The sequence below is a fragment of the Leptidea sinapis genome, chromosome 11 (assembly GCF_905404315.1).
Source record: "Leptidea sinapis chromosome 11, ilLepSina1.1, whole genome shotgun sequence".
Taxonomy (NCBI): Eukaryota; Metazoa; Arthropoda; class Insecta; order Lepidoptera; family Pieridae; genus Leptidea; species Leptidea sinapis.
In genome coordinates, this window is record NC_066275.1 from 12,342,845 (window position 1) to 12,631,202 (window position 288,358).

General features: G+C 34.9%; 1 protein-coding gene and 1 long non-coding RNA gene across 7 annotated transcripts; one reads left to right on the forward strand and one right to left on the reverse strand.

Annotated features, from left to right (window-relative positions):
• The first annotated feature begins 32,297 nt into the window (after nucleotides 1–32,297).
• Nucleotides 32,298–198,035, forward strand: LOC126966922 (ecdysone-inducible protein E75). Of its 6 annotated transcripts, XM_050811213.1 has the most exons (6): nucleotides 32,298–32,301; nucleotides 136,868–136,896; nucleotides 186,137–186,225; nucleotides 192,759–192,903; nucleotides 195,938–196,173; nucleotides 196,280–198,035. In XM_050811213.1, the coding sequence occupies exons 2-6, from the start codon at nucleotides 136,872–136,874 to the stop codon at nucleotides 197,678–197,680; spliced, it is 1,896 nt and encodes a 631-aa protein (XP_050667170.1). In that variant the 5' UTR covers nucleotides 32,298–32,301; nucleotides 136,868–136,871; the 3' UTR covers nucleotides 197,681–198,035. The 6 variants fall into 6 exon arrangements, with proteins under 6 accessions (XP_050667170.1, XP_050667166.1, XP_050667168.1 ...); XM_050811209.1 differs by lacking the exons at nucleotides 32,298–32,301; nucleotides 136,868–136,896 and adding an exon at nucleotides 38,655–39,071; XM_050811211.1 differs by lacking the exons at nucleotides 32,298–32,301; nucleotides 136,868–136,896 and adding an exon at nucleotides 128,868–129,018.
• A 75,441-nt stretch (nucleotides 198,036–273,476) lies between these two features.
• On the reverse strand, nucleotides 273,477–275,203 carry LOC126966955 (uncharacterized). The gene is made up of 2 exons (XR_007729857.1): nucleotides 275,065–275,203; nucleotides 273,477–274,081 (listed from the first exon to the last, which is right to left on the reverse strand). It is a non-coding gene; the product is annotated as an uncharacterized LOC126966955 (long non-coding RNA).
• Nucleotides 275,204–288,358: the final 13,155 nt, after the last annotated feature.

The following is a 288,358-nucleotide window of genomic DNA, read 5'->3' on the forward strand; positions in this document are numbered from 1 at the left end:
AGGAGTAAATGTTATATTTTGGAGGAAACATATTCCAATACAGTGAAATTTTCTGCGATTTGTTAGTGTTGGGATTAAGATTAGACTTGGGATGTAGTGGCTTCTTCATTGATGGAGAAGAGTTTCAAAAGTTTTAGAGAGTCATAATAATTGAGTAGATATTTATCTTAACTCGTAGTACTTAGGTATATTTATTGAATCCTTCCTAAATATAAAATATAATATAAAATTTCCCAACTATTATTTTAAGTGCCAATTCTAATTGTCTTTAGTCCTACAATTTCAGGCATGGAAAACCCATGAACGTAATACGATACAACCTATTCTCAAGACGTGGTAGTTATTTTAATAAAAGTAGTAACCTATACATATCTACTCAATGAATAATAAATTAAAAGATATACTTTACTTCCTTTGCACACTTGCTACAGTTAGAGATCAGGGTTTAAAATATACCTAAATTATAGATTTGGCTAAAGTATAATTTGAACCACAATTATAATACGCTCTTCCATTGGACAGAATAGGTGAAGCTTGTCAATTTTTTTATTACAAGAAAACTTTTGTTCTATGAAGTACATAATATACAAAATATATTTTTTTCTTTCAAAAGTATATAATATGATCTAAAAACCTAAAAGCAGCATTTTAAATTTAGAGAATTTTTTATAGAGAAAATAATTTCTAAGTGCGACCTAGCTCCATGCTGGATTTTAGAATAAAATTTACGTCATTATATCGGGAATTAATTTTTTTAAATACTAGTAAAGTAACAAATTCTAGTATTTTAAATAAGCAAAACCTACAAAATTCATCATATAATTGCGCTCGATTGTTCAGTGCCGCGTGCTCATCTCTATGAAACGACCATGCACCAGTGGGAGGCTTCATTTTGCACAAGATGCCGGCTATGATCTGCAAATGAGATTTAACATCTTATGTCTCAAGGTGACGAGCGCAATTGTAGTACCAATCAGAATTTTTGGTTTTTAAAGAATCCTGAGCGGCACTGCATTGAAGCTGAACGTCCTGCTCGTCTCGTCCCGTATTATAATAAAAAAAAAACGAAATTATATTTTTGTTTTGCCATATGAATGTTAAGTGTTCGGCAGTGTAAGATTCAGGTAAAGTCTGGTTGAGCTGCATTGTGGCTACCGTGCAACCGGACGGCGAGGGCCCGGCGACAGGGGGCGCTAGCGGGCGGACTGCAGGGGTGAGGCCAGACGGCGAATGAACTGCAGAAAGGGTTAATGTTCGCATCCCCTGCAGTGGCCTGTGATCGCCCACCTTGGTTTTACACTAATAAATGGATACTTTACCTTCTCAATTTATACATGTACCTGTGCGAAATCATATCCTTCACATATGTTCTTAATTTGATATTTTAAATTAAATTTCTTTGTGAAATTCTCAACAGAGCTATAATATAGTAGTTTGTACCTTGTTCATTCAATTCAAAGTCACGCTGTTATTGAATTATATATAATATAAACTATTATTCTCGAGATTAAATTTATCGTCCGTAAACCGACTATGCAAACAACCATTTCTTTTTTACTTGGAACTTACAATTATGATTATTTGTTGATTTGGGTTTGTTACTAAAGCATGTTTCTAAATTTTTGAATACTAATTTGCTCCTGACAAATTAAAGTAGCAATACGACGTAATGAAAATTCATTCATGGACATTAGGGTTAAAATATTCACTTAAAACCAAATTTACTTTGAAATTTTACTTAAAATGACTCTAAGTTGAATTCAGCATAGTTTATCATTATTTAATTTTTTATTACGTGTAACTGTATTGAACTGTTTAGTGACTCTTATGACCTTTTTGTAAATGATATTGTTAAATCGAAATGAATAAAGTTTAATACGTAAGTATTCCTACTGTGTGGTAAATGATAAATTAATAGGGCGGCATCAACTCCAGAAAAAAAAAGCATGTCTAGCCGTATTTGTCGTATTTGTTTCATAGCTTTGCCAATAGATGGCGCGAGAAGTACTTGAATATCCATACACTGAAATATTTATAAAATGCCGCAATCATACATGTGCATGTACAATTAAACTGTGTGTTTAGTTTAGAGTATACACGAAATACTTATCTTTCTTGAAGATTCCTTTGCAACTGTGCTGTTGTCTAATTTTTCTGAGCCGCTAAAGATGTGTATGGTTGAGCGTTATCGTGATAAAAGACCCCACCTTTCTGTTGATATATTCCGGCCGCTTTCTCTCAACTTCTGGCTTTAAATCTCATCAGTTTTGGGGCATAAGAGACAAAGAATATGTAATAGTTGTCTGAATATTTTGTAGAATGCTGTAGCTTATATTGATTTAATTCTTCTCATTGAGACTTTTTGAACCCACATCTCTACGCAATGCTAGAGAATCAAGCCGATCGGAGATGATTCAAGCCGCTCTTCGTTGTATGCGGTCAAATGGAAGAAGCTGGTACTGGGGAGCACCCGCCCAGAGGTGAGAACAGTACTCCATGTGAGGCCGAATTTGCGCCTTATAAAGTTGCACGCGGTGGCTTTTAGTGTAGTACTGTCTCGCCCTACTGAGTACCCCATGCTTTTTTGAGGCCAGTTTGGCCTTCTCTTCCAAGTGACCACGGAACTGAACGTCGCTCGATATATGCCAATACCAAGTATGCCAATACAGGCTGTGGCAGTTAGAGGAGTGATCTCGAATCAAGGGGATACGACAAAGGGAGACTTTTTAGTGGTGGACGCACAAACTTGTGTCTTCTTGGGGTTAAATTGGACTAAATTTTGTCGGCCCCATTCCGAGACTTTGCAAAGCATAGTCTCGATTTCAGACACAAGTTTGTCCCGGTTCTCGTCGACGCTATCCCGGGACATGTTGGCACGGCCGGTGTAGGAAGCATACCCCGTGCTGTCATGTGCATAGCAATGAATATTGCTGATTTGCAGCATATCATTGATATGCAGCAGAAACAGCGTAGGGGATTGCACGCAGCCTTGCGGGACACCAGCGTTTATGGGTTTTAAGTCGGAGCATGCACCGTTGATTACAACCTTGATGCTCCGATCAGCCAAAAAGCTAGTGACCCATTTGTATAACTTCTCGGGAAGCCCATAGGATGGCAGTTTCGCTATAAGCCCTTTATGCCACACCCGATCGAAGGCTTTCGCTATGTCCAAACTCACCGCCAACGCCTCTTCCTTCGACTCAACCGCTTGCGCCCATTTATGGGTGAGGTATGCAAGAATATCACCAGCTGAGCGACCCTGACGGAAACCGTACTGGCAGTCGCTGATCAGCTGGTGCCTCTCTAGGTATCCCAAGAGCTGGCGGTTGATTATCGACTCCATTACTTTGGAGAAAATGGAGGTAATGGCAATGGGGCGGTAGTTGGACGGATCTGAGCGTACACCTTTCTTAGGGATCGGGTGCACTAAAGCCGCCTTCCATAATTTCGGGACTACGCCTGATGGGTAGGAGAGCCGGAAAAGACGGGTAAGGACCGGCGCTAGTTCCGGAGCACATGTCCGCAGCACTATCGGGGGAATGCCATCGGGTCCGCTCGATTTGTGAATGTCCAAGGTGAGAAGCGCCTTAAGCACGGCGCCATGCCGGATTTTTACCTCCGGCATGTATGACTCGCACCGCGGAATATGCGGTGGTAGTGCACCTTGGTCATCCAGAGGCGAGTTGGACGCGAAGAGGGAGCCCAGTAGATCAGCTTTCTCTTTCGCGTCATGGGCCAGCGAGTCATCATCCCTGTGTAGTGGCGGAATGGCTGGATGGCAGAAGTTTCCTTGGACAGGACTTCGCGTCAGCAATAACTCTTTTGAAGGACCTGGAGGCATGATTGAAGTGTTTTTTAAGTTCGCTGGAATTCACATCCTTAGATACCACGGCATTGACCCAAGCCTGATAGCACTCCTGCTTTCGGCGAGAGGCCATTTTGCAGGAGCGGTCAAACCATGGTTGGGACCTGCCACCGATAGGCACAGAGGAGGATGGAATGAAGAGTTCCATACCTTGCAGTACCACATCAGCAGCGGTATCTGGATCTCCCAGCGAAAACCAGATCTGCCTCCACGGGTAGGATGCAAAAAAGCACCGCATCTCGTCCCACTCTGCTGACCTATAGTGCCACACGCGGCGACAGCCTAAGAAGCGGGGCCGTGTTAGGCGCGTGATCGGCACGGTGCTCCGGATCAGGCAGTGGTCCGACGATCCCAGAGGAGGGTCAACGGAAACTAGGTAGCCGTCCGGATGTGAGGTCAACAGAAGGTCCAACAGTGAAGGTGTATGATCTTGCACATCTGGGATTCGCGTTGGCGTAATAACCAGTTGCGTCAGACCATATGCTAAGGCGAAGTCGTGAACAGATCTCCCTGCATGATTGATGGTACGTAAGCCTAGCCATTCGGCGTGGTGGGCATTAAAATCGCCAAGAAACACGATCTCTGCAGTGAGGATCTGCTCCAACACGGAATCTGTAGCCATTTGGATGTGTTCGAGGAGCCGGTCAGTCTCTGCGTTACCGGGGACCTATACAAGCGTAGATTTGCGGATGGTCATCGCAGTCTACACGCAGCCAGATGATGGATAGGTCCTGTCCTTCAAGAAAACTCAGGCGTCGAGAACAGACATCCGTCCTGACGTAAACGCACTCGCCAGCCCGTGGTATAAAGGAGTGTTCCAAATTATACTCCGGGTATGAAAGGTAAGATGAATCAGCCAGGGAGGATATCTGTGTCTCGGTTAAAAAGAGCAGGGCCGGCTTCGCCGTCTCCAGGTGAAAGTGGACGGCATTTAAATTTGAGCGAAGCCTCCTGATGTTGCAAAAGTCCACAGCGAGTGTGGAGGAGCGTGGTTTGAGCCTCTTGCTCTGCTTGCCCCGAGTCAGCGCAGATTTGCCCCCTCAAAAATACGCGGGGCAGCCTGGGCAACCACTGTTAGGTACAGGCCCTAATTGTGGACGCCCAGGGATGGATTCTCCAGGGCTGCATAGCCTGGTACCGTCCTGGAGTAGTCTATTTTTAGTCCGTGCTGCAATTTGTATTTGGGAGGGGGGGTGTAGGCCTCCGGATACCCCACTCACCGGACGAAACACAGCGGCATAGCCGCTATTTCACGCCGGTTTCGAGTGAGGGAGTGGTATTTCTTCACTCTTCTGAAGTTATAGTAAACGGTAAAATGTAGGTACAACTTTTACGTGTCACTATTTGGAGCTGAGCATATATGGGGTTCCTCATCCTAACAATTTCATTATAAATTTTGTGAATACCACCCAACATTGAATTAGATTATCGCTTTCATTAGAGAGTTTTACGAGTGGATGGCTCTTTTGCACAGGATGCCGGCTAGATTATAGGTACTACAACGGCGCCTATTTCTACCGTGAAGCAGTAAAGTGTAAGCATTACTGTGTTTCGGTCTGAATAGTCCGGTCAATTTAGACCAAAAAATTAGAGTGAAGTTACATAAAGTCCCAACAAGCTGAAAATCAGTGAAATTGTTTAAAACATAATTATAAACAATGTTTAAAAGTTCCCCATCATTCCCGTGTATGGATTTTTTTTTATTCAAGGTCAAAGGTAAAAAAAATGAGTTTTTCGCGATTTTCAGCAAAACAGTAAGTTTTATCATAAAAGTACCTTAACAAAAATTGTAGATCATAAAATTATCTATAAAAATGTATTAATATTTTTTTTTCTTACGAGCCACCGTTTCTAAGTTGTAAAAACGCGCTAAGTACACTACCTCATAGCTGGCGTGGAAACGTGTGCATATTATGACGATAACAACTTTTATAACTTTTTGAATCGTTATATCTCAGAAACGGTAGCTCGTAAGAAAAAAAGTATTAACACATTTTTTATAGATAATTTTATGATCTACAATTTTTGTCCTAGGTACATTTATGATAAAACTTACCGTTTTGCTGAAAATCGCAAAAAACTCATTTTTTTTACCTTTGACCTTGAATAAAAAAAAATCCACACACGGGAATGATGGGGAACTTTAAAATATTGTTTATAATTATGTTTTGAACAATTTCACTGATTTTCAGCTTGTTGGGACTTTATGTAACTTCGAATGACTAAATTGACCGGACTAGAAGGGCGCCGTAGCTAGTGAAATTACTGGGCAAATGAGACTTAACATATATCGTCCCAAGGTGATGAGCGTAGTTGTAGTGCCGCTCAGAATTTTTGGGTATGTGAAGAATCCTGAGCGGCACTGCAATGTAATGGGCAGGGCGTATCGGTTACCATCAGCTGAACGTCCTTCTCGTCTCCTACCTTATTGACATTAAAAAAAGGTACATTACTAGATTGCAGGTTACAAGAATTGATAAATTAAGGGAATTTTTCTGCGATTTGCTGGTGTTGGGGTTATATTAGATTTGATTGACATACCTCTATGAGACAACAATATATACAAAGATGGAGAAGAGTTTTCTAAGTTTTAGAAAGTGACAAAGAATATGTAATACTTGGTAGAGATCCGAAACTGATCTGTTGAGTGGTTCTGCCCGGCGGCAAAACGTCATCTTATTTTATCATCTTAAATTAATAAACAATGCCCTATCCCAATCCTACCAAACACACAGCATCACCACATTGCAAGTTAGCGCGGGTTTGTCACAGTCTGTGAGATATGACTGACCTTTGAACTCGACCTTTTTCGGACCTTCTTGTCGTACGAGATCCCCTTTTCATTATCAGTTATCAATCTCTTCAAAAAATGCTCGGGTTCATTACTTCTCAATAAATAATTGCATGGAGTGAACGCTTTATTGGGTTTCGTTCAGTGAGCTCGTGTTTCACCAAAATTTCGAGCTTTTTGTCTTCCTAGCTTTGTTCAAATGGGTCAAAACTGTTTTGTAGTCGATTCCCTATTTTTATCTTATTTAATTTTTAATTACATGTAATACCAATAGTATTAGTGACTCTTATGACAAGTATTGTAATATCGAAATGAACTTAAGTTAAATACGTAAGTATATAAGTATCTTTAAGGTTATAGGATAAAATATGAAAATAATAGGGCGGCATCAACTTCAGAAAAATAAGCATGCTTAAGCCGTAATTGTCGTATTTGTTTTATAGCATTGCCAATAGATGGCGCGAGAAGTACTTGAATATCCATACACTGAAATACCATAATATAATGCCTATAATGATTTTTAATTTGGAAATGCCCTTCAACAAGGACAAACTTCTTTTTAAACATAAACTTATAGAAACATCATATAATACAATTTAAAGGATGAGGATTTATTGGAACGAAGTAGTTCCTTACGGCAGGCTTGGAGGAGATAGGGATTTTGCTGCGGGACCGAACTGAAAAAAATGTGATAGTAAAACCGTAAGAAAAAATCCGTGGAAAAAAGTGCGTGGAATAAAACCGTTAAATGAGACGTGCGCAGGCGCGACAGTCGCATACACAAGCGAGTAGTGTATATATTATCAATATTATTATATTAATATATGATAACGATTATAGCATTATTAGAACGATTTTTTTTTTGCAATTTGTGTCGATTCTACATTAGCCGAAAGAAATTCGTTCCTACCTGGTGTCCCACGACACCACATAATTTTTTTTTAGTTGATAAGAAAGCTTGGGTATAGATTGGCCTAAAGGATTTGAGCTTTTTATTACCTTAAAAAAATATGATATGACTTGTGGCGGCGACGTCGGAAGGGTCCCTAATACATAGTCGTAAACGGGCCACATGCTCGTAAACGGGCCCTACTTGAGGTGGCAGGCCTGCTATGAGAAATTTCTACTTCATGTTTTTAAAATTAAAGTTATTATATTTTTATAATCGCTAATAAAATGCTCTCATAATACCATTATTTATTTACGGTGTGTTTGAATTTATGTCACCTACTGTACTCAATATTTTTATTTTTACATATTAATTATTTACTAACTTTGTAATGTATATATATATGTAGTATGTAATAAATTAATATGTAAATTTATGTATGTACCTATTATATAATGTATATATGTAATAAATTTGTAAGGTATTGAGTATTTCACGTTTGAGTAATATTTTGCCTAACTTTACGTTTATTGTAAATAAAATTATTTGTAAAACGATGAAGGATGAATAAATGTTGATTTTAAAGAGTGGCAATCAGTTTTTTGCCACTTCTTCACAAAGCTCATCGTTTTCCGAAGTAGTGTTAAATGTTAAAAGACCAAACTCCTCCGAAAATGGCATAAACTATTTTTATGAATTTTTTTGTGTAATAGTTGGAGAAAATAACCCTAAGTGATAAGGATAGCCCACCCCCTTATTTTTTTTAATAAATTTAAACCTGGCAAAACAACGTTTGCCGGGTCAGCTAGTTTTATAATATAAAAAAGGCAGATGAGTAATAAAGACTTACCAATGTAACGTAATATTTTGACTGGTATTATAGTGGTGGTTTTTAGAAGAGTAACCATAGTTAGTAATACTGAAATACACAATTTTTACGCATCAATGTACGTCCAGCCCCGTCCTGAGTTATACTTAATTACATTAGGGCGAAGGATATGCAGAAAACACGCAAACAAGGTGTTTTTAACCGACTTCAAAAAAGGAGGAGGTTGTCAATTCGTCGGTATTTTTTTATTGTTTGTTACCTCAAAACTTTCGACTGGGTGAACCGATTTCGATAATTCTTTTTTTATTTGAAAGCTGGTGCTTCACGTATGATCCCATTGTAATTTGGTCCATAAAGTTCCAATCTGATTCCAAAAATGTCACTAATCGTGACTAGAATTAGATTTATTAATTAGATTGTATAAAAAATACGCAATTATTTTTTTACTTTTAAGTGCATATTATATATATATTGTTTTGAAATAGTGTTTTTGAAGTCTGTTGTTTTCTTGTTATTTTATTTTTTTATTTTTAGTGAATTTGAAGTACACTAACTAACAATTTGTCTAAATATGTGTAGATATACTAAATTTTTCAATGCAGCAATGAACGTAAGCGCTTTGCAATTTGATTACAGACTGTAAGAAATTCTTGCATATTATATCTATTTTTTAAAATAGTGTTTTTGAAGTAGGTTGTTTTTTTGTTAAATTTTTTTTTAACACAAGTTTTGTAGTGAAAAAGCTTTGAACACTACTTTATCCTCTTACACATACCCTTATGTCTTATTTGTAGGTTACCAATGCTTGCTGTTTCATCCAGAACAATCCAGAGCTATTTTGAACTTCCATTTCTATTCTTACGATTTAGGAACTTTATTTATCAGAAGAATATTACAATATTCACTTATGGTGAAAATATATTCTAATTACTATATAATATTATGTGAGCTGTGATAATATAACAATATGTATATATCGATTATTTTTCTTGTTTAAATATAAATATTAACAAAGTAAGTAAAGTGGAAAAAAACAGGAAACAGACACTAGAACATTTCTTCATCATTCTTATGTGTTCTATAACGGCCGTTCCCAATATACTATCTACAGATACAGATAAATTACCACCTTCTACTGACAGTAATTAGCTGTCAATAATCTGAAGCTGTCCCAATATACCCGATAAGTCATTCTTATCGCCTTATATTGGTACGCGTGAATTGCAATTTCCATACAAACTTCTATCGCTGGTAAGCTATACGTCTCGTCCCATTGACAGTTAGCGTGTACGGACAAGGTGAGTTACCGTCGATAAGTTTATTGGGACACAAAAGTCAACGATAGTTACGATTTTTATCTCAAGCAAGAGATAGACTGAATATTGGGAACGGCCGTAAGTGAGCAGCGGGTATGTCACTTCCAATAGGTACCAACTTATAACTTTCTATGTCTACATCAAAAATAATCGGGTTTTTATAGTTTAATATTGGTTCGATTCACGAACCAAAGACGTAATTTGTAATTTGCATTTCACGGTCTTTGTTTAATAGCGAATGGCAGTTCTTTGACGCGATGGAGTTTATCTATTGAAATAGAAGAATAGAAATAAAAAAACACTTTATTGGTAATAAAAATATACACACACACAAAACACAACAATTTACAATATTAATTAAAACCTTAAAATACTAAATTAAATAAGGTAACAAATATTTAAAAAAATTCAAAAACAAATACATAATAATAACTGTTTGCGCGTGATTCCCTGCTAAAAGGAGCTGACTCAGTACCTATATTGTTGGTCAGTGCAGAAGACACCAACACAACACTGGTTTTCAGCAGCCCCTCGTGACATTTTCAGTAGACAGTTGCTTTAGTCTTCCCATTGTAATTAATTTGTATTGGTAACTTATATTTATTTTTTCTAGTCTTATGGCTTGTATATTTCCGGTTCAATTGATAGTGTGTGATCTCCACGGAATACTTACGGAATCAAAAGAGCGATCCCTTGAATAAATTCTATTGCCTCAAAACCTTAAATACATTTTCGCTCTCTATTAAGATGATTTGTTACAGAGCTAAAAGCAATTAAGTACTCCTAAGTAGAACTAAGTAAAGAGAACAGGGTATTGGGTAAGATAGGCGCTTGCGCGACAAAAGTTCAAGGTTATCAGCCCGAAAGATTTTCAGTAGGATCAACGACCTTGAGTGTTGGTTCGGAACAATTTGGGACGTGTAACCTTCACCGCGCGTTGATGGGACGGCACGTGTATTGGCCGCGTAGGCGTCCATGTTGTTGAACTGACTCCCCCCAATCATATTCCATTGTTATGAGCTTATAACACTGACGGATTACATTTGTAAAAAGGCCTTTGCCTTCTATAAGACATTTATTTTCTCAAAATTGATTCCTTTAGAATTCGTTACTGATGTCAGTTCAAAGACGACCACCTTTAAAATAAAATTTACAAAGATTTTTATTAAATTTATGTATATTATAGGTAAATATAAATCAAGCATTTTAGTTTTTGGTTTCTCATTTCTAAGTAGTAATAATAATATTAATAATATTATTTTATAATGAGATTCCAATATTTCTAGAGGGACTTAAATGTCATATCCAATATCGTAAAGGCTCTATAGGACCTCAGGACAAGCCAAATAAAAATTTAAATAAATGCTTTCTTTTGATAAGCGCGTGTGTTATTATTATATTTACCGATTTTTCGTTTCTTGTTGTAAAACATTACGTGTTCACTGTCGAGGGCGACTAAGGTTGATAGGAGTGGAGAAAATAATTGTCGCTGGCATAAAGGTTCCAGTAACCGAGCCATAAACGCCAAAAAAAGCCCCATATTGCCTCAGAGGTGTATTGGGTTTTAAACTCTAAGGTTTTGTACACATTTTACGTACAGTGTCCTCTTCTTCCTGATGTTGGTTTTAAATACAACTGCAAGGAATTTAGATGATTTAAATTCCACGAATTTTTTTCAAAATTATTGCACTTGTATAAAATTATTTCCTTGTTAATTAAAACTGTTTTCATGTGAATAACGTCTTTAAATTCGCTTCAGTAGTTGAAGGGAATACAGATAAGGATTGAATGGGGTGGAAGTTAATTCAGATAGGATTGAGAAATAATCCAATGTAATAGTAGAGGTATTTAGTGGGTATACATAATAATGTGGGTGTGTGCATTTCCTTCTCTAAAATATACATAGTCGAGGGAGGCGATGGCTGGACAATGCGTCATCGTGAACGGGCACTACTCGTGGTACCAGGATGATCCTGCCAGAAACTGCTTCATGTTTTTTAAACTAAAGTTATTATAATTTTATGTCACATGAAACCCTACTTCATGTTTTGAAATCAAAGTTATTTAATATGTATCTATGTATTTTATAGTATCGCTAGTAGATTTTATTTCATTACAGAGTATGGGCATCTAATGTACTCAATAACTCTTGTGTTTTTACTTATTAATTTATATTTACTTTTTTTATTTGAGAGGGGGGATTAATTCTACCTTACCTTACTAATTGTATACCGTATTGGATTTAGAATGACGTCACTCATCATTCGGTTTGGGATAACTGTCTTAAAATTCAAATGAAACATTTGACCTCTACTAACTAGTGCCTATAGCTTGTACTGCACTCAATTGGAAACTTCCATTCACAATTTTCTGCGTGACTTCTAATAATGGTGTACATTTAGTGCATGTTGGGGCGTAGCGTTGAATGTGAGATTTTCTTTCCGTGCTCTTATATCTACATTGATATTTTCTAGCAGATAGACTCAGCTCTGCTGCATATGCCGTTAGACAGATTAGAGAGTAGGTATATGAATGTTGCCACCGCTAGAGTAGCTAGAGCTAATACTTCATTTATTTTCACAGCATCATGACGTACCGTATTCTGCTGTGGGGTCATGAGTTTTAGCGCTCCAAAATATATCTGTTCGTGCTTATAATAATAGTATATATATCAGATTGGCTATAGACAGTCACTTAAAGAGGAATTTATAGAAATAAATATTGTCTGTTCATTTTCAGTACATCTATAACAAATTAATATACGTTCACAAAAATCGTCACCTTTTTGATTTAAATAGTGATTGCTTGTAACTAATTTTAGAAGGCTTCATAAGAGACATAAGTCGCTTTAAGGATAAATAAATGTATACACCTTAATAATAAATTCCCAGTCGCTGTTAAGGCATTAACTATAAATAAATTTAAAGGTTTTATTAAAATTGACTCTGTCGTAAATCTTACTAATGCACAGCTGAATATCTAAGTGATCGGAGAGCCTGGGACTAGATGATGATTATATCATAGCAATTATCATAGCAATACAATAATGTATATTTTATTAAGAGAGCGCAAAAAATAAAGCTAGGAGAGTTTCTTGAGCCGTTTCTTCTCTTTCAGAGCGCCATTGTTTCCTAAGCGGTGGTAGTGTTTGAAATGACATCAAAAAGAATTCTAAAGGAATCTATTTTGAGAAAATAATTTTAAATATATACATTTTAAAATTATTCCGCACATTCCTGGAAATTCGACTTCAGATTTTTTATACAGAGTGTTATAGTATAATTTAGATAAAGGTACAAAAGCACTGGATTCGGCTTCGGATATCTATAATTTAGAATCATGTCTATAACGTGCCTAATAGTTAGACAAACAATGGTAAAAATTGCTTCCAACGATGTTGCTTTTATAAAAAAAATGCTGAGATAGAATAAAGACCACACTGACGTGGCTCAAATAAAGCTAGTTTAGTTAAAAAACGTATGCGGAGAATGGTATTTTTTTTATGAAAATAAGGGACGAGACGAGCAGGACGTTCAGCTGATCGTAATTGATACGCCCCGCCCAATACAATGCAGTGCCGCTCAGAATACTTGAAAAGCCCCAAAAATTCTGGCGGCACTACAACTGCGCTCGTCACCTTGAGACATAAGATTCACATTTGCCCAGTAATTTTAAGCTACGGCGCCCTTCAGACCGAAACACAGTAATGCTAAAACATTACTGCTTCGCGGCAGAAATAGGCGTCGTTGTGGTACCCATAATCTAGCCGGCATCCTGTGCAAAGGAGCCTTGAGTTGTTGTAGAAAGTAAAGTTGTAGGAAGTAATCTCTGGTTCTACAGAACCGATTTTGAAAATTCTGTTACCAATAGAAAGCTACATTATTTGTGTCATAGGTAATAATATATTAACCCAAAAAATGAAAAGAATTTTTCGTGGTAGTCGGTCTGCAAGGTCAGAGAAAAAGAAAAAACGATCGAACAAAAACGCTTCCTACGAACGTGGCCTGAACGATGAGAGATATATGATTATTTTTTATATTTGTATGTGGCAACAATGGAACACCGACTGATGTGGTTAAACTTAAATGCGGACGAAGTCGTGGATAACAGCTAGTTATGACAAAAACAAAGATAAAAAAAAATAAAATAAAAATAATATGGCAGAACTAAGGAGTGACGTCACATTTTATTATAGCTGTCTCTGTCTAATGAAATATAAAAACCCTTATAAATTTTTTGTTAATTGATCGATTAAACTATTTTTTCATCACTTTATTTGTTACGTCTAGATTTTTATTAAATCTAGTTTTAATAATTAAAAAAAAATCAATAGATTCATTTGAGTGTAATACCACAGAGTAGGTAATAGCTCAATTGCGTGACAGACAGTGAACTCAGCGGTCATGGTCGGAGCAGTGCGGTGCCCTTGACACATTCATCTTACTTACAAAAAACAGGGATGAAGAAAGGAAAAAGAAAGGAACTGACTTACAACGTCGAAAATTGATAAAGATGGAGAAATCACGTAAAAATTCAAACAAAACAAATCCTTTAACTATATTTCCAATGATTACATTAAATTAAAACTATCGTTACGGGGAAGTGTAAGTATAAACAATGAGTGTAATAATAGCCCAACAAAACAATAGATATAATGTGCACTAAAGATTATAAAAATAATTGCATATTTTTATACAATCTAATTAATTAATCTTATTCTAGTTACCATTATTGTAATTTTTGGAATCGGTGTCCTTCCGCCGCAACCCGCTCTCGCCTCTCGCCTCCTCACGACACAAGCACATCTCACCTATAACTATGTATGTAGTAACAAACCTATCTTGGATGACACCGACTCCAAAAATTACAATAATCGTAACTAGAATAAGATTAATTAATTAGATTGTATAAAAATACGCAATTATTTTTATACTTTTTAGTGCACATTATATTGTGTTGGAATAGTGTTTTTGAAGGCGGTTGTTTTTTTGTTATTTTTTTTTTTTTTTATGATTTTTAGTGAATTTGAAGTACACTAAGTAACAATTTGTCTAAATATGTGAAAATATACAAAATTTGTCAATGCAGCAATGAACGTTAGTACTATGCAATTTGATTACAGACAGTGTTCCGTTACTTTGTCATGGATTCCGTACCTAACCAAACTATATATATATACGTATGTATAGCAAAATTTAAGACTTTTATGGTTTTCTCATGGATTCCACTGTCAGATCTGGACCAAATTACAATGGGAAGCATCAGCTTTCAAATAAAAAAAGAGTTATCAAAATCGGTTCTCCCAGTCGAAAGTTTTGAGGTAACAAACATAAAAAAAAAATACCGACGAATTGAGAACCAAATGGCAAATTTTTTGTGCCTATTTGAAAGATTTACCGTTCAAAGTTTTTAAAAGAAGACTGCATCAATGGTTAACAAATAAGTGCTTCTATAGTTTAAATGAATTTTTCAATACAAAATGAATTAGTCTATTTGATAATAATATATGTAAATTAATATACTTTTATGACATTGAATTTGTTATATTATACATAGGTACTAAATGAATTATTAAGTTATTTACGTCTCATATTATAATATTATATAAGTATTAAAATTTCATTTTATAAATATTATTGATATCATTGTGAAATCCGACATGTTTCAATATAACAGTACGATTAGTGTTTAGACAATTTTGTAACATATTTTGCATGTCAATTGACGAAACATATTGGATTATCCATTAGGTATATTGTTAACACCTTAAGTACAATGTTTCCTGCAAATAAAATTTCATTTCATTTCATTTCAAGCGCCACTCGCGAGTGTCCAGAGAACTAACAAATTTTGACGTATATTACAAATGGCTGCGAAGAAATGTATAATACTCTGAAGTATTTTTGCATTTCTAATTAATTTCGTTCGTTTTCCGTGTTATTTATACTTCAAGAATCAACTTAATAAAGTACACAATTTTTTTGTAAATAGTTTCCCACCATCTATCGATGTTTGCTGTGGTTGTCATCACTAGTTTTTGTACCGCAGACTCTCGCCAACAACACCAAAGTGGCAAATATCAAACAGACACAAAAGCAATTGACAACCGCCAGTCCAGTGGTATATAGTAGAGGTCAGTGGTGAATAAGCTCTTCCAAGTCGTCCTCTCCCAACAAAGATGGTATTAATATTATCGGCTGCATTGTCGCATAACAATTATATACCACTAGCTGACCGGACAGACGTTGCTCTGTACATAATAATAAAATACTGTTTTTTATGAATTTCTCAATGATATTTCATAACTTCAAGAATTATTTCGTAAAATCACAGAACAGGTAAAAGACATGTAAAATAGGCTCCCTGTTGTTATTATGAAATTTTTTCACAGCAGAACTGTCAAACCGTGTGTCAATAAATTCTCTCATACAAACATGTCCATACAAAACAAATATTGGAAATAAAAAAGATTATGGGTTCCAAATCGAAATAAAAACTATCAATTCTCTCAAGTAACTAAACTGCACACCATAAAATTCGTTCATTAGTTTAGGAAATCACTGAAAACAAACATCAACACACTGGAATTTTATACATAGAGATACTATGAAAATAACTAAAGTAAACTACATAATAGTCATCATCAGTTAATTATTGCCAAATCTTTTTAACCGCGATTTATACAGAACTATAAATTCTCAAATGAATTCGGTAGATTGTTCTTTTGTTGCTGGAAATGTAGTAAATTGATGAATAAGTAAAACTATAATGTACATACAGTCTTTAATAATGCATTGACATATTGTAGATATGTAAAACGAATGCGGAGTTTTATTGCGTGGCAGACAGAGTTAGCTCAGCGGTCACGGTCAGGGCTGTGCCCTTGACACGTACAACAGTTCACGTTCAGTTAACGTGGTCAAATTATTCCGTGCGCAACAACAGAGAGATTTGTATGTGAATAATATATTAGCTTCGATTTACTTCACTATTTCTTTAACGTGCTTAACTTTTTTTTTATATTTTTTTATACATCAGTCTTAATACTCAAAGTCAAATATACTTTATTCAAATAGGCTGAGCGCTTTTAAATCGTCACTATAAATATTTATTTTAAATTACTGAATCTACCATATTATGTACGGAAAAAGTAGAGTTTGTGAGAAGAACATACTAGAAACGTAACTGCTCTTTTAAATCAAATAGAGTATTTAACAATGGCCGTGATATACGTAATAAATTAGTTCGTAAGGTGTAATATCCAAAATATGAATTGTGCCCAATGTTGAAATTTTTTGAAGAACGCAGGTGGCGATGGTACCAGCTCTTCCAGATGTTTTATAATTTGGATAAAGAACATACTCTTAAAAATACAAAAGGAAAATTCGCGTGCATGAGGTCTAGAATATCTTTCACTGATAAATACAACATAAAGCCTAGGAATTACTTGACGGCTTTGACGCCGGTAACATAACCAAAACAATACAAGATGTAAGACTTAATTAATACAGTCAGCCACCGCGGGGTTATTGCCTGCAACCCCCTGATTTTATGTCAAATAAACGAAAACGAAACAACCTAAGAAAATTCTTCAATAAATTGACACGAAAAACATAGCATGGCATGTAGAGAGACTAAAGATAAGACAAGATCGCTCAAGTCTGAGCAATCTTTAATAGAATTAGAAGAAGCACTACATCATGTTTGTTAATGTCATCGGTATAAATGAAGGAAACATGATCAGAGGGAAACATTGAATGTATATAAATACAAATAAAACACTGTAGTGTTAGTGTGAACCAGCTAGGAGGTGTACCTCCTAGCTGGGTAAATCGGTGAAATAAAAAGCTTGGAAAATTGGTGCTCAATGAGAAGAATTTACCTGACCTAAGCGCCAGATACAGACAATCACGCGGTGAAGCTTGCCTGATCATGTTGAACCGGCACAGAAATTAAGATTTTTGGGGCAAATTATAACGTGTGACGACAAGTGGATTATATTATTATATTCAAGCAAAAATCGCAATGGATGACTCCAGATCAAAATGCTTATCCATAGAAAAGCCAAAGTAGAGCAAATAAAAGCTTTATGTCACCCGTCCTGGGAATGCATGTTCTAGGAATTTTCGAAGACTGCTCTTGATAACTTTAGCCAGCTGTCTCTGCCGCTACTACACATAGAAAATGACACTCTGGCCACAGAGGGAGATCTTCTGAATATCTTTTTTTACCACAAACATGACTCTTAATAATATCGGCCGCATTGTCAGAGTTCAATGCCTACAGTACGCGTACTGTAGAAAACTGTTCTGCGACTTCTGTTTTCCCTTGACGTTAAAAATTTGAGCGGGCCGGAAGGAATTTCTCCTATCGTTCGCTGATCATTCCTTAGCTAACTCCGGTGGTAACATTTTTATTTCGGCACCTTGAATATAGTTTATGGAAGCCCGTGTTTATCCGCAGCCTAAGAAAAGTCAGCTCGAATACGGCTACCTAAATACCAATTGTTTGAACCCCCTGTTGTCTTAAATCATTAAGAACATAATTAACCGACAGGTCATGGTATACCTAGAGGGTCACCAGCGACCAACGACCGACAGAAAGGCTTTTGCCATGGTCGTTTGTCTGGTGGTACTCAATACATAGATGGGCTGCGACTATCAAAAGTCCGGTGCACCCCAGTATCAGCTCGAACCATTTGATATCGTGCAATGCAGAGCTGCTAGAATAGTCGGTATCTAGTAGGTACTCTGTAAACGGCTCGATCATTTGGCTAGAGATTGACTGACATCTTATGTCTTCTACCATAATATGAAGTGTCATTTTGTGTCGTCTACCATATTTATCTAGGGTTATTCATAACGTAGGGCATGTAACCTGATTCTTTCTGCTAAATTACGCTCATTCAACAAAACGCCCTTACAAATTTGGATATCATCGTCAGAACAACAGCACCGCTTTTGTTATTCCTCTGGTATTGCAGGAGTGGTTAGACGGCGGTGATCACCTAACATCAGGTGCACCGTATTCTCGTACGTGTTCCTTTTCCATAAAAAAACGGAGATAGAAATAGCAGATGAAAATTTGTTGGTTTAACCACCGTTCTTACATTTCTAATTAATACGACGAAGAGTATTCTGCGTACAGTAAGATCCCAAATGGAGTTATTATCCCGGCTTTTCAATAGCTGGAATTGAATTACCATGAGTAACAAAGTTAACAAGCGGATGTCAAACTGGCTTATTGTGTCGAGTATACTGGGTAATGGATTTCATTAGCTCAACGAATCATCAAGACTGAATGTAAAAAGTACGCGAATGTGATACGGGTTCCCGAAGGATGGGTGTCAGAGGGGCGGCGCAAAGGCGAGGGGCCGGGAGTGCATCGGGACGTTGACTGTCTGGCTCCTGGCCGCGTTATCTGCAGTTGCCCTTTCGTACGATGCACCGTAACCCTCCATACACCCCACAAGTTTGCGTACCAGAATACTGCAACCCCCAATACAACCAACTATTGTTATTGACCCGAAATAAGACGCTGATGTTTTGGCAAAGTTTATTCGGAGCTTCTTTGTTCTATAAATCTATAATAAGACGTGACATTGTACTCTCTTTGTTTAGGAAATGAATAATATTTGTTTTGCTTTAATTAGATAATGAATATTAATAATCAGTGTCAGTTACAGATCTCTGAAAGACACATTTGGTGCCATATGTTCCACTTTCACGTCATGTGACGGGAACGCATTTTCACGGAAACGCAATTTCAGTGCATTCTTGAAAAATCAAAAATTATCTTTCGATAATTATGGGCTTCTGCAAAATAACGCCCAATTTAATAAATTAGGCGCCTATTTCTGTCGTGAAGCAGTAATGTGTAAGCATTACTGTATTTTAGTCTGGAGGACGCCGTAGCTAGTGAAATTACTGGGCAAATGAGACCTTAAGTCTCAAGTTGATGAGCGCAATTGTAGTGCCGCTCAGAATTTTTGGGTTTTTCAGTAATCTTGAGCGGCACTGCATTGTAATGGGCAGGGCGTATAAATTACCATCAGCTGAACGTCCAGGTCGTCTCGTTCCTTATTTTCATTAAAAAAAATGTCTTTAGCCCACTTTTCATTTCGAAAGTACTTCGTTCGGTTTGGTATTGATTGTCGCTATTATTTGAATGAGAAATCCAACGTACAGAAAAAGAAATATGTTGATATTTCAAGTAACCAATAAGATCGAGTCTTATAGAGGGCAGACATTTAAATTGAGTCCCTATTCATGATGACAATCAAATTGTGTCATGTGAAACAGACGAAACTACCTACCGTGGAGACATCTCTTAAATTATTTTTGATCTAGTTACTTTTTCAGTTTAGAATAGCTTTAATACAATTAATGTTATTGGAACTATTTATTTTATAAAGGAAGATAAACGAACATGCGTTAATAAAATTGCAAATTAGCATTAGGTAAAGTAAAAACACAATTTGATTTATATTTCAAATGTTACATCATTTATACGTTTAGATAGACTATGACAGCAGTTATCAACGTCGAAAAAAATAGACTTTAGAACTAGCCTCTATTTTGAGCAATTCACGCACACTAACACAAAGCGTCATACAAATCGCGAGGTAAGACGTAGGCTGTCACACACACAAACACACACTAAAGTAATTTTCCTGGCTTGTTTTTATCGGTTGTCTGACAGCAAGAGACTCTATCTATAGTGATAGATCGTGTAGTTGGCCGCAACCCGAGAGTTGAACAAGCATACCAAGATTCACGGACCATGCGCCATTCAGACGGATGGCTTGGTTAGGAGGAGCGCTAGTGCGTATCCTGATAGGCGCGCTCCCGCATCGTCGATAAATTTTGTTACAAACTAAATTTGTATCCAAATAATCTTATAAAAGGAATGGAAACTAGTAATAATCTAGAATCTAGACGTTTAAATTATCTAAGTTTCAAACTATTAATGTACTTTTGAAAATCGAAAACATTCCTTTTAGGGAATTACGGGTAAATAGTTTTCTCATAGCTGGCAACATATTTTTATTAATGGCGTCTTATTTGTTTACGAAATATTTTGTTGTTTTGATTAATGTATTAGCTGAAATTATAAGTAATGAAATGGTACTCACGCGTGAAATGTGATTTTCTTATCTTTATTTTTTTATGAGAGATAAATTTCGAGCGCTGTTTGACATGGAAGTTGACAGAATGACACTGACGAGGCGGGAAAAGTATGTGGTTTTAAAAGACCACATTGAAAGTGCTTCATTTCCTACTCACGTTCTAAGCGTTATTATTCTAAGTATCATAATATACTATTATTTACCATAGGGAGTGACAAAAATATAACATAATATTGCAATAACAATTGGTAAACGCCACGAAGGTGCATCAGTTCGTAAAGTTCGGCTTTGACATGAAGAACTGATAAGAAACTCCCAGACAATCTTTTTAATCATATTATCAAAATCTGGATGACCGAGCCTTGCTCGGATTTTTAAGAATGTACAAAACTTGAATAAAAAAAACTAATAGGACATCTGGATTCAAACCGGGGTCTTCTGCTTACCGGATCACCCAATATCCCATCTGTGCTAGTCTTGTATATAGTGGCAAAATTAACACAGATAAAAGTACATTTTTTTTAATTGAAACCTAGCTAGATCGATTTGTCGCCCCCGAAATCCCCTGTATACTAAATTTTATGGAAATCGTTGGGCCTGCGTAGAACCATGCATTACCTTCGATATAATCAACTACTATTATACTACAGTAATCCATCCTTGTCATAAAAACTATGGGTCCTAGAGTATACTGCCTGGTATGAAGGTCTTAACATCAGATATCTATATAACATTGCAAAAATTTAAGGTTAATCACAGCATTTGAACATAATAAGTAAGTTGTCAAACTTTAACACAGGTAAATATTATGATGTTGGGTTTAAATTGTAATTTTTATCGTTTAGATTGTAACTCGGCCCGTGTAATCTTTTTGGCAAATCAACCTTGAGCGAGTGTCCTCGACTGGAGTCAATGGCAGCGAACTTTGGCGCGTTTTGGACCCCACCTCACCCCGCGCACTCTCCCCCCCGCGACACTCAATCGCTTGAGATGTGAAAATATCTGGCTCGCTGCAAGTAGACCAAAAAGTTATTTTTTATTTGGAAAGTAATTTCAATTTTTAATTTTTATGTCGCTTATTTTATCTTCGCGGGCTGCGGAGATTTTTGTTACGGAAGAGGAGGACAAACGAGCGTACGGGTCATCGGGTGTCAAGTGATCACCGCCGCCCACAGTCTCTTGCAACACCTGAGGAATCGCAAATTGCTGGCCTTTTTGAAAGTTCTACGCGCTTTATTTGAAGGTTCTTCTTCGTCGGATTACTCTTGACAGAGCAGTCGTGGTTATCCCTGGCTGGAGCTCTTCAAGTATCGAGACGAGATATTTGAAGGTACCCATATCGTATCGTCCTGGAAACACCGCACAATGAAGCTAATTCCACACTTTGGAAGTACAACGTGGAAGATAGTTCCTTGAAAACCGCACTGTGGAAGATCGCCACAATTTTATTAATATTTTTTTATCTCAAGCAATGGTGATTTGTGTGCAAGCACTAAATTCTGTGTTTCGGTTTGAAGAGTGCTGTAATAAGTTGGTGCGTGAAATATTAATTCCAAAGTTTAATTCATAATCTTAAAATATACTATTGTATAGAGTATAGACAAACAGAGCATGCGAGAGAGACAGAAAAATATTACATATACCATTTTTTTAATTCAATTTACGGTCTATTGTTATAAATAGGACATATATATTTCAAATTCAAACCCGGAAATCATCCACGTGGTCAGAATAGGGTCTATTAGGAAATAAGAGTCATTTAAATAAACCCATAGACTAATGCTGAGATCTATAGAGATTTATTAGAATTTGCTCAGACTTTACTTACGTAAAACTTAGCTTAGTGTAAGCATAATCTTTGATTTCGTTTTTGCAGTTATTTTTCAGCTGAAATTATATTGAGCTTAAGCTAAGACAGCCCAATGCAAAAGTCAAGTTCGCGTTTTATCACACTCAGCTAAGTTTTACTTAAGCAAAGTATTAGTACGCTCTATATATCTCAGCCTTAGAATATTCTAGCATATAGATGACCTGACAGCCCGATGATACGTGACCAATTTTGATTTCTTACGTACACATACAAATAGTTCATTGTACATAAAATTACCTACAATTTATACAAACCTTCAAACTAGGCAAATATTTCTATTGGTAGTTAATATTTTTATTGAGTTGCAGTACCTTCCAAACTAATTTGTTATGTATATTACAGCCATTGTAAAATACTCTATTTGATTATAAAGAGTGCCGTTGAGTTGTTTGTATGTCCTTCTCACGACCTCTACTTTCTTTCATTCAGTAATTTAAAAAAAATAGTTATTGTGACGATTAAAAACCGCTTAGTTTTAGCCTACTTGAATAAAGTTTATTTGACTTTGACTTTGTTCTTTGTTTCAATATCATAGGAGTAAAATGCATTAAAAATGACAAATGGCGAGATTGTTGGTCGAATTGTGTATCGAGTGATGGGTTTGAATCCAGGGTTATTCATAATTTGAATTTTACGTCGCGTTGTGTTTGATGCGATTGTGTTAGGTTTTGTTTTTTTAGGTCCACCCGCTCAAGTGCCTTGAGCATGCCTTGCAGAGAACATGTGAAGCCATTCAACCCTAGCCTTGTCTGTCAGGCAGTAGAGATCCATCTATTGCCTCTTACTCGGAGTTCTCCAGTGATAGAACAAAGTTCCTGGAGAGCCTCGCAATAAGAAGTTTTAAGTAAGTGTCACCTCTTGGTCCTCTATAAGGTTTTATGTTTGGTGATATTAGGTTGTATTACAATGGTATTTTTTTTAAATAAGGGACGAAACGAGCAGGACGTTCAGCTGATGGTAACTGATACGCCCTGCCCATTACAATGCAGTGCCGCTCAGGGTTGGCGAAAAACCCAATAATTCTGAGCAGCACAACAACTGCGCTCGTCACCTTCAGACATATGTTGTCAAGTCTCAATTGCCAAGTAATTTCAATAGCTACGGCGCCCTTGACCGAAACACGGTAAGGCGGCATGGCAGGCACGTTAGGAAGTGATAGGGCTGACTATTTGGAATAGTTTTAACCCCCATTTGCATAATGCAAAAGTAAACAATTTTTAATTATCATGTTTTACCAAATAAGTCAAAAATGCAGCAACAAAAATGTATTAAAAAAAAGTATCAATTAAAAAGCGGCCAATTGCGAGTCAGCCTCACCCATTAAGGTTTCCGTAGTTGCAATATTGCGGCTTACGATTTATGACGAATTAAGAAATAACTTTTTTTTTTATTTTTTTTTTATGGAATAGGAGGACAAACTAGCGTACGGGTCACCTGTTGTTAAGTGATCACCACCGCCCACAATCTCTTGCAACACCAGAGGAATCACAGGAGCGTTGCCGGCCTTTAAGGAAGGTGTACGTGCTTTTTTTGAAGGTACCCATGTCGTATCGTCCCGGAAACAAGGAAGTTCAATCCACAGCTTTGTAGTACGTGGAAGAAAGCTCCGTGTAAGCTGCACTGTGGGGGACCGCCACACATCCAGATGGTGGGGATCATATCCTAACTTGTGGCGTGCGTGTCGGCGGCAGGAATCAGGTTAAACAGCTCTTCGGAACACTCCCCGTGATAAATGCGGTAGAAGACACACAATGAAGCGACGTCCCTACGCAACGCCAAGTAATCCAGCCGTTCACAGAGCACTGGGTCCCCGACAATTCGAGCTGCTCTGCGTTGCACGCGGTCAAATGGGTCGAGCTGATACTGGGGTGCGCCAGACCAGAGATGACAGCAATATTCCATGTGTGGCTGGACCTGCGCTTTGTACAGCGCTAGAATGTGGGCCGCGTTGAAGTATTGCCGTGCTCATTTAATGACGCCCAGTTTCTTTGAAGCCAATTTGGTTTTGCCCTCCAGATGGCCACGAAATTGGCAATCGCTCGAGATTTCGAGACCCGAAGAGCGGTGATACGACAAATGGGTTTTTTTTGTGGTAAACGCGCAAACTTGAGTCTTCTGGGGGTTAAATTGGACAAGGTTCAATTTACCCCATTCCGCGACCTTCTCAATAGAGGACTCGATACAAGACACAAGTTTCTCCCGGCGACGATTCCCCGAGAGAGACCTGCATGGCCCGTGTATACGGCATCACCAGTGCTGTCATCTGCATAGCAATGAATGTTGGAGATGTCCAACATATCATTGATATGCAGAAGAAACAGCGTAGGAGATAGCACACAGCCTTGAGGCACTCCAGCATTCACGGGCTTCGGGTTCGAGCAATGTCCGTCGACAACGACCTGTATGCTGCGCCCAGTGAGGAAGCTGGAGGTCCACTTGCACAAGCTCTCGGGAAGCCCAAATGATGGAAGTTTTGAGAGGAGCGCCTTGTGCCATACACGATCAAAGGCCTTCGCTATATCCAGGCTAACAGCCAGGCCTTCCCCCTTGCTTTCAATAGCCGCTGCCTATCTTTGTGTTAGGTATACCAGAAGATCACCTGCCGACCGACCATGGCGAAAGCCGTATTGTCGGTCGTTGATTAACTGGTGACCCTCTAGGTATACCAAAAGCTGACGGCTAATTATGCTCTCCATGATTTTGGAGAGCAGGGAGGTTATAGCAATAGGCCTGTAGTTTGCCAGATCCGAACTGTCTCCTTTGTTTTGGATCGGGTGGACAAGGGCTGACTTCCATGAGTCAGGGACTACGCCTTTGGAATAAGAGTGCCGGAATAAACGCGTTAGCACCGGCGTCAACTCAGGGGCACACGTTCTAAGCACGATTGGAGAAATGCCATCCGGCCCGCTCGACTTCCTGACGTCCAACGAAAACAGAGCTCGCCTAACAGTTTTCTGTCTGAACTGTACTTCCGGCATAGAGCTCTGACACCGCGGGATGGTCGGCGGTGTTTTTCCGTTGTCGTCAAGAGTCGAGTTGGAGGCGAAGAGAGCGCACAGGAGATCGGCTTTCTCTTTTGCCGTATGGGCCAGGGTGTCATTAATCATGTGCAACGGTGGCATGGACGGCTGGCTGAAGTTACCAAGAGCAGCTTCGACAACGACCAGAACTTGCGTGTTCCGGTCGGGTAACTGGATAGCTGCTTGCCGATTATGACGACGTGTTTTGACTTTGCACGTGCGATTTGCCGCTTAAAAACTTGAACATTTATGGGATCAGTTGAAAAGAAGCCTGAAAGAAAACCATAGCCAGTTGAATAGTCGATAGGAGCTCATAAATGCTCTGAAAATGTGTTGGGAACGCATACCAACACAAAAAGTGACACAGCTATTCGATAACGTGCCAGATAGTCTCATGGAGTGTATACGGAGTAGAGGAGGCCCTACTCGGTCCCTCACGCCGATAAATATTGTTGAGTTTAATTTTTTTCATTAGTAATTTTCATGAAAATCCGTTTTTGTGTTTTTTTTCTATTAAAATAAATAATTTTGATTATTGATTGAGGTCAAATAATTTCTTAATACCTTACCTATACAATAACAGACAAGAGATATACTATTACTGCCTTATTCATAATAAAACTCTTTGCGAAGGTATAAAGCTATATAAGTTAAAACGTGTTTTAAGCCTATCGAACGTTCGATAAAATTCCTTATTTATATTCGTCAGATAAATCTCCCGTAACTAATATGTCTCTATAGTACGCAATGTTGCCATTTCGTACAAAGAAAACATGATTTTAACTAATTTAATGAGGAACTGTCAATGGAAACAGACATCTTTTCAATGTCGATGGTTTGTCAGTTGTCAAAAGTCGATGTCAAAAAAAAATCCAACTTCAAAAATCAATGTTTTGAAGTCTGTCGGTTGTCAATCTATGACGGATATTCAACAACTTTGAGCGAGAAGCTATAAAACGCATTATTTATGGAACAGCTGATCGATGTCGGCCATGTTTTTTTGCTTTCGAGTGCTTAAAATAGGTTTATAGAAGGGTAGCTAACCTAGCTACTATAAGTCACGTCAGCTTTATCGAAGAGATAATGAGCGTTTTAGCTCTAATATGCGATTATGAATAACATCTTTTAACAAGCGTATATTAGCGATGTTTTAAATCTCCGCTAAGTCATTGTGAATAAGACAGTAATACTTTTTGCTGACAGCCTAAAAACAAGGTGGGCTCTATTTTGTTTTGACGAGTTTAGAATGAAATTTCATTTTGGGGTGCTTTGGCAGAATTGACACGCTTAGCAGGCGGGTGGGCGATCGCAGTAGATTTTGTTGCTCTCTTGGTAGGATGCTGCTGCCCATCGTCCGATCTTTGTATCCCTTAGTCGCCTCTTATGACACCCAAGGGAGGAGATGGGGTTGTGCTATTCTGGTGCGACACCACATGCACACGTTGGACGACGGTAGTGCAAGACCAATCGTTGTGGAACTCTTTGGGCGAGGCCTTTGTCCATGGACGTCTTCCAGATGATATGATGATGAAATGTTATGAATAAATATATGTTGTATTATGTCCGCTTAGTTTTGTTAGTATACAGGCAGATACACAGATACATGCATTAAATTTAGTTAGGTAAGAGTAATTGTTTATTTACGGCCGTTTTCAATAGCCTATCTACCCTTAGTTTAAATTACGGATAAATTGCTGTCACTGTTTAATGACAAGATCTTATCTATCCATAGTTATGTACAATATAGTTATAGTCCAATTCTATCTGTCAATAGGATATTGAAATGTAAGGAAGCGTAAAAAGATAGATTTTTATACGTCTAATAAGTTAAGCTAAGGATAGATAGGTTATTGAAAAGGGCCGTTACTCAGTTAAATCAAGGGTAAATAAATATTGGCTTATTTTATTATAATAACACAAAATGAGAAATCGAATTCCTAGCTAGCACTTTAATATATAATTTACTCACTTCGTGTACCAGAACGCGGGCAACTGTTCCGAGTTGGAGAGACAGCTAGGCTGATCCGTTGACAGAAATAATCCGAATAACTGCGAAATAACTAAAATTTTCGAGATTTAATTCATTAATAGTTAGTCAGCCATATGTTAAGTAAGGTCGCAGCCCGCAGGTACGAGTAATTGTTTATTTACTCAGTTGCCAGCAGTTAAAAGAGGTTTGTGTAGGGGTGGGGACGCGGGAAGGAGGGGGCTGGTGGCATCAGGGCGATGACTGGCACCAAAGTCCGACATTGAGATACCCTTGCAAGGGCATTCCACTGCTGCAGTCTTCAAGGCTTGCGGGGTCGAAATACTCGCGAATTATATTCTGAGTTCAACTGAATTCGAACACTGAACTAGGTTTATTGCCTTCTACGGTATTTTAGTTTTATAATAGAATTATATATAGAAGAAGCCCGCTGAATTTCTTGCGCCCGTTCTTATCAGATCTGAGGCATTCATTTTCGAATAGTACTACTGTTTTAGCTTCTTTAAGATACAGGTTTTTGTTTCATCAAGAAAAATCTACTAGATAGATTTCAATCATCTTCTTAATTTTAATGCTCAGACACTTGCGATGTTTTCATAATTAAAGTTCTAAGAAACAACGATTTTTATAAGCACTACGTGCTCAGTCATTTGTGTACGCGGACTAATATCACGGATATCCGCTAAATTTGAATAAAACTATTCGAATATATTTTTTTTTTAAATTTCCATTAACTCAATTGTGATCAAAAATGTGACGATTCGAGCAATTTTTTTGATGTTTTTGGAGGACGATTGAATTTAAGAATCACCTGGTAAATAGTGCCTGCTTTGGGTGCTGTTTTGCTTCATGCTGTATGTTATTGAACTCCTAATCGGCTGGATCGATTTTGATGAAATCTTTTTGTATGTGTTTGAGTGAATTCGAGAATGGTTCATCATGGACAATTCAGTTAACTCAGTTACTCTGGAAAATGATTTTTTAATTATTTTCAGGGTACCATACTAAAAAGGATAAAACAGAACCCTTATAGGATCACTTTGTTTCCTATCCGTCCGTCCGGCTGTATGTCTGTCAAGACCTTTTATCTCGGGAGCATGTGGAGGTATGAAGCTGAAATTAAAACGAAATACTTAAGTCTTCAGTATCTTCAGTATGATAGGGCTTCATAGGCACAAGCTGAAACAAAACATTTTAATTATTTTTGTGATATATAGTAAAACTTTATAAACATAGGAAGGAATTGTATGATAAAAATGTATGCTAAATGTGGTTAAATTTCATTAGATTATTTTATACAATTTGAGAGAAAATATTTTTTTTATTATCCTAAAACTTGTACATAAATTGAAATTATAAGTTAAAATTTATTTAATGCTCGTCCATTGGTTGTGGTTCAGTAGACATATGAGTAACAAGAAGCTTTGGAGCTGATATGATACAAATAGTCTAGTTGACCAGCTAGCTTCAGGGTGTCGAATTTGCGTGACGGTGTGCGCGCGCATCGTAAAAATTCACTCTGATAATTTTTCTCTAATCGAACAAAATTAATGATAATTAATTACACAATATTTAACTAAATTATAAATATAGGTAGGGACAGTCTGATAAACTCCAATGTGTGTTAAATGTGATAACTCATTATCCAGTGGGAGCCCGACATACGTCTAGCCAGTGCATATCGATCGCTGGAGGTCGAGACGCTTGCAGTGCACCGACGACTACCGATGCAGGATGCATTTACACCGTTCTGTTAATTAAAGCTATTTTCCGCCTTCCTTCTTTTTTTTATAGAAGAGAAGGACAAACGAGCGTACTTGTACCAGAGGAATGACAGGAGCGTTGTCGGCTCTGAAAGTCCCATGTCGTATCGCTCCGGAAAAGCCGCACATGGAAGCTCATTCCACAGCTTTGTTGTACGGGGAAAAGTTCCTTGAAAGCCGCACCGTGGAGAAACGCTACATATTCACAGATGGTAGATATCCTTATTACAAATACGTGACGTGCGATGAATTTGCGGTGTGTTTGACCATTTTTTGACTTATCGAGGAGTCTCCATGCTGTTGGATAGATTAAAGCACGTGTAATTGTAACTGCACTTTTTATATAAGTTATATCTTTAAGAAGTTCGGTCCAAAGAGGATATAAAAACTACAACATAAAATTTGGCATAAGTTTGAAATAGAAAGTATAATATGGCGACGAAATATAGTCTGGCAAAGTTTGAAAGCAAACAGTTGCTTAAAACGTAGTGGATTTCAGCATTCCCCTTTTTTTTCTAGATTATAGCCGTCATCTGTCAAACTATCAATTACTGCACCTTTCATGCAATCGAATGAATTGCTTTTTTCTTTGAGAGTTTCGCTAGGCTGGTTCGGTCCTATATAGTAAAGTGCAGTCCAAGTTAGAGCCTGAACTGCATCTCCCTATCCTTGTTTGGTCAGGTGTACGTAAAACACTAATTAATGAAATCATTATAAAATGGCTCAAAGTTTGTCCGTAGGTAGATATATCACGTAATGTAAACTTGTATTTTGTAAATAAAGTAAGACTTCATTTTTAATGTCACGATTTACAAGTTCAAGTTCACATGCAAAATGTTAATGGACTTGTGTTTAAAAATTAGGTAAGTAATGCTCAAGTTGAACTTGAGACGTTTTAAATGAAAAACGTTGCGTGACCACGTAAAGCATTAAGTTGTAACTGCTTCTATAAATTGGGGTTAATTACCGAGATTCAAATCAACCTTTTTTTAAACTAATTAACTATTTTACATCTGGTTTTGCGTTCTTTGATTCACTACTTATTTCAACTGAATTTTTTGAGTGGTTAGAGTTAGAAGGGCTAGTAACTCCCTTTTGATTTCTCAATTTTAGGTACTAATGAGCGTTTTCGAAACTGTGCTTTAGAATGAGATGTTAGACTTTGAAAGGAAACTCAAATTATAAAATGTGTTCTATTTACAAAGTACTTTAAAAAAGAACAATTATTATTTTGAGCTAACTTCAGGCGGTATATTTTGAATGGCCGGCAACGTTCCTGTGATTCTTCTGGTGTTGCAAGAGATTGTGGGCGGCGGTGATCACTTAACAACAGGTGACCCGTACGCTCGTTTGTCCTCCTATTCCATAAAAAAAAAATGGTTTATTTAATAGTCATAACATGAGGGAGTTCGTTAACCCAATACGGAATATAAAAACTACTTTGGTATATAATGATAACATATATATAACATTAAACTTAGTAGATATTTGTAGTTCACAAATAAATGAAACAAATTTATAATTACTACAATAATGAGACTAAAACAAATATGAAACAATGCACATTACTAATTTATATATTAAACTTTATATCTAATCAATGTTTACTTTATTACCCTTATAGAACTTAACAATGTCACGCAACACATAACCTTTATAAAGTTAATATATACTGTTATTACAGCATGTTGGTGACGCTAAACTTTAAAATTCCTAACCGACATCACTAAAAATGGGATTTTATCGGTTTTTTCGATACATCAATGAAAAAAGGATTGTGTGGTTTTATTAAACCACGGCAAAACTTTTTTTCACATTATAGACATTTTACTAAAAAATTTTTTAATAATATTTACATTAAGCACTGACAAAAACAAACAATGTAGCGTGGAACACTGGCACAAATGAGTAATAGTCTATACACTACACGGTCAGCTGCTACGAACTATAGGCGCTGCCCGACCGTCACGCGACATGCAACACACAGACGATAAAGTTTGAGACGATATAATAAAATATTCACTCTAAAAATGGGATGTTTGAGTCAAATTTAACTCAAAATAATAAATAATAATGTAATTAAACTCGCAACGGTGTAAGTAACGTCGCAGGAGCGTTCCAGAGTCGCGCATGCGGCCAATGAGAGACACCCTCGGTAGGTGGTTTGCAACCCACGTGTCCTCCTGCCCTTCTCAAACCATTCGACTTTCACTCCCGAATTGCCTACAGATATACATAAAACTACTATACTATATTATACACGCACACACCCTTACCCCTGGTTGCACAATAATTTTAAATGCACTGGCCTCATGTCGGTCACGGTGTCGAACATTACCAATAACGTATTTAGTGCCGAAGTAACGTATCAGTAATGAATTATCCATCAAATAGTTTAAGTTTAATTAAAATTGCTAATAAAAACGTTAATATCAATACCAGTGGGAGGATCCTTTCCATAGGATACCGGCTAGATTATGGGTACCACAACGGCGCCTATTTCTGCCGCGAAAAAGTAATGTGTAGACATTATTGTGTTTCGGTCTGAAGGGCGACGTACCTAGTGAAGTTACTGGGCAAATGAGACTTAACATCTTATGTCTCAAGGCGAAGAGCGAAATTGTAGTGCCACTCAATATTTTTGGGCTTTTCAAGAATCCTGAGCGGCACTGCATTGTAATGGGCAGGGCGTATCAATTACCATCAGCTGAACGTCCTGCTCGTCTCGTCCCGAATTTTCATAGAAAAAACTATTTACAATTTCCATTACGTGCACGCAAAATCAGGTAAACACTACATGCTAAATTCGCTTATTATTAGATACGTAATAAATCTAAAAGTGAGTTAAAAATAGGAATCAACCAAAACCAGAGAAGGAATACAGGATAAAGGATTATTTGTAATTGCTAGAATTAACTTACACTAGAAATGCACAATTATGTAAAATGTAAGTTATTTAATACAGATTTTTGCACATTTTTGTCCCTGAATCGGTTTTGTCCTTGCGAATACTGGTAGCGGTCTCGCAAATTATTCCAGAAAACTTTATTCAAATAGGCTTTAACTAGTGCTTTTGAAGCGTCATTATAAATATTTAGTTGTAATTACTGTATCCATCATATGTTCAGAAAAGTAGAGCTCGTGTGAAGAACATACAAGAAACTCAAAGGCCACTCGTTTATTTTATTAATATTTGATAACATTTGCTAGGAAATGTCACCTCGCTCATAAACTATGTAAGTACCAATTTAAAAATAAAAGTACATCATGTTAACATTTGACGACCTGTATAGCCGAGTGGTTAGCGATCCTATCTACTAAGCTAGAGGTCCCAGGTTCGAATCCCGGTAGGTGCAAGCATTTATATGATGAATGTTTGTTTCCGAGTCATGGATGTTTAAATGTATTTATGTATTTTTTATGAATTTATGTATGTTAAAGTAAGTATATTGTATTAAATATATCATTGTCTTGTAACCCATAACACAGGCTATATTATATGCTTAAGTTGGGGCAAGATAATTTGTGTAAAAAGTGTGTCAATATTATATTATTATATAAAGTATAAACTCGCAATTTCATCTACTAGGCTCCGCAAAATTGATAAATCTTTTAAAGTAGATTATATTATATTGAAAATCAGAATTTGGAAGTCAACATCTCCTGAGGATGCTTCGTGTCGAAACATGTTTCGAATTGATTGAAGACTAATATGAGCGGAGCTTACACTCAAGATAACTCAAAAATTTTGGATGATTTAGCATAAGGTTTACGTGCTTTTTTTGAACCCGAGTGCAGGAAAGGTTGTTTGTAAATATATTATTATTTGGTTACTTTTGTATTTTTCTAGTAAGAGTATCTTATATGAAATTGATGGTAATTAATATGTTCATCCAATGGTACCTGATACCGGGCAGTATTATCTGAGTTGTTGGAAATATAATAAAAATTGAACATCAAATCATTTCTAAACAGAGAAATGTATATATTTTTTTGAAGTGATAACTTCTTTAGTGGCGTTGAGCACTTTTCTTTGGATGGGTATAAAATGTTAAACTCGCGTCAGGACACGTGACCTGATCGAAAATTCGAAAGACAGTCGTTGAAATTATAGATGAAAGTTGATTTTATTCTGATAAATAAAGCAATTCGTGCGAAATGATTTCGTAACCATTCCCAAATATTCAGAAATGTACAATGTTTATGTTCAAGTATTCACTTCTGCCGGCACTCCCGGAGTGCAACCCGTATTTTTTCTTATTACTATGTGATAAATATAAATAACAATTAATAATTGTAAGAAAATTAAAATAATTTACTTCATAGTCCAATGTGCTGCATTGATTTGTTTGGTAACTTGGAACTTATTACGAAACGGTATAAAAGAAACCAATTTTTTCTCGCCCAATTAAATTATCAACATCTCAAGTGAATAATGCAATAAATAATTAATAAGTTGGCCTAATATGTACACGAATAATGCAACCAGGGTAAAAAATGATACAAAATTAATCTCATATCCGAGCAGATAGGGTAAATCCAAGACTTAGATTAGAATTACTGAACCAATAATTGAAACAAAGAGTAAACAGCTGACTGACTTTTAAGGTTCCATTTGACGTGACAGATTGATCGAGAGTATTCATTACAGAGTGAAATAGTGCCGGATTAATAAAGAGAAACATATGCCCTTGCTAACGTTTTTTTTTTTTCAAAATCAACTCCAATTTAACATTAAATACATGTTTCTATTAAATTTTAAACAATATTGCGTGAAGCATTCTGTTTTAAATAATTATAATTAAAAATAAATATTTGTTACAGCGTGTCTGAATACATTTTCAAATACAATCAAATAAAATCAAATCAAAATCACTTTATTTATGTAGGAGACGGAAATAAAACTTAAAATGTCAAAAAAAAAATTATTGAATCTACCACTACTTCGCAAAGGGTTGAGCTAATGAGAAGAAGTAGCAAGAAATTATTGATAACAAAAATTGTTATATAAAGTCCGTCTAAATACATATTTAGTAGAAAGCTGTTATTTTTTTATAGCTCACAAAAACTTACATGTAGATTTATGGATAAAGATAGAAGGAATACTTTCTTGGATATTTTCTATTATATCTATATAATAACTAGGAGTCGGGCTCGACTCTAACTCTCTCTCTCAACTCCCGACCGTAAGCGGGTGGCAGTGACCCTTACAAAGCCCGCTGTAGCCTTCAACTCTAGCCTCCCACAGAAAACTTCATATTTCAAACATAGCGCCCGTAGTTATGTTTTATCTTTTGTTAAATTACCACAGTTTTAAAAGTTAAATTGAGTTCTCACATACCATTGGCAATTTTTTTTATATCATCATTTTATATCATCCATTTTCTATTGTTTAAATAATAATTGTTTGGTGATTTATTGGCGAATTATGTGTGTGAGTAACAGCTACCAATTTTAAGAACAATGTAAAGTACGATTCATGTTAATAAATAAATTTCATTTCATTTTTTTTTAATTGTGACAAATTTACAGTAAAAGTGTTTATTTTATATCTTTGAGTTTTTTCCGTATGTTTCCCGTTGGTATAGCATTTGTATTTTATGTTACTAGCTGGCAAATCTATTTTAAAGCACTTTCAGTATTTTAATATAATTCGGCGCGTCACTTCATGATACAGTCACGTAGTTTAAATTCGTCGCAATTATTAGGTTACACTTTTATTGATTTTGTTGAAAATTTTCTCGGCTAATGTTCTACGAGGTCTCCTGCGACCGACTTGCCTTATATATTTGATGAGACATTCTTTGTTCACTCATTCGCCCCACGTATCCAAACCATTTCAGCATTCCTTTCTCAATCCTAGTCACAACATCTTCTTTCAGACCACAGCGCGCTTTTATTACCGCATTCGAAATTCTATCAATCAGTCTCACACCACACATACTACGCAGTGATCGCATCTCAACTGCGTTAATTCTGCTTTTATGCTTCTTCTGCCATACCCAACTCTCACGTCCGTACATGGCCCCAACGTGGCGACAAGCACTCTATTATGGACAGCCATTCGTGCCTCTTATTTTTATTAATGGTTAATAATTAATGGTTAAGTTAATATTAGTTAAAGGTAAAATAAAGTTTTCCCGTTAATTTAAGTATTTAAATTCATATATATTATCTATATATATATATGAATATATATATATATATATATATATCTATATATATATATATTTATATTATATTATTATCCAATTGTGAATTATAATTCACAATTGGATTTTAAATCACTTATGCCTCGCCGACCTGAGAAGTACGGGAGCATGAAGCACAGCGGGCCATTTTTTTTTAAATAAAGTTTGGTTTCAATAAAATTTATAAATTAAAAAGCCTAAGAGCGGTCGCTCCATTCTGATTGTGTGTCATATTGATAGAGGAATAGTCTTTTCTTTTTTTATATAAAGAGTATGCTTAGTGCTTGAAGGCTCTATTATAACTCTACTTCGGAGTGAGTGCCAAAATGAATTTGCTTTTGAATATTTTTAAAGATATAAATGAAAATATTATGTAAGTCTTTAAATATTGTACTAGCTGACCCGGCAAACGTTGTTTTGCCATATATAAATCATTTTTAGAGTTAGACCGTTTCTTGGACATAACAACATAACATTTTTTTCTAAAATAAAATATTTTTTTCTAAAATAAACGTAGCCTTAGTTACTCTTTATTACATCAGCTATCTGCCAATAAAAGTCCCGTCAAAATCGGAATAGCCATTTCCGAGATTTCCCGGAACAAACAGACAGACAGAAATTGTAAAAAAAAATATTTTGGTGTATGTGTATGTATATACCTGTATATCTAATATTCATATACATGTAGTAAAACGGTTATTTCAATATTACAAACAGACACTCTAATTTTATTTATGTGTAAAGATATATTCCTACCAATACAATTTGTCTATTCAGAAATGTACTTAATAGTTAAACTCCTTTGAAATACCAAATCAGTTCAATAGATCGATATATATATATATAACCTTATTTTAAATAACCTTACTAAGTAATGTCAAACGATCGGAAAATATGTTCATACGATCGTGCATTATCTTGATTTAAATTATAAGTAATAATTATATATGTTAGGGCACGTCTCAATACTGAGCTATCTTATAGATCGCTATCACTTATCAACAATCGTGTCTTACTCTTCATTACTTTGAGGCCATAATGTAGGTATCTGGTATTCTAAGAATATTAATAACACACACAACGCAATTCATATGATATACTTATTTAAATGGGACATAGAAGACCTTGTGATTTGCTGAATGAAAAACTTTATAACACATATTTATAAATTGATCCATAATACTGAATAAGATATCTTTAAATGTTTGCAAAAAAATTTTTTACGCTTTTTGAAGTAAAACTTCTTAGAGCACGCTTGATTTGGGGAGTAAGCTGGTGATTGCGTGACGAGAGCGTTACGAATGAACGGAAGCGTTACGCGAACGGTGAATTCTTGATAATTTGATAATTTCATTACGTTTTTGAGCAATTTTATTGATTAACTAGCTGACCCAGCAAATTTATATTGCCATATAAAATAATTAAAAATAAATCAAATAGTTAAAATATTTGGGGTATAAAAAATAGATGCAACCAATTCTCAGACCTACCAAATATATCGTACTACAATTATTGTATTCGATTGCCATCTTGCAACCCTATAGCTGTTTTGTAGATGGAACAGAATAATATAAAAGTCGCGATACACAAATAGTTGTAGATCGAAGAAGGGCGATACTTTGAAATTGTATGTATTTTTCAATGCTGAATCATAATAAAATAAAAAATATATATATATTTTGGGGTGGGTCACCCTTATCATTTAGGGGTATGAAAAATAAATGTTGACCGATTCTCACACCAACCCGATATGCACAAATAATTTCATAAACATCGGTTAAGCCGTTTCGGAGGAGTTTGGTAACTAACACCGGGACTGGAGAATTTTATATATTACTAGCTGACACAGCAAAAGTTGTATTGCCATAGAACATATTAAAAAAATCAATTATTAAAATTTTGATGCAACCGATTCTCAGATCTACCAAATATATCGTACTACAATTATTGTATTCGATTGCCATCTTGCAACCCTATATCGGTTTGGTGGATGGAACAGAGTAATATAAAAATCGTGATACAAAAATAGTTGTAGATCGTAGAAGGGCGAAAATTTAATTTTTGTATGTATTTTTCAATGCTGAATCATAATAAAATAAAAATAAAAAATTTGTAAAAATTTAAAAAACGATTGGGGACTACCTTTAACATTTAGGGGGATGAAAAATAGATAGTAGCTGATTCTCAGACCTACTGAATATGCAAATAAAATTTGGTAAAAATCAGTGAAGCCGTTTCGGAGGACTAAGGTAACTAACATTGTGACACGAGAATTTTATATATAAGATTAAATAGATATTTTGTTTTACTTCAGTCGTGTGGCAAAATGTCTTCTAAAGCACACTCGTTTTTTTTTTAATTTTTTCGTTTTATTTTTTGTGATTAGCAATATGATATAATGTAATAATTATCTGATGGTTATTTCGCCATGGCAATAAATTTTTTTCCGTAACTTATAAACACAAGATGTTAAGTTTCATTGGCCCAGTAGTTTCACTAGCTACGGCGCCATTTGAACCAAAGCACAAATATTACTAAACACTAATTAACAATAGACACCTCCCAAATCCCTGTACAATCCTACAGTACGTAAAGTTAAAATAAGGAAATGTATAAATTATTTACAAGTTTTGGATATTTAATGAAATTTCAAAGCATGTTAGAATTTAACTTTTCTTTAGTGCTTAATTAACGCCTTAAGCATTATATGCTAAAAAATTAAGTTTTCTTAATAATATATTTTTTTTTGGGATGGCTGGGTCATAATCAAATGAGGTGAATGATCAAAATGTATAAAATGCGAGCTTAAGCTATATTTGGGCATAGATCGTTGCACTCGAGAGGTCACAGTGTAAGGTTAAACTTGACGTAGGGCAGGCGATGCAATGAACGTAGTGGAAGGCTGGGCGGGCGGTGTACCGTGTAGGGCTCCGGGCCGGGGTGCGGGGGCACGTTGCAGATTCACTTTCGTCCAGTGAGCCGCGGGCCACGGCGCTCACTCGCCAGTGAGAGAAAGTTAGCCGCGGCGAGCGAACCTGTCTCGCTGTGCGCGGCATTACCGACTCACCGCGACATCTAATCAAACATTCACGTGTGTTTATGTGCATTTATTGGATTGTTTTACATTTATAACTAGACTTAAAGACTATTAGCTTGTCCGATGCAGTGCTATCCAAAATTGTCGCCGAAACGCGAACCCATGGATCATGGTTACGATTTAGAGATGATAGGCTCACGCCGGCTGGACCTGCCGGCTGCTCCGGGCAAGGAGTTCCGGGCTCCATGTGTTCCACCAGCGCCGGTGACCCAGCAGCCCCAGTCCGTCATCCAGTGCATGCGACCACCTCCGCCGCCGCCTCCTCCGCCCAGGATCATCAAGCCGTCTCTGTTCGAGGAACCCACGAGTTCCATTCCTGATTTAGGTAAGTTTTCCCAATCTTTAAATATCACATAAATAACATATAGAAATATTGGATAATATTATGTTTACAACTAATGTAAACAAAAACAACACACAAATAATTTGCAAACATTTCTGTGAGAAATAAATTAAATTTCTACTCAATGAATTTCGTGTGGTTCTAATAGTAAATATTTGATGGTGACATTTGTGTTATAATTTGTTTATACTTCCTGTTCGGAATATAATGATAAGGCCACTGTTCCGCGTTATGACGTCTACGAAGGCCATCTTATACACACAATTACTGTACAATATGTAATTATAAATGCTCAATTAAAACTAATTACGTTTACAGCACGAGCATTACAAAAACATAACTTTAAAATATCGATATTTGAAACAAACTGAACCTTTATTGTTAAACTAGCTGACCCGGCAAACGTTGTTTTGCCATATAAAGTATAATTCACGCGATAGTTTTATAAGTAATAAAATATTGCCTATATTATAGCCTGTACATCATTTTATTCTATTGTCAATAGTTTTTGCAGCGCACGCAAAAATAGGGTTTCGATTTTACACCTTGTGTTACAAAATAGCAATTTTATTACGGATCCCTAATTTTGAAAAAAAAACATAGCCTTCCTCGATAAATGGACTACCCAACACTGAAAGAATCATTCAAATCGGACCAGTAGTACCAGAGATTAGCGCGTTCAAACAAACAAACACTGTAGCTTTATAATATTAGTATAGATTAAAAAATATATAATATTAAAATACATTACTATGGTATGATTTTAATATGTTCTGATCTCATAATATTGACATGTTTTTGATATTTACGTAGATCATTTTGTATTTGAGCCAATTCTAATTTCTAACCTCGTAATAGAGCGTTTGGTATTTAAGCATAAGAATTATCCAAATGTTTTGAGTTTTCTTTAGTGTTACAAAATAAAAAAAATATCCAAAATCTCTTGCCAGAGTCTCGTGCCAGATTTTGGCGAGTCAACATGTCCCGAGGATGCCTCGTGTATAGACGAAACACGTGTCGAATTGCTTAAAGACAAATATTGGCAGTAAACACTAAAGAAATAACTCAAAACTCAAAACATTTGGATAATTATTGATTTCCGCAAAGTTACGCCTACTTCAATAATTTTTTTTTCATAAGAATTATGTATAGGACTTAATACAATACAGAGTCGTCGTTATACCTACTGTAATTAATTGACCAAAAACAATGACTTTTGGTTTTTAATTGGCTTTGTTAAGCGAATTGAAATAGATATTGTAATGTTTGAAGTAATAACTGTCAGACCAATGACAATTATGTCCTTTGTTATCTGAAAGGTACATTGAAGAGTAATTACGACATTGCAGATTGCGTGGCATTGAACTTTGCTGATAAATCAATTTAAAAGAATCATTTACAATGCATTTTTTTTTTTGTTGAAGTTATATAAAATATATATATCTATAATAATATAAAATATATATATATATATTCTGGCGCGTTAGGGAAAAATTATCACAGTGGATTTCTATGATACGTCTGCCAAATTGGACACACTGTCTGAACTCCTCCTAAACGGCTGGACCGACTTTGATGATTTTTATGTGTGTTCCAGTGAATTTGAGATTGGTGTGTTTCTTTACGTGGATTCGAGAATGGTTTAGATTCACAATTGAACTACCTCCTAAACGGCTGGACCGATTTTGATGATTATTTTTGTGTGTTCCAGTGAATTTGAGATTGGTTTAGAGTCTCAATTCCGTCCATATAATATAATTCTCCTGCTCATGTGTATGTTTGTGAACTCCTCCTAACGGATGGACTGTTTTTTTTTAAATTTAAGACGTGTGTACAGGACAACGTTTGTAGGGTCCACTATGACTGAGAGAAACTTTAATAACTATATATTAAATGCAGATAATATCGGAATATTTTTTTAGATAGGGCCAAGTGTCTTTGGAATAGAACTTAGAAGACTTGAAAGTGAAACCATTTCTCAACGGTTTATGAAAAGCTTTAATTTTTACAAAAGTAATGATTTGTCTACAGAGTATGAGATGAAAACTCATTTTTTCTTTCCATTTCTATCTTTAATAGAAATTGAGAAAAAAAATCGCCAAAGTACCCCTAACTTTTACAGTTGGAGCATGCCTCCATTATCCATGATCATATAATCAAGATAAAAATTGTTCAAATATTTATTAATTGTACACCAATAATATTTAACATGACATAGTTTTGTTATTTTTGTAAAGAAAATAATTATGTTTGTAATATATTAAAAATGCTTTTAATTATGAATTAAAACAAAGGCGATCTTGTGGAGAAAGAGGTGACTCACTCAATTCCTCAAGGCCGTTGGCTCGGTCCCCAGCCTTAACATATTGTAATTTCTATGATAAAGATATTTTATTATAATAAAGATGTAAATGTTGACTTAAAAGAGTGGCAATGAATTTCTTGCCAGTTCTTCTCATTAATGTTCAACTCTCCGAAGTGGTTGTAAATGTGAAAAGGAAAAAGGAAACTTTTGACATTCATAAGTGCCATCTCCTTGACCTACACGAATAAAGTGATTTTGATTTGATTTGATTGGTTTGATAATAACACAGCATATGTCCTTGATGTTAGAGTAGGTGCTCTTGAGTGTTCATGTGTATATGAAACATAATCGTGCTAACAAATTTTTCGCGAATGGAAGATTAGATTAACATCACAAGGTCAGAGCGACGAACGCTCCGGCGCGTCATTCGAAGTCATTAAGGTCACTGTGACATTGGGCCGATAGCAGTGACAAAATAATGGTCGTATCTTATCTGGCAATGTCAGCGCGAGCGCAGGTGAGCTCGACCCCTACACCCCGCCATGTTTACAAACCTTACCGAACAATATGTTCACTGGGGCATTGCGGTCGTCATATAAAACACACATTAAATACTTTATCACTATCGTATTTAAAGTAATTAAACATAAATTCGCAGTTTATATTAATTATTTATTATAAAGTCTTGAGTAGAATACTGGGCGTTTGTATTATGATCTCATGAATAAGAAAATGTATTATCGTCAGCCGGAAGACGTCCACTGTTGGTCAAAGGCCTCCCCCTAAGATCTCTACAACGATCGGTCCTGCGCTGCCTTCATCCAACGTATTCCGGCGATCTTGACCAGAACGCCGGGCCATTTTGTGGGGGGGCCTACCAATTGTATCATTCATGTTTTCAAATTAATATATAATATGTTAGACGCCCCTATAGGTGCAAACATTTAAATATGATGAATATATTATATAAGTTTGGATGTTTGTTTCCAAGTCATAAAGGCTTATAAGTATGTATCGACAATTAAAAGACCAAATTTGTGGTATTTTTTCCCATAAACCAAACCTAGGTTATATTCTATAATTTTTTAATAAATAAAAACACCTACATACAGAATGCATAATTCTAATATAATAAATATATGCTTAGTATACATTAAACGTAAAAGTATACAATAGGTATAAAATAGTATTATTGTAGGACCAATTTGATTTTTTCTTATGCAAAATAGTGTCAATGTCCTAGTAAACAAAGAGGATACGTAGGTAGTATATAAAAAATACATACATAATGCATAACTATAATATAATAAATATAATATGCTTAGTATACATTAAACGTATAAGTATACAATAGGTATACAAATCTATTATTGCTACACCAATTTGTTTTTTCAATTTCCTAGTAAACAAAGACGATATGTAGGTAGGTAGGTACTAATGTATAAAACAAAAGAGCATACATTATTTAGCTTCGCAAATTTGCCAAAGCCAAAGTTAATAGCGAACGTTATCAATTATCACTGTAACCTTCTGTAAGAGCAAATTACTTCCTGCTGATACTCATAATAATATGATGATATCTACTATCATAGTAGGTATATTTACCTGCTAGTAGGAAAATAATGCGCGCCGATTCTGTGATTAATTGCGTGTAGTGGTGACAAGGACACCTTTAATGCCCCCCCCCCCACTCTCCCCCCAACGTACACGTCGGTGAAGTGTCGACATCACAAGTTCAATTGTAAGACAAACTACTTATTTACATTTTATAAAAGTCAATACAATATATATTGGCTTAACAAGTGTAAGTGTGTACAATTTAAATTAAATAATAATTTACTATTTAAATGTTTTTGTACAATTTATCGATTATGCAGTGAACAATGTTTTGCGAGTATGAGTCTGTATAATGTACATTATACAGAATGAATGGAAAATGATTAATTAATCATTTAATCTCTTATAAGAGAAGCAGTAGATTATAGCATTAATAAATCACCAATAATAGTTATATATGTATTAGCAGCGACTAGCTAACTTTAAACTTTTAATGAAAATGATAATGAGTTGGTTTAAGTTGATTTTACTGAGATTACTGCCATTTTGAAAGAATTTTTGAGTAACAGCGCACAAATGGGTCCAAAATGGGCACAAACCTGAGCTGATCGCTTTTGCAACACAAAAGCATTGCCGGTCACCTATGCGGCTTAAAGTCGATCGGGGAACCCCATAGAAGGAAGATTGTAACGGAAAAGAATTTACAATGTAACAATAGTATATTAGGTATCTGTATATAGAGTACGACGTAATATTTATAGTGTAACGTTTCGCAGTAAACGATTGAGTCCACAGGGAAGTTGCGGCTGCTGACCTTGTCTGAGGTCACGACGCGTCATACCAACACCAACAACACATAAATTGTTTCATAACATAAACATCCAGTGGAACGATTACGTACGCTTTTAGGCTTTTATTTATTATTCTAATACAAGCGGGTATCCGTGACTTTGGCCAGTGTAGACTTTGATCACACCTTATAACATAAGCTATTCCACAAATTTTGTAACCAAAATTTATGAAGGATGCGTAACTTGAACCAGCGACTTCTCGGGCTCCGTTCGACCGCTCTTTCCAACTGAGCTAACCGTTCGAGCCACCAGATGGAGCCACAACCAGAGAGTTGAACAAGATATACCATAATTTACGACCCATGCGTACTCGAACTGTTGGGTTGACCCAAGCGCAAAGAAAGAGCGCTCGGACGGAACACTGGAGGTCGCGGGTTTGAGCCCCGCATCGTTTATTTTAGTTACAAATTTAGTTTGAATAATTAATCCCAGAAGTACCTAAGTGATATCACTTTAAAAATAAGTAAGGTAAGATTGTTAACAGCGCTTGGACGGAACCCGAGAGTCGAGTCCCGTATCATCCATAAATTTTTATGGAAGTTAAATTTGTTTAAAAAAAAAGGTATTTTAAAGTGAAACATTTATTACATCGTCTCAAACTTTTTCGTCTGTGTGTTGCATGTCGCGTGACGGTCGGGCGGCGCCTATACTTCGCAGTAGCTGACCGTGTGGTGTATAGACTATTACTCATTTATGCCAGTGCTTCACGCTATTTTAATATAATGTGAAAAAAAGTTTCACTTTTACCGTGCTTTCATAAAACCACACAATCCTTATATTTTGTGTTAAGGACTTATACAAATTCACATGATTTCGGCCAAAAGCTATTAGTTTGCTATTGGAACCGGACAATTCAATATTTATATTATTCGCATAAAACCAATCATTCCATATACGTTTTCTACGAAACAAAAACGTCGAAGGTTAGAAAAAGGTCGCCAAAAAGTTGTAACCTGATATAGGTTGATTATTAATAATTCAATTATAGAACTACCTGCCCTGACCGAAAACTGAGGTCTAAAACTTGTGGAATTTAATATATTTATGTATATTTATAGAGTTGTGTTTTATTTGTCTAAATAAGACAAAAATATTTAGACTTTTAACATTTAGGTGCAAGATGATCTTTTTTTTTTTTTTGTAAAAACATCGTCAAGAAAATTATAATAAAATAGATAAAAATATTCACACCCCAGCTAACATACAAAGTACCAAGGCAGGTATAAGTAGGAAGGCTAATATAACAAATTCAAATAATCGCAAAAGTGCTTAAAGCATACATACACTCTTCAATCTTCACTGGTGTATGACGTACGGGGATAGCACGGGGTTGGGCGGCCGAGGTACGGGGTTCCTCCTGTTTACCCCACGACCCTGAACTCTACAAAATTACTAACCCTCAGGTCAGGGCCGATCGGCGCTTGCTTTAGAAGTTAACAAAACAATTACACATTCATTTCAATTGTAAAATATTGAATATTAATTTAGGTGTCTAATTAAATAAACCAGTCAGTGCAAGCCTGCCTCAAGAGACCGATCATTTGTCGGACTTGGGACTCGGTGAATCAACTGTTAGATTTCAATGAATATAAGAAATTTAAAATAAAAAATATATTCCTCCTTATAAAATATCCCTCAGCTCGTAGTACCGTTTGGCTTTACAATTAATTATTGAATATTAACGAATACAGCTGTATGGGCTTGAACGCTTTGCCTGTTTTAATAATGGACAAAGAAGAAAATTTAACGAATGTTGCAAAGGTCAGAAAGTTTCTAAAAACTTTTATTTAATACAAAAGTAGTGATTATCAATAAATACACTTGGAGGATTTTGAGCAATGTGAAACAATTTTTGTAAGCGTTTTATAGATCTTAAATTATAACGGTTAAAAATTGTTTCAACTCCTTATTTCTGACGGAAGTATCGCGTTTCCTAACGAAGCAATACAAAAGCATACAAATAAACTTTGTAGTTGGAAAGCTTGTCATGCAAATATTTTGTGTGTGTATGTATCTATCTCATTAGATTGTGATGTCTGTTGGCATTGTCATAGTAAGAACTAATTGCTTATTACGAATATTTACATGGTATTTCGCCCAGATATTTTTTGTCTTCTCTGTCAATCTGTCCTTTTGCTAATTGCTTCGTATTTGTATAGAAAAAATACAGCTAATTCATCAGATATGATTTTTACCGTACACTGTGATTTATGCCTAAATTACGATTCATTTATGAGTTCATGTAGTAAAAGCTATAAAGTATTAAAATTGCATTGAAATTAGGTAGATAATGTGTCATTGATTTTATAAAAAAATAACTTAATATTTATTATAATATATAGCCACATTGATGATATCAATTATTTTTACATAAAATAATAAAAAACATACAGACACCAAAATAAAACCGAAAGGTATCTACAGTAAGGGCCCCATTTTTACAATTTTACTAACGACTGCTCCCAAAAAGTTTTAAGGTTACAATTGTTATTTTTTGTATCTTATATTATTTATGAATGTCTTTTTGTTGAGGGTTTACTACAATAAGGTAATGGGAGAAGAAGAAAATGATCCATTGATTCTCCTGCAGTTAGCAAGGGATATACTGAAAGGGAAAGTGTTACTGAAAAACCTCCTACGTAAACTAACTAGTTTGATAGTTCAGCTACCTATATACGCACTTGTTTATTAAAAATGATGCATTCAATGCAACAACGACTTTTTTACATCATTTCCTAAAATATTCTACCACGATCATTCCGCAACAGACAGCATCAATATTTTGTCATTTCTGTACGTTAATCTATGATCGGCTTGGCGGCGATCGGCGTTGTCATGGCGACATGTTTATTTTGTTAGATAAATAATTAAATCAAATCAAAAGTTATAAATCATGATTTCTTAACTGTCGTATTCTATGATTTTTTTTACTTTCGTAATTAGTGCATCTTCCCATAACACATGGCATATTAATGTTGTACCTATATCAAATTGAAAGCAATTCTGTCAACAACAAACGCGTGTGTACTGTTTTCGTATGGAGAGAGCGCCTACGACCAAAGGAACCAATTGACTCAATTTAGGCGATTGATTTTCGGCGCGCTCGTGACATATCTACCTCTTTTAATGCTATAATATCATTGTTTTGTTCCGGCTTATTTGTAGCTGCACCGATTTTCACGGGACAGCACTATGATAGCTCTTGTTAAAAATTATCAACAAAATCCAATTCATAGTTGTCAGTAAGCGAAAACAAACGAAATCGCATCTAAGCGTTAAGGAATCAATCCTGTTATATTTTCATATAAGCCTTGTCAAATTCATTGCATTATTTTCTAGAAACGCACGTATAGCAATTATAATTCCTCTGGCGTTAGTGTCTGACTGTTTACTTTCCTAATCCAAAAGGTTAAACAGCCTAGGGAAACTCTCTAAGAAAAAAGCGATTCACTCGATTGTATAAAACGTGCAGTCATTGATAGATTGACAGATGACGGCTACAATCTTGTAAAAAATAAAAGAAATCTACTACGTTTTAAGCAACTGATCGATTTCAAACTAAGCCGGATTATACTTCAGCGCCAATCGCCATACTGTAATTACAAGTATTTCAAAGTTATGTCAAATCACTGCACGTTTCAAACTAAACTGAATTTCAATTTTAACTCAGGCAGTCCCGCCGCTTATTACATAGTATTTATATCCTCTTTGAGGGTAAAATAAAACTTATCATATGTGCGTTCTGTAAACAAGTAAATTGATTCTTAATTAAGATTCATCCCCGGTATGTTACCGTATTATCTAACTTGTCGATTCCCATTTTACAGAGATGACTAATGCAATCTTACACTCACGTAATGTGTGAAGTAACCTTAATGACTTAAAAGAAGGAAATGTGTTCTATTAAACATTACATTACGCTAACTATTTAATGTAAGTGAACCAACAGCCTAGATATCAATACTTACTCGTAAAAAAATAACAATAATATCCACATCACACAAATGATATGATTTCACATTACACATAATTATATCGTAGGCGTGCCCCGTCTGTGGATTAAACATTTAAAAACAACTATTAATACACTTTACACTTAAGGCTTATGTCTGTTGTTATATCAGCTAAACCAAATGCCGTTTTTAATTATGATCGTGGCAAGTAGGCGTTTGAGTGTAACTTGAGTGTTAGTTTTATTGAAATCGGTTCACAAATAATTATGTATAGTTAAAAAAATAACTTGCTGCCTTACAGGTGACCTATAGACTATATAGTGAGTAGTGATTTAGTATTAAACGGAACAGCGGACGCAAAACAACGTGTAAGCATGGTGTTTTTATACGTACAGTATCTCAGTATATCGAACTGCTGAAACTTTTGCACAATTATACAAATCAAAATATTACATTTCATATCGATAAGTGTTTTTTTTAACTATATCGCTGTTTTTTTAAATAATATGGCGATAATTTTTCACATCATCATCATTTGCCTCTATTAATATTGCCTCAATTTTTCTCAATATCCGGAGCGTTGCAAGCGTTCATAGGTTTATATATGTATTTACACGTGACAGACGACCCGCAAGGAATTACTTATTATAAAATTTCTATTTCCTGATTCATTTCATTTAGATTTCTATGTTATGTGAAAAGGGTTTATTAAGTTTACTGATGCGTAAAAAGGTTGACTCAAAACATGGAAGAGTCAAAGCTTAACTCGAAAAATCACATTTTTATAGAAATGAGACTTTTCGCGCTGAAATGTTATTATATAAGTAATTAATTCTTTAACATGTAACTGGGAAATAATAAAATGGTAACAGAGTAAAAACTGTTTATGGAATATTTTTTTAAAAGAATACTTCTAAACAATACTGAAGCCAAAAAAAGTGTTTTATAGAATTTTCTCTGTTTTTCTGCACGTATGTCCGGGCAAAAGGCAAAAACTACTGAATAGATTTAATTCAAATTTTGCATGAATATTAATTAGAGGTCGGGATAACATATAGGCTACATAATAGGCATAGTACTATTGCTACTTATTAGCGATCACACGAATTCGCGGGCAGCAGCTAGTTTAAAAATAAGTTCCATATCCTGTAAAATATTTAAAAAAAAGACAAAATGTCAAAACTAGCTCAGCGCGGAAAAACAAGTTTTCATTTAAACTCTAATCGTACTCTACTCTATGTAAGAGATCATATTATTATGACGTGTAGGTATTAATAGACCACCATGTTCATCCGCTATCATCAAACGATGCGTTATCTTGGTGCTCATGGCCACTAAACTCTATATTATGACGATTGTCCAGTGTAGGAAATAAAATTGACATGTAGTTAAGGCCAAGAGCACATTCAAGGCCTAAGATAAACGATGCTGTTAAGGTGCGCCTCCATTGGATCTTTACAATATTAACTTGGACTTGATATTACAAAATGAAAGCTAATTAAGTGTACGTGATTTATAACAATATATCTTTTCGTCCTTCAGTATAAAACTTGCAAAGGGAAACACATTTAAATAAAAAACTTTTTAATAATAATATGTAACACTCACGTTAATAAAAGAATAAGGGACTAAAGGACACAAAATAGAGACAGATCTTGAAATGGATTTAGTTCTTTTATTAAGTGCGTAGGCCTATCACTACTTTCTTATAAAAGTACAAATCAGTAGTATCCCTTATTAAGTTATTACTGAATTCAATTTTTAATGCTACATTTGAGGACAAAAGGTAATTTACACCCTTCGGCGAAATATATTCGTTAAATACTAATGAAGATATAATAAATAATTAAATTTAATTAATAGATATGTCATTTTATCTTTCTTCACAATTTAGCTTTTAATTTTTAAATATTGTTTTAAATATTACACAGTCTGTTTAAACAAACATTATTCGACTTTAGCAAATGGCAATTTGGATGTTGCAGGAGGTTCAATTACGTCATACCCTATTTTTGTATTCCACGTACACGGCTACTTTGTATTGAATTCATATCCTAAATTATTCAACTGCATTTTAATGTGAATAAATTTGAGAAAAGCATCACTGAAATATTCCTTTTTTTGCAGCTTCACGGTACCAATATTAAAATTCACCTCAATATGGCCTCATACAATTTTTTAAAAGTATACGGTATTACTATATTATCTTAACTAGATAGTGTCTTTATAGACAGCTATTTCTCCATATTTGTTAAATCCCACAGATACATACAACAGACATCGTTCATTGACATTTTCATTGACAATATCATGCTAAAAGTACCTATAATAAACTTTTTAAAGGGATTTAATATTCAAATTGGTATTAACTTTATAATATTGTAAGTAATATCAACTTGTAAAGTTGTAAGGTATATTTTTTGTGAAACGTTTGTTTTTGAATTTACGATCATGTTAGTATCAAGTGGAGCAGCACCCTAACAATTTCAAATTGCTAGTTGTGGAAGAGGCGACGATGTAACACACTTTTATATTAGATTGCTTTGTAGTTGTCATGTAGCCTATTTACTCTTAGATAGTGAACCTGTCACTGCCAATTGAATTAAACCAGAAGCATCATTTTATTATAAAATTACTTGTTCGTTATTCTTTATCCATCGTATATTTTCTTCATACCACTTTATTTTTGTATTCTGACAAAACGTAGACGTAGAGAATTTGGAAAGACAAAGAAGAATGCTCTGGCAATGTGATGCTGGCTTAGTTTTAGAATTGGTCTCCGATGCGCTCCAAATAGATACCGCACTCCTAAGCTTTTTTCTTACGGCAACTATTAGGTGCTTGTGTGCGTGGCATCTTGACACTCAATGGCATCTTTCAAAATTTTGTAACATACGCTTCTTGTTATTTTACATTGAAATTAATAAAATACAAAATACTTACCGATGATATGTGATCCCAGTGTCTATCTTATTTCTTGTAGTATTATTTTTACAGTCTTACTACGCAAACTGGAATTTTCGTATTATAAACAAAGTTTAACAGAACATGTGGCACGTCAACGTCACACATTGTTCGAGACTGGCTCGAGTACTCCCTCTTGGGCGTAGTATTAGTTGCCGCACTTTACGACTACGCCTGCGGTATCTAGTTGGAGCGCAGCGGAGACCGATCCTTAATCTAAGCATGCTGGAGATGGATGCTTAAAACGCAAATGTATAAGTAAAAAATACAGTTACAAATACACGCGGTTATATCCTTTAAAATGTGTTTTATTTTTGACTAAACATATTTATTTATTTGGGTTAGCAAACAATTACACAATATGATTTTGAATAAAGTAACAATAAAATATTATTGATTGTAACATCCATGCCGTTTTCCATAATTTACTAAAAAGGAGGCTTTATTTACAACCTGATCGAAGGCTTAACATATTACCAATATACTGTAATTACGAAATATTATTTTAGGATAAATTTCTATTATGTTACATTCAGTGAATACTATTACAGAAATACAAAACAAATCAAATTGGTCAAAAATGCGTAATTTTGAACCTACTCTATTTTTAACGAACTTCCAAAAGGAGGAGGTTGTCAATTCGATCGGTATTTTTTTTATGTATGTACAACGATAACTCTGAGATTTATGATCCGATTTACGTAATTCTTTTGTTTGATGTGAAATAGATGCCATTTGGTCCCATAAAAATTTTACATAGTTTGGCCCAGTAGTTTTCATTTAATGAAAATTTTGACTTAAAACCTATCAATAGGTAGCACATATAAATAATAACTATTTAATTAATATTAAAGGTAAAGGTTTGCATAAGAGGTGTATTAAATTAAATTTTTAGTTATTGATACATTTCAGTTTTTGAAGACGGTTTATTTAAACGTAGTTTATTTTTTATATTCGTTTGAAAATATTATATGTACTACTAATTAACATTACATAGTACAATTAAGTATAAGTCATTTAAGAAAATGTGAATGTGCATCACAATTTGAGACACTGTAAATAAAAAAATTGAAACGAATGAAATGTGTAATGCATTCAATGCTGTAACGGCGTGTGTAAGGCTGAAGGTCGCTGATAAGAAATCGGCTCTAAATAAAACTACGCAAATCTCACCTCGACTGAACAATAGTTCCTAGTTTTCGTTGAATTATTAAAATTAAGGTAGGTATAGGTATTCACGGGCTACTCTCCGCAACTCGACGTCTGCTATGCGCCTATTTTGCGTCATAGGGTTGGGTTGCTAATCTTGCTATCCCAACTCCTCAAGGAAGTTACTCAAACCTCTGATGTCACCCATGACCTCGGGGAGAGTCCTCGGTGACCCCAGGTGTTTGAGCCGGTATGTGGCCACACTGCGGCACTCCAGGATGAGGTGTGTGGCCGTTTTTTCTGTCTCCATGCAATCCCTGCACAGGGGACTGTCAGTGGCACCTATATTAAACAGATGTTTGTTAAAGGGGCCGTGACATGACATGACACCGTACATGAGTTATCTTACGTAATCTTGATCGTGTGAGTTTCACCAGCTTACGAGAGAGCCTCTGATCTATGCGTGGTAGAGCCTCTTTGCCTGTCTGCATCCACTCATCTCCGTCCAGTATTTATTATGTAGCTCCTTGGTGTGCTGCCTTATGACTGATGCAGGCCAACCAGAGGGGAGAGGGACTATTGGTTCCGGTCCAATGGCTATCATCTCTGAGCCCCTCCTTGCTCCACAGACAAACCATCAAGATGGTTTTGTGGGACCACTATTTTATTGAGTCATTGTAATATCAAAGCTGTAATAAATAAATAAATAATAAAAAAATAAAATAAATTCGTCAGCGGCATCATTACCTCTGGAGCCACTGTGACCCTTGATCCATTGCAGAGTTACGCGATTGTTGTTATCACATACTTCCGTCAGCGAACAGTAACAGTTGTATATAAGCTTTGAGGTGATAATACTGCTTTGTAGGGCTTGTAGTACTGATTTGCTGTCCGTAAGGATCCGGATGGAGTAATCCTTTACCTTACGTGTCAGAGTCGCCGTAGCCGCTTCGATGATGCCCATGCATTCCGCTTGGAAGACAGAATTATGAACACCAAGTGTTGCAGCTATGTTTATGTTTAGATCTTCAGAAAACACTCCGTAACCCGTTCCAGACCTTGTTTTCGAGCCGTCAGTGAAGATCCAGAGCTCCTTTCCATTACGACACTCTTTCGGTTCTTCATGCAGCTGTATTTTATATTTCTTGTCAAAAATAAATTGCTTTGGAAACCTGTCACTTACTGCCAACAGCAGTGGTTCCTTTATAATCACCTCATTTAGGACCTCTGAAGAAGCAGATTTATTGGTCTTCCAAAGATTTTGTGTTTTTAACCTTGCCGCAGCGGAGGCTGCCTCTTGTTTTATGAATAGGTGAAGCGCTGGAAGATTCAGCATGGCGTCTAAACCTGCAGTAGGTGTAGTTCCCATACATCCTGTAATAGCCATACAGGCCAGTCTTTGGAAACGTTGTAGTTTGTTACGAGCGGTTTTAAGTTTAGTGCGTGGCCACCAGTAGCTCCATTCCTTATGTGTGGTTTCAATAACAAAATTATAGTAATCTTTAACACATAAACGTTTTTAACAATTATTTTGAATTTCGTAACACATTTGTTTTGTAGTTTTCTGGGATCATATAATAGCATTTAGATCGCCAACTCGACTTAACCATATAATAGGCATAACAAGTTTATGTTTGTTCCTGGTATTAACGTTATCACAGTTTCTAACCACGGACGAGTAAAAAAAGAAGGACTCCGTGTCACTTTACATAACAGTGAGGCACCAAAACAAGCCGGTAAACGTGTAAATACATAGCCCCACGCATACACTTACACTAATACAAGCCGATCGGGCGCCATTATCAGAATTGCCATCGTCTGTGACAGATCAGTTTGCATCCCAATAAAATATTTAAAAAATACCGTCATGCGTTGTGAAAAAGTGTAAAAATAATACCATATAAGTATTTGTGGATATATGATTATTTAAGGGAGAAAAAATTGTGTAACTGGTATACCCCGTAACCGCACACACACTAGCATAAAGGTGCTTCACTTGCTAATATCACGGAGCGGAGTCCTTCTTTTTTTACTAGTCCGTGTTTCTAACAAATTCAATTCAGTTTCAAAGGCAAAGTCAGTGGCACACAAAATCTTTTTTATTAATATTATTAGTGGCAGAGACTTATTTCCGTAAAAAGAGATGGAGATATACTTAATCGAAGAATCTCGAATCTTGGTCTAGTTTGAAAACATACCCAATGATAAAAATAAATATATTTCAATTCGATTTCTATTCCTATACCCCTAAAACTGAATCCAACCCTTGCAATCGGGTTGGCTATTTGTTTGAACTTTTAAATAAATAATAAGAAAAATATACATCCGAGAAACCACCGGAAATCAACTCGCAAACTTAGCCTACTTACATACTTCATTTTGGAAATTCGAGAACGCTTTTACCGAACTAAGCAACGAATATCCAGAATATCCAATTTCCATGCATTTTCACAATATTTTTTTTACTTAGTCAATTATTTTTTAAATTAGATATTGCTTAGACGATTTATATGTCTAGACTATGACAGCTGTAATAACGTCGAAAAAATTTGAGTTTAGGACTAAGAGTTGAGGCATTTATTTTGGAATGGGTGGTAGTTTTTTGACTTTCAGTAAGTGATGTCACATCCTATTTTGAATAAAAATATTTGAATTTGAATTCTGACTAACTTCTATTATGAGCAATTTACGCACACTAATACAGAATGTCATACAAATTGCGAGTGTAAGACATAGTTTGTCACGCACACTAAAGTATTATTCCTGGCCTGTTTTTATCGGTTGTCTAACAGCAAGAGACTCTATCTAAACATTTTAAATATCTAAGAGATATTGTTTAGTATTTTATTTATGAAGAGCATTGGTAACAAACAATAAAAGAAGAAATTTAAGTCATTTTAAAATATACCTACTCGAACACAAAAAAAGCCCCTATAGGTTTATGGCCAGAAAAATATAGTAATCTAAGATATTGCAGAAAAACTTGACAGTGAGGCTAACGCACTGGCCTATACTATATACCACTGGACTGGCGGCTGTCAAAGTGCTTTTGTGCCTGTTTGATAGTCGCCATTTTGGCGATGTTGGCCATGTAGCGAGAGTCTGCGGAAATAAAATTAGTGATGACAACTTAGTGGACAACATAGATGGTGGGAAACTATTTACAAAAAAAAATGTGTACTTTTATAATTAACACGGAAAACGAACGAAATTAATTCAAAATGCAAAAATACTTCAGAATATTGTACGTTCCTTCGCAGCCATTTGTATTATACGTCAAAATTAGTTCTCTGGACGCTCGCGAGTGGCGCTTCAAACGGGCACAAAAAATTTGCTGTCAAACATATGGGACAGCCTGTCCAGTAGTTTTTATACAGGTCAGTGGGCTAACGTCACTAAAGTTCCAGAGTATCGATGACTAAAACTACAGAGTAGGAAAGGACTTACATATTATTAAAACAATCAATAAAATTTAGCCTTTTTGGTAAATTAAATCAAATTCAAATGTCAGTTGAATGCCACACAAACAAGTCGGTCAGCATATCATACTAAAGTATGTCGTTTAAGCAAAGGTATGTGATAGCAGTATATATGTTTGTTTATATAATGTGATAGACTGCATCGCGCCCCTGACCCTCGCTCCGAGCGCCGGTTGCCATGGTCACGGTCGATCGATCCGGAGCGGGGAATGATGCACTCGGAAATAACATTCCAAGATTTCTCTCTCTCACTACGGAGAGTTTTTTAAACCTTTCAGGTTGCTTATATATTATTATCGGGTTATTTAGTAATAGCACTAGCTTTGTTACGATTGGTATAGTTACAAAACTGATTTGGATGTGTGTAGAATTTACGTAAAAATAAATTATTTGTGTGATCCATAGACACAAGTTGTTACGTTTTACTAGCCCAATAGTTTCAGTAAGGCTTGTACATTACTGCCTCACGTCTCATAAATGTTTTAGAACCCAGGGTTGTTTTTGAACCCATTGTCTCTCAACTGGTTCTGGCCCTGGTTCCACCACTGGGGTTTTATAATTGTCATTTTTAAACCCAGGGTGTTTCGACGCAAAAAAGCGCCTACATCTATCTAATAGGCCGGTAACGCTCCTGTGATTAAAAGGTATTTAAAAGACATTTATTTTCTCAAAATTGATTCCTATAGAATTCTTTTTGATGTCAGTTCAAACACTACCACTGCTTCGGAAACAATGGCGCTCTGAGAGAGAACAAGCGTCGCAATAAACTCTCCCAGCATTATTTTTTGTGCTATTTTTAATAAGTATAGATTTATTACAAAAGTTATTGCTATAAAATAATCATAATCTAGTCCCAGGCGGTCCGATTGCTATAGATATTCAGCTGTGGAGAAGTAGGAGTTACGACAGAGCCATTTTTGAATTAAAGATTTTAATTTATATTTAGATAATGATTGAAGGGCGACTGGGACTTTATTATAAAAGTGTATACCTATTACCCTTAAAGCTATTATGTTCCTCTAGTGTTTAAGGAATGTGTGATGACTTCGGATCAGATGACCCGTACGCTCAAATTAAAAATCACTTATTGAACGACAAAGACTGACCACCCATTCGAAAATGTATGAGACCTGAGAAGAACGGGCGCAAGAAACTCAACGGGCTTTTAATTAAATGTTATCACAATATAATACTTTATACAATAAATTTTATTTTTAAATAGCCTGAGGGTGGTCGCTCTTTTCCCAATCTGTGGTAGAGTTTGGTTCCCAATTAAGATAGCCATTTAAGTATGTTTACTTCTTCCATACAATAAACTTAAAGCAAACTTTAAGTATATATATGTATATAACTACAAAGTTATAGTACCTAAGCATCAGAAAATCGAAGCAGTGGCTGCCTACACTAAAAATTTAAATATGACTAAATTCCGGCCGTTGGACGCAATATCTATTCTTGTCTGTTTGAAATTCGCAGCGCAAACAATGAACTTGTTTGTTGACAAGGACAAAAGGTTGCGCAGAACAAACCTACATTACCAGGCAAACAAAAGTACAACGAAGCTGACATAAAGCTGTATATTAGCAAAGCGGCCCGCGCGTTCCGTGACACTCGGCGTCATTCACTTTGCCCGTTTTCCGTCTCGTATTGCAGTCACATGCTAAAGTCAAACAGCGCACGACGTTCAGCTGATTGATACGCCCTGCCCATTACAATGCAATGCAGCTCAGGATTCTTGAAAAACTCGAAAAATTCTGTGTGGCACTACAATTGCGCTCGTCACCTTGAGCCATTAGATGTTAAGTCTCATTTGAACAGTAATTTCACTACCTACGGCGGCCTTCACACCGAAACACAATAATGCTTATACATTACTGCTTCACGGCAGAAATAGGCGCCGTTGTGGTACCCATAATGTAGCCGGCATCTGGACATAATACATATCACTTATCACGTGCGCCTTTAAAAAAATAATAGAAATTTCTTCATCCAAATACAATTTATTAATATTTTATATAAGTTTTCTTTTTGAGTACTTTTATATTGTTGGGAAGTTCCAAAATGCGAACTTCTTTAGCGCACTGATCGAAAATTCGTAAGACAGTCGTTGAAATTATTGATGAAAGTTGATTTTTCTGAGAGATAAACTTTTTAATGTAAAATAATTGTAATAATTCTGAAGTGTTAAATTTTTTATGTAATAAAAATTTTCGTTTTTGTGTACGATAGCACAATAAATGAATATTGTATTTAACCACATAAATGCTAGTACTTTTATGCTGATAAATAAAGCAATTCGTGCGAAATTATTCCCTAACCATTCTAAAATATTCAAAAATGCACTACGAGTGACTTGACATTTTTTGTTTTTTTTTTTTTAACCTATGGTTACATACCTTGCAGCGTGAATTATTTTAAAGTTAATAGCATTTTTGCATTTTTGCTTTGCGTTGTTAATAGGTTTTTTTTTTGTTTGACGCAAACACTTTAAACGTCGAGGCCGAGGTTAAACGCCGATACGACACAGCTCTACTATCTGTGAGAACCAGGGACGGGTTGCTAGAGTTACATCTTTATTATTTTTACTAGCAGCTACAAAAGCACTAACACACCTAAATCTAAGTTCATGTGACTATTCTAGATACTAATCAATAATCGTGGTTACTACTAATTACCTAATATGACATAATATATCTAATATCGTTAAACACGTTATTATATGGTATTTGTGATCTAAATAAACTGTTCCCCGTAGCTCGTCCCAACAACCACTTACGATTAATTCCTGCCGCTTCCAAAACAATATAAAATCTCCCTTTTATCTTCTATTTTTTTGTAATTATTTTATGTTATACAAATATAAATCAGTTTATAAGAATCTCAGTTTCAATACTCTCCGTTTAACACAGGCGCCATAGTAAACAGATCTCTGGTCTTAAACAGCCCACGTTAACAATGAAAGCGATGAATAATAAAAACATTTTTAAATAATATTTACTTACGTATAAAGACCAACAGACGAAACTAAAATAAAAATGGAATTCAATGATGATGGATGCGCCCACGCAATCATATGCATCGAAATACTAGGGTCTCATAACTGTGTAGAGCTTTACAATGCAATCTTCAATCAATTTGTGTCTCAACAGCAAAGAAAAATCCGTTTGGTGGAAATTCTTAATTGGACTGTAACATTATTTTTATACTGGCAGTTCGCTGGTTGTATAAGAGATGCCTATATACAGGCTTCAAAAATCATTAGTTTTTCATATTATTTTAATCCCACATTACGATTAGAGTAATGAGTATCACTAATATATCACGTGACAGTTTTATACGCGCGCTTGTCCCAATATAATTATATGGATTACAATTCTTTATCTACTATATTCATTTTGTATTATTTTTTAAACTCTTGTATTTGTGTATGTTCTTGACTTGCCATCTGTTCTTTTTTATAATTTTAAGTAATTAATGGCATAAAATAAGACGAATCAAATATCGGTTAAATCTGAATATGATTTCTGATTTTTGAGATTTAAGATCTGTTTTAATCTAGTTTACAATACATTAAAACTATCACAATATCTAATATTGTAAAAAAAACGTCACCATCAATGAGTCTTCCAAAAAACACCATATAATCTAATAAGCAAAAAAATTTTAACTGCACTTAATTAAGACTATAGGTTTGGACCAGTATTACAGCGTGAATAATTTATAATTTTTTTGAGCAGTAAGTAAAATACTTCTTACTTTGTACCGATAACTCGTTCCACACTTGCAGTTGTAATGCTTTTTATATCGCACTGAATGTTCACTTTATTTCTCTACTAATAAATCAAGCGCCTCTATATATACCCTTAAGGATTATTCTCAAATGATATCAAACAGGGTCATAAAAAAAACAAGAAAGAATAAACTTGTAAACGCGTTGCTTATGTTTAATCAACTTCTGCAATACTCGACCTTAGAGAGTTAGATATAAGTCCGAGATTAACTTACGTCTGTAGCTACCCACCGAATTCTATGACTCGCGAAAGTTTGGCGTGACCTTCGTAACAATATATTGGATACAATTCTTGATTCCGAAGTCATTCGATAAAAAGCTTACTTTCAACACTATCCCAAACAAAATAATATTAACAATAGAAGGATACAAATAATGGAGTCCCACGCTTAACAATTAATCAATGAATGAAGATTTGTTTAAATAAACCAAAAATATCAAACAGATTAATGTTATGATACGTTATCGAAATTTGGTTATACGCTGATCACAATGAGTTTCTCAATTGATTCGTTTTCAAAACATCGGCGGTCATTTACAACATATTTTTTGAATATTAAAAAACAACTTATTCATACATTATTTCTTTTAGTCATATTCATTTTAAATCAAAATTTATTTAAAACTATTCGCTATATTATCAGACCGCATGGAATTCGGTTATATCATCTCTCTGGTAGTCTGGTTAAAATGTTATATTCTTTACTTTTTTACTGTTACACTAAATATGTGTATTTTTTATTACTATGTAACTACCACAGATAACTAGGTAATAGACATAGAAAAAAGAGTAAAACCTAGAGAAATAATAAGATAGCAATAATGCTGCATAAATGAAAGCAAAGAATACTCTCACTTTTTAATGTGTTCTCGTTAGTGTTACGGCTGTGTCCATGTTTATACATCGAATGAACTTGCAATGAAAATGACATTACCTACTTTCATTAGAAAATGTAATAGTGTATTTATTTATTTATTCGTCTCTTCAATAGAACACAAATAAATACTAAGTGTATTAACAAACAAAAATTAATAATATTTTTACAGTTCTTATGTGTAAACATTCACAGCATTGACCAAATCTATTCTAATATTATAAAGCTGCAGTGTTTGTTTGTTTGTTTGAACGCGCTAATCTCTGGTACTACTGGTCCGATTTGAATGATTCTTTCAGTGTTGGGTAGTCCATTTATCGAGGAAGGCTATAGGCTATGTTTTTTTTTTTTTCAAAATTAGGGATCCGTAATAAAATTGCTATTTTGTAACACAAGGTGTAAAATCGAAAACCTATTTTTGCGTCCGCTGCAAAAACTATTGACAATAGAACAAAATGATGTACAGGCTATAATATAGGCAATATTTTATTACTTATAAAACTATCGCGTGAATTATACTTTATATGGCAAAACAACGTTTGCCGGGTCAGCTAGTACTAAATAAAATTAGTGTTTTACAAATAAAAATTTCGTAGTGTAATTGTTAGCCGTTAGACTTAAAAGTTTGCTTGTATTTTATTTTCATGTGAACTAAAATAATTGTATTGAATATTTGAGTATTTTCTAACAAGCACGTGTTTAAGGATTTCATCATCACTGGGCTATATGGGTCGTCGTAATATAGATAAAATACGTATATACCTTGTTGTTGGCGTGTGTGCGGTGCAACAGTTGGGTGGCTTTCTAAGCGAAGGTGCGCCGCATTAGAAGTAGTAGGTCTAGTTTGCAGGGAGCCGGGGAAGCAATGCACTGTAACACTAGCCGCTTGTAGAGATCGTTGAACATCTAACGCTGTTACGAGGGGCAACGAACGCCGCCAGCTGCCGAGGGAACAGATCCCGTCTTGACTATTTCAGAACACATATAGATACCAGTCTCCCATTCCTGGCGATCCTTCAACCAGCAACATGAATGTAAAAACTGATGTAGTCATTCTAAGTAAGCAGTGTTTACTTATTTGGTATTTATTGTTGGGATTCTTATCACACTTCATCATATATATTACGCATGTTCTAGTTAATTCTAGTTAATCATGCGAATGTCTGTTTGCTTATACCGCTTCCAAGTCCTAACTATTTTTATGAAAATAAGGGATGAGACGAGCAGGACGTTCAGCTGATGGTAATTGATACTGCCCATTACAATGCAGTGCCGCTTAGGATTCTTGAAAAACCCCAAAATTCTGAGCGTAATTATAACTACGCTCGTCACCTTGAGACATAAGATGTTAAGTCTCATTTGCCCAGTAATTTCAATACCGACGGCGCCCTTCAGACCGAAACACAGTAATGCTTACACATTACTGTTTCACGGCAGAAATAGGCGCCGTTGTGGTACCCATAATCTAGCCGGCATTCTGTGCAATGGAGCCTCCCACTGGTCATTATTTAATCTATATTCATGAGATTTTGCATACACATGTCAGTTGTACAGAAAAGGATGTAGAACATTTTATCCAGAAAATTAACTATTCAACGATTTAATCAGAAATAAGTTACAGAAGAGACGTGATCCGAATAATTATAAAAAATAAATAACCTTCCTAAAAGAACGAAATCGGAGAATGTGGTCGCCAGTGATCTGAAAAAAAAGCTTAAACAATATACCTATAATATTGGGACATTGATTGTCTATCTCTGGCCTAACAAATCTGTTGCGTTGTATAATAAATCTGGAGAAATCGTTTGTCTATATCTGGGCTATCCTTATATGTTCAACATATAACACCTGTTTTGCGTTGTATAATAAATCTGGGGAAATTGTTTGTCTATCTCTGGCCTATCCCTGTATTTTCAACATATAAAACCTCTTTTGCGTCGTATGATAAATCTGGTTAGATCATATCTCTATCTATTCCTATATGGTCAACATATAACACCTCTTTTGCATCTTATAATACAATCTGTGGAAATTGATTGTATATTTCTAGACTATCCCTATATTTTCAACATATTACACCTATTTTGCGTCTGAGGTTAGAAATAGAAATCGAAATATCTCAAAGATATTATGGTGTTGTAGTTGATAAAGCAAAATAAGTATGTTATGGTTGCACGGACCATTTAGTAGCGCGAAGTTCAACAGGGCGTTGCACTTTGTATGAGAAACAAGTTGCGTCGGCGCGACAGTCGATACGAAAGTGATTCACATTACCACTCTCACCATACGTTAACAGATTCTGATTTAATTATCTCCTGCTACTAACACACTGTATATATCATTGCAAAGTTCGTCGTATTATTCTATCGATTAAATTAACTTTTATTTCAAAATTCGACGTATACTTCTTAGAGTAATGAATGAGACTGAGCTGTCATGCTCGGTTATGTAACGCTCGTTCGGTTAAAGTCAGCTCGACTCAACTTATAGAGCGAAAGGTTTCCCAAAGTAATTTATACACAATTTTAATTATATCTTTATGATTAAAACTATTGATCAGGTTCTGATGAAATTTTGATAGGGGAGGCAATGGTAGCCAAATCCATATCTAAATGTTTTTATTTTATACTTAACGTGGCATTGCAATGCATGCTGGGTATATCTAGTATATTATAAATGTTATTGGTTTATAAATCTAGAACAAAATATAGTTTTATTTCCTATTTTCCGTCTCTTTCAGAGTGCCATTTATTTCCGAAGCGGTAGTAGTATCTAGTATATTAGAAATGACATCAAAAAGAATTCTAAAATAATAAATTTTGACAAAATAAATGCCTTAATTTCATCAAGTTTTCACACCTGTCGTGTTGTCCCATATTTAATATTTTTTGGCTAGTGTTATTTTTTATTATTTTAGACACAACACTCCGTTTTTGTTAATTTATATTTAAAAACTTAATAAATCCCAATTTTTGCAGAGTAGTGTGTAGTCGGCTTTAAACATAGTTAAATATAAACGCATAGGTAACATAAACTGGTATGAACTCTGTTGACTGGGTAGAGAATGTTGGCAATAGAAAAAAAACTACAGTGTTAGAAGTATCTAAGCTAGGCGAGTGCAGTGGCCGGGACTGGTGGCAGTGACCCTACCATCACACGCGTGTAGCACCGCTACGAAATTGCTACGAACCCTCTACCTATTATGTATAGTGTACTATATTGGAAAATATATAAAATCGCAGTGAACGTAACATTAAACATTATTCTCGTTGGTTGGTAAGCGCCGCACGTCAGAACGGCTGGACCGATTTCGGTAGGATGATTGCATCATCGTTTTGCTTCAAATAAGTTTTTTATGGATCCCAAAAATCGGAAGATAAAGGAAAAAAATACATTTTTTTCGAAGTGTTCACAGCTGGCACATTCTTAAATTATTTAAGCTATTAACATTTATATAATACTGACCCGGTCGATGCTGTTCTGTTCAAAACAACTTTACTATTATAAAGTTACCATGGTAATCACCAAGCCTTGTTAGCAGGTCATGGTAAAATTATATTTTGAATAAGATTTCCGTTACATCGCGAAATGTGAAATTATGCGAAATTAGAAGTCTGCCTAAGATTTAGAGATCTCGTGATAGTCAGTATTTGTTTTTTTTTTATAAACATTGATTATTTAGTTGTGTATTGATATACAGGATGTAATAATGTGAGGGTGTGAAATAAAACCTTTCTATTAATTCCATACTAAATGTATGTATGTGTTTAATACCAAAATTTTGGATACTTCTCGTTTGATTTTTAAAAATTTATTAATGTCATTTTACTGATTAGGTGACGTACTTTCGATATCAGTTTAAAGTTTTTTGATATCTGTAATAGTAATGGAATAATCGCGTGGTCATATTTAATGATTACAGCCTGTATATATATAACATAGCTATAGGTTGTCTTCAATGCTCCCGGGATGACGTGTTCTAAGAATCAATATTATAGGGAATCCCTCCTGAAAGGATGACTCAGTCGCATAGCTTAGTCATAAGCTTCTCAACTGATACACTTCAGAAGATATTCTTCTCTCGTGTATGACGAGATTAAGTTGTGTAAAGTATACAAGACATAATCAAATTTTTTTATGTATTAAATATGGCGGTGAAATGGCGTTGTACAGAACACGTGATGAAAATGCCTTGTCATTATTAAAATGCCTGTATATGTCGATGGTAAATTCCATTATGAGTTATGATGGTCTTGATTGCTATGGGTTAACTTATAAAACAAACATAGAAAAACATAAACTATTTCAGATATTATTTTAAAACTACTTGTAGACAAAAAAAAACCTATGTAAAGATACCTATAAAAAAGTATTTAAAATAAGTTAGTTAATTTATACAGCCAATTAGCTTAAAAATTAAATATTTACTTGTTCACCACCGTGGCAATCAAGAGCGTTGTCCATCCCTGGTAGTTCATGCTCACCAGACAAGGTCTTCATGTGATGGTAAAGATGAAGTACCTAGAGTTTAGAATTATAAGGGAGATAGAACACTAAAAAAGAGAATCCCATATATATTAAATAGTTTAACAGCAGATATGAGTCACGAACTTCATAAAGTTTAAAAATATGTTAAAAATCATTATATTGACAATCAAGACCTATTATATATTAACATTTAAATAATAATAGTCCTTAGTAATGTTATACAATATTATGTAAAAATTTCATTTCCACAGACAAACCATCAAGATGGTTTTGTGCGACCATTTTTTTGTCAAAGCTGTAATAAGTAAGTAGTAAATAAATAAAAATCTAAAGAAAACAAGATAAATGGATAAAAGATAATATAGAATGATATCTAAGATATGGAAAAAGAAAGAGAAGGAGACTGTATCCCTTGATACAGTGGGAAGATGTTTTAAGAAAGATTGCTGGACCAACATGGAGAAGCACAACTTACGACAGGAAAATATGGAAAGATATAGAAGAGGACTATGTTGGTGGACAAACTGTAGTCACAACTTTTTTTTAGAAAATATTTTTATGTTTTATTTACTTTTTAACTTACTCAAATAAATGTTTGAGTATACAATTGCTGCAAGAGATATGAACTGATGAATCTGTTATATAATAATAATAAGACTTTATTGATTCCTACCATCTTTCAATACATATTTTTTTTTAAACTTAAACTTAACTTCAAACATTTGAAAACACTTTTACGGCCTAACAAATAAAATTAATATAAAGCTATACCTGAGAGCAAACCAAGATTATGCTTAATGTTTACAAATAGACATTTTGCTTATAATATATAGTCAACAAGTGCCTTTTTGGTCAACTTTTTCCAGCAGTCTCCGAAAATTATGACTGAGGCGTCATTCGATTCGGAATGGCATCTAGATGGTGTTCGAAGAAAAATGAAGTACCGCTTGGAAAAATTACAAAAGTTATTAACAATTAACTAAAAAAGGGGGTTTAATTTTTTGCAAATATGTCATAAACTAATAAAGATTTTTCAAATTTCAAACATCATTTTCAACCTTTCACATCATAATGTTATGATTTTTCACCCTAGTAAAATGTTAATAACAAAATGAAAATTAACAATTTTTTAAATTTTCCATCGGGACCTTTAAAAAAAAGGTCCACGAAAGGAATAAAATTCTTAGATTAATAGTTTAACAATTGAATATTACATAGTCTAAAACCCCAGATACAGTTATTTTTAAATTTACAAAGAGAACTTTTAATTCAATTATGCTTTCGGCTGAATAATTTATCAGCTTACGTGAATTGTTATTTCCAAGTTCTCAATATTGTAATTATTCGAGATCTGCCTGTATTCGTTTTCTTTTAAACTGACTCCGTGTGAATGATCCTCTCATTAAGTTTTGCAAATCAAATTTTTAAGAGAAGAGGGATATAAGGAATAAGGAATGAACTGTCTTGTGCGGTGTTTCCGGGACGATACGACATGGGTACCTTCAAAAAAAGCGCGTACACCTTCCTTCAAGGCCGGCAACGCTTCTGTGATTCCTCTGGTGTTGCAAGAGAATGTGGGCGATTGTGATCACTTAACACCAGGTGACCCGTACGCTCGTTTGTCCTCCTTTTCCATAAAAAGGGATATTCGAGCTAATTATAACCTATGTCATATAAGAGGTATTTTTATTAAATTAATATGTTGACAATTCTTGATAATGTTATGAATGTACATGGCACATAAGAGAAATATATATAGACTGTGATAGTCGTAATGTTAATACCAGCAACGAACATTTTATGCTTGTTATGCCTACGACTCAGTTAGTAAGTCATTTCTTGGCCGATTAATGCTTTTACAACACGATCCCAGAAAATGTACAATACAAATGTTTTACGAAATTCAAAAGAATTATTACAATATTTGTGTGTTTAAGCTATAGATCTAGAATATACTAGCGTATAGAAGAACTTCAGCCCGGTAATGTATGATCAATTTTTATTTGTCGATGTGAGTAAGATGAGTAGCTAGTTTAATATTCAAAATACTATGGGGCTGAGTAAAAGCGCGGCTTTACGACTTGTCAGTAAGAATCGTTAACAATATATTGTCAAAATCGGTTACAGTTATAATAGATAGAATAGATTCGCTTTTGCCTTGCTGTGTCTCCGTTATATAACTTGGTTAAGCTATAATAAAAATGAAGTTCAGTTTATAATATAAATGAAATGATACCACACCTGGAATGGTAACACCTCCTAGGCTATAGTTATTAATAAATTTTTATGTAATTATACATAGTAATAGTATGCATTAAAAAGAAGCCTTTTTAGTTTATTGCACCCGTTCTTCTCATGTCTGAGACATAAATTTTCGCAAGTATACTAGATTTTTTTATTGAAAATCAGAGACGAGACGAGCCGGACTTTCAGCTGATGGTAATTGATACGCCATGCGCATTACAATGCAGTGCAGGATTCTTGAAAAACCCAAAAGTTCTGAGCGGCACTACAATTGCGCTCGACACCTTGAGACATAAGATGTTAAGTCTCATTTGCCCAGTAATTTCAGTAGCTACGGCGCCCTTCAGACCGAAACAGTAATGTTTACACATTACTGCTTCGCGGCAGAAATACCCGCCGTTGTGGTACCCATAATCTAGTTGGCATCCTGTGCAAGGAGCCTCTCACTGGTAAATAGATTTTGACATTCAATATGATTGATAACCATATTTTGATTAAAAATATTTAAAAAAATATCGACCGTCTATGGATTAAAAATGTTGTAAACCTTCTACCTTATCACAAATAAAACTTATGACAGTAAAAATTTTATCGCATGTACATGACAACATTAAATGAACTAGTATAATTTAATATGTTTATAGTTTTAAATTATATAAATAGTAGAAGTTAATAAAGAAACTAAAAAAAATGCTTTTAAAAGAAAACCGAACTAAAAAACAGATAAAATTCCCTACTTTTCAGTTTGATTTATTTATAAGCGTGATTTTTTGGTTTTTTTAATCTATTATTTGCATCGGTTAAAGATAATGTTTGAAAATTCAAATTAACTTCAATTCCTCCGTTATAAACGATAAAATACGTTATAACGATAGATGAAAATAATATAATTAAGCAAAATTCTTATTTGCAAATTGAAAAACGGAACAATTTTATCAAATTACTGTATTGTCATCGGTTCTCAATAAATCTACGAAGTTTGAACGAAATCTGACCGTTTAAAGTGGATCAAAATCGTTCCCAAATGCGACGATTACAAACAAACATACATACAGGTGAAGCTAATAAAAAGCGTGTAATTAAAACATAATAAATATTGCACTTGGCAAGCGAAAATTAGCTTTCAAAAGAGCGTGGGCAACTCTATAAGTAGATATCCTTCCTCATGTTGCCGTCACAAGTTACTCTATGATAAAGAACATAGGGTTGAAAATTATCGGTCACAGCGCCACTATACAATATTGTTCTATTTATCGAAAAATATCTGATAAGGTCGAGAGGTCGACGCTCGCTTGAAAAATACTAGCTGTATGCTTACCTTTTATGAAATATATATTGAAAATCAGTTCATCCATTCCAAGTAATTGCTGTTTATAAATTTATAAAATAGGATTTTCGATAGGATAGGAGATAGGATAGGAGCTCAAAATCGTCATAAGATCAATTTGAAGCGCTTAGGTATAAAATTAACGGTTAAGTTGCAGGGATGGCCTTTAGGGTCAACCGTATTCCTAATTTTTTTAATATGATTTCTTGTGTTGAAGCGAAACTTCTTTATTGTGCGAGAATTGAATGACACTAAGCTGTCACGCTCCTCTCCGTAACGCTCATTTGAGTAAAGTCGGTTTGACTTGATAAAGTGAGTATGACTAATTAGTCCCGGAGTAATTTATACACTATAATTACATAAACGTTATTATTTTATGTATGAACAACAAAGAAAACGTAGTTGTTGGTATTAAACTGTAATTCACAAATAAAATTTGAAAAACAAAATTTTATGAACGATGCGGAACTCGAACCCACGACCTCCGGCGTTCCGTGCCGGTGCTCTAACCAACTGAGCTAACAGTTCGAGTAACGCCTCGTTCATAAAATTTTGTTTTTCAAATTTTATTTGTGTATTAATCCTAGAAGTGAGGGTTATCACTTTAAAAACATAACATATTGTTTAAACTGTAATTCTCAATAATTATCGGCCTGTAAGGCTGTCTATTCGTTTGTATATTTTAAGTCTATGTACGATACAGTGTGGTGCGTAAACGAAATAAAAACAATTTGTTATGTTTTTAAAGTGATAACCCTCACTTCTAGGATTAATACACAAATAAAATTTGAAAAACAAAATTTTATGAACGATGCGGAGCTCGAACCCACGACCTCTGGTGTTCCGTGTCAGTGCTCTAACCAACTGAGCTAACCGTTTGAGTGACGTATCGTCATAAAATCACTTGGTTGGTGGTCGTGGGTTCCAGTCCCGCATCGTTCATAAAATTTTCTTTTTGAAACTAAATACAAGTCTTAATAGTGTGAAAATCGTTTATGGCTTCATAAAAAGTTTCATCAAAATTTCATAGCGCGATTTACGAAGTTTAAATTCAAATACCAAATATAGTAGACGGTTTATATTGAATCTAAATTAGCGAGAGCCGTGCGGGTGGTTTTTGCTGGTTGGTGGTGTTCGAATAGAATTACAAATGCGGAGAACGAACGGGACGCGGGGGGCAACGACCCTTCGGCGAACACCGACCTTCGACCTAACCTACACTCGGATCAATCTACTTAACATAAACAGAAATACATGACTGAAAAGAACACGCTTTATTAAAAAAAAAGTATGTGTACGCACGCAAAAAGAGAGACATATATGTTTTATTTAATTTATCGAGAAGAACTACCTAATATTCAGAAAGAAGATACATTTCACTTTATCCCTTATTTTCATTTAAAAAAGCCATTTAAAAAAAGACACTACAGTTAAAACATCAGACATCCCGACTTCTCCAGTCTCACTACACAGAATCTTCAGTCGAACTGAACTAGGTCTGGAAACTGAAACTTAGTCTTGTTACCCACACCATGTATAACAGCGAAGCGTTACTTTCTCCACTATTAATTGAAGGTATTAAAAATTCACCTTTTAAAATGTTCAATGTTTGCCTATGTTTGAACTATTTTAGAAAATTTCTTATTTTGTGAGTCAGAAGGACGTGGGTGTCTAATATGATATTTATGTAATAATTATATAAAAAAATGTAATAAGGAACGTAAAACATATGTCGTATCACTGCTCTTCGACAACACCTCCCTTAAAGCCTAGTATCGGAATACTGGGTCTCGAAAACTCGAGCGATTACCAATTCCAGTAAAGCCAAACGGGCTTCGAAGAAGCTGGACGTCATAAATAGAGACGGCAATACTACAAGCCTGGGCCGGCATTCTAGCATCTGGCCCAACCCAGGTTCAGCTTGAACCATTTGATCGCGTGCAACTCATCGCGTGCTGGTTGAATTGTCGGGGATCCAGTGATCTGTGACCGGCTCAATCACCTGGCGTTGCGTAGAGATGTTGCGCTTCATTTTGTATCTTCTCCCACATCAGAGGAAGTGTTCCGAGGAGCTGTTTGGCCTGATTCCTGCCGCCGAATTCCACCTTCGCATGGCACGCCACAAATTAGAATATCATCCACACCATTTGGATGTATGGCGTTCCTCGACAGTGCAGCTTTCGAGGAACATTCTTCCACGTACAACTAAGCTGTGGAATGTCTTCCTTGTGCGGTTTTTCCGGGTCGATACGACATGGGTACCTACAAGAAAAGCCCGTACACCTTCCTTAAAGGCCGGCAACGCTCCTGTGATTCCTCTGGTGTTGCAAGAGAATGTGGGTGGCGGTGCTCACTTAACATTATTACCATACGGGTCACCTGTTCCATAAAAAAACTAACAGAATCATTTTGAAAAAAATTATAGTTTCTCGTAAAGCATTGGGCCCCTTTTTAATAAATAATGCTTTAATTTTTTATTAATTATTTTATAAATTAATAAATATTATGATTTTACCATTTTACAGTTTTTTTTTTAAATGAACAAAGACATACCTAAAATGAATACAAGGTAATGGTTACATTATTACTTATCTCACTTGCTATAAAATTGTATATTATAGCTTACGCTGCATTGGTGGCATGAAGTCATTGTCCTCTACCAAGGTCCGCGCGGTCAGGGACGCCACATCTAACTCGATTGCAATTACCATAGCAGGCTATGTGCCTTAGAAACTTATACTTTATAATACAAACCTCATTGGGCTCTAGTTCAAAGTCAAAGAACTCGAATTAATATATCGATTTGTGATGCAGTGTATTTTAAATTATTCGATTTACTAGTGAGATTGAGCGGATTTTTATGTTAATTTATATTTGAACTTTCGCTCATAGATCTAGTGGAAACATGAATTTAACATCGGATGAATCACAAAGTCAAATAGAATATAACACAATAGTTGGTATCACGCAGTGGAAATTATAAGACTATTTTTCATTTGATTAGCATATTGCAACAGTAATTAATTGTGATATCTATTAATTAGGCATAACGGCATAAAATGCATTTATTTTCTCAAAATTGATTCCTTTTGAATTAATTTTGATGTCATTTCTAATATACTAGATACTACTACCGCTTCGGAAAAAAATGGCGCTCTAAGAGAGAAGAACCGGCGCAAGAAACGCTCCCAGCATTCTTTTTTTGCGCTCTTTTTAATAATAATATACAATATTGTACAGTCATTTCTATCGCTATAAAACAATCACAATCTAGTCCCAGGCTGTCCGATCATTTAGATATTCAGCTGTGGAGTAATAGGATTTACGACAGAGCCATTTTTTATAAAACATTTAAATTTATTTATAGATAATGCCTGAACAGTGACTGGGACTTTATTATAGAAGTGTATACATTTACCCTTAAAACTATTATGTATCTTATGAAGCCTACTAGAACTAGTAACAAGCAATTCCTTATTTCTAGTGTTACAATAATGAAAATCACTATTAAGAGCAAAAAGGTGACGATTTTTGTGAACGTATATTAAATTTTCATAAATGTACTGACAATGAACAGTCATAATAATTATTAATAATTTTTTTTTTGAGAGACTGAATTTCGAAGTATACATACTTTTCCATCTTACATTCGTCCATATTTGCCTGTTTCAGTTAAGAGCGAGTCGAACTTGCATTCGGAGACTTCCATACCGTCGTATAAGATATTAAAACTATTCAGTTTCGAAAAAAATGATATTAAAAACCACACGCATGGGCTTGATAAAAAGAAAATTTTGAGTTTCAGTTCTATGTATGGGGAACCGCCAAAATTTGGTGTTTTTTTTCTTTTTTGGTGTGAATATCTTAATGCGGTTCCCATAATACATCTACTTACCAAGTTTCAACAGTATAGTTCTTATAGTCTCGGAAGAAAGTGGCTGTGGCATACGGACGGACAGACAGACGGACATGACCAATCTATAAGGGTTACGTTTTTTGCCATTTCGCTACGGAACCTTAAAAACTTAGTGTAATTTCAAATACTTATGTAAAACAGACATATTTTGATTTTGAAAAAAAAATAATGCATAGGTATCTATGTACCCCCTTATTCATAATGGTCCGCTAACTTTAAACAGCCGCTAAGGAGTGTTTTTTTTTCATTCTGACTTAGGTCAATAGAAGAAGACAGAGTGAGAATTAGCAATGCTTTAAGTTAGCAGACTATTATGAATAAGGGGGGTAGTCTTTAAATAAATTGCTGTTTATATTTTAAATAAAATGTATGGCCATAATTTTTCATTATGAGAGTCAAAGTTTATCCTATTGTTGGCCTTTTTTCACAAGTCCTTCAATATCCGGAGTTCTGTAAGCGTTCGTTAGAATGTAATGCAAGTGACAGTGACTTTCTATAAGGATATATCATTCTCAGTCTGATAGCGGAACAGCATAAGTGTGCTTACAGACAGTGTAAGCACGCTTTTCTCCTTAGGGCGGATTCAACCAACTGGAGTAAGTCTTTACTCACGAGTAACTGCTGCTATTCTTTGATTAAAGGTAATTTTGAATTACCAACCACTAACATAATAATTATATATAACTACATACGAAAAAAAATTTTTACACGGGTGGTCTAAGGGCTTATAAAAATAGTTTGAAATAACTATAAAACACGCTTTAGTTGAAAAGATAATGGTTGAAATTAAATTTTAATATCAATTCCTGACTTAAAGATGATAGATGAAAAAAAAAATACATTTTTTTTGCAAATTGAAAAATTGAATAATTTTATCAAATTAACGTATTGTCATCGGTCCCCAATAAATCTACGAAGTTTGAAGGAAATCTGGCCGATTAAAGTGGGTCAATATTGCGCCCAAATGAGTCGGTTACAAACAAACACACATACAGGTGAATCTAATACAAAGCTTGTAAAAGGGTCGAACTGAGAGTAACAGTTGTCAGAACAAAGATGTCACTTGTCACCTAGAAGACGAATAAAAATTTCTATACTGTCAACATTTGACATTTCACTCTATTATGCTACAAAATTTAATTGTTATGGCATCTCATGTCACGTTAGGAAAAACAATAGAACATAGATTTTTGTCGGTTTATACATTCGTTCACTACTTGTTCATCATTCACTTTTATACCATATTAATAACAATAATAATACTGAGAATGCGTACTCCGCAAGTACGTTGGAAAAACGGAAACGTAAATATCCAAGGGATAAAGTCAAGGAGTAAAATTATCCCCGTTTATTTACCATCGTGTTTGGTCGAAACCGCCCTTAGTCGTGTGTCAACTGTCACTGTCCGAATCAAATCGGGACTGAACTTGAACTGAATAAATGTTTTAAATTGCTGAGTAATGACCAAGAATACTATTTATTTATTTACTAATAATCCAACAGCTTTCTATACAATCACAATAGACTTACAAATAATTTACAAATATGCCAATTTAGGATTAAGAATAATAGTTTACTTTTTAATAGTTAGTTAATAGTTTACATTGCTTACTTTTTGAGTGGCAGCCGCTAACGTTAGACGTGTTTTTCGAGCTCGGCGATTTTCGATTGTGAAAAAAAATGTATCAAAGAATTTGTATTTAATTTTGCGTAAAAAATGAAATAAAGTGTGGTGAAGTTTGTAAAATGTTAACAAAGGCATATGGTGAGTCTGCTATGAGTAAAGCAAGGATTTACGAGTGGTATAAGCGTTTCCAAGATGGCCGCGAAAATGTTGAAGATGACGAACGACCCGGATGCCCAAGCACATCAAACAACTGATGAAAACGTGAAAAAAGTGAAAGAAATGGTTATGAACGATCGCTGAATCACAATCAGAGAAGTCGCTGATGATGTTGGTATATCAGTTGGCTCATGCCATGAAATTTTTTCGGATGTTTTGTGTATGAAACATGTGGCAGCAAAATTCGTTCCAAAATTGTTAAATTTCGAATAAAAACAGCGGCGAATGGAAGTTGCTCAGGAGTCGCTAAATGAAGTTAATAACGATGTAACGAACTACTAATACGTGTTATAACAGGTGACGAAACATGGGTTTACGGATATGAATTTATTATTGCATTAAAAGGCCGTCGTTTTACAAGCATAGATGACATTAAAAGCAAATTGCTGAAAGAGCTAAAAGCTATTACAAAGATCGAGTTTCAAAAGTGTTTCGAGGATTGGAAAAAGCGTTGGCACAAGTGTATAATATTCGAAAGGGGTTACTTTGAAGGGGACAAAATAGATATTGATGAATAAATAAAGATTTTTTCATAAAACAAATATTCTCGTTATTTTTTGAACACACCTCGTATATATAAGTGTAGGTGAGAGATTACAAAATTTAGTTGAAAGATTCCATTAAGTGTGTAAAGGTCACGCTAAACATAAAATTCAGATAATATTTTTATGCTGTATTTTCATTGCGCATCTAACAAATACAGTTTTCTAGGCGCCTCATAATAAGAAGCTTTTTTTGCTTTCAAGTCGGTCGTAGTGGTGTTATGTACATGACATTGTAAAGTGTAATTGTGCACTGCAGCGTGGCTTCTCCCGTCTGGCCTCACACCCGTTACCTCCCTGTCTGCACTCTGCAGGCCTCCCAACTCCCCGGTAATTCACTCTCACTAACCCAGTCCAGCGAATTCAATCATGCGTATCACATAGTCTAATTCAAGGGAACGTCTGCCGCACCCACTTTTTGGACTAATTGCTTGAATTTTAATAGTAAACATAGTACCTACGCTAACTTGATGAACCAACGAATCGTTATAAGTAATAATATATTATGGAAATAGGTAATTGCGCAGTTTGAAAATCAAAAACTTTATAGGTTACTTTGTAATTAATTCCAAGGCATTTCGCTTTTTTAATACAAATAAGTTGTTGTAGGACCTGTAGGTTATAGAAAACCAAAAACATAATTTAAAATTACTTTGATGACGCAATAAAAATAGTTTTTCTTTGTGATGATGAATGAATAATATTGTTATTGAATATACATATCATGAGAAACATCCTGTTGACGTTTTTAAAGCCATGAAATTTGCTGATAAATATGGTGAATATTATGAATACCTTGTCTAGTTATAACTTACATGTTTCGCTGAATGACATTTCGATGTGGTTTTGTTTATATTATTACTGGAGTCTTTATTTATATAATTACTTTAACAAATAGAACATGTAATTTTATGTAAATATAGTGAATAAAAATCTCGCATGCTGCAGACATAAACTGCCGGTAATATTCCAATATTCACCAACTTTTTGCTGCGTCACATAAGACATCATTCAAAACCTACGTCGCATTCTAGTTTTAAAATTGTCTGCAAGTCGTCGGTGAAAGCATCAGGGTGGTTCATGGTGTTTCAGGGGTGGGGGGGCCCGGGAAGGGAAGTGCCCCCCTGTCTAGACTGGGTCGGTAGTTTTCCGGGATTCAGCCGGCTTTGACTGCAGTCGACTTACCTACTCAGCGCATAGATATATAACAGCCATATAGATACATCAGTCTGAGGACCCTCTTTCTATCCGACGCAGTTTTGTATTACTTTTCTTTATGTTGGCGGCGACATTCAGCGAGAAATGAATGCTCCTGTCTGGGAGGGATCTTGTCTGGAAGAACAATAAGAGCATAAGAGATGTTGACTGAGTACTTGTACAAAGAGGAACACGCATAGAACGCCCATTGACAGTGAGACTGGATTCAGGGTTAAATGAAAACTTATTCGCAGTGGCCGTTCTGTGAATTAATTTGAGAATGAATTTGCCTCTTTGTTTTAAATGGCTCTCGCTGCAGATGCGTTTTAAAATAGAAATTTATATTTAACGCTTTTGCTTACAAAACAGAATAAATTTACAAATTCATTTGCTTTTTTGAAGTAATTAATTTATATTTGGCTTGCTGAAAAAGCGCGAACATGGTCACTTAATAGTAAATTATTAAGTTGTTTCTAACTGATTGAAATTATGTCATACATTATGAGGAGTGTTTCAAATACAAATTCGGATACTTTGAATTTTAATTTTTTATTAAATGTATGGTACATTCGATAAGATATGCCTCACTGCTAAGAAGAACCTATTATTACATGAAATGAGCCAAACATTCAGATGGTGGGATGATGTTCATGTTCGTGGAGTGGCGTGCAAAGGTGGAATTCGGCGGCAGGAACCAGGAACAAGATGGAACTGATTCCTTTTTTGGGATCGGATGGACAAGGGCTGCTATCTATTACTCCGGGAACCTCTTGAGTCGTCAACACAGGGGGACACGTTCTGATTATGTTTTAGGAAATGGTATGTTTCCGTCAAAGGAAAATAGAGCAATTACTGGGCAAATGAGATTTGACATCTTATGTGCCGCACAGAATGTTTGGATAATGGACAGGGCGTATCAATTACGATCAGCTGAAACTCCTTTATTTTGATAAAAAAAGAGCTCGCCGTACAGTTCTCCGTCTGAACTGTACTGTAGCCACTAAAGCTAGGAATTCAGAAAATATCTTTTTATATCGCTCTACAAACAACAATAATTGTGTTTACTTCGAAATATTGAACACTGCAAGTCTAATAAGACATGTTGCCGTGGAATACTTACCGGATAATGTGGTTCAGGTTTCAGTTACATGGAAAACATTTATTGATAGTTAATTACTAGGCCAGTCCCGTGAACTGTTATAACAATAGACCATTTCTACCTAACAAGCCTTTGTACTCAAACATCTATTCTATTTGCTATTCATTTGTAACTAAAATCCATAGAAAATACGAGCAATCTGAAAAACTTAATATGTAACAATTGAAGTGTTTCGTATTCAGATTATATCTAATTGGAATCTTATTAGTATGATTCTCATATACATATTATGTATTTCATAAGCTGTAATAGTCCGACAGGAGAAATTATAGTAAATACTATAGAATGTTTAAATATATGATTTTTTTTCATTGCCATGTTTTTATGCATGTTTGAAGTCGATATTGTTGTAAATTAATAAATAATTTTGCAATTGAACCAAAAAAAATAACGGAAACCTACTTATATATATGTAGTACTTGTATAAGTGAAGTATGTACCTAGTAGTTAACGAGATATTTAATTATCTCGTAAATAGTAATTTTATAAGTATTAAACTTACACGGACAAAGTCAGGGGCCAGAATATAATCATCATATATAGCCTTTCTATTAGATAATAACATGATCTAAGTACACACTAATTTATAGGACGATCGTGCAAGTCGTTCTCGAGTTAAAAAAATACGGACAGACAAATCATTCAAAAATAGTAGAACTGTCAGTTTTATCAAAATAATATTTCTCATAAAAAACGTAATACACACAGACGATACAAATGTATATAGTATAGATTTATGTTATGATATAATTATATTTTAAATACAAACATACTGGCCATGATTAATTATAGTGAAAGTCAAATAAATATTATTCAGTAGGCTTAAACTAAGCGCTTTTGAATCGTCACTATGAATATCTTTAAATTATTGAATCTACCATATGTTTGGAAAAAGTAGAGCTCGTGCGAAGAACAGAAAAGACATTCAACGGCCACTCTTTTCAATCAAATAGACTATTTTTATTATTATTTATAACAAACTAGTTTGTATGGTGCTGTATCCAATATACGAATCATATTTAAATAATATCAAATATTTCTTTAAAACTAATAAAGAATAAACTGTATAAATAAAAATTGTCGTATATCATTATTCAGGTAGGTACTATTATAATCTTTATTAAGGAGAATATGGACGTAGATTTTCTAGAATTATAACATGCAAAGAGTAATACGTTTTATTTGCATTCTGTCATTTTAAATTAAATCATCGAATATCTCTAATCTATCTATCGGTCATATAGTAACGTTAGTACTATGATTGCATAGTGCATTTGCTTTTGCATGACATCAAAAGATTTTTTTTTGTTCTTGTACAGATACGATAGATGAACTTCCTCGGCGGTAGGTGTTAAACAAAACATGGCGTTCATAGATCACCAAAAGGCATTCGACAGTCTGAATCAAGAATAATATATAAGGGAGACTCTCATTCGATAAAGAATACCAACAATATACTCAAACATCATTAAATACATGTGTACTAACAGTTCAGCTAGAATTCAATTGGAATTGATCGGTGAAGCATTTGATATAAGGAGAGGAGCGAGCCATGGAGACGCACTATCCCCAAAACTGTTTACTGCAGTTTTTGAAGAGCTCTGTAAATTGAACTGGGAATAGTTTGGTCTTGGAATGTGTCAAAAGTCTTAGATAATTTATACGTCTAGATAAAGCCTTTTACTATTAGGCAACGCATGATAACATGCTAGTTTTATTACTTTACTTTAGTGTGCATGACAGCTGCGTCTTGCACTCGCGATACGTCAGTCACTCATAATAAGTGTGCGTGAGTGCTGAAAAAGGAGTCTTACAGTTTGCTGCTTTTTTCTTCTTTATTTATTCCGACGTATACGTAGCTGTCACTATCTATCTAGACTATAAATTATATAAAACAATACTGAATCACCTCCGATATTTGAAAAAGAATGCAGGAAACCTACAAACTGTTCTTGCGCCGATTGCTTCAATTATGCGCTTCGTACTTTTATTCTCGGAATTATGCTCGAGTGTAACACTGTCAGACGAATAACTCAGTCTCAAAATAGTAAAGCTAATTGTGTTCCACAACAGCATGAAGGGTCGTGTTGTATATTTAGCTGGGCGGGGGGTGCGGTCTGCGCGGGGGTGACGCGGAAGCGTGTAGGGCGGACGAAGGGCGTTGACCGTGAACATGAGCGGCATCGATCGCGTCCATACCCTCGCGCAACCATAACACGATTCATTATCACGACCGCGGCACGGACCTTGCACACTGGCGCAACTTGTGTAACACTAACTTAACTTACTAGCGGGGCTTTTATATACGATCTATATCACACAGTCCTAGGGGCTAGTGCCACCAAGGAAGACTGCAAGATCATTGGAAATATATAACATTAAACAGGTTACAAACTTTACAGCGCAAGATTATGGTAATAATACCTACAAAGAAGATGAAAGGGTTCACTGGAACTTGGAAGACTAGTGCTGCTTATATCACCTATGATCAGCATTTTATAGGCGAAAGTCACTTTTGCAATATTTTCAATTTAAACTTCTTCCGGTACGTGGTCGCGATTCGAGAACTTTACTGCCCCAACGGCCATCTGTCCGTCGAGCTATGTGCCCTGCCCACTGCCACTTCACTTTCGCAACCATCTGGGCTATGTCGGTGACTTTTTTTCTCCTACGGATCTCCTCATTTGTGAAACTCCTAGCATTGCCCTCTCCATTGCTCTCTGGGCGCCCATGAGCTACCTCATAAGGCCCATACTTAACGACCACGTTTGCGTTTCGTATGTCATAACTGGCTCACGGGATAGTGGTGAGGCAACCGACCATGGACGTGGGAGTATCCTCTTTTTAATTTTCATACAGATCCTGGACGACTGTACACATAGTTCGTTGTACTGCTACACAAGAGATCAAAAAAAAAATACGAATTTAAAAATCACGTATCAACGTACCAACCAATTCAAAATATATTATGCCTTCGGTTTTTAATATCAGATTTACATACAAATTCTGATTTGAAATTTTTCCACAACTTTTCTGACCTAGTGACTAGTCTTTCCTAGGAAAATGGTAGAAAACCACGCCCATATTATCCACCATGTACAAGCAAATTGTGCCTTAGTTTACTCTTAGTAATAAAACCACCCAAAACATATCTCAATCAGTTTTTCGCCGAAAAAGTCTTATTTATGTGGTTCTTCCGAATCGAAGTTTTTCTTTAGAATTTACTAGCTTATTTTCACCGAAAATATGTATTTGTGAAGAACGAATATTCTCAAATACTTCTTGAAATGTCTCAAATACTGTTCGACCCCAAAGAAAACAGGGGAAAGGAAATCTTGAAACTATAATCTACGTACAGATAGACGGGCCGCAGTCCCCTTTTTACTTTCTCCCTTCGATTCGATACGGAATAAAGTTAGTAGGGTGCCTTGGTCACGAGGGTACTGCGTCAGCCCCTCAAGCAATCGAAAATTTCTTGAGGTAACGCAGATAGAAAGAATTTGATTAAAAAAGATATATGAATATAGTGGAATGGTATTTGTAATATTAAGAGAAAATGCAAAATGTTTTCAAATAGACATTATGCTTGGTTGAATCGAACGTATAACGTTTCCCGCGTTATTTTGCAAGGCTGCTTGATATTCGGAAAACTTCAGAATTATCATTTTGCAACATTCTGCATATTCTTGGTTTATTCCCAGGTATAACTCTGTACCAATTTTATTTGTAAGGACGTAACAGTGCGTTGTCTAAGCTTAGAAGATATTGCAATCCCATATTAAACATTTTTTAGTTTCTGCAAAGTCCTGACTTAATTTAAATTTGTGGTTAGTAAATAATTATGAATTTGAATTTACACAAATTATATATTTATTTAAAGCTCACTCAGAAGTTGTGAAAAAACCATAGTGGTATATCAATAAAAGTACACATAGTATGCTAGAGTTAATGTGACCGTAACTCTTATATTTTTAGTAATTAAATATTTAACCTTTAATGACTAATATATCTTTAATCCTTTAACCATAGACGTATCGCCTTATAAATAAACTAGGTATTTAATAATAATACAAGTATATACAAAATGTTTACAAATAGACATTTTGCTTATGATTGGCGTATAACGTTTGCCGAGTTTATATGCAAGACTGCTTGACATTGTAAAAGCCTCACAATTATCATTGTTTTGACAATGTTGTCAGCGATATTATAGTCAACAATTTGCATGTTCTTGTTTTATTCTCAGGTATAAATTTATAGCAAGTTTATTTGTAAGGCCGTAAGAATATACTAACGTTTAGAAGACCTGTCATAATGAACCCTATAAAGCGAAACCAATTTTGGTTTTGTCAATGTGTGTGTTTTTAACTTTGTTCAAAATACAAAGGAGCTAATGCCATGCGTGGCTGACTGTTTACAAATTGTCTATCAAAATCGGTTACAGAATTCACTTTCTATCTTGCTGTATATCCGTTAAACATGTTCTTCTCTCTCGCTCTTTTTGAATTCTATAATAATAGCATACGCATAAAATTTTGAAATCTGGCAGTAAAATTATTTTTAATCTATATATTCTCAAGTTGGTGTATTCTCTAATGTTTGGCATTATATTTACGACAAAGGTGTTCTAGTAACGAAAGCAATACAATATTGATATCTCTCCCAACAAGTTATCTGTACCCTTGAACTCGTTACGGCCTGCTATTAATATATCCACATATTTCCGTAATACTTCTCTTAAGAGTGCTTCATTGCAATTCTGTTTTATACATAAAGAACGTTCGCTAAATCGTAAATCGGTTCGTGTAATACAGTTTTGAAGTATCTATTTCGGTCGTTTCGTACTCGCGACCTTGTCAACGTAACAAGGAAACACAAAATTTCAGTGTCGAATGAACACTTACATACGTAACAATGTACACAATGTCATTCATACTATCAACGGAATATATTACTTATATTTATTTACTATAAAGCTTATATTTCTGTGATGTAAATCAAATAAATCTTATATAACACTTTTGAACGGTTAATTACTCTTGGTTATTGATTTTTTATTTGAAGATAGTGAAGAGACTCTTATGAAGAAGTTGGGAACATTTGTTACGAAGAATTTATTTCAATAGTTCGAGAATATGAGAATATTGCTAAAATATGATACAATTTGAAAATCTAGTTTGTATAAATTCTTTAAATAGTTTAAATTATTTAAAAAAATCTTAATATACCTACCTATACTACCTAATACCTACCTTTACCTTAATTGTTCACGTCTATTTGTCCAAATATAAAAAAAATCTCTCTCTTCTTTTATAATATTACATTGCCTAAAGCTAGTCTTAAAATCACTATAATTATTGTATTTTAATAGTCATTCACTTCTGCTAAACTTGATGTGTACACACCCTCATGGAGTTGCAGACTATTTTATATTTGGCTGATAGTTTTTTGTAAATAATGTATTTATTGTAATTCTGTTGTGTACATTTTAATTAAATTATTTTTTGTATATATACGTATCACAATTAATAATATTTATTTAATACACTTTGTAAGTATTAGTGGCGAAAGAAGAGTTTTATAGAAATGGCTAACCTTATTTTAATGTGGTTTTCATTTATGCATTGTGGCAAGTTCCTTTTATCATTTTGTGTTTTATTATATATAATATGTCGTAATCTAACTCTAATTTGGAAGGTTTTTAGTCAATTCAAGTCAAAACCTTTTCTGTGAGGGACAGAATTTTTAAGAATCTTATGTAAAGTATAGTATACCAAACTCGCAACTTGCCAATATGCTATGGAGAGAAGTATTCTGAAAGTGAAAAGATCAGACAGACTAAAAAACCGCGTCATCAGAAGTATAAGAAAAGTCATTGACGTCAAATCCAAAATTAGAAGACTCAAATGGAGATGGGCTGGGCACATGGTAAGAGGACATGACAAATGGAGTAAGAAAGTGACAAGATGGTATCCCAGGGAAGGGAAAAGGAAAAGAGGTAGACCCCAGAAAAGATGGGAGGACGATATCAGGGAAGTGGCAGGAGTAACTTGGAACAGAGTGGCTCAAGAAAGACACGAATGGAAACGGTTGGAGGAGGCCTTTGCCGATTGGCAAACAGATCCACAAAAAATAAGAAAAATACAAATACTAGAATAAGTTATTTTGTTTCTAATGTTTTATGTTTGAGTATTGTTAGTTCTCTATGTTAATAAGAATCTGAATAAAGGCTATATTATTATTATTATTATTTATGTAAAGTATAATGGAGGTTAACTAAGATTAGTTTCTCGATCTGATAACAAACACAAACTCCGTAGCAGTTATTCTTTAGTCGCAAAGTATTCATAATGCTTTGTAATGTGTGGGTATGCCAAAATATGTGACGTGTTTAGGTTCAATCAAGAATCCATAGCGTGACTGCATTGTAACGGGCAGGACGTATCACTAACAAAAAAAAAATTGGCAATTATATAGCGGTAATGTAAAAGTTTCATTTTGTACTCATTAACTTTGATTACACATTTCCGATGACTTTAGACTACATTATTCCCGAATACATACACCATTTTTATTCTATTGACAGAACAGCGTCTGTCGGGACAGCTAGCCTTGTATATATATAATGAAAATGGTCTTTGTTTGAGGCTCTTTCACGCCTAAACCACTGATCGTATCGACATGAAACTTCTACCAATCGATGCGAAAATTATATTTTATTTCTATGGCTACTTATTTTTCGAATGACAATGTTCCTTTATTAATTTATTTATTTTTAAAATTCACCAAGCGAAGCGGTTGGGAACGGCTAGTTTGATAAAAAAGGATAATTGTTTAGGTGCAGCAAGCTTGCAGAATATAACATTATGAATTACAAACGGGAAACTAGGACGAGATTGGCGACGTGATCGCAAGCAGGGATCCTGTGCAGACAGGGTGTTGGCGGGGTTGTGGGTGCGTTGTGGGTGGTGGGTGGTGGTGGGTGGTGGTGCAGCCGGCGTGGTGTGGGTGGTGAATGTCGAGCAAGGGCGACGTGAGTCACGGCCGCCGCAGCCCGCCTCGATCGATACTGCACCCGGCAGCCGCGTCGACTCCCAGGATATGCGTGGACGATCCCGGCGCTACTCCTTCGCATTGCACATTTCTGCCTCAGATCATTTATACGCCGTCGAAGAAAATTGAGTTTAGAGTTAACCTCTATTTAGAGCATAGCACGCACACTAACACAAAGTGTCATACAAATCGCGAGTGTAAGATGTAGCTTGTCACGCACACTAAAGTTTTAAACCTGGCCCTGTTTTATCGGTTGTCTAACACAAGCGGTTATATCAACACTAGAGATTTAAAAGGCGTTAAAGGCATTTACTGTCACAATTAATTCCTTTAGCATTTTTTATATCATTTCTAATATACTAGATACTACTGCCGCTTCGGAAACAAATAGCGCTCTGAGTGAAGAAGCGGCGCAAGATACTCTCCCAGCATTCTTTTTTTGAGCTCTTTTTAATAAAATGTACAATATTGTACTGTCATTGCTATTGCTATAAAATAATCATAATCTGTTCCCAGACTGTCCGATCACTTAGATATTCAGCTGTGGAGTAGTAGAATTTACGACACAGCCATTTTTTAATTAAACATTTTTTTTTTATAAATAATGCCTGAACAGTGCCTGGGACTTTATTATAAAAGTGTATACATTTACCCTTAAAAGTATATATGTATCTAAACGCATAAATAATTTATGTTAATTTGGTTTATTTCAATTGTTACAATATATTTGGCCAGATTAAATATACCTACAGAGCGTCTCATGGCTATATCACATAGAGGGGAAGTAACTTAAATATTGCAGATGTAACATTTTAATAATAAAGTCTTGTTCCACAAGACTTTATTGTATTTTAAGTAATCGATCGAAACGCTTCATCAAAAGGCTTATTATTTTTGCTTCAGAACATACCATCAAAAATAAATGGAATACCATAAATTTAAACATTTGATAGAAAAATTTGTACAGAAAAATGAAAAGCTCACATTGCCGCAAGGATATACAACTGATATTCAATGAATTGATTCCGGTTCAATGGGTCAACAATTATTTAAAAATCTATGAAGTTAGTTTTATTTGATTTTTTTTTTAATTAAAATTAAGTCTTGATTCAGTAAAATGTTACATCTGCAATATTACCTAAATGTACTGTATTGCTATAAAATAATCATAATCTGTTCCCAGACTGTCCGATCACTTAGATATTCAGCTGTGGAGTAGTAGAATTTACGACACAGCCATTTTTTAATTAAACATTTTTTTTTTATAAATAATGCCTGAACAGTGCCTGGGACTTTATTATAAAAGTGTATACATTTACCCTTAAAAGTATATATGTATCTAAACGCATAAATAATTTATGTTAATTTGGTTTATTTCAATTGTTACAATATATTTGGCCAGATTAAATATACCTACAGAGCGTCTCATGGCTATATCACATAGAGGGGAAGTAACTTAAATATTGCAGATGTAACATTTTAATAATAAAGTCTTGTTCCACAAGACTTTATTGTATTTTAAGTAATCGATCGAAACGCTTCATCAAAAGGCTTATTATTTTTGCTTCAGAACATACCATCAAAAATAAATGGAATACCATAAATTTAAACATTTGATAGAAAAATTTGTACAGAAAAATGAAAAGCTCACATTGCCGCAAGGATATACAACTGATATTCAATGAATTGATTCCGGTTCAATGGGTCAACAATTATTTAAAAATCTATGAAGTTAGTTTTATTTGATTTTTTTTTTAATTAAAATTAAGTCTTGATTCAGTAAAATGTTACATCTGCAATATTACCTAAATGTACTATGTACATGTGGCATAGCAATGGGACAAAGGCAAAAAAAATTGCTTCAATTTGTCTTAAACTAAGCGCTTTTTAATCGTCAGTATTAATATTTCTTTTAAATTACTGAATCTATCATATTTTCAAAAAAGTAGAGCCCTTGAGAAGAACATACGATAAAATTTTACGACGTTTGAAGAAGTTTTCGAGACGTATAATTGATCTAAGCAAATAAATTACAAATATGTATCAATGACAATAAAAATTTTGGCTAAGATAACGTTGTTTTTCAAAATATTCCTCCCGCCTACACGCCACATATTAGGATATCATCTCCACCATTTGGATGTGTGGCGTTCCTCCACAGTAAGCTTTTTAAGGAACTTTTTTCCACGTACAACCAAGCTGTGGAATGAGCTTCCTTGTGCGGTGTTTCCGATATTCTAGATTCGATTTTTCGAGATTCCGGGACGATACGACATATGGCAACGCTCCTGTGATTCCTCTGGCGTTGCAGGAGAATGTGGGCGGGGGTGATCACTTAACTCCTCTTCCATAAAAAAACTCAATGGTCAAACAATAAAACAAATGAGAAACGAGTTCAAAATGGATTTTAATACATTTTCTCCCACTCTCTGCACGACGAATAAAAATTCCTGTATCATGTCCGCCCGCATATTTATACACGTAATAAATGACGGTATAGAGTGTGGATGTAGTATAAGTGAAGTTCCTAGTCATCCATCCTAAGGATCGAATAACGTATTAAGTAATAAGTAATTCGTCAACTTAAGAATATCATGTTACTTAGAATTCTAACAAAAAAAATGTATTGAAAAGTTTATAAGTTGCCTACCACATCTTAAATACCGATAATACAATTAGATATGTCATAAGTTGCAGTTCAGTCATTAATGTATTAACAATGATTTTTTTGATGAGCTCTTTTTCCCTCGGTCGAATTTAATTTATTTCTCATAGTTTTAATTTATTTAAAATTTTGAAATACTTATATAATTTTTTTTACATTTCTGTTGTTATTGTTATATCCTTAGATTTTTTTCTTGTCTCTTTCATTTTTTTTTTTCTTATTTCATAATGTTACTGTTTATTTTCGTTTTGTTACTTGAGCTCCATTTGCACCTATAATTGGGGTGTCACCTATATGTGTGTGAGTTATTAAGGAATTGTATTGGTGCTCACCCTGTTGGAGCAATAAATAAATAAATACAGATCGTCTATGCGTTAGTATATTGTAAGTATATTGATTTATCATAACAAACTGAATTCTGGCTGCTGACATTAGTACATAGGCTGCACTAAAAGTATCGGGAATGGAATGGAAATATTCCATTCCTGTTCCTGTCATATTAAAATCTTTTTAATTGAAAACTACTTGGTTTTAAAAATCGAATACCATTTATTTATTTAAAAAAATATTCTCGGTCTTGTCACAAGGTCTTTTCAAACTTGTTAAGTCGTTGAGAAAATGGAATTGACTCGAGAAAATTCTAGAGCGATGATTTATTATGACTTTCGAAGTGGTTTAACACAAAAATAGTGTGTTGGCCGGATGCTTTCTGCATTTGGTGATGAAGCCCCAACCAAAACCACAATATATTGCTGGTTTGCTGAATTTCAACGTGGACTTGTCAAGCTCAGTGATGATCCCCGTCAAGGTCGTCCAAAAACTGCAGTCACCAAAGAAAACGTTGATGCTGTGCGTAAGCTGATTGAGGAAGATGGACATGTGACATACCGCGAAATTCAGGCAACTTTAGACATTGGCATGAGTCAAATACAAATAATCTTGCATGAACAATTAGGTGTAAAAAAGTTGTTTTCCCGATGGATACCGCATTTGCTCTGTGTAGAGCAAAAAGCGGCTCGCGTTACTTTGTGCGTCAGATATCTCGAAAGATTCCACGCAGGATCCTCAAATGCTGCATACAACATCGTATCAGGTGACGAATCCTGGATATACGCGTACGAACCCGAAACAAAAAACCAGTCACGAGTTTGGTTGTTCGAAAATGAGTTAAAGCCAACAAAAATTGTCCGTTCACGGAGTGTTGCAAAAAAATGGTGGCCACGTTTGTCTCCAAAACCATGTTGCGACTATTCCTCTTGAGGGACAAAAAACGGTTAATGCAGAATGGTATGCTAGCATTTGTTTGCCACAGGTCGTTTCTGAACTCCGAAAAGAGAACTGCAACCGCCGCATCATCCTCCATCACGACAATGCGAGTTCTCACACCGCGCACAGAACAAAAGAGTTTTAGAGCAAGAAAACTAGACTTATAGAATTATTAGACCATCCGCCGTACAGCCCCGACCTAAGCCCTAATGATTTCTATACTTTCCGTAAAATAAAGAATAAATTGCGTGGTCAGAGATTTTCATCACCTGAAGAAACTGTGGACGCCTACAAAACGGCCATTTTGGAGACCCCAACTTCCGAATGGAATGGTTGCTTCAATGATTGGTTCCATCGTATGGAAAAATGTGTCAAATTTCGCGAAGAATACTTCGAAAAGCAATAAATACATTTTTAAATAGTAATGTTGTGTCACTTCCTTGATTCCCAAAATTTTCAGTGCCGCCCTCGTAGTCAAATATTGTAAATTAAGGATTATTAAATTCGTATGAATAATCAAATAAAATCACTATTCGTGGTAGGTCAAGGAAATGATACTTATGATTGTCAATAATTTTGTTTTTCTTTTTACATTTACCACCACATTGAGAGAAGTTGTGCGAAACTTATTCCAACTCTTTTAAATCAACATGTACAACTTCATCGTTTTTCAAATAAATTCAATAACAATGTATATATAAAGTGACGCAACAAAAATACTCAATAAGTAAAAAAAAAGTAAAATATGTAAATTAATAAGAAAAAAAAATATATTGAGTACAGTTAGAGATAGGTTTGTCAACTGTTTTGTGGAAGATGAAGAGCACGTCTGCTTTAATAGAAATAAGGAGTAGATTAATAAAAAGAAGTCTCAGTAATTATAAACTTTTTTGCTCCAATAATATGACATTATATTCATATTTTTTTGCTGCGTTCAGAAACGACCGAGTTTATGGCTAAATAAAAGAAGTTTTTTAAAGTCTTTTATGTCAAATTAATGCGTTACATACGCAAAAAAAGGTAGATTTGGTAAAAATCGTATTTAATCGTACTTTATTCGTGTTGTAAATTATAAAGGCCTACATGGAATAGAGTACTGGTACTCGATTTAGAAGTATGGTTGGCAACCCTCAGAGTAGACCATCAATCCACACTAACTGTAAACAAATAAAGGTGCCTATTATGTGAGAATTTTATAAGCGATTATAAAAAAAAATATATAATAAATATGTAACTTTATCAAAGCAAATGACACATTAGACAATTATGAAGTAAATATCGGGCTATTCAATTACTCGAAAATTTTATAAAATATTCGGTATTTTCGTATTTATATTTAGTAAATGAAATCTGGCTAAATGATATTATTATGTAGTACGTAATAGTACGAAGTACAAATATAAAATTATATATGTATAGTTGAGTGTATATAAATATAACCTCCAGTCGACATTCCCATTCTTGTCCGGAACACACGACTGACCTACAAACGGCCGCGCACTCTGTAACACTCCTCATCTGTCCTGTTTCTACCTTCAAATAATTAGCACGTGCGGTAGAGACAGCATGCCTTATTGCGATGACGAGTTTCTGATCTCAATGTCAAGTTCAGCTATTATTGTTTGTTCTCAATGCCACATACGTAACGCGGTATAACGTAACCAAAGAGCACATATACATCATGTCATGATAATTATAATTAATCAATAAACTATGTATCAAATTCAAATTTAAATACTTATCCTTATTCAAAGTAGGTTATGAAATCACTTATTAAACGGACATTAAACAACATTCGGAAATTCATGCCCCAGATCTGAGAACAACGGGCACAAGAGACTCAGAAGGCTACATTTTTTTTTATTAAATTTACAGTACAATAAAATTTATAAATAGCCTGAGGGCGGTCACTCCATTCCCAATCTGTGGTATCATTAAGAAAGTCACTATGTTATAGTAACATTTATCACATAGATGTCTTTCAACAATTCTTTTGAATTTCGAAATACATTTTTTTGTGCATTTTCGACATGTACCTATAAGCATATATATACATCGCTCCACAAAAGAATTAGATACTAAGTTAACTTAGCCGAGTATTAGTCATAATAAATTTATGTTTGCTACTGGTGTTAAAATTATAATTATGACAGTTTCTAGCAAATTCACTTACGTGCTTGTTCAATATATTTTTGATAATGTTATGTACATACATAACATACATAAGATTATCAAGAACATATTGAAAGGCAACAGTTAAAATTCTTTAGGACCTAGATTATAAATAGATCTGGAATAGCCCTTTTCTGCAGCACAAATATGGTATTTTTATCAGCAGCTTTACCCCATAGCAACTGCTTTTATTTCGTTTTTATAGTCATGACAAACCATCAAGATGGTTTTGTGGGCTTAAGCTAAGACAGCCCAATGCAAAAGTCCTGATTTCGTTTTATCACACTTAGCTAAGTTTTGCGTAAGTAAAGTCTGAGCAAAGTCTAAGTACGTGCTATAAATCTCAGCCTAAGTCTATTAGCCAATCCTTCAATATTTCTGATTGTAATTTGGATATAGAGTAATGTAAAGAAATATAGCAGATTCCACCGGTTTTATCACCTCTACCTTTAACAAATTACTCGCATTACAATAATACATCGGAGAAGTTAAATACTTCGTCATCTTGAGGCATAAGATCTTAGTGGCCTATTTATATCACTAACTACAGAAAAATCAAAATATATAAATATATAAGTCTTTCATATCGCAAGATATTCTAAAAATTTATAAAATTTACTCAAAACTCGATGATAGCTTTAAACACAAAAAATAATATTATAATTAGAATTATGTGTAAGTATTTGTTGATTTTTTTTCTAACTTTAAACCCGTAAAGCGGTCTCTACCGACTTACTCATGTACTTTCTCCTTGAGAACTAAGTGAAGCGTAAGAGTTCAAGACAGTTTCAAGAGATGGCGCTGCATAGGAAACTGTACAAAACTACCTAACTTATCTCTAGATGGAGCTACTAACCACATTGTTAGTAAGTAACTTGATTTCGTATTAATATAATAATTAAATAGTCATAATATTTATTAAGTTTAACTTATTTGCAGGTAAATTCATATTGTTTTTAATAGAGATTTAAAAGTACATTATTAATTGAGTAGCAAATCCCACCATATTGACCTGTAGATTGTCATTCATATGCTATATTTTAGTAGTATTCATAAACAATATTGATTGATTATAACTACTACGAAATTCTAGGTAGTATAATATGTAATAATCGATAATACGTGTGCTGGGACGGCTGTGGTGAGCGGTGTGTAGTGTGTACATAATATTATCGTGACGCATGCTACTCGCGAGCGGTCGTCGGCCTCTTTCAGAAAAAGTGACGTTCTTGACTCAGTTTGTTTATTGCATGCTTAACCGCTTTTACGTCAGTTGTTACTGCTTGCGTGGTTGTACTGCATACATTCAAATCATTTTAATCACTGACATATTAATTTGGTTATATTTTATGTGATTGAAATATGTCTACGTTGGGGTGATTTATAAGGGTTTTCATAAGTCAATGGCTAGGGTGTAGGTACATATTTAAAAATTTATTAGATAATATTGAAATTGCAGCATATCAAAGTTTGCGAAAAATATTTTCGATTTGTTTTTATAGTGGGATCAAATTATATTTATTAAATTGAGAGCTCTTAGCTGACTTATGCTATGATCATAGCAATATAGAATACGGTAGAAGGTTAACAAACATATGTTGAATATAAAATTCCTTTTGAACTGTTTGTTTTCTGTAATTATTGTTACAATTCAGACACTTTTACTACGTACCTCATGTTATTGTATTGTTCAAGTATTTAAATGAAAAAGTATGTGGTCACTTTTGCTACTCACTACTAGATGGCGCCACTAGTTTCAACACCTGTCTCAAAATCAAACATTGAATTATATCCGTTTCTTAGTTTTTACTTATCTTTAGTAAAATTTAAATATGTAAAAAATATTCTCTTATTAATAATTATTTAAAATTATTTTTCGTTTGTGATACAGCTTTGTTTAATCATTCAAGAAAGCGCACTTGTTATTGAAATAATTTTAGTTTAAATCTCATGAAAGTTTGAGGAAACTATAGTATATAAAATATTATTACTAAAATTGTTGTTGCTTTGAAGACCTTAAAAAATATCATTAGTATGATAACATTGCGTTAAGTTGGAGAAGGGCGGGTTGATATCGTAACTGTGACCCAGCGTATAGCGTGCGACAGCGATGGCGCGCGGCACAACCTTGCAGAGTTTGTTGCACTCCGGCGCCCCGCTCTCGTAGACCTTCAGCCCAGGACCTGCACAGTGCACTACGATAAACGATTACATGCCAGCTCTGTTAGCAAATACCACAGAGCACTATTATTAATATCTTTTATTATCATTTACACTACACCAGATACGAACTCACATATTATGAAAGGTCAAACTTACAATTATTTTAGAACAACATCATTTATAAAAAAAAATAGTTAATTATTGATTTTTGTCAATTGTCTTGTATATATATATAAATGTTGACTATATCGTTGACAACACTGTCAATGCAATCATTATTCATTAAGCATATTCTCTTTCTTTACTTAAATGTAGTTCGTTTATAATTTTGAACTTTTATAATAACCATGTGCGTACAATAAATACATTCGGACCTGGTGATCTGAGATAGATAATCGATGAAAATAATTAACCAGACAACACTCAAACGTTTTGTTCAAGTAAATTAAATAAATTAGGCTTATGAATACCAATTAGATATATTTCTGTATGATAAATTAGTAATGCATGCTATTTCATGCAAATTGTATGAGATAAGGCGCACGTTTCCACAACAATAAGATATGTTAGTTCTATCAACAATCGCGTATCATTCGTTCTTGATGAGGTTTATTGTTCCGATTATAGGTTGTTTATATTGGGTGCAGTTGGGTTGCATGTGTGCATCAATCAACGCACGCACACATGCACAGCCTTGTTGTTATTATTTAATTTGGAAACACCCAATATTTATCATGGTACTTTGACTAATAGCTGTTTATAAATGGTATATAAATTCGTTAATTTGTTTTCTACTTGAGGTATTGAATTCTTTTATAATAATCAGACGAAAAGCAGATCTATATTTAATATTATCTTTTTTTTAATAAAAATAAGGAGCGAGATGAGCAGGACGTTCAGCTGCAGTGCCGCTCAGGATTCTTTAAAAAATTCTGAACGGCACTACAGTTGCGCTCGTCACCTTGAGACATAAGGTTTAAAATCTTATTTGCCTAGAAAATTCTGGAGCTACGGCGCCCATCAGACCGAAACATAATAATGTGTACACATTACAGGTTCACGGCAGAAATTAGCGCCGTTGTGGTACCAATGACCTAGCCGGCAATCTGCATCCTGTGCAAGGAAGCCTCCCACTGGTATCTACTATTGCTATACCTAATCATTAAAGTAATCTAATAAAATATCTTATTTATTATTGATTTCTGCTAATAAATAATTATTACAGTAAGTATTTATTATTATAGTTTATAGTCTTTTAACGAATGTTATATTGTAGTAAGATAATAACTTTTCTAATGTTATTTTTTTAACAAAATTACTTGTTCCATTTGGTTTGAAAGCGGAACACATAAACAAAATTATCTTGAATTTATAATCAACGGGTGCTTTAATTATAATTTCTTTCGTCGCTAATTTTGTCATAAATGCTCGAAATATTCTAATGAATATTGTATGCACTTGCAGACAATAAAAAAAAAACAAAATTTTATTTAAATAAAATCAGATTGTCCTTTTAAAGTCATTATTAGAGATAATTGGCACAGATGTACTATATGTTAGATAATTTTCTTATCGGTTAAGAGGACAAACGAGAAGTGATCACCGCTCCAACACCAGTGGCATCGCAGAAACGGCGCCGGTTTTTTTAGCTGTCAAACTTCTGTCATATACTTAGATGGATACGTCAGAAGAAAATGTTTTTAGTTTGAGAATTTTTTTAATAAGTTGGTGCCTCGCGCTAAATATACCATGGACTTAACAATATTCTAGCGTACAGACAAACACAGCGTGAAAGAGATACGAACATTTCTAATGGAGGTACAAATATATTGAAAAGGAAAGCGAATCTGTAGCATCTATATATCTATAGTATAGCCCCGCTTGGAGTTTACCCCTTAGTATTTTGAATATTAAATCACTAGCATTATTGGTCTGTGGTCTCTACGATAGTATATACTATATACCTAGTGTATGTAATAAACGTCACAGTGAAAGATCTAAAAAATAGATAGTACTTAGATGACGCATTTTAAAATCGTCTAATAGCGCGAATAACTCTAATTTTTTTTTCATAATATTGCACTTTTTTACATAAATTATCTTGCCTCAAACTAGGCATAGCCTGTATGCGTGGTAGGAGACAACGATATATTTAATACAATATACTTACTTAAACATACATGTATTCATGTATGTTTATTGTTTGCCTAGTAATTTCACTAGCTACGGCGCTCTTCAGACCGAAACACAGTAATGCTTACACATAACTGCTTCACGGCAGAAATAGGCGCCGTTGTAGTACCCAAAATCTAGCCGGCATCCTGTGCAAAAGAGCCTCCCACTGGTATTGCAATGTGTCTCTTTTAAAGAAACATATGTTATGGGTCGTATAATTTATGTAAGCCTGGTGTAGTGCATAGTAAAAGATCAATTATAAATCTAATGATCCACTAGCATAACACTTACTTTTACTTTTCACTACTGTTGAATGAGACTGTACCTTTGAAAGTCTACACTGTCATAAAGCGGGTACAATATGACGACAACTCTTCTCTTATATTCTGACCTATATAGAATACAATGACCTTTTTTGTGAAGCTGTCTTATAATATAACCCAGTTAATCACACACATAAACGTTCGTTTGTTCGAGGCCTGGCAAATATTATACAAAGAAACTTTTATAAATATATTATAAGTAAGACATTATATGTTATTTAAATGGATGAACTATTACATTTTAATAAAAAAAACTAAAGTAACATAGTGGTATTATGAAGTTCACAAAACCTGTGTTTTAATACTCTATATAAAGGTTTTGATATTATTGAAATTATCTATCAAATACATATGCTTGCGGAAAGTTTTGTTTCAAGATGGGTTAAATGATAAATTTTGATTATTATTAAAAAGGCATGTAGAATATTATATTGTCCGATCATTAAGGTTAGCGGTATAATATTACACAATTATCCGTTGTGTCAGTTCCACTTAGACAATATCTGCAAAGCCACTCAATTCATCTCATAGGAGTGCTAATTTCGAAGGTCGTTTCGTAACTCATTCCAGCGTCGTATACCGAATTGCTCCTTGGTATCAATGCTTAGTTAGTTCATGTCGATAGACTAACAGTTCTCCGTCACACGAATCCCAGACCTATTGAGACGCAGATAGAGCACGAATCCGCGCGACTCTGTATTCGGTCGGTGGCCTTACCTCGTTAGAGTTCATACACCCGCTCGGAACTAGGGCAGGCACTTCGTCCCCCGCCGCCCCGCTCCGTTCGCGCTCACTGCCCCTTCGTTTTCCCGTTACCTACCATTGCATTCATTAAATTATTACTATTTTGTTATACAATAACACTAGGTGCACCGTAGGTCTTTGTCCCTATTATCAATCTTACTACAATTTATCGAGGCTTTGGTGAACTTTATACCCACATATTATATTTATGTCTATTTTGAATAATAATCAAATTGTTACCTGTGCTTATACGATCTCATACATAATAATATCAAGTAGAGCTATAGTTGCCTTGTAATACAACAAAGTAAAGTTATACATAATCATTAAAAATAACATTGATATAATTATATACCCAGATATCATAAAATAAATGTCCAGTGTGATTGAAATAGAACTGTAAGGGAAATGCAACGAGTCCAGTGAACCAGTATTGCGCTGGTTGCGCAAGCGGCGAGAAAGTGCGAGTAAAAGTTGACGCAACACGCGTCATAAGCGACGTGGCCACGTCAAACACACACACGCGCGCACTAGACCCGCTTAGACGTGTCATGCATTGACGACACCCGCTTCCAATCAAGTTACGATTGTATTATACAACATCCAAACACAAATAAGTTACTCCTTCATGCAACTACAATCGCTGTTACAACTTCATTACGAAATCTATTCTCTTCCTACACTTAAATTAACATACAAAACGGGTAAAACTACCTTCTATATTTAATTGAGATACAAAACTTTACAAAACCCCCGTTGTTATTGGGACGGACTTTGATCTTTCAAAATGTTAATTCTATTTGAGTTTTATGTGGCTTGAAGGTTGCAAACCGCTCACATTTTGGACGATTGAATAAGAACAAAGGTATTTCGATCGATAAATTTATCGAAGGTAAGTAAAAGAACGTATTGTATTGATTATAACCAGGGCCGTTTTAACCAAGAGTTACGTTAATACCTTGAGGCTGTTGACTTGGCTTGTTTGTTAACCTTCCACAAGCCCGACACATAGATAGTGGCCATTCTAGATGACATCATCATTCTAACGAGAATCATTTAATAACGCACTTTATTATTGCTGTTGTGGTGTGCTGCTCCTAGAGCATAAATCAGTTTATATTCCTTTGTTTGTTGACTTAGATCGGAGACCAAGCCATATATTAAACTAAAAATAAAGTATATCATAAATATAAACTGTTTTTATTCATTAATCAGAGACTGAAAGTATTATGTGTCGAATCTTATACAATTTCAATCATTAGGTACGTTATCTGGAGATTAGAATAAGTGCAACCATGCAATCAAAGTTAAAACAGGGCGTGAATGCGGTTTTCAAACTTCACTTAATATTTCTTTTACTTAGGAACTTATGTATGGATTTTTTATTAATTAACATCTCAAAGATGTACCTATATATTAATTTGAGAGGAAACTTGCGGGAGGTGAAGCGGAGGAGGGAAAGCGCTCTGTGGCGACAGAAATAGGGCGCGGAGGACAGAGCAAGGCTGCCCCGGTTTCCGTTCGTCGACCTGCAAGCGTCGAGCGTCGAGCCGCGCGGGATCTGTCTACTTGTACCTAGGTCTACGGTAGCTACGATCCGATCTATCTAATGATTTTCCATAATATGTCAAAAGCTCTCCTATTTTGATTATTACTTAATTTAAATAGTTATGTTGAATTTATATTATATAATATATATTATGTTCCAAATGTACAATTATTGTAAAATTGGCGGGAAATGCAATCAGTTTTTTAAATTAAATTTAAGATTTTTATCAACCGATCAAAAATGTTCGTGAAACAGTATCGATAGTAATATATTAATTTTAACTAACAATTTCTCTTAAAATTTCTATTACATAGATATATGTGTTACCTTACAAAACTAAAGATATATGTAAATTTTTAGCGCCATCTATTGTAGAATAGGCGAATACAACTCGCGTACGCTGTCGTACCTCTCCGCTCTCCCCGCGATAAGGGCACGAGTTCGTTGCCCCGATAGAGACTGACCTCAAAAACGAGGACACTGCAAAATTAGGACGATGACAACATAATGACTTGAGCGCCAATCGACTCCGAACGAGATTCAACTTTGGCTCAGTAATAATACGACTGACTTTGTTATATAAGCTGCATTGAACTACATATATTTGATCAATTAGGCAAATACGCTGACTCTGTCGACAACAGCGCGTTAGATTGAAGTGTTTCAATCTAGGATAATAGCGACTTAGCGTTTGTTCTGAATACTAAGATAGCCTAAGTTAGATTTATCTTACTCGAAGACTCTGTCTAAACTTCTCTAACGGACTTAAATTACTATTCATTTTGAACAAAACATTAATATATTAATAGAAATTAAAGACTATATTACAGGTAGTTCGAGCTAACACTAATAATTATAGACGGAATTTTTCTTTATCAGAACGAGTGGTTATATAAACAAACTTAATAATTATCTACATTTCAATTTATTTGTTACCTCGCCCATCATTGTTAAAAAAATAATGAACCAGTGGTTAAATGCAGAATCTTAACTTTCTATCACTTATTTTTTATTAGATCTAAGAAAATAGTTGATATATTTTTCATTTTCATTGCATTCTTTTTCTATTTATAATAATTTAAGATGCAATTAATATTTCTAAACGTATTCGAGCTGTTGTAAATGGTTTTCTTTTATTTATAGTTGTTAATATAATAGTTTTAATGCAGTGTTAGTATAGTTATAATAGTTTATTTATTTTTTACCATTTAGATATAGGAATAACGTTTTTGTAGTATTTATGTCAGCTTTTGTTTTTGAATATCCCTAGCTGCCATATTAATAAACGTACTATAAAGTTACTCCAAGCTTTTAGTATTCATCTTACCTTTTTCACTACAAAATTACATGACAGGGAGAAGTAATTTTAAACTTGGAGTAACTTTACACTGCGTTTATTAATAAAACAGTCGAAGATTAAATACAACTGAATCATTATATATATCTTGAATCACGGTGTCAGATTTACTTATCACTGATTTATTAAATTTACCTGTGTTTACGAGCGATGAAATGTTAATGTTTTTTTTTTGTTCATTTCAGGTAAGCCCACAACTATTGTAAATCACAAAGCAGTACCACGATGTAAATGTAAGTTTTTGGATAAATAATGCAATAAGTCTAATAATGATAACAATTTACGAATAGTAGACGATACTCCCTGCCCATTACAATGCAGTGCCGCTCAAGATTATTGGAAAACCCAAAAATTCTGAGCGGCACTACAACTGCGCTTGTCACCTTGAGACATAAGATGTCAAGTCTCATTTGACCAGTAATTTTACTAGCTACGCTGCCCTTCAGACCAAAACACAGTAATGCTTATACATTACTGCTTCACGGCAGAAATAGGCGCCGTTGTGGTACCCATTATCTAGCCGGCATCCAGTGCAAAGGAGCTTCCCACTGGTAAATGAACCTTTTAATCAAATTAACCACACTTAAAATTAACTCACCCAATATTCGCAGCCTTTTTTCTATCATCAAATTATAAATAGTGAAGTTCATTTAAATAAAATACTTTAGGTGTCTGTGAAACTATGTTTTTGCAGTCTCCCTGAAAACGTGCTCTGAAAAGATTTTGTCTAATTTAGAAGTTGTCTGGGTATGAAGGGCGGCTAGCAGGTGAAAATTCAAGATACACTGAAATTTATTGTTATCAAAAGTCCTGAGCGGCGCTGAATTCCATAATTGGGCATTTCTAACGATATTCAGATCATAAACTTAGAATGTGCGAGCGTATAAACGACCTGACAGCCCGATAATGTATAATCAATTTAGATTTGTCCATGTGTGCGTTAGTTAGTGGTTTAGTACTCAAAATACCCTGGAGCTAATACCAAGCGTGGCTAACTCTTTATGACTTGTCAATCATAATCGGTTACAGTAAAAGATTCGCTTTCCGTTTCGATCTTGCTATATCCCCGTTAGAGATTTTCATCTCTTTTGAACCCTTTGTTAGTCTATACGCTCGTATATTGTAAGTCAATCTATCCCTGTTTTGTTGCCGAGTGAAGAATGCAATGTAATTTTCACAGCAAAGTTAGCTGGCATAAATGTGTACATAAATCATGGTACCTCGTAGGTGACGATAACGAATGCATTGAATATATTGTGTAGAATGCAGCTAGCGATCTGGGAGCAGGCTCTAAATATAGAACGGTCGTCGCACTGCAATTAGGTCACTCCCTGAAAGTTCCTGCGCAAACGTAGGAATTGCCACCCCAGTACAACTTGACGCCATGTTCGTTTATCAATCACTTGTCAGAGTAATGACATTTGAAGCTTATTTCAGTGTATATTATTTTTTTAATTAAAATACGGGACTGCCCTGCCCATTACAATGCAGTGCCGCTCAGGATTCTTGAAGAGCCATAAAATTCTGAGCGGCACTACAATTGTGCTCGTCACCTTGAGAGATAACATGTTAAGACTCATTTGCCCAGTAATTTCACTAGCTACGGCGCCCTTCAGACCGAAACACAGTAACGTTAACACATTACTACTTCACGGTAGAAATAGGCGCCGTTATGGTACCCCTAATCTAGTCAGCATCCAGTGCAAAGGAGCCTCCCACTGGTAAATATCTATTATCAAAGCTAATACTATAATGGGATTCATCAAAATAACGCAAATGTGATGTGTATAGAGGTTTTGAACCATGCTTCTATAGTTTAAAAGAATATAATATATCGTACTACTATAGCTTCAGTAGCTACATTCGGCAGCATTTTATATTTTTAATATACTCAAATAATACACATAAAAACTGGTGTGGTTAATACATTAACTACCAACTAGAAACTTTGGAAACGCTGGAACAAATATTATTACTTATTTCTTATCAAATGCCTAAATACAAAGTTTCATGGTGTCTTTTATAATGACGAACTTCCCTTCCCACCAAGCCTGTTATTTATATAAATGGTAGCCTATGTCCTTTCAGAAGCTCTGTACTAAATTTCATCAAAATCGGTTCAGTGGTATATTTTATATAAAATATTTACAAGCATTTAAATCCTTAAAAAATATTTTAGTTACTTGCAGTTTTTACAAGGAATAGCTTTGACGTTTTAACGTTGTTAATAAACACATTGGTAATAAATTCCGATAACATCCCCACCACCTGGATGTGTGGCGTTCCTCCACAGTGCGGTTTTTAAGAAACTTTCTTCTACGTACAACCAATCTGTGGAATGAGCTTCCTTGTGCAGTGTTTCCAGGACGATACGATATGAAAGAATAAGAAAAGCACGTACACCTTTCTTAAAAGCCGGCTCCTGTAATTCCTCTGATGTTGCAAGATAATGTAGGCGGCGGTGATCACTTAACATTAGGTGATCCGTACGCTCGTTTGTCTTCCTCTTCCATTAAAAAAACCAAAAAAGATGACAATTTAATATGATTGGTACCAATCATGATTGTATTAATGTATTTTTGATCGCATAAATTTTTATCATATCTCATTTTATCCCATATCGCCTTATAAAACGGTAAAATTTTCCAGTTGGTCGCTAAGTGGGTAGCTCTGTGGTTTAATTATTACTATTTTTAAGCCAGATCTAAATTAGCGTTATTTTTATTATTACCTAGTTCTTACTCTGCGCTTAATTTAATCACAGAAGTACTAGTGTACTTCGAGTCAGTTCTATCTGTAGTCTATGCTTATTAATAAATACAAATTCAAATATATTTATTCAAAATTCGATTTTAAATCACTTCGAAAAGATTCGCCTCATATGAAAAATTTCAGGCCTCCTTTTTTAGTGAAATTTCGTTACAATAAAATTAAGTAATTAAAAAGCCTGACGGTGGTCGCTCCATTTCCAATATGTGGTATATTTAAGAAAGTCATATATTATGTTATAGTAACCTTGACGACATAAACGTTTTTAACAATTCTGTTGAATTTAACGTAACACAGTTGTTTTGTACATTTTCTTGGTTCATGTTGTAAAGGCATATACATCGGCCAACAAAAGACTTACTAACTCGACTTAACAGAGTTACTACTCTGCAATAAGGTTTATATTCTTTTCATACGATTCAAGCAATACCAACACCGAAAGCTTAGATATATACGGCCGTTTTCAATAACGTATCTCTAGTTACGGATATATTGCTGTCACCGTTTAATGACAACGTCTTATATATCCAATCCAATGTCGATAGGTTATTGAAATGTAAGTAAGCGTAAAATGATAGATTTGTCCACCTCTAGTAACTTAAACTAAGGATAGAAAGGTTATTGAAAACGGCCGATAATCACATGGGTAATCTGGTATCATGGCTGTCATATTTTGTGTCACAATGACGCTGACAGGCAAAGACGTGTAGTCAAAAAAAGTCAATATAGTTACAAGTAGTACTTTATGACTAACTAATACGTAAAATATTGACATAAATTTATCTGATGTTGTTTTTGTTCAAGAATATTTACACTTTTATTTAACTTTACAAGGTCGTGTAGTATGTCACTCTTATTAAAAAATGGCTCTGTCGTAAATCCTTCTAATCCACAGCTGAATATCTAAGTAATCGGACAGCCTGGGACTAGATTATGATTATTTTATAGTAATAGCAATGACTGTAGAATATTGTTAATTTTATTAAAAGAGCAAAAAAAAAGAATGCTGGGAGAGTTTCTTGCGCCGCTGGTTCTCTCTCAGAGCGCCATTTGTTTCCGAAGCGGTAGTAGTATCTAGTGTATTAGAAATAACATCAAAACAAAAGAATTGTAAAGGAATCAATTTTATTTATTTATTTATTTACTAATAATCCGTTTCTCGTAAAGATTAAAGATTACGAGGGAGAAAGCTTCTTGAAAACCGCACTGTGGAGGACCGCCACACATCCAGATGGTGGGGATGATATCCTAACTTGTGGCGTGTCGTGCGAAGGTGAAATTCGGCGGCAGGAATCAGGTTAAACAGCTCTTCGGAACACTCCCCGTGATAAATGCGGTAGAAGACACACAATGAAGCGACGTCTCTACGCAACGCCAAGTGATCCAGCCGTTCACAGAGCACTGAGTCCCCGACAATTTGAGCTGCTCTACGTTGCACGCGGTCAAATGGATCGAGCAGATACTGGGGTGCACCAGACCAGAGATGACAGCAATACTCCATGTGTGGTCGGACCTGCGCTTTGTAGAGCGCTAGAATGTGGGCGGGCTTGAAGTATTGCCGTGCTCTATTGATGACGCCCAGCTTCTTCGAAGCCAATTTGGCTTTGCCCTCCAGATGGCCACGGAATTGGCAATCGCTCGAGATTTCGAGACCCAGTATTCCGATACTAGGCGCGGCTTTAAGAGAAGTGTTCTCGAAGAGCGGTGATACGACAAAGTTTTTTTAGTGGTAAACGCGCAAACTTGAGCCTTCTGGGAGTTAAATTGGACAAGGTTCAATTTACCCCACTCCGCGACCTTCTCGAAAGAAGACTCGATAGAAGACAAAAGTTTCTCCCGGCACTGGTCGACGATTCTACAAGCGGTACCTTTTTATGTTTCAATTTGTTGAGCGCCGTAGCTAGTGAAATTGGCGTGCAAAAGTGACACTGAAATTCAAATATTTTTATTCAAAATAGAATATGATACTTTTTTTTTGTAGGTCTGGTTTTGCGCAGGCCACCTTAAATTGTATAACTTTATATTAAATAGGCTTAGTTGTTATATGATTAAAAAAATGGTTGCCTATGTTACCTATGATAAATAAATATAATTCTACTTATTATACTGGGCAGGACGTATACTTATCATCAGGCGAAGGTCTCGCTAGACTTGAAAAAAGGAGAAGAAGTACCGTATTGTATAAATAAAACTTTAATAATGTTCATTGTTAGTTGGTTATGATTTAGAAGTGTAAATACGTGGTCCGTTTCTATTTGTCTCTACCAAGCACATTTATGAAGGCATTGAAAATCGCGGATTCTATAATAACAGCTTAAACACATGGTCGGATTTAGTTCAGCTGGACCACCAGACGGGTCGATGGGCACATGGCACCGATTGGTCCGGCGTTGTACTCGGTACGTTCCGGACGGTACTAATAATAATTTCGTGCGATGGACAATGCGACAAACTATCAAATAAGGTGCGCTACCAGACCGTGTCCGATGGTTGAACTGTACCAAATATCGGATTTGTTTAGATTATAAGACACCTGGAATACAGGCTTATCTGTGACTGTAGGGACAGGGTATGGCTGGTGTGTGGGGGGGCGGGAGTCGTGTCGCAAGCGGCGGGTGCACGGCCGGCCGTCGGCCCCGTTCCGACCCTGACTTACTTTATCTTGCGAACGTGAGCAGAGCGCAAATTCGCATTCTAATACTAAAGCTAATTTAACAATCTTTACTATTGCTTGGGTTTGTGTATGACCTATGAGGCGATTTGTTACAGAAGCAGTAAGTGAGCGCTAGAACTCGAAGCGATTATGACTATCAATGTCTCTTATAACTTTTACATCATTTATATGTCTAGTTAGACTTTCTGGCTGCGAATATTGGGTGAGTAAATTTTAAGTGTGGTTAATTTGATTAAAAGATTCATTTACCAGTGGGAGGCTCCTTTGCACAGGATGCCGGCTAGATTATGGGTACCACAACGGCGCCTATTTTTGCCGTGGAGCAGTAATGTGTAAGTATTATTGTGTTTCGGTGTGAAGGGCGCTGTAGCTAGTGAAATTACTGTGCAAATGAGACTTAACATCTTATGTCTCAAGTAGACGAACGCAATTGTAGTGCCGCTCAGAATTTTTGGGTTTTTCAATAATCCTGAGCGACACTGCATTGTAATCGGGCATCGTGTATCAATTACTATCAGCTCAACGTCCTGTTCGTCTCGTCCCTTATTGTCATAAAAAAAGACTGTGATACCTGTGAAACCGTCGAAAAAAACATTGACACTTAACCTAAATTTTTACCCCTTAGAACGCAACTTCGAATTGTTTCGATATTTGCTGATTTGTTTTTTAATGATGGCTGTACTTCTAAAATGCCGCTTAAAACCCGGAGATTCTGAGCGGCACTACAATTGCGCTCGTCACCTTGAGAAATAAGATGTTAGGTGTCATTTACCCAGTTATTTCACTAGCTACGACGCCCTTCAGACCGAAACACAATAACCCTTACACATTACTGCGTCACTGCAGACATAGGCGCCGCTGTTGTATCCATAATCTAGCCGGCATCCGGTGCAAAGGAGCCTCTCACTTAACATCAGGTGAGGTGGTATTTTTTTTTAAATAATTCATTAATATCTATAAGGTTATTAATGTTAATGACTGATTCTCCGTACATTATTGCTATGAGGCATATAAGAATATCGAATCAATGGCATACAGTACTGAGCGAGACAGTGTATTTACCTTGAGGTAATGGGTTGTGTAGCCTTTAGATATTAGTTTATAGTAAGAGGCTAGGATGTGGTGGTGGTAGGGAGGTTAGTTCTTGTAATTTATTCGGCCTAGTCAGCGGTTGTTGGCCCCAGGCTCCGAGGCCGCCAATATGAGCGGCGCATGCTGAGCATTTTAGCTCCAACCTGATTGAGACTGAATGCCATTGGAAATTGAAATCAGTTGCAGTTTTCATTTAAATAATCGAAAAGGCATAGATTAAGGATTGGTGGAGACCAATCCTTGATGGAGCTCAGCGGAGGCTGAGCTCTAACAAGATACCGGTCTACCTAAGAACAATAGCCTTTTTATTACGACAACTTTTAGATGCTTGTGTGCGTGGTATCTTGATACTAAATGGCATCTTTCAAATCTTGTAACATACGCTTCGTATTATTTTACATTGAAATTAATAAAATACAAAATACTTGCTGATGATATATTATCATCCCAGTGTCTTTATTTCTTGTAGTATTAGTTTTACAAAGTTTTACTGCAACACGGCATTGTTATTATTAGCTAAGTTTAACAGAACACACGTCTTCGTCACACACTGCTCGAGATTGGCTCGAGTACGCCCACTTGGGTGTAGTATTTATTGGTTGCGTTTTGCGACTACGCCTGCGGTATCTAGTTGGAGGTCAGCGGAGACCAATCCTTAATCTAAGCAAAAAGCTTAAATTAAAACTGACTTAAAATATACGTATATTTATAATACGAGAACTAATTTGTATACTTTTTCAATAGCGAAGTATTATAGAAATCAAATCAAAAATAACTCTATTCATGTAGGTCAAGGAAATGATACTTATGAATGTCCAACGTTTTCTTTTTTTTTCATTTTTACCGCCACTTCGGAAAGGTTTGAGCTTTAACGAGGAGATGTGGCAAGAAACTCATTGCCACTCTTTTAAATCAACATTTACAGCTTCATCTTTTTACAAATCATTTTATTACAGTATATTATAGTAAAGTGATGTAACAAAACAAATACTCAAACGTCAAATAGTCAATGCCTTACACGAGTAAGTCAAAAAAAGTAAATGTAAATTAATATATAAAAAGAAAAGAATTATTGAGTTCAGTAGATGCATCAATTCACAAACACTGACAATAAATAAAGGTATTTTGCGAGGATTTTAGTAGTGATTATAAAATAATGTATAAGTTTCGTCCCCTATTCTTCCACCCTCGGAATTCTATGAATTGGTTAACTCCTCTTTATTTGAAGTCGGTTGAGAATCACAAGCAATTCACTTTTACATTAAATGTGTTGTAAGTAATGAAATAAGCCTTTAATTTATAAATAAAATAAAAATCCATTGTAAAACATAAAAACATATTCATGCAGTATTTTATAAAAATTTACATGTTCACTTATTATTTCTGAGTTATGAGTGACCGACATTTTAATATAGATTTTTTGTTAATTTTGTAAATTTTTAAATTACCATCATTGTCATTTACAGATATTTGTATGATTCGATCTTCAGATGAATTGTAACATTCATCATAATATTAGAATAATAGATACTTAGATAATTTATGCGTCTAGATAGTTTTTTACTGTTTGACAAAGGATAAAAACAGGCTAGGTTGAATACTTTAGTATGCGTGACAAGCTACGTCTTACACTCGCGATTTGTATGTCATTTTGTGTTAGTGTGATGCATTGCTATAAATAGAGGTTAACAGTCAACTTCAAGTTTTTTCGACGTTTTCAAAGTTTTCACGGTCTATCTAGACGTATCGCCCCTTCGTATATATCTTCTCGTCCGCCGGTACGAAGACGTGGTCTGCTCGGCAGACTTATGAGAAGCTCGGAGTTTCCCTTCGAGATCGTCTCAGAAATGAGGAGATCCGTAGGAGAACCAAAGTTACCGACATAGTCCAAATGATTGCGAAACTTGTGGGCAGGGCACATAGTTCGACGGACAGATGTCCGTTGGGGTAGTAAAGTCCTCGAATGGCGACCACGTACCGGAAGATGCAGTGTTGGTAGGAATACGTTGGATGAGGGCAGCTCAGGACCGATCGTCGTAGAATTCTTTGAGGGAGGCTTTTGTCCAGCAGTGGATGTCCGGCTGATGATGATCTAGACGTATAAATGATCTATGATTAGGATAGATAAATGCAGCAGCAAAACAATTATACATGATACAAATCGGCTATCCAATGAGGTCGAGTAGAATCTGACAGTTACGTAAGTTGTCAGAAAGCAATGTGACACTTTAACCCAGTGTTGTGAATTCCTCAGCTGGATTCCGTTCCGCGCTCATTAGTATGGAGACAACCAATACCACTTTCACTCTCACCCGCAGTTACGTAAGACACTCGAGACATTGCCGTCCAACTACTCTCTCCACGCAGCGGCCACTATCTCCGCCGGTACAGCTCTCACGGTAACAAGATCAACTTCTCAACGACGCTGTTTACAAAATACATTGACAGTATGGCGAAACTTTATGCTTATTCTGTGTTATTTATAAACGTGAAGTAAAGTTATTCCAAATTTAAAACTTTGTCTTTATCTTACACTAGCCATTCCCGCCCGCTTCACTGGGTGAATTTTAAAAGGAAATAAATTAAATTTTATTCATCTTATTACAAATACAAAAAAATAAGTAGCCATTAACCATCTAGGATAAATTTCGCATCGAATGGTGTTAATTTCATGTCGATACGATCAGTGGTTTAGACGTGAAAGAGCCTCAAACAAAGACCATTTTCATTATATATATACAGATAGATTTGTCACTACAGAATTAAATGACAGGAAGAAGTAATTTTAATGAAATGAGATAAATTTATTTGTATGAATCGTGGTAACATAGTTCTTAACAATTGGTAGATGCACAGCGCAATTCGCCAATATGTCGGCATACAAATATTTGAAAAGTATACTATAAAGAAAAAACTACTGAATTTCATGTATTACCTTTTACCAATTTTAACTTAGCTTAACTAGGTATATCACTTCTACTGAAAATTAACTTTATACTTGCAATACTACTAATACTACTTTATACAATGCACACATCTGTCATTTTTTATATTCAAATACGAATTATTCTATTATTTTTCTCTTGATCCTCTAATAATACTAAAACTAATGTCAAAGTCAAAAAAACTTTATTTAATTAGGCGCTTTTGAATCGTCAATATAAATATTTATTTTAAATTACTGAATCGAAAAAAGTAGAGCTCGTGAGAAGAACATACAAGAAACTCAACGGCCACTCCTTTCAATAAAATTTACAATAGCTGTATAATATACAAAACAATTTAGTTTGTTCGGTACAGCATCCAATATATGAATCGTGTTTAAATAATATGAATTATTTAACAAAAAGTTATAAAGAATATAACTGTATAAATATAAATTATCGAATATTAGATTATGCATCAACCTTTATAGCTTGAATTCATTGTTTGTGTAAGGATGCTTCGTGAACGTGATGATCTTTGTCACTGTCATAATTAGTAATTGCATCCAACAAGAATAATGATTTATTAACTATAACAGGTAGACCTGGCACCACAAGTAGCACCCGTTCACGAGTTGACGCATGGACCAGGCATCGTTCCCCTCGCACATATTTGAGGGAAAATTAAAAACGTAAATAAACACTGGCAATTATAAAATTTGTTACTTATTAACTTGAGAAATAACTATATCCTATTCTGATGGTTCCTACTAAAAATTACAATAATATTTTTGGAGCCGTATGATAATAAGGACACGAATAAGATTCAGGATGCGTTTTGAATGAAGCTACATAATCGAAAGTGAAGTTTCGTTGTCAGAAGTGGGTTAGCGGAGTAGAGCGCTGGGGTCATCGGCCGCGCAGCCTCGCCGAGTGAAAGTGGCCCGATCCCTCTTGCCTCCAATAAAGCCTCGGCAAGTTAGCGGCGCTCGCGCACGCGTCTGCTTTTTGCAACTTGGCCATGGGCGCTGCGTTACTGCGAAACGCCCAGCTGCGAATATGCAAACACTTGGCCTCTATTGTCACTCAACTCACGGTACACAGGTTTAGTGATGCAATATTCATGCTATTTACTTCCTAATATATGTTGCCCTATTATTATAAGTACAGCATTTCATAAGTCTTACATACAATGAGTTCCGGTTCATTTTCATAAATAATCTACAAATATTACACATTCTGAAAAAAAGCGAAAAAATATCTAGTTATAAATATACATTTCTTTATTTTATTTATTACTCTTTAAGAATAAATCACATTTATTCTATAAATTATTATTAGCAGAACTGAGAGCATAATATGACGCCTGCTGTTGGGCGGCTACCTCACGACATACCTCCCCATCACTTAGGCCCCTATAATTATTTCTTCTGTAGTCTTATAATTTGATACAATATAATATTCATACTAAAAAATTATCAGCACAAAATATTATTACATTCATTACATAAAAGAACTTGTTTTCTTGTTCAGTCAGCTCAAAAAAAAATTGTCAAAGCTGAATACATTTTAAGGGATTAAATAAAACACACATAAAAATATAACTTAATTTTTACCTAAGATATTTGTTGAAAATTAGCATTTTAATTGTTAATTTAACACCAGTTAATTTTAACACGTTTTTCATTAAAATTCTTTTTTATTTTAATGTTTGTTTAATGACATAAGAGCTGATGATTATTTTCATATAATTTTTATTTTATTAATTACATGGTTTATACACGTTTTATACTATTTACATATTTTATACTATAATACAAGGATGTAACGGTTATATGTCAGTAATGATGTGTGAACGTATTGTTAATATGTAATGTATTTGCGCAACAGCTAGTTGTAAGTGATTGAATAGACTCATCTTACGTAAAGAAACGTATTAAACGCACTTACCTTATATACTTATATAACGCACTGGTTTTCTATATTTTCATATTGTACACTTTCCTTTAAATACATGCATCGTATACCCTATATATCATCTTTCAAGTTTATATAATTTAATAATATTTTAGTAGTTATTATTATTGCACAGTTTGTAGCACTCTGTCTCTAAAAATTTTAACAGATTACTACTTTCAGAATAGATTTTATAACAAACTAAAAGAGAAACTAATGTGTGCCTTTAGTATATCTGTATATATATATATATATATATATATATAAATGAATTGCTGTTCGTTTGTCTCGCTAAAACTCGATAACGGCTGGAGCGATTTGGCTAATTTTGGTCTTGAATTATTTGTGGAAGTCCAGATAAGGTGTAAAAGGTGAATAAATATGAAAATGTTCGGAATTTAAAAATAACTATTTTGTTTTTCCTTTGATGTGTCCCTCGTCGTTCAGAAAATAAATTGAAAGAATAGTTTAAAATGAATAACTAATTAGAATCTTTGTATCTTACTTTATCAGGAGGTAAAAAACAAACTTATTTTTAGCTACCTATAATTGGTAGATTAATTACAGTTGTTAACTATGATGGCAAAACATTGTTTGCTGGGTCAAATCTATACTAATATTATAAAGCTGCAGTGTTTGTTTGTTTGTTTGAACGCGCTAATCTCTGGTTCTACTGGTCCGATTTGAATGATTCTTTCAGTGTTGGGTAGTCCATTTATCGAGGAAGGCTATAGGCTATGTTTTTTTTTCAAAATTAGGGATCCGTAATAAAATTGCTATTTTGTAACACAAGGTGTAAAATCGAAAACCTATTTTTGCGTGCGCTGCTAAAAATATTGACAATAGAACAAAATGATGTACAGGCTATAATATAGGCAATATTTTATTACTTATAAAACTATCGCGTGAATTATACTTTATATGGCAAAACAACGTTTGCCGGGTCAGCTAGTAGTATAATATATATAACAGATATGTTAAATAATGTTAATGCAAATATAAACAACAAGGGAAATGCGGACATGCGAAAAGAGTTGATTTTAAGATAAGAGACAAAAGGGAAAGTTGTCATTAATTAACTTATTATTTGAGAACATATTATTCCATAGCCTGTCACATTAACTTGAAGTAATTCCAGAATAGATATTACAAAACTGTTCTACATGCCTAAGTGAATTATTATACCATTATTAACTCTTTTTTCATAAAATATCTTTATCCCTTTGCATAAGTTTTTAGGATATATTTTTATTGTTACTTAGTTTTCAATTATTTCTACCTTCTTTATGTTATAATAACTTACAATACTACTTATTAATAATAGTATAATTATTAATAATTAGAATAATGTATAATTAATGTTATGATTTTTAAAAGAACAATTAACGAGTTTCTTTCAGATTCATCTCAGCAGCTTTACGAAGATGTGGTAGGTTTTAAAGTAAATCATGATTTAAATGTGTTTCTTTGGAATAAAGTACCTTCACTTAGACCTTGAACCAATTATGATTTTAATAACTCTTTTGCAATGACTGAGTATACATTATGTTTTTAGTGCGGACCAACTAACAATAATATATGATATGGTCTTTTTAAATGTATGAACAACATTTTATTTGTAAGTTAATGATATATTATCATTCCCTTAGGTAAATAAATATATTTCTATACTATTCTATTCATTATTTTATTTCGGCTCAAAAGGGTGTTATACCAGTGGGAGGCTCCTTTGCACAGGATGCTGGCTCGATTATGGGTACCACAATGGCGCCTATTTCTGCCGTGAAGCAGTATGTGTTTCGTGTTTGCATAATAGTGTTTCGGTCTGAAGGGCGCCGTATCTAGTGAAATTACTAGGCAAATGAGACTGTAGAGTGTAGAGATTTTGGGTTTTTAAAGAATCCTGAGTGGCACTACATTGTAATGGGCAGGGTGTATCAATTACCCTCAGTTGAACGTCCTCCTCCTCTCGCCCCGTATTGGCATAAAAAAATGGCGCCGCAGCAATAAAAGTACTTGGCTATAATGACACTAAATCATCCTATGTCTCAAAGTGACAAGCGAATTGCGATGTCGGTTGGATAAGGGTTCTGGATGGGTTCAATAAAAAATTCTGAGCGGCGCTACATTGTAATGGGCAGGGCGTACCATCAGTTGAGAGATCTTGCTCGTTTCTTCATATGCTGTCATAAAATACATAAAAAGTACACACTAAAGCTTTCGAAGAAAGCTACATAATAAAGGAAATGCAAGGAAAACATAAATGCATTTATTAGCGAGATTGCAAGAGTCAAGTGTCCGTCATGGATGGCACGTTACAATGCAAATTCACGTTTTCCTAAACACGTGGCGTTGCGTTTCGGCAATTTCACGTGAACGTAGTACGAACCCACTTCGACCGACATTGTGTTTAATTGTTTACTGATAACAGAGTCATCATTTAGAATACACACTCGCATTAATAGATAATTAAAAATATTTAAATTCAAATAGTATTATTGCATATCGAATCTATCTCCCTTAATATTTTTTTAATTTCAATTTATAATTCTGTATGAATAGTTCTATGCGATAAATGTATTGCCTTACAGTTTGACAATGCTGTGACATTATTTTTTTCCAAGAACAGGGAAAAACGAAATTATTATTGAATTTAGACAAATTTCGTAATAAAATAAAAGATTCTAAATTTTTCGATGACGTCACCAGCTAGTATGTATATTATATCTTTTTTTATGGAAGAGACGACAAACGAACTAACGGGTCATCTTCACATTCTCTTGCAACACCAGAGATCTCACAAGAGCGCTGCGGGCCCTTTAGAAAAGTGTACGGTTTTTTTTTAATTAAACCTTATCGTATCGTCCTGGATACATTGCACAAGGAAGCTCATTCCACTGCTTGGTCGTAGTTGGAGAAAAGTTCCTGGAAAACCGCACTGTGGAGTAACACCACACATTTAGATGGTGGGGATGATATCCTAATTTGTGGGGTGTCGTGCGATGATGAAATTCGGCGGTAGCAATAAAGTCAAACAGCCCTTCAGAACACTCTCCGTAATAAATGCGTTAGAAATCTATCCTACCATGATTCAAACCCCGGAACATCTCCAGTCAGGGTCACTACTAACCAGTTATGGAAAATTCATCAAAATGCCTGGTTTTAAATGACCTCTGCAATTTGGATGTAAATATGAAGTCTGCCGATAAGCCGTCAGATTATTGAGCGCTTCTGTCGCTGGGTGAACGCTTGATAAAGCGAGCCGAGGTTGAACAGCGGCCGATTTGTTGCGACAGCGAACAAAGAAAGCGCGCGGTTCGGCCTTGCAGAGTTCGTCGACCGACTTTTGCGCGTCACAAGGTTTCACCAGTCGAGCTTCGGGCTCTCCAGGATATTGCCAATTTTATTCAGCGCTTCAAGGCTTCGCGATCCGGGGCAAACCTCTTACTTTAGTAGCTCGCGTGAAAAATTATTACAATGTGCTAACAGATTTAAAATTTGAGACAAATGTCTGCAATTGTCGATTCATTTCTGCTGTTCAAGAATTCAGCGCCCGTTCGATTGGCTTTCAATATTAATTGAAGCTGAGCTAACATATTCCCAGTTATATTGGTTTTTAAAATGTGAAATCAATATATAAGGATAACTAAGAAATACCCAAACTTTAATTTCTTTTAAAGTGACGTTTTTAAGATAGCTATACCTACCGATACCTTATGTCGTTAATTAGGAGATAGATTTATAATTCAAATTCAAATTTTTTTTATTCAAAATAGGATTTAAGATCATTTTTTAAATGTCAAAAAACTACCACCCATTCGAAATTGTATGCCTCAGACCTGAGAAGAACGGGCGCAAGAAACACAGCGGGCTTTTTTTTATAAATTAACTAGCTGACCCGACAGACGTTGTTCTGTATATAATAAATAAAAGAATGTTTTTATATGAATATATCATAACATCAATAATTACTTCGTAAAATATGCACCCTGCTGTCGTAATGAAATTGTTTCACAGCAGAACTGTCAAACCGTGCGTCAATAAATTCTCTCATAGAAATTATGTATGGACACATCAAAGGAAAAACAAATTTGTTGTTTTTATTTAAATTAGTAGCATTTTCCTATTTATTCACCTTTTAAACCTTCTCTGGACTTCCACAAATAATTCAAGATCAAAATTAGCCAACTCAGTCCAGCCGTTCTCAAGTTTTAGCGAGACTAACGAACAGCAATTCATTTTTATATATATATAGATAAAATATGTATTACAATCTATTATCGTACAATAAACATTTATATCTAAATAGCCTGAGAGTGTTCGCTCCATTCCCAGTCTGTGGTATTATTAAGAAAATAATTTATATTATAATAACCTTTACCACACAAACGATTATTAACAATTCTTTTAAATTTACTAACACATTTGTTTCGTAAATTTTCTGGGATAGATCTGTAAAAGCATAATAATAAAAACTCTACACCATATGTATAAGTACAAGTGGAAGTGGGCTGGCCATTTAGAACGGCTGGGCTTTGATAGATGGACGCTTTTGGCTACAAACTGAACAGGTCCAAGTGAAAAGGGGCCGTCCTAAGGAACGCTGGGCTAACGAAATGAAACAAAATTGCTGGAAAGGAACTGGACTATGAAAGCAAACATTAGAAAAAACTGCTAACTGTTGGAGTAGGCTTATATCAAGGGGCTTAACATTCAAAAAATAAATTAAATTTACATTAAAATTTTGTTTGAAGTGTAAATTAATTTTATTTTAATTATTATATAATTATATTTAATCAATTTTTTTGTTATTATTATTGCTAGAGTTCAAATGCAAGTAAAAATCTGTACTCACTCACGGTTTTATTACATCTTATATACATTAAAACAAAATATACATTCAATTAATATAATCAATAAAAATAATGATAAAAAAATCATCAAGTATTGGTATTTTTAGATTGCCAATGGCCCTGATAAATTTCGGCACATGTTTATATGCATATCACAAAAACACGCGCTCAAAACCTAGAAATATGGAAGAAACACGGTTATCTTTATCTGACTCGGTCGAACGCATGCACAACGCTTTCACAAAATTCTGAAATACTGCTTTGTTCTTCTTATGGAAGAGAAGACAAGCGAGCGTACGTGTCACCTGATGTTAAGTGATCACCGCCGCCCACATAATCTTGCAACACCAGAGGAATTACAGGAGCCCGCTTTTTTGAAGGTCCCATGTCGTATCATGTCGGATACACCGCACAAGTGGGAGGGCACAGGATGTCGGCTAGGTTATGGGTACCACAACGGGGCCTATATCTGCCGTAAAATAGTATTGTGTTAATATAACTTTGTTTCGTTCTGAAGGGCGCCGTAGCTAGTAAAATTACTGGGCAAATGAGACCTAACATCTTATGTCTCAAGGTGACGAGCGCAATTGTAGTGCCGCTCAGAATTTTTGGGTTTTACAAGAAGCCTGAGCGGCACTACATTGTAATGGGCGTATCAATTTCCATCAGCTATACGTCATGCTCGTCTCGTCCCTTTTTTCATTAAAAAAACTGCACATGGATGCTCATTCCACAGCTTGGTTGTACGTGGATGAAAGTTTCTTGACAACTTTGCCCTGTACTTTCCCCGGGGCGTAAAAAGAATAGGGGAGTCCCAGGCCCATGGGTGTCGTAAGAGGCGACTAAGGGCTTTTTAGAAGTGGGAGAGTCACGTTGCCGTCTTTTGACGTCAGCACAACCGGCCAGACTCGTCCGGGTTAATTACCACACTCGCACAGAATACCGGCCTAGTGCCGCTATGTTTCGCATAGATTAGTTTCGAGGACCGGTGGCCATTCCCCTCCACCTGAATATTGCGGATCTTAAAAAGATTTTACCCCAGGAGGGTACGGGCTTTACCAGAGTCGGAGAATCCCTCCCCGAGCACTCTAGCTCGGGCTGCCCTTCGTATTCTGGGGAGGGCACAGAACCGCACATGACCAAGAACAAACGAGGCAGTAACACCACGGCACCCCGCTTCACACTCAACGTGGACTTTTGCAATATCAGGGGAATTCACTCCAATTTAAACGCCGTCCACCACCACCTTGAGACGACGCAGCCGGCCTTGTGTTTCCTTACGGAGACGCAGATATCTCGACCTAGCGATACGTCATATTTAACGTACCCCGGGTACAAAATTGAGCACAATTTTTTGCCTCATGCCGGGGTATGTGTGTACGTTAGGGAGGATATCTGCTGTCGCCGTCTCGGCAATTTTGAGGGTAGGGACCTGTCCACTCTCTGGCTCCGCGTAGATTTAGAGGACCGCGTCCGCATCTATGCGGGTGTCTACAGGTCCCATAGTGGTAACGCAGAAACCGATCATCTCATGGGCTGCGTTCAAGCGGCAATTGACGACGTGCTTGCACAGATCCCCTCTGCTGAAATCGTAGTCTTGGGTGATTTCAACGGGCACAATGCCGAATGGCTTGGCCCTGGTTCGATGCGTCAGTTAAAGCAGCATCTGACTGCAAACAACAGGCGTATCGAGCTTGGGTTGCGGCGCTGGGCACAAAGGATCCGAACTGCATAGTTCTTAAGAGGAAATACAACCGTGCCTCAAGATTTTTTAAGCGGCAAATCGCCCGTGCAAAGTCAAAACACGTCGTCAAAATCGGCGAGCAGCTTTCCAGTTACCCGACCGGAATACGCAAGTTCTGGTCGTTGTCGAAAGCTGCTCTTGGTAACTTCAGCCAGCCGTCCATGCCGCCGTTGCACATGAGGAATGACATCCTGGCCCATACGGCAAAAGAGAAAGCTGATCTCTTGTGCGGTCTTTTCGCCTCCAACTCGACTCTTGACGACAACGGAAAAACACCGCCGACCATCCCGCGGTGTCAAGGCTCTATGCCTGAAGTAAAGTTCAGACAGAAAACTGTTAGGCGAGCTCTGTTTTCGTTGGACGTCAGGAAGTCGAGCGGGCCGGATGGCATTTCTCCAATCGTGCTTAGAGCGTGTGCCCCTGAGTTGACGCCGGTGTTAACGCGTTTATTCCGGCACTCTTATTCTAAAGGCGTAGTCCCTGACTCATGGATTTGACCGCGTGCAACGCAGAGCAACTCGAACTGTCGGGGACCCAGTGCTCTGTGAACGGCTGGATCACTTGGCGTTGCGTAGAGACGTCGCTTCATTATGTGTCTTCTATCGCATTTATCACGGGGAGTGTTCCGAAGAGCTGTTTAACCTGATTGCTGCCGCCGAATTCCACCTTCGCACGACACGCCACAAGTTAGGATATCATCCTCACCATCTGGATGTGTGGCGGTCCTCCACAGTGCGATTTTCAAGGAGCTTTCTTCCACGTACTACAAAACTGTGGAATGAGCTTCCATGTGCGGTGTTTCGGGGACGATACGACATGGGTACCTTCAAAAAAAGCGCGTACACTTTCCTTAAAGGCCGGCAATGCTTCTGTGATTCCTCTGGTGTTGCAAGAGATTGTGGGCGGCGGTGATCACTTAACAACAGGTGACCCGACCCGTACGCTCGTTTGTCCTCCTATTCCATAAAAAAAAACTACACTACAGACTAACGTCACACATCCAGATGGTGGGAATGATATTCTTATTTGTGTCTAGCGAAGATGAAATTCGGTGGTAGGAAGCAGGTCAAACAGCTCTTCGGAACACACTTCATCTGTAACCAAAAAACAATTATGAATACTACAAGAATTATATATTTTTTAATTTTTTTTAACACATTATTAATTGCGCGCAAATTAATATGTAATGATAAATAAATATATTTCTACTTAAAACTTCAGTGCCTTCAAATCGCTAATATTAACAAAATATTTAGTTTATTTGAGATCAAAGTGTGTTTTATATAAATGTGAATCAAAGAACAATTAAACAAAATTCTCAAGTAAATTTATCAACAAACACTGACTAACCTTTTAAAACACAAATAAAATTTTGAAAAACAAAATTTTATGAACGATGCCGGATTAGAACCCACGACCTCCGGCGTTCCGTGCCGGTGCTCTAACCAACTGAGCTAACCGTTCGAGTACCGCCTCGTTATAAAATTCTGTTTGCTTTGTTCAACTCTCAGGTTGTGGCTCCATCTACAGGATCTACTTTACAGTTGATAACCTGCTCATAAAATTTTATTTGTGTATTAATCCTAGAAGTCAGGGTTATCACTTTAAAAAAAACATAAAATATTGTTTTAACCCTTGAAATTTACAATACACTAAATACTTGTAAATGGCTTACGTAAATCCAATCCTCAGTCAATAAATAAAACAGTGACTCAGGACTTTCGACCCTGAAAGCTGAACACAATAAAGTAGATCCCGCTAACTAATTGACTTATTTATATCTTTCAAGCTATTAAAATTAAATCTATTGCTTCGGATTTGCGTTGTTTTTACCTTGAAGCTGTTTGTGAAACTAGTTTATTTATAAGCAAATGCCATAGACACAGTTAAACATACAATCAACTAGAAAACTTTAAAACACTACTAATTTCTACCGTGAAGCAGTAATGTGTAAGCATTACTGTGTTTGGGTCTGAAGGGGTCCCGTAGCTAGTGAAATTAATGGGCAAATGAGACTTAACATCTTATGACTCAAGGTGACGGGGGCAGTTGTAGTGCCGGTCAGAATTTTTGGTTCTTTCAACTGCATTGTAATGGGCAGGGCGTATCAATTACCATCAGCTGAACGTCCTGCTCGTCTCGTCCCTTATTTTTATACAAAAAAAAACAACGCGATATAAAAAAGGTTACCTATACCGATACCTATCTGTATGAGGATTAAAAAAACTCATTAACCTCATATCCTAATTTTGTAATATTAGGCACTTAAAGTTTGAAATATCCGCACTAATTTTGTGAAAGAAAGTAAAATCAAATCAAAAATATTTTATTTCATAGGTAAATCATATTACACTTGAAACATGTCTTTTTTTTCTTACAGCTCCCTCGGAAGGCTGATTAGATTTCTTTAGAATGGACGAGCAACAAAATCTAAGGTTGCTCTTTTAAAAACAGATTAGGTATTACAAGTTCTTATTTTTAATGCAATATACAAATAATTTTGAATAAGAATATATTCAAAGTGATGCAATAAAAATACTCATACAAATACTAAATGGCTTACAGAAGTAAGTCAAAATGAAAAGTAAATTATTAATTAAAAACACAAGAGTTATTTAGTACAGTAGAGACATCAATCAACATTTTTTTCAAAATTAGGGATCTGTAATAAAATTGCTATTTTGTAACACAAGGTGTAAAATCGAAAACCTATTTTTGTGTGCTCTGCAAAAACTATTGACAATAGAACAAAATGATGTACAGGCTATAATATAGGCAATATTTTATTACTTATAAAACTATCGCATGAATTATACTTTATATGGCAAAACAACGTTTGCCGGGTCAGCTAGTTTCATTATAATCAGAATATACTACACAATCAGGTATAACGTTAATAATTTTAAATCTATGCAAGCTTTTACGATAGGTCATCAATATGCAGCACTGAACAGTAATAAGATATTATTATAATTTTAACATCATTGTCTGTAATATCATTGCGTTTAATTTTATTACGTTCTGTTTCATTTGACATACTTTAAACTTTCTGTCCTAGATATAGACTAAGGGCCTTACAAATAAACTTGGCATAAAGTTATACTCGAGAAGATGTAAAATGTTTACAAATAGACATTTGTTTATGATTGGTTTATTCGGACATATAACGATTCCCGCGTTTATTTATTTTTCAAGAATCCTGAGCGGCACTTCATTGTAACGGGTAGGGCGTATCAATTACCATCACCTGAACGTCCTGCTCATCTCGTCCCTTATTTTCACTAAAAAAACATAGCGACGTTAAGGCTCTTCCCCTGTCTTTTATACATACGTTAGTCATTCTTGAATATCATATTTAAAACATAGTAATTTACTAGAGGGACATTAACATCAGACATAAGATCTTTCACAATGAAAACTATCTTATTTCTTGTATTATAAATTCATTAAGTTAATATCTGTCGCGATTACAATATAATTAGAAAGCGAAATGCACAAGTGATATAGAAGTGCTTCCATTAGAAGATGCCATACGTTGACGAAGGAAAGTGGTCTCTGGCGGGGGACGGGGGGGGGGGCTAGGACTGCGCTCACGCACCACGCTAAGTGGTACACTTTCAATCTCGGTGAGAGTTACGCGAAAATGAAAGTGGTGCCTCCATTATGGTCCACTTTCCTTGGGGTCAGGAACCTCAAGCGACTTGTAAGTGCAAGTTAATTGACAATCACCCAACGTCGTTGCAACTCAATTACGACTTGCTTTTATTTTGCTGAATTTAACTGCTAAGCTTTAGGTGTAGCTATCTCTGTTATTAACTCAGATTTCTCTTTATCTGGTTGGGAAGAAGAATTCCGAAAAAGTCCACAACTCCCAATTAAATACGAAAGTAATGTGGGTTGAAAAGTGTAGCTTTCACTAATTCTGGGTGTAAAATTCACGTCAGTCATTTACTAATAACGTATGAGACTCCCGGTCTCATATTTCCAAGTAAAGGTTATTTTTAATGTAATTAATTGGAAATAATAAGCTCATGCCTTCTTCAAATTTAATAATACGTGTTCCAGGTCAACTACTACAACTACAGTATTGACTAAAAATTGTGGATTAAAAACTCTAAAATCAGAGTTTTGTTCTCAGCAATTTTCTTCTCTAAATATTAACCAATAGTAACGAATCTGAAAAGGAAGGGAATATTCTGTTTCGGACTGTTTTCATTTTTTCGCTTATTCTTATCGGATTTGTGTACTAGGCCTCTATGATTTTGCCGTTTTGAGCACTGTTGGAAGTATTTTTGAAAAAAAAAGAAAAGACAAGCATTAATAATAATAATATTGACACACTTTTTACACAAATTACCTTGCTCCAAATTAGGCATATATAGCCTGTGCTATGGGTTGCAAGATAACGATATATTTAATACAATATACTAATGATAATATTGTTTTTTTTTTAAATAATTTTGATCTAGGGTAAAAAAAAAGAAGAGTCGAGAAAAATTTTTTTTTTTTTTTTTTGGAATAGGTGGACAAACGAGCGTAAGGGTCACCTGGTGTTAAGTGATCACCGCCGCCCACACTCTCCTGCAACACCAGAGGAATCACAAGAGCGTTGCCGGCCTTTAAGGAAGGTGTACGCGCTTTTCTCGAAGGTACCCATGTCGTATCGTCCCGGAAACACCGCACAAGGAAGCTCATTCCACAGCTTCGTGGTACGAGGAAGAAAGTTTATAAGAAATGTCCACTAATGTGTCGCCTTAAACTGCTTTTATTATTATCGCATAATTTTGATCATATAACGCTTGTCGCATTTTAATAATAATATTGACACACTTTTGCACAAATTATCTTGCCCCTTGGTATAGTTTGTACTATGGGTGCAAGGCAACGATATATTTAATACAATATACTTACTTAAACATATATAAATACATATAAACATCCATGACTCGGAAACAAACATCCATTTTCATCATATAAATGATTTCACCTACCGGGATTCGAACCCGGGACGTCTAGCTTAGTAGTCAGGGTCACAAACCATTCGGCTATATAGGTCGTTGTTTACAAACCATGATATAAAAACTACTATTGGTGTTGTGAATGCCCATCTGATGATATAAGATTGTGTAGCAACACGATCTTTTGTCGACAAATATCGCGGAAGTCTATAATACTAATAGTTTTGCCAATGAAATAACAATAGTATTTATTGCTGCCGGAACACAATATTATTTTGTCATAGGTTTATGTGGCGAAATTTAAGTTGTACTAACAAATGGTTTTCCTAGTTTGAAAAGAACTTTAAGCCGTTATATTTATGCAAAATGACATAGCTTGGTAAATAAGTCTGGTGTAATTAAAATAAGCATAATTACATCGCGTTAAGTATTTGCGTTTTAATGAAGGCGCTTATTAATGTAAATCTGTGAAAATTCAATAAATATCTAATGGTGATGATTATACTTATCGTTTGATCTTCAAAAATTTATTGATGTCATAATACTGATTAGGCAACGTACTTTTGATACCGGTTCTAAGTTTCTGGGGTTCCGTAGCCACATGACAAAAAACGTAACCCTTGCATTCGTCCATGTGACTTTTCCGAAACTATTATATTGTTGAAACTTGGTATGTAGATGTATTCTGTGAACCGCATTAAGATTTTCTCACAAAATTAGAAAAAAAAACATAAATTATGGGGTTAGAAATGAAACTCAAATTTATTTTTACGTCAAACCCATACGTGTGAGATATCTATGGACAGGTCTTCAAATTCAAGGTACATATTGAGATTTCTAAAATCATTTTTTTTAAACTGAATAGTTTGCGTGAGGGACACTTCCAAAGTGGTTAAACTTAAAAAAATTGTATGATGTACATTACCATGCAAACTTCCACCCAAAATTGGTTTGAGCGAGATCTAGTAAGTAGTTTTTTTAATACATTATAAATCTTTACAACGAACTACAAGAACCTTTATAATTTTTTTATTTGTTCCCTGCTGCTACGGAACCCTTCATGGACGAGTCCGACTCCCTCTTGGCCGCCTTTTTTGTATCTGTAATAGTTACGGAATAATCATCTGGTCACTCTTAACGAGTACACCCTGTAATCTCTGGGTCTACTGAACCGATTTCGAAAAATCTGTTACTAATAGAAATTCACGCTATTTGTGTGTGTCAAAGGCTATATATATACCCAAAAAATAATGAGACTTTTCGTGGCACTCGGATCACATCGTTTGCAAAAACTGTACAAAATGTAAAGAATCTTAAGACTTCAAATACACAAAGATAACTACTACATAAAATAATGTAATAGTTCCTAGACAACTTAGAAAACATTTCGTGATCACCAAATCTCTAATGGGAAACAACTTATCTCGTAATGCTCTCTGAAACACACGTTTAAATTGTTAAAAGTAAATATTGAATCATTTAAGAAATTTGATGTATTTAATTTCTTGTTTGATAATCAAAATTGATTAAATAATATGTTAAAGGATATAGATATAAACTACTAGCTGACGACAGACGTTGTTCTGTACACAATAAATAATACACTGTTAATGAATTCGCCAATAATATTTCGTAATATCAAGAATTATATAAAAAAATATGCTCGCTGTTGTTGAAAGGAAATTGTTTCACAAAGGAACTGTCAAACCGTGCGTCACTAAATTCTCTCATAGAAAATATGTCCATACAAAACAATTATTGGAAATAAAAATAATTATGGTTCCCAAATCGAAATAAAAACTATCCTATCCCTCAAGTTGGACCAAACTGCACTCCATAATCCAAAATCCGTTCATTAGTTTAGGAGTCTATCGCGGACAAACAACGAGACACGCAATTTATATATATTAAGAATCCAAAAAGTTTTCACAATCTAACAATTATTTATTTGTTGTACATATATGTAGGTATATGTATGTATATTGACACGATTATACCTTTACACCAAAGCTGGAATATGGGACAATTGGGGGTGGAGGGTGAAAGGTGAACGACCTCGAATGACGTCAGTGTGACCTGATGCTGGCTTTAGAATAACCCGAACTCTGACCTCATATTCTGCTTTGAGTATTTTATATATACACTAGCTGTTACCCGCGAATTCGTCCGCATTTACCAATGTTACCATATCAGTCGGTGTCCCAATGCTGCCACATGCATTTATATTTAAATTCAAATTTAAAAGTTTTTATTCAAAATAGGATTTAAAATCACAAATTCAACGTCAAAAATTACTACCCATTCGTAATATTATGCCTTAGACCTGAGAAGAACGGGCGCAAGAAACTCAGCGGGCTTTATATATTTTTTAATTTCGTTAAAATATAATATGTTAAATCGTATAATAAACATTTATAATTAAATCGCCTGAGGGTGTTCGCTCCGTATCATTAAGAAAATCATTTATATTTAGAGAATCCTTTACCACACAAACGTTTTTAGCAATTCTTCTGAATTTCGTAACACATTGTTTTGTACATTTTCTGAGATCAAATATAAACGACCTACTAACTCGACTTAAACAAGTAGTAGGCATAACCAGTTAATGTATTTTCAAAACAATCATATACATACCTCTTATCATCTTTAAGGCAGCATTGGTCAGAAAAGTTTTCGTTTGACCGTTTTTTCTCCGACTGCAAATCCGAGTACTACAAAAAAGTCTTCCATTTTTTCAAGATAACATATAGCCGATTATTCTCACAAATAATGTGGAATTCTATTGGTAATAGAATTTTCAAAATCGCTTCAGTAGATCCAGAGATAGACCCCCTACAAACGATTCTTTATAATATTACTATGGATGAAATACAAACTTCAAACCATAGGTTGTCGTAGAAACATATATTTTGTTTTGCATATAAAACGCTCAGTAATAATATAAATTATATCTGAAATAACTGTCACAATTTGTATATTATTATGTAAATTGTCTTTGTTTTACATAATTACCTTACAAGAGTTAATGTACAGTTTAAAATGCAGGTAACGTAAAAATATTCGCATACTATGACTTATCCATTTCAATCAGCATTGGTTGGGATACAAAAAAAACTTATTAATGTTAAATTAATTAATAATCTTATACACTCTAAGGTGTATATGCAAGCAGTAAGTTCGCATTAGAATAATTATTTTCATTCTTTAAGGCTAAATAATATATGAAGCGTAATATTAGTGGTAATATTAAAATATACTCAAATTCAAATATTTTTATTCAAAACAGGATTCAAAATCACTTTTAAACGTCAAAAACTACAACCCATTCAAAAAATACTGCCTCAGACCTGAGAAAAATGGGCGCAAGAAACTCAGCGGGCTTTTTTTTTACTTACTTTATACTATACTTTATAGGTTTTTCCTGGTTATTAGCTTCTATATAGTATTTTTTAGCTTTACTTTGAAGTTTTTTCTTTCTAGATATATATCTGTAAGAACCACTTTCCAAAATTTACTAAGGTTTTTAGTTATAATCATACTTCTAACTTACTCAAAATTATACTTATTTTCTACTTTCTTATTAAATTGAAAATTCGGTATCAAGCTAAATGATTATTTGTAATGTTATTTATGACGCCCGGATGGGTTCCACATCGGTTATGCTTAGCTTATCGGTTATCTTATGAAGGTCGCCATAGCTGGTGAAGTTACTGGGCTAATAATAAGACTTAACATCTTATATCTCTAAATGACGAGTCTTGTTTTTTAAGAATCCTGTATTTCCATTGTACTGTCCTAGGCGTACCTTAAATTATATTGTAATTTTTTTCATATCTAATCAAATAATCATCAATCATATTATCATTATAACAAGATTCACTTCCACTTTCATTCACCACTTAATTAATATCTCTACCTGTCTTTCTATGACTGCTACGCATGTCGTAGTCAACCATAATGTATTCTTCATGTTCTCAAACATGTCAAAAACTTTCATAGTATGGTAAACTCTACTTAAACGAGGACTTAACGTTCCCACAGAACTACGGTGGACCAGCGGCAAAATCTTATAAAAGCTACAAGTTTAATCTTTTATTTAATGGTGTTTTTTTATTTATTTTCTATTGATCGACTTCAAAAAAGGAGGAGGTTCTCAATTCGTCAGCATTTTTTTTTATGTTTGTTACCTCAAAACTTTCGGCTGAGTAAACCGATTTTGATAATTCTTATTTTATTTGAAAGCTAGTGCTTCCCGTGTCGTCCCATTGTAATTTAGTTCAGGTCTGACAATGGCATCCATGAGAAAACCATAAAAGACTTAAACTTGCTATACATACGTATAGCAAAGTGGATGATAAATTTCCGAATAACTCAATATCGCGGCAACAGATTTCGATGATTCTTTTTTTTATTGGAAAGGATATACATTAAAGATAGTTTGGTGAGAGTTTGGTTAGGATCTGATTACGGAATCCATGGCAAAGTAACGGAACTCTTCAATTAAGCGCTTACGTTAGTTGCTGCATTGAAAAATTTAGTATATATACACATATTTAGACAAATTCTACTTCACTTACTATACTATACTTCAAACTCACTAAAAATCAAAAATAAAAAAAAACAACAAAAAAACAACCGACTTCAAAAACACTATTCCAAAACAATAGATATAATATGCACAAAAAAGTATTAAAATAATTGCGTATTTTATACAATCTAATTAATAAATCTAACTGTAGATACGATTATTGAAATATTTTGAGTCGGTGTCATCCAAGATAGGTTTGTAACTACATAGTTATAGGTGAGATGTGCTTGAGTCGTGAGGAGGCGAGAAGCGAGAGCGGGTCGCGGCGGAAGGACACCGATTCCAAAAATAACAGTAATCGTCCATTGGTTGTGGTTCAGTACATATATGATTTACAAGATATAAATAAAATACTGTCAAACAAAATGTTTATACGAAGACTCTTCAAATTGAAAATAATTTTTATAGTATAAATGAATATTTAAATAAACCACATGTCAAAAAACAACACACCCATTGAAAACGTACAGAACTCTATATAACTTGGAATACAAATCAAGAACACAATTCACATAGACCAACTAGCCAGAGGAATTAACATGACCTGGAAAAATATTGGAGTGAAAAATCTATACTTTCAATAATGTGAACATTTAAATATTTTGTGTTAAGTTTTTGCATGCTTTTAATTTAAGCTGAATAGAGGACACATTGTAATATTTAAGATCTGGACATAGCCTATTCCAAGGCAAAATAAATAATTTCATTTCATTTCCTTCATTTCAAGAGGCTTGGTAGCTGAAGTATGATACAAATGGTATAATAGACTCTAGTTGACCTGCTGACCAGGGTGTCGAATTTGCGTGACGGTGTGCGCACGCATAGAAAAAATTCACTCTTATAAATTTTCCTTTACTCACCAATAGAAGTACAACTACAAAAAAAACGTTTTTTGTTATTATTCTTATTAAAAGCATATACAAGTAAGCACCTTTGTATGAGTTATAACAGAACAAATTAGTCACAGAACTTCGTTGTACCGAGCACATAGCCACAATCATATTGGCCGACCTTCGTAAATATAGACGCAGTTAAAACCAATGTTATGAAAGACGTGCGTCACACAAAAAACACACAGTGAGGTGCATAGAATTATCGGCATCGGTCATAAAAATGTCATATTTACAGCTGAACGGTCACTCGGCGGTAAATTAGTCTCCTTGGCCTATTAACGCGGCGCGGCTTGGCCGAATGATTCGTCAATTCTAGATTTAGGTTTTCAGATTAGTGGGTTGACTGGGCGCTTCCGATCTTAATGGGCCATATTTTTTAAGGACTTGTTGCGTTGGCCGCGAGCTGCGATAGTGATTGATAACGTTCGAGAGCCGTTTTATATTTTCGGTTAAATTTTATAAAATGTTTCCTGATCATTATAAGTATTGGATTTATACTCTTTACCACTATATTTCGCAGTTACCGTGAATTGTTGTTTTAACATCATATTTTTTATATAAGTCAAACTCAAATAAACTTCTTTCAATTAGGCTTTTGAATCGTCACTATAAATATTCCTTTTAAATTATTGAATTTAACATGAATTCGGAAAAAGTAGTTCTCGTGATAAGAATATACTAGATACTCAACGGCCACTCTTTCCAATCAATAGAGTATTTAACAATGGCTGTAATATACAAAATAAATTTGTTTGTAAGGTGCTGCATCAAATATATGAATAGTGTTAAGTATAATATAAAAAAAAGGTCAAAAAGCGTTTTAAAAACAAATATATTTATCTTATGAAACAAATATATTATTTTATCTTATGTTGCATACATCAACCTTTAGAGCTTCGTGAACATGACGGTCGTGATTACTGTCATAATTAAATAAACGCATCCAATAAATACAATGAACTATTAACTATAACAGTACCACAAGCAGCACCCGTTCACGAGTTGACGGATGGACCAGCCATCTTTATCTTCGCACATATTTGAGGGAAGGAGACGACCCGGCACACAACGCCACCGCAAGCAATGCCATCTTAGTGGGCATGACAAACCGTGTTATTGCAAACGAGCGGTCAAACAGGCAAGAGACGTAGAGTCAAGAGATGCGTTGTCGGCCCTTAAGGTGGGCATAAAACCAAAAAGCTCCGCACAAGTATGTGCGGTGTTTCTGATACGATACGACAAAGGTACTTTTAAAAAAAGTTAGTACACCTTTTTTAAAGACCGGCAACGCTCTTGTGATTCCGACTCCTCTGGTGTTGCAAGAGAATATTGGCGGCGGTGATCACTTAACATCAGGTGACCCGTACGTTCGTTCGTCCTCATCTTCCAAAAAGAAAAAGAATTGTTATAAGTAATATTATGCGTGATATTTCATGAAAGTTATGTTGAAAATCCAATTGACTGTACAAAACGAATGTGTTATGAAATTCAAATTAATTTGTTTAAAAACGTTTAAGTTGTAAGGTTTTATTGTACGACATACATTTGTATTGGAATTTAAAAGTAGAACACTGAGTTTCTTGCTTTTGCTTATTTCTTAAATTTGAATTTAAATTGATAAGTAAATACAAATTTGTTTGCATAAAGATAATGATTTTTTTTTCTTTAAAGTGCCAAAAATTTAAATTTAACTACTCTATAAATACGTTGATAAAATAATTTCTAATAAAATAAAATCTCAGATATTCCATAAATACCTAAAAATAATGCTAACAAATTCGTGAATCTAATATAATATTTATGAACTTAATAAATTTCATTAATTAGACATAACACTCTTTCCAGGTTTATTCGTAATTATGTACAACATAATGATTTTCTATGTACAAAATAATCACTGTCTCCTTCAACAAAAAATATACAACAAAAAAAAATTCCAAGAATTTCCGTGCAGCTTTAATACATCATACATTTACTACGTTCGATTTTCCCGGTATAAAAATGGTTGTTTAAGGCTTTTGTTAAGTTTAGAAATAAATAATTCAATTTGAATTGGTAATGGCTTTTTACTTATGGATCATCGCACCATTGTATCGGTAAGTATCATAGGGGCGGGCGGGTCGTAGCCGTTCCGTAGCCGCTACGAGCGCCCCGTGCTACGTCAAGTAGCGCCGCGCGGCGTTGTCGTAGCAAACGTCGAGCCATTCGCGCTACAGCCGCCGCCGGCAACGCGCCTCGCTCGCGTCGGTTAATGCGCCTCCCGAACATGACTGTGACAGAGTTTCGCCGCCACTGCCTGGGTCCCGAGCCCCATGACTCGGCCAAGCGTGCGCCGACAGACAACGACGTCCTGCTGGGTCGCGTGCTGGCAGGTGAGATACCCTCATCAGCTGTTCTTGCTTACATCTACCCCTCATACCTAACCAGTTCACCTGAGTGTACCAATGAGCCCCACACTTCTAATTTTGTATAACATCATCCCTGTGCACAATCAACTTACCCCACTCTCCCCACTACTGACAAAACTAGTAAATAACAATACCTACAGCCCTCGTGATAAACAAACTACAAAACCCCTGTCTCCTCTTCAAATAAGTACGGGTCATGATTTATGAAATAACATTTAAATCTTATGACAAGAAGATGAATATAGGGCAGGGATGCAAATGCCCTTTTCACTTTCCTGTGACGCGAGTCCTCCGTAAGCTGGATGCATGAGGGGGTGAGGCGCCGCGGGGTGGGGGCGCACGGGCCAGCTCAGATCTGGGTCAAGCAGAGGTCGTTGCCCTCGGCCTTCCCAGCTATATTGGTCGGCGCTAATCATCGCCTACCGCTCATATTGCTCATAATATGTACCATCGCGTACATAAAACAATTAATTTATTACTAACAAACTATACTTAATATAGCCTACCCTTACCTAGTATTTTACTAAACAGCCGAATAAACCGCTGTGGTTCTTAGCCTGTTATATATTAATAAATTTAAACTACATTTCATAATAAATTAATTAATACAAATTACTTGTACTGGAATTACTCAATGAACTCTAATGAATTACTTTTTCGCCAATCATATGGCTTTTATATAACCAAAACATTGAAAGAACTAGTAGTAGTAGTAGTAGTAGTAGTAGTAGTAGTAATTACTCTGGTATAGAAAGAGGTGATCACTTACGAATCACCATCAGGTAATGTAATGGCTTGCCCTTTCGTCCTCATTTCATAAAAATTCAACTCATAGTTATAAAGTGTTGTTGTATTTCTAGAACAACAAATTCAGGGTTGTCGCGGGTAAATATTATATAAATAATTTTATTTTTATTGTATAACTTATCATAATTATTAAATCAAAAATAATTAATAGTCCCGAAACGTCGGATTAACTTAAATAAAAATTAAAATTAAATTTTACTCAAAAATTATGCAAAAAAAGAGACTTAAAACCACACCCGTTTTAAACTTAAATATAATATTTTATTTAAGTGTTGTACCCTTGCGTTTATCTCATCGACATAATTTGTCAATCAATTTCATTAAAAGCCAGTCTGTATAGTGTTTCTATAGCATCATGGTCGAGCCGAGTTTCGCAAGTAAAGGCCCATCGCTGAATGCCATTTTATTTTAGAGGCCGTACGATCCGAGGGCCCGCGGTCATCGGCCCCGCGCGATATCTAGGTCGACTCAGAATAACCTAGCGCCGATACTCTAATAATAATCACTGCCACAAACCTATAGTCGTCTCGTTCTAACTCACACAGGCGACATATGAAAGCAGCGACAACACATTTCGCAACATTTCTATATTCTGAGTGTTGCTTAAACTAGTCTTCTTCTAAAAGCGAATGTTCCTTGGCAGAATTTGAATATAAGTTTCTAGACTTACTGGATTGTTACGTAAGACACCTGCCTAACATGTGAATCTATTGTAACGTTTCAAGCTAGTTTTGATTTTAAAATTTGGATTCAAGAGAAATTTCATACATTATTTTTACACACGTTGTACTAAATGACAGTTACCGAGGATAAAAAAAATATTTATTATAATTTATGACTGTTAATCTGTTTGCGGTTTTCTTTTGATGTATTGAGGCAAGCAGTACTGTGTGTTTCATTTCATTCGGTTCCCAAACAAAAAAATAATTGAAAACATATGCGCTATAAAAAATAAGACAGAGAATTAATACATATAAGTCCAAGTCTACCTAACAATGGGTTGTAGGTTTGATTCCCACTCGCTACATATATTTTCCATGTCTGAGTGTATATAATATTAATAAATGCCTTAGTTTATACGGTTCTGTACCTGAACTGAACCAACGCAAACCTTACTACTAAGACTACATAACTCGTAATAGTAAAACGGCTGACAGACAGTCAAAATGTTTGCCACATTGTTTTTTTAATGCCCCTACAAGATTAAAATTATAAAAAACAAGATGGCGGCTTCCAATATGGCCGCCGTAAAATTAAACAAATTGTCGCACACAAAATTTAAATCTACATCAATTGCATATTATTGATCAATTATAATTTAATATCATCTCTTTGTCTATGTAGATTATTCTAAATAATTGGCGAATTTTTTTTAATATTAATAAAATAGGTTCCAAGGCCGTTTTTTAGTTTAAGTATAATAGTTCTAATAAAAGCATAGTAATATCAAGTGGTTTATTATTATATATATATATATATTATTATATTCTGTAGTAAACCCAAGTGTGTGTGACGTCCGCGCGGCGGGCGAGCGCGACGCCTGCGCGGGGGGGGCGGGGTGCGGCGCGGTCGGAGCGGGTATTGCGATCAAGGCCCTCAGTTCGTTCACCCGCGGGCAATTAGGTCACGCCCGTTCTACCTTCCACACAAATAACTGTTTAAACTCATTCTAAATCTGTCCCTGCATTGTCAGACCACTAACTTTTGAAGTGAATACTTCTTTAGGCGCGAGCACTTTATTTTACGGGTATTGAATGGGACTGGGCTGTCACGCTTGGCTATGTAACGCTAGTTCGGTTAAAGTTGATTCTAGTCGACCAACGCAGCGTTATAACTGAAACTAAAATTAACCAGTGGACTTAACACACTTTTAATTATTGCAATATATAATAAATATATTCTGAATTTTATCGATTTATTGACCCCGCCTTAAAGAATATTTCACTTCTATCGACTGATCTAAAGCACACACCTCTCTTAAGCAATAGCACTCATAGATATTTTAAGCCAGATTACTTAAACTAAGCCATTCACTGTCTAAACTCGCAGAAAGCGCTAAGATCTTAGTGACATCTTGTAGCAACCTTTTAACAATTTTTAGCATAAAGAAAAAAATCCTACTAATAAAAATAACGACGACAAGTGTCAACTCATGTAATATTACAGTAATATGAAAGTCGCTAAGAAGTTTAATAGCGTAAGGTCGTTGTCTTAAGCGAAAGTTGTCTAGGAAAGTTGGAAACACGATGGCATAACGCAAGTAATCGGTTATGGAGTTGAGTGCTGGGATGTAGAGAGTGGTAGGTCCCCTTGGGAGGTAATGAGCGCGGTAGATCCCGGCCGGAGGAAACACGAGGTCACGTTGGGCGCAGGTCGACGGCCGCGCTGCCCTGACCCTAATTTGATCTGCGCTCGCGTCATACTGTACAGACCTTACACCGGCTCGAGACACACCGAGAGAAATAACATATTCTAAGATTACTTTTTTTAACCTTATAAAATAAATAATGAAGGAAATACTTTTGTGAGGCGCTCTTGTAGTCTTATTTATATCTTTTGATATATTTTCATATACAAAATAATGATAGATAATTATACAAAAATATAAGAAATTAGTAGGCGATGCTATACTCAATGTAAAAAAATCATTGTTATTGAGTCTTGTTCAAAGTCAAAGTCAAAAAATCTTTAGTCACTGTAAAACTTTAAAAGTTATTTAGTGCAAGTCAGGATGAAGTACAAAAGTTACAATAGCATTCAAATGAGTATAACAATATTCATTAACAAAATTTAGAACATTAATTCCAACTATCTTTATCATTCAAATAATCTTTCACATTATAATAGGCCTTAGATGTTAATTTATTTTTTACGATACATTAAAATTTTTTAATAGGTAACATTTTAATTTCATTTGGGAGTTTATTATAAAATATAACACAATCCACTTTAAAAGATTTAGCAATTTTACGGAGCCTAGTAGATGGAATTGCGAGTTTATGTTTGTTTCGAGTATTCGTATAGTGTCGAGTTCTTAAAGCAATTTAAATTATGTTTTGTTTGATGTAATTTTCACTACTGGTTTAAAATATCCTTGTGTTTTTGTTTTACTGTCCATTGTAAACTAAAAATATTTCATTAATATTTATAAATTAAATACTGTTTTATATTCTAGCATATATTTTGTAACCTTACTATTGTAAAAGACAATTTTTTTCTTGAATAAACAAATACATTTAAATTATAACTATTTACCCCCATCAAAACTAACCCGTTTACGAGTTATGGAAGGTTTATATTATGTAATATGAATAAGTATGAAATGTATCGTAATTTGGCACTGAAAGCCCATCGACTAAGTTTAATATACCCAATTAAAGGCAAGATAATATAAATATATCAATTTTTATTATTTTTTATTTACAAATTTTATAACACAATCCAACTTTAAGAATTTTACAAAATAAATTAATTCGAAAAAAAAAAAACATTCAAATAATCTTTAATAATTATAAATAATTCAATCGGATTATCTTTTGGCAATTTAAAATCGTAGCGTTCATGACAAAGTCTAAACACAATATAATATCTGGTATATTCTTCTAGTTTACAAAGTCTCAAGTTTTAAGATGAACAAGTTACCTTTACCTTCATATTATACTGTAGGTTACATTTGTTTATTTTATACTTCCTATTAAAAAACATGATGTTTATTGGTGACAAGAGGCTACCAAAACATTTTTGAAAAAAGAAACTAGAAAATTAAAAGTACAAATTATTTTTAAAGTAATAGATAGTTTCATTTTTTAATCAACAACACTTACAATTTATTCAATAATAATTCGAAAGTAAGTAAAATATATGCTTGAGTAAAGCGCTCTGTGTTTCACCTACCTCCCAGAACACTGGCACAGTTATTTCTTTTTTTATTCACGCGTTTTCCTCTTAACCTGGTAACCCAAGAGTTTTTAGAATACTTTTTGTGTTGTTAAATGTTAGCAAACCGTGTTATTTATTATTAACAAATAGTATTGCGGAGGAGAGTAGTATCTAGCTAGAATTTTTTTTTCAAAAGTCTGCACATTTTTTGTTTGAACATTCACTTGTCAGTATTAAATAATTTTATGTATACATATACAGTACAGAAAAAAAAATATTAATAATCATATGTTTTAGCTAAATTTAAATGAGAGATTTTTTTATTATTTTTTTTTTATATATATTACTAGCGTTACAATTACTTCAAAATACTTTTTATTAATGCTTTCCCTAATTATTATCTTCATGAAAATACAACACTTTTTATGAAATAATGGATCAAGAGGCGAACGCAATATTTTTGTATATTCATTTGGTATTTTACTTAATGAATCATATAGTTTTGTAATATTAACAGATTTTGTGGTGAATCAATTGATTCATAATGGACACTACAATTTATTTGATTAAAGCGAGTGATTTAAAGGAAATTTCGCCTTGAAAACGAAAACCTACTAGGGCTTCGAAGCGATGGCTGAAATAAACAATAAATTGTAACCTTTAGGTATAATAACAATTCATTCCTAAAATTATAAAAACCGTTACAAGTTTATTCAAACCACAAACAGCAATTGTTTTATTGTAAATGCCAGTTTAAACCTTACTGTCAGCACTGCAATTAATAAGCGTGATTACTTAAGCACTTACTTGCCTTTAGCTTGGCCTCAAAAGTTCATTAAACTTGTTATTTTCCTTAAGCATTGAAATCCGTGAAAAAATAGGGCACATGTTACATGAGTCGCGACTCGCGAGACGAGCACGCAATTGTTACACTATTGCTTTGTTGGCGTTGATGATTAAGTCTTCTTGAGTCAGCGGTGACCCAGATGTGGTGGTGGCCGCTCCGGGCTCTACGCGATCCAAATACATCAGGAGTAGGTTAGGGAGAGAGGTCAGTGACCCGAGCCCTACTGAGGCTTTTAGGCGTTCTCAATAGTTCTTGTTTGACATTTGCATTTGTATATTCTGTAGAAATAAACAATTAATATACAGGCTGGCCGAGAAGTTGACGTCCAAAGCTAAAATTTGAAAGCCTCATGGTGATGAGAATCACCCCTATGTATGTTCTAAGATTTTGCGTAGTTTAGGAGATAATATTTTTTCCCTTTTTATCCGCTTTTTTCACCTAATTGTGGTTTTTCTAATTTTTTGAACACTTTTAGTTGATTTTACTTGATAATTATTAACTACAGTTGCAATAACCACATAAGAAACGATGAATAGTTTAGACAATGCGAAACTAGTTTAGAATTGAGTCGTAAGTTCAAGATAGCTGCTCTAGCTAAATTCATGAAAATGTTCAAGGTATCAAAAAATAAATAAAATGTAACTATTTTTAAAAACTTCCCAGAACATTGGCCGATAAAATGAGTCGAATTTAAATTTTAGCTTTGGACGTCAACTTTTCGGCCACCCAGTATGTCTTACGTTTTAAATATTATTCCTACATCAATATTTTTAAGTATGAGATATACAATACACCAAGATGATTTTTTTCTATGTTTATTGAACTAGGTTTCAATATAAATTTGTCAAGTCAATAAGCTGTCACCTGATTACTGTGACTTTATGCGTTGGAACTTCGGAGATATACAAAATAAAGCCAAACTACCTGGCTTTAAACTAAACCAACACTTTCTTAAAATAAATACACAGTACTAAAAATAAATCGATTTATTTCAAGAGAACTTCATTTGTTTTGAGCGCCATCTGCCGCCGAGTAGATTACTATAAGAGAATATCATGAGATGAGATAGATGTCGCTAGTCAACCGTCGTTTGGAAGAGACGAACGAGTTCTTAAAATAAACTTATTTTATTTTAATATTTTTTAATTGGAATAAGAAATGACGACATTAGGTGTATTATATTGTCTGTTTTATAGAAACATAAATGCTATAATATGCATATTGTATAGGTATTCCGATTGGTAGTATTTTTATAATTCTTATAGAGTTGACTTGAGTTACAATATAATATATAAGTAATTAAATTAAAAATCTTTCGCGTAATTAATTTTCTCAAATAAAATACATTTAGATGAAATAACAGATAAATAAAATGTCACTTTATAAATTTAAATATTCAATGCTTTTATTAATAAAATTTAAGTGTTTATCTAGATATACTCACAATAATAAGAAATAGATTAACTAAATCCTGATAGAAATATACTTATTCCACATTAAGTTGATATTAAAAAATCCTTTGTTCTATGAAATACAATAAATCGTTATCTAATAAAAGTGGTGAAGCTAAGTATATATCTGTAAATATATCTATGGCTCGTGCAGATAGTGGGGTTGGCGGGTGACAGTTGGGGGCAGGGTGGAGCGGCCGTGAACTCCCGCGACCCTGCCGTACTATCCCACTATATCGCGCTACCGGCCACTATGCCTCCTCACTCATACTACTTCTGTTACACCTCGTGATCTTTAACATTTGGCTGGCTTATATAATTCACTGGATATTGGAATTGTGACGTCCGTTTTATTTTTAAATGCATTCATTGCTTGCATCAAAAATTTATTATCCAAACACAAAATTTATATGGTACATTGATTACGTAGGTAAAATTACTTGATAATTAGATGTAAAGTTTTTTCATAGCCTGCTTAACGTAGAATTGTAAATTCATAATTAGCTCGATTAGGTCAATTAAATATTGTTTACTACTTTAGTGATGTCTAAACTAAGTGAACATCAAATTGTCTGATAAGAGATTACATCTTTAAATATAGAATATAGGTACTTTGATACGAAATATTATTAAGAATATTAGCGAAGGGGTAAATTTGAGTCGGTAGGTACTCTTTAATAAGCTGTGTTACGTTTGGCGCATGCGCACTAAACGCCCACGCACTTCGGCGCGTTCCCTGAAGGAGCTTTCGCGCCAAACTGTCGTTAGCCGCGCACCAGTTATAACCTCAAATATTTACTCTACGTTTCCTTTACATGGAAACTAAAAGTACAATGCTACCTCCAGACAGGATTGCAGGTAAGCGATTCGTAAACATTCTATAAATATCAGTTTTAATGAAACACGTGTGATGATTCTGGAAAACATCGTCGGTCGTTCAACTTTGGCCTTCTAGCTCGTAATAATTCATGATAACTAATCACGCTTTTTATCATATCCACACGTTACATAAAATGTTACAATGTATTTCAGCAGGTATTTACGTGTGAATACAATGTGGAGAGATATAATTATTAGAGTAATAATAATAATAATAATGTTAGGTACCCATTTTAACAGAAAATAGGAACTTTAATGTTCTTTTTAACTATATAACTACTTTTAGGTTTTAAAATGTGCTCAGCCTCATACAATTCTTGATTTTTCACTATTCTGTAGTAACTTAGCTGAACAAATATAAAATATTGTTATTATTTGTACAGTTTATTTTTATTAAAATGAAACATTTAGGATGATTTTATTGTATATTATTGTTTTTATAATTAACTTAACATCGGTATTTTTTTTTTATTCCAACCTTTGTCGACGCCCTGCTCACTTGTAATTTTTTTTGGATAATTAATATTTCAATTTAGGTACTAAAAATGCTTATAATTTCTAAATATTTAATTGCATTTATGATACGTATTAAATTTTGGGAAGACTGAAGACAAAAATAATATGGGGATAGTTTATTGCACCGTTTCTTCTCTCTCAGAGTATCATTTGCTTCACGTGTTAAATATTTTCAAAAAATGTATATTGAAGAAGATATTGCCTTTTAGGACTTTCTTTTCCCTATTCTATCAACTTATTAGGTACTACAAATGGTAGGTACAACTTCACAAGTATATAATATATCTTACGCAAAATAATGATAATAATTTATTTTATATTATAACTTTGTGTATAGTATATCTGCCATATTGCGAAATAATACTTATTTATATATTTCAAAACATATTTTCAACTTAAACGTTCTAAAATTAAAACATGTAAGTATGTAATTTGAAAGTGGAATGAAATCAAACCAAAGGCCGGATTTGGTAACCCCGCGGTCAATACTCGTATGAACGTCAGTGTGTGGTGCCACCACCTTCCCCACTGCATGCATAGTGCATGGTGCTGCAATGACCGCTGACATCCGTTCCATTTTCCTCGTCTCGCCTCCGGTTGCAACTTAAGGTGTTTTTACAGCCACATGTTTCGAACTAACCGCCTTATCTCACTTTCTATAACAGCTTCGAGTAATGTATTAACTTTCATTTTTATACAAAATTATTATTGAATTGGAAACGATTATTTAAAATATATAATAAATAGGTCTGAACGCTGTGTTAATTTTTAAAGCGTTTTTAAGTAAATTTTAAAGTTAAATAAGTATATAAAAAAACATATAAATTTTTTACATTATTTTTTGACATTCATTGAGACTTGATTTTATAAAGTTCTACTTTTTAAGGAGATTTTCGTTTATATTTAATTAGTTGGCATCACGGCATATATATTATGATAATTAATATGTCTTATCGTGTATTAGTATGGGCAATGCAACCATTTTTGTGCTGCAGAAGAGGGCGATTCACTCCCTTTATAACCTAGTTCCTATAGAAGCATTAAGATAAACATTAAAATAAATTAACTTATTAACTGTTGCCTCTCAATACATTAATATTATAAAATGTACATTAGCGAATTTTCTAGAAACTGTGATTATCATATTGTTAACACTACAGGGTCAAACATAAATTTGTTAAGTTAACTGGGGTAATTCGAGTAAGTAAGTCTTTTTTGGACGATAGGAACGCTTTTACAACATAAAATCAGAAAATTACAAAACAAATTATCTGCTACAAAACTTATTAAAAAGGCTTGGTATCATGACCCTCTTAGGCCCAATAAATTTTATTATAATTCTTTTTTTTTTTAATTAACGTGATTGTTGATATTTGAATTTGAATTTGAAAATATGAACAATTAAGGTAAAGTTTTCTCGATGTCTCGATAAGTTACGATATTTCACTTTCGTAGCCTTTGACGGCGAGTAAATAATGAAAATGGTCAAATACTCTTAATTATAATAAAATTGTAGAATTATCAACTAAGTAAGTAATATATAATTATTTTAATAGTGTTGTCGGTGTTTATTTCGTACTGCGTGAGATCTCACGCATATTCATTAGCGATGTATAGCCAAGATGTGCAAAGAGCAGACGCAATCTTCTAAGAGCAAATGCTGGGGGTAAGAAACGGTTCCAATCTCTCTTAAGGGCTCCTTTCAAGAAGTTGTAAGACGAGACTCGACGTCGCCTTACAACTGTTGAGTAAAAAATAGATGTGTGAGTGCGTCTAGCTTAAGACTATGAAGTGTATACTTGGAGTCCATCGCTCCCGGCCGCAGTGTCGTCGTACTGCATATAGGCCAGTGCACGCTGCTGCCCCGACCCCCGCGCCCCGCTCGTTGCACCGGGCAGACACCCCCCCCCGCCTCTCCCCTGGCCCCTCCCCCGCTGCACATCGCGATTTTCCATTTCCATCGACCCCTAGCTAATTCGAGCGCGGTGACGCGGTATTGCAACGTGAAAATTCCTCACACTAGTTACGTCATTGTCAATTCGGACCGCATTTGAAACGAGACCAATATGTTTATCACTTAGGCTTCCGTTATATATATATATAGCTCTTGTAGTTAAATTTAACGTTAACCGTAACTCTAACTTAAACATAGACTGCGGAATGTGTTGCAACATCGAATTCTAAAGTAAAGCATCTCAAAGTAAATTTTTAATATAGGTTGTTAATACTGACATAAATAGTGTTATTTGAAAATTTTCCCGTTGCAACTACGATTTGAATTTCCCATATGAGTCATATAAAGTTCTAAAATCATTTTCCTGTTATAAATTTAACTTAACACATACTTCGTGAATTATTATTAGCAAACAGAATTTCTAATAGAAGTTGTATTCTTGCTGCCGTTTCGAAAAAAAGTTTTGCTCATTTCATATGGTGGTTCGAAGAAAATTCGAGCATTTTCGAGCATTTTTATGGGTGCGTGCGAATTTCGTTTGTTTTGGTTTATGTCAAAAAAATCTAATGAGCGCCGGTCTCACCCGCTTGTGGGTCATATTGTCCCGGAAATAGCGCATAAGGAAGCTAATTTCACAGCCTAGTTGTACGTGGATTAGACTGATAGATTGTTTAAACCTTTACCATATAAAAGATTGCACTGCAGATTAAACAAACACCTCTCAATCTTAGGTCTCAGAGATTGCAGAGTGTGTAGATTCTGCAATAGTGCAGATGAAACCCCGTTACACAATCCCTCTGAATGTGGTCCTTTAATGCGTTAACGTAGCATCTCTATGGGAAGTCCAATTCTTCAACCACTTGAGATACGTCAGCTCACTGCAAAAGATATAATAAGATTCATGAAAAGAATCAATCTTAGCAGTGAGCTATAGTTAACAGTGGCTATCACAATAGATCATATTGGTCGCAATGAAACAGGGCTGAACAGAACTGTACCAACGCCACTTAACAAACCATACCATAAAAAATATTTAAAGAGGGTTATAATGTTTGAAAATATAAAAATAATTTATAATTAGCTTCGATTTTGAATTGCTATATTAATTTAGAAATTCAAAATTCAAATATTTTTATTTAAAATACGATTTAAAATCACTTATTGAATGTCAAAAACTACCACCGATTCAAATAGACCAGACCTCAGAAGAACGGGCGCATGAATTATAAAATGTAATATCGTACAATAACATTCATTATTTAATAGCCTGAGGGCGGTCGCTCCATTTCCAATCTGTGCTATCATTAAGAAAGACATTTATGTTATAGTAAACCTTTAACACATAAACGTTTTTTGAAAATTCTTTTCAATTTAGTAATACATTTGTTTTGTACATTTTCTGGGATCTTATCGTAAAATCATATTGCCCAAAAAAAGGCTTACTAACTCGACTAAACCGACTAGTAGGCATAACAAGTTTATGTTTGCTCCTAGTGTTAACATTGTGATTATCACAGTTTGTTGCAAATTTGCTACCGCTTAAGATAATCAAGAATATATTGAGATGAAACAGTTAAAATGTTTATTTCTTTAAAATTTTATCCTAATGATTCTTTAGGACCTAAGTCATATTATATGCCGCGAATAGCCCTCTGCCCATTACAATGCAGTGCCGCAGGATTATTGAAATACCCAACAATTCTGAGCGGCACTACAACTGTCGTCACCTTGAGACATAAGTTGTCAAGTCTCATTTGCCCAGTAATTTCACTAGCTACCGACCCTTCTGACCGAAACACAGTAATGCTTACTTACACATTAGTGCTTCACAGTAGAAATAGGCGCCGATTTCGATTCGGCGAATTGGGCTGCAGTGCCTCACAAATAATATGTATTGCTATCATGATGGTTTACATATGTATATATATATATCTTGACACATACGCCGTTTATAAAGTCAAGCTGGTATGTATGTAGTTGCAAGTTCTCGCGGTCGTTGCCCCGGTGATAACACACACGTTGTGAATGTACTGTACAAGTCCCCTATTTAAGCTGTGGCAGCTCATCACACAATCATATCGTGAACTAAATTTATGTTGACTCTTAGAAAGTTTAAGTGTAAAATAGCGATAAGGATGGCCTGTTGGTCGAGTTTCATTGAATAGAAATATATTTTTATTTATTATAAACTAGCTGACCCAGCAAACGTTGTATAGCCATCATAGTTAACATCTGTAGTAAATCAACCAAGTATAGGTAGCTAAAATTAAGGTTGTTTTTACCTCCTGAGAAAGTTAGAACGATACAAAGATTCTAATTAGTTATTCATTTTAAACTATTTTTTCAATTTGATTTCTGAACGACGGGGGACACATTGGAACAACAAAATTGTTGTTTTTATTTAATTCCAAAAAAATTCATATTTATTCACCTTTTAAACCTTCTCTAGACTTAATTAGCCAAATCGGTCGAGCCATTCTCGAGTTTTAGCGAGACTAACGAACAGCAATTCATTTTTATTTATATAGATAGATAAAAACGACTTATTTTGGGGCGCAATCACGCAAAAATATATTAATTGGTATGAGCGTTCAATGTGGATTTTTTTTGCGATTTCCATATTCATTAATATATTTTTTTCCTTGTACTATAATGTTGAGCCATTAAAATGTATAGAAATATTTATCTTGTAGGAATATAAAAATATATATTCGCGAGGTAATCCATCATTGTTAAGGTCACCTGGGATTATCTTTAGTTACATGAATAATACAAAAAGCACCAAAAACAATTTCATTTCAACTTGCATGAAATTTTATCAGGGGAGAAACATTGGCAGTTGAAGAGACTACCGATAGAAGTGAAAACTTAGAACTATCAGTATTAAAATATGAAATTTCATAATGTTTAAAAAAATTATTTCAATTTAAGTTTTAAACTTATTTGGAGATAATATATTAATCAAACAAAAACTCTATTACAACAAAACACATTGAACTTTTCACTAAATCAATTCAGTATCACTTATAAGATTAAACACGACATAAATGTTGTACAATACGTCTGTATAGCAACAGATACACTGCTACTCGTATAAGCATTTCGGTGACACGAACTCACGATATTTCACCCATCCAAAAACTTTCTTACTATATATTTTATTAATTATTTATTTATCGCGTGCGTTAGCCATGAGAGTGTTGGTGACGCGAATCTATAAGATTTTCTCCTACCAACGCGACTATTGAAGTTTTCACTTCAAAAATTGTAAGATAATTTTAGTGACAAATTATTAATTGACAATGAGAATTCATAGCGAATGAGTGAACACGGAAACGGTTATGTTCCGTTAAGTAACTGTTATAGAGGTCTAGTCTAGAACAATCCTTAGCCAGGCGATGTACGATAGGTTGGCGCATGTCCTGAATGATGAGCATTCTTGTGACCTGCAAAGCCTTTAAAACTATATTTGTGTTATTTGACAAAGCTACAGTACAGCTTAAGTACTTAACCCTCGTTTATATATAGTCAAAGTCAAATAAACTTTATTCAATTAAGCTTAAATTAAGCGCTTTTGAATTGTCACTATATATATTTCTTTTAAATTACTGACTCTATCATATATTCGGAAAAAGTAGAGCTTGTGAGAAGAACATACAAGGAACTCAACGTCCACTCTTTTTCAATCAATAGAGAATTTTACAATGGCTGCAGTATTTTACAAAACGAATTAGTATTTAAGGTGCTGCATCCAATATAGGAATTGTGTCAGTTAAAAGCATTTTAAATACCAAATATTTAATAAGAAGTAATAAAGAATAAACTGTATAAATATAAATTATCCTATATTGGATGGATCAACCTTTATAGCTTGAATTCATTGTATGTGTAAGGATGCTTCGTGAACATGATGGTCGGGATTACTGTCATAATTAGTAATTGAAACCAATATAATGTAGAACTCTCTTTTTTTGTGAAAAGTCAGGCAAAAAGCATTGGTGCTGCAATAGACTGAATTATTGCCTGGTTCGATACGACCCAATGTGTTTCGCTTTTCTAATTCATTCACGTTTTTATGCTTTATAAGATCGGGAACACTCTTGCGATTCATCTATTAACCTGTCGTTTCGTGACCTTCAGGGCCGAAAAGTATTTTATATAAAAGTGTAACATTCGCGCAAATAAAAGAATGTAACCTCTTTAACTTAAAATGAACTAGGTATTGAAATGACGACGGGTTGTGTGAACGTCATGTACAGGAAGTAATACGGCATTCATAATTTTATACATTAAATTAAATTACTATTTCAAAAATTAAATCAATGTCGTAAAAAAAATATAACTATAGAATTGTAATCTTAAAGCATGCGACTTCTTGAGTAACAACGAAAAAACAACGAAACAACAACGAGCAAAAGTACCACTTTTGCTCGTTGTTTTTTTTTATTTATGGTTAAGTTCGAAGCGTGTAAGTAATGTACATTGTTATATTTTAAATTTAATAAATGTTAATGAGAAGCCATTCACAAGCACATTATAAATTACTTGTGGGCATCGTCGTAGGTTGCATTCATTACCAGCGTGCAGTCGCCCTACAGGGCATTGGCCCTATTTCACTATAATGTATTCAAGGATTATTTTCTATCGTTGATACGGTTTTAGTTTGTTTAATCGATCGCCACACAGCGTTCTTACTCTTGGCCGATTATAGTGGCCTGTCCGTTTCAATTTGGTCCTTCGAGCCGGATGTTAATAGTTAAAAAACAAAATAAACTTGAATTTACTATTACAATATTTGTGGCGGGAATTTTAATTTTAACTTCAAGAGTATCTTTACATCTATCAAGTCCTTCCGTCTATCCATCAGCTTGCTCCATCTCATATCTATTATCGAACCGATAAGACTCAGGGACCTTAAAGCATACAGCATACTCCCACCTTATAGGCCGATAACTCATCTCTTGACCCCTGGTTTTACGATTGACACATAATCATCTGCGTCTATTTCCCATTTTCCACCTCTTATGTAATGCAATTGATTCACAAGATTACAATAATGTGATTTATAATAAAATAAAATATTTCTTTCACGAAAGGACATAGTGAAAACATGTGTATATAATATTGACACACACTATTATTAATATTGACACACTTTTTACACAAATTATCTTGCCCCAAGGAAAGCATATATAGCCTGTGTTATGGGTTACAAGACAATGATATATTTAATACAATATACTTACTTAAACATACATAAATTCATATAAACATTCATAAATACATTTAAACATCCATGACTCGGAAACAAACATCCATATTCATCATATAAATGCTTACACCTACCGGGATTCGAACCCGGGACCTCTAGCTTAGTAGGTAGGATCTCTAACCACTCGGCTATACAGGTCGTCAATGTATATATCTTAGTATATCTTATTGTAAACTTTTCATCAGGTAAACCACTTGCCCGTTTGCCCCCTTTATTATAAAAAAAAGCCGGTCTCGTTGAAGTCTATCGACAACATTTTCAGAATTTATTTTCTTTGGGCAAAGTAGTGCAATAAAGCAAATAATAATATTAATACTCGGCTAAGTCGAGTGAGTAAGTCTTTTGTGGGGCGATGTATGTGCCACAAGATTACAGAAAATATTCAAAACAAATGTCTTACGAAATTCAAAAAAATTGTTTAAAGACGAAACAGATAAATGACTTTCTTAATGATACCACTGATTGGGAGTGGAGCGATCGCCTTCAGGCTATTTATATTATAATTTTGATTGTATCTATATTTTATAAAAAATAAACCGCTGAGTTTCCTGCGCTCGTTCGTCTCAGGTCCTTTTTGGTCCAGGTTTTTTTTTATTCATTTCCGAATAGGTAGTAGTTGTTAAATTTCAAAAAGTGACTTGATATCCTATTTTATATAAAAATATTTAAAATATACTAGAATATTGAATTGTAATATAAGCATTTGTTTTTTTTGAGTAAGTATGGTAGCGGGGATTGTGAATATGACAGTGTGTTTGTTTAACGGCCGTTCCCAATATTCAGTCTATCTCCGGTTGTGGCCTATTTGAGATAAAAAATCGTAACTATCGTTGACTTTTCTGTCCCAATAAACTAATCGACGGTAACTCACCTTATAGACACGCTGTCTGACAATGGGAGGACGTATAGCTTACCAGCGATAGAAGTTTGTATGGAAATTGCAATTCACGCGTCCCAACATAAGGCGATAAGAATGACTTATCGGGTATATTGGGACAGCATCAGATTATTGATAGCTAATTACTGACAGTAGAAGGTAGTAATTTGTCTCTATCTGTAGATAGTATATTGGGAACGGCTGTTAGTCTATCCACTGTCAAAACAAAGAGACTTAAGTATACATAGAGCGGTCACCAGGAAATTTTTAAAGCAATAATCTAGATCCCATTAAATTTGCAAGTTATATAATTTTAATATTTTTTCAGTAACGAACTATAATTTTAGTCGGTTCTTACCATAGACTCAGAATGTTCCAGCGTATACACGACCTGACAGCTCGATATATTCAAAATCCTCAGGTGCTGATGCAAAGCGTGGCTGTCTGTTTACGAGCTGTCAATCAAAATCGGTTACCGTACCAATAGATTCGCTTTCCTTTTCTACCTTTATGTATCATATATTGTGTCTGTTAGAGATGTTCTTCGGTCTCGCATTTGTCAGTCCATATGCAAGTTTATTGAAAGTCTATGGTCGGTACTCGTGTATTTGTTCTGTCACTAAGACAAATCACAGCATATTATAGTAACACAAATAATCTTCATTCCGTTTGCAAAAAAAGTTGATGATTTGTCCCGGCGTATTTTCGGTCGAGTCATTGACTCTTTTATTACCATTTTGGCCGTTGACTCTTAAGTTTTGTAAGAGTTACTCATTAACTCAAAGCCATACATACTTTCGTGTGAAAACGAAACTTCAAGTTATATAATAAGCGTATGTTTATAATGTCATTGCCCTCAGTGAGTATCAGTTTCATAATTAATTCCAATCATAATTAATTTAGACAAATTTATAATGCCTTAATTAAGTTTTTCCCTTTGAACATCCCTCATATTACCCATACAGAGTGATATTTATAAGGGAAAACATTTAATTGATATCAAAAGTCAATATTTTAACTATAAATATACATTTAAATGATACTGAAATGATCCACGAAATTTGAGATTACATTTAGTTAAATTTTATTATACTTATAAAATAAAAGCCTTAATACTAACGAAAATAAAAACATAAACAATAAAAAATCTTAAAATCCCATACGTACAAGTAGCCTTAATTTCTTTGTTTAGTTACACACAAGCTGGCTTATATTCCAAAAATAATTAAGTTTAATAGAATCCGTTCTGAAATCTTACTCAGCAACTATATAAGAATAGAAATGGAGAGAAAGGAGGCCCCAATAAAAATTGGTAGGGAACAAATTTAAATGATTGCAAATAATGTATTATAGATAAACACTTTAACAATTTATGTCCTGACAAATCTGACTTGAACTTGTCAGATCGTCAATAAAACATTTAATATTTATTGTCAATATTTCATTACGTACAAGGCTAAATCTATAATAGCTCCTTTGTTCGTTGCGAGTGGTAAAGAGAGTTATCGTTGGTGACATATATATATAGAAAGCTGATAGCGACGCCGCGATAAGCTGAACAAAACATCGGTACAATGACCCAGAATTATATAAAATTAAGCTTCAGTCGCGATAACGATGTGGCAATGACATTCCTTTCGCCTAAATATTCTATTCAATGATAGCATCCTGATATTTGAGCATTATAACTGGACTACGAAGCCATCTACCAACATACGTCTCCTGCCTTCATCTCCGCGGCCCTGTCGTCAACTTGTCAACGAGTGACTTGTGATGCCAGGTAGACCTGTTTCACTGTATTTTTTATGCACTTACGAATACTTTAACAAATCATTGTCTTCACAAGATTAATATTAACAAAAACTTAAACTTTTGGTTGGTATTTCTTAACATAGCTCAATTTTAATAAAACTATTTTCTAGTGATAATAAAACAAATCGTAACTTAAAGCTAAAAATAATTTAGCACCCGAATAATGGAACTCTTAGGTCCAAAGTACTAAACGGAATTCTATTATCAATATTTTTCTGTTCATTAGTCACAGATTTTCTTGATGATAATCAGATTTGTTTGATGCCATTACTAATTACGCGTCATTCTGTTGGCTTAGTTGGTACGCTGAAGTGTATCCTGAAACTTGCGGGTTGGAATCCCGTAACGTCCATACAATTTGATAGATTTGGTAGAATTCTGATAAAAAATACTAGGAATTAATCAAGTAGCCTAGGTTCTATGAAATTAGTAAATTTTATCTAAGAATAGAATACTTTTCTGAAACGTCAACTTAAGCATCCATATGCTTGATGGTCATGTCTTTTTTGACTAAACTGCTTTTCTTTATTAAATTAAAATATATGTTGATCTTAAGTCTCTCAATATTTTAAGCGTTTGAAGCGAAGGTAGCAATGTTATCTATACATATTTCTACTCATCACGATATCTCTGGAACTATAAGGCGTAGAGGCTTGAAATTTGGTTGAAATATTCATTTTATCGAGTGGAGGTCAGCTAAGAACGGATTTTATGAAATGCCACCTGCAAGTGTTTTTTTTTATTATGAACGGAACTACGTCTGTCGGGTCAGCTAGTATATGTAGAGATATATGACAGTCCCACAAGGAATTAGCACTTACAGCATATTAACTTTTTAGATTTCACTGTCCTATACCTATCATCTCTATCAATAACCTCATAACACCATAGAAACCACAAGATTATCCATATCAACTCGCTCATTGAAAACTCCAGACGAACAAAATACACATTGCACAGAATACGTCGACTTTCTAGTGGTTACGTAACGCGGAGAGATGTACTAGAATATTCGGTGTCATCGACCACGCTTACGAAACTGACTACCGCTCGTACATATCTTCGGTTATCTTTCCAACATTCTTAGTAATTTATTAATCTATTCCCTTATTCACTACTTTCTATATCTTGTATACATTAAGACTTACCTACAGGGTGATTGTAATAGGAGATCTAATTTGGCTGAGGACATTAATATATTGAGCATATTAAGACTTGTAGTTATTTAGAAAATGAAGGGGACAATACTGTTCTCATATATTTTGTAAATTTAAGCTTCAGTTTGCCACCCAACCTTATACTATTTTCTTTTATTAACGCGTGTGTTACACATTTAAATAAAACTCATTTTATAGGATAAAAACGCCTGTAATTGTAACTGCTTTTACATTATATTTTGCGTTAAAGTTTCATTTTTTTTTCTTATTTTAGTTAACCCGATCAATTCTCGTTTTCAAGTGGGAACGTTTTAATCCTTTACAAAGTGTTTTACTTAAACCTACCTTATTGCATTATATTTCATAACCAACACGTGAGCATTTAGCTTGATTTTCTCCAGTAGGAGGCTCCTTTGCCGGCTAGATTATAGGTACCACAACGTCGCCTATTTCTGCTGTGAAGCATTACTGGGCAAATGGCTCACAATCCTGCGCGGCATTGTAATGGGCAGGGCGTAACAATTTAATTCAGCTGAACGTCCTGCTCGTCGCGTCCCTTATTTTTATTAAAAAAAAATGATTTGAAGTATGATGCAACTGGTCTAGTTGACTAAGTAGCGCCAGTATGTCGATTTAGGTGTCGGTGTGCGCGCGCATTGTAAAAGTTCACTATAATAAGTTTTCCCTAACGCGTCTAAGAAAAACAGGAGTCGTAGTTATTTCCAGAGCTATGTTTGTGCTACAAATATCAAATGAAATCTCGTCTTTCTATTTGTTATCTTGTGAATAATAATATTATTGCCATCTGCAAATGATCGTGCTGGGTCGTCGATCGCAACTTGAGGTCAACGGCGCCTCTCGCTCGGCAGTTGCTAATAGCAATTCATTTTTGTATTTCATCGAAAATTATTATTAAATTTATGTTTATATACTTCGATTATAATCGATGAAAAATACTGATTTCTTGATTTTAAGGCGAACTTCTCGAAATTACTCTGGCCGCTCGAGGGTGAAGGTACCTTAGCACCTTTATACCTCAGTTGAAATAAAAGATCTTTTGCGTATAACAACGACTAGTTTGAGTCGCAGGTATTTTTAAAAAAGGAACACTTTTTAAATTATTTTGGCAAAAAAACATTTTTAAATTTGGAATCCGTCATGTTAGTTGTATTATTTCTTGTTCTACCGGCAATATTCTCAATATTTAATTTACAGAGGCGGTTAAACAAACAAGAAACAACATACACAACTCCAAATTTTCAAATCAATATCAAGTTGCTATCAGAATTATAGATGCGCCACGTAAATTCATGTCTTTCTTCAGTTCCTCAAGACTAAGGTTTTTAACCAGTGTAGGCCCGTGTGTAAGGAACGCAGACGTGATACCTAACTATGGGCCTTATGAGAAAGTTCATGGTCGCTCAGAGGGCAAGGTTATGGGCGGAGTTGCCCTGTGAGATCGAATCAGAAATGAGGAGATCCGTAGGAGAACCAAAGTCACTAATAAAAGCCGGATGATTACGAAACTGAAGTGGCAGTGATTGCCATCCGGCAAACTTCGCACATAAAATTCAAAATTTTAAAGTCCCATATCAGGTTGCTATCAGAATTTTAGATGGGACACGTAAATTCGTCCTATACGCAATGTAACAATTGCCACAAATATTGTCCACATAGAAACAAAATGGCTATGTAGTTGTATATACATGTATAATTACGTGTTGATTCTGTCAATTTACTTTCTTTGATATCTGTTTTGTAGGTCAGTGGTAATGTAAATAGTATAATCGTTGCCCTCTATAATATCAGGCTTAATTATGTTGGTAAAGTACCCACGTTGGTATAGGACCTTATCATTTTATAAAAGTAAATATCGTGTTAATGAAAACATTATAAGTGAGACATCAATATGCTGTTCTAGAAATTTGTTTCAATTACGTTTGAAATGAAAACTTTAGGCGTGTTAAGCAGTTTATTTTGTGAGTATTGAATGTGACTTGGCTGTTACGCTCTCATATGTAACGATCGTTTGGGTAAAATCGGTTTAAGTCGCCATGTGGGAGGCTCCTTTGCATAATATGCGGGCTAGATTATGGGTACCACAACTGCGCCTATTTCTAAGCCGTGAAGCAGTAATTTATAAGCATTACTGTGTTTCGGTCTAAAGGGTGCCGTAGCTAGTGAAGTTACTGGGCAAATGCAATTTTACATCTTATGTCTCGAGGTGACGAGTGCAATAATTGTAGTACCGCTCAGAATGTTTGTGTTTTTCAAGTATCCTGAGCGGCACTGCATTGTAATGGGCAGGGCGTATCAATTATCACAGTTGAACGTCCTGATCGCCTCGTCCCGTATTTTCAAAAAATAAACTAAGGAAGCGGGTAAGTAACGCCCAGCTGATAGTGAAATCTTAGAAAATATGCTTGAATAAGTTCAAAAATATGTTCAGTTTCACGATTTCTTACAATGTAAACAAACCAATATGTTCAAAATGGACATTGTTGGCACGTTCTAGTAAACAAACCTCATTTTCAATGTAACTCTATGGGAAATGCTAGAGCCTGAATAGCTTTTGATCCCGACCACCTAGAAACCCAAACTGCACCAATTATGCATTCGTAATAGGCATACGGTATTACGAACTTGTTTTTAAGTGGGAGGCTCCTTTACACAGGATGCCGGCTAGATTATGGGTACCAGAGCGGCGCCTACTTCTGCCGTGAAGCAGTAATGTGTTAGCATTATTGTGTTTCGGTCTGAGGGGCGCCGGAGCTAGTGAAATTACTGAGCAAATGAGACTTAACATCTTATGTCTCCAAGTGACGTGCGCTATTAACCGCTCAGAATGTTTGTGTTTTTCAAGAATCCTGAGCGGCACTGCATTGTAATGGGCAGGGCGTACCAAATACCATCAGCTGAACGGCCTGCTCGTCTCGTCCCTTAATTTCATAAAAAGAAAAATATGTTAAGAATGTATTATTGTAGAACGTTGAACTTACGTATAATTAACCATTATGGCATCGCACGCGGCTTAATTACAAAGTTCATTATTAAAATGTCATGCATAAATCATTAGTATTCATTCCGATAGTTAGTCCCCCTGAAAAGGTCACGAAACGTCAGGTCAACTAAAATAATAATAAAAATGTAACTTTTGCGCAAAATCTAATGTAAAAATACATTAACAATTTTCCACACGCGTCTTAATCCGTTTAAAAGTGTTTTATTATGTAACACTCGCATTAATCAAAGAAAATACCAGTTTTCAATTGTTTCAACTATCCTGGTCGAAGGCAAATACGAATAGGGTGTGATTGTGTGTGTGTGTGTTTGTGTGGTGACAGTAATCAAACACGTCATGACAGTGATGAAGGCCGGAGGGGACGTACACCATGATACACCAGCAATTATAAGCGGGGACTGTTGAAGGCGTCATTGAACCCGTACTATTGCGAAACAACGGAAACCAGTCCAGTGCCCCACCAGTGGCTCTTATGACCCCCACCGCTCACTTAGTCGCGTCCCACTGAGTGCCTGTTGCGAATTTTTAAATCCTAGAACAGCTTGATATGCGAATAGATCATTCGGGACGTGCGCAACATATCGATGAATGAAGCTACAACACTATCGAGTACCGTCAACACAATTGTTTTTCCTACATCAATACCTGTTTTAATTAAAAAAAAAAGATATCATGTTAGATATAAAAATTATTAATGCTTTTAGATCTATATGTATATCTTACAAAAGTTTTATAGCTAAAGAATTTCCAGTAGTGTTTGTGACACTTATATTTGATCCTTTCAAAGAATGCCAAAAAACTAGTTTTTTCAAACGCTCCTAATAAAATGACCTACCCCTATATATAATTAATTGTGGCATATTCCATAAAAAAACATTTGCGATATCGATATAAGAACGAGCATAACAATGATATCATAATTACATGATGTTGTAAACATGATGTGTTATGCTGTCGTTACATCATACACGTAAAGCGACCTAAATGTGACGTGGCCGATAGTGGAGTCAGGCTCAGGGACAACGGCCTGCCTCATTTGCAGGAACTGCAGGTAGGCTAAGGGTTAAAGAACTTTAGTGCACTATATCAAATACCATTGAACCTTTCTCTCTCGCTCTAACGCTGAACATGGTGCATCGGATGCACGTTTCGTCATGCGAATCCTGTGCTATTACGCGGCACGCATGCGTACCACCTTATCACCGCATATCGTGTTCCATCACTTTTTATGCTGACTACGGACAGACAAACGTGTGATCCTTCATCGTACATTCTCCACATAATTAGATTATTTAGACATTCTGCTAATCTGCAATTATTCATTAGGAATTATGAAAATTTTTCGAATCTATCGAAATGATGGATAAGACTTGATCCTAACTAAGATTATAATGATTCTATGAAGCCTTCTCATAATCTGTGAATATGCACTTATTTAACTGAAAATAGTTTAGGAGACAACCTAAATGCAGTTCAGGAAAACCTCTCCATTTATTACCAGTAAATAGTTCCACTAATAGAACCAGATGTTAAGCGTAAGTTATTTTTATAAGAAAACAGAAGCAGTTTAGAAATCAACGTACAGCTTATGTAACAATATCAGGCAGTAACTGCGGCCATGTGTCAATAATCAAGTTTAACGAGTGGAAAGTTCAAAGAGGGCGTCGACTTCAGTGGAGTTTGCGACGAGAGCGGCGCGAGCATCAACCGGAGTCAAGCGGTGGTTCTTTGACGTTCACTCGATAGAAAAACAGTTCAATTCGCACATTGCTTAGAGCGTGTTCACATGATTCGATTTCAACCGTCCGACATTTGTCGCTCAACAAAAAATTTGAAACGGATTCGAATCAACACTTTCAGACGTACTCACTGTCTATACTCAATAACTCTTGTGATAATAATATATTTACTTTTTTTTTACTTAAGCAGGGCATTTAGTATTGAAGTGATTTGTAAAACGATGAAGCTGTTTATGTTGATTTAAAAGAGTGGCAATGAGTATCTTGCTACTTCTTCTCAATTAATGCTCAACCTTTTCCGAAGTGGTGGTAAATGTAAAAAGAAGAAAACTTGACATTCATAAGTATCATTTCCTTGACCTACATGAATTAAGTGATTTTGATGCGATATCGACTGATCAAAATCGAACAACATAGGTATGGCGGAATGTGATAAGGCATGGAATATAAAAATAAACATTTATTTACTTTTTAAACTTTAAAGTGTTGACTTTCGTCTCTGACCTTAAACTCCAAAAACGTCTGACGTGTCAAGATCATTATTACTACTTTAATTATTTAGAGCAATGGTAATGGGACCATCAGCTCAAATCAAAATACAATATGAGAAGAACATTACAGTCATTTTTCAACATACTTGCAAGAAGAACTTTCGTTATATGCAAAATATTTTGTAATGATGGTTTGACCGCCATTTTATTGAATGTGTCAAAGTTCATTGTGTTGAATCGATTTTTATCGCTGCAATTTCATTGACAGATCGTATGAAAACGAACCGCTTGAACACGCTCCTAGTTGCATGCAACCTTCAGTTACGTTTTTCATATGAGAGGCGGCAAACAGGCAAGCAATCTGATAAAGTGGAAACCGATGGCTATAAACATCTGTAAGAACTTGAAGATGCGGCCTTTGAGTATTTTTTTTTTGAAGAAGAGGAATATATGTAATCACCTCTAGGCCCCTATCAAGCAGTGGACGTTTGCCGGCTGAAATGATGACCTTGAGCATCTCCAAGTCGTACAAACCATGAAACATCAACCGTTGATGAAACTTTGCATTTGTCACAATGCAAAACTACTACCAAATCCAGAGGCGTGCATTGGTTTTCCAGCAAGGTAGGCACGAAGACAGCGCTAGGTTTTGATGTCAAAATATTGGTAGTTTTTTGTGTTTCACGTATAGTTTCGGGACTAAGTAATGGATTTAAAATTAACTATAACACTAGTGCTATATAATTTTAATTTAGGTTTTTATAGTGGTTGGCTATGCCTATTTGCCTATATTGAATGCACGCCCCTGACCAAACCATATATATATATATACATTACTAATCCATTTAGAAAGTTGATTATTGTAGGTAAGTATATGTTTCAAACATTCTCTTAACGGATAAGCGTCAAGGCAATAAGATAAAATGTCAATGAACTTGATAAAAAACAAATAATCTGATTGTACGTAGCCACTGTCGTATTAACTTTATTTTCAGTGTAATTTGACGAAAAAAAAACTTTATTTTTTTTAACCAACTACACAGTAAAGACTTATTATATACGAGAACCTTATTATACTATAACAAGTTATAAAAAATTAAAGAATATTTTTAACTTAAATATGTGTTCATATTTTTTTATACAACCTAATCCAAAAATGTTATAGTTTATAATATAATATAAAATTCAGAAAATGACTGTCTCTTAATATAGATTTTTAAATAAAGCTTCTCACGATCTGGTAGGATTCATGCATCTATTCACTTTAGTTTTATTTTTTTATTGTCTGCTATTTACTTTATAAGTTGTTAAAATGTATCGACTACTGTTTAATCAATCAAAAAATATCTAATATAATTTAAACTGGAGAAGTGTTCTACCCTTTACCAAGGGTGTCTGTACCTCGAATAGCTTGTTAGATGCAAAACTAAACCTTTTTTTTTCTCTAAAATCATGAAGAATATTACTTTTCCTGTCAATATTAGTGCGAAATACAGAGTTTCTCATCAAACTCAGTAATAAAAAAAATTAATAAAGAAAACATCGACTTAAAAAGCTTTACTAAACTTCCTTGTTTTGTAAATGGGCAATGTATTCTTCTTATTAAAATCCATAGAGTGTACTTAGACTCTGCTCAGACTGTACTTACGTAAAACTTAGCTGATTATAAGCTTGGCATAATATTTGATTTAATTTTTATAGTCATTTGACAGCTAAAATTACACTGAGCTTAAGCTAAGACAGCCCAATGCAAAAGTCAAGTTCGCGCTTTATCATACTCATCTAAGTTTTAGTTTAACGTAAGTAAAGTCTAAGTACGCTCTATAGATCCCAGCCTATTAGCCAATCCTTCAATAATATCAAGAAATAAAGCAGATTCCACCGATTTTATCACCTCTTTGTGTAGCAAATTACTCCCATCTACATAATTGAATTTGGTACGGTAAATTGTATATACATATTTATATTTTTATAGTCCAATTATGCTCTAAAGATCTCAGTATTAGATTCCCTGAATAAATATTTGAGCTGTTGTATATCTGGTATCTAGCGCAATAGGCGGCCCGGTGACCGCTCCCAGCCTCTCAGTTGCTAGTGGACCATTTCTCCAAATCGCACGTTCGCATTTCCGAGACTCACTGACTTCAAGCCAGTGGCGAAACCTGCCTCGACCACTTTTTACTTGTAGTTATACAAGTCTGTTTTCAAGAACTATAAACTCGTGAACAGGGACATTTCATTTATATTATACTTAACACTATTCATATATTGGATGCAGCACCTTACAAACTAATTTGTTATGTATATATATTGATTTTGAATTTAAGAACGTAAGTCTCGGATAATACCGAGACATTTTTTTGAGGGTTGACACTCTTTTGTGGTTAATCTACCTCCGGTGGAATTTGTTAACTCTACATTAAATCTCTGGCCTGAAATACTCTATAAACGATGCCTTCGTTATGTATTATGTAAAGATTTATAATAATATCTGTTTATTTAGATAATATTTACTAATACTTATTTATGTAACGTAATAATTAACAAGTTATAATTTAAAATAAATCGTTGCTTCGTATTATCGCTATACATTAAATTATATTTAAAATGTATTCACGTTTGAACTCAGTTCTAATTTTGTCATTAAATATAGTTGGTATGTCTGTAGGTAGTTGGTCTATGGCTGTGTTTCGTCACTTGTTTACCGCGTTTTGCACAGACCTTGAGATTTGGGCATTCGTCCGCGGTCACTGGCCCGGCAGCTCGCTTTGAATATTATACATTTTATCAACAGCAAACGTGACTCCGCCGTGCTCGCCCGCGCACTTATATTTTTATATTTCTATATACGAACTTGTCATATTATACAATATTTAGCTATAGAGTAAGTCTACTGGAGCTAAAAGTATAACATTATTCATTTATTGTCATCCATTCTGATTTGAAGACATAGTTTAAAACTACGTTATATAAAACCATTTAAATGTTGATAAAGTCGATCAAAAAGCCTATTTTAATGTGTCACCTATAGATCAAACTTATTTATTAAAGAACTTTTTTAAGTTTTCCAAGAAGTTAACAAGGTAGAAAACTTAACAATAATGAATAATAAATAATAGATATATTTAATTAAAATAACGGTTATTTTCGAGTCCAATACAAAAAGTTAACAAACGGAAATTTTTAGAATCTTGTTTCTGTACCCGCTATGACAGCTCTGTCGAGACAATCTCAATTTTAAGACTAATTTCAGACAAAAATCTCAATTTTAAATCATATATATAAAATATATAGATTTTTTTATTATAGATACGAAACTCCCAAACAAATGTATGTTAGTTGGAGAAGCAATTCAATTGTGTTTTTAACAATCGAACTAGGTAGAATTTGTCCGTTGAAATGTGTAGCGCCAAAGCTGACATGTGTTGTACAAAGAGTATACAAGCCTAAACATTTGTGAGTTGGCGATTTTGGTGGCGGTTCCAAGGACGACCGGCCTGGGTTCAGTAGCACCATTGGCAGTGAATGACACCATAACGTGCAATGACCCACACATTTCCTGTGTACTATAATTCAAGTGTGTTTCAATTAGTGATGACTTACTATATACATATAACAACTAACGTATTACTGCTATTACATTTACACATATTTGAAATTATCTGTGATTTCTGTAAGGACACGGTAGTTATTTTTTAATATATGAATTGTTAGAAAGGTTAGTCATGACCCTTAGCCTATGTATATTAGTTAATTCTTTATAATATTTTTTGAGGGCTCAAATTAAAATACACAATACTATTAGAGCAACAAGGTTTTGGGTGAACAACAAGAAAACACAAGGAATGGTTGAATTTACACAAAAATAATCCTGTTAATTAGTGTAAAGGATGCAGTTTACAATATTTTAAAGTAGATACGTCAGGCAACCCTATTAAATATTTTGAAACAGAATTTATTTTAGAATTCGACTCGATGCTACTTTTGTCTTTACTACTCTTAACTTACTGTGTGTTGCGTGATTTAAAAATTAACAAAATGTATCTATTTTCAGGTAAGCCTGAGAAAATCTGCACAGTAATGACTAAGTTGTAAGTTATGATTGCACGTAATGCGTTCTTGTTAGAGCACAATGCACCAGGCAGTGCACAGCACTGGAGGAGTCAGTCACCTCGGCCTAACGGGCTCGCCCTATACTGCCTGCGGCTGGGAACTGCACAGAGCACTGTCATCGTGCCAATTGTCGTGAACTCGCGTACTAATACCAATGCAACTGTACACAGGCCCTAGCTACAGTGGTTTTTCACTGAACTTACCGTCAACATCGCACCAAATAAGTTCGACATTGTCAGTAGAACACCACACTGGATTGTCATCCTTGATTCCAATTACAATAGTTGCTACGTAGTCTCTTAATGCTAATACATTATTAGTGATTGGGGTAGAAACTTAACTCAACTTTCCTTTTGACAGTGGTAACATATTTTTTTTTGAAATACGTACCTGATGATGATAAATGTTCACCAACGCATTCTTTAGTTATCCTGCAATTGGAGGAGGAATCACAGGAACGTTGCCGGACTGTTGAGGAAGTTTTACGCGCTTTTTAACGCACAAAGAAGCTCATTCCAAAATTTGGTTGTACATGGCAGAAAGTTCCATTAAAACTGCACTGTAGAGGACCGCCACAAATGTAGGATTTGGGGTATGTCGTGCGAACGTGGAATTCAGAATAGATGACAGAAAAGTCACACATACCCAAGTGGCGTCACGAAATAAGTCGGAAGTTTAAATCATCGTCATACGTTTCGCTTAAATTAATCGCTAAAAGTTGGTTACGGACAAGTTAAAAAATGGTTAAATTATTATAACACTGAAATATTATCTGCGACGTCAGAGCGTCAAGTCGTTTTGTTACATAATGGAGCGTTATGACTGGCTGACAAAAAAGTCACTTGTAAAGAATTTTTTCTTTTGGTTACAAGGCCCTGCGTTATGATCCAAACTGCCCCAAACCCACTCATAATAAGGTCAGCGATAATAATAGCTTCGGATTTCACACAATTTAGGAAATATTTTAAATAAAATAAGTAATGAGGTCCGGAGTCACCCGCTGTGCTAGAGTCAAATGAACCGCAAACTTGCCACGGCCATTAACATTCAAAAAACTATTGTTGCAGCTCTATTCTGTTCATTTATTTACTTTTATTTGAATTATCGATCGAAAGTTGTACCGGAACAGTCGGTTACTCTCGCAAGCTTTCGTTTTACGAAACAATAATATTGAATGAATTAATGAAAATACTTTATTGCACTAAAAATGCATAAAGTTACAATTTGTATATAACAGTTATGGTTGCACAATTAGGCAACCTTATCGCTATTCAGCGATCTCTTCCAGGTAACCTAAGTTGTGGGAGATTTTATGTATAATTTGACATAAGGCAATAAATTAACATAATATATAGGATGGCTGACCCAGCAGACGTTGTTCTGTACATAATAAATAGAAGACTGTCTTTTATGAATTTGTCAATACATAAAGTTTCATAACATCAAGGATTATTTCGTAAAATATGCTCTCTGTTGTTACAATGAAATAGTTTCACAGCAGCACCGTCAAAACGTGCGTCTATAAATTCTCTCGTAGAAAATATGTCCATACAAAACAAATAATGAAAATAAAAATAATTATGGCTCCCAAATCGAAATAAAAAATATCCTATCTCTCCAGTTGGACTAAACTGCACTCCATCAAGTAATTCCCATTAGTTTAGGAGTTCACTGGAAACAAATACCAGGACACTGGATTTATATATATTAAGTTATACACACATTGCGTATATATTTATATACATACAACTTGTATTTATACTGTTAGATTTATACATACTCGAGAGAAAAATAGGATCCAGCTACAAAAATAATAAGATAAAGTATATATATACTATACTATACATTTTCACTAGACGACATGTTCTAAGAAATAGTTTTTTATTAAGTTTTTAAATATATAATATTTTCAATCGTTAAAGTAACACAAAGCTCTGATTTATTGCAAGTCGAATTTAGAATGATTGTCTGCGTAATGTTTTTTAACATTTGATTGTAACGAAAACTATTAGCATTTGTCATTTCTCAAATATTTTTGACAATAAAATGTTGTGATGATATCAGTCGATATCCTGCTGATATGGCATCATTAACACTGAGATCTTGGAGCATCCCTCAATCACCAGGCATGCTTGAAATCAAAATACAATGCATCCGTATCCATCTGAGAATGTCGGTTAAGAATTCGCACGACAAAGGGATGTTAAAAAAGTCCATCCCTTTACGCCGAAAGATTTCGATTAAACAATAATTTGGTTTTTTCACAATTTCGGTGAAGAGTTGTATATCGCGAAACTCGCACAAAGATACACAACAATCGTTTAACAAAAAAATGGACTTTACCTGTTCGTGAAATCCGAGATGAAAAGAAAGGGTACGCACCGCGATTTTAATTTTTTATCGCGATATTAACTTTACCTGAACGCTGTTTTTTTGCGAAAAGGTTAAAATTGAAATCCTTAAAAATCGAAACTGAATGGAAGGCAACCCAAGGGTTACGCAATTGATTTCTGTAACCTTTGTATTCTATCGCAGATGGTATATTTAATGTTGATACTTAGCGTCATAAAAATTACGATAGTCTCCAACTGTTTACTTAAAACAGTACTGAGTTAACCCACTGCTCAGTCCTCAAATTAAAAGGATAACATAGTAATTATAGACAAAAGAAATACTTTGTGAGTTCGATTTGGTATATTGATAGTAAACGCCTTACAAACTAACTTAAAATTCTAATATCGTTTCTACTAATATATACTTAGATGATTATTTATTAATACGGTCGTACCTCTTACCTGAGTATCGCGAACCCACCACACTCACCCCTGATGAAGGATCTCCGAATCGTCCGAAACTAGTCGGTACCGACACCGACAAAAACGTGAGTAAAGCCGTATTAATAAATTATTTAATAATGACTCACGAAAGTTTTAACAATTTAACATATTTAGATGATCAAAAAGAGTGTCTTTAATTTTCAAGTATCTGGTTCTAGGATGAAGTATTAAATGGATTTGCTATGCGCACATCAGAAAGAGACAAGCAATCCTATAACCAGAACCAATTCAAAAGACCATGGTGGATAAGCTTGATCAAAACAGTGACAACCGACACGTAAAGGTTGTGACTAACAGAGAAATCAGAAACTCCGACAAAAACACAAAATATTGTTTTCGTCCAATTTATTTCTAGCAATATTATTATTTACTTGTCACATCCAGGTATATATACTTCATCCAAGATCTAGATCTACTTGAGAAAGGTAATAAAAGTTTAATGACAACTTAAATCTGCAGGCCACTTCTTTGCAGCTATAAACAATATCGAGAAAATTATTAGACGTGTCTATACTTACGATGTAACAATGTTATGTCACCTGTAATGATAGAATTAAGATAACGCTTTTCCGGTGAAATTAAGTATACTACTTCATGATTCATTTAGATTGTAGGTTAGTTAGAACTGCTAACTCAATTAGGCTGTATTATTACAACTAAAGCCTCGATAGGCGCAATAGGTTCAACCGTTAACTCTCACCACGGAGACCCGGTTCGATCCTCGCCCGTCACTTACCCATGTGTTGTCGGTTTTCGAATTCATTCACGTTTATTCGACGTTAGTGTACGTATACGGGTGATACCTGATGGTATGTGAACCTCAGAGGAATCACAGGAGCGTTGCCGGCCTTATAGAAAGGTATACGAACTTATTTTTATTTTTATTAAATTTTTAAGTAGCATACGTTGTATTGGGTATATACCTTTTAATAAAGACTATTATTATTATTATTTTTGAAGGTATCCTTGTCATATCGTCCTGAAAACACCGCACAAGGAAGCTCATTCCACAGCTTGGTTGTACTGTATATAATAATAATAATATTGACACACTTTTACACAAATTATCTTGCCCTAAATTTAGCCTGTGCTATGGGTTGCAAGACAACGATATATTTAATACGATATATATATATATATATATATATATATATATAGATATATCGTATAGATACATATAAGCATCCATGATTCGGTAACAAACATCCATATTCATCATATAAATGTTTGCACCTACCGGGATTCGAACCCGGGACTTCTAGCTTAGTAGGTAGGGTCGCTAACCACTGGGCTATAGAGATCGTATATAAATAAAAGTATTATGGGATTATTGTGAGTATCCAAAAATATCATACATAGAGATTTCGATGAAACGACTAGCCCTCCGCCACCGCCCAAGCAATAACATTTAATCAAGCATACGAAGCCAGCGACAAGAATTTAAGCAAGAATGTACATCAACATATTACGAAATTCTCACTAAATGCATTTTAATATACTCAAGTACATAATTGATTAGTTCTACAAAGATATTTAATTAATATTCTCTTAGATCATTTATACTTCTAGATAGACTATGACAGCTGTGAAAACATCGAAAAACATTGAATTTAGAACAAACCTCTATCTGGAGCAATTCACGTACACTAAAACAAAGTGTCATACAAATCGCAAGTGTAAGACGTAGCTTGTCACGCACATTAAACTTTTATATTTATTTTTTATGAAAATAAGGGACAAGACGAGCAGGACGTTCAGATGATGGTAATTGATACGTGATATTGAAAAACCCAAAAATTCTGAGCGGCACTACAACTGCGCTCGTCACATAGGATGTTAGGTCTCATTTGCCCAGTAATTTCACTAGCTTCGGCGCCATTACTGCTTCACGGCAGAAATAGGCGCCGTTGTGGTACCCATAATCTAGCCGGCATCCTGTGCAGAGATGCCTCCCACTGGTAAAATTCCTGGCCTGTTTTTACGGGTTGTCTAACAGCAAGAGACTTTAAATTATCTAAGATTATTATATGAAGATATGATATAATCAAAACAATATCTAAATGTTACGCTTTATTATAAAATCTATATGATGTCTTAATAAGTAGTTGTGCACAGGCTTTACTGTCACAAATACCGTTAGCGACGGCCTGGGTTGAGTGCACGGACTTACGGTCGCCGACACTTTACTTCTTTTGTCACCGGCTCTCAATCAAAATTAAAATATGTACTGAAATAAATACTATTACGACAGAGGGCGGATTTCACCAAACACGATATTACACGTGGATGTGAACTATACCGGGACAATTTTACTCCTCGAATTTACCCCTAGGATATTTCCGTTTTCGTTTTTCCAACGTACTTGCGAAGTAAGCTATCTCGGTATTGTTATCCTGTGGTTTAAAAGTGAATAATGAACGAAGAATGAATGAAGATGATGATCATCGTCATCAGCCGGAAGACATCCACTGCTGGACAAAGATTTCCACGACGGTCGGTCCTGCGTTGCCCTCATCCAACGTATTTCGAGGATCTTCTTCTCTACCAACTCAGCCTACTGGAAAACGAATATATAAACCGACAAAAATCCATGTTCTATTGTTTCTACTAAAATCCCATAGCAATTCAATTATGTAGGATAATAGAGTGAAATGTCAAATGTTGACAGCTTGTTTATTTTTATTCGTCTAGGTGATAAGTGACTCTGTTCTGACAACTGTTATTCTCAACTTAAACTTTTATACCGCCAAATCGTACGTGTAAATATTTACTCGCGTAAAGTACTATTATTTTTAAGGGCAGTAGTTGGTAAAATGAAAAATAAGCTTAAATCTTATAATAGCAGTAATACTCGCGAGTATATACTGTATACAGTTACCATCATAATATAATATAAAACCAGCTGCTGCCTGCCACATCGTCCACTTGGATGGTGTAAGTGTATATACATAGTGATAATTTGCAGTCTATCTGACTAAGTTTAAGGCCAAGACATATACAATGAAGCCTTCTAGCCTGAACACTTTGCATAGTGGAATAAGGCATTTTATTATAACTGATAGTGACAGGCTTAGATATGAATTTCGAACTGACATCGTATTGAATATTTACGGAAAAAAATGTTATAGCACGTTTCACTGCAGATGCACGGACCATGTGTCTATCATTTTGCACACGATTCTAATGGCACGTGAACATATGTTTTCACTATTCACGAAATTGAATCAACCACTAAATACGCAACAAAAGAACTCAAAAAACGTATGCGCGAACTGTACCTTTCCATTTTTTACTAATAATAAGGTGCCTTCTGGTAGTGAGTTTCACTAACATCTGGCTGAGGAGGAAGTTGAGAATAAAACTTGTAATTATCCACTGCTAAAGACACTTTCTCCAAACTTCTGTGACTATAGAAATTGAAATTTATTAAACTTCTGTGAAACGATTTAATGAGAATCTGCTGTATAAGAGTCGTACTGATAAAATATGCCACTTAAATTGTTAGTCTCAAGTAATAGTGAGTTTTATGGAAGAGGTAGAAAAACAAGCTTACAAGTCACCTAATGTTAAGGCTCAAATAATAATAAGTATTATTCAACTGAATTACAATTAAACAAAGGAGCCTCCCACTGGTAATATAGGCTCCATATTGTCATGATGGATGCTATTTCTACTGCTGTATAATGTCCTTTAACCTATATCTACTAAATCAGTTTTTGTACGCAAATCAATTTCACTTCTCTCCATTGTTGTTAAGTCATGACCGCTTAATTAATTTTCCAACCTCTGATGACAATCTTGACGCGTTTTGTAACAATGCTTTGTGTAACAATTTATATTTTTATTTAACGTATCTTAAACTTGAACGTAAGCAATAATGACAAAAGATATTAACATAGGAGTTAGTCATTTTAATACGATTTCTTCGTAATTAGAAACCAGTAATCATTAAGTTTGGCGCCTTTCCGTTTCTTAATGGAAAATATATTGATCAACATGAGAGCTAAAATTATGATTTTATATTTTGAATAACTCACTTTTTACTGATGTACGCTGAATTAATATGCTGTATTTCAACGATAGGTAGAGTAAGTAACGATAATATGCTGTTTCACAATGTGATGTGTGAAGCCGTGTAAGCAAGCATTTATATTATTTATTCCGAGTGTAACTAGATATACTATTTTAGACTTCGCCATCAAGTCCTGTAGTTGCATTTAAAGGCATTTATTTCTCAAAAATGATTCCTTTACAATTCTTTCTGACGTCATTTCTAATATACTAAATACTATTATCGCTTCGGAAAGTCAAATGGCTCTCTGAGAGAGAGAATAAATGTTTTGCGGTCTTTTTAATAAAATATACAATATTGTACTGTCATTCCTATTGCTATAAAATAATCATAGTCTAGTCCCACTACCCAGGCTGTCCGATCACTCAGATATTTTGCATTCTGTAAGACATCAGTCGAACTACGAATATTATACAAGTGAAAGCAATATGCATCTCTAAAGTAAACGGTCGAGTCTACAATTTCGTGTTCTCTAATCAAAATACAGAGAGCAGTTCATATTATTTCCGCACCAGAAAGTGTGGCGCAAATAGTATAGCGGAGTAGAGAATACGAATTTGATAATCTCAGCGCTGAATCTAGGGTTGCCAGCTTTTATTAGAAGAAATATAATTACCGGCTACCGAAAAAGAGTATTATTTATTTTATATTTTTAAAAAGGTATTTTTTTGTACTTTTTGTTAAAATGTTACATAACAGTAAATAGTTTACTTTTTTGGTTATGAAATTGGGTTCGCATAATATTACATGACTGGCACTAGTATAGAAAACAACAATAATGTGTAAAAAATAGTACTTCAGCATACTCTATTAGTGTTATAGATTATAGAGTACCGTTACACGATATAAAGTACAATACTCTAATTTAGAGTACGGCTGGCAACCCTAGCTGAATCCGCTTATGTCTGAGAATCAGTTGTAATATATTTTTATACCCTAAATAATAATTTTGTAATGGTTATTTTTTATTAGTTTATATTGCAAATCAACGTATGCCGGGTCAGTTAATATATAATTATTAAGTATAAATAAAGTATAAAAGGATAATACAAATATCCTGTCACAATCATAATACCCGATTCAATAAGATTAAACGACATAAGACGAAGGTTTTTAGAATAGAATATGATTTGAATGAAGTCAAGGATCATTTGCGTCGCAAACAAGTACGGGGTCAGTATACTCGAGCGCGCAACCGCCGAAATTATCGCGCTATTACACGCGCCGTTCGGCCAACGAACGATTCAAGGCTATAGTCCCCCCCCCACACCCCTCCTTCGTTCCCCACAACCTCTCCCCATACCTTCATGGCCACGTCAACCTTCAAAGTCATTTATCTCTTGTATCCCAGCCACTGAAGAATAATATTTATATTTTTTAATAAACGAAATTGAGCCTTTATTCACTCTTCTATTAAAAGATCTATAAAATTCATCCCAGCAGTAGAATTCTTCAGTAATTAAATAAAACGGTCTGCTATCCGAATAAAAATAATATGAAACAGATTTCACAGATATTAGGTATACCTACGTTGATTTTATCCATGGAAAAAGAAAAAAAAACGATTTATTCTAATCAAAATGATTAAAAAAAACAACGACATTATTAATAATTATTATAACTATATAATTGTTATGCAATTGTGTAACCATCATAAAATATATTATCAGATATTTTCTAATAACGATTTTTGTTTATCCCAGCATTTATAAAGAGTATTCATAATATTTATTTATTCTTAAACTGAACTAAATTTTAATGCTTCAAACAAAGAATAATGAATGTATATTAATACAGTTTGAAATAAATTATCATTTATTGAGGTTTGTATCAAAATAAAAATGGCTAATAACAATGAAATATGCGTCGTAGCTAACCTATGTTCGTCCTACGCGTAATGTAGATCAATAATACAATGTAGCTGTGGAGGCTGGATGGTTTATCAGTGTAGGCGCGAAGTGAGAGCACGGAAGGTGGAGGAGAGGTGGGGGGGGGGCTGGTATACGGGAGGTAGCGGGGGGCAGGTGGCGTCAACGCGCGACCGTGAACTTTCTTCGGACACGTTTTCAGGAGCAAATACTGCGCAATATTCCGAGCCTCAGCCTTCCGGAGCCCCCCTGTGTCCTCATGCTCTTCAATCGCGGCCCATAAACCTTGAGAAACAAATTATTTTATCTATGCCGTTGTATGGCTTTTTATAGGGAATTACGAGGTAAGAGAGGATGATGTGACTTGAGATTTCCAATGTTAATACCTGAGACAAAGTAAGTAAAGGGGACCGCTCGCTCAAAGTATTTTTGCCTAAGGGATTGTATAAGGGTTAAGAGTGGTACAGCCTTTATTATATCGGTCATACATATTTTTAAGCTCCACTGATTTTCTGATATGATATGACCTAAGCGTATAATTGATAGTTACAACTCTAATTGCATTTGGACCTTATTTATTTTAGGTATGAGGTATATTTGTATATATGAGGAGGAAAAAGAGCCTGAGACTTAAGTGGCCTGAAGTGAAAAACCAGCTGCCCATGTATATGTATATGTGCAACATCAGCCGTCAAGAAATGCTTTGGCAGCCTGGTTGGAGTATAATTTTAGCTTAGAGAACCCTAAGTCGTTATTGCTGGCAGTTGCAATTGTAAACTGGCGGTTGTAGAATCCCAACGTCAATTTTACGTTTTAGCGAAGTGTCCGTGGTGAAATTCGTCTCCCGGTAGTAACCTGAACAACTCCTCTACATGCGGTAGACAATGCAGAGAGAGACTCCTCATCTCTACGCAACGCCAAAGAATGTTTGTTTAGTTAGTAAAGGTCAAACTAATATTTTAGCTGTCCAATTAATTGCATCAAATTAAAGTTTTTCTTGTACCACAAGTTTGAAGAATGTAGGTATCTCGTAGGATTTCAACTATCCGGTAAATAATCTGAAATATGAAACAAAATATTTTGTAGACGAGTGATATGGTTTATAATACATAAGTTTTGATACAAGTGCAGAAAATATGTTATTTCTTCACGAGTCCCAGTTTGTCATTAACGACGTTTTAAATACAATTGCGAAAATATACACACGTACACGTTACGTTTTTTTTATGTAGCTGACATGGAAGGGCAATGGTTTCTGCGCGTTCAGCCAATAATTTATCTAAATGCAAAATAATTTTAAATGCGTTATTTATTTATTTAAACTCGACACATTTATTGAAACACGCTGTAAACTAGTTATTTCATAAAAAAAATGTACAGAAAACTTTTTGAATAATAACTTTCCGTACGCTAAGTACACATGGAAAGGCCTATTGTTTTAGCAAACGTTTTAAAAAATTATCTTAACGTTGTTATTAATACTCCCCGTCTTCTGTTCATCTCTAACATGTTCTACTAATATATTTTTTACTTTGATAATAGCATGTAAGGTGTGTATCGTATGATTTTAGATTATGTATCATCAAGTAACGCCAGAAACCTACACGAGTTTGTTTTCTATTAATGCATGTCCCGAATTTTCGTCTATGAAAACATCAAACGAATTGGATTAGCAAAATTTACCACGAAATTCATCTGTTATTTATCGGGACCAGCTCATTTGGGATGTATTCAGTCCGAGTTCAAGTTTATTGATGTTTTTGCAGACTTAAGCGCTCAGCGTCTACTATGTAGAAAATAGAGCAACTCTGTATAATTATTTCATGGAACTTGTAAACAAATGCTTGTGTCTGCTCTCTTGATATATTCCGAGATATTTGATGAAACTGCAAATATAAACTAGTAAATGTTAAAATTTTCGTGGGAAGAATAAATTTTTCAAAAAATCTTATAGCAACCTTCACAAAAAAAAAGCTTTTATATGACGAAACACGTTTGGTTGAAATCTTCAATATAACGAATTGCGATAAATGCAAATTATCAAATATTGAGAGTATAATTATCCCATGGCACATCATTTATGTTCGCCTAGGACTATCCAACAAGAAGACTATCCTCAATGTCATTTTTGAAGACCTATCTATAGATACCCCACACGTAAGAGTTTGATAAAAAAAATGAGTTTCAGTTCTGTGTCCCCACACTTAAACCACAAAACCTTTTTTTTCTATTGTTCTGTAAAAATATTAATGAAGTTCACAGAATACAAGTTTCAACAGTTTAGTTTTTATAGTTTTCGGAAAAAAGCGGCAATGACTTACGGACGGACAGACAGACACACATGACGAATCCATAAGGGTTCCGTTTAATTTAAAAAACGTCGTTGGTGTCATAGGTAGAACTGTTGACTCTGACCACGGAGCACCCGGCTCAATCCTCGTTCGCCATGTACCAATGTGTTTTTGGGGATTCCACTGGTGCTACAAGAGAGCATGGGCCGCGGTGCTCACATACCAACAGGTGACCCTGTATGCTCGTTGGTCCTCCTCTTCCTTAAAGTGGACAGTAAGTATTTATTATATATAATACAGCTAGCAGTTATATAGAGCTGTAGACAGTTAAAAACAGTACAGAACAGTGGTTATTGAACAATCAGTTATTATCTAAAGTATTGAGGGCAACTTAATGTAACAGTAGGAAACGAATACACTTCCTCATTCTTGTGTGTCTGTGTGCGATGCACCGTGCAACGTAGCACGCACACAGATGCATGCATTATACAACAGTGCATCACTAGTGCGCACGATTCGCTCTGATTACAACACTCACAAGAAAAAAACTAACACCTATATTGATGTTGCTCTAATTCAAATACACGCTACTTGGAAAATAACCGCGGAGTTTTTACAATTCCTATAGCTGTTTCATTTTTAAGCTGTTGACAATTAACCTCGTATGAGTATATTGAATGTTCAATCAATTTTCAGTTCATTACAATCCTCACGACCTGCCAAATAAAAACTGGACTCAAACGCAAAGCAAAAGTGAAACTCAAATTTTGAAATTTATCCAAGATGTCTGTTTAGTGAACAAGTTCAATAACTTGTTAATTCTTGATTAAGCTCCAAAAGTACGAGTCTCGTCTCACTCTGGATGATACCATAATTTATTATAACTTATATTAACAATTTTTAGTAAAAAATATTTAATGTGGTACACTGTCTTTAGCGGTATTGCACCCATAGCGAACCGGTCGAGAGAAGACCTATTTTCGGCGTTGAATTAAAATAAATAATAGGGATAGACTTCCGCAAGTCTCACCATTTTTATTGGAACTTTCCTCCTCTTTAAGTGTCTTCAAAATTCCTTAAAAGTTAATAGATTTGGAGATATAAACGAAATATCAACTTAATTTTTTATGTTCTATTACATACTTTCTATACATTTTTCTAGATGGCATTCCGAATCAAAAAACCCATCGCTGATGTGTTTAGGAGATTTATCAATAATTAACACGTTTTTCAACTTGTTGACTGACTAATAATAGAAAACATCATTAACACGTGCGTTAGGCGTATTATATTAAATATAATGTAATACCCTGGCTTGTTTTAATTTAACAGGAAGGCTTCAATGTCATCCTATTGCCAACAGGAAGGATTGTAAATAAAATATCAAGGTGAAGTGACGTAATAGATAAGTGAAAGAGGGAAAAGACGTGCATTGCACCCCTTTACTTCACAAGGTTTTTTACATAAAGAAGACAAGTATTAATTACTTGGCAGCAGTGTTTTGTATTGTTTTACTTATTTTAATATAAAAGTATAGCAGCAAAAATACTTTAAAAAAGTAAAGTAGTAAAAAAAACTATAAAAAGCAAAATAGTTCAAGAAATTAATGATAAATTTACATTGTTTTACATCTAAAGCTAAAAAACTGACCTAAGTTAGGAAAATATGTAACATGTGCTCAGTGTCCCTACATCCCCTTAAAATCGTAAAGGGAAAGTAAATTTTAGATATATCTTTCGGGATATTTTAATTGCAGTATTTTGAAATAGCTTTGCAGAAATATAAATAAGAGGAGAGTACGATCTATTGTCGAGCCTTCTCTTAGAAGAAGTGCCAGATTATTTAGACTGGCAGATGTAAGCCCAGGACGTCATCCTAAGAAGAAGCTTTGTTTGCACTTGACTTATCACAGAATATGAAGATGTGCTGTTTTCTGCTCTCCCTGGAGGATCATGTTTTTTACATTTTTGTTATGTAAGAAGGACCAAAAAATAATTCGTAAAAAGCTCATCCAATCCAAAAACGTTGCCAGCCTTTAATGCTGAACACGGGGATTGTGGACTGCCAGATCTAAACTTGATTCGGGAATATTTCATATTATCATCATCATTTTAACCGGAATATATGCACTGCTGGAAAAAGCCTAAGATCTCCTCGACGATCGGTACTGGGCTGCCCTCATGCAACCTATCCGTCCATGATCTCATCGGTCCATCTTGTGGGGGCCTAATAATAGTATATTGATGCGTTAAATGTTTCGTAGAAACAAAATATCTCTTCATCGTCATACGGACGTATTTTCTGTCTATATTTGCTACAAGCCACAAAAAAATTACAAGTATTGACCTTATTATGACATCGTCCTTATCTATAGATGGCTAATCCGGGTATTGCTTTGTTTTATGAAAATAAGGGACAAGACGAGCAGGACGTTCAGCTGATGGTAATTGATACGCCCTGCCCATTACAATGCGGTGCCACTCAGGATTCTTGTAAAACCCCAAAAATTAGAAATAGGCGCCGTTGTGGTACCCATAATCTAGCATCCTGAGCAAAGGAGCCTCCCACTGGTATATACTACTGCTATACCAATCTGTTTGTGTATCAACTATGTCATAATACTAACAGCTTCAGTATGTTATAAATAAACCCACTCCGCTAACAATAATCCAATCGGCGTTTCCTCATGTCTTATTCACCTTGAGCATTTGACATTGCAGTTAAATTTGTACTATTTGGCATTGACATGTTCTGATATTTGGACAAGGAAGTGGTCCAATGTTCTATGCAAGAACAGATATTAAACGATCAATTGTAACTAGGTCGCTCTGTTTTAAGTAGCACCTGTTTAAAACTTGTGCTATTCTAATTTTCGATTTGACAGGAATGTTGCGTTTATGTAAACAGTTTTGTATAGAGCATGTGAAAGAGAACATCTGTAAGGGAGATACAGCAAGATAATAAAGAGAGCAAATCTAATATTAATGTAACTGATTTTGAGTGACATGTCGTAAATAGTCAGCCACGCTTAGCAGTAGCTCCTCAGTATTTTGAATATTAAACCACTAGCTAACGCACACATTGACACACTTAGATCACACATTCTAGAATATTCTATGTAGTTAGTCTGAATATTCTTGGAGATTCAAATCTTCAAAATCCCAAAATTTTTACGCCCTACCACCCTTCATACCCCAACAATACAGCACTACATTTGCGCACAGCTGCTTGGTATACGTCACATCATTAACTATTTCATATAAAATATTGCCGTGAAGTTAATTAATTTTCGGTTGCAAGTTATTTGATCCTAGAAAAAGAGCCATCGAAAAAAGGCTCTGTCATTTGCTGCTATTATGAAGCTCGTCAAAAAAAGCTTAGAAAATTTGCGATTTTTAACTAAAATTACCATTAGTTTTTGACATATTATAATAAAAATGAGTTTCACCATACTAAATAGAGAAGCACTTATGTACAAGTACAATACATATTAAAAAAAATTATGTCATTTACTATTTGTTAATGAGAATGTTTTAAAACTAATATAGAATTTTTATTATATATTTCTTATAGATAATATTGTATCCCTTCGACTCGAGTGTCCAAACGCGCGTTACATAGCCGACCGTGACAGCTCAATCTCATTCAACACCCACAAAATAAATTACACGCCTAAAGAAGTAAACACATTAAAATAATTCCTACATTAATAGTAATCATTATGTATTATTATATATTCATTAGTGTTCAATTATTTAGAAATTCACGTCTGCAAAAGTTGATGAATAAGTTCAAGGGCATGCTAAAACTAGAATACTGCGCAGTGGGTGTATTTAAAAACCGGATAGACAGTATGTGTCACTGAATATACAAACAAGTCACATTATATTAAGAACAATAATTTATTTTGATCTCATACTATTAAAGAGTTATTCTTTTAAATACCCTTTCCAAAGAGAATGAAAATACTACGTAATAAGAGGTGGGACTGGCTAAGTAAAGATTGAAATTTAGTTTAGTATGAAACGTGCAGTCATTTGAAATAGTAGTAATTGGAGTATGGCGAATGGTGACGAAGTATAATACAGCTAAGTTTGAAAGCAAATAGTTGTTTAAAACGTAGTGGATTTCGGCTATCTCCGTTTTTTTATAAGTTATAGCCGTCATCTGTCAATCGATCAATGACTGCACGTTTCATACATTCGAGTGAATCGCTTTTTTCTTAGAGTTTCGCTACGCTGACCTATACTTGCATAGCTAGTTATCAGCTCTAACAATTTTGATGAAATTTACTTTACCGGAGTTTAGAGAGTGATCATGAAATCGAAATAAGAAGGTACTGAAAATTACATAGCCTTTAAGCAAATCGCTTCACATGTGACTTCTCGACCACAAGCCATTAAGTCCTGTTTTAACTGTTGTACCAGTATTTTTTATTTTTTGATCTGGTTTTTTAACTAAATCGCTGCATTATCGAATTGCCTTCGTTTTTCACACGATTTCTTCACAAGCCTCTCAATATCCGTAAGCGTACGTAAGGCGTTGCAAGCGTACGTAGCATGTATGTATCTATATATTGGTGACAAATGTCGCATAAATTCTTCTTTAGATTTCTATTGGAAAATAATCTCTAACGGTTTTAACGAAATTTAGTATATACAAATATATATTTGGGTGGTTAACACAAGACAAATTAGATTTGACCTTCAGGTAAGTATTACAAGTGAACAAAAAACGGTTGATAACGAACGATCTCCTAATAACGAACTATAGTATGCCTAGCTATATTATAGCATTGCATATTATCGTATATTATCCACCACAAGCGTAGCGTTAATATATAGCTGAGTGACGTCATGAAGCTAAATCATGCAATATCTTTACTAATACCATACTCCTTAGTACAATATAAGTTATAGTTGGGAAGTCATATTATTATAACGGTATATCGCAATCATATACTTACGATATACTAGCGTATAGACAAGCGATGCGTGCGAGAGAAACATCTCTAACGAAGATACAGCAAGATAGAAAAGGTAAGCGAATCTATTGTTAGTGTAACCGATTTGGATTCACGAGTCGTAAAAAGTCAGCCACGCTTGGCTCCTTAGTATGAATATTAAACCACTAGTTAACGCACAAATTGACAAATATAATTGGCCACGCATCATCGGGCTGTCAGGTGGTCTATTTATATATTTATGCTTCAAGATAGAGCCTCTTGCTGCTAGACAACCGATTAAAACTGGCGAGGTTTATTACTTTCGTGTGCGTGACAAGATACTTTTCTATGTTACTTTGTGTTAGAATTAAAATTAATTAATTAAATTCCTGCCGCCGAATTCTACCTTCGCACGACACGCCACAAGTTAGGATATCATCCTCACCATCTGGATGTGTGGCGGTCCTCCACAGTGCGGTTTTCAAGGAGCTTTCTTCCACGTACTACAAAGCTGTGGAATGAGCTTCCTTGTGCGGTGTTTCCGGGACGATACGACATGGGTACCTTCAAAAAAGCGCGTACACCTTCCTTAAAGGCCGGCAACGCTCCCGTGATTCCTCTGGTGTTGCAAGAGATTGTGGGCGACGGTGATCACTTAACAACAGGTGACCCGTACGCTCGTTTGTCCTCCTATTCCATAAAAAAAAAAGTATAAATAGACACTAGTAGATACATGCTAAGTCTATGATCGTAACCGTCATCGCTTGCTATATTATAGTTGAGTCTGTGACGGGCTTAATGCTAAGTAGTACATATATAATATGTGTATGTCGCCCCCGTCGTATGTAGGCCCCCGGGTGCCCCAGACTTGTAGCTATTCGCTGGTGCTATAGCAGGCAGCGGGCGACCTTGGCCTTGGCTCGGGTTGATGAATCAACTGAGGTCACCACAACGATTGGGCTCGTCCGGATCCCTCGGCATTTAGATCTGAACTAAGGCTGAGACCTATAGCGTACTTAGACTTTGCTCAGACTTTACTCACGTAAAACTTAGCTGAGTGTGATAAAACGCGATCGTGACTTTTGCACTGGGCTGTCTTAGCTTAAGCTCAACATAGTTTCAGCTGACAAATAACTATAAAAACTAACTCAAATATTTTTTTTAATGAAAATAAGGGACGAGACGAGCAGGACGTTCAGCTGTTGGTAATTGATACGTCCTGCCCATTACAATGCAGTGCCGCTCAGGATTATTGAAAAACCCAAAAATTCTGAGCGGCACTTCAACTGCGCTCATCACCTACTGGCCCTAACTTCGTTTATGCCTAATTTGATAGAATAAAGATTAAAAAGTAAAAAATGTTACACATTACTATTTTTAACAGCAAAATGTACTTACAGAAAAATGGAGGTATAATATACGTATTCCGTAATACAAGGGGGTTTTTTCTTGTATTGTCACTATAATAAAAAATATTTTTAATATTCTTCGTTTATTATGTTTAGAGCCAATATAGTCCCGTTGCAAATGCTGTAAATATTATAAAATATTAAAAATTAAATACAGCCTGCAATATGCGAAATTTTACTAGTGAGAGAATTTTTAAAATTAATCATACCGTTTTTGTGCATTTTTATCACAAAGTACAAACTGAAATTTTAATTATTCATTATACCTAAAATACGAAACAGTGAGCATGTTGGTTGGAAAATAAACGAAACATCAGGAATTATTAATAATTTCTGTTAAGATTTATTTCCCTTTAAAAATAGGTAATCTAAATTGCTATAAAGCTTAGTCCCAATTTTTCCTTATTGGGGCTACTGAAACTATTAACTAGGGCGATTTATCCCTTAAGCGCTGAGAAAACAATAACTTCAAACAACGAAAAATTTCATTTTTTATTGGCTCTGTCACGAAGTCAAGTTATATATTCTTAGCTCAAGAGCAAAACAAAGAATATATTAATTTCAAATACTTTTTATTCAAAATAGGATATGAAATCATTTATTGAAGGTCGAATAAGCATATGGGTACTACATGCTTCAGACACGAAAAGAACGGGCCGGCGCAAGAAACAGTGCTTTTTTTTAAAGTTTCGATTCAATAAAATTTGTTATTTAATAGCCTGAGGGCTGTCGCTTCATTCCCAATCTGTGATAGCATTAAGAAAGTAATTTATGTTATAGTAACCTTTAGCACATATTTTAAAATAGTAAATGAGACACACGATCCAAATGATGCGAGTTTGATACGTGGTGACTGCGAGCTCGATCGTCTCAATGACAGCACTGCTCGGGGTAATTGACTCCAGCTGACCTCGCAGTGCTTCGGAAAAACTCGTACCGCGCCGCGGTCGCCCCTCACTGAACGACGACGCGTCGCCAACTTCACAAACAATGCTCAACATTATTTTAACAGCTTCATACTATGAAAACATAATATTTAAATATTTTATTTTTAACATAGGATTTAATATTATATTTATTGAAAACCTATTCGAAAAGGTATCCTACAGACCTGAGAAGAACGGGCGCAAGAAACGCAGCGGGCTTATTTTTTTGTGATAAAATTTCTGCACGTTAAAATGTATTATTAAATAGCCTGAGGGCGGTCGCTCCATTCCTAATCATTTATATTATGATCCATAAATGTTTCTTAATATTTATTTTGAATTTCATAACACTTTTGCTTTGTACATTTTTGGGATCATGTTGTGAAAGCAGACTTACTAACTCGACTTAACCGAGTGGTAGGCATAACTAGTTTACGTCAGTTCATTATTATATTCGACCGAAATATTTACAAGGTTCAATTTGAAATCTAGTTTGAAGATGATGGTTTAGTTAAGTACGAAGATGATGACGAAGAATTGTCTTTTTTGTGCAGATAATAAATAGCACTACTTATTGTGGTATTAGAAGTAGTGAATGAACGTGGGTCACTAATTCTTTTACTAACTCTAAAACGGTTTTTTAATGATAACTACCAAAGTCTGTGAGACATTCTTGGTTCCTACTTTTTCAAAATTTTATTTTTATCTCTAGCATTACGATGCTTGAAGAGAAGAGGTAGTAGGTAACAATAACCAATTCGAAATATCTCACCGCTAATTAAAGGAATCGTAAGAATGAAACATGTTGACACTGCACTAAAAGGACAATTAAAAAGATTGAGGAAGATTAATTCTAATTAGTGAATATCTAAATAGCTAATAAAACTACAAACTGAAATCCAAAACAATATGTTTCCTATAACACACCAACCCGTCACATTGCGCTGTTTAAAAAGTCGTCTTCACTTATTTTATATTCATCAAGAGTAACTTAAGTATTAAGGTTAATTTGTAACCGTTTAAAAATAATAAATACCCTAAAAACGATTAGATTGCCATAGAATTTATATGTTATATAAATAAGTTACATAATACGTCTGTTTACAATTGAACGGTTTCAAACTTCAACGTATTTATTGCGCACTATAATACGAAACCTTGACCTCCACTCGAATCGCAAACGTTTCAAATCAAAGTGTCGACAAAGCTCCGCGTCGCTTCTCGGTAAGTCTATAACTCTATACACAACAGCCATCCTCGAATTACGATGCTAAAGCGATTTTGACACGAGTACAATTAATAGGAATGTAGCAAAAATAAAGATGGTTGCTTTTTGAACGTATTTAAAATGGTTCCGCCGCTATTGTGGCAAGCTTGGTCTTGCTCGCTTGTATTTGCGTTATGGAGCAGGTCATTTCCTTCGCTAAAATATGGTTGAGGCGATGGCTGGTCATCGCGTCATGCTCGTGAACTTGAGGTGGGATGATCTTGTCATTGGGAACCCTGCTAATGTTGTTAACATTAAAGTTATCTTACATATTTATAGTTATATATCTATAAACTTAGTCATTATTATAAAGCTCGCAAAATATCTTTATAGTATCTGTGAATTGATTCATCGATTGCTTTTAAACTTGATTGTAAGTGATCACAATCATCCATGACAGGTGAAAGAGTGACCATGTTTTGTGAAGAATTGACAAACGCCACAGGAACTTCCTTCCACATTACCTTAATTTTTTTATTACCTAAATAAATTTAAACTCCGAGCGAAGAGAAGAAAAAGAAGAGAGAGAAGTTAATAAATTGAAGCCCAACGTGCTATAACATCTAGCCCTTTACTTTTATTGACAATGTTTGCTCTTTGCAATACAATGTATGCTTAATCTTTGATTTCGTTTTAATAGTCATTTGGCAGCTAAAATTATACTGAGCTAAAGCTAATACAGCCCAATACAAAAGACGAGTTCGCGTTTAATCACACTCAGTTAAGTTTTACTTAAGTAAAGTCTTAGCATATTCTAAGTACGTTCTATATGTAGATCCCAGCCGAATTGTGCATGACATTGAAATAAATACACCATGGTTAATAATAGTAAGTATAGTCCATAATATACTGTTTGTAATATGGTTGGTGAAATGGTTGATTTATGAATGATTTGCCAGGACCCGTTTTGCCTGCGGGCTGCGCGGCCGACGCCCCATTGTCCTGGTGTCCTTGGACCATCAGAGAGAGAAGGCCGTCTGCTCCACAATTGTAACGTTTGACTTTTCAAAGGGCGACAGTTAATGACCGTTCATTATTGCCGACAACGTTATAATGATTTTTATATTGTGGGTTTTACGGGGAAGTAACTTAATAGTTTGAATTTTGTATAACGTTTTATTTTAGCAACAAATTTGCCCAAATGCGTGCTTAAACAAATGAATAATGTGCAAAATTCGCTTCTAGTGTATTTAATAGATATGTGCAAGATAGATACATGTCGAATATTATCTATTTTAAAGTATTTTCATAATCTGCTAACTTTTTTGCTGTAAAACAAAAATTTTAAAAGGTGTTACTTTCCACCAAGTTTATTTGATTGCCCTTAAAACTATTATGTTAAAAGAGGACCACAAATAAGAATATATTTTGAGTCTTCTGATAACTTTGACATACATGTTCAAAGCCTTAGCCTTTATTGTTTTAAATTATTCTACTAATGGAGCAACCGCTGCAGATGAAAGCGACACTTTGACAACTTTGACATTTGAAATTGACAGCTGACAATTGTAAGACCGATTGTATTCCATGACTCCCATAATCCAAACAATACTCTCACTACCTTAAATTATATTATGGCAAACATATTAATCCGGATATCAAAAAACGACGCCATAAATTGCAAATAATGTGGCAGACGGGTCATTTTTTTCGATATAAAAGGGCACAGAAGCGTATCAATGCGATCCTTTCCCCATACTATCATGGTCACAACTCATAATCTACAATACATGTGGCTACCGACTGGCGACACTCAACGACCGATCAAACTTTTATTACGATAAGTAATGTATCCTATGCTCATGACATATAGTCCATATTTCCTTGAACCAACATCGGCAGCTCAAAGTGCATTGTAATTTGATACCGACGTCCAAAAAAGTGATCAGCGGAAGGAAGTTAAAAAATTGGGTTCCTATTCACTTTCACGCAATTTTTTGATCACACATATGCTATTGTTATGTTTTGCACACATTTATTTTTTTAAACGATCCGTCGAGCTTTGAAGGGTTTCATAAATTGGCGATTTGTTGAGAAAAATCCTTAATTACCTGTTTGGTAAAATATAAGTTGGACATTAGACTGAATGAATACGGAATTAATTTTTTTGTAATTGCTAATAATATGTGAGTACTGAGTATTCAAAGTAAATTTACAATAGTGGTATTAAAGTTTTGTTCTAAGGATTAATGTCAAGTAAATTATAATATAAGGTTTAACGATACAATGGAAGAATACACTTTGTGGTTTGTTATTAAAATTAATGAATATAAAATCGCATTGGTATCGGTTTTCGCTTAGCTATTCGTTTTGGTAGAATATGGCAAATTTCGTTAAAGGAGACTATTGTGATAAAATTTGAGGGTAAACAGATCATTGCAGTAAATGAACTTAATTAATTGTGGTTTGCGCTGCCCTCATCCAACCTATCCCGGCGATCTTGACCAAATAAACGGTCCATCTAGTGGTTGGGCCTACCATCACTGCGTCTTCCGGTACGTGGTCATCATTCGAGAACTTTACTGCCCCAACGGTCATCTGTCCGTAGAGCTAAGTGCCCTAAGTGCTCTAAGTAAGAGTTTAGTTTCGCAATTATTACATTAATCAAGCATTTCATTTAACTCACTAGCGCATTTTAGATAAGCAGTGCTTAATTATTTTTGATAAATAAAATTTAACATACATCAAAATATGATCTTGGTGAAGTGATAAAGAAGACAGGATAATTAAACTGGCTAACTAAAAAACTAACTTATATAAGTAGATAAGAATTTAATAAAGAAGATAACGTTTTAATATAAGAATATATTTAAACATATGCTAAACGAATGTACACACTACACAGAGATCCACAGATAGCTATTGTAGTGTTAATGAAAGTAAATAAGATATTGTGTGTTGCCTGCTGCCTAAATATTAAAGTATTTAATATTAATTATTTACAACGCTAGTGTCTGTTTGATTATGAGATCGCTTCTGTTTAGGGCAAGCGCGCTTATAGCGCGGTCGCGGGCGGTGGCCTTGACCGGCCTGCGCCAAAATTTACAGGTCGTTCACCTCCCCCGCCCCGCCGCCCGCGACCCGCGCTCCTCCTCCCCAACTCTCGCGTAAATAACTTTCTTTCTCAAATTGATTACAATTTCGACTGAAATTAAACAAATTTAACTTTAACAGTCGAGCCTCATATGTGCACAAGCATAACGATGTGATATACCTATCAATAATTTTATTTAATAATTTTGGGGTTCTACTTTCTATGTATATATTATTTGTTATTTTTTTTGTCGCTGAGTGGTAGCACAAACTAAATATTTAGATAAAAAAAAGCAAGCTTAGTATTATTATGCTTAGACCTATGTTGATCTTATAACTGGATATTAATAAGACTGTTTGAGATACTAATTAGGTACCTATCTATGTATGATTATTAAACAGGAATTAAGTACTGCTTCGCTTCAATGTGGGCTATTTCTTCGTAGGTTTACTAACAATCCCATGAAATTTACTTCTTAAAGAAAAACTAGTGCACGGTTTTAGTTTGTGCACCTTTAAATAAGTGTGAACGTTAAGTCTTTTATAGATATTACTATGGAAATACGAGGAGGGCATGTTTATGTGTGCAAGTCGGGCACCAGGCTTCAGGCACACCATCACAGTAGGTTGCAGCCCGCGGTCAGTCTGTCAGCTCGCGGGCGCTGTCGTACTTCGTTCGTTTATGAAGCCCGAGCCTCGATATCGTGTTCAAGTTCAGTCGCGTTTCGAGCCGGTCGCGGCCCATCACCAAAAATATTTGAGCCGTGTGACGCAACCGCACTTGCGTCCCGCTCCAACGTTCCGGCGGCCTCGCTCCGCACCGCTCGCGCGCGACCTTGGCCGCGGTGCGCTCGCAAGGTTCAGGTCTTCGAACTCGCGAGCGGGGCAGACGCGCGGGACGGGGGACAGCCGATCCACCAATCCCTGGGCGCGCACGTCCGCGCGAGCTCCCCATTGGTCCGTCCGCGACGCGGCAATGACCTCGGAGACCGGAGTTTGAAGCGCGGCGAGCCTCACTGTGTGTCGTAGCCTTTGCGCGCTAATAAAGCTCACATTCGCCTGGCAGCTCCCCATGTATCACCGAGGCGATTGTATCGCACGGCGCCGCGATCATTTTGCAGACTTTCACTCTTAAGGGGATACTAGCGTAGCAAGATACGAAACTCCGCGCGGAGTTGGCTCAGTTCGTCGATCGAGCTCACGAGAAACGCACGCGCGCGTGCAACGTCTGTGTTGTGGGACTAGTGACCTTCATCGTTCGTACGAGTCGCCCTGTGCATGCACTCCTGTCCTATATCCAGTGGCGGCAAGCGGAGTGTTCGGACAGGACGCTTGCAGCGCGGTATTGCCAGAGGGCAGGCTGATGTGCTTTACGTGTAGTGCAGTGTGTACGAGGACAAATATTATTGTTTAGCTATTGTTGACTGTTTATGATGTCGCCGGACAGTAACTACGGGCGCTATGACACGCCCGTGCCTGGGGCGGCTCTGTGTCCACCAGACAACATCATGAGCCCGATACACAAGGAGAGAGAACCAGAGCTGCATATCGGTATGAACTCTAATAGTTGCGACATTTATTTTTCTGAAAATTGTCGGCATTTAAACAGACCGCGATATATTTAAAATATTAATATCTTCACAAAGCGTATATTTTTTTTAAATATGTATTAGGCTAAAAACAGGATATTGAATATAATATAAGCCTAGCCAACGCAATATATAACTACCAACCAATATATATAATCCAATAAAAAGGTTTTAGAGGTTTTCATGATATTCATTATGTAATATGTTCAATTGTAGGAAAATAATAGGAAATTGCCATAATAATAATATGTACTTTGAACTAAATTATATCAAATTAATATCTCTTCATTCAGTTAGGTCAAACAAATGACTTCTTACAATTAACCAACATTTCCGAAAAGGTTGAGGTTTAAATGAAGCAGCGGTAAAAAACTCATTGTCACTTTTGTAAATCAACATTTACATCTTCGTTTTACTAGAGATTATAATAACAATCTATGTAAAGTAATGCAACAATAATACGCACATCTCAAATAGTCATGACTTACACGATTAAGTTAAAAAATGTAATTTATATTATGGCGCTAAACTTACCTGAAATTAGCAGTTAATAATATTTTCTGGAAATCAGCACAAAACCGACAAAATAATTTTAAAAAACAAATTCAGAAAACATCAATTTTAAGTACAAAGTAAACGATAATGACTTCAAAATAATGGATAAGAATTCGCGCTGAATTTATCAACATTTCATGCTTAAAGTTTGATTAATTATTTTATTGTCAAACCCAAAAGGGGTGAACGAAAACAACAATTTGTTATATTCTTACCGTTGCGCAAATAGTAGAACAAATTTGATTGATAAATTGTTTAGAAATATAAAAAGGTTTACATACTTCAGAGTACAACATAATTTAAACCCCTTTTCGCAAATCGGTGGGATTCAACACAATTAATCGATATTACAGGCTGACATAACAATAATTCATTCTATTACTAATGATCTTATCGACTTAATCGATCATATTTCCTAAATTGTCGACGTGTAAACAATTGAAGAATAACGGTTAACATCTGGGAAATATTATTATTAGAAATACTTACATTGTTATTTTTAAAATTATCATTTTAAACACTGTTAGCTAGTACAAATTAAGGTTTAATGTAGTTTTGTCTCGGAGTGCAATTAATATTTAACACTCAAGTTTCTATTTTAACTTGACTAGAGACAGATCAGTCCGGGCAAAGAGTTCAATGTTCCAACAGCTTCCGGCTCTGTGTAATCTGTACCACTTTTACTTTTCAATACAAGTCTGCTCTCGCGTAATTCCACCGTAGCTGGTTAATTTCACCTTTCGTTTGCGCAAATGCAATTAATTTAATACTTAGACTAATAAATTAAGTTGACGCAGAAGTATTGCTAAAAAAATTCACTATTATTATGAATGATATTGATCTTCAAATGATATTCATATTTATTTTTGTATTTAGAAACATTAACAACGAGGCTCTCAGCAATACATTTTTCAATTTACCTACACGATCATAATAATGAACCGCCTGTAAATTGCCCTCTATTTTTACTATCGCGCGTTACAAATCATGATGCTGTTGTTATGTCAAATAAGACTTAAATACGTGTCAGACGTGAATCTGCTTGTATTAGGGAGGAGACTACGTGCTAAAATATCAGCAACTAACGTAATTTTTACCCTGACATACATGTGGTGCGGTGTTTTCGCACGCTCCGTTGGCGGTACGTGCTCTAAACACTTTCTCGCGCGCTTTCCTCGCTCCTCGCCACATTAATTGACGTAACTAAGCGCTCTCACACTAGCTAATCAGAAAAACTTAGTTGCATCATACGAGAGAAATGTCTGCATCAGCACGCAACCGAATGCACCTGCAGCGATTACGTCTTGGAACTTTCGCCAGCAACTATTGTAATCCCCACCTTAAGACCGAGTATCATCGAGGGCGAGCTTGATGAAGAGAAAGAAAGTATTCGTTGATAGAAAGCGTCGAGTCGTCGACCCGCTTCGCCGGCGGGCGCTAGCGATATACAGAAATAGAAAGTTCCTTCAAAATACAAACTCGCTCCCTTAACAAATAAACAAACAAGGGGAAAGTGAGAGCGATCGGGGACGCCTCAGCCGCCGCGGAACCTGTTTCCTGTGCACTTGAGAGCCTGCCTAGCGACTATAATAGTAATATTACCCTGCGTCCTATTCAGATGACGTCATCGCCTTATCACTGACCTACTAACCAAATCGGTTCAGTCATTATCCATTGAATTTTGTTGGTAAAGTACATTTTAATTAAATGACCTATCTTACGCGAATGTTGGGTGAGACTCGCGTGATATAATGTTCGTGTATGAGAATGTGTTAGCGAGAGGGGTCAACGGCCTATTCAAGTGCAGAGCCTGCGCTTTCTAAAATAACTATTCAGTGTCACCAACACTGAACACACGCCACGTAAGCCGGTTCATATTATTACGTGACGCAACAGTAAGAATTACGATTCACGTATAATTTACGTAACATGTAGAATTTAGAAAATGGAAGTCAATAGATACTATTTGTCTTCGGATAGCTTTCGTTTTACATTCTAAATGATTATTTTATATGTGAATGTTGGTATCAATAACTCTTAGTCTATCTAGAGTCATTAATTGTAACTCTGCTGACAGACTCGAGTTGATAAGAGTTTCGTTATTAGTTTGTGTTAAAACTTTATATTCTATCGCTACATACGAGTAAATAAAATAATGACGCAACACATCTTATGTTTAAGGAAAAGTATTAATTTACAGCCAATAAAAATTATTAATAAATATTAAAGATAGGCAACAAAATTGTCAAGCCTTATCTTATTATAGCTTCACTTTCCCATTAAACTGCTTGATGCAATTAATGCCCAATCATTGTCCTTATGACTAAAATGTTAACAAAGTTGATGAATTAATGATTTTATTTTTCATTTTATAATACATCGAATTAAGTGTTTAATAGAATTATCATAATATTGAATACAATATAACTGGAGAAAAGTAGCTGAAGACAGATTCAAATGGGCATCACGGGAGGAGGCCTTCACGAATACTGGGGTTCCATTATAGGATACTCATAAAATTATTATATTAAGTAAGAGACCAATAAGTAACAGAAATTAAACTAAACTAACTAATGTAAATTTACAGGTAATAAAAGGTTTTTTTTATTTATATTCAATTTAAAAGAAATATTTTATAATTTATAATGTTTAGTATAATTATTTTTATAAATTTATATTTTTTTTTAAATCCTTCAAGTGTTATAGTTATAACGTACACTGATAAATGTGCTTTTAATTAAAAGTCTACACTTTGGTATCTTTACAAACCCAAGCAGTGTCAATAAAGTATTGTGACGTCACTTTCATGTAACATATATTTCACAATATAATGTGTTTACTGAAACTAATATAAAACAAACAGCGTACCATAAAAAGTGTTTTGTGGAAGTTGAATGTTTTGTTAACGCAAGGTCGCCTTATCTTGAATCATGTGAACGAATATTCGCAGTGGAAAACACCGACGACATTTTTACAACTACCCTCATGATTAAGCACTGGAAATTAAAATATCAACATATGTTCAAAGCTTAAAAAATGTTTTTTTTTTTATATTCTGAATTAATACCTTATTGTAGACATTATAATATATTATCCCGTCCCCCTACTGCTTCCATGTTTCCAACACCAGGGCATATTCAGGAGCGTTGTCTGCTTTTAAGTAGGTAAGAAATAATATATTTTTAAGTAAGTCGAAGTAAGTCTGTATATGCTTATCGTCTGTGGAGAAATTACTAGAAATTCCATTAGCAATCGCACTTTAAAACACCACACAACCTAAAATAAGCTTTTTTGCGCGGACTTTCCGGGAAGATATGACATGGCTTTAAAAAAAGCGCGAACACCTTTCTTAAAAAGCCGGTAACGCTCCTGTGATTCCTCTGTCGTAGGAGAATGTGGGCGGACGTTTTCCTTCTCTTCCAATATAAAAATTCAATAAGAGAACTATTAACAAATTTTTTTTTTGTTGTACAGAGTTCGATGGCACTACAGTTCTGTGCCGGGTCTGTGGAGACAAAGCTAGCGGGTTCCACTACGGCGTCCATTCCTGCGAGGGCTGCAAGGTAATTATTTACAAATACAATCATTTGGTCTTAGATAATTTATACGTCTAGATAGAGTCGCGTAACAAGCTACGTCTTACACTCGCGATTTGTATGACACTTTGTGTTGGTGTGCGTGTATTGCTCAAAATAGAAGTTAACAGTAAACCTCAATTTTTTTCGACGTTTCACAGCTGTCACAGTCTATCCAGACGTATAAATGACCTAAGCGTTTAATATAATATATTAATTAATTAATAAATAAAAATATCGTCACATGCTCACTAAAACCGATAAAAAACCAGGTATTTAATTTTGTCAAAAAATATGTATTATTTATATTTCAAGTTAATTATATTAACAACGAAAAAACCTGCTTTGAAGGTCGCGCACTTAACTTACTTAATACCTATAATAACTTAAATTGTTTTACACATATATAATACAAATTACTAGAATATTCCACACCTATTAGTCTTTAAATGATTTAGTATTTCGAAGGAAGTACGTAAGGTTTACATTAAACTATATACCTGACATAATAGGATACTAATAATTTTATATTTCCTGTATTTATATACTAGCTGAGGTGGATTCGAGAATGGTTTAGATTCACAATTGAACTGCCTCCTAAACGGCTGGACCGATTTTGATGATTTTTTTGTGTATTCCAGTGAATTTGAGATTTCTTAAGATTCTCAATTCCGTCCATATAATATAATTCTCCTGCACATGTGTATGTTAGTGAACTCTTCCTAACGGTTGGACCGATTTTTTAAATTAAAGAGGACAACGTCTGTCGGGTCCACTAGTTTATTATATATAGATCAACCCACAACCCTGATGTGGATGGAATTTCGTAAAATACAAATTTCAAGTATTATGGTTCCATAGATATTTTGATGAGTCAAGAAATAGGTGGAAATCTCTTATGTATATATAGATTAGAACATGATATAGGTACATTATTATGGTAGCTCTAATCCAGAAACAAATTGACACAAACAGCAACGGGAAGCGATCTCGGTGTCCTGGAGTTAAACAAGGCCACCACACGCGGAAGACAATCTCTGTTATATAGTTGAACAAAGCCCGACCATGGTCCTCATGTAAATCGTATTTAAATTTGTGTGTCGCTTATGACCTTCGCAAAATCAGTTAATTTTGGTTCATCTACATTCTACAGGAAGTACACGCTGCAAATGTAGCAGGTTTAACATGAAAGCCGGAAAAAATCGATATTACTAGTAAAATTTAAAATCTATGGTTTTTTACTTGTAATAAGTTTCTATTATAAAAAAAAACCGCATAGGTATTGTAAGATATAAGTTTATTTATTAAATGACTTTAACAATCAAAATTATTTAAAAAATTGGTAAATATTAAAGTTCTCGCAATTGCTGATTAATAAAAATTTAAATAAATCACTTTTTAAAGTATTAAAACGCGTGTAGTTTGTAACTGTGTTTTTACATTACTTTTTGCGTTAAAGTTACTTTTTCATTATTTTTTTTTGCTAACCCGACGTTTCGTGACCTTTTCAGAGCACGTGTTCAGTTGGACTTTTATTTAAATGTGTAACACTCGCGTTACTCAAAGAAAATAATAAAAAAATAACTAATACCAAGATTTAGTGCTGTTTATTACTCACAGTTGTCGCCTTATCCATAATAATATAATATTGACATTGATTTGATTGACTCGCAAGTGATTGACAATAACAGCGTAATTATACTAATGAGATTGTCAATATCCGGCCTTGATATTAATCCTGTGCCATTTGTACATATAACGTGTGAAGTTTTGTGTCGATGGGTCTTTCAGATACCTGCTAACCTCGTCTCGACAACTCAGTTCGACCCCTTCGCCCCAATTTTATACTTGTTACTTTTGTTTGACATACCTGTGCCCGAACAATCACACGGGAATAAGCTTTTAAATAGTCACGTTGAGGCACAAAAGAGGGGGTCGAGGTCAGTGCGAATAAAAAGGTTAACACGGTGGTCATATAATTTACCCTGGATGTTTTGAACTTTGAGTTTTGAAATTGATAACTTTTGAGTATAAAGTAACTAGCTGACCCGACAGACGCTGTTCTATCAATAGAAAAAAAAATGATGTAGGTATTCGGGAATAATGTTGTCTAATGCCATCGGAAATGTGTAGTCAAAGTTAATAAGTAAAAAATTAGATAAAAACGTATTTTTGAATTGTTTCGCGTTTTCTTTGAAAGGTCCCAGACGGCTTATTTTTTACGACACCTCCAACAAATATCGTTAAGTTTTAAGTTTATGTACCTATACATAAACTCATCAAAATCGGTGAGTTTTGAGTTTATCGCGAACAGACGCGGCTGAGCACTTTTATAATACGTAATGATAATTAATTTATTAATGAACACAAAATTTTATTGCAGTAAGTGCTTTTTTTGTACATATGTTATACAGATAATATGCGTAAAGTTTTTACTTAATAAATTATTCAGCCTCTTTTTTAATTACGTAAGAAGATAAAATGAAGAGTCGCCCGTATAAAAAACAAACTTCTGACTCACTCGTCACAATCTAAAGTGCACGTGCCACCTATTGGCACATCGCGTAAGCTTCGGTTCAGCTACTTACCGCTAGGTGGCGCTAACCGTCGCGATTCTCCCGCCGTGTTGCGTTCACAGGCTTTCAATGAATGACTGTACGGCTCTCCACCTAACAGGCGTGGCGTGTACGTTTTCTTTACGCATTCGAGTTATGTCAACGACCCGATGCCATACGTCATACAACTAATGTATTATGCTTAGCACTTCTTAAATCAAACATAATCTATACATAATCCTTCATCTGTAATAACAGTAACTCATTCTCTATCTAACGTTTAGTAAACGTCTTAAGTTTAGATATTCTTACGTATTGTTTCGATACTGAAACAAAAACAAAATTGTTAGTCGGGACATTACTTTTCAACAAATCAGAAAATATTATAACTTCCATTCAATCAACATCAATAATTATTTTGTCAGTTACAAAGAGTCTGAATATTTGTAAAATCGTTGTTTTGTTTACAATTGACTTCATACCATATATTATAAGCAAACAAAGAAGTTATTATAATATTATATATATTGTTATTATTATACCTCTAATTCTTGCGAGACTCGGTTTTCAACCTGTTACGATATGTAACACGTAAACATAAGGCGTATGTTAGCAGGAGCGGTGTGTCTTTGTCCGTACATCGTAATAAATATTTCGTTTTAGCTCGTTTATTTTTTCGGAACCGATTCGCGGTGCAGGGCACGCGGTCGTTGACCTCGCTAGAGCCTCCGTCTCAGCGCCGCAGCCTCCTGATACAACTGCTACGGTCAACGAATATGTACGCAGCATGATCGTAACCTACATTATTTTGAACAGTCAGCTCAGCAGTTCGTTGACCTCGCTGTTATTTACCGAGAACATTCTATACTGTGTCAATCGTATTGAGGCAAGAATAATACTGACATACTTCATAGAAAAACAATCTCAACATAATTAAATTAATCCGAAATAACTTAAGCGAGATAACTATTAATATGTATAAATTATAATTCATGTTATCTTTGTTTAGACAATTGATCTAGGTTTATACATTTCGAGCTATTGGTTGATTTTGAACTGTGAAAGTACTTTGTTTTAACAAGTTTATGTAAACATTCTCCAACTATGTTCAAATGTTACATTTATATACATTTTATGACAAAATTATAAAATAATTGTTTAGGAGGACTTTTACCATTTACACTGCTTTAAGATAGACATTCCAAGTAAAACGCGATGTGAGCTTAAATATTCGCTTCATTTCTATATAATATACTCGATACAATAATAGACGTAATATAACCACATCATATAAGTTACGTTGGTTGGCACTCAATATTCGCGTTCGAACATGAATCATAGGACGTGAGTCAACAATCCAATGTGCTATCGGTACAATCTCTCACGTCGCGCTATTGGACTGTTAGCTGGTCAGCACGCTGACTTCCAAAGAACCCGGCAGATGCGTCAGCATATTCGGACCGAGCAGTCATTGTCCCCTGCACTGCACCGTTAGGTGACGGGTTGCCATTATGTGACAGACCCAACATTTACTACCTCATACTTACGATATTATTAACTCCATTGATTTACATCTACTAAGCACTAACTAGACTATCAACCACATTTTTTATAATGAGTAGAGTAAAATAGTGACAGGTTAATTAATGCAAAATAATTTACGGTACTCGAAGTTTTTATAAATATGATCTTATTTCAATTTAATATCTTACATATATATTATACTCAGGTAAACACTATGTTTACCATCAAGCTATCTCAAGTTATCTTTTAATAACTTCATTGCCCTTACGGAACATAAAATCTGGTTGTTTTCGTAGGTAAACGTACGCGATATAGGCAAAACGGTTGTTTTATACACTTAATAAGTTCATTGTAATCACAATAATGTACAGTTAATACCAATAAAAGTTTAAGTATGTCAATGCGTCGCGAGCGACAGAAATTGTTGGTCTGTTTTCCGTTCGCTAAGCAATGGAGCTATGTCGAAAACTCTAGAAGGTGAATTGGTAACCCACATAGCTTATGTCGAAACTACACAACTAAATATTCTGTTTCGCCTTAATGACTCGCATCCAGAGCTTGATGTGATGCTTTACTTGAAATTTATTCTGACTTGTTGGATACATTTTATATTTTTCAATAAAATTACTTAAACATGCTAATTACATACGATGTTAAATTTGAGGTGTGCGAACAAGAAACATATTTTATATACTTTCGTAAGATATAATTAATAGTATCATTAATTTATAAATTCGGCCCTAAGAGGACTTAAACTTTAAGCCAAATTGTATCTGTGTCTAGTTAAAACAAATAGTGATTTATAATAACTTAATTAAGTGTTATAAAATATTTTAATTAAGATCTTATTGAAGCTTATACCTAAGTTGCAAATATATTATTAGGGACAGAGATAGGTTACTATTTTATTTATAATAAATTTGATCAAAACAAATAACTAACAAAACAGAAGAGTTAAATTACAATCTAATAAGAAGCAAGCGATCATAATTTCTCTCATCTGTATCAAACACACAAAAAAAATTAACTTTACAGCTTTCAAACACGTGTAATAGCAGGCACGTGAGGTATCTCGTAACGGCTTTTGTAATCTTTAGTAATTACGGGTTAATATTAACATTTGCGTAAATAGACCGATGACACTATTAGCCTTTATCAAGTGTAACTGTAAAATGCTACAAGAATAGAGCATAAAAATACCGCGAGACTAATCCGTAGACCTGTATTTTTATGTGAGTATGATAGATGTGGGGCGGGGGGCGAAGGGAATACGGTTTTGTTTTCGCGGCGGTTCGTTGACCGCGCCGGGGTCGGTCAGTGCCCGCCGCGACCAATTATAGGGCACTCGCACACCGAGCGCCGTACAATCGATCGATCGCAACACTTAATTGGGGCACTGACTTTGTGCTACAACACGGCGCAAATACTGTACTTTAACGCCGTATCAATTTTAAAATTGTTCCGTATTTTTGGAGCCGTTTAAAGAAATTTTCAATTAATTAAAACAATTAAATATGTATCCATGCCGAATTTTACCAATAAATAGGTAAATATAAAGTATCAGTTGTACTATGCTTATGTAAGTATTGTTTTTAAAATGTATAATCCGCAATAACCCAGTTACGATTATATTATGTTACTCGTAAACAAACATTACAATTACACATACTTAACGTTTTTGTCAATACTGTTTGTTGTGTTAAACTAGAACGTAGGATCAGTAGGTAATTGCTATTGTGCTCGATGCGATAACAAACGTCGGAACGATTACTAAGTAGTTGTAGGGCAATCGTATATTTTATTGATAGAATGCACCCCTCGCCGTAGCGCGCGCGCATTGAGGTAGGCCGTGACGCATTTGTGACGTCACCGGTGACCGGGTGTAGATGCGGTCGTCGGCCCCGGCTCCTGGGCTATGCGGGGCGCAGGGCTCGGGGCCTGTTGTGCAATCGAGCGGTCGACGACCCGGGGTGAACGGCCGCGAGCCGCTCCCCGCGCGCCCGCAGCCGGGATGCGCCGCCCTATATCCGGCGCAGCGCGGTGCAGCGGCAGCGGCGCATTCTAGAGCGACGCGCGAACCGTTAGCAGCGTTCTGGCAGCGGGTGCGAGGCGTGCGGCGGGGAGCAGCACTCTCACTTTCTCGGTTGGGTCGCCGGCCTGCAAGTAGGTCGCGACTCGCGAGCGCCGAGGCCGAGCCCGCCCGCCGCACAGTCCGTGCCTGGCCACCAGTCGTGACGGTGCCCTACTCTGCGTTGTCAGTGCTCGCTTGTGACTCGTTAGTGGTTGTGTTCTCTTGGCATGGCGTGTAGCACCGAGCTGCGCGATCGGCACTCGGTTTTAGTGAGCATGTTGGAGTCGGGCCGCGAGTCTAGCGACTCTGGCTGCTCCAGTGACGAAAGTTCAGATCCTGAGCGAGACTCTAATTGCCGCTGTGATCCACAGGGGTTTTTCCGTCGCTCCATTCAACAGAAGATCCAGTACAGACCGTGCACCAAAAATCAGCAATGTTCCATTTTGAGGATAAACAGAAATCGGTGTCAATACTGCCGGTTGAAAAAGTGCATCGCCGTCGGAATGAGCAGAGATGGTGAGTTTTTTCGCCTCATTACTAGAATTAGTCAATTTTGCCGAAAAAATTTAACGCAATATATTTTAACTAATATTTTTTAAATTCATTCATGTCATTGTGTCCTCTGATTATTTTTTATTGCATAAATTTATGCAATTTTCAATGTATTATGTAAAAATATTGCATTAAAAGTTTTGGCGCTTCGCAAAATTATTAAAACTATTTTTTTCTTTTTAAAAATATCTTTAAAATATGTTTTCTTAAATTAGTTCTTATGTATAAATAGAATATAAACGTAACAGAAGTGGTAAAATAGAGCGCGCAATGCATCTTAATTATTAGATATTCATTAAATAATTGCCCTGCGAACAGCGTAAGTCAAGACAAGTAGGACACGACTCTACGCGGTCGGTTCGTAGCGACTGGCGAGGTATTTATTGCCTCACCAATAACTATTAGTTCGCGGGTTCGCCGCGGGAGGGCGCTCGCTCGCTCCTCCGTTGACGGTTATGCAAGCGCGGGTGAGCGCACGCTAAGCAGGTCGACGGCCGCACTCGTTCAGCGCTCTGCTCCGCTCAGCTGATTGCGACATTCGCTTTACGCGTACGTCGATTCCCCTTCTTCGTGACACGGTGAAAGCAGAGAAAGGTGTTTCGTAACACCGAGAGTGAAATTTCGTTTTCACTTTCGAAACGCAGGCAATCTAATCTGCTGTATAATTAATTAACACCTAATAAGATCCATATCCCATAATATGGTATTCAATAAAAATATGGTAACCTTAATAATATTCTTAAGGCCTATAATAATAATTCTGTAAAATCGACATGAATCATTGGTAAAATAAATACATATATTTATATAAACAAATAAGGTAGACAACAACAAACTTTTTATTGTAGAATGTTCCACGGCATTATCAAATAAAATAAGTTTGATTCGTGTCATTCATTATTGAAAGCTGATGCTTTAGCTACTCGATAACAGATGGCGCTGTATGAATATTGTTCGTCACACGATCGATTTCATGCTTCATTTAAATAAATTTTTGTTGCATTCAATTGACTAAAATTAATATAATACCTAATTACAAATTTAATTTTATTCATTAACTACCATTTATTACGAATTTTAAATTCAACTAATGTGGTAAAGAAAACAATTATTTTAAAAATTTATTTGCCCGCTATTAAATTTTTTCATTTTTTTCATTCATTCTTTATATTTAAAATAACATGTCAGGTTAACTCTTAAAAATATTATTAAAAACGGTTTTAGTCTTATACACTTTCTTATTTTCATATAAACATTTTGTTTATATTATAATATACTTGTGTGACCTTTTTATTTTAAATAGTTAAAATATTATAGATTTAAAAGTGAAAAAATTAAAAAATCTCTCATTAATCAAATCATCGATATCAAATAGCAATAAATATTTATGACACGGGACGGTTTTCTTCAAATAATAATAAAGATTAAAAAAACTTCAAAATAATTAAGATTGGAATATGGTTTTGGTATACCATATATACAATATGAAGGGTGGACACCGCGGTGGGAGCAGAGGCCTGCGCGGAGTTTATTGACGGCGCTGCGCCTCCCCCTCCCCGCTCCCCCGCCCGGTGCGAGAGCCGTGCGCCCCCCTCCCCCTCCTCCGTCCCCCGCCCCCTCCCCCCCACACCGAGCGCCCTCCTCCTCAAGTTCAAGGTTGGGCCGGCGCGCGCCTCGGCGCAGTGCGAGGGAGTCCGGCTCGCGCATCGGTCGTCAGCCCTCATTATCAAGTTACGCGTACATCGCTATGTTAGTCGGCAACGTGAACTCGCGACGCTAACTGTGCCGTCGATGCTCAACCAACTCTCACAACATTGGATTGCAACTGAGGATTACAGTTTTCGTGCATGACAATTAGTATCGTGTGACATGTGACATTAGTTAAAATATCAATTAGTTACCAATATTAGTTATCAGTGCCAATTGGCTGTGAATTAATTTAGTGTTTGTTAGTGAAGAACTATTATGGTCTCGGAAATGGGTGAAGATCTACCAATACTTAAGGGGATCCTAAACGGAGTTGTCAAATATCATAATGCTCGTATGTATTATTCATTGTTATTCAAATTATATTTATTTACGTTTTAATATTTACAAACATTTAAAAATTATATCAAAATATTAACTTATTATTATTACTAAAGTAAATTTAAGAGACTATTCAAATTATAGTTTTATATTTTGAATAATTTTACATTTTAAGCAATAATTTTTTTTTGTACTTTAAATACTTCTTGTCTTGGTCTTGTATTTGTTTTGTTTCAAAAGAACACATCTAGTTGACATGGTTCAAAAGTTCACGTTTACTACCTAAATAAAAAACAATTTAATTTTAAAGTTCTATCTAAATTAAAACAAATAATTGATATTTATATCAATATTTACAACGAACGAAATAACTTCCAATTTCTATCACAATGTAGGAATTGATTCATTAAATCAAACAATAGGACATATCTGAGGCAGATAACACGAATTGTATATCTCGCCTGCGTTGCTCGACGCTCGCGACCTACATAGCGCAGGGAAAGTCAGGAGAAATGGCGAGAGGGCTCTCCGCTTTCGTTTTCAATCGTTCGCTGAGCGCAAACACTTTCACCGGCGCGCGCGCAAGAACGCCATAAGCGACACGCTAGTCCGCCTCGCATACTACCTTTTGGATCGCGACACGCCTGCAGCGAGAAAGTTGTAACACTTTTTTAACATGACCTCGCGGATCGCTTTGTGAGTCGCGTTTTGAACTAGTTCATGGCACCGATCAGCTCTCGATGTGTTCCGTATGAGCAGGGCAGACATTAGGGTCGATGATTGCGGCGGCCGATGAACTCTACCCTCTCGTCAGCTGCGCGGACACATGGCGCGGCACTCGGCGACAGCTGCGTGCGCCCCGTCAGACCGCGACCTTGCACAACGCACTTAGTGTTGTTCCAACTCACCCTCGATCCGACCCCGCTGTTGACTCAATCAAATGCTCAATATTTGTTTTCTATTGTTACAGCCGTCCGGTTCGGGCGCGTGCCGAAACGCGAGAAGGCTCGTATTTTGGCCGCGATGCAGCAGTCGTCGTCATCCAGGGCGCAGGAGCAGGCCGCCGCCGCGGAGCTCGACGACGCCCCGCGGCTGCTGGCTCGAGTCGTGCGCGCTCACCTCGACACGTGCGAGTTCACGCGCGACCGCGTGTCCGCAATGCGAGCACGTGCGCGCGACTGTCCCACATACTCCCAACCTACTCTGGTAAGCATGCGTTCATTAACACTTCTTAATTGATAGTCATTTCTCTAGCTATTTCCAAACTTCTATCGAATGGCAGATTTTACAATGGTTTCTCTCTTTGTTGCAGGCCTGTCCGCTAAACCCGGCCCCAGAGCTGCAGTCTGAGAAGGAATTCTCTCAGAGGTTCGCCCACGTGATCCGTGGTGTGATAGACTTCGCCGGTCTCATTCCTGGTTTCCAGTTATTGACTCAGGACGATAAATTTACGTTATTGAAAAGTGGTCTTTTTGACGCTCTGTTTGTGCGCCTCATTTGTATGTTCGACGCTCCACTCAATAGTATAATCTGCCTCAATGGACAGTTGATGAAACGGGACTCTATCCAGAGCGGTGCTAATGCGCGTTTCCTTGTGGACTCTACATTTAAGTTCGCGGAGCGAATGAACTCTATGAATCTTACGGATGCCGAAATCGGTCTCTTCTGTTCCATAGTCTTAATCACACCTGACCGGCCGGGACTTCGCAATATTGAACTCGTCGAGAGAATGCACGCTCGCCTCAAAGCTTGCCTCCAGAGCGTCATCACCCAAAACAGACCAGATCGGCCCGGATTTCTCCGTGAGCTTATGGATACGTTACCTGATCTCCGTACATTGAGTACACTTCACACTGAAAAGTTGGTCGTATTCAGAACAGAACACAAAGAATTGTTGCGGCAGCAAATGTGGGGCGAGGAAGAAGGATGCCCGTGGGCGGACTCCGTGGCTGACGAATCAGCACGAAGTCCGATCGGTTCAGTGTCGAGCAGCGAGTCCGGAGAGGCGATCGGCGACTGCGGCACGCCGCTGTTGGCCGCCACACTGGCCGGCCGCCGGCGCCTGGACTCCAGGGGCTCAGTAGACGAAGAGGGCCTGGGTATCGCCCACCTGGCGCACAACGGTCTCACGGTCACGCCGGTGCGGCCGCAGCCGCGCTACCGGAAGCTGGACTCGCCCACCGACTCGGGCATCGAGTCCGGCAACGAGAAGCACGAGAGGATCGTGGGCCCCGGCTCGGGCTGCTCCAGCCCGCGCTCGTCGCTGGAGGAGCACGTGGAGGACCGGCGCGGCGCCGACGACATGCCGGTGCTGAAGCGCGTGCTGGAGGCGCCGCCGCTGTACGACACGCCGTCGCTCATGAACGAGGCCTACAAGCCGCACAAGAAGTTCCGCGCCATGCGCCGCGACGTGGGCGAGGCCCCGCCCCCCGCGCAGCCCGCGCTCTCGCCGCGGCCGCCGCGCGCGCCGCTGTCGTCCACGCACTCCGTGCTGGCCAAGAGCCTGATGGAGGGCCCGCGCATGACGCCCGAGCAGCTCAAGCGCACGGACATCATCCAGCAGTACATGCGGCGCAGCGAGGCGCCCGCGCCCGCCCCCCTCTCGCCCGCGCCCGCGCTGCAGCTGCAGGTGGACGTGGCGGACGCGCCGCTCAACCTCTCCAAGAAGTCCCCGTCGCCCGCCCGCTACATGCCCCGCATGCTGGAGGCGTGAGCCTGGCCCGCGGAGCCCCGGGACTCCGCCACCCCCCACCCCCCGCTACTTTAAACTAAATAAACTATTGTAGTTAATCGTTCGCAAATCGGTTTAATATATTATATGTGATAATTCGGTTAAGACGCGTGTTTGAGTGACCGGTGCCGGACGAGGAGAGCGCAATAGACTGAGTAATAATTTAAGACTAAATAAGTTTAATTTATAATTAATGCATTGCAGTACCGGTCGCGCTGTGTTTGTGTGTGTACTATGCTGTATTGTGTGTGCGTATGTATGTGGGCGTGCTCAGTCATTTGTTTGTTAATATAACGACACATTGTCGAATTTAAATAAAAGAGAATCGTAAAATTTATTACATTTTTCATTTACCTCCCATTATAATTATAAATCACAATGAGTAAACATACAAATTGATACATTCTTTCTTGGCTTTCTATAACCAAACTTAAGAAAAAATACAATTGTGGTATCTACTAATAATGACATACTTAAAAATCCATTGATTACTTTTGGAAAATCATTAATACACTAACGAGTTGAAATGAGTCTTTGAAAGAATTCTACATAAATTTATGATTTGGCAGTTTAAAGAACATATTTCTAACTAGCAGCAAATTTACTGTGACAAATCTTATGTGTTTTGTTAATAATCTAGCTGAAAGTGTCGACAGCGGTATTCGAACAGATGTCATCTACACCGATCTCAGTAGTGCGTTTGATAAAGTCGACAATAGTCTACTCCTTACAAAGCTTTTCAACTACGGCATTTCTAACCCCCTAATATCTTGGTTTAAGTCATACCTAAATGGTAGGTCTAAAAGAGTCATCACGACTGGTTATACCTCCACGTGTTACACCACATATATTGGGGTTCCCCAAGGATCTCTCCTAGGGCCTTTGCTGTCTGTAGTTTTTAATAATGACGGAGTTTCAGTTGTGAAGCATAGCAAAGCGCTACTGTATGCTGATGATTCAAAGTTGTATAGATTAATGATGGAGCGTTATTGCAAGAAGATCTTAACGCTGGTAGCGATTGGGCCAGAAGTAACAAAATGATCCTCAACGCTCATAAATGTGTTCATATTAAAATCACGCGGAAGAAAAATGTGATATCCAAAACATATTTTGTTAATAACCTTGCCATCAATGAAGTTAATACTGCCAAAAATCTAGGAATATTAATTGACTCTAGACTTTCATTCAAACCACATATAGATGAAGTTGGAAAGGCGACGGAAATGGTTGGGTTTACTAAACGTACTTCCAAATCATCATGGAACTCGACATTCGAGCAGTTAAAGTAAAAACTAGAAATTAGATACTCTTATCCATCCCAAATAGATCAGCTATGTAGTTCACTAATTAAGTGCAGACTGGTTAGGGCCTCAGTCTGCGAATTATAGATGGACTCATGATGAGTCATGAAAAATTTGCTTTAAAAATATCACCAAAACGTTCCATTGTATTGAAATGCAAAAATCAGGAAATTATTAAGATCTCGTAAAGGTGCTTCTGTGCCATCGCTAATTCGACATATCTGTAAAACAATTCCGTAGAGCAACTAATGAACACCAGACGGCTACAACAATATTTCTCAACGGTATCTATAGATAAAGACGAGTACGGCAGAAGGCCACCGGTCGATGGCCGCTGCTGTTTCCGCGCCTGAAGTGTGACCGTCACTACAGCTGTTCCGTCTTCCGCTCCAATCTTCAGGGCTCTTCGGTTTCCGCGTTTGTCAAGCGCAAGGATATTAACAAAATATTGCAGCCAGCGACAGAAAGGCTTAACTCTTAAGAAGGTCACTTTAGAACTATTGAGACCATTAAAAAAAATTAAAATTAGGAATGAGACGAGCAGGACGTTTAGCCGATGATAATTGATAAGCCCTGCCCATTTGAGTGCAGTGCCGCTCGGGATTTTAGAAAAACCCCCAAATTCTAAGGGGCACTAGAATTGCAAGTGTCACCTCGAGATATTATAAGATGTTAAGTCTCCTTCGCCCAGTCATTTCCTAAAACTCTTGCGGGTGGAATTCCGTAAAATCTGTTCTTAGCTGACATCTACTCGCCGTAAAGAACTGTCCTACCAATCTTCAAGTCTCTACGCCTAATTGTTCCAGAGATATCGTTATGAGTCAGTATATAGATGGAAATCTCTTGTATATATAGGTATATTATAAGCATTTAAATATTATCAGCTTACGAAATTAATACATAGTAACGCTTCAACCTCTATCTGATTAAATTCACCGTTAAAAGACGATGATTAACAAACGTGACCTGGTGAAAAGTGATCACTTTCACCCACATATCTTGCAACACCAGAGGAATCACGGGAGCGTTGCCTGCCAAAATGCAGGTAAGCGTTTTTAAGGTGCCCGTGTTTAATCATCCCACAGCTCAAGTGAACACTCCTCGTGGTAAATGCTATAGAAGACATAAAATTCAGGTACTTCTCTACGCAACGCTAAGTAATTAAGCTGTTCACACGATTCTGTATCCCAAACGATTCGAGCAGTTCTGCCATGCACCCAGTTAAATTATTTAATATGATGCTGAGGTATCAGAACATGGATAAGATTAATACCAACCGATAAACCTTCTTTTATTGTCCGCCGGTTTCTTCGAAGCCATTGCCGCTCTGCCTTTCAGATAACTGCGGATCAGACAATCGGTCGTAATTTGAGACCCAGTATTCCAGTAGTACGAGATTTAGAACAGTTTTGTTATTGTCTACACATACAAGCATAAGTCTTTTGGGGCTAACTCGAACAAGATTCATTTTATCCCAATCCATTACCTGCGTAAGAGGAATGTAAAATCTCTATATTAGGCAAAAAGGATGATTTCCTGAGAAACCTGCTGTCAGGTCGCTTCGTAAGCATGACGGCCATGCCATATTAATTACAATTGAAAAAAAAAGGTCTAGACTAATGGTCTACATTACAGGCACTTCTTAATTCTTATTTTTTTTTATGGAATAGGAGGACAAACGAGCGTACGGGTCACCTGGTGTTAAGTGATCACCGCCGCCCACATTCTCTTGCAACACCAGAGGAATCACAAGAGCGTTGCCGGCTTTTAAGGAAGGTGAACGCGCTTTTTTTTGAAGGTACCCATGTCGCATCGTCCCGGAAACACCGCACAAGGAAGCTCATTCCACAGCTTTGTAGTACGTGGAAGAAAGCTCCTTGAAAACCGCACTGTGGAGGACCACCACACATCCAGGTTGTGGGGATGATATCCTAATTTTATGGCGTGTCGTGCAAAGGTGGAATTCGGCGGCAGGAATCAGGTTATACAGCTCTTCGGAACACTCCCCGTGATAAATGCGGTAGAAGACACACAATGAAGCGACGTCTCTATGCAACGCCGAATAATCCAGCCGTTCACAGAGTACTGGGTCCCCGACAATTCGAGCTGCTCTGCGTTGCACGCGGTCAAATGGATCGAGCTGATACTGGGGTGCGCCAGACCAGAGATGACAGCAATACTCCATGTGTGGCCGGACCTGCGCTTTGTAGAGCACTAGAATATGGGCCGGCTTGAAGTATTGGCGTGCTCTATTGATGACGCCCAGCTTCTTCGAAGCCAATTTGGCTTTGCCCTCCAGATGGCCACGGAATTAATTGAATCAAATCAAATTCATTCTTTTATTTGATTTGACATAAAGGCCTGCAATAATGATCTACATACTAGGCACTTCTGAATGTTCAATTAATTAAAAAAAGGAATCCAAATGTTATCAGTTTATCTTAATTGTTAATTCTGATAGCTTTTGTCTTTCACCAATTGGACACGTGTGTTCGCTTTATTCAATAAATAAAAAAAAGGAATCTAAGGTACCAAAATTGAAGCTGATATCTGCCCTGAAAAAGGCCTCTTATGGAGTAGAATGGTAACAAAAAAGTCCTAGGTTTCAGTTTTTATAATAATTGATTTACATTATTTTTATGATAACATCAATATTTTTGGAATGAAGACGATGTAGCCGACACAAAGTACTGCCATGAAAAGTATTAAAACTTATTATGACAAAAAAACGCAACGATGTTTTTACGATAACAGGTCAACCAGTCACCACAAGCAGCACCTTTACAACCATATTTGAAGGTCGTGCTGAAGTTAAACATAAATAGACATAAATCAGCGACTGTTGATTTTTCTGCGAGTGAAAAATACAATCCAAGGAACCAGTCCTTGGATTGAGCAGAACATAATACTGATGATTTTTTTTTGGAGACTGAAAATAAAAAAATAATAAAAGCTGTTTATTAATATAGAACTTTCGCGTTCCAACTTACCAGAAACTGGGATTTGTAATTTTATAGGAAATTTTTGTAACAGTCCGAATGCTGTTGAGCAATTCTTCTCAAATAATGTAAATGTAGTACTTTTTATTTAAGGAATATAAGTTTGAGTAAATAAAAGGATGTGGTGTCATGGGACACCAGGTAGGAACGAAGTTCCTTCTACTAATGTACAATCGACACAATTTGTAAAAAAAAAATCGTGTTCAATTTTATGTAGGTTTTTTTGATTTTTCTCTTAAATTTTGCAGATTAGTTTTTATTTAAGTACAGGAAAGTATTAAGGAACTTCAGTATTTGAGGAAATAATAAATTACGTAAAATAAAAAAAATCGTAATCCAAATTATCAATTAAAATAACAAAATATGTCTATTTATTTTTGTTTGACAACATAAAATTACATAGAAATAGAAATAATTACAAAAAAAGGTAATATACACTACTCGCTTGTGTATACGACTGTCGCGCCTTCGCACGTCTAATTTAACGGTTTTATTCCACGGACTTTTTCTTACGGTTTTAATATCACATTTTTTTCAGTTTGGTCCCGCAGCAAAATCCCTATCTCCTCCAAGCCTGCCGTAAGGAACTTCGTTCCAATAAAATACACACGTTCTAATCCAATCCCACACAAAATATTTCTTTCCCGTTCTTTTTACAAAATTTTGTCTCGTTTGTAAATATTTGCAGGAGGATATTGTAGCGTACCAAACCCTGATTTTTGAGTTTGATTTTTGTTTGATTTACCCACGATTTTTGATTTGACGAGCTGTAGTTGTCCTTATCGCATTAATTATTGTCTCACCGCATGGGTGCGACAGGATATTGTTTTAGAATTCTTAAATCTGAGAGAGGCCTCATCTAATGTTTCACCTAAGTCACATTTAATGTCAAATATTTAGTGTAAGCTAGGAACAATATAGGATTTTATTTGTTATTTATATCGCATAATCCTTTAACCTTTTCAGTGTATTAATTGTCGTATATTCTTCTTATACTTTCCACGAGCTGTTTCCGCAACTCGTCACGTCATATCCGCCTATTTTGTGTGCCAGGGCAGTAGACACTGCTCGAACCATCCAAACTTCTCCAGGAAGTCACCCAACTTGTTTTGTAGCTATTTAAATAGGCATAAAAGACATTCATTTTCTCTATATTGTTTGCTTTAGAATTCTTTTTGATGTCACTTCAAACACTACTATTTCACAAAAGGCTGTATTTTTTTTGTAATATTTGTATCCATTGATTATTACGCTTATATTTGCTAAATCTTAAGAATATAAGTGTAGTAGCTATAACACCAAAAATTATTTCTTTATCAAGTATTGATAATATTGCAACCTCAATTGAAATGTTCCTTGGTAAAAGATTCATGGCTAAAGGCGTGACCTCAATCCTCTTCCACTTGGCCTTCGTGTCCATTGTTCTCATAAACATCTGCCAGTCTGTCTGGCCTTCGACGAGTTAAAGAGAAATAAGAACAAGAATCAGGTTATTCAGTCCAAGCGACTCAAGATTTGTTCATTCAACTGGCTATAATTTGCGTTGTTGAGTTTAATTATTTATAATTCTTGAATGCAAGGAAACTACGAAATGCAGGTGCCTTCTTTTAGTTATATGAACTTATTTAAATTTTAATTATTTTATTATATTTTTTTATTATTAATGCAAGAGGAGGACATAGGAGCGTAAGTAAGTGTCACCTGATATTAAGTGATCACCGTCACGAGCGTAAGTGCACCTGATGTTAAGTGATCACCGCTGCTCACTGCTCACTTCTCTTGCAACACCAGAGGAATCACAGGAGTGTTGCCGGCCTTTTAGAAAGGTATACGTGCTTTTTTTGAAGTTATCCATGTCGTATCGTCTTGGGACATCGCACAATGAAGCTCATTCCACAGCTTTGTAGTACGTGGAAGAAAGCTCCTTGAAAACCGCACTGTGGAGGAACGCCACTCATCCAGATGGTGGGGATGATATGCTAATTTGTGGCGTGCTAAGAAGCAAATCGGCTGCAGGAATCAGGTGAAACCGCTCGTCGGAACACTCCCCGTGATAAATGCGGTAGAAGAAACAATGAAGCGACGTTTTTTAATATTATTTATGGATTACAAAAGAATAATATAATGATGTTGTTTAATATACAAAAATAATTCAATAGCGAGTCAGATTAGCACGCGAAATATTCTGAAGATGTTATTTTTAAATACTTTGCTAAATAATAATTTATATAATTTGCATGGCAGCCATGGCAAACCTTATAATTGGAAACTCTTTTAGATCCCAGAGTAGTGTTGTTATACTATTACAGTAACAATAGATTACCTGACCAATTAGGATATGTTGTCATCATTACCTGACCAATCAGCATCCAGTACTCCGCACCCGCTCACCTCAGTTGTTGAGTGAATTGTCTGCTTTGCAAAACTTGGTATTGGGTAAAGGTATTGGGAGTTAACTGGGTTAAAAGGTCGATGTATTTTAGAAGCAGCTACGAGCTGGTGATGACATACCATCAATACCTGTGGTATGAGCACAGGGCAAGGCCAAAAAAATAAATACTTAAAAAAATATTACTGATTTTCATGTAACAAATCTGTGGTGTAGTTCTGTGATTCCTCTGGTAAGTGAGCGATAGTGAAACTGAAACGTGAAACTATCTAACAGAAACTTAACAACATAAAGCTTTTTTGCATGGATTTAAAAATAATTGGAATTTTGCACAAAAAAAATTGAATGAGATCTTATTAGATATAAAATATTAATTGTCTGTGCAATAATTTACCGGGTCAGTGGTAGCTTCACATTTTACTCAAAATTGGATATGATATTCCTTATTGAAAGTCAAAAACTACCTATTCGAAAGAGTATGCCTCAGACTTGAGAAGAATTTTTTTTTTCATAAGAAATACGATTCCAATGATTACATTGTGCAATTACAATATCGTGCAATAAAACTTATAATTTAATAGCCTGAGGGCGGTCACCCCATTCCCAATCTGTGGTATTATTAATGAAGGTCATTTATGTTGTTCCTTTACCACAGAAACTTTTTCAACATTTTTTTTTTAAATTTCGTAATGCATTTGTATCTACTACTTACTTACATACTGTCCTTTAATGAAGTCATTTATAAATAATATACCTGTCTATTAATTATACTTATAAATTATATTCAATAATATTACGGAACTCAGTAAGGATTTTTTTTTAGTCTTTTTAAGTCACCTTAGGACCTTTAATTGGATATTTATTGACACACTTTCACAAGTTATTTAGTCTTGCACATTTCATTTTTTTACAAATCCTTTGAATTTCGTAATACATTTGTTTTGAACATTTTCTGGGATATTGTTGTAAAAGCTTAAACATGGTTAATTATAAATAAAATTTCATGAACGATGCGGGACTCCAACCCACGACCTCTCGCGTTCCGTGCGAGTGCTCTCCCAACTGAGCTAATCGTTCGAGTGAAGTATCGTCATAAAATCTTGCATGCTTTGTTCAACTCACAGATTGTGGCTTCATCTACAGGATCTACTTTACAGTTGATAACCTGCTCAACCCCAATATTTGCATATTAGGAAATTGACTTGAGATGTCGCACTTGCAAATCTAAACAATTTGTTATGGTTTTAAAGTGATAACCCTCACTTCTAGTATTAATACACAATAGTGACGCATCGTCATAAAATCTTGTATGCTGTTGTTGAACTCTAAAAAAAAACATAATAGTTATGTATGCCTGAACTCTATACAATATCCTGTTAGAAGATTGCAGGCGGGTATTGACCGGGCGCTCGGCGCATGTCGTCGGGAATCTGCATCGGCGCAGTACACGAACGTCCCTGCACTTGACTCCTTCGACAACACCGGAGGGTGCATCGGCCGCCCACCACAATATAACCCCGGCTCCCGTCCCCCCCCCGGCCCCGCCCCCGCCTCACACCTCCCCGCCCCCCGGACACCCACGTCCTACGGAAAGGTCATTTCAGATAGCTCAAAGGTCATAACAGGAAGCTGAGCTGTAATATACTAAATTTTATCTGTGTTAATAAATAACGCGAAGTAGCTTTATTTTTATTTATTTTATTTATTAGGGAAAACCAACTGCTTCAAAAACTTAAATGATACTTAAGATAATTACAGAGAGCCAATTCTAGGTATGCACAAATAGTGGTAGAGTAGAAAATTTTTACTGACACCGTGAGCATATACAATTCGAAAATTACAATTTAAATTTATTCCAAACTTAAAATTTTTTGTCTTTATCTTACCTTTGTCACTTCAGAATTACATGAGAGGGAGAAGTAATTTTAGGCTTGGAGTAACTTTACATTGCGTTTATTAATAAGGCAGTATGTTTATAAATATTATATGCTCCTAATCTCATACTACATGTTTGGGAGTGCTTAATATTAACGTATAGTGCAATATTTTTTATACTTCTCCTTTGTTTTTAAAAAAAATATATTTATGTCATTTTAGTGATTAGGTAACGTACTTTACACATTACTGCTTCGCGGCAGAAATAGGTGCCGTTGTGGTACCCATAATCTAGCCGGCATCCGGTGCAAAGGAGCCTCCCACTGCCAATCCTCTTTGGTTTTAAATCTATATACTAATATATAAAGCAGTGTTTGTTTGTTTGAACGCGCTAATCTCTGGTACTACTGGTCCGATTTGAATGATTCTTTCAGTGTTGGGTAGTCCATTTATCGAGGAAGGCTATAGGCTATGTTTTTTTTCAAAATTAGGGATCCGTAATAAAATTGCTATTTTGTAACACAAGGTGTAAAATCGAAAACCTATTTTTGCGTGCGCTGCAAAAACTATTGACAATAGAGCAAAATGATGTACATTCTATAATATAGAAACTATCGCGTGAATTATACTTTATATGGCAAAACAACGTTTGCCGGGTCAGCTAGTAATAAATATTTCTATAACTAAATCTGAAGAATATGATACAGATAATTTATATAATATATAATTGATTATTTAATTTTAATAAACAAACAATCTAAAAATTCAGTTAGTAAAAACACGTGTTAACCTTTAAAAATAGTATTTCAACAAAATGATGATCAATTTGAAACAGATTTACAAGATCGGGACCTTGTTTCGATTTTTAAACTGTGATTTGTCTTGTCACAATTTTAAAGGATGTGATGTCATCAGACTATGACGTAGCATATAATTATAAATGTAAGTTGATAATCTGTACACTTTTAGTTACATCTGTACACTTTAGTTAGTTTTCGTAATATCATTTGCAAAATAATCAAATAATGTACTATTTCATATTTTTATGTTTGGTATAGTAAACAGATGTATAGTAATCAAATCTTACAATCGTAACAAGACCACAAGCAAAGGAACGGAAATGAGTGTTTTATAAGATAATTTGTGTCTTTTCGCCTCAATAGCCCCGCTATAGGCACAATATTCAAATGCCAATTCAAATATTTTTATACAAATGATTTAAGTTTTCTTTAGTGTTAATTCCGCCAATATTTGTTTTTAAAACAATTCGACACGTGTTTCGCCTCTACACGGGACATCCTCAGGACGTGTTGTCTCGCCAAAATCTGGCACGAGACTGATGTATCAGACAGGCCTATTATGGATTGCTGATGCATATTATGGATTTCCGCAAAGTAACGCCTAATTCAATAAATTTTCAAATATTTTTATTCAAAATAGGATGTGACATCACTTATTGAAAGTCATAAAAACTACTAACCATTCCAAAATGAATGCCTCAGGCCTGAGAAGAATGGGCGCAACAAACTCAGCGGGCTTTTTTTTTCATCAAACAATATGTTTACAATGTAATATTGTACAATTAAACTTATTATTTAATTATATTAACCATATTTAAAAAAGTCATTTTTGTTATATTAACCTTTACCACAAAAACGTTTTTTAATAATTCTTTTGAATAACCTAATACTTTTGTTTTGAACATTTTCTGGGATCATGTTGTAAAAGCATATACATACATCGCCCCACAAAAGACTTACTAACTCGACTAAGCCGAGTAGTAGGCATTACAAGCTTATGTCTGTCCCTGGTGTTAACATTATGGTTATGACAGTTTCTATCAAATTCACTTATGAACATACATTACATTATCAAGAATATATTGAGAAGCAACAGTCAAGATGTTAATTTCTTTGAATTTTGCTCTGAAAGATTCTCTAGGACCTACGTTGTAAATAGCGTATACAGCCCTTTTTTGCAGCACAAATATTGCACAATACAGTAATCGAACAGTACTGTGTACGCACGCACACATACACACAATATACACGGCCGCTAAGCAATCTTGGGCAGACAAAAGTATTGAATGCCATGGCCGCGGCGTACGCCGCTGAGACTGGTTCGATTTAAATTAGCCGTGCCGCGCCGTCCGCGTCGTCAATCTTTTTGTATGTGCCAACCCTAGCGCTCCGCCCATACGTAAGTATAAATTTCAATGAGACCACTGAGTTACACTACTGTTCTATTACTTGTATTGTGCTATAGGTATGTATGTCCAAACATCACCATTTACACTTGCTTTACCAACTCATTAATCTCAAGACATTGCAAATAAGCGATGGCACGCCCGCTTCTGTAGATGTTAAACCTTAATTGGTGACGTTTTATGAATAAAATATAAGTCTGCTTGTATAATTTAAATTAATAGTTATTAATAAAGAAAAAATGATCGCTCATAAATTATTATCCTGTTTCCGTGTGAACAACCAGCAAACGACCTCCCTCTACAAGGCCGCAAATATCCCGTGCTTCCGCGTGATGGTTAAAGGTCTGATGCAATTGCATGCGTTTCATTTTATAGGATAGCATACTTTTTTATTTATTTTTTATGGAAGAAGAGGACAATCGGGCATACGCGTAAGTGATCACCGCAGCCCATACTCTCTTGAAACACCAGAGGAATCACAAGAGCGTTACCGACTGTGTAAATCGTCGAATAGCCGTACATAAGAATTCGAAAACCGAAAACTCATTCGTACGTGGCAGGCGAGGATTGAACCAGAGGCTCCGTGATGAGAGAAAATGGTTTCAACCTATTACGCCATCGACACATGTATTATTATAAATTTATTACTACCCACCTTAGCCTTAATAGCTGCTCCTTGGTTAGCAATGTAATGATCATCTTCGAGGTCTGAAAAGATTCAACAGACCCTTTATAACCTAGGTCTTAAAGAATCATTAATTAACCATCGAGCAGTCTGTGGGTCGACAATGCGTAAAAGCAGTACAATGCCCTGCGTGTTCAGAATGACAATGCGTTGAGAGTGTTATCGGGGCTGCCACGATACTGCAGTCTTTGTTTTTACGCGAATATGCGTAAGCGGTGCACATCCCTGTTGCGTAGGGTTCAGGCTAGCCCCAATGGTATTCTGAGGGCATTATCGCACAGTTTCGACTGTCAGTAGCAGAACCACTGCTGTATGATACATGAGCTGACAAGTCGATCCTGACTTAGTTTAGGAAGGCTAATAACACTGAAGCACTAGGTTTTATGTAACTTTGTTACTAACTAACTACTACTACTAAGAATTTTATTTATTTTTTTATTAAGAAAAAAAAATTAAGTAACTTAAAATATTAGCTGTTGCCTCTCAATATATTGTAATGTTATGTATGTACGAAGTCCAAAAGAATTGAAAAAAAAAAAACCTGTACCACAAGAAAACCTTACTATAACCTATAACGTTACTGTAACATATACGACTTTGTCGTTGACTGTAAGTGAAGCGACGGCAAAAAAATTATTTTAACGAAATTTTGTCTTACTAAAAAGAACCCTACTTGCTCCTGTTCTTCTCAGGTCTACGGCATATATTTTCGAATGTGTGTTGGATTTTGACGTTAAATAACTGATTTAAAACCCAATATTGAATAAAAATATATGAATCTGAATTTGAATTATTAATTATTTCAAGTATAAACCTAGTATCGAATTCAAATACATGAATATTATTTCATTTACAATGGTGTGTTAGCTCGTAGAACTTCTGTATACAATAAAAATATTTTGTTCTCATTTAAATAATCAAATATTTCAGTGTTATTTTAAATTTAAAATAGATATTACACCAAACCTCTTACTTGTACGTTGGTTATGTACACTGTGAGTCAGGTAAATGTAAAAAAAATGAGGGTGGTAGTAAAACTGACGAATTGTTATAATAAGATTAGAAATATTAGCAGGAAGAGCAGATAATATAAATTTTTGCAATAAGATGGGAGAGATATAGGCGGGGGTGTTGAGCTGTTGAGTGTGGGTGAATGTGAGGGTTTAAGGGGGGTGGGGTTAGGCTGCGGTGAGGTGTGCGCGGGGTAGGGGGGGGGTGTTCTGTTGGCTCCAAGGTCGCAGAGTCACAGCCGGGCAAGGTCGGCATGCCCGCGCGTGCCTGCTCCGCTCTCTCCCCACCACCCATTACCCCCCCCCCCCCAACGACTCCACACCACTGATCACTCCCTGGAACTGCGTGGGACGTGACCTTTATCAACGCTCCAGAGAAGTTATTGTATACATATATAAATGTTTAATGATTTAAATATTATGTAACGTGATGTAAATTAATACTTTATAGATAGCTTATTGGGCAATGTTGCTGAATTTTCAGTAATGGTAATAACTACGTAACTACGTAAAAGTAATATTTTCTATGAGAAATTCGAATATCCCACATTTAAATATTATAATTTTAAAATTGATTAAACTAGTGTACAACGACTAAAACATATTATAATTTATATAAGAAAATTAACAAATTTTATTACTCTATTATTATTATGACAATAAATAAATATTAAATTAAATATTAAAAAATCAGTTGTAATTAAATCATTTAAATGCTGAAAACACAATATACAATTAATACAAATTATGCAATAATTCAAATTATTTGTTCATTCGACAATTTTCAGTAACGCCTACTTTGGGAAGTGGCGTTCCGAAGGATTCGTTCTGACGTCATTACCTTTTGACCTTCAATCGTTCCGAGCGCGCCATTAATTGAGTTTCAAATAGCAGAAGTACTTTCAATAAATAAGTTAAGACGTCACAATTTTATCGCAAAGCAACATTAACACGTGTAAATAATGAAGCTGTGTTATTTAATATCTATATCAACAATGTTACTACCTGTATGATATTGTAAGAATAAATAAATACTTTTGTGTATTAAGTGTACCGTATTTTTTTATATTTTTTGATTAAATCATGAACTTGTAGCCTCTTCATTAGGACTGCTAACTTTTTTAGACCAATTGTTTTTTATGACAATAAGGGATGACACGAGCAGGCTGTTCAGGTGATGGTAATTGATACGCCCTGCACAATGCAGTGCCGCTCAGGATTCTTGAAAAACCCAAAAATTCTGGGCGGCACTACAACTGCTTTCGTCACCTTGAGATATGAAATGTTAAGTCTCATTTGCCCAGTAATTTCACTAGCCACGGCGCCTTTCAGACCGAAACACAGTAATACTTCACGGCAGAAATAGGCGCTGTTGTCGTACGCATAATCAAGCCGGCATACTGTGCAAAGGAGCCTCCCACTGGTATATAGTATTTTTGTGTTCAGTACCCAAAAAATATAGTAGACGGGGAATTCATTAGAGTAATATATTTTTAAGTAGTAAGTAATATATTTTTAAGGAGTGTAATGTGAATTAGTTTATTTTTAATTTGCATATTCTATTGTTAACTGGTAACGAACGAAAGTACGTATTTTTCTTTAGATAAGTTCTTTACAGCAGGTAATTAATCTTTAAAATTACCGATTTGTAATTATATGAATAACTAGCTGACCCGATAGACGTTGTTGACACAATAAATAAAATACTGTCAAGAATTATTTCGTAAAATATGCCCCCTGTTGTTATAATGAATTTTTTTCACATTAGAACTATCAAACCGTGCGTCAATAAATTCTCTCATAGAAAATATGACGATACAAAAGAAATATTGGAAATAAAAATAATTACGGGTCCCAAATCGAAATAAAAACTATCCTATCTCTCAACTTGGACTAAACTGCACTCCATGAAGTAATCCCCATTAAAATCTGTACGTTAGTTTAGGAGTTCACTGGAAACAAACATTAGGACACTGGATTTATATATATCAAGATTAAGATAATATAAAATTGAAATACACTTATCCTTGTTGTTTTAACTTATTCAAATTAAGTTATGATGGATATCAATGCCCACTCTCCAAATAAAACGCTTGTCTTCAATTTATTTATAATTACATAATTAATTACTGTTAATTAAGTGGGTACCTTTCTGTATCCAGTAGGAATCCAGTATCCAGTAGGAAGCGAGCTTTCAGCAATGAAAGCCTATTTGTAGAACATACAATGTAAAATGTAATAAGTAATTGATGATAATTTTTCACTGAATCACTTCAACGCCTATTTCGCCTTACCGTAGACTTCTACTGGAGCTGTTGACTCGCCAAAGGCTAGACTAAGTTAAGCAAGCTAGGCTAACCAAAGTAACTGTCCTTCGTTCGAAGTGATTTATTGAAAGTAAATAAAATGAAGAGGATTCATTAAGGTTGGGTGAACCAATGGCCTGGAATCGGAGCTAGGTTACCTCTCACGCACAAGCTCGCCATAGTTTTAATTCAGAATTAAAAGCATTTTTCAGTTTTTACAAACATAATACAATTTTCTTTACAAAACTATGTCATGTTAATAGTATTGGTGTACAATTTATAAATTTTTGTACAGTTTTTATCTAGATTTATCTAATCCTAATTAGTATGTAATATTAAGTATGCTCCAACTGTAAAAGTTTTACATTGTTAGGATTTTTTTGTACACTGTCTATAAAAAAATAGAAATGAAAAGATAAAAGATGTGTGGCACTCCGGGACTGCCGCGGTGAAGCTATTGCATAACATTTTTTATCAACTTGTGCAATTATAATTATTTATTTATTTTATTTATCCAGTATTTTTTCCTTTGTTTTTTTTTTCTTTGATATTAATTCAAGTTACACTTTTTGAGCGTGGTGACCGATAAGAAAACATTTTTTTTTCTTTTATTAAATAAATGAGAAGTTAATATTGTTCAAATATTTCTATTATCTTACAATACATGTAGGTTATTCAGGAATATTTATCATTGAAACTATAGGTTTATGGTAACTGAAATAAGAAACATAAGTTTTAGACTTGATATCTTCTAAATATCTGGAAAAAACCGCGTCAATGGTGGTCCCAAATTTTGTTGTGGATTCTTGTGGATCATTATTCCTTTTCAAAATCAATATTTTCGAAAGAAAAGTTGTCAACCGCTCTGATTTTTTATCAGCGAAGATGATGTTGAAATCTCCAGCCAATATAACTGTAAATTTATTACCATTTGCACCAAGTATTTTCGACCCTTCTTCAGTGTACTCCAGTTGCAAGGATTATTTTTTGGATATACTAAGTGATCCAAAAAGTGAAAAGAAACAGGTAAATTTATTTATCGTAGTTTTATATTTTAACACGAGATGGCACTCGTTTCCCATTGAATGGAGCACAACTGTCGACTGACACATTGTCATATTATTAATATTTCAAAAACAACAATGAAAATAAAAAAGTAATAATATTGAGGTTAGTTTTGATAAAATTAATTTAAAAAAAAGCAAACGGGAAGTGAGTAAAATTTGACTTGCAATATTTGATAACAGGCAGACAACAGGTGAAACTAAATAAAAATGCTTGTCATAATAATAAAAATTAAAAAAAAGTGATAAGAAAAATAAAGAAATTAAAAAAAATCAAGACGTACCCCCGGCTCGAACCTGGGACCTTCTGTACAAAAAGCATAATTGATAACCGCTGTTCCACGGCAACTGTACTAACCGTGGCGAAATATCTATATACATCTAGTGGTGTGGTGTTAGGTTATTTTTGTTACGGAATTTCTGGATTCGGTCTCCCCGCCCAAGGCCCACGATAGAAGCTATGCAATAGCTTAAAAATTAAATTTCTTCTCATATTCTGCAGATATATAATTTTTTTTTGTAAAAATATAAGCTTTACACGGACCGTCAAGCAATGGTTTTAATTATGCGCTATTTTGGCGATTTCTTGGGATAGCAGCCTTAACAGTCATTTTTACATACAAGCTTTCTCGACTCTTTACTTCTAGGTTTTTAAACCTCGATCAAAATTATTTCAAATAAAATCCATATCATCATATTGTGTGTCTCTCTGTTTTATTATTTTTTTTTTGTAAGTGCTAGATTACAGATTTTATAAAGAGCTTAAACGGCTTAATCATAAAGGAGGCAAACAGAGGTCTAGAATACAAATTCGTCAACAATAAGCTAAAAAATTGCAATAGTCCAACAAAGAATAGTTCCTTCTCATGCAGTTTTATCTCATGAAAAATGTTTTTCCTAAATAATTTAAAAAAGACCTAACCTTTTAAGTTTTAACTAGCTTCAAAAAATGGAGGAGGTTCACAGTTCGTCACACTTTATCAAAAAAAATCACATTAATAATAAAAAGGAAACAATAATTTTATTTTATTGAATTATATTTGAAATATTTCTGTATTTTTTGGTATTGTCTTATTTTTTTTTGTAATGGCAAAACCGATTAATAATAACTCGGTTCTCTTCCAAACAATTTCATCATCATCATCATCAGCCGGAAGAGGTCCACTGCTGAACAAAGGCCTCCCCCAAAGATTTCCACGACGATCGATCCTGCGCTGCCTTCATCCAACGTATTCCTGCGATCTTGACCAGATCGTCGGACCATCTTGTGGGGAGCCTACAACACTGCGTCTTCCGGTACGTGCTCGCCATTAGAGGACTTTACTGCCCCATCTGTCCGTAGAACTATGTGCCCTGCCCACTGCAACTTCAGTTTCGCAAACTTTGACTTTACTTTGACCAAACAAATTAATAACTTCTAAGTAATATTTTAAAACTTTTGCCACTAGCTTCGACTCCTAATTTTAATTTTTTAAATCCTCAATCTATAAAAAAATGATGAATATACAAATCAGTACCAATTTGCCTGTTCTCCTTTAGTTATGATTGGCTAATTTTTGTAGAAGTAAATAGCGGAGAACGCAACCCTGACTCTTATCACGCTATAGAGTATTAAAAACATTTGTTCGGGTATATGGTGTTTACACAACCGCTAGGAAATAAATATTCGTCTTATTTCTATGACGCAACACAGTTTCCTAGTTCCTTATGTGGCAATTACAATGGGTTTATCTGTTATGTAAAGTGTAGTTATCAGCGCAAACGGCGGTCGACGTGACCTCGACCTTCCGAGACGTTCCATCAATGTTACGCGTGTTTGTGATTGCATAATATTATTTCGTTTTAGGGTCCCGCAAAATTTAATATTTGCAACTTAACATAGTTACATTTATAGTAGTAAATGAAATTAATATTGCACTCTGTTTGTACACTTGATCTTGATACTTATTTGAGTTGTATGTCTATTGTCTAAATTGTGTCGTCTTTCATTTTGGCACGCGTTAAAATCAATATTAAATAAAGACTCTGCCATAGATCTTGGGCAGTGTCATTGAATACGTAATGTCCCACTGGCAGTGGGTACAGGGGCGAAGGAATGGGCGAAGGCCATTTAATTACAAAAATATTAAACTGGACTGCTCTTGAACATTTTTGTATCTTAATAATTTCATAAATTATTTGCGCGAATTAAAAAAATATTTTTCCGCTTCCGTCCGAGCACTTTTACCAACTGAGCCAACCGTTCGAGTGACGCATGGATCGTAAATTTTTGTATGTCTTGTTCAACTGTCAGGTTGTGGCTCCATCTACAGGATCTACTTTACAGTTGATAACCTTCGAATCCATTTAATTTGTATTGTAAACAAGAACTGCGGATATATTTGTGAACAACCGAGGGAAATATTTATCCTAAGTCGCATTTATTGACTTTAATTCACTTTGAAATATGTGAATAATTAATGCATGAGGAAGTACCAAAACCAATCTTGTTATCAGGCGAAAACCAAACAACAATCCAATATGGCGGTGTTTCCGTTGCGTCTTCTGTCAATGCTGATTGACGTTTCTAGAATAAACTGTAGAACTCAAGACAATGAATGAATGTATTAACGTTTCGTTATTTCAAAGTACAATACAGTTATTTTACTTGTATAAGTTTCTGATGTTAGAATAAACACTTAATTATATTGATTATTCAATAAATATTTACGGGACCTTAGTCCTGCGTATTAGGCTTAGAGTATGCTGAAGGCAGGTGACGCAGCACAGCAACTTCCAGAACTTACCAACTCTCATTTATTTATTTTATTATTTATGTATTTGATTAAAACGGTATTACAAACACAACCACTATACTCACAAGAGGACTCTCAAGGTTGGAGCAGCAACTGCACCAACACCTCAAAGTCTGTCAGTAAATAGATCAGAGTCCGATTTGGCTTGACGAGGTGATTAAATCATGCATGACTTTTTTTATGTAAAAATACGAGCAGGACGTGATTCAGCGGATGGTAATTGATACGCCATGCTCATTACAAAGCAATGCCACTCAGGATTCTTGAAAACCCCAACTGCGCTCGTCAACTGGAGACATAAGATGTTAAGTCTCATTTGCCCAGTAATTTCACTAGCTACGGCGCCGACCGGACACAGACCGAAACACAATAATGCTTAAACGTTACTGCTTCACGTCAGGTAATCTGCTAAAAATCAGTTCATTCGTAAGTTTTATACAAAAAAAATAATATTAAGAGCTACATAATTGTTCATTTTAATGACAATAACTGGTTAAATCTAGCCGGGTTAAGACAATAAACACTAATACAACATTAAGTTCGATTGTGTTCAATTTGTTTCTAAATATAAATTCAAAGGTCATGTGACATTAGATTCATTATCTTCCTTGAACGTGAAACAATTATTAATGAATTGAGACACATTAGTATTACATATAGAAATTATGTTATATAGAAGTTTTATTAACGGTGTGTTTGGATGTGTAGCTACTGTACTCAATAACACTAGTGTTTTTAATAATTATTTTATATTTAGTTTTCATGAGTATTTGACGTTTGAGTATCACTTTATAAATTTTATTGTGATAAAAATAATTCATAAAATTATTTATATGTACTTTATCATAAAATTCTGTAAAGGCAGTAAAGTCCTCGAATGGCGACCTCGAACCGGAAGACGTAGTGTTGGTAGGCCCCCACAAGATGGACCGACAATCTGGTCAAGATCGCCGGAATACGTTGGATGTGGGCAGCGCAGGACCGATCGCCGTTGAAATCTTTGGGGAGGCCATTGTCCAGCAGTGGACGTCTTCTGGCTGATGTTGATAATAATTTTGTATTGTCTCCCTTTTGAGCCACGGGTCGCCGGTTTGATTATATCTACGTCTGGGTCCCGTATGTGGTTATTTAAGTACAGATAACGCACGAGTTGAATGCAGAGTTCAGGAATACGATAGTGCTGTGACCTATATATAATTGATGACGATTATAACGAGTGTGTCGATAAATTTAAACAATTCTTCAAGTTTACCATTTTAACCTAATAATTAAACGCACATGTTAAAACATTTTTCGCCATTTCTTGTGCTTGCTGATGAATAAAAACTCGTTTTTTTTGGAACGGAATCTAATGGGCTCCTGTCATTCAATATTGAAATTAAAAGGCATCGCAATTTTAGTATTAACGCTATATTCCCCAGGCCCCGATTGCAATAAATTCGCGCGCAAACTGTATTATTGAAGCAGTAAATTTAAATTTAAATATCTAGTTATTTTTAATTAATAAATTTCACATGAAGTGCGGATAGCATGTTTTAGTGAAAATTTGCGCCGAGTAAGTAAAAGGCGTTGCGGTGGGGTCAGAGGATGCTTGCCGGCGGTAACTTCGTAAGTGCCGGCCGAGCAATCAGGGTTGGCACTTCTGAGTTATTTAATTATAATAAAATAATTTTGATTCAGTCTGCCAATTTCTAATAGGTACCTAAGTCAAATTTCAAATTTATTTATATAAATTTTTAAGTATATATATTATAACGTTATTAATGTATTTTTTGCTGTTATGTAAGGGCCAGGTCAAAAAAAAGTTAGTGAATTTTATTTTTATATAATTTTTTTAATATATTTTAATATAATTTTAAAAATTCACTAACTTATAACTATATATAACCGATATATGATTTGGTCTTCTTTAAACCAATGTGAATCAAAACTAGTAGGGAAGATGTTCTTACTTGGGGCTGCGCGCTCCAAGTTTGTAGTTTGAGAATTTCCAAGGATTTTAAATAAAAACTCAATCGGCGACTCATTGTAAATACCGCAAGAAGCGGGGATGATCTACCATCAAGTGAGTCCTATGCTCATCCGATCATGTCTGACATAACATAACATCAATGGGGTATCGTTTTTTTTTCTGTTCAATTAATTAAACCGAGACATGACATTCATATTACTCAGCTCCTTCTTTGTAGCGATGGTTCACTGTCTTGTTGATAAAATAAATAATTTATATTTCGCAATAAAATATTATCAGGAACACGCATAAAAATTGCCCTTGGCACCCTTCCTTGGCCTTGATAATAACAGGCTTTCGGGATGCGTATCTAGGTTAAACTGTTGGGAATCAAGGACACACAAAATTAATCCGAACAATAGCACGACCTCATTTCGTTAGCTCTTTTTATACAGGGGGTATAAGAACACATTCTTATCTACTTATGCAGACTATACAGCGTGGCGCTAAAAACTGCGATATTAAATAAACGCTGGAAAGCTACTTAACTGTAATCATAATAAAAATAATGGGGTTAAAACGTTTCTGTAGTGCCTCTGTGATGTATACTCAATTTAAGGTTAACTCATTTACGGCCGGTTTTCAATAACCTATCTATCTTAGTTTAATTCACTAGAGGAAAATAAATCCTTGTACGGTTACTTACATTTCAATAACATATGGACAGATAGCATTGGACTATAACTACTTAATAATATTGGACGTAACTATGGATAGGTAAGATCTTGTGACTTGTCGTTAAACGGTGATAGCAATATATCCGCAACTAGAGATACGTTATTGAAAACGGCTGTAAATGATGTTCAGAGAAACCGGATTGTATCTTTCATGAATGTGGCGGAAATACTAGGTACTAGTTAAATTTTTTAAACGGGGTTGACTATAGCCGCTTAACTATTACTTTATAGTAAATTATTATTAAATATTTTCATTAGAAAGTGAATAACATTATTTATTATTTTTTTAATTTTTAATGTAAAATATGGACATTGGTCTGAAATAAACATATTATTATTATAATAAAATAAAAATTTAAAAACAAATATAAATACGACACTCAAATAAATAAATTTTACATAATATCATTTCGTAACATCCTGTAAGTACTTAATCTAGTAGCTGCGCGCTAGCGTTGACACTGACACCTGCCAAAATACGGTAATAGAACAGTACTTAAACGTTATACTAGAGCGCCCGAATCGTAGCCCGCACACATACACATGATTTACAAGGCCGCTAAGCAATCTTGGGGAGACGAAACTATTGAATGCCACGCCGTACGCCGCCGAGACTAGTCGCTGACTGAGTTAAATTAGCTGCGCCGCGTGGACTGCGTCGTCAATCCATAATTTTACTTTTTCTATGTACCGACCCTAACGCTCGAGACGTAGGTATAAATTTCAAGGAGACCGCTTAGTTTCGCTTCTGTTCATTATTCTAGTGTACTTCGTGCCTTGTGCAACCACGTAAGGTGAATAAAAGATTACCTCCAAAATTTATAATTTGTTTGTTTGAAAATTTCGATGATATAATATTTTTAATTAAATTATTTATAAAATAAATAATCTGAAGGCATTCGTGAAAGGTTCATGAAAGTCTGTCCAGAAGTTTTTTTAAATATTTAAAACAAATTACATTTAGATACAATTTCATAATTCTTGAACAAACCATAAATTTTACCGTGTAAGGGTCGCCACAATCTTATATATAAAATTTTCGTGTCACAATGTTAGTTACCTTAATCCTCCGAAACGGCTTTACTGGTTTTTTACCAAATTTTATCTGAGAATCGGCTACTGAATATGCACATAAAAGGCTAAATTTTCACCCGTCTACGATCAACACCTATTTTTGTATCGCGATTTTTATATTATTCTGTTCCATCCACAGATCAGCAATAGGGTTGCAAGATGGCCGAATATAATAATTATTGTAGTACAATAAATTTTATATACAATATATTTGGTAGGTCTGTGAATCAGTCGTCATCTATTTTTTATGACGCAAAAATTTTATATATTACATTTTTTTTATTATTTTATTTGGCAATACAACGTTTGCTGGGTCAGCTAGTATACAATATTATTTAAATTTAACGTGTAATATCAATGAAAAAGAAAACAACTTATGTATTTACACGTTAATCGACTTGTTTTGGGTGACACGGAGTCCTTATTTTTTTACTAGTCCGTGAGTTTAGGCGCATAGTACTACATACGTATAGTTAGACATAAGAACTACAAAACAAACTAAAGAATTTACGAATATCCTCAATGTTAGCAATACAAGTATAACAGATTCTGCATATAATATGTCCATCTCTTATTGTTGTGTTATATATAAAATATTTCCAGTGATTGGTGCGTACAGAAAAATACACAAACAGGTGGAATGTTTTTTTAAAGTTATACTCCTTTTGGCGCGATGGAGAAAAATGATGAGAGTGAATTTTTACGATGCGCGCGCACACCGACACCTGAATTCTACATCGTGAAGTTAGTGCTAGGTGGCATGAAAATCGATAACTATGTTCAAGTTGTATATTCTAGTATTTTTATATTTAGAACACGTGTTTCGTAACAGTACAACTAAACAGTGTGAATAAATAAATATTATAATGGTGTTTTTATTAAATCAATTTCATATACGACGGTGATAGTATTTACTAATAATTTATTAGGATATATATATATTGAATATTAGTGTAAAACTGATATGAATAAACTGTTTTGAGTGCATTTATAGATTTGAGGTTAATTGTCGGTATGTATAATTTATTATATCGTTAATTAAAAATTATTGCATTATTATCTAAAAAATATATTTTTTTTCGTTTTGTTTTATTTCTGGTATAGTAACAAATTTTATGTATAAATAAAAAAAAATCTATACTTGTTTATATTAACCTTAAATGCTGAGTGTTTATACTATCTTTGATTAACTATTTGTTAAAATTTGATTTATTTTTCCATACGCCAAAGAAGTATAACTTCTAACGCATGTACATAAGTACACACACCCTTTTTTATTTGTCATTTTGTGTTCAGCTACTTTCCCTTTATTACCTACAATCGGTTTTTGGAAAAAAAAATCCAATGCAGAGACACATCGAATCTACAGTTGTATATTATATGGATTTGTATGGTGACACGCAACACATATAATTTACTGAAATTATTATCCTAGAAATAATCCTTTCCTTTCTAACTTTTTTTGTGTGCGTCTCGGGACGCTCGACACAAGTGATAACTTTAACTAATCTAAGTTGAACAATTTGAAATAGAAATTAATTCGTTTAAATATTTTTCGAGCTATGTTTGTCTCACTTAATTCAACAAATAATATAATTTAGTAAAATAATTCGAGGAAAAACCGGTTTAAACCAACAAAGGGAGGTTTAACAATTCTGATAAGATAATATTCGAAAAATTAAATAAAGAGGTATGATGTGGGTATTATGCTCTGCCATTTTACACATTCGATAGCAATATATAACGCTTCAAGTTATTGTCACTCAAGGTCAAAGCCAAATATTCTCTAATCAATGAATACTTACGATAACTCAATAATAATAATAATGTTTCGATTACAACGTACTCAGAAAATAGATGATAATGAATTAAATTATATAATACAGATTATTTCGTCTCTTTTTCTATAATATTTACACGATCATCAAGTATCATTAGCAAAAAAAAAATATTTAAAAACATAGGAAACGCAACTGGACGGTTTTGAAATACAGTTTAAAAGTATTCATGCGGAATTAAGTTTTTCCATAGAAAAGCATATGTAAATAAGTGAACAGTAGCTGGAGGATTATGAATCACATCCTGCCTCTTATCTATTACGGGAATCACTAGATTGTTGGTGGCGTTTCACCTCTAAAAAGCTAAAAACTCAGGCAGATTTTCATTAAAGTCCAAGCTACTTTTAGGTCTGCTATCATTGCGAAAATCCCAGTTTGAACAGAATTGCTGACTGATTGGCTTACACATTGGCTAGTGGCATCTGTTTCGATTGGTCAGAAACATAATCTATATATATATCAGCTGATCAACGATTGATGATAGGTTAATTGGTGATTTACCTGAGATTTTATCAAGATCTCTGCATTTTAGGAAGAACCGTTCCTTTTCAATCGACTGGGATTGTCGAAATGATTATGTATGTTTTGTTCACCTACGTGAAAACGAATAACTAAGTATATCTTTTGATATTAAACAGCTAAGTCAATCAAGATCAACGGTCCGACAGCAATCATCATTGTTACCCTAATTACAAATAAAATTCACGTGTGTGCGAATTTATTATTCAAATTTTATTATCATTAACCTACATAAATGAAATAAAATTATCTGACAAACAGCACGGAATTAGAATTCTTAATAGGTAAGGTTGAAGAGACAGGGGTGTGGATTGTTTGGTGGTTGCATAAGTAATAGAGGATCCTGGGGTAGATTGGGAGAGGCTGGGCGGTCGTAGGAGGAAGGTTGCGCTAAGGTCACAAGGTCGGTACATCTGCGCATGTATTAATTTAATAAAATATCGTATAAATAGCCATATTTAGTAAATAGAGGTAACGTTATGGTTTTGTGGCTTATTACTCACAATATTGTGTTTTGCTGTTAACCTTATTTCGTAATTATAATTACCATTAGTATAAACTGAGAAATAAATATCAGAGCCGCTTATTTATTCATTTTGTTCATACATAAAGGGCCGGAACGCCCTGTGATTCCTCTGGTGTTGTAAGAGAATGTGGGTGGTGGTGGCACACTTACACCTAGTTTGCCGTCCTATTCCTTCTGCTAAAAATATAATATCAAATGCTATGAGTTTACTTATATGCTAATGTCGCGAAGTTTTATTAGTCTTAATGCCGAGTTCACCTCCCACCCGCACGGCATAGAGTTAGGAATTAAAAATTTACATTCGTATAACGAGTAATTCAATATAAAAAAAGTAATTATCCAAATGTTATGAACTTATAATAAGTGTTAATGCCGCTAAGTTTTATAAGTCTTCACGCAGAATTAAGTCGACCTAGCGTTAGGGGTTATATAATATAAAATTAAGGTAATTTTGGACTTCCGCTAAGTAACGCTTAATTCCATAATTTAAAAAAAAAGTTAGTCGAATCAAGTCGACTTTATCGGAACGAGTTTTACATATATCCGAACATGACGTCTCAGTCTTATTCAATATCCATAAAATAAACTGCTAAGAGTTACTAAAGAAGTTTCCACTTCAATAATTAAGATTAAGCACATTAGAGAGTGTGTAGAGTAAACGCGGTGAACTGTTAAATTCAAGTTAATTGACACAGATTATGACAACCGTGACATGTAAACTGATGTCCTTCATAGCCATTAGCGGTTATGCTTATAGGTCACATGACAATACATTATTAGCTAAAAGACACCCGTCCTTGACCTGCCGCTTCACAAAACCAATGTCCCGGTGAAGGCTGTTCCAAGAAGGTGACTTTTGACAAGGGCGTACACATTATTTTGTAAAACGTTTTAGAGAAAGAATGTATATTAAAGTAATAATCGTAGGTATATTTTTGGTTAATTTCTTATTTCAACCAAAAGTTTTGTTTTTTTTTTGTCTTAAAATTTTTGGTTTTGTCAACGTAAATCAATATTTATATGGGAGAGTGATGACAACTCGTAAGAAGGTACGCAATAAATTGTGTATTTTTTATTAGTTTAAACGTTTACTAACCTGAAATCCCAACGCGACGTAATATGAGCAAATTAGGGTATTTGTTAAAATATTGCATATTATTTTAGAATTTGACTTAGAGCTTTGTGATTTGCTAACTAATTGAGAATTGAGATTTTTTTTATGTAAATGTAAATGTACAATATAAATGTACAATTACTTAACGTCCTGGTTTGTTCCCTCCCATTCAAAAACACTGATTTGATCACCCTTATCACGGAACCGATCACATATTCCTCAACTTCATAAATATTATAAGAATGTCATGTATATCTCATCCAAGTGAGTCATATTGTATGACTTGTTGCATGACGTTGAATTGTATCTAAAATATTTTGTAGAATAATAATGTTGTAAATAGCGGGACTAAGGAGAAAAATTTTGATTTTCTTGCCACTTGTTCTTAGTTAAGCTCAACTGTTCCGAAACGGTGGTACCTACTTGTTAAAATGTGTACAATTCTAACATTGCAAAGTGTTAATTTTGATTATTATTATTTCTTACTTAGGTGATTTTTCTTTAGGCGTGTCATGAAAAACTGATGAGAGTGAAATTTTAAGATGCGCGTGCATCATTGTAACACAAAAGTAGCAGGTTGAAGTTGGTTATTAAAATATGTCTTTTAAACATTTACAATTATTGACATTTGACACATTTCTGATAAATTACATTGACTGTTTGTTTTATTTACTTAGAGCATCGGTAACAAGACCAAACCAACACAAAATACAATAAAAAAATATTTAAATGGATTTATAACTGCAAAATTACATTGACATTTTATGGGAAAACATAATGACGTTTGTACCTTTTTGATGTTATTTAAGATAAACTTCTTTGACTATTAAGTTGCGCGCGCACAACGACATCTAAAAATGAAATTTTCTGACGTTTGCGACATTAATAAATTTTTTTGGTTTCTTCGTCCATTATTAGAACTGGCAAAGGGTTCAAGCCAATACAGCCGTACTCGTTAATATCAATAATTTATTTCACGATTTTTACAATATTGAAATGAAATGAAATAAATATTTATTGCATAATATTGTTTTTTCTACAAACGTAGTTTTGATACGCCATAGAAGAAAAATTCTTGCGAGCATACATAAGTATACACACACTTTTTTTAATAGAAGAGGAGGATAAACGAGCGTACGGGTCGGGTCACCTAAATTTATGTGATCACCACCACCCACATTACTTTGCAACACCAGTAGAATCGCAGGAGCGTTGCCGGCCTTTAATAATAATAAATGAATAAATAAATAAATATTGATTTATTTTAACTTAATTAATAGGTTGGTATTTATTACCCACTCCGAATACATTTTTATATGGTTTAACATCAATCATTTCATTTAAATTGTAATTTATAATTCGTCCAATATTCCGCTACTTGATTCATTTAAATTTTTGAGTGTTCATTATTGTTTTTAACGTTATTAAACTAGGTCGACCTATATTTCTAACTTAAATGGAAATAAATAAACAAACTTTAGAAAGAGAAATCAATATAGGTACTTAAAATTCTGTTTTTTTATTGCAAGTCTCATTAACAAAAAAAATGTGATATTCTATATGCATTGATACACAAGCGTACGGTTCACCTGATGTTAAGTGATCATCGCCACCCACATTCTCTTGCAACACCAGAGGAATCATAAGAGCGTTGCCGGCTTTTAAAAAATAATATAGGGCATACAAAAGAATTATATTAGGAAGCATTGTGAGTAGGGTTTTCACACAATACTAGAAGTATTCTTCAATTGATTATACACACAGATATCAAAGGAAACAAGATGGCTGATGAGCTGGCAAAGAAAGGAGCTTCCTTAACGTTCACTGGACGTGACCCCTTCTGTTGTGTCAGTGAATCCCTAATCCGTAGAGTCATGAAGAATCAGGAATCTCGAGAAGGAATCTCTTGGCTGTCGTTACCAGTCCTCTTAGGTGGCCAAAATCGAAGGCGGGCAAGGCTTTGCATAAACTTAACGAGGAGTCAATTACTAACCTTCACAGGTTCCCCCTCTGGAAACAAAGGTTAACTAGCAAAAATTAGCCTCAGTGAATCCAGTATATGCAGATTCTGCCAAGAGGCCAATGAATATCCTAAGCACATCCTACTAGTGTATGACCTCATGACTACGGTGTGTTCGGGATGCATCAAAGCCCATTCCGCACTTGCACTCCAGGCAGAGGCCTTGAGGATATGGTTAAGATACTATTAAAAACTCAGATAATGCAAGGAAAAACATCTCTAAGCGTTTGTCTTCCTCATCTGAATGAGTATAGTCATCCTTAGGGCGTGCGTCCAAGTAAATAATATTGATAATATTGACACACTTTTACACGAATTATCTAGCCCTAGCTAGGCATAGCCTGTACTATGGGTACAAGATAACGATATATTTAATACAATATACTTACTTCAACATACATAAATACAAATAAACATCCATGACTCGAAAACAAACATTGATATTCATGAATAAAATGAATGAAAATGAAAAAAGAAACAATATACGCTGCACAATTGTTTTTAGATTTAAGTAAAAATTTCCCCAATATTGATAAATATAATATTATACCTAGGTAACACTGAAAATGTTTAGAAAATGAAAAACGGCTTAATGTAGAAAGTCGCCAATACTTTTATTGTTTTTCGAAGTAATCTCCGTTCCTCCCTACATCGTCGCATTCGATGGAACTGCTGAGAAAAGCAGTGGGTCATTCTTCCTTAGGGGTCTCTTCTATGATATTTTCGTACTATTTCACCACATCTTCAAGGCTCGTAAAGCGAATACCTCGAATTTTATCTTTAGTTCTTGAGAATAAATAAAAGTCGTAGGGCGCCAGGTCAGGACTGTATGGCGGATGACTCATTATCTCAACACCTGCCAAAGTCAAATATTCAACAGTCCGTTTTGCGGAGTGCGCTGAAGCATTGTCGTGGTGAAGGAGGATCCTTCTTCGAGGGCGCTGCTGTCGATTTTTTCCCAAGACAACAGGCAAACAGCGATTGACATACCAGTCTGCAGTAACTGTACATCCATCTTCTAGCACAACTGTCGCAAAATAATCTTTCCGACCAAAAAAATGTGGCAATCATCTTTCTTTACCTTAGTTGGCCGATCTTCGAAAGGAAACACCCACTGAGCTGATTGTCTTTTGGTTTGGGGTTCGTAGCAATATATCCAGCTTTCATCACCTGTGACGATGTCAAATTCAGCATTTTTGCTTTCACCGCTGTTGAACTTATCTAACATTTAGCGACACCAGTCCATGCGAAGGTGTTTCTGGTCATCGGCCATCTTGTACAAAGCTTCCTGGTGCCTAAATGTTCGTGTAATATTTTTTGAACTTGACTCATACCAATGCCTAGGCTTGCCCGTATCTGCTGATAGGTCACTCTCTTCTTCATTAAGTAAGGGTAACCGCAGCCTTTTATAGCTTTGTTGTTGAGTAAGCCCACAGCGAAAGTCATAATAAATCATTGACCGAAAATTTTCTCGCGTTAGGTTCACTTTCACGTGTAACAAGAGTTTTAGATTTGCCGCCAATTCACAAAAACAAATGACAAATGAATGTAATATACTACATTCATTTGTTATACCAAGGAGTTCTAAAATTAAAATTCAAAGAAGTTTTCATTAGCAATGTTTCTAACTGGCCAGTTCTAAACATTTTCAGTGTGACCCACGTATTACTAAAACGGTCTCACGTTAATATGGTTAAAAATTCATTTAGATAAGAATAGTATTATTATTACTAATATTTTTAAGCATATATTTAGTTGAGCTTGAAATTTTTAATAACATAATTTAGTATGAGGTCATTTTAATTTACTAAATATAAAATTTAATTTTTTGTCTTCTTATTATGTAAGAAAGAATATTAGTCCGAATGTTACCTTATACTTAAAATCGATTACAATTTCTCATTTTATTAGGTAAATTATTTTATTTAAGCTATTTAATAACATATCTGATTCTTTATAAATACTTGAAGGATACATTCCCCTAATAACGCAGATTTAAACAATGTTAGATTTTTTCCATTTAATTAAAATTCTGATTTTAGAAAAACATACATATCATAAGTTACAATACATGGGTATTTAATTAACTAACACTTTGTAGTTTGTTTAGCATAATGAAGTAACAGTAACAACAATTAACTTTTGCCCTCATCGTATTTCTAATCATAAACTACATGTGTAAGTATAACATTAAATCTATTATTAAATGAAAAACTTTTACTTATCAAAATCTTAACCTATAAATATGTAATAATAAGTAGTTAATTAGACTACGTGGAATTGAGGTAAGTTCGACAATTTATAAGCATTAAAATAGCAACGTGACATTTCCATGACCTTGCGCAAAACGATCAACATCATTCGATCGCGGTACAGAACAGAATAATGTTTTCGCGAATTATTTAGGGAATTACTGATAGAGGCGAATAACGGGTTGGCTGCGATTTTATACAGATATAAAGATACACACACACATAAAACAAGTACCTATCTTGTTAGGAACGTGCGAACGTAGATTATAGTGTGCGTGACATTGAACTTCACTCTTCACGCGCCGCACGAGTTGCGTAACCTATCACTGACATTTCATATTAACTGTGCCTACTTTTCCAACTTTAGTCTATCTTTTCTGTGACAATCTCACAATCTCAGTTATAGCTAATATTGTGTAATAATTAATATACAACTATGGTCTACATAACAATTGGTGCTTATTGAGCGCTATGGTCAAGCAAAGTCGAAGTCGAGCGTTTAAATTTTTACCAATTTTTTTCGAGGTAATGTTTATTATTTTATTCTATAATTATTTGCAATTACATATTTTGAATAGTTTATTATTATTTTAGAAGCAGGAATGTTTAAGCATTATTGTGTTTTGATCTGAGGGCGCCGTAGCTGGGCAAATGAAAATAAACATCTTATGTCTCAAGGTGACGAGCGCAATTTTAGTGCCGCTCAGAATTTTTGTGTTTTTCAAGAATCCTGAGCGGTACTGCACTGTAAAGGGTAGAGCTTATCAATTAACATTAGTTGAACGTCCTACTTGTCTCGTCCCTTATTGTCATAAAAAAATCTATAGAATTACTTTTTTTCTTTATTTTATTATGGTATTTCTAAAATATTCAGTACTATATGACTTTTGGAGGTTTGGAAGTAGCACTTTGTTAAGAGGTTAATAAGAGGTTAAATACAGTTAGGCAAATGGGTGAGACAGCTTGATAGCTACTTCCGGGAACACGACAGTCTTAAATATTTAATATGGACTAATTTGTCCTCAAAACTGTGACCAGTCATAGAGCGGTCCTTGAATGTCAACTAATTCGCAACGGCGGCTTCCGCGACGAGGCGAGGTCAACCACTTACGCCATATCATACATACAATAATATATACCAATATTTTATTAACGCCTAGCCGTGCAGTTGTTGAGCGACCACCGCGAACTTGTCTCTCGACTACCTACTGTATCATTTGTTTCCGCGAATGATTAGCCTCATATTATAACTTCCTCATACTTATGCTTTGTAAAGCAATCAAATCCTTTCAATTTAATTAAATAGTTACTAGATTATTACATCATTATTGTAGTCGTTAGAGAGCTGTAAGATTTTGAGGTTTAAAGAAACTTAAACTTTGACTGACTTACAAAAGTTAACTGGGTAGTTATTCAAGCGTAGGTTGCATTAGCGACATTCACACCGCAAGGAATCGGCATTTATAATATTTCATATTCCTTTTTATTTAGATTTCTATGAATGATCCATGTTGGTACGATAGGACAAAAGAATAAGCGGATATGAGTTGCACACATCATCAGCTTGCTGCATTCGCGTCTCTTCCCATTATAGTTCCACTAATATGGTATATGTACTAAAACTTACGAATTTACAGAGGAGACGAATTTCTTAGTGTTCTGTTACCCGTACAAGTTGCGGGTCCATCATGTGGCAACGTGAACAGCCCCCCGGCCACAGTAGACATATGTATCGGCCCCGTAATACTCGTACTCAGCACTCGTGTTCACTGTTCTTGTTGCTATTATTATAATTTGGTAACACCAAGCAGCTTGGAATTTTTTGGAATTATAAAATAAGTGACGAGATGTATGAAAGTTGACTGTACAAACACCTGCTGTGATACACGTCCAGCATCCACATCGCATCGGGATCATTATTAAAAGTCGAAAAGAAGTCAAACTAATTAGCAACATGTTTTGTTGGATACTTTGGATCTAGTCTGTGTATGAGTTGACTTTATCATTGTTAGACAACTTCAATATTCAGTTTTCACGTCACCATGTGCACGCGCAACATAATAAGTCACTCTCATAATTTTTTTCATAACACGCCAAAGTGATTAAATGAAAAATGTTTGACTCGCCACATCTAATTCCGCGTAGTATTAAAAATGATATAACATTACAATAAAATTAAACAATACGAACATAATGATGTTTGCTCAAGTTTTGCAAACAAGTACCTAATAAGCCATGTGGCCTCCAAAACCACCAGTGGCGTCGTTATTATAATTAAAGTGACGTATTAGTAGAGTAGCGCGCCCGGTTGCCGGTTGCCGTCTATCAGACTGTACAAATAGTTGCAACCTTGAGATTCGGCGCGAGCGACAAGGTCACCGCGCAAATCGTTATCAGAGTGACGTCAGCGCGTGACCTCCGTGAGACCTTGGTTGAGGTGCCCGAGCGATAATACGACCGCGAACCGATGGCCTGTTCGTCGGCGAACCTTGTCTGCCGTCCGCGCCCTGCTTCCGCCTCGACCACTGTTGCCATGTACAGCCATCTAAAACAATCGAAATAGACAGATACAGACCGTTTTCACTTTAGTACTGAAATATTTATACATTTGAAGCGTTTTTATTTGTAAAACATAATAATCATTTATTTAAAAGGGCCATTGAATTGTATCCTCGTTCCACCAGACCACTGTCACAGAACAAGATTATACCTAAATAGTAGCTACGCAATGTATACTCTTATCATTATTATACTCTAATATTATAAACGAATAATCATTACTATTACCTTCCCCTAGAAATAAAAAACATACCACAGAAACGATTTACTGGACTCCTGTTTAAATGGTTAATAGACAAAAAAATTATAGTGTTAAGGATTTTTTAATTTTAAGTAAATTAGCCGAATAGAAGACACTTCAATAAATTTAAGATCTATAATGTATACTGTATTCGATGCAATAAAATTTCATTTCATTTCAATAACGACTTTCGAACAGTTTCATATAATAGGATATAAAAGCCACGTGCGGGCGTGGTATTATATTTTTATCACAGAAATTTAAATTGCAGAAAATTAATTGGCACGCCTTATTACATCTTCATCAAGAAGTCTTTGAAACACGGAATGTTCGCGGTCTCCACCAAAGAAAGTGATTCGTTCTTTAGGTTTATCGGTGCCAATCGCAATATTCACGCGACCTTGTCGATTCAGGGTCGTACAAATATATCACTTGTCGTTCCACGCGAATTCGTAACAAGGAAATGTTAGGTGTCGATAAAACATGATAGATAACTTATTTATTCTGATATCAATAAATTTTGCGATACTTTTATCAAATGCCAAGTATTTTTTGTTAAATTCAATTCGATTTCAACTACTTCGGTTTTTGTATGTGTTAATGAGATTTCACACTTGGAAATTACCAAAATTAAAATATGTGGTACAAGGAGAAATTTTAATGATTCTATTTGGTGTCATTTGATGATGCGAAGCTTAGGGCGTTTATAAACCGGAGTAGTCCACTACCTCTCAAATAATTTCTGCCTTAGACATCACCTACGCCGAAAACAAAACAAAATAACTATAACTCTTAGATTAAGGATTGGTCTATGCTATGCTCCAACTAAATACCACAGGCGTAGTCGCAAAGTGCGGCATCTTTTACTACGCCGAAATGGGCGTAATCGAGCCAGTCTCGAACTACTACATGAAAGAAGAAAGACATTGGGATCACGTATCATTAGTAATTATTTTGTATTTTATTAATTTCAATGTAAAATAACACGAAGCGTATGTTACAAAATTTGAAAGATGTCATTGAGTGTCAAGATGCCACGCACACAAGCATCTAATAGTTACCGTAATAAAGAAGCTATTGTTCTTAGGTAGTGGTATCTAGTTGTAGCGCAGCGGAGACCAATCCTAGTCTAATCTAAGCTTTAGTAAATAAATTACAATCATCAATTTGTCACAATAAACGCAGAGAGCAATTTCAAGTCTCTGCGAAAGCCTTTAAAAAAGTATAAATCTCACAGTTTGTATGTAAATTGGTACTAGTAGTTTGAAAAAAATATTCTTATGAACTTGTTAGTAATAGATATTAATATATTTTCAGCCCAGTTGTCACATCAACACGAAGCGCGTACCGCAACGCTACTGGTGTTATTGTTATTCCTGTGTGGATTCCAGAATGTGGGCGGCGGTGATCACTTAACACCAGGTGACCCGTACGCTCGTTTGTCCTCTAAAAAAGAAAATTTATTGTAGTAGGCGCTACTTTGCGGAAATCCATAATTATCCTAATGTTTTGAGTTTTCTTTAGTGTTAATTCCCCGTATTCTGTCCTTTAAACAATCAGACACGTATTTCGCCTCTACACGAGGCATCCTCGGGACATGTTGATTCGCCAAAATCTGGCACAAGAGAGTATCGAAACACGTGTCGAATTGTTTAAAAGACAAATATGGGTGGAATTAACACCAAAGAATACTTACATTTGGATAAAAAAAGAAGTCACTTTACTAGAAACTTAGTTTCTTGGTCACTAGGTATATACTCTTATGAACGAACTTTTTTTACGTACTAATTCCACAAACAATTTTTTTATAATTCCACAAAAAATGGTATATCTTTTAAGTAATAAAATATAAGGTGAAACTAGAAATCATTTATGTATGTTGGTATTAGTGATATCGTAACATAGCTCGAACTCAATTTCGTGTTGGTAGAGCTTTAAGTAGGGCATAGTGTTCGGGCGAAGCAATCTTGACCCCAATCTAAATGTGCAGAGTTATAAGAGAAATCTTCGACTTCCACATCAGAAAGAAATTGTGCGTTTGTAGCTCGAGAGAAAGGATTTTGAGAAAGGATATTGAGTTAGTACTATTATTGCTTAAGTAATTTAGATTATATTAATACAGAACTCTTTGTAAAGTACTTACGATATTATTATTATTATTATTCACTACGAGAAATTAGTATTAATAAGTATTAAAGTAAACTAATTAAGGGGTCACTTACAACTATAACATTTAATAAATTGTATTATTTTCGGCACTATCTAGATTATTTATCTTAATATTGATTTAACATATAATTAACTAGATTTTACTCGCGACTTCGTCCGCGTTGAATTCGGATTTAGTTACTTTCGGATTTTTTTAATACAAATAATACACATACAAACTGCTCTTTCCGCTTGCAGCGCATATCCCTTGTCATTGTGGACAGTTTCTTTAATAGTATTTGTTTGTGAACTTTAATCTCCTATTTCATCCCCATGTAGATCAAAGTTTTAAAAATGCTCGAACAAATGTTTAGAAATTATTTCTTATCAAGTGCCTAAATACAAAGATTCGTGGTTTTGATCTTCGATAATGACGAATTTCCATATAAACTCCCACCCCCTATTTCAACCCCTTGAATTATTTTTTTGCATTAAAGGTAGCCTATGTCCTTTTCCAAGCTCTAGTCTATCTCTGTGCTAAATTTCATCAAAATCAGTTCGGTGATTAGGCGTGAAAGCGTAACAAACAAACTTACATTCACATTTATAATATTAGTAGATGTCATTTAATTTCAATAAATTTCGGTTTCGTTAATTAAATTTGGATCTTCAATGGATAAATGGGGGGATTACATTACGGATTTCTATGGCTTCAATAAATTCAAATTTGTGTTACACAAAGTAGCCTTATTACACAGAATATTATCGTACAAATTTACAGAAAAATACCTTTAAGGGTTGTTATTTTCTTTTTCTTTTATAAGAATTACTAAGCCACAACCTTTGTAAGTTACATATAAACGTGGTATGACCGAGTAAATTAATAGTGGCATCTTTATCGGCCACTCGAACAGAAAGCTTATGTGGTTGTATTTATAATTTCACCTCAATTTCTCTGAGCAGCTGCGCGGGCGAGGCTCACGACTGGCAACATATTTCGACCGACACGGGACAACATGGCCACAATAGGAGGAGAAAACACACTTTGTCATCACGCACACCTTATTTTACTGACAAAATCTACACACAATCATCACCTATGTAGGTCAGGGCAGTGGGCCGCTGTGTCACGCACACTTCTTACATATAATAATTCTTCTGTATTGACATGTGTTTGGAGATTTGCGAGAAAAAAAACTTGGACAAGTTATTTCACAGAATGACCAAACCTCGAAAGAATTTAACAATAGATTTAGGGAACGCTTGGAGGAAGTACTGGGAAATTAAAGAAATAATGAAAATTAAGAAATGTGTATGGCCATCAAAAGCAAACTTAACTCTTGTGTTCTCCCGGCATGGCTGCTAAACATGGACCTTCACTAATGGCATATCAAAAAACTAGAAGTCTGCCAATGGAACTGTAATAGTATGCTGAACTAGGGTTGCCAGCCGTACTCTATAATAGAGTATTGTACTCTATATCGTATAAGGGTACTCTATAATCTATAACACTAATAGAGTATACTAAAGTACTATTTCTTACATAATGTTTACTATACAAGTGCCAGTCATGTAATATTATGCAAACCCATTATCATAACCAAAAAGTCAACTATTTACTGCTTATTTTTTTTTTATTTACACACTTTTACACATATTATCTTGCCCAAACTAGGCATAGCCTGTACTACGGGTACAAAGACAACAATATATTTAATACAATAAACTTACTTAAAAATACATAAATACATATAAACATACATCACTCGGAAACAAATATCTATATTCATCATATAAATGATTGCACCTACCGGGATTCGAACCCGGGACCTCTAGCTAAGTAGTCAGGGTCACTAACCATTCGGCTATATGGATCGTCAATATGTAAACATAAGGTAAAAAAAATATCTTTTTAAAATATATCTTTTTGGAGGTCTGTACTCTTTATTTACCGCCTTTGAAATAAGATTTAATCTATTTCTTCTAACAAAAGTTCGCAACCCTATGCTGAACGTGAAAAGTTAGATAAACTATACGGAATACAGAACAAAAAATAAACACATCATTTTCACAATTTGCAAGAACAAATGGAGATGGACACACATTAAGGGGAACCGAGAAATTGAGCAAAACTGTATTGATTTGATTAACCCTTTCTTCTAAAAACGAAATTGCGAAGGTTACTATATTCACCTTAATGGTGGATGGGAGAAAGATATTATAAAAGATGCAGGCAACCTAGGGAGTAGCTAAGGAAAGTGGGAAAACACCTTTGTCTATTCTGTACCAACGCATTTAGATTCAATTTCAATTATTAGTACATAGTGTCATTTAAATAAGACTTAGATAAACCAGTAAATATCCCGAATAAAGGCTTCCTTATTATTATTATACAGTTCCAGAAGAACAAGGATTGTTCAATTGAAAAAGATACGAGGACGAGACGAGCAGGTCGTTCAGCTGATGGCAATTGATATGCCCTGCCCATTACAATACAGTGCCGCTCGAAATTATGATAAACCCAAAAATTCTGAGCGGCACTACAACTGCGCTCGTCACCTTGAGACATAAGATGTCAAGTCTCATTTGCCCAGTAATTTCACTTGCTACGGCGGCCGCGCCCTGCAGTAATGCTAACACATTACTGCTTCATGGTAGGAATAGGCGCCGTTGTGGTACCCAAAAATCTAGCCGGCATCCGATGCAAAGGTGCCTCCCAGTGGTAAGTAAATGTTGGTCCGGGTCAGTACTGCCACAACAGTTTCTTCTGTAGAACCACGGTTAGTCTGTACTGTTATGTACCAGTTTATATAGACAGAGTGAAGATGGGTCTTCCCGTGAAGTATGTATGTTTTTCAAGTGAACTATATAATTGGTTGGAATTTATTGATGAAACTTTCCATCAAATGTGTACATGTGATGACGATGAGAAAATGTGAGGAAATCTCACTCTTCGCCTGCCTACATCTTCCACTTGTGACCCTCGCTCCATATCTTTTCCGCGGATAGTGGAATAATTCCGCAAATATTAATACCAATACAGAAATGTAAACAGAGTCCCATTAAATACTGCGCATTATAACTAAAACGTAAATGAGTATAATTTTTCATCACATTTGCAATATACACATAAATATGTTTACAATGATATTGTCAAAGGCCTTCAACCTTATTTCAACACATACAATAGGTCGACACTTTTACTTGGTCAGTGACCTGCATTTCGCTGATCCAGCACAACATTTCCAATTTGTACGAGTATCTGTTCATTCGAGCATTGCAATTTTTTTGTGTCACTTAAAGTATTTACTCCAAGCGATACGGCATTAAGTTGCTCTCTAAAAATGCTAAGTTGATTTCACTTGAAAAAAGTTATCAGATCTCTTTCCAGTAGAGCCAAGTTCTATGCCTAAGGCAGGATTCTGTAAACTCTAAATCTAGGTATACAGTATAGGCTAGCCGTTTGGTAAATATATAAAAAAATATTTACATAATAGTTCTGCTATTTGGGAACATTTAATTCCAAGCCGTAAATTTTACCACAATTTGCCACTGCCAATGGTCTTCTAACTTGAAACCATTTTGAATTTGAGAATGTTATACACTAGCTAAACAAGAAATATTTTATTATTTATTTTTTTTTTCTGGGTAGACTTCACAGTTATGCGCAACTCGATTCGGAAGGTTAAAAGTGAAGGTTAGCGTTTTTTTACTCTAAATTTATGTATTTCCTGGCCTCAATAACCGAATTTCAGTCTTTTAAGGCTTTAGAAGTAGAGATAAAATTAACATATATGGGTCATAATATAATATCATAAAATCGACATACATCTATATATATTAAAAACCACATAAAAATTTCCTAAGCTGTTAAGTTTTTAAAATATGGCAAAACGCTTGCAGAAAAAGAGGGTATATTACTATATACCATAAACTGAATGCATAGTTCCATACTTTTATTGGTTCGTTTTGTGGACGGGCACTACTGTGATGGGTAGGGTCAAGACGACCCTGAAGGCAATCATTTACCTGCCTGTGGGGCCAAGCTACGGCATCCATGTCTTGAAGTAAATACCATCCTGAGAGAATGAGAGAAGCGTATAACCAAATGGAATATTAGCTCGTTGTGACGTAATACTTAATCTTCAGGAATAAAGAAGGTACTCAGAAGAAGATCAATTGCTTATTACCTATCTGTTTTTATTTTTATCAATTGTGTCGGCTTAAGAAAGAGGCTCGTGAGATCAAAGTAAACACAACCTGTTGCTTTGTAGGCAGACCTTATTCCGCTTGAACAAAGGGCAAGTCATTGTTGCGTTATGGATTATTCCCGCTTGGCATCTCCATTTGGTAAATTACTCTAAAACAAATACTAAATACTAAAGAGTGACAAATGGGCTGCAAAGATCGAGCTCAACGACCGATCACTCGTCGGCGTGTTTATATAAAACTGTATTAAATTAAACAGAACGATATGTCACCAAGAAATGTTCAGAAATTTATGTGATATTTAGCTTTAAATGCAAAAAAATGCAGGCACACCGTTTAATGCGGCCGTTGAATATTTTTAAATTGTACTTCTAGAACTTTCCAAGGTCGTGTAGGTATGAATTTGTTGACATTGAGCCTCTGGAAATTCACTCGCAATTTAGTTCGATGACTTCTGCTAACTCAAGTCAGGTAGGGAATTATTGCGACGCAGTTTGGACTTCGCGAATCGCGAATGTATGGCGCACGTGGCAAGGTACGTGACCTTTGCTCACCTTGGTAATGTAACCCCTTAATTAATTGTGCTATTGGCAAATTTGCAAGTTTATATTTGTGACGCTTGCGATTTACTTTTAATGTTTACATATTTTAATAGAACTTGTTGACAAATTATAACAGAATAAGTATTTTATGTGTGGTAATGAATACTCATTTTTATGGCAAAACAACATTCTATGTCAGTCATTTAACTGAGAAAATATGCCTTTGTACATATATTAATATTATAAGGCTGAAGTAATAGAAATAGAATTAGAAATATTTATTTACCATAAGGAATTGACAATAAAATATTATATTGCAGCAACACTTGGTTAAATCAGTTCTTAAAGGGGATATGACATGGGGAGACGAGCTGAAAATAAACTCCCAGCCCATCTTTAATTATATTATAACAACTTAGCCTATTTAATATAATATTATATATGAATCAATAATAAAATAATAATAATGAAAGCCTTTACTTACAATCCTTAATTATGTGCAATGATTCTTTACTTAACTAATCTAACCTGACCTATATTTAAATTCTATTTATATTTATTTTCATTTGTAGGTAATTATTATTTCCACCGGTGATTATTGGATGTCTTTCCTTTCGGCATAGGCCTCCCCCAAACTTTTCCATAGTGAGCGGTCTCTCGCTTTTCTCGACCAGATTGCACCTGCTAATTGTTTTTTATGTCATCTTCCCATCTAAGACGTAAACGTAAGGAAAAAAGGCAGAAAACTGCCATTTTTCCTTTTATGTTGTCTAGGATACCATTCTGTAAAGTTTTTTTGACAAAAAAACATGCATCCTCTATATAATCTACTATAGTAAGCTTTCTTTGTCAAAAAAGCCTTAATATATTTCTTGAATTTGTGATCAGTGTGACCTAATACACTGTCTGGTCCCATATTGTTTGAAATTGAATACCAAGACCTATGAAGGAGCCCTTAACTCTAGCTAACTTATTAAATGGCACGTACAGTTTATTCAATCTTCTTGAAGTGAATCTCTGGATCCACCAGTCAGGTATGAATAATTCTTTTTGTCAGATGATGAATAAGTATAAGCTATATAGCATCAGGCTACACCTGTCACATGATAAGTATTAAAATTTTAATATTAAAGTAGGATATAAAATAACTAATTAAACGTCATAACTACCAGCCATATGAAACCCCAGAAATGAGAAGAACGTGCGCAAGAAACTCAGCGGACTTTGTTTTTTTTTTAAATAAAAATCACAATATAATTTCGTACAATAAATCTATTATTAAATAGCCGGAGGGCGGTCAAACCATTCCCAATCTGTGGTATCATTTAGAAATCCACTTGCCACACAAACATTTTTTTAAGATTTTTTTCTTTTGAATTTCGTAGTACATTGTTTTGTACATTTTCTGGGATCATACTGTAAATGCATCCCCCAACAAAAGATACTAATTCGACTTAACCGAGTAATAGGCATATCAAGTTCATGTTTGTTCCTTGTGTTAACATTATGATTATCACAGTTTCTAGAAAACTCGCCAATGTGCTGATGAGATGAAACAGTTAAAATGTTTATCTCTTTAAATTTTTCTATTAATGATTCCTTAGGACCTAGATTATAAATAGCTCGAAAAGCCCTCTTCTGTAGCATAAAGATGGTAGTAATAAAGTATTCTGCAAAGTGCTTAGTACATTTAAAAGATGTCCGCGACACCATATAAAAATATAATTAGTAAAGACAGTACTTTTATTAGTTTATTATTATTTCAGTCCATTCAATAATTGGTTTATTTGTGGACCTTATTTTAATAAAAATTGCACTCTATATTCTGTGGTACACGTAAGTATCTTCATTATTAGACTTGGTGATGGATAAGTTTTGAGCTGGAAGCAATGGGTGCTTGACTACCTCTCTAGAAAGTCATTAAGGAACTGTACAGGTGCCTAACAAATTTCACAGCTGACCCGAAATCTTGCACATGTCAAGGAATAAGTTTGACAATAGAAGTCATATTTCCAGAATCTTTTGTTTATAATAAGGGTTGCGTTATAGTTAACTATATATTAATTAGTCTATCTAATATCTTATAAAACACAGTCATATATTCCAATTGACTAACAAAATACTTAGAAAATTTAAACATTTTATTTAACAATATTTGCATATAAGCTGCATCATCCGATATTATCGTCTATAATGACGCAAAACAAAACATTTAATGAATAATAAATGATTCACAAGAATTATTTCTTTGCGACGCGACGATTGTATGCAATTCCGTGACATTGGCACATGAACAAAAATATCTGGCCGTTGAAAAAGTTAGGAGTTTTTTTTGCAAAGAGTGGGTGGTGTTTTACAGCCGAAGTCCATGTGATTTACAACATTATACAAACGTCTGAATAGCTGAGCTAGAGGAAGGCCAGTACAAGGCCAACGCAGAACGTCTATGTCGTATCTATGTATGATTTGGTAACTTTATACTTTCAGCTTACTTATGCTCTCCTGGTACTTGAAGCTGTAAAACTGTTGAAATTAAATTCCGATGGAGTAACAGATGTAATAACCAATGATGTGACCTACAAAAGTATTTTTTTAACCCTAAACGGAACTTGTCGCCAATTATTGTTTAAACTAATAGCTGGAACACATGGCCGGAATTGGTACGGCCATCTGCATCGGATGGTTCGGTGCTCGGTGGGCACCTCGCGCTATTCGGTCCGACGGTTCGGTCGGTCTTAGTCATTAATTTTGTGCAATGAACATTGCGATGTACTATTGAATATGGCCGTACTAAATCCGATCATGTGTTAAGACTATAATAAACCTTCTTGGAAAGTGCATTGGTATTGATGTGACAATTGAGCCGGAGCTGAATCATTTATTTCGTACATTTATGTGTTAAGAATATGTATGTATGAAAATCAATTCCTTACCTATCTGTGTTCTATTATTGGGCTTTTTAATATTTTAACTGAAAACAATAAGGTTCAGTTACAATTTATGACATAGGGACACTAACCCTTAATAATCCTTTCAAACATTTTGTAAGGGCTGTCAAACGAATTAAGTACCTATATACTCTAACGGCCTTACAAATAAACTTGGTATAAAGATATAACTGATGATAAACAAAGAAAATGCAAAATGTTTACAATATCGTTGACAACACTGTCAATACAATGAATAATTCTGAAGTTTTCCGAATGACAAGCTGGCTTGCAAATAAACGCGGGAAACGTTATACGTCCGAACAAACCATTCGTAAGCAAAATGTCTATTTGTAAACATTTTACATATTCTTGGTTTATACTTAGTTATAACTTTATGCCAATTTAATTTGTAAAGCCGTAAGCGTTTAATTTTTTAAATTGATATTTTTGCAGTTTATTTCTTACAATTATTATAATCATCTGTTTCTATTTTTATCGTCAAGCACTATGTTTTCCTCTCCATCCAAAATGGTTAAAAATATAGTCTCTAAGTGACAGATATGTTCCGTGGTAGTGTGATTTCCCTACTCGGATGTATTTGAGGCCCTTGGCTTAACCTCGTGCCTTTACCGTTCTCCTTTTGAACAATGCACTTATTATTGCCACGCCTAGGGTTGCCAGCCATGTTCTTAAATATACAATTGTACTCTATTTCATGTAAATGTACTCTAGAGTCTATAACATTAGTAGACTATAATTAAAATAATATTATAACGAAGAGTATTTAAAAATAACGTAGACACTTTAAAATACTATTTTTATAAAAAAAATATAATAATAAATTCTCACCTATTCGCATTTCAACCGATATATCGATACATCCTTTATACAATTACGGTCGGAATTGCGAATTTCGCATTAGTTATGAGTAAATATTGGTTAAGCTAATTTTTTTCTGTTTATGATTTGAACTAAACTTTGAGTAAGTCAATAGATAAGAATTTCCTCATATTCTGAGTTTATAAAAAGTGAAACATCTATAACAGTTATCAAATATCACTTATCTATCATTTAAATAAATATAACATTTGAAATTAAAAATAAGACAAAAGCCGATGTTTTCGTTTTTTTATTAAGTGTATCAGAACAAGGTAATTAGATCAAGCTTTGTTTATAGTCAAAAACTAATTTTCCATTTGTAGAATACAAAATTCTTATAACTTTCTCAAGCCATTTATGAACACTTAGCTGAGAACTGGTCCTTTTTTCAATTCAGAAACTCACACCAGCCTCTGCAAGAGAGTTAGGTAAAGATGAAACTCTATTTAATAATATCCCCCGTGAAACTTCTAGTTCGTTTCTGATACTCTTTTCTACCTTATTCGACTCGCAAACCATTGAAGCTCTCTTACATTCGGTATTCCCTTTTCATTACATACTTAATATTATGATAATGATACGCCTAGATAAGCTTTTGCAGTCAGCTCAATCCACAGGAATGTGTTAAAAGTCAACGTACCGTTTCATTATTTTAACGAATGTTTTTTTTTGTTGAGAGGGGGAATTTAAAATTACATTTACGTATTTGGACGCCGAAAAGCCTCCCCTATGCTGGTAGCTCGAAAGCTTTTCCAGTGACGTAGGACGTGGGCTATAGAGGCCGCAACTACTACGCAACAATTGTCGCGTAGTAGTTAAGAGACTGCAACGTCCTCCCAGCTGTGTGCTTGGGGGTAGAAAAGAAGACCGCTTTCGATCTAATACGATCTGATAGTCTGATGGACTATTGACAGAAGAAGAAACAACGAATGGAATCCTAATTGAGCATATTTTATATAAAACTTCCGCGCGTTGGAAGAGGGACGGAAACTTCTATGACGTCAGCAGACCTACGTCACTAAGATGGCGACCAGCTACAGTGGCGCGAATATTATAATAATAATGTAAGTGCATATTAGTAAACAATTATTTTTACTTAGTACCACTGACATTGTGCTTGAATTAACTTTGAGGTAAAAATATAGAGACATTTATAACTCATACGAATGAAACGTGATTTTTTTGTGTTCGTAATAAGGAAACAGCGAATAATTATCAGTAAAAGAATTGTTGATACAAGAAATATGTGTTAACTTTTTGTTATTTTACTGGATGATAAGGATATATCCTGATACAAACTCATTGGTAACCTGTGGTGATAACAGACACATACTGCACCAACAGATCACCATCTGATGGTCGGTAGTGCTTGGTCAAAAATGCGTTGTCGATCGGTTTTTTTATGGTGAACTTTTATAACATCGCCTCAAATTTTTTCGCCCATTTACCTGATTTCAACTACCTACTGCTTTCAAGTCTGTTTGGTCGTGTGGTCTAAGGCGCCAGATTTAAACTCTGGTTCTCGAGAGGGAGAGAGTAGGTTCGAACCACACACCTGACAAAAGGTTTTTATTACATTATATTTTTTATTTTATGAATATCTAAAGCATATTATATAATTTTTTATGCTGATATGTTCTAATGTTGTTAAATTTTTTTCACACTGAAAATGTTAATTTTGTACTTACAATTTGTTTTTATTGGCTTTTTTGGCATGAAATAGTACTAACAAAGGATGAAACCCGAGGGCGCCTCGCAACTACCAGGTGTGACGATACTCTGAACCCAACTGTCGTGCAGGACTACAACATATGTATGTGCGGAGTAGATCGCAAAGATCAGCAACTCGCAATGTATCCCATTGAAAGAAGGCGGACTAGAGTGTGGTACAAAAAATTTTTTAGAAAGGTGTTGGTCCTGTCCTGAACTCATATATTTTACTGTACAAAAATCTTCCATTGTCACATCGTAAATTCCGGAAGACCTTAATTACTGATTTGTTGGCAGCATGCAGAGCGCCTGCACCCATCCGAGCAGCAGTGCACACTCCTGCACAATATGATTTTATTAAGCCCGGAAATTCAGACCGACTTAAGCGTCAATGCGCCGTCTGCAAGAAGAGGACCATTACATATTGTAAAGCTTGCAATGTGGAAATGTGTGATTTCACTTGCTACGAGCCATACCACATTAATTTTTAATTTAATTGTAGTCCGAAATAAAATACAGGGATAATTGGAAGGTGTTGAAGGAGGCCTTTTGCCAGCAGTGAGACAGTACAGGCTGTTAATAATAATAATAATAATAATAGTCCGAAAACCTGTAATGGGATGTCGTGTCCTATAATGGGATGCGTTTTCATACATGTATAAGTTGTATCCATACCATATAGCCTTCATAGAGCAGATATGTTCATTTTTCACTATGTTTAATAACATGGTTTTTGATATTTCTCTTCCAAACATGTTTGTTTTTTCGTTGTATTTAAGTCCTAGTTTTATGTAAATCTTGAATAATTAATAATGATAACTTTTGTATCAACATAATTCTGCAAAATCTTAGTCTTTATGACACAATGTTTTTTGTACCAATTATGAGTCTCATTTTTGATACTTTCATACTCAAGATATATTGAATATTACAACGTGTCATTATTTAAACTAGCTTGACAATAAGTTAAAATTATTGTAATCAAAAAATGCTTTGTCCCTGACGCCAGGAATGTATTATTAACTAACGAGATATGAGACCCACTGAAGTGACTTTTGAAGAGGTGCTTTTTTGGTCCCAAGTTTAAAAACAAGTGTTCTGAAAAATAAATGTATAGAACATATGCCATTTGTTTTTTTAATTTTATGATATATGTTAGATTGTATAAATAAAATATAATATTACATCCAGCAATCGTTTTATTTTTTATACATGAGAGAATAAAAGTTATGTTTTACTAGACCAATATTATTTAACCTAGAACAGTTGCAATGCAAGTTAAGTGTAAGTAGTGTAAGATATTTCAAGAATATATCTTAATTATAAAATTATCTGTAGTTATACAAATTTTTAACTAGATTAAGAGAACATGTAGTTTTTTCAAACCTAGGTCTCAAAAATTAGCGCTCAAACCCAGATCTGTGGAAAGTCCTGTAATGGGATCCACAGATGGGCTTGAATTGTCATTTAGACAGTTAACATACGAGAGGTTATACTTTTCGGATGTTCGCTGCCTAGTCAGAAATGACGGGTGACTTGAATCTAAATCTATATCCTCTGGGCGGGGTAAAGGCCTTTTACATTCTACAGTTTTCATGATATGTCTTGATTGCCTAACAAATTTCATTTACATTGTAAAAATCGAGGGTTGAACGATTTCTACAATGTAAATGAAATTTCTTTTAATCAAGAGCTTTAAGCAAGCACCGTGCACTTCAACAGAGGTGCTTCAGGAGTTTTGACGTGCTCCTATATTATGTTCTTAATATCTTCCAAAACTATAAGATCTACACTTCGATAAAGGATTGGTCTCCGCTTCGCTCCAACTAGATACCGCAGGCGTAGTCGCAAAGTGCGACAACTAATACTACGCCCAAGTCGGCGGCCAGACTCAAACAATGTGTGACGTTGACGTGCCACATGCTCTGTAAAACTTTGCTAATAATTGCCGGGTCACATAGTAAATCTTTCTAAAAATAATATTACTAGAAATAAGAAAGACACTGGTATCACATATCATCAGTAAGTATTTTGTACTTTATTAATTTCAATTATATGTTTGTTACAAAACTTGAAAGATGCCACGCACACAAGCATATAATAGTTGCCGTAATAAAAAAGCTATTGTTCTTAGGTAGAACAGTATCTAGTTGGAGCGCAGCGGGGATCAATCCTTAATCTGAGGGGCAAAATATCTTTGAATGTTAAATTAGTTGTTATTTAAATTTTCATCCATTCAGAAGCCATAACTTCAACACTTCAGGGTTCCGCAAATAATTATTACATGTTGCAACAGTAAGTAATATATATACTTCTTACTAGAACTGTAAATAAATAGCAGTTATGTCGCACTAAATTTTCACCTTGATAGCTCAGTTATTTACCTATAATGATTATTCTCAAATGATGTCGAAGAGTGTCACAACTAACAAGCAATCGAAACGAAAGAATAGCCCAGTAAACTAATTGTGTACAAGCGAAACAGGTACTTTGTTGTTCACAAAACTATAATCTTATATATTATATAATTCTCGTGTCACAATGTTAGTTACCAAACTCCTCCGAAACAGCTGAAGCCATTTATATAAAATTTTGTGTGCATATCGGGTAGGTCTGAGAATCGGCCAACATCTATTTTTCATACCCCTAAATGATAAGGTGACCTACCCTAAATATTTTATTTTTATTTTTTACGTCAATTTTTTTTTTATTTATTTTATTATGATTCAGCATTGAAAAATATATACAAGTTCAAATTTTTGCCCTTCTACGATCTACAACTATTTTTATATCGCGATTTCTATATAAATATATAAATATATAAATAGATGTTCCATCCACAAAACCGCTATAGGGTTGCAAGATGGCAATCAAATACAATAATTCAAGTGCGATATATTTGGTAGGTCTGAGAATCAGACGTCATCTATTTTTTATACCCCAAATATTTAAGTATTTTTTTTTATTACTTTATATGGCAATACAACGTTTGCTGGGCCAGCTAGTGTAACTATGTATACTCATTTTTAGCATGTAAGACATAAATAAGGTCGAGAGACCTTTCAAACTTTGACTCTTGCGAAAATTCGAGGTTAAATTTGTAACAATACGAGAACTTTACGGAAGGCGCATAAAACTTCGTGTTTTAGGGTTTCAACTTATGAAGGGTTTCAACCAAGGCTGGTTTTGTAAGTAAATATTCGACTTGCGACTTAGATTTTACTTTATTTTTAATGTCAAATAATTAACTTTACTCTAATCTAAATCTAATTAACTATACTCCAAAATCTAGAACCTCCTTAGAACGAACCTCGATACGACCAAAACCGTAAAAGAATAAGAAAATTTTAAAATGTGAAACCGCCACTTTCGCTCCAGAGTTCGGTGAGTCATCAAGCTCCAAAGGATTTTTCTGAATTGGGTTCAGTAGATCTCACTGCCAACTAAACCGGTCGTTCAGTCGAGGATTCAGCGGAATCCCATTTTCATTTGAGGACGCATTTAACCAGTAACTCTAATTCATCATACAGACTAACAAAACTTCACAGAATTCATCATCATTATTTCAGCCGGAAGACGTCCACTGCTGGATAAAGGCATTCCCCAAAGATCACCATGACGATCGGTTGCTGCCCTCATCCAAACTACTCCGGCAATCTTGACCAGATCGTCGGTCCATCTTGTGGGGGGCCTACGAACACTACGCCTACCGGTACGTGGTCGCCGTTCGAGGACTTCACCGCCCCACCGGCAATCTGCTATGCTATGTGCCCTGTCCACTACCACTTCAGTTTCGCAATGATTTGGGGTATGTCGGTGACTTCGATACTCCTGCGGATCTCCTCATATCTGATTCGATCTTGTAGGGAAACTCTGAGCATAGCCATTGCCCGCTGAGCAACAATGAGCTTCCTCATGAGGTCCATAGTTCGCGACCACGTCTGCGTTCCGTATATAATCAGTATAATTTCTCTTTTTACAGAGAATTTAGATTTTAAATGATGGAGAGGGAAAGGCGACATTTTTTGAAATGTTAAGTTTTTGGTCTTACTGTAGTTCGATCTAAAAACTTCTACTGTATTAATACAATAAATAATTTATACAATTATGTGAAAATGAATGAGATTCCGCTTGCATAAAATATCAAGCATTTACTAATACCACATATTACCTTGACATCACACGTACTTTCTAGTTATCTTAAACATTTATATTTTCTTTTCATTATCACGTACCATTTAACGTACCATTGAAAGTCTTTTTCCAGAAAACTAAGTTGACGTCACGTTGACGTGACTAAATGTATACAGAATAATTGAGAACCTCCTCATTTTCCTAGTCGATTAAAAATTACTGATACATATCATGGTAATTTAAAGAGTGACATCACTTGCGGTCGACGACTTCGGTTCTTCACGACCTCCTGAACGATTGGCAACAGTCATGTCTATTCAAATTCAAATTCAAATTCAAATTCAAATTCAAATTCAAATTCAAATTCAAATTCAAATTCAAATTCAAATTCAAATTCAAATTCAAATTCAAATTCAAATTCAAATTCAAATTCAAATTCAAATTCAAATTCAAATTCAAATTCAAATTCAAATTCAAATTCAAATTCAAATTCAAATTCAAATTCAAATTCAAATTCAAATTCAAATTCAAATTCAAATTCAAATTCAAATTCAAATTCAAATTCAAATTCAAATTCAAATTCAAATTCAAATTCAAATTCAATTTCAAATTCAAATTCAAATTCAAATTCAAATTCAAATTCAAATTCAAATTCAAATTCAAATTCAAATTCAAATTCAAATTCAAATTCAAATTCAAATTCAAATTCAAATTCAAATTCAAATTCAAATACAAATTCAAATTCAAATTCAAATTCAAATTCAAATTCAAATTCAAATTAAAATTCAAATTCAAATTCAAATTCAATTTCAAATTCAAATTCAAATTCAAATTCAAATTCAAATTCAAATTCAAATTCAAATTCAAATTCAAATTCAAATTCAAATTCAAATTCAAATTCAAATTCAAATTCAAATTCAAATTCAAATTCAAATTCAAATTCAAATTCAAATTCAAATTCAAATTCAAATTCAAATTCAAATTCAAATTCAAATTCAAATTCAAATTCAAATTCAAATTCAAATTCAAATTCAAATTCAAATTCAAATTCAAATTCAAATTCAAATTCAATTCAAATTCAAATTCAAATTCAAATTCAAATTCAAATTCAAATTCAAAAACACTTTATTCATGTAGGTCACGGAAATGACACTTATGAATGTCAAAAGAAAAATTTGTTTCTTATTGAATTTACCGCTACTTCGTAAAGGGTTGAGCTAATGAGAAGCAAGAAACTCATTGCCACTCTTTTAAGTCAAGATTTACATTTTAATTGTTTTACAAATCATTTCAATTACAATATATGCAAAGTGAAGCAACAAAAATACTCAAATGTCAAAAATTTTATTTTTTTTTCACTTTTTATGATAAGCCATGGGTTGCCAGTTAAAAAATGGCAGCAACCAGTGGTTGCCATGATTCGCTTATTGAAGTTGAATTTGTATAATTGTAAATAGGTATACTCGAATAATGCCTATATTTATTTACAGTGTGTGCGGATTGATGATGAATATAATGTACTCAAAAACGCTTGTGTTTTTTTTTATTTCCTTAACTTACTCCTGTAAGTTATTGAGTATTAGATGTCTGAGTTTTGTTGCAGCATTAAATAATTTGTAAAACGATGAAGGCGTAAATGTTGATTTAAAAGGGTGGCATGAGTTTCTTGCCACTTCATCTCATTAAAGCTCAACCTTTTCCGAAGTGGTGGTAAAACGTAAAATCTCTTTTGAATTTATAGGTGTCAATTATATGACCTATATAGAAAAAAATATTTTGATTTTTGGCTGATAAATTATGACTAATGTTTCTTGGATTATCCTATAAACTTGTTGTAAAGGCCTTGACGCCTATTGGTGTTTATGTCCATGGGCGGTTGCCTCACCACTCCCATGCCGTGAGCCTCTTATCCGTTTGCCTCCTCGTATATAAAAAAAAAGTTTCGGGCCCCCTGAAACAAATACTTTCTAACTTAAAAAAGTAATTTACGCTTATAGAAATTTCTTTATTTCTTCATCATTTCTTTAATAAAAAATGTGTAAAATTTATAAATTAGCAATTTATTGTTTCTGTTTTCATTCTCGAATCAAATCTGAAACCTAGAGTCTCCTTAAAACGAACGTCGATACGTCCAAAACTTCCACAGCTCGAAATCTTACCCTAACATATGGAAAGGAACACATTATACGAAAATTGTAAAAAGTAAAACTCTCGTAACACAGTTTGGTGAGCTATCAGCTCCTGAGGATGCCTCGTGTAGAGTAACATGTCGTGTCGAATTAGGTTCAGCAGGTTTCACTGCCAAGTAAACCGGAAATATATTCTCAGTTTTCATTCTCTAAACCAATCTGATATTAATAATTTTACTCCTCTATTTCTTAAACAAATAATCTACTAGGAAGTCTACAATACAGTTTGATCTACGATATGTGTAAGCAGATAACTAAATATAAGCGAAATATCATGCGGAAATTTTAAATTTAATGTCCTGACCTTCAAATTTTATATTTGTATAACGTGATTTGTCGCAATATTCGTTCGCTAATATTTATTTGATCATCACAAACATAGACATTACTATTTTATTATTTATTGTTCAATTCCGAATTTAGCCACGTTTTAATATGGATTCGTATTCTCCTATCATTTCCCTAGAACTTTACCTATAGTTTGTTAATAGTTTAAGTGTAGAAATAGTAAGTTCTAGTGATGTCCTAAAGGACATTTTAATCGATATCGCTTTTTTTGTCTTTGAAAAAATGTTATATAATATTTATTTTCATATTTTATCATCCACAAATAACGATTTCTACAATCGTAATAATCGTTATGTGTGGTGTTACATCGCTAATGGGGCGGTACCCATCCATGAAGAACAATATTATTTGAATGAAATTTTAACATAAAAAATACGAAACTTCATAGGCTTGAGCTGTCAAAAAGCTATTAATGGACAAAGTGTAGATCCGAGCCGCGCGTCAACGATAAGCTCGCACTATGCTACTAATATTCTTCTACTACTTCTACCAAAGCTAAAATATTTTATTTCTACTACTATTTAAAGGGTTATCTATGTTGTATTATATTATAAAGTTTTAAGTTGTCAACTCAACCATACGTTAAAATTTTGCATAATAATAAAATATTTTTCATTATTGAATTTACCGCGAATTCGTAAAGGGAAGAGAAATTACTGCTAACGAGAAGTTCATCGTTTTACAAATCATTTTATTTACAATATATGTTAAGTGATGCACCAAAAAAAAATTACTAAAATGTCAAATAGTCAATGCGTTACACTTTAGCCTTACTAAGTCGACGACGAGTTATCTTCCCACCCCTTGTGTGAGGGCGGAAGGAGGGTGTCAGGGTTGAGCCCTATACCCTGGCTCTTCTTCTCCCAAGACATTGGGTATTTTGGAGTCAGCGATACTAACTCGGGTCTCAGCTGTTTTTTTTTTGTTTTTGACACGAGTTAGTCAAACAAGTAAAGGTAAATTAATACAAAACTTGATACCAAAAAGAAATAGTTTACTTAAAATGTAAGTGCTGTTAGTTGACCGTTTTGTAGACCGTCATACAGGTGAACACGAGCGAGGAGTATTGTATAAGAACCTTGAATCAGCATCATACGATATTTTAGCAGTGGCGTTAACGCGGAAGACTATTTCAAGAGTCAAGGTCAACTGCGCCCGTCACCTATCGCCCGCCGCCGCGGCCGTCTCTATACAATAATGTATTATTACTTCAACCCTCAAGTCCTCCTTTAGCAATTCGATATCGGAGTTTGACTTGCTGTTTACGTTGGCGTATAAACGTAAATAGGCAATGTCTATCCTTGTATTTTTAACGGCTGTTTCAGATTCAAATACAAATGTTTTTATTCAAAATAGGGTTTAAAATCACTTATCATCAAAAAAGTATGCCTCAGACCTGAGAGGAACGGGTAAGAAACTCAGCGGGCTTGTTTTTTTTAAGTTTATTTTTGTTGCAATATAATATTAAAATAAAATATGTGGTATCATTAAGAAAGTCATTTATTCTATATAGTAACCTTTAGCACATAAACGTTTTTTAACAATCCTTTTTTTATTTTGTAATGCATTTGTATCAACTACCTAGTTATGTATATTATTCTATAATGATGTCATTTATAAGTAATTTATTCCTATTTTAAATTATGAAAGTACCACAGAGCAAGGATTTTTTTAAGTCACCTATGGTAATCCTGTCGAAACACACAAATTATCTTGCCCATTCGTCTATAAATGTTTGCATTTACCGGTATTCGAACCCGGGGCCTCTAGCTTCGTGGGCACGGACCCTGGGTTGTATGGGCCGTAATTACTTATTATTCCTGTTAAAAATGGATGTGTCCCATGATACGAACTGAGGATGAGTACTGGAGTAAATTGATAGCAAGCTGGTATCTAGTGAATGAAAGGAAACCGGACTTATTAAAAAGAACAGGCGGATCTTACAGGCGATTAGCAACAGGTGACAGAACTCAGTTGAAGAAGTTAGAGCCTTAAGGAGGCCTTTACCATGACACAAACTGAAAGCGTGTTGTACTTCCTCGGGAGCGCTTATATAATTTCGGGATAAAATGCACCCTATATGTTGGACTCATGCCATCATTTTATGTTAATCGGCACAGCAAGGCGTGATAGGGTAACAAACAAACACATTTGTATTAACACTATGGTTGGGATATGTTGGTTGTATGGGATAAACGAGATTGATAGTTGTAGCTTAGGTACTATAAACAACACAGGGCTCAATTATTGGTAGGTATTAGTAGCTAGTTAACAGAGTTAAGTACAGTTTGTAAATTGCAAGTACTAAGGAAATCATTCACATTTCACTAGAATATCGGGGATTTAAAAATCAATCTGCGATAAACAACTTTATTCGCAGACAAAATCTAAAAAAATGTATTTCCGTGTAAATACATGATAATTGGGAGTAACAAACAGCAAATAACTACACAACTAAACTCATCTACGTTTGTTCTCACCTCTGGATGGGCGCTCCCCAGTACGAGCTTCTTTCATTTGACCGCATACAACGAAGAGCGGCTCGAATCATAGACGATCAAGTCATCTCCAAACGACTTGATTCTTTGGCGTAATGTAAATAAATAATTTATTTATTGAAAAAAAAAACATTACAAAAATAATATAAATAATTATTCTACGCGATGAAACAACAGGCAAAAGGAAAAGGCTCAGCTTCACCTGACATGGAATCATGGATTTATGTTTCCAAGCAGCGCTATTTTTCAGCCATCCCCTCCTCCCTGACGTGTTGAGTGAGAGTGGATGTATTATGGCTCCCCAAATATCTACTTAAGCTATCATTTTTATAATTTCATATTTTAAAAAAAATCTTATATGGGTGCGTTTTGCATCTTCTACCGCATACATCACGGGGAGTGCTCAGAGAAGCTGTTTGGGTTGATTCCAGCAGCCGAATCCCACCACAATGTTGACGTCGGGCATTCTACCAAAGCCGCCAAGAACTGCTTGTGTCGCTCAGCCACTTTGTGGATTCAATTACCGGCTGCTGTTTTCCCGCACCGATACGACTTAGGGACCTTCGTAATAGAATAGATTATACTCTCAAATGTATTTCGGATGTCCATATGCAGAAATAAGGAAAACGTAGATCCTAAATGCCAATCCTGCAACATCTCGCTAATTCCGTACCTAAACGCTTCAATCAATTAATTCAATATAAATTGCTTCAATATAATTTGCGTTATTTTGAGCTCTTCAAGCGCGAAATTTGGTTGAAAGTTATATTACAATACTTTTGAATGAATAAACCGATTTTCACGCAGTTTTAAGTCGATCGATAAAGCCGTTTACATCTATTCCAAACAAAACACATTTACATTTTTTTAGAATAGAATAGAAAACTCTTTAGAAGCAACGAAAAACACACAACACAATAAAATACTATATTAATTAAAATCTTAAAAATTCGAATCCGAATCGTTCCGAATTGTATTCAAAATTTAAGTGTTTGCCTAAGCCTTGTCCTGCCGTAGTTTCAAAATCATGTTTGGCTTCCATCGCCATTTTGAAAAAAACAGAACCACTTGGGAATTGACATTTATCTCTGTTTTGACACTTAAATAGTTGATAGATGTCACCAATCAAATATTTTAGGGTGACCATTTTAGTAACAGGTAATATATATTTTTTAATTCCTATGTTCTGGCTGTAGTACAGATGTAGGCAGGAGGTTTAAGGTAAAACAAATAACTGTCCGATTTTTAAAAAAATTATAAAGGGAAGTTAAAACGTTTTTAGTTACGATTATAAGTTACGTGTTATTTTATATTTTCTTTTATTCTTGTATTACACTATGAAACAATACGTAACGATAACAATATCGACCTTAACCCGGATTGCGAAGGTGGCTTATAGTCATGTAAATAGGCAGGAAGCAACACAAATATCAATGTCAGAAATACAAGCTTTAAAATATGAGCGTCATTCTAAAATATTGGTACAATACTAACAATAATATTTTATCAATTTGAATTTAGTCAGAAATTATTAAATTTACAAATTTAATTTCTTATATCATTTATACGTCTAGATAGACTAACTGCCGTTCCCAATATACTATCTACAGATAGAGATAAATTACTACCTTCTACTGTCAGTTATTAACTGTCAATAATCTGAAGCTGTCCCAATATACCCGATAAGTCATTCTTATCGCCTTATATTGGGACGCGTGAATTGCAATTTCCATACAAACTTCTATCGCTGGTAAGCTATACGTCGTCCCATTGACAAACAGCACAGTACGGATAAGGTGAGTTACCGTCGATAAGTTTATTGGTACAGAAAACGATAGTTACTATTTTATCTCAAGTAAGAAAAAGACTGAATATTGGGAACGTCCGTAAGACGTCTGTGAAAACGTCGAAATAAAATTACTTTAGAACTAACCTCTATTTTGAGCAATGCACGCACACTAAACTAATATTCCTGGCATCTTTTAATTGGTTGTCTAACAGCAAGACGTAGAAATTATCTAAGTTTAATTTATATATAATATGGGAGATTCGAGCCACAACCCGAGATTTGAACAAACATACCACAAAAAATCGAAACAACTACTGAAGCAGAATGCAAAGGGTCACAGAAAAATTTTTTTTACGGATGAGAATATTTTTAAAATTGAGCTCAAAGCTCTGAGGAACCTTTATCACAGCTGAAGACTGGCCGTCTTCTTGTCCCGATCTTAATTCGCTAGATTATGTTTAATGGTCAGTTTTAGAGAGTACGGCTTACTCTAAACGCCATGGCTAAATTTGGAGTACCTAAAACAATCCGTACGATTGGCAGTGAAGAATTTTCCCATGGAAAGAGTGCGTGCTTCTATTGATAACTGGCTTCATCGTTTAAAGGACTGTATTGCAGCCAATGGAGACCACTTTGAATAAGCTTTTTATATTTTAAATTATTTTATATTTATGTATTATTAGTTTAATACATACATACATACACACTGTAAAAGTAATGAATATTATTTGCAATAGAATTTTTTTTCTTTGTTTCGGTATTTGTGGCAAGACGAAGGTATACACATTGAACTTTTTACTAAATCAATTCAGTTTCACTAATAAGATATACACAGCACTAATGTAGCACACAATACGTCAGCTGTATAGCTACAGATATACTGCTGTCAACATTCCGGTGACGCAAACTCACGAGATATCACCCATCCAAAAAGCGTCTACCTATATATATTTTAATATATTTATATATTACTAGCTGCCCCGACAGACGTTGTTCTGTAGATAGTAAAAAAACAACTGTTTTATATTTCAAAACATCAAAAATAATTTCGTAAATATGCTCCCTGTTGTCAGAATGAAATTGTTTCACAGCGGAACTGTCAAACCGTGCGTCACTAAATTCTCTCATAGAAAATATGTCCATACAAAACAAATATTGAAAATAAAAATATTTATGGGTCCCAAATCGAAATAAAAACTACCCTATCTCTCAAGTTGGACCAAACTGCACTCCATGAAGTAATCACCATTAAAATCCGTTCATTAGCTTATTTGTCCATTGAGGACAAACATTGTGACACGAGATTTATATATATTAAGATTAATTATTAATTTATCGAGTGCGCCAGTCATGAGCATGTCGGTGACGCGAACACATAAGTTTTCCTCTACCAAAAAGTGCCCAACGCGGTTAAAGAAGTGTTCACTTCAAAAATAATAACTGTGTAAGTATTGTACAAAAACCCAATGGAAACGTACAGCTACAATTTTGATCAACAAGTGTTTTCTTTCTTTAAAAAGTATTTTAAAGAAATTTCATTTCGTATTCCATTCCATGGAAACATATTATCGTGTTTGTTATGACAATAAGGGACAAGACGAGCAGGACGTTCAGCTGATGGTAGTTGTAACGCTCTGCCCATTACAATGCACTGGCGCTCAGGATTCTTGAAAAACCCAAAAATTCTGAAGGGCACTACAACTGCGCTCGTCCCCTTGAGACATAAGATTTTAAGTATCATTTGCCCAGTAATTTCACTAGCTACGGTGCTCATCAGACCGAAATATAGTAATGCTCACACATTACTGCATCACGGCAGAAATAGGCGCTGTTGTGGTACTTTTTTGTGGCGTTTGCACATGCAACTCATGGAGCTGTTTTCGATGTATCAAATTGCAGAACCAGAAACGATTGTAAAGACCTTGAAGGTTGGCGCGCGTCCTCGAATGAACCTCTATACGGAAAGTACATTGTTCCGCAGTTGTCATTAGCTCGGGCCTTGAACTTTGAGAACGCAGTGTAAACATATTTGCGCAGTATCCATTGCGCACTTGACATTGCAGTGACGTCGCGTCCTGGTGTTGCCCTATAAGTCATTTGTTATATTATAAGTTTATTCCACTGCTTGCTTGATATGTGTTTGCGGTCATTCAAGTTGGTAAACAACAGAAACTGTGTGTTTTATTAAACAAAATATTTATTTTAGGAATGTAATACAATTTATTATGTACATTGCGATTATTTATATTACTACTTACATACTATAAGCGAGTGTGAGAGAAAAACATCTCTAAGGAAGATGCAGCAAGATAGAAAAGGAAAGCGAATTTATTGTTACTGTAACCGATTTTATTGACAAGTCGTAAACATTCAGCCACGCTTGGCATTAGCTCCTTTGTATTTTTAATATTAAAACATTGGCTAAGAGCGCTTTCGCACTACGCCCGATCCGAATCCGTATCGTACCCGTAAAGATATGGTCCCGTGTAGTCGTAGAACTATTTCTAACGGTTGACGGAAAGAAATCGGATGAGGAAGCCGGATTTTGAGCGTAAACTACCATAGAAATAGTTCTACGACTACTTCGGACTGTGTTTTCACGGGTACGGATCGGATTCGGATCGGACATAGTGCGAAAGCGCTCTAACGCACACATTGACAAATCAAAATTGGTCATCCATTGGTCGACCTGTCAGGAGCCGGCAGGTATATACTATGTCTATTCATATAGCATACAAATTGACGATACTTGCATTAAAATTATAAATGTTAATCAATGTATCGAATAGACTTTATATATGTATAATAAACATTATGTACATACATCTTCTAATATATAAAATTCTCGTGTCATGGTGTTAAACTTTGAACTCCTCCGAAACGGCTTGACCAATTCTCATGAAATTTTGAGTGCATATTGGGTAGGTCTGAGAATCGGACAACATCTTTTTTATCCCCCTAAATGTTAAGGGTGGTCCCCGCTATTTTTTTTTTTTTTTTGACATTTTTTTTTTAAATTTGTTTGATTATGAGTCAGCATTAAAGAATACATACAAATTCAATGATCTACGATCAACAGTTAATTTTGTATCGCGATTTTAATATCGGCAATACAACGTTTGCTGGGTCAGCTAGTAAAATATATACATTGATAGAATACTGACTGTATGCTCTACAAACAATACCGAAACAAAAAAGTGGATCCTATATATAAGCTTTGTATTTTGGTCAGTTTGTCTATATGTAATTCTTGTTTTGCATATTAACAAAATATTAAACAAAGTAACGGGCAACACATAAGCCTAACTCTATCACGCAATGTGCTGGCATAGTGTTCTTGCTGCTTTACAGCGTCCACTCGTCGATGTCGCGGGCACCAGCTAGGACATAAAGTATAAAATATAATAAAAAAAGATTAAAAAAAAACAAAAACAGCACAAAATTATCTTTGGTATTCCAAAATTTCCTAATATTAGATAATCGTTTAAAGATAATTAACATCATTTCCTGCCTTATCGACGATAGATGAAGATTATTTATATTAACAAAAATCTTATTTCGTGAATTGAAAAATGGAATAGTTTTATCAAATTAATGTATTGTCATCGGTCCTCGATAAATCTACGAAGTTTGGACGAAATCTGGCCGTTTAAAGTGGGTCAAAATCGCGGCCAGATGAGTCAGTTACAAACAAAAATAACATACAGTTGAAGCTATTATAAAGCTATTAAAAACAATATAAACACTTTGTATACTTATGTTAATGAAGTCAAAATAATATTTTTTTTAATTATTGTCTGTTCTTCGGTTTGTCTGTGCGTTTGTTGTGCACACTAATCTCGAAGGTGGCTCTACCCATTTAAATGCAGTTTTCACTAATGTAAACAGCTTCCTGTAATATAACATTTTTTACTCCAATTCTTCTTCTTCAGCCTCTATATCAAAAGACGCAATCGCCAAAACAATTTTTTTTTATAAATTAAATACTTTTCAAAGGATTAAAACGCGTGTAATGTAACTGTATTTTTACATTAGGTTTTTGCATATTTTATTGAATTATTTATTTTGTTATTATTTTATTTAACTTAACGTTTCGTCCACGAACAGTACGTTCAACTGATGGTAACTGATACGCCCATTATAATATAGTGCCGCTCAGGATTATTGAAAATCCCCAATAATTCTGTGCGGCACTACAACTGCGCTCGTCACCTTGAGACATGTGGCTTAAGACATTTTTGTTCCATAAAGGAATTTCCACTTAAATGGAACTTACAGGCTATTTTATAAAAAGTGGGTAACAAAATTGCATCTTAAAGCGTACAGTACATATAAAGTAATTAAAATAGGTTAATTAGGGTAAGTATAGCTTATATACATTTCTAATACAAATATTTAATAAAAATTATATTACTAGTGGGTAGTTTTAAAACACCATCGCATCAAAGTCATACCGACCCGGGCCGGTCGACGTCAACAGTCGACGCGAGCCACGGTTGAGTCACAACTCACTACACAGGATTACGTAGATTCATCGATAACGAGTTACTAGATGTGACAACAGAAAATATTATTTCTGTTTAATGGGTTAACAATTAATTTCACGATATTTCTATTTATGTTCTAGTTTTATTGCTAAAATGGGCCTTTAGGCGTTTTTTAAAAATATGCATACTGTTGCTCTCTTTAATATTTTTAGGAAGCTTATACAGTTCAACACTTTCAAAAGTTATATTTCGTTTACTATAATTAGTTCTGGGTTGGGGTAAGATTATATTGTTGGCACTTCTTAATCGTTGTAATTGGGGATATTTATTTTTTATTGTTAAGGTTATGTTTGAATGTATTTCTTTTGATAATAATTTTCGGATTAAGATACAAGTGTTATATTTGTAGGTTTTAGTTATGTTCATAAATTTTGTTTCTTTATATATTTTTTCTGTTGATGTTAAGAAATCATAGTTAAATAATACTTTAATCAATTTGTTTTGTGCCGTTTGTATTACTTTAAGATTAGTATTAGCTGCTGATCCCCAGACTTGGATTAGGTAATCTAAGTGTGGCTTTATAAGGGAGTTATAGATTAAATAACGAACTTTATGGGGCAGGAAACGTACAATACTGCAAAGGGCTCCAGTTAGAGATACAAATTTTGATTTAATATTTTTAATATGTGGTTTCCATGTAAGCTTATTATCTAAAGTTAAACCTAAATATTTTTCGGAATCTGTTTATTTTTAGCTGTTCACAGTTTTATTTTTAGGTGCAAATATTACATAGTGGGGTTTGTTTATATTAAGGGTAAGCAAATTACATTGAAACCAGATATTAAGTATGTTAAGATCATCTCGAATTATATCTTCAATTTTATTTCCATAATAAAACAAGGTGGTATCATCAGCATATAGCGACAGTTCTCCTTTAAGGGCTAGTTTACTTATATTGTTTATATAAATCAGAAATAATATGGATCCAAAAATCGAGCCTTGAGGAACTCCATAAGTTATTAATTTTTGTTTGCTTTGGTATTCACCGATCTTTACTACTTGAAAACGACCAGTTAGATATGATTCAAAGATTTTGTGAGCGTAATCAGTGATACCTACAACTTTTAATTTGTTCAGAAGAATTTTGTGGCTAACCGTGTCGAAGGCTTCTTTTAGATCTATGAATATGCCCAGAGCAATTTTTCTGCCGTCTATATTATTTTTTATTTTAGTTACTTAGTCAACAGTAGCAGATAATGTATTGGATTTTGATCTAAATCCGTATTGTTTAGGGTATAGATAGTCAATGGAGCTCAAATAGGATTCCAACCGATTGTATATAATTTTCTCAAAGATTTTGGATAATACTGGGAGTACAGAAATGGGTCGATAATTGCTAGAATCTGTTTTGGTTCCTGATTTATAAATAGGAGTCACTTTGGCTATTTTGAGAGACGCAGGAAAACTACCACTTTCTAAACAGATATTTACGGACCGACTAAGTTCGTCAGCTATAGAGTTTTTAATCGATTTTAAAGCTTTGGTATTTATGTAATCGATTCCGGAGCTAGTATTCACATCTAAGTTATTTATTATTTTAATGATTTTTTTTTTTTGTCGTGAAATTTAGTTTACTGAGGCCAAAATTAGGATTGTTATCGGTAGGTGTTGTATCAGTATAGATTTTGTTATTATGGTACTTTGCATGAATGGCCTCCGTTAGCAATAAACCAACAGTCGAAAAAAAATGATTAAAATATTTGCAGATTTCCGGTCCAATTTTCAATTCCTTATCCCCTTTTTTCAATTTAGCTGGTATTGAGACTTTCCTTATCTTATTATTAGTTAAGCTATCTATTAGGTCCCACATCTTCTTTGGTTTCTTGTTACATTCAGAGTATCTTTTATAATAGTAATTACTCTTCATAGTTTGTATTTCTTCTGAATCGGTTTTTCTTTCTTTTACAAACTTTTTCTCAATTTCCTCATCTTTTGGATTGCTTTTATGTTGTTGCCAAAGTATGTTCTTTTGATTTATTTTATGTATTATGCTTTTATTTACCCAGTCCTGTTTTGGAGGGTTCAGTATTTTAGTTTTTTTTACTTTGCAGTGCTGAATAGTTTGTTTCAAATTGAGCATAATTATCATTGCCATTCTCGTTATTATGAATTTCTACAATTTTATTGAGTTAAGTATAATCAATGGTTTCATATTCTATTTTTTGATTTGGTTCTGGTTCAAATTTATATTCTTCTATTTCGAAGAATATCTATTTATGGTCTGACATTGAGGATTCAATGACAGCCATATGAAACTGGTGACCCTTGAAATTAGTTGATACATGGTCTAGCAGGGTTTTCTTTTGTGGTGTTTCACGAGTACAGTGTTCAATATTGATCTTGTTGATAATTTTGAAACCATTTTCTTTGAGTGTATCCTTATAATCTTCTACTATGTTGTCGGGGGCCAACAAATCAAAATTAAAGTCACCAAAAACTACTGCTCTTTTCTTGTTATTTATTTGTACTGAGAGGGTATCTAGAAAGTTTTTGACGTTTGTTCGACCTGGTTCATATATGTCACCAATATCCACGGATAGCTTTTCCAAATGTATCCATAAGAAGTGGTTATTATCCTGCGAAAGTTCTTCAATTAGATAATGTTTCAATTTGTTAATAAGATGTCAAGTCTCATTTGACCAGTAATTTTACTAGCTACGGCGCCCTTCAGACCGAAACACAATAATGCGTACACATAACTGCTTCACGGCAGAAATAGGCCCCATTGTGGTACCCATAATCCAGCCGGCATCTGGTGAAAAGGAGATCCCCACTGGTGTGTAACACTCGCGTTAATCAAATAAAATACATTTTTTCGTTTTTCCATACCATTCAAATTCAATATCTGTTTCAGTCTTCTTTCTAATATCTGTTTAAGTCTTATTTCTAATTCTACTGAAACCACATGGGTTATTTTAAATGAAGGTGACCTTGCAATTCTTGGGGGTCAACACACTTGACTTTTTTGACGTTGTGATTGTGTATTGTAGGTAGTTGATGACCTTTATCGAAAGGTCAAGATTTTTAAAACAAAATTTACAAGTTATCTTAATCTATAATAAAATTTGAAACAAAGCTAAAACTGTACATCAAACATTTTTTCAAGCAATGTTGCTGTGTACCTTACTCTACAATCAAGCCAAAAAAGTAGTTTATAGAATGTTTGCCTGTTTGTATGTCCAGGTAAACCACAAAGGTACTGAATTAATGAAATTTATATTTTGCATTAAATTCAAATTCAAATATTAATATTGATAATCCACGCGGATGGCGAAGCAGGCAGTAGTTAGTTGATGTATATTTTCCTACAAATATCAATGTTCAAATAAAGAAATAACCAATAATTACCTATAAGCGTTCAATTCCTGGTATTTATAAAAGTATTTATATAAACACAGGCTTACAAATTAAATTAAACTAACTGAGCCAACCTTCCCCGTTATAAGGGTCTGAGTTCAGGTAAAGGCTGGCAACGCTCCTGTGATTTCTCTGGTGTTGCATGACCCGTACGCTCGTTTGTCCTCCTCTTTCATAAAGAAAAGGTGAACGCGGGTTCAAATCCCCCATCATCCATTTTGGTACAAATCTGTATATTTAATCCCAGAAGCAAGGGAGGACAAGATAAATCAACAACTAGTTTAAATTACAGGTAAATAAAAGGAAAATCAATGATCAAGTAAAATTTTTTTGTAAGATCTGGGACCTTATATGATACAACATGTGCTGACCCGGCAAACGTTGTTTTGTTATATATCAACTAATTAATATCGCCCGCTAATTGTATTAATTGCCAAATGTCATTGACTAACTTATTTGTATTGCGAATATAAATTAGGTATTTCTAACGGCCGTTCCCAATATTCAGTCTATCGCTTACTTGAGATGAGATAAAGATCGTAACTATCGTTGACTTTTCTGTCCCAATAAACTTATCGACGGTAACTCACCTTATCCGTACTGTGCTGTTTGTCAATGGGACGACGTATAGCTTACCAGCGATAGAAGTTTGTATGGAAATTGCAATTCACGCGTCCCAATATAAGGCGATAAGAATGCCTTATCGGGTATATTGGGACAGCTTCAGATCACTGACAGGAGAAGGTAGTAATTTATCTCTATCTGTAGATAGTATATTGGGAACGGCCGTAAGTAAAAAATATAGGTTTCAGATAAGTAACCACCAATATTAAAACAAATCCTCTATAATTTCCTTAGATTTTACATTACATTACATTTTTTAAAATATCAATTTACTGATAAAACCAAATTTTATACATTAAAATATATAAAGATAAAGTTCATTTTATTTTAAGATAGTTAACCACCAATATATCATATTATACTAAAACCATCTCCGAAATACGCTGCATCTTATGGTATAAGTATTATTCAAATGGGTTCACAAGTTTTCGCCGTTTATTAGTAGTTATTGATTAATATTAGTGTCGGTGAGGATTCATAGCACCGGCGGTCCGACTGTCAGCGATAATATACGCGCCAAGGTCCCGCGTGCTAATTACAATTACCGTGAGTGGACATTCTTTGTTCAACGCTGATTAATGCGAGTGCGAGGACCACAATGAGATATCAGGAAGCGTCCGTGGCCTACGTCACGCGGCAAGGTCGCTCGCTGCAAGAACCCGAGAGCCCTTGCGGTACTTATAATGTGTCGCGACAACATTGTAAATAAATTATTACGTCGCGACTGTTCTTAGAAACCAACTATGTTCTACTACAGGTTGTATGCAGCTTAATTATATTACAACCTGCTGGAATGCTTTGTTTTTCTTGTCTTTCTTATAATTTCAATCGTTAGTAATAATAATACATATAAGTTTTTTATAATAATTAATATCTTGTTATATTATTCCAATAATTTAAGAATTTTTATTATTTAGATTTAATCACGGAGTGACTATATTAAATAAAAGTTATTGTTACTTAATTTTATAATCACAATATTATGTCCTATAGTATATTGTTATGAGGTAATACAGCCCATCTCTGTGATGCAGATGAGGGCTACTCGTGCTATTTATAACTTAGAGAATAATTAAGAGAAAAGTTTAAATAAATAAACATTTTAAATGTTGCATCTCAGTATATTCTTGATAATGTTATTAATAATCATAATGTTTACACCAGGAATAAACATATTACACGTACAACTTGGTACCTACAACTTGGCTAAGTCGAGTTAGTACCTTAGTCTTTGGTGATGTTATTTATAAAATATGCTTCTGATAACATGTTCATAGAAAATGTACAAAACAAATGTATTACGAAATTCAAGAGTACTTTTTATAATGTGTATGTGGGAAAGGTTAAAATAACATGACTGTTTTAAAGATTTGGGACTTTTGGGAATGAAGCAACCACCCTCAGACTTTTTATTTTAAGAAATATTAATTATCACGATATTTTATTTAAAAAACACGAGTACCTTCTTATTTAGATTAGAATCAGAATTGGGCCAGCGTGATCTACACGGCGTAGTTTTGGTATTTGAACGCTAACACTGGGGACCAACCTAATACCCGAAAAACCAACCCCAATACTTAAAATTAGGCGCAAAGAGTTCACACGCTTGCATCTAAAACTGGGCGCGCGTCGAATACGATGGCTAGTGACGATAAGTTTAGAAATAACTATAATGTAAATACATCATTGAAGTACATACAAAAGTAATATTTACAGCCGGTAAGGGCCTTGGGATGTATGTTTATAACGTAAACCCATACGAAGCAATAAATCAGTCTACGTACAGTTATAGTTTTTCCATAACGCAATAATAATAATTACGGAAATTGTACTTTATTCTTCAAACAAAAGATTCCAGTTTGGTTTGTGTTTTTCTGTCCTTATCGTAAATTTCTAATCAGAGAGACCTTGAGGTTGACCCTGAATATTTTTATCCGGCTATTTCGCAAACGTACTTTTATATGCTCGTGTTCGTATGCCGATACATTCAATTATTTTTACGTTGATAACTTATTGATTTTTTTATGAAATATCTATTTTTTTTTCTTAAAATGTAGCGGTACTTATTACAAGTACTATAACGCATGTGATGAAATAATAATGATGACTGAATTTTAACATTAGTTATGGCTTAATTCACAATTCAAATCTGCCTCTATGGTGTAAATTTTATAATATTACTCATTGAGACGAGCGTGGCATCCACTTTACAGTCACACTTATTGGTTATTGCTTTGCTTATTTATACGTCTAGATTGACTGTGACAGTTCACGCCGAAACAAATAGCGTGTGTGAACAGTGAACTGTTAACCTGTATTTTCAGCAACGCACGCACACACAAAAAAACGTGACATGCGTATCGCAGGTGTAATATATAGCTTGCCAATTGTCATGCATACAAAAGTAATAAACCTGGCCTGTTTTAATGCGTTGCCTAACAGCATGAGGCTCTATCTAGACGGCAGGTGTATAAATTAAATTAGTTAAGATATTGATTTATTATAGAAGTGCTTAGGTAAATAATTACTAGGATTCGTTTCAATTTTTTTCTCCATTTACAACTTTTAGTATTAATAAAAATAACAGTTTTTTTGTATTTGAATTTGACAGGTGAAGATGTAAATGGCAAACTTCAATTTTGGAATTGGATTACGCCTACGACTTGGAATAATATATACTAGAGTAAAGACGACTTGACAGCCCGACAATGCGTGCCCAAATTTCATTTATCAATACGAGAATTTGCGTTAATATTCAAAATACAAGGAAGCTAATTCCATGCCTGGCTGTCTGTTTACGACTTGTCAATTAATATCGGTTACACTAACAATAGAATCGCTTTCGTTTTCTATCTTGCTGTGTCTCCGTTCGAGATGTTCTTCTCTCTTGCACACTTTGTTTATCTATTCGCTAGTATATTGTAAGTCTTCGGTATTACGTGTGCTCTGTGACGTCATAGTCTATAAAAGTGAACATTTTTCACGACTCGGAAGGCTATTTACGATTTCAGTGTCACGTTAATATGATACGCACAAAGAAGTAATAGCAAGAAACAAGGTCACGATGATCTAGGAAGCTGAGCGATCTGACCTCGACCTTGTGAGTGCGAAAAGTATTCGACAGCTCTCGACCGCTACGTCCATCCAATACTGTACTATTTCTCACACATTGCTCACAGATCACTCAATTCTAGCTGACCCGGCAAACGTTGTTTTGACATATAAATTATTTTTAGAGTTAAACCGTTTCTTGAACATTGCAACATTACTTTATTTTTCTAAAAACAAGAATTTTGCTAAATAAACGTAGCCTTGATTACTCCTTATTCCATCAGCTACTTGCCAATAAAAGTCCTGTCAAAATCGGTCCAGCTATTTCAGAGATTAGCCGGAACAAATAGACAGACATGTAACATGAAAATTTTAAAAAATGTTACAATGGATTCGCTTACCTCAATACTCTATTAAAGACATCGATCTTGATTGACAAACGAAATTAATGTAGAAACTAATACTGCCTTAACGCATAAGCGCACATGAAAAAACAAGGTAGTGTTACCATGAAATAAATTAATAATGTAATTAATTATAAAAATAATTAGAAATAAAATAAATTGTTATTTTTATTATAATAACTGATAAAATATCAGAGTCTAATAGGCCTTGAGTAAGTAGAACATGATAATGGTCACTCTAGCAATTAATAAGAGAAAATAACCAGTTACCTAGGGATTAAGCAAAGCTTGTTATGAAAATACAATTTCCCATTGGCATTGTTCTCGTTGAATTGCACAACGTGTTTGGCAAACATTTATGATTGTTTCTGTCGGCTATGTAAACATAATTGTGAAGGTCTCTCGAGAATGTCAAACTGGCATCAATTACAAGGAAATGTGTCTGAACTCCTGTCAATCTAGTCTTACCTGTCTAGTTGATATTGGACATGTAAAAGTGGTATAAACAACGCTGTACTATTAAATATTATATTTTTTTATGGAATAGGAGGATAAACGAGCGTACGGGTCATTGATTTTTAATTGATCACTGCGTGGTCCACATTCTCTTGCAATACCAGCGAAATCACAGGAGCGTTGACAGCCTTTTAGAAAGGCGTATGTGCTTTTTTTGAAGATACCTATGTCGTATCGTCCTGGAAACACCGTACCACGCTCCGGAAGAGACTCCTTTATAACCCGCACTGTATAGGAACGCCAGACATCAGATGGTGGGGGTGATGTCCTAATTTGTAGCGTGTCGTGCGAAGGTGGAACTCGGCGGCAGTAATCACATCAAACAGCTCATCGGAACACTTATCGTGATAAATGCAGTATAAGACACACAATGAAGCGACGTCTCTACGCAACGCCATACAATGATAATATTATATATTTTTCAATCTTGAGGCACGGTAAGCATTGGGCCATATCATGATGACTTACCATCTCCACTAGGAGATATCTGAAAAAAGTAAGGAGTAGCATTTCTATCTTACTGAGAAATAATATAAATATATATAAATGAGTACATGAGTAAGAAGTAAAGCAAGTTTCCATTTATATTTTAAATATTATAGGTGATAGGATGATCTTTAGTGTTAATTCCGCTAAGTTTCACAAAATCGCTCCGAAACGTGTTTCGCCCGAACGCAGTAAGTATCTTCTATAATTAATTAGCTTTAAATTTCCTCCATAAGGTATTGCTAATATATCACCTGTACATAATGTAACTAGGTATGTAGTTTATCAAGGAACAGTTGCGATATGACAGAAAATGTGTTGCAATTTATGAGAAACTAATTGTTTGTACCTAAGTAAGTTGTTACATGGTGTGAATTGAATCTGTAAAGATGAACCTTACATGAATATCTTAAAGAGTTATTCCAGAAGTCCCTTCAATTCTGAAATAACTAACTATTAATTAAAAAATAACAGACTTATTTATAAAAAAAATTGCAGCTTATCATCTTTTCCCTATTCCTCAAGGAAAGAGACACGATGACGTTATATGCATTAATGTAATATAATATTATATTTATAACTTAATGTGGCTTTCCCGGTACCATTTACCTCAAGGATGAAACATTGCAAATGGGAGGCATACTCATGCAATGTCCAAGGTTATTGATGTAAAAGTTATTAAAAAGCAGAACAATACTTTATGGTCACCCTTTTCAGCAATATACCTACGTAGGCCCGCTCACGAAAAGCCATGTAATATTTCTGTTTGGTCATTTTGAAATTTAAAAATCAATTGTAGATAACAATACTATTTCTGCGTACTGTATGACGTTAATATTATTGTAAGCGATAATGTATCAATCTTTAGTACATACATGTATATAGTATGTACTTATTCTCAATAACGCAACGATGGCTTCCAGGAAATTCAGAAACGCACGTACGAGCTATGATAAGATAAGTAATATTTTATTAATAAAGGTTTTAAGGTATACCTAAGGTTAACCTTTAAGGTTAATGATTAAAAATGGTAACCAATGATAGGTTCCCTTGCATATGATGCTGTGTTATTGGGTACCAAACAGTAGCTAGTGTGTAAGCACTATTAGAGTTTCGATTTCAAAGGCGCTAATAGAATCTTAGGACTTAAAAATCAAGAATAGTTACCATTAATCATCAGTTAAACAACGCCTTGCTCGTTTGTGATCAAGTGCATTTTGTCTCTTTCATCCACAGTTGTGAAGACAGTGACAAAACACACTAGATCATATTGAGACATACTCTGGAAAAAAATTGGACCTTAGACACAATACAGTAAAAGAACAGTACTTTACATCTTACATTTATATACACACGTTTTACCTGGCCGCAAAGCAATCTTGGGGAGACAAAATTTTTGAGTGCCACGCCGTGCGCCGCCGAAACAGGTCTCTGTCCAAGTTAATTTACGCCGCGCAGTGCGCGCCCGTATTTTTTTTTGTATGTACCAACCCTGACACTCGTCCCAGACGTAGGTATAAATTTTAAGGAGACCACTGAGTTACGCTACTGTTCTTTTACCAGTCGTATATGACGAAGATTAAATTAAGACGTGTGACCTTAATCTTGAACAATGGAGACTCTCCGCGACACGGAGTCGCGTCCTTCTCTTGTCACTATCAGACACAAGCTGCCTTTCGCTTCGAACGCACGTGTGGAGTAATAAATTATAATATTATAAATCATCAATTTGAGTTCATATATTATTAAATAATATCTACAATTTATCTTAGCCCCATATCAGGCTCAATGTACCTAGCGGTATTTGAATCCCCATTCCCATTCCCCAATCAGGCGTGGCTCACTCTGCATTTTACGTACGAAAAGTCTACTTGACATCCTTTACATTTTCCAGGCTTTCCAGTCTGGTATATCGTTGATTGGAGTAAAAGTGATCACAAACATGGAGAAGCATAAAAAGATTTAGAACAAAAAAAACAATTTTTGTTAACTTTAAAAAATTATTGTAAGTAAAAATTAACTTTAACAAACTTTTATCACATAATCCTGTTAAGTATATATGTAGAAAGGGCTCCACGAAGCCAAAAAATATATAGATAGAGGAGATGGTGGTAATATGGCCCCCTACATTGTTATTGTGGCCTCATTTAAAAAATACTACACTTACAAATAAAGCAAGTACGTCATAGCGTTCCGTGCTCATTAGCTTATGCATGCCTAACTGTAGAATAAATAAAATAATCACAGAATAATCAAAAATATTATTTATTGTTGAAAAGGAAAATTTTCACAACATTACACTAAGTGAGGGTTATATGACCCCCGCCCCCGGAGCGGGGGGGGCATGGTCCCTGTGCATTACCACCATCTCCTCTATATTATTTAAACTTTTTTTATATTATACTCATTTAAGATAACAGAGATTGGGAAAAATAGTCAATTAACAATGTATGTATAAGTTTTTCAAAACCTGACTTTAGTTTTATTTTCTAACGGGGATTTATTCGTTCAAGTGTCTGGTTGATAATTTTCAAAGTAATATTTATTAGTAAAAAAATATTTAATGTGGTACACTGTCTTTATGGGTAGTGCGGCCATATCGAAACGGGCGCGCGGAAACCTATTGTCGGCGTTGAATTAAAGTTATAAATTATAGAGAGAGAATTCTGGGAGTCCAAATCTTTTTATTGGATCGTTCCTAAATCTTTTAATTATTAACGAAAAACAAATTGCTCTTTTTTTCATCTTAATTTGTTTATAACAATTGCAATGCCCCCCCACAAGATCGTCGGAATAGGTTGGATGAGGGCAGCATAGGACCGATCGTCGTGGGGATCTTGGGGAGAGGTGTTTGTCCAGCAGTGGGCGTCTTCCGGCTGTTATGATAATGATGAACAATTACAAGTTTTAATGTTCTAATACATACTTTCGATACCGTTTTCAAGATGGCATTCCGAGTCAAATGAGCCATCATTCATATGCTTAGGAGATTTATCAAGAATTAACACTTTTTTAATTAATTTACCTGCCTATTATGCATACTAATACATGTTTTATTATTGTGAAAATGTGTCTACGTATATCTTAGGTTTTCATGTAGAAACTTGTAATCCGATTGTGATGAAATTTGGTTTTAGGTAGCTGTAGATCCAGATTCACCCTAACATTTTATCCCGAAATTAACACGGGACAAACCAGAAAAGATGTGTCACATTAGTATCAATTAAAATATATAATATATATAACCGCTTGAAGGGCGCCGATAAAGTGCTTGCCATTTCCCGCCTTTTTATAAGCCTCTAAATATTGATATGTCCTTGTTGGGGTGTCACATAATATTATGTACAGTTCGTTCATATTTATTTTGCCTCTCGCTGTAAAGTTTGTTAGCCTAAGCGATATATTGATATAATTGCTTCCATGTCATACTTCCTAGTTCGAAATATTAAATATAATATTTATTACATAGGGCCGGGCACAGTTGTTTTATTATATACAAGTATAATTTGTTTTGTTTAAAATGTTTACCTTATAATAAACAAGAGTTTATCTTATTATAAATGTTAATTTACAGAATAATATAGTATATTAGTATCTATAATTTATCATAATAGATAACTTTTTAATAATTTGTGGATAATAGCTGAGTTAATAATGATAAAAAACAATTATCCAATGAAACTCATTTGAATGCAACACACATGGGATGTTTCCTCACCACTTCTCATCACATGACCGTTTGTCCCCTATTATATAAATAAAATAAAGTATATGCAAATGGAACCCCAATGTAAGTTTTATCAGTATATATTTCCTTCAAATTTCTCTGAAACGAAACTTTAAACGATAATACAGCAACGAATGTCGCGAAGCAACTTCATAAAGGCGATACTGTCTACAAAACAAATAAGAACATTCTAGGAACTGAACAACACCTTCCTTGTTCCAGCACAATGGCTCTCACATCAAGTATTATCACGCGTTATTGACCTATTTCATTCTTAATTTACTATTAACTTTGTTCTTTTATATTAAACTACTTTGTCGTATTACAATGCTACTATACAACCTTACATATTGATATACGTCAACGTTTTTTTTATGTTTTCAATGACAAAAGTAATTAAACGAATGAAATAGCAACTTGCATTAGTTTATTTATATTTTTTGTTAAAAAGTTGTTATCTATTATACATATTTTCAGAGACGACAAGTATTTTAGTTTTTTTTTTAAATTCTATTAATATATAATATAATATTCATGTACACAAACCAACAGGCAACATACTACCTATCTACATCATACTTAAAAATTAACAGCGATTCTATAATCGTAACTGTTACTGATTTTGATTGACAAGTCGTTAGCCACGGACTAGTAAAAAAATAAGTACTCCGTGTCACCATACATAGCAGTGAAGCACCAAAACAAGCCGGTAAACGTGTAAATACATAGCCCCACGCACACACACACTACTACAGGCCGATAGGCGGCCATTATGCGAATACAGTATCCTCCGTAACCGCACACACACTATCATAACGGTGCTTCACTTGCTAATATCACAGCGCGGAGTCCTTCTTTTTTAACTCGCCCGTGGTCGTTACTCGTTAGCATCGCTTGACAATATAAGCTCCTTAGTTGCACAAATTGACAAATCAAAATAGGTCACTCATTCTCGGGCTGTCAGGAAGTCTAAGAGCTAGTAATTTGTAAGTAAGATACCAAGTACCAACAAAGGAAGATAAAATCAATTCCACGCATGACTAAATTGACATTTGCCCATATTAATAGACATCTGGTGTTGCCATTATTACCAACTGAATCACAGCGAATTGAAACGTCATTGGCCAGAACTAAGCTCACACATACACACAGACTGATTCACACACACACACGATCCCATTACGATTGCTTTGACCCTGAACACTAAACGCCAATAAACACATCTACATAACAAAGTTCAATTAAACGCTTCGCAAAATAACCGTTGACTTCCTTGTTTGTCAGTGCGGTCTTTTACATGTAAAAATAATATGAAAAATACAATTTGTGAGCAAGGTCACCTCGACCTTGTTTACTAGGAACCGATGTGTCACAGTATATTTTAATACCTACCCAATGTTTCAACTTGGGTTTCCAGATTTTTTGCGAATGCGACGCGCGCAATTTCAAATTTAGGTATCTGTACGCTGTTTTTAACCGACTTCAAAAAGGAGAAGGTTATCAATTCGGTCGGTATTTTTTTTATGTATGTACACCGATTACTCTGAGATTTATGATCCAATTTACGTACTTAATTCTTCTTTTGTTTGATGCGAAATAGATGCCACTTAAAACCTATCAACAGGTAGCACATACAAATAATAGATTTTATTTTAATATTAAAGGTAAAGGTTTGCATAAGAGGTGTATCAAATTAAATTTTTAGTTATTTGAATCTTTTCAGTTTTTGAAGTCGGTTTTTTTAATCGTAGTTTTTTTATAGTTTAAAATTTTGAATAATATTGTCGAGAATCTTGACTAATAGTTGTGAACAAGTCGACAAAAATATCGGTGAATGGTTAAACTCCATTTTTAGCAACGACGAGTGGAAGACGTAGCTTGTCACGGACACTAAACAAATATTCCTGCCTCCTGGTAATATGCCTGGTCTGTTTTTATCATTTCTCTAACACCAAGAGCTATATCTAGACGTATAAATTATCTAAGAATGCTGAATGAAGTGAGGCAAGACAGTTATTAATTGTAGAAGGCGGTAGCTACACATATTTCTGTGACAGTGCGGAAAAATAGCGATGCACTTATAAACTTTTGTTTTCTTGTACGAAGGCTGTAAACCATGGACTTGAATTTGATAAAAAAAAAGTACTGTGACACTTAATTGCATTTGATATTTTGGGTTTATATAAACACACCCACAGAATGTTGTGCATGTGAAATAAGAACCGGAAATAAAGGAATTCTTTTATTTGAAATCTGAATACGTTAATCATGATGACATTTACGGGTTGGAACTGATGCATACTGACCTAACCTAACCTAAGACGGTTCAAGACCAAAAATATAGCTATGTCAGGAAGTATTTATTGAAGTTAGTACTTATTTTGGCGCGTTAGGGAAAAATTATGACACCTTGTGTTAGTCTGCGTGAATTGCTCAAAATAGAGGTTAATTCTAAACTCATTTTTTAACGTATTCACAGCGTGTTATAGTATACCTAGACGTATAAATGATCTAAGTCTGCAATATCGTTACCATAAGCTTAGAATAGACTACCATATAGGTGACCTGAAAGTTGAACCCGATAATGTTTGACTAATTTTACCAATGTGTGCATCAGTGGGCAGGGTACATAGTTTGACGGACAGTTGGACGATGGGGCAGATAAGTCCTCGAATGGTGACCACGTACCGGAAGACGCAGTGTTTGTAGGTCCCCCGCAAGATGGAACGAGGATCTGATCAGATCGCCGGAATACGTTGGACGAGGGCAGCGCAGGACCGGTCGTCGTGGCGATCCTTGGGAGAGGCCTTTGTCCAGCAGTGGACGTCTTCCGGCTGATGATGATGAAGTGCATTAGTGGATAGCTAGTTTAATATTCAAAATACTAAGAAACAAATTCCAAGCGTGGCTGACTGTTTACGATGTGTCCATAAAAATTGGCAATAGTAGCTATAGATTCGCTTTTCTTTTCTTTCTTACTGGATCTCCGTTAGAGATGTTCTTACCTCTGTTTTTGTATGTGCATATAACATTCACATCCTAACGACAATAGACAAATAGATGAGAAATTACTATTTAGAGAGGTATCGCTAAACGCAATGCTTGAAAAGCGCACTGTGGAGGACCGCCACACATCCAGATGGTGGGGATGATATCTGTATAACAACGTCTGTCGGGTCAGATAGTATAATATTATAATAATTTAATATTTGAATTTAATTAAAATTTAAATAATTTTATGAAAACAAGTTAGGTTTCGTTATAAAAACTATGGCAAACATTTATGTAAACATCAATTTGACATGTTTAGGGCGATTTTACTGTGACGCGGATTTCCATCCGCGTGCGTTTACTGCGAACACTCCTGCCAACACGCAAGACTATGTTCCACCTGCAACAAATCCGCGTTCCACGATCGTGCACCACGCTTTATAGGAAACACATGTATAAAATAATAGGATGCGGATAAAATAATAGTGAAATTACTGAGCAAATGAGACTTAAGATGTTATGTCTCAAGGTGACGAGTGCAATTGTATGCCGTCCAGAATTTTTGGGTTTATCAAGAATCCTGAGCGGCACTGCATTGTTATGGGTAGGGCGTATCAATCACCATCAGCTGAACTTCCTGGTTGTTTCGTTCCTTATTTTCATTAAAAAAATGTGGGTGGGCACACGCGGATCAAATACGTACACGGATGAAATTCCGCGTGACAGGAAAATCGTCCTTATGCAAAATAAAAACTTAGCCTTTGACTCTTTCACGCTTTATTCGTGTATACTCAAGTATTATCTTTATGATCTATACCAAATTTACCTGAGTACGTGCTGGCATTGGTGTAATAGTCATTAACATAATAATTATCGAAGAATAGAACATGAATATATGTCAAGACTGCAGCGCTCGACTCTGTCGTGGCCGTGAGTCGTCACTGACGGGCGCGCGTCGATCGTCCAACTGACACCTATTGACACCTATCACGGTATGAGGCTTCCGAACTGTTTCACTTACTTTTTCTGACTCCCAAAAGTGGGTGAACAATGCAATATGATAAAGCGGAAAGTCTTCTGATCAGACTGACATGACAATCACATGCAGCAAAGATGGAATCCAATTAAAAGTCCAAACTCAAAACCACATGCACACACACAACACAATCACACACACACACACACACAAACATACACACAGTTTTCAGATTTGTTTAAATTGTGCGATAATTGTAAAATTTGGGTTTTAATTCATTTCTATATTGTTTATCAAGTATAATGTGTCCGCTAAGAAAGTTGCAAGATATTCCTAATACAAGTATCCTAAGACAACTTACTGGGAAGTCTCAACCATTAAAATATAATTGTAATCTTTGAAATAAACGAAATTTATATATTGCGTTATATGAGCATGCTCAAATTATATACCAGCTGTCGCTTGCAGGTGAAGCTAATTTATGTGAGTTAACCTGAATCTGTGGTCAATATCAATAAGGCAACGACCCATATAACTACTTGATACTAACCCTCCAGGGATTCCGGATTTTTTTTCATAGAAGAGGAGGACAAACGATCGTACGGGTCACCTGATTTTAAGTGATTATTGCCGCCCACATTCTCTTGCAAAACCAGAGGCAGTATCACAGCAGCATTGCCGGCCTTTGAGGAAGGTGTACGCGCATTTTTGAAGGTACCCATGTCGTATCGTCCCAGAAACACCGCACAAGGAAGCTCATCGCTAGTTTCTGCGTTTTGCCCGGACACACACACAGATAAACGGAAGTAATAAAAAGGACAATCAGACACAGACCCTATAAACTAATTTTGACTACCGTATTGTTTGTAGAACACATTGAAAGTATTCTTTAGTTTTGACTTTGTAACTATTTTATTATATGTATGGATAGATTAATTATGCATGCTTCAAGATAACTTGACCGTAACCTCCTTGCTTTTGAGAACGTGAAGCTGCATGGATTGGCCAAGCAGTATACATTGCTGCCTGTGGCCTCATCATAACATTCAACAGCTACTAGATTATCTTTGAGGTGAGAACTTATACAGGGTCTAATCGCTAAGTATGACTGTGCAATTATCCTGTAACTATCCCTACTTAATATTATAAATGTGAATATAAGTTTGTTTTGTTACGCTTTCTGGCCTAAGCCACTGAACTGATTTGGATGAAATTTAGTACAGAGATAGACAAGAGTTTGAAAAAGGACATAGGCTATCTTTAATCGTGGACAAAAGGCTTGGCGGGGTTGAAATAGGGGGAGGAAATTTGTATAAAAGTTTGTCATTATCGAAGATAGCACCATGAAACTTTTAAATATCTGTTCTATAATTTTTAAAATTTAGACCTGTGTGAGTTGAAAAAAGGGGATGAAAGTACTGTAGTTGGTAGCTTATAAAAATGTATTAACCACAGCAGTTTGTTGTGTATTATTTGCAAAATGAGAATATTAAAAATAAAAAATGCTGCCCAAAGAAACTATTGCACGGGAACGAAGTCGCGGGTAAAAACTAGTTACAGATATAAAAAAAATCTTAAACTGATATCAAGTGTTAATAAAATTTTGAATACTTCTCGTTCGATTTTTAAAAAGTTATTGATGTCATTTTACTGATTTGGTAACGTACTTTCGATATCAATTAAAGTTTTTTGATATCTGTACCTAATAGTTACGAAATAATCGCCTGGTCACACCCTGTATAGACACACCCTGTATAGAAGGAGTAAGTAGGTAAAAGTATAACTGAATTTTTAAGGACTTCTTGCAAAAGAAAAGGCATTTGAGAGGTATGTCTACTAAATTAAAATAAATAGTACCTAGGCAAAGTCATACATAATAGGATTTTTCAATAAGTTTACCTTCAATGTATGTACCTATTTAAGCTTTGAACTTGATGAGAGATATTATATACAATCTAATATACGAAATTCTCGTGTCGCGGTGTTTGTAGTTAAACTCCTCCGAAACGGCTTGACCGATTCTGTGTTCATATTGGGTAGGTCTGAGAATCGAACAACATTTTTCATCCCCCTAAATATAAACGGTAGTCCACCCCTAAATAATTTTTTTTCTTTTTAAACATTTTTTTTTATGATCTATCGATGATTTTCGCTCTTCTACGATCTACAACTATGTTTGTATCGCGATTTTTATATTATTCTGTTCCATTCACAAATCCGCTATAGGGTTGTAAGATGGCAATTGATTAGAATAATTGTAGTACGATAAATTTGGTAAGCCAGAGAATCGGTTGTATCTACTTTTTATACCCCAAAAAATTTTTTATTTCTTTATATGGCAATACATCGTTTGCTGGGTCAGCTAGTAATTAATTAAAATATTACTATACAATATGTTTTCAGGAAGCTTAAGTTATAAAATCAGTATTGCTTGTAAATTATATTTTGTGCGTACTTAGCCTAGAAGGGGGTAATTAACAGTTCTGTATATCTTTGTTTGTGGTATCAATACTATATCTGTCACATGTACCTGTTGAAAGTATTCAGTACAGCGTATACTTCACGTGATGATGAGGCCACAGACAGCAATGTATACTACTTGGTCAATTGCATCTTCACGTTACACCCTGTATAAGCGCGCTGGACAATGTCTTTTGATGACGTAAGAGCTCAAGAGATCAGCCCAAAGATGAGAGATGTACTGAACCCGTCTCATAATAATTAACGTAGTTTATTCATCCTTATTGTCCTCGGAATGTAGTTAAGCTGAGGAGCTAATGTCAAACGTGGCTGACTGTTTACGACTTGTGAATCAAACATACATACATACATAGATAATAGATTCAAGGAAATGTGGATCATATGTTCTTCAATAATAATTATTCTTTAATGCTTATTCTTTGTACAATATAATACCTTCTGAAGTTCCCCGCCCAACTTTCTTCCTAGTTTTCACTCCTATTGTAAATATTTTGTGTAAATATATTAAAAAGAATAAGATTAAGTTGTTATTATCACTAAGTCATAAATATAATTTAAATAGTTATATTTGTGTATTCCTATATAGTTTAACAGCATGTCTATTTATGTCAGATATAAAATAATAAAACAAAACTTGTTTAAATCTTTAGCACCGATCACAACCATGATATTAGAAAACAAATACTCTTAACTTGGTGGTCTACTTAAACAGGACATTGGCCTTCTACGGAAGCTACAGTAGGAAAAATAGAATAGAATAGAACAAAAGATTCCCTTTCCTTTTCTATCTTGCTGTATCTCCTTTACAAAATGTTATTCACTCGAGCACGGTTTGTTTGTCTATACGATAGTATATTGTTAGTCTATGATTGATACATATAGCTTTAAGACATTGTGCTTGGAATAACAAAAAAATTTAACAAAAAAAAAACAGCCTTGAAAAACACTATTCCAAAACAATAGATATAATATGCACTAAAAAGTATAAAAATAATTGCGTATTTTTATACAATCTAATTAATTAACCAAATTCTAGATACGATTGTTGTGGTTTTTTCGGTTGCTTTTTTTTATTATTTTTTTATTTTTTGATTTATAGTGAATTTGAAGTACACTAGCCAACAATTTGTCTAAATATGTGTAGATATACTAAATTTTACAATGCAGCAATGAAAAATCTAAAAATAAATGTAAGTTTATTATCCACATATGTATAGCAAATTTAAGACTTTTATGGTTTTCTCATGGATGCCACTGTCAGATCTGGACCAAATTACAATGGGACCACACGGGAAGCACCAACTTTCAAATAAAAAAATTATCAAAATCGGTTCACCCAGTCGCAAGTTTTGAGGTAACAAACATAAAAAAAAATAAAGAACATACCGAAGAATTGAGAACCACCTCCTTTTTTGAAGTCGGTTAAAAACATATTAAAATGACCGTTCTATGTTGTGTCTCTCTTTGTTTAACGTCTATAGTATGTCGAGATTGGAACTAGATAATTTATCGCTAAACTTCGTCAATTATTTATTTATAGACCAATTGTTTATCGATACGCTGAGAAGATACGCTGCTCCGTATGTTCGGAACATAATTGGATGACCTAGCTCGTAAAGCGCTGTAAAAAGAGTGAAGGTCTGATGGAGGTAAGGACTCGTAAAGGGGTCAAGTGTAATGCTTCGCGTTCTACTGACCTCATTTAGAACAGAATGCCGCGACCGTGTGCCGCCGTCTGTTCGATTTTCGTAAATCGTATTAATGTTTCCGCATTTAACATTCTTTTAGACTCAACCCTATTAGCTATCCCCACAGAGTAGGAATAGATTTTTTTTTATTATTTAGCAAATTTTTATCGCAAATATAGAGGTAATAACAATGATAGCTGCAAAAGTATTAAGGAAAGGAATAATGTTCGTTTAGTTTTTAGTTTAGTTTTGGATTACAATAGAAATTAAACATATTTATTCACTGAGTGACAATAACATATTGCAACAACACTTGGTAAACGTCATAAAGTTACATCAGTTCGCGAAGGGCTTTGACATGGGGAGAAGAACTGACAAGAAACTCAAAGCTTATCTTTTAAATCAGTGTTTACTTGGGGGGTCGCTGGCAGAGGAAAAAGGCAAGATAGACTACTACTACTGGACATGTAGGTTGGTGACACAAAACTTAAAAACCGGCAACGCGTCTATTGAGACGCGTTGCAGCAGCAGGGGTCAATACCCCTTCCCATCAAGTGAGCCCTAGTCCGTCTTTTTTATAAAAAAATAATAATAAATAATGTTCGCATAATATATTTATTTAAAGTGTGTGTGGATTGATGCATCCATCCACTGTCCTCAAACACTTTTGACGTGTTTTTAATGATTTTGTTTACACTTTTTTCTTCTTTTCTCTCTAAGACTTTTTTCTTTCTTATTTTTGTTTGTATTTTTATGTGCACAATGTATTCACCTGTAATTGCAGGAACACAATTTTTGGACTTTATGTTATAATTTTATAAATTGTCATGTGTATCCTGTGACCGTAAATAAATAAAACCTTTAAGTTTGTGTGGCTTCCTTTTGCATAAATCGTATTTAAAATTTTTGGATAATTATGAATCTGCAAGTATTGATTATTTTTAAATAATAATAATACTCTATTTATTTATTTTTACATTAACTGCAAATAAATTAAATTAGTAAATGTACAATATTTATTTTATAATTGTAATAGAAATAACATTGAAAAACGGTTTTACAGTGATATTAAAAGGGGTGGACCCCTGATCCCCAAAACTAGTTAAAACTTTATCTTCAGGTTCATTGTTTCCTCGACAAATGGCAATGACAAACGAAACATAATTAATAATAAGAAAAATTTAATATGTATGTTGTTATTATTTTAAAGTCGCAAAGATTATATTGCCACTTCTCGATAAAGCCTAATTTTCCGAAGTTGTGTTAAATGGCAGGTCTCCGAAATTTATAAGAGTCATTTTGACTTGAATTGTTAAGTTTAAGTTTGTATTTTGTTCAGTTAACTAAATATCCCATTTTTTATGTAATAGTATCTGTGTTTCTCTTTTCTCTCATTATAATCTAACAGCATGTATACTTGTTTCAGGAGCGTTGCCGGCCTTTAAGGAAGGTGTATCGTATCGGACACACCGCACAAGGAAGCTCACAGCTTTGAAGAACGTGGAAGAAAGCTCTTTGAAAACCGCACTGTGGAGGACCGCCACACATCCAGATGGTGAGGATGATATCCTAATTTGTGGCATGTTGTGCGAAGGCAGAATTTAGCGGCAGGAATCAGTTGAAACAGCTCTTCGGAACACTCCCCCTGATAAATGCGTTAGAAGACACACAATGAAGCGACGCCTCTACGCAATGCGAAGTGAGCCGTTCACAGAGCACTGGATCCACGACAATTCGAGCTGCTCTGCGTTGCACGCGGTCAAATGGATCGAGCTGATACTGGGGTGCACCAGACCAGAGATGACAGCAATACTCCATATGTCGGACCTGTGCTTTGTAGAGTGCTAGAATGTGGGCCAGCTTGTAGTATTGCCGTGCTCTATTTATGACGCCCAGCTTCTTCGAAACCAATTTGACTTTGCTCTCTAGGTGACCGCAGAATTGGCAATCGCTCGAGATTTCGAGACCCAGTATTCCGATACAGTACTCTAAGCTTGGAGGTCTACTGAAACGTGACATTGTAGCATTTTTCTAATCCTCATTCTTCATACATTTTTTTTAAATTCCCATTCATGTAAAACTATTTCTGACCGAAATAAGAATCGTAGTAATTGGAATTAATATTCTTATCTCTATCCGTAGTTGATATTTGATAGTATTTGATAGTTATAATAAAATGCATTGTTTTAGTAGCAGGAAATGCTTTCGTTAAAATAACGAATCAATTTTGACATGTACATTTAAAATATCAAGTCACGTACCTGTTCTAAAGAAAAGCCTTCGAAACTTAACACCTCAATATTGTTCACGTAAATTCGCTTCCTGCGCGAAATCCGTTACATTCAATAAAAGCAAACGAATTTTTGAAGTGAAAACTTCTTAAGCGGCGTTGTGCACTTATCTTGAGATGGGTATAACATGTTAACACTCGCGTCAGGACACGTGGCCTGATCGAAAATTCGTAAGACAGTCATTGAAATAATAGATGAAAGATTTATACTTCTAACTAATCATAGTTCGGCTATTTTGACCTAATGATCATACGGTAATTGGACCAGTGGTTGAATCATTGTGATTGCGAAGCCGAAATGACCGCGTGGTCGAGGGATCAAATCTCAGATGTTGAAATATTTATATAGTTAAATTATTTGGTTTGTAAGCTTTGTCTTTATTAGCGAAGAATAAAATAAAAAATAAACAAAAGTATAACTTTACTTTTATTTTTTTGTTCAAGTTTTCACTTCTGCTGGAACTACTGGAGTGCAGCTCGTACTTTTTTCAGTTTATTTTTATGTCACGATCGAGAATTTTTTTATGGAAGAAGAGGATAAACCAGCGTATGTATAGACAAGGATGTTAAGTGATCACCGTCACCCACATTCTCTTATAAAACCAGAAGAATCATAGGAGTATGCGCTTTTTTTTATTATTTATATATATATTATATAACTTATATATATTATATAACAAGGAACTTGACAACCGCACTCCTTGAAAACCGCACTAGAGAGCAGCGCTGCACATCCAGATGGTGGAGTTAATATCCATATATATGTCCATATCCATGTGGCTTGTGGAGGGTGGAGGGTAGAATTGGGGCTAAGAAATCAAGTTGAACATCTCTTCGGGACTCTCCCCTTGAAAAAATGCGGAAGAGGACAAACAATGTAGCGACGTCTCTACGAACGCCACGTGATCAAGCCGTTCACAGAGGATCCCCTACAAATACAGATTTCACTTAAGGGTACTCAATCAACTGTTTAGGTTACTTTGTTCATCATCACTTCAGCTTAAAGACGTCCACTGCTGGACAAAGAATCTATGAAATAAATAGGGAATCTAACCCATCTTTAAAATCAGTTCTAAAATTTTCAATCATTATGACTAAAAAGATTATATTAGAAACACATAATAAAAGTGCATCCAATTTAATACTCCCAACAAAGACAATGACTATTGTTTAGTTTCTTAAATATTAATAAAATTAATAATTTATTTGCCGTGAAGCAGTAATGGGCAAGCATTACTGTGTTTCGGTCTGAAGGGCGCCGTAGCTAGTAACTGAGCAAATGCGACTTGACATCTTACGTCTTAAGGAGACGAGCGCAGTTGACGTTCTATTCAGAATTTTTGGGTTTTTCAATCATCTTGAGAGGCCTGCATTGTAATGGGCAGGGCGTATCAATTACCATCAGCAACATACTACTCGTCTCGTCCCTAATTTTCATTAAAAAAAAGTTTCATTGCTAAAAGCTAACTAACTAAATCTAACAGCGACCCAGCCTATGCTATTCAAATAAGCCCGGAACTTAGTTACGTATATGTTGTTCCGGACGTGACCTCTGCCGGCTGATTAAAACCTTCAGCAGCTATTATTAATGCTTCGACCGCGAAAACGGAACACTGACACACATCGCGCCTGAATAATACCATATTACTCCATAATTCATAGGAACCTTGGCCCGGATGGCTCGCGTGTACGTTTAGTCAGCTAACAGCTTAGAAGAGGCACTCGGCGGGAGCCAGTGTATTATTATAGCAAATACACTGGTGTAAGCTTTGTCTGGACCGGCGAATGGCAAGTTGATGATTAACATCGCAAAACAATGGAAATGTGGCACAGTTCAATAAACATGTGACTTAAGACTTACGGTGTTATTACAAAAAAAAAATATTTAAACATGGCTTAGACAGTTGAGTTTAAGTTTTTACCAGTGGGAGGCTCCTTTGCACAGGATGCTGGCTTGATTATGGGTAACACAACGGCGCCTATTTCTGCGGTGAAGAAGCAATGTGTAAGCATTACTGTGTTTAGGTCTGAAGGGCACCGGAGTTAGTGGAACTACTGAGCATATGAGACTTAACGTTCAGAATTTTTTGGGCTTTTCAAGAATCCTGAGCGGCACTGCATTGTAATGGGCAGGGCGTATCAATTACCATCAGCTGAACTTCCTGCTTGTTTCATCCCGTATTTTCATAAAAAAAGAGACGTGTTTTGTTAGACAGTGACCTAACTATAACAACGTCAGTGACCTGAACATAAAGACGTCTAAGATGGAGTCTTTTTCTATTGCAAAACATTGTTTATCTTGTGTTTAACTAAAACCTTGTTCAGCACAATATGAACTGAAGTGTACAGGAACAATTAAAGGAACGGAACGCAACTTTGTGAGCTATCATCTATCTGTGATCATTTACGGCCGTTCCCAATATTCATTCTATCTCTTACTTGAGATAAAAATCTTATCTAACGTTGACATTTCTGTCCCAATAAACTTATCGACGGTAACTCACCTTATCCGTACACGCTGTCTGTTAATGGGACGACGTATAGCTTACCAGCGATAGAAGTATGTATGGAAATTGCAATTCACGCGTCCCAATATAAGGCGATAAGAATGACTTATCGGGTATATTGGGACAGCTTCAGATTATTCACAGCAGAAGGTAGCAATTTATCTCTATCTGTAGATAGTATATTGGGAACGGTCGTTAATCTAAATCTTCCATATAATAACGATCTATCAGTTAGACACACCTTAGACAAGCTTCAACTCGTGTTTAAATATACCTAAGCAATGTCTAAAGATTTTGAATGCTACATAACTGAAACACACGAATTTGTAAAAAAACTTTATTAAAACAAGTGTGCAACACACATTAAAAATACCCATCCCTTAAACTAACTGGTAGTAAACAAAACGATGTTTAGTTCCTGGTAAAAATTTGAGATAATTCTGACGTTTAGATAGAGTCTCTTGCTGTTAGGCTACGCATGACAATAGGCCATATTTATTACTTTTGTGTACATGACGGCTACAGCTTACACACGCGATACGTTAGTCACTTTGTTTTGAGTGGGCGTGCTTTTGCTGAAAATAGAGGCTAACTCTTCTCTGCTATTTTTTCGAAGTGTTCATAGCTGTCACAATCTATCTAGACGTTAAAATTATCTAGGGCAAATATAAACATTGTTTCTGCGACACACTGATTAAGAAATAAAGAAAGAAAGAAAAATCTTTTATTCACTTAGGTCCAAGTACACTTATGAGTGTCAAAGATTTTACCAGCACTTCGGAAAAGTTGAGCTTTAATGAGAGCAAGTGGCAAGAAAGTCATTGCCACTCTTTTTAATCTACATATATTAACATTTTCAGCATTTTATATTTTACTAGATGTTGACCCGACAGACGTTGTTCATCACATAATAAATAAAAACTTTTTGTTATGAATTTGTCAATAATTTTTCACAACATTATCAAGAATTATTTCGTGAAATATACTCCCTGTTGTAATAATGGAATTGTTTCACAGCAGAACTGTCAAACCATGCTTCAATATATTCTCTCATAGAAAATATATCCATCCAAAATAAATATTGGAAATAAAAATAATAATGTGTCCCAAATCGAAATAAAAACAATCCTATCTCTCAAGTTAGACTAAACTACACTCCATGAAGTAATCCCCATTATAATTGGTTCATTAGTTTACGAGTTCAAGGGAAAAAAATATCAGCAGACTGGATTTATATATATATATGAGGTTAGATTTATATATATATGAAGTTATTATGATAAGATTCCGTGTCACGTTGTTTGTCCGCGATGAACTTCTAAAATACTGAACCGATTTTAATCAAGTTTTGCAATGTGTTCTGTGTGACCCAACTTGAGAGATAGGAAAATCATTAATGTCATTAATTATTTAGTCTTCAATTATACATTAAGAAGACCTGTATAGCCGAGTGGTTAGCGATCCTACCTACCAAGCTAGAGGTCCTGGGTTCGAATCCCGGTAGGTGCAAGCATTTATATGCTGAATATGGATGTTTGTTTCCGAGTCATGGATGTTTCAATGTATTTATGTATGTTTATATGTATTTATATATTATGTTTAAGTAAGTATATTGTATTAAATATATCGTTGTCTTGGGACCCATAATACAGGCTGTATATAATGCTTAATTTGGGGCAAGATAATTTGTGTAAAAAGTGTATCAATATTATTATTATTAAGTTCTACAAATTTCTTAATAAATAAAAATATATCAAATTTTGTTTTGAAATGACTATATATTTGTTAAGGTGAAGTGAAGTGCACCGAACACAAGCTAGTCTAATATAATAGATTATACCGAAACAATAAACAAAAATCTGCCACGAGAGAGTGTCTCGTGCCAGATATTGGCGAGACAACACGTCCTGAGGTTGCCTCGTGTAGAGGCGAAACACGTGTCGAATTGTTTAAAGACAAATATTGGCACGGACATCCGGACATAACGGAATAAACGGAACTAAAGAAAACTCAAATCATTTGTATAATTATGGATTTCCGCAAAGTAACGCCTACTTCAATTTTTTTTACAGGTAATTCAAATTCAAATATTTTTATTCAAAATCGGATGTTGTGAAATCACTTATTGAAAGTCAAAAAAACTACCACCCATTCCAAAGTGAATGCCTCAGGCCTGAGAAGAATGGGCGCAACAAACTCAGCGGGCTTTTTTTTTCAACAAAAATATGTTTTACAATTAAAGTAACATTGTACAATTAAACTTATTATTTAATAGCCTGAGGGCGGTCGCTCCATTCCCAATCTGTGGTATCATTAAGAAAGTCATTTATGTTATAGTAACCTTTACCACACAAACGTTTTTTAACAATTCTTTTGAATAACGTAACGCCTTTGTTTTGAACATTTTCTGGAATCTTGTTGTAAAAGCATATACATCGCCCCACAAAAGACTCACTAACTCGACTTAGCCGAGTAGTAGGCATCATCAGTTTATGTCTGTTCCTGGTATTAACATTATGGTTATGACAGTTTCTGGCAAATTCACTTATGTGCCTATGAACATACATTACATTATCAAGAATATATTGAGAAGCAACAGTCAAGATGTTAATTTCTTTGAATTTTGCTCTCAATGATTTTTAATGTTCCCCATATTGCGGTAGAGTTTAGTTCCACGTTATAGATTTTTTTTTTATTTCCAATATTTATTTTGGATGGATATATTTTCTATGAGAGAATTTATTAAGGCACGGTTTGACAGTTCTGTCAGTGAAACAATTACTTTATTACAACAGGGAGCATATTTCACGAAATAATTCTTGATATTGATATGAAATATTATTGACAAATTCATAAAAAAAACACAGAACAACGTCTGTCGGGTCAGCTAGTTATATATATATAAAGATATAAATTGTACTAAATATAATAATTCAATGCTGTGGTTGATGATCGATTTTAATGCACTGGCATTTAAACGCTGTTAACATGATTAAATGCAAAGAAATATACGTAAAATATAATAAAATAATAATTATTACAAGACAAAGCTCATTAATTCACTCACAGACTTGACCTCTACGTACAAACGCCGATTGTTTTTTCATACGAAATCCTTGACAATAATAAAAGGTGTCCTTAAAATATAATCAGTTGTATAAATAACTTATTGAATTGTTAACGTATGTATGCCGATTTCCATATGAATATATTCAATAACGATTTAAATTAAAGAAATAAATTGACAATTTGTTCATTGACCACAAAAATATTTTTAGTTTACTTGTATCGCTTCGTTTTCTATATTTTTGTTGTGGTTTCGTATATGATAAATATTAATGCAATGGTTTTGTTTATTCGTTTATTTATTTAAGGGCATTTATATCTATGTATATGTCAGCCACATTATAATAACTTAGATTCTATAGATTTAAGTTCATTAACACTCAAACAAAAAAAAAAACAAAATTCACTAAACAAAATAAACTATAATATAAACAGAGAAAAAAACTAATAAATAGAAAAGCAAGTTATACAGTCTTCGACAAATAAGGATTCAAACAGACTTATGGCATCCATAGATGAAGGACAGGGAAATATATTAACAAACATGCCCGTATTAAATTTGTTCAAACCAAAGTCCTACAATTTCGTCTCTACTAGACTGAAACCTGAGACATTCATTTAATAAGTGCTCCACATCCTCAATTATTCTACATATATCATATAGAGGTGACTCCGTAATTTTCATCAAAAATTTAAACTACATCAAAGGCATGTGTATGGATCTCATTAATAAATATCTGGACATTGATCAGAACGACCGAGCCGTGCTCGGATTTTTAAGATGGTACAAAACTTGTACAAAAAGAATTAATAGGACATCTGGATCCGAACTGGGGTCTTCTGCTTTCCGGATCTCCCAATGTACCATATGAGCTGTTACAGTCTTGTATATAGTGGCGAAATTTACCTTTGTATTTTAATGTTATTGTAGCTGTTTCTAGTTAAAACACGGATAAAACTACATTTTTTAAAACCTCGCCCCCGAAACTACCTGTATACGAAATTTCATCAAAATCGTTGGAGACGTTTCCGAGATTCAGATTATATATACAAGAATTGCTCGTTAATAATAATAAAACTTTATTTTCAAGTAACTTAAAAACTACGTTATT

Excerpts from the sequence above, each read along its gene's own strand:
- LOC126966922 (XM_050811209.1), top strand. The coding sequence starts at position 38,810 with ATGCAGTGCTATCCAAAATTGTCGCCGAAACGCGAACCCATGGATCAT. Across the intron at positions 39,072-186,136 it reads GAGTTCCATTCCTGATTTAG|AGTTCGATGGCACTACAGTT; the intron begins GTAAGTTTTCCC and ends TTTGTTGTACAG. Across the intron at positions 196,174-196,279 it reads CATACTCCCAACCTACTCTG|GCCTGTCCGCTAAACCCGGC; the intron begins GTAAGCATGCGT and ends TCTTTGTTGCAG.